Genomic DNA, 243,984 nt, shown 5'->3' on the forward strand with positions numbered 1-243,984 from the left:
TTCCCAAACACGGGCCAGGCTCGAGGGCCGGTTTCCTCCCTTTTCCTGCGGGAGAGGTGAGAAATGGGGAGAGCTGCAAGCCCTGCGGGACCCTTGGCAGCGTTACCTGGGACTTGCAGGAGCGAGAAGCAAGGAAAACCTGCCTGAACACTTCTTTCCGTCGTGTTTCATATCTCCACACAGTTTTCAAGGCTTAAAAAAACCCTTGGATCAGCTTTATGCGGGGACACGACTGCTTTTAGGAACAGATCAGTGGCTCAGTGGGGAGAGATGCCATTAATGAGGAATCAAATGAGCCAGAGGAATAGAATTCCCACCCCGTTTTTACCGTCCTGCAAGAAACTTGCTCTGGGCCAAGCCCTGGGACTGTGGGACCCTGGTGTCCCTTGGAATGAGCATCGGTGCTGACATCTCCCCCCGGCTGGATTTGGCCTCCCGAGGTGGCATTTCTGGGAGGCAGCGCTCGATCCCATGCCGGGAGCTGAGCGCTGGGTTTCTCTCGGGAAGGGCTTATCTCCCGTGCTGCCTTCCCAGCCTGCTCCCGGCAGTTTTCATCTCAGACAATCCCAGGAGCAAGCATCGGGAGGCTGCCAGCCCTTCCCTCCGGCAGCGCTTGGCCCCCACCAAACGCCTCTGCCCGCGCTGCCGGCAAACGCACATTTACCCTCTGGCAGACACTGGCACAGCCACAACCGCCCCAGGGGGAATCCTGGCAGAGCTGGAATTAACTCGGCAGAGATCGGCTTTTCCGAGCGTACCTTCGGCACAATGCATGAGGCTGTGAGATATCTCACGGCTCCGGCCGCCCCCACGAGCACAGGCACAGCGGGAAGGGGAGGCATTTCCGTGCCCTCTTTTGCCAGCGCGGAAGCTGGCAAACTCTTTCGGAGATGAAACTCAGAGGCCGATTGGTGCCAATTACCCCAGCCCAGGCTCAGCTCCATGTTGCTCTGTGCAATAATTAACCTGAAATAAATCCATACACGGTTCAACGAGGAATCTCTGCCACCCGCCCGGCTCCGTCCCTTGCCCGGTTTCTGCCCAGCCCCAGCAGGGGCTCATCCGCACGTTAAAAAGCAACTTTTACCCTGATGCTCCAGTTTTGCTGCCAACACCGGAGCCTCTGGTCCGGCTTGCGCAGCCCTGTGTGCTTCTGGGGCACGTCAGCCGGGAATCCCTGCAGAGCAGGATGGACACAAACCGCAGTGTGCCAGAAGACCCAAACCCTCCCTAGCACATGCGGGATTTTGCCATTTTTCGGAAAAACTGGCCAGTGCTTTGCTGGTGTAAATCAGGTGCAAACCTGTCCACCTTGACAGGGTCTATAGCCAAAAAAATTGAGGAGGAAAAGGCACAAATGAGACCAGGGACCGTCATCCCATGGGTGAGAGGCTGCCCTCCCCACCAGCACGGGAGCACAGCCCACGGCTAATGCCCGTAAATAAAAGCAATAAATTAAGGATTTCTTCAGGAGCAATTAATTGCCCAAAGCAACATGTGCTTTGACACAGGAGGGTCTTTGTCCACCAAACCCTGTCCAGAGCTAAAGCAAACAGCCGGCGGGCTGTGGGTTGGAGCTCTGCTCCTGCTCTTCCTCCACGGTTTAAATGTCCCCATTGAGGCGCTGCCCTGGCTCGGACCTCGCCGTGTTCCCATCACACCCGTACGCAGCCCGCGACCACATTCCCATCATCGATCTGAGGTTGTGCAATAAGCCAAGCCCTGCCGCTAGCCCGCATCTGCTGGCAGATGTTCCCGGCAAATATTGCTGCGGTACCGTGATGCCACCCCGGAGGTTCATCCTCCAGGCACGGGGCAGGGAGAGGTTGGGATGTGCATTTCTCATGGAGCGCTCGAAAATAGTGGCCTTCTCCATCTCGCAGAGAGTTTCTAAATGCACCAGAATACTTATCTAAATTACCCCAGCTCAGCAATGTAATTAAAAAGGGATTCGCTACTGAGACACTTCTGGCCCTCTCATAGCATCTCCCGTCTCTGCTCTTCTGAGCTGTGATGGGGAAGGAGAGATGGCAGCGATGGACACGGCAGCGATGGACACAGCGTCCGGCAGGGAAATGCCCGCGGGACCCTTTGGCAGTCCAGGATGTCCCAGCGACCAGCGAACCCCTCTCCAGGTGGCGTGGGTCTGGATGCAGGGCTGCACGCGTGCAGCAGGGATGCAGTTCCCAGTCGCCAGGCACCCAGATAATGGCTGTGCCCTGCAAAAGCACTAGGAAAAGCCCTTTTTCCTTGACAGATGTGACCACAGAGCAGGGGACACCCCCAGTTTTACATGCCAGGGGGGTCAATCCTGTTGCGCCAGTGCCAGCAGACATTTGGAGGCTCGCCCTGTGGCTGCACCCCACGAGGAACATGGTCGCAGCCGCTTGCCCTCCCCCTTCCACCCCTCCATAAAAAGCCTTCCAGTCCTCCAGACCTAAAATCAGTCTTTCCCTGGCTTCAGGCTGTCATGGTGTGCCCCCCTCTGCGGCGCTTTTTGCATCTGTTTCATAAATGATGTACGTGGAGCTGAGCCGCGGCCCAGGCTTTAGCTCCCAAGCAAATCCTTCCAGGGGGAAAAAGGTCCGCTCGCTCCTTTTCTCCCAGCCACAGCCTGTAAATCCTCATCCGCACAATCAAAACAAACTCCAGTAGTTCATTTTTTGGGCTCTTTTCCAAAGCTTTTAGGCAGCTGGAGTGTGATTTTGTGCTGATGAAGCGGTGGAGGAGGGCTTAAGTGAAACAATATTGCGGTGGCTGCGAGGTTTGCTGGTGGTTCAGAGCTCAGAGTGAACCCTGGGGACCCGCCACATCTCCAAGTTCTCCTAAAAACCATGGAAATCGCCAGTCCGGCTCCTGGGATAGCAAAACAGGATTTAAAAAACAAACATTAGCCACCCCTGGAGCATGGCTGGAGAAGAGGCAGGAGCCAAGTGCTTAATGAAATCCCAGCTCCTAGCTCGCCCTCCTAAACCAAGCAAACTTCCCCAAAGTGTTTGGGATGGAACAAAGTCATCAATCAGTTATTTTAACTCCCATCTCCGTAAACAGGAGAGAGCCCAGAAGCACGCAGCAGGGGAAAATAACCGTCAGCTCCCTTCGGTGGAGCGGAGAGGGTGCGGGGAGGGAGGACGGGGGCAGCCGGCGGGGAGCTGAGCACGGCGTCGGCCCCAAAGGGCATTTCGTGGACCCCCATAGGGTATTTCATGGACCCCACAGCGCATTTCACAGCCGCCCCAGCCTGTAAATCCCCCACACAGCCCTGAGAGCAGACCCACCATCCATGTTGCCCTGCTGGTGCAGTGCAGTGCAGTCAGATTTCGGTGACGGTCACTCTGCCGATGCCGTATCAGAAAGGGTGGGAGGTACAAATAACCGGGATGAGCATCAGTAGCCTGTTTTCCCCTGGATTTATCAGAGGGACATGAGAAGAGCGATGGAGACAACCCCGGAGGAGCATGGAGAGGGAGATGCTCTTGCACCATCAGTTATCACAGTCCTCTTACACTGCCCCATCCTTGGCAGTGGCTTGGGGGCAGCATTAAGCATGGCAGCATTTGCATAAACCTATTCTGGCCTTGTGGCCATCACACATCGGTGATGAAATGATGGAAAAATCCTGTGAGAGCCGGGCAGGTCTCCTGGGGTTTAATTTGGGAGGTGAATGCATCTGTGGGGCCGTGGCTCTGCTGCCCCGATGGTTTGGTTGGGAAACACCAGCCTTGGATAGCTGAACCCGCAGCCGGATAAAAAAGAGCAGTTTGGTCTGGGATGCATCCTTCCCTGCCGGCCAAGGGTGCTACAACCCTGCAGAGCCACCAGCCTGGGCATGGGGCAGCACCCTGCTTGTCCCCTCCGCCCCCCGGCTTGGGGCATCACCCACCTCAGGTGGATGGAAAGCAGCCGAGCATCTCCCGGAGCCGCAGTGCAGCCAGTGGTGCTCAGTGCTGGAAACTTCTGGGGCTCTGCTCATGCTGTTCCATCCAACGTCAGCCACACGCCGGAGCTGCAGCGAGGGATGCCCAAGCCAAGAGAGATTGCGCAACCAGACTGTTCTAGAGACTTGGTTTTTGTATGAACTCACACATCCCAGACCTGCTCCTGAAGCCGCACACGTGGCTCCTGAGCTGGCCTTGCAGAGGCCACACCGGGGAGGAGACACCTGTGCTCAGGAGGCTACAAAATCCCATGCAGAAACACCTGCAGCTGCATCGGGCTAGCGTTAAAGCTTGGTTTCCATAACATAAAGAATAACAGCTTTTTTCTTCTGCAGAAAAACACATTTACATACCCTGCAGTGTGACCGGTGGATATCGATGCCAGCAGGTGTCAAGCAGCCGGTGGAACCGGAGCCGCCTGCCGAGGCATCGGTGCTGTGCCAGGATGGGCTGGCCGTGGCGGGAGGTAGGTGCCATCGGGGGAAGATGAATTCCTTGCTCTTGGTCTCGGCACCTTTCCCACATCTTGTCCTCATCACGGTGGGGAAACGCGTCCGAACTCCATGTTTATCTTGCAGGTCGGGGGCCTCCAGCTCGCTAGGCACTCCTTGCCCACCAGATAAATATTCTGCCATTTTTTGGCACACCTCAGGTGTTTTTTCCTATTCCCTAATAAACACCAACAGGAGCTGGTGCAGGCCACCGCCAAGTATTTTTTATGTGACACCTTGATCGATGTTCCTCTTGTGCCGCTCCCTCTGGCAGCGGGGCTGGCAAGGATTACTAAGAGGCAGCCCAGGACACTGCCGGCACATCCCGCTGGCTGCTGGCCGCCCCGACGCCCATCCCCATCCCTCCGGGATGGCTCCCGCTGTGCCCCACACACACTTGCACACCCGGCTCCTGTAGCAACCCCACAGCACGGCCCCAGGGTGTGGGGTCACGGGATGGAACTCACTCGCACACGGCTGCACACTTCGTGTGACACCCAGGAGCCCCGAGCCAGGACCAGCTTCCATGATCTCCATGGGGATAACGTGCCTGCAGAGGGAGGAAGGAGCTGGGGGGGTTGAAGCCAGCCCGGGCCAGGCGGGGAGCTCTCGTTAGGGACCTTTACTAGATTTCCCCATGGCTCAAGTGAGATGTAGTCACGTTTATTCGCAAGACGTGCCCTGCCTCTGCAGCTCTGTGCTACCCCGGGTGTCCAAACCGTGCATCCAGCTTTGTCCCATGTCCTCACATCCCTGCAGCATCCTCATTTGACCCCTGCCAGAGCCAGCATGAAGGCAGAGGCGAGCAGGCAGCGCAGGCAGCATGGGGACGGTGCCCAGCCGAGCGGAGCCCCACACCTGCGAGATGTGGGAACCCCACGGGCAGCGCTGGGTGGGCACCGTGTTTGTCCCAAACTGGGCCAGAGCCAAAAAACCATCCCCAAAACTCATTGCACCGCATGTCTGTACTCTGTATCTCCATCTTCAATGCTCAGCAGCATCTATTTTGGGTCTGGACCCAGGACGAACCCCTCACAGCGATGGTGCTGTGCCGGGACGTGCTGCCCACACCGTGCCGTGGTACCCACACTGTGCCCTGCCCTGCCACCGGTAGCCCTTGCCACGCCACACCATCACCGCCAGCCCCGGCGGCTGCTGTTTCTCCGAGGGTTTGTGTTTACCATCACCTTGTTACGGGATTATTCAGCCTGCGGTTTCCTCGCTCGTCCGATCTGTTTTTGCTCGGCGGCCGGTGGCTCGCTGCCATCCCCTAAGCTACACGCCGGGCTATATAAGCGACCTCGCTGCCTCGGCTGCGGGGAGGCTCGCGCGCAGCCCGGCTCGGCGGCGGTGCAGGGGAGGTCTCGGTAAGCTGCAACTCTCTCTCTTCTTCCCAACCGGCTGCAAATCCCTTAACCCACGGCTGACAAGCCCTCGCCTCGCCCCCGGACCGCAGCTCAGCTGGCGGCTCTGCGGCGAGAGGACGAGACTCTCCTTAATTGGGGGTTTTACGGCTTTTGTAGGTAAAAGCGGAAAAAAACCCAACAACCAACCCTGCTAAGTTTTTCCCCTTTGTCGCAGCTAGTGGTTATGGAATTTTGCTGTGTTATAAAGGCGGCGTAATTAAGAGTGGCTGTGATTGAGGGTGAGGTGGAAATTAATTGACGGGCAGATGAAGGCGCAGAGGCTGTGGGATGGAAAACATCAGTGGGGACGCGGTTCCCCACGTCCTGCTTCTCCCTTCCTCATCCCAGCTAATGGCTTTGGGGCAGGGCAGCTGGGACGGTGGAGCGGGGGGTTCGAGAGGGGACGGTGCTTTGCTCCCAAGGGGCTGTTTGATCTCCCACGGCTCCGTCCCGCGCTGGGTCCCCCAGCCCCTGCCAGAGAGGGGACGTGGGTGATGCCGAACCCCCCTTGACACCAGGATCTGGCCGCTTGAACCCCCCCTTTCCCAGCATCGCGTGTCCCGGGCAAAGAGGGATGTATCCCATCCCAAACCCAGCGCCGAACAAGTCGCAGCCAGCTCCCAAAATAGCCACCGAGTGGGAAACAGGCTTTCAGCCTGGATTAATTTTTTCCTGGTTATTGTCTGGCTGCGAGTTCACGGCCCCGCCGTAAGCCCACAAAACACCGCTCATGTGTTGCTTGTTATTTTTGCTTGACTGGGATTTGCTGAGCCATAATCAAAGTATTTCCTAGTCCCACATTCCCCGGTCTCGGAGGGGATGTTTAATACCGCTTACAAATAACAGGGTGTTCTCGCTGCCAGCTGCTCTTTGTCAGCCTCATATTATGGGTAAACTGAGGCACTGAAAGGCTGAGGCAACATTTTCTCCCCCAGGTTCATTAATTTTGGGTAATAGAGCACCTGGAATCCCAGCTGGAGGCACTCGGGATAACACCAGCTCCATGGGTACCTTCAGAAATTAAATACCCAACTGCTTGACGCCGCAGGGCTAAGGGATTCAAAACAAATCCGAAGTCACTGAGCTGGGGACGAGCAACACAAAGCCTCAGTCCCTCATCAGTGCGTGCAGAAAAGGGAAAATATTTGGCTTCTCGCTCACATTTGCAGCGAAGGCTTGGCTCGTGCACGGGGTTTTCCGCTTTCAGAGACGCTCAGGAGCCTTTCCCCTCCCCACGCTCCCGGGATGTACTGGGATGAGATGCTCTTGTCGCACTAAGCCCAGTTTGCAGGCAGAGGGATGGAGGCACTAAGATGTCCTTGCTCAGGTGGGGGACAGAGCGGGGTGTCCCTGGAGCCGCGTGGGCGGCGGGAGCAGCCCTGCAGAAGTGTTTAAGCTGTTCAAAGGCACTTTGAGGAGATGTCATTACAAAGCAGCGCTCTGCAGAATAGATTTGGGCTCAGATGTGACGGCGAGAAGCGGAGGGGATGCGAGCGCAGACGTGGAGCCCCTGCTGCTCCCCCCTTGGGGGGTAAGTGGGGGGCTGCCAGGGGTGGGGGGCTGGGCAGGGGTTGCAAGTAGCCCCGCAGCATGTTTTGGACTGGTCCAGCCTGGGAGAAGCTCCCTGAAGGCGGCAGGACCCTGGGTGAGCCTTGACACGGCCAGGCTTGTCTCCGCAGGTCTGGGGAAGGCGTGGGACGGCTTCGGATACTCCAAGAAGTCCCCGGTCACCTCTAGAGACAACAATGGTCACTGCGAAAGGATGGATCCTCCTCCTCCTCCTCCTCCTGGGAGCCACATCTGTTTTAGGTGAAGGTTAAAATGTGTTTATTCCCGTCACCGCGCTGTCCCCTGCCCGTGGGCACGCCGGCATGAAGGCACATCTGTCGGCAGCTGCTGAGCCAGCAGACACCGGCTTGACACCGATGCAGGGTCCTGTTCTGGGTCAGTGCGGCGTTCACCCGGCCAAATGACTTCCAGACGAGGGCTGGAGCTCATCCAGCCCCCAGAGCACGGCCAAAGCCCGTCCACGAGTCAGCCAGGCTCTGGTTGACCAGGGATGAGCCCCCCTGCCCACTGGCCGTGCTGGGACCATCCCTGCCTGCTGCCCCTGAGACCCCGTGGTGTCCAGCCCGTACCCCGGCTCCCGTCCCGGCTCCCCTCTGCCCTGAGCAGACCCACCCTGGCCAGTGCTTTGTCCATTACCCGGGCACAAAACAACCCCAACCTCCGAGGAGCCCTCGGGAAGCAGCGACATGTCTCTTCTCCAGGAGAAGATGCTCGGGAGCAGCAGGGTCTGTCCACTGCTGGCTCTGGAGGGTCGCACATACCAAAGCGCTGAGCGATAAGCAACCTTCCCGTCTGCTCCGGTGGGTCTCGCAGAGAAAACGTGTTTGCAGGCTCTTTGGATTTGTTTTCCGAGGCTATAGAGGAATTTTGCCCTGAAGCGCTCTGGCCAGATGCCTGGGGATAAGAAGAGGGAGAGTCAATTTGTCGCTGGGCGGGTGCCCAGAAGCCTTGCTGAGCCCCTGGGAGCTGGGCACAGGAGACAAACCGTGCTGGGCAGCTTTGGGCTTAACCCCCCCGGTTTAAAGGGGCCTGGTCCCAGCAAGCAGCCCAGGAATCAGCCGCGACCACCAGCTCCCCTCGAGCATGCAAGCGGCCAACAAACTATCCCACATCCCATAGCGACAGCTGACCTCATCCACCTCAGGGCTGTTTCTCCCCGCGCAGGGAGAGGCAGGATATATTATATACCCCCAGCTACAAAAAGATTATTTGAGCTGAGCTGCTCCAATACAGAAAGCACAAAAATGTCTTTCTCGGCTGATAGGGGAAATGGCAAATTTGCATCGTACCCGCGCCTCAGTGATGCTGGGGGACATCTCCATCACGCCCTTCACTGGCATCTCCTGGGGGTGATGCACCGCATCCCACAGGAGCTCTGATCAGCAGCTCCAACCAGCCACAACCCAAAGGGAAATCTAAAAAACTGAGGCAAAAGATGCCCAATCCCTTCAAATTTATTAATTTATTATTAATCTAATTTAATCTCTAATTTGTTGACCCTTAGGTCAAAGGCTTCTGAGACCAGCCCTCAGCAGGATCCAGATAGGACAGAAAACCTTCAGCCCGCTGGTAACGCTCAGCTTGGACAGTAAGTTATTTCCCAGCTTGGGCGGCTTTCCCTCACCGGGACAAGGGGTGTTTGCATGCATATTACTTTTTTCAGCCTTAATTTACAACCAAACAATATTATTTGAGCAGATGAGGACGTTTAGGCAATGGAATAAATGTTAATCATCCGTGACCTCCTGTAGGGTTTTGGCTATCGTTAACACAGGCTGTTGGCTCATGGCCTGGAAAAGTGAAGGTCAAGTGCGTGACCACAGCCCCGAATCCCGCGGGAGTGGCAAGGAGAGCCCAAGGATGGGCAAGTACATGCTCCGACCTGCCTTTCCCCTGCCCAGCCTGTCCCGGGACAGTTTGCGACACCATTGCTTTAGAATTAAAACCCGTGGGGTGTTAATTACCCACAGAGCCCGCTCTGCTCGTTAGTCCCCAGGAGATATCCCGGCCTCTCAAGCTTTACTGCCCAGAGTTTGGGATTTAAATTCCAGCGGGCACTGAAAGGGCTGGACGCGCTGATGCCATAGCTGAGGGATTAGGGGACATTCCCAGCCCTCCGTCCCACTCCCGGCAGCGCTCTCAGCCGCTGGGGAGAATCAAAGCACCGAAAACACCGACACTGAGAGGGAGGTCCCCTCCACCTGCTGAGAGGTATTTTTAGGAAAACTACCCGGAAAATCGCTTTCCCCTCAAAGTGGACGGCACAAGGCAGCGATGCCGAGGCTGACTCCTGCTTCTCCAGGGAGAAATAAAGCAAAATCTTGGATTTTTGACCAATGCAACTGGAAACTAAAGAATCTGCCCTTGGCAGCAGTGAGCTGTACACCCCGGTTTTGTCTCCAGGGGAGGGTGTGCCAGACCCGGGGGGGGGCTGAGCAGCGGGGTTTGGTGCGGCGCCGGTGGGAGGGCCGGGTGCTGGGCCGGGGAGAGGGCAAACCCTGCCCGAATCACCCCGCGCGTCCTCTGCCCGCAGGTCCACGGAGCAGCTCTCGCAGGGGAGACCCCACCTTCACCTACGCCAGACGCAGTACGTTCCTGCAGGGGGTAACCCTGTCCCTCCCCACGTCCCTGCCAGCCCTCGAGCCCCTCGGCTTCTCCCCCCGTCCTCCGCTTTCTGCTTTGCCTGCTGTTGAGGTGCTACCCAGGGACATATAATGCCATTTTCCTCCCCAGGACTCCCCCCTTCCTTTCTTACCGTCACCAGCCCTGTAGATTAAAGCAGCTGGTCCCAAACAAGCTTAGGATCTTACTGAGACCCCACTTTAAGCAGCTGCACGTTAAATTTTTGCTTGGGGCAAGTACAGACAGGCATTTATCCGTGTGCTGCCTGGGAAGGGACCACGTCCCCAAGCCCACCTCCTCCTGCATCCCCCAGATTACTAAGTAAGTTTTCTGGATATGCCACTTGGGATGCTGAACTGGAGATGCCGGCGTGCCAACAGATTAAAAACTCGCCCATCTGAGCCAAGCACTCGCTCCAAACCAGACATGACGCTCCTTGTGGCTGCTCCCATTTAAATGGTCTTTTCCAGCCACCTGCTTTTGTAAAGCCCGGGGTTTGTTTTTGACCATCGCTATTCCTACGGTCCGGCCGTGTGCCTGCCTGCCTTTCTAGGAAATAACCCGACCTGGTTGCTGACAAATCGGGTGGAAGAGTAGGTGTGGGAGATGACACGGCACACGTTTCCAAGAGACCTCATTTTTAGAAGCTTTAGTCACAAGCGCATCCTCGTAAACGTTACTAGAACATTGTCATTTAAAAATAAACCCAAACCACAGACTTGGAGCGGATCTCATCCATTCAAAGCCGCTTAAATTAATACCATCTAGTAGCCGGTTAAAGAAATTCCTATAAAAATCTAACCGCATATTAAAGTCTCAATAAACCCTCTTTGTATTTTACAAATCGGCTGGCCCCTAGCGTGCTCAGCCTGCTCCGTAGCATCTCAGGCTTCTGTTTGCACACAGTAAAACTGGTGCTCGCAATGAGACACACGCTTCCCCTATCGAGAACATATGTTGAAGTACGGTTAAAGACATTCAACATGATCATACCAACAATTTTACCCTCTTTTTTTTGGTTGTTTTTGTTTAGTTGGTTTTTTTTTTAAATTTTATTTAACCACGTTTGAAATGCAGGCGAGCGCTGCCCCTCAGGCAGCATTTAAATGACAACGTGTGTTTAATTTCCTTCAAGCCAAATTTATTTAACACTTCAGCGTGAGCTGCGTGCACTTTGCTCCCCTCGAGTTTATCTTAATCATCTTGAATTTGGTAGCCAGCAGGGAATTAAGTCAGAAGCATTCAGGCGCCTTCTCGTCCTTTATTTCCCAGCTCCCTGAACATGCTTTGAGTTTGTTTAATCCAGGTGGCGCGTGATATCCAAATGCATGGTCTGAGCTATATAGACGCTGCTATATAGAAGCCGCTAAGAAACTAACTGCCCGTTTTCGGGCAGTTGTACGTGTCACGTGCGTCTCAGTAACACACCCCTGATGTTATTCAAGGTCCGCTGGTGCAAGATTCAAAAAGGTTTTTGTCTCCGTGGTCGAAATGGAGCGAATGCTCAGGAAAGTGTGGCCAAACCGGCGTGCAGAAGCGTACCAGATCCTGCCTAGCTGAGCGCCTCTGGGGCGTGCACTGTAATGAAGCAACTGAGGAAGGGCGGCTCTGCATTGGACACGTTTGCTCAGGTGCTCCTATAACCTCACTTACGGGCGGGGGACGATGGCCTGATCTCACCACCGCGTAGGTGTCGCACTCCCTTCGCTGCCGCTCTGCTCTCCCTTGCCAAAATTTCACGTTGCTGGTGCCTCCTCAGCAGGGCTGGGGAGTACTGAGGGAGAAGAGCATGGGGAGTTGACAGCCAAACAGCAAGATAAGGGGGGGATCCAGATAGGAGGAATCATCAGGAATCCATAAAGATCCTAGCGATATAGGAAAAATGTCATTAATCTTGCTACAACAGCAGCTCTCGAGGTGGAGTCGGCGATTGCAGGCGACTGCCTTCCCGCAATCAGCCCCAGGAAGGAGAGGAGCTGGGAATAGTGAATTGCCACAGCCCCTGCTGGAGAGGCTTGTAATTCATTATATTATTCTTATAATCCCCTTTTAAACAAGTCACTCGGAAAATATTCCATGTTTTCTCCAGGGAAGTTGTTTCAGGTTCTCCCTGATTTCTTCCATTTATTTCCAGCTATTAAAAGAACTACCAGGTAGCTGCTGTATAGGGATGCTCTGTGATTGTAAAAGGAATGACCCGAGCCCTTGCCTTGGGGAGAGACAGAGTATTATTTAGGATTAATCACGATAAGTAATGAAAATGTTTCAGGATCACTGTTTGGGACACCATTCATTAAGCCCATCGGATAACGCTCATTTGGCAATTATCCTATGTCCTGCCCGAGCCAGGATACCATCGAATAAGGGGAGACAGCTTTTAAGACAGACCAAAGTCATAATGTTCAGGCATGAGTTGGTAACAGAAACCTACAAAGTTTAAGGCGTTTGGCTTTGTAATTTTGCCAGGGTTGAGCTAAAAGCTGATCTGGATTCAAGTTTCCCCGAAATTCAGCCCTTTGGGGAAGGTAAACAACAGTTCCTAGCTGTAATTATATCCACGTGGCTGCTTTCTACCAATTGTCAAGTTCAAAATGACATTGTCCCTGTGTTTCTAATGCACAGCTGTTGATAATCAGTAAAAATATGTTTTTGGGTGCAATATATTCCTTATGCAGTATCTGCCTTATTGCATCTAAATCAAAAACAGACGCGAGACCGTGCTGGGAGCGTTACGGGGACTCGGGGCTGCTTTTTCTGACCCATGGTACCTCTCCTCCAGCCTGTAACATCACCTGCCCCATGGGCCGCATCAACGCCGACTGCGACGCCTGCATGTGCGAGGATGCGACCCTGCACGGGAAGGTCTCTCTGGAGGACGGGTCGCCCGCTGCCGATGCCCGGGTCTACCTGCAAGCCAAGAAACTCAAGCTGTTGACGACGGCCGATAACAGGGGCATGTTTAGGATCCCGGGGGTTTGTCCCGACGGCAGAAACACCCTTAAAATCAAGAAAGCCAAATACGCAACTGCTACTGTCACCGTGCCTCAGAGCAACAGAAGGAACCTGGCGATCCAAGTGCAGCTGCAACGATCAGGTAGCCCCAAAATGGGGGGGAACGCAGGAGGCTTTACACCGTAATCAGAAATAAACCGTGATTTTAGGAGGGGACGAGTAACGAGATGGCCTTTTCCTCCTCCCACAGGCAAACCCTACGTTTTCAGGAGCCCCGAGGACAAAGCCAGGAGAGTGGGACAGAGCGTGTCACTCTGCTGCGACGCCGTGGGGAGCCCGGCCCCCGACCGCTACCTCTGGTAAGGAACTCGAGTTTGATCAGGCGCAAGCCTTACCCGTCCCACAGATTCAATTTTTGTCTCCTTACCATCTCCATAAAGGTGGTTTTTCAGCTATAAAACAGCTAAATACGCTGAGAACTGATTGCTGCAAATGATGGTTTCCTCGAGGTGTTGAGAGCTGGCGTTTCCCACAGGTGTGGTAACGTCATCTGCTGAGGGAATTCCTGGAAAAACATACAAATAAGAGTTTGAAAAACCTCAGCAGGCACGACTGGCAGCTCTGCCTGCCAGCTGCCCGGCAGCCACCTCTCCGTACTGCCAGGGGAGCTTTTAGGTGATGCCACGTAGCCAGACTACAAACGGGGAAACTGAGGCAAGAGGTCTGGAAAAATCCACACGGCAGGGCGCAGGATTAGGCCACGGCTCTGCTCCGGCCGGGTGGTCGGTCTCCGTCCCCTTAACCGCCTGCCTGTTCCTGGCAGGTACCACAACGGCTCGCTGCTGGATCCCTCCTTATACAAATATAAAAACAACCTGGTTCTGAAGAACTTGAAGAGAGAGCAATCAGGAGAGTATTTCTGCAAGGCCAGCAGCGCCGGGGGGTCGGCAAAGTCCCAATCTGCCAAACTTGCTGTGATAGGTAAGAGAAAACGTGCGCGGTGCTCTCCAAGCAGCTGTGGAGGCGGCGGGGTGGAGAAACCAGAAACTGTGATACATGGGGGAAAGAAAAGTCACGGGAAAAATATTCAGGGGGTTACTTCATGCACCCGTTAGCACGTAAGCTTGCGTGAGATGGTTACGAACCAGATGCTCTCTACAAACTGCAGCTCTGGATTGCAGGTGACCTGCCAAGCTCAATCTGCTGGTTTCAGCAGATTTCTCACTGTACTTGCTGCCTGACACGTGAATGTTTCTGTGGTTTTGTTCTTAAATCCTGGGACAAGTTTTAGTCTCTCCATAGTAAAAAAGCCAGGCAGCGGCAGAACACCTGGCTGAGGGTGGGCTGGGTGGCCATGGTGGGTAAGCAGGAGCTGGGATGCTCTTAATCGGGTACCTTAAGTTAAAGCTGAGCATCTGCTTCGTCAAACCAGAGACCAGATGGATTCAGCTAACCAAAATCCTGCAAAACGTCTGTTTTGTGGCCACAAAAACCTCACTGTTATTGGAAGCAATGTTTAGCTCTGAGGGTTTCAGACCACATAGCGACAACTGTATAATCATTTCATGCGGCTCATTAAGAAATCCTATTCAACAGGAAGACAAGAGGCAGCCTGCAACTCCCAACCCCAAAGCCACCTCATCCGACTTCCACACGACTGCTTCCAAAAAGAAACCAACTCCTTCTACTACGACGTGGGCAAGTGCCCAGCAAAGACCTGCGCTGGGAAGCTGGATAAAGGACTCCGGTGTAAGGACAATGTCTCCTACTGCTGCGGGGTGTCCAAGATGGAAACCAGAGACATCTCCTGCAACGGGTACACGCTCCCCACTAAAATCGTTGTAGAATGTGGTTGCAAAAAATGCACCGAGACCAAAATAATGGTTCGAGGCAGAGCCACAGCAGCAGATAACGGTGAGCCACTGAGGTTTGGCCACATCTACATGGGCAACAAGAGAGTGAGTATGACTGGCTACAAGGGCACCTTCTCCATCCACGTCCCGGCGGACACAGAGAGACTGGTTCTAACTTTTGTTGATCGGCTGCAGAAGTTTGTGAACACAACAAAAGTTCTGCCCTTCAAGGAAAACGGAGGTGCTGTGTTTCACGAGATCAAGCTACTAAGAAAGAAAGCCCCTGTTACACTGGAATCCACTGAAACCAACGTGATTTCTTTGGGAGAAATGGACGAAGATGATCCAATCGCCGAATTAGAAATTCCTCCGGATGCATTTTATAGGAAAAATGGAGAAGCCTACAGAGGCAAAGTGAAAGCCAGTGTGACTTTTCTGGACCCAAGAAACATCTCAACAGCTGCTGTGACACAAAGTGACCTGAACTTTGTAGATGAGGAAGGAGATGTATTCCCGCTTCGTACATACGGCATGTTTTCCGTGGACTTCACTGATGAACAGGGCACCGAGTCCCTTAATGCAGAAGAGGTGAAGGTTCATTTGGATGCTGCTCAGGTCAAGATGCCAGAGCACCTGCAAGAGATGAAGCTTTGGTCCCTCAACCCGGAGACAGGATTATGGGAGGAAGAAGGGGACTTCAACCTTGAGAAAAGCAGACGGCGCAAAAGGGAGGAGAGAACTTTTTTGGTTGGGAACATGGAGATCAAGGAAAGGCGGCTTTTTAACCTGGACGTCCCAGAAAGCAGACGGTGCTACGTCAAAGTCCGAGCCTACAGAAGCGAGAGATTTCTGCAAAGCGAGCAGATCCAAGGGGTTGTGATTTCTATTATAAACACAGAGCCAGAACCGGGGTTCTCCTCCAACCCCAGAGCATGGGGCCGTTTCGACAGCGTGGTCACTGGTCCCAACGGTGCCTGCGTGCCCGCCTTCTGCGACGAGCAAAACCCCAATGCCTATGCAGCTTATATCTTGGCGAGCATGGGGGGCGAAGAGCTCGAAGCTGTGTCCTCTGCTCCCAAACTCAACCCTAATGCTATTGGGGTCCCACAGCCATACCTCAACAAGCTCAACTACAGAAGAACAGACCACGAGGACCCCAACACTAAGAAAACGGCATTCAGCATTAACATGGCCAAGCCAAGCCCTAATTCCCCAGAAGAGAACAACGGCCCTATTTATGCCTACGAAAACCTAAGAGAATGCGAGGAAGCTCCACACAGTGCTGCTCACTTCAGGTTTTACAGGATAGAGGGAGACCGGTATGACTTCAACACCGTTCCCTTCAGTGAAGATGACCTCATGAGCTGGACTGATGACTACCTGGCATGGTGGCCCAAGCCCATGGAATTTAGGGCCTGCTACATTAAAGTAAAAATAAATGGACCCCAAGAGGTGAATGTAAGATCTCGTAACATGGGTGGGACGCACCCACGTACCATTGGCAAGCTCTACGGCATCAGGGATGTCCGCAGCATTCGTGACTCCGAGCAGCCGGATGTGTCAGCAGCCTGCCTGGAGTTCAAGTGCAGCGGCATGCTCTTTGACCAGGACCGTGTGGACCGCACGCTCGTGAAAGTGGTCCCGCAAGGCAGCTGCCGCCGAGAGAGTGTCAACAGCATGCTCCACGAGTACCTGGTGAACCACCTCCCCATGGCTACGAACAACGACTCCAGCGAGTACACAATGCTGGCTCCTCTCGACCCACTGGGGCACAACTACGGCATCTACACCGTCACTGACCAAGACCCGAGGATTGCCAAGGAAATCGCGCTGGGCAGGTGTTTTGATGGCACCTCTGATGGTACCTCCCGAACCATGAAGAGCAACATCGGCGTTGGATTGACTTTCACCTGTTCGGAGAGGAGTGCAGCGGAGCAAAGCATCTTCCAGTCTCAGAGGAACTCGGGCCAGCAGTCCATACTGGTTCTGCCAGGGGAGAGCCCCGCGTACCGAAGGCAGCCGGCGAGCCGCCAAACCCCCCAGAGCAGGATCCCAATGAGAGGTCAACGTCCTCGCCCATACTAGAGCTGTATAGGAGCCTTGGTAAAGTTGCTCGCACTTGATTAAATAAAATTTCAAAGCAACATCTACCTGCTAGTAACCTAATTCAAAGCTGGCAGGTGTCATTATTTTTGAGACATAATTAAGGTGCACTTTTTTTTTTTCCCCCATCAGGAAGGAAAGATATAAGGCAAAAATTGGGGGCCAGTAGTAATAGTGGGTTCATGTCTTATTAAATGCATCCATAAAAACCTTCTTTCTGCCTGACATTAAACAGCTTCACGTGATAGCCTAAAGGGAAGACTAAACACATAATTCAATTAAGTCATGTACATAAAACATTCTTCTGTTCTGCATCTGCGGACTTTGCCAGCCCAAGTACCTGTACAGTAGTTGGTAACATGAAAAGGAATAAACAGATTTCCTCATACCGAATTCAGCTGCAAGGTTTTGTACTTGAAATGTAAGTATGTTATTTATTTCTAGCTTGTTTTAGGATGACTGTATTCAAGCTAAACTACCGGCAGCTGCATTTCTAAGAACTCACATGCTCGATGGCACAGAGAAGCCATGTGGATTTGTAGACTCCACGTGGATAAAACTACAGTTTTCTCTTGCTCCTTGCATTATTTGACAAGCAAATCCATGCTCTATGATAGGGTAGGCTAATAAAAAAAAGTCATTTTGTAACTTTGACAATGCTGTGTTGCTTGTGTGTTTGACAAGCCCAAGTAAACCATGTGTAAAGCTGACCAAAGAGTAACTTGCAAAATTTCATCTTTCTGTTCACAAACAGGTCACGGCCTTATCAATGCGAGACTGATGCTGGGCACGGGTGAGGGGTTTGGTGTTTTGGTGGGTAGCCGGTGCTCCACCAGGTCCAGGGCTTGGCCACGGCATGCTGCGGTCAGGGAATTTGTCCCCAGCTCGAGATGTGGAGAGTCAGCAACAGCGCTGGGAGGAGCGGAGCAGCAGATCCGGGCAAGGGATGAAGTAAGGAGAGAGCAGCAGGGCTCCCAGAATGGGGCAGGATGGGGGGAAAAGAGAACTGGGAATCCACGTTTTAAGGATGATAGGAAACCAGGCAATGTAGAGCAGGGCTGGGAGGTGCAGAGAGAGGGAGAAGACAGGCTTCCCTCCACGTTCAGCAACAGCAAGCAGGACACTGCTGGGCAAGAAGCTGCCCTTAGCTGAAGGTACAGATGGCCACAGAAGGGGCCAGACAGACAGTGATCCATCTCCAAGTGACCAATTAAGTTGCCCTGTCAATCCCCCCACGACTTCTAGAGCGGAATTGAGGAACTCGCCAGCATGGAAGACATCCTGTGCTTACACCCAAACACTGGCAATACATTTTTGGGGCGCAGGCAAGCCAGCAAGCCTCCAACAAACACCAAAACATCCACCGAGAGAGATCACAGAAACGTGGGCAGTGCTACTGGATGAAAACTGAAATTCAAACACATGCTTAAGCGTGGACTTCCCTCTCCTACCTAATCCCCTCCTATGGGTATGAAGCCAGTTCTAGGTCTATGCTGTCTTACCTACAGCCCACCAAGCGCAGGAGGAATCTCTCAATAGCGTTTAGCAAGCTTCAGAACAGGTTCTCCGGTCTGACACGGGGCATCCCAGGCGTTAAATGCAGAGCTGTGCAGGACTGAGCGCTTGTGCAGCCTGAATTATGCTAAAAAAGGTAAAAAAAAAACCCCACCTTAATAATCCACGTTTTTATGCAAATTGACAGCTATCAAAGAGAAGAAGAAAAGGAAGAGCTGTGGAATACTCTGGCACATCCTCTTCATACCAGTGAATTTAGACTCTGTGTGCTTTCTTTTGTGTCTAGTCTGCTGCAAGGGCTTGGCGCGAGCTGGGGCCAAGGCAGCCAGTGGGGAGCGTTAGCTCGGACCTTCCCACAGAGCTCTTGGCTCGCGCTGCGGGCTCGCAGAGCAATGTCTCTTCCCTCTGCTCCCCTCCTCCTCTGCAGCCAGCCAGCCAGCCAAATCCCGGACTTAGTTTCATCACTTTGAGGGTGAAGTAACACAAATTAGTTCTACAGACCAACCCAGGAGATACACGGATGAAAGCAGGCTCGGGATCTTGTCCCTGTGCTGCATGTGGGATTGCCAGAGCCAAACACAGCAGAGTACAGGGCTCTCCCTTTTGGGAAGAAATGTCTGTGTAACAGGAATTAAAGAGTCACAGCCCTACAGCCTGAAAGAGCAAGAAGCTCTCCAAGTTTCCCCAAACCGTCCCCCACTGCAGCTTAACTCCAACTGGGAGGAACAAACTAATCTCCGCAAGCACCAAGCCCCTGAGCTCTCGGAGGAGGAGGCTGCTGGCAGAGTGCGTTGGATACAGAGCACGACAGAGAGGTTTCAAACACAGGTGCTTAAACACCACCAACAGAAAACAACCTTGGCCCAACAACCACCACTCAGCGCTAACACTTTGTCATTACTGACGAGCCACCATGCCAAATACATTAAGAAAGTTTACACGGGAGAACAGCTAGAGCAGGTCCCGGCATCCACCCCTCGCACGAGTTTCATGCTATAGCTCAACGTCGGTTCTGACTTCTCCAGCTTGCATTTACGGTCAGTGTACGGCAATGTCCTTTCTGCAACCCGAAACCTATCCTGCACTCCCACATATCAAAGGAGAGCATCAGCTGGAGGAATGCAGGAACGCTGGGACTCGGCTCCTCCCTCGGCCTTAGCCTTCGGACCACCAACCTCGAGAAACAGGCTGAAGCGGGAGATCCGGCTCCTACCCGTCAGCAGGTTTGGGGCAAAGCATCTTCTATTAAGGTCACTTAGTTTCCAACCTTCGGATAAATCTGGTGACCTATCCCTCCTCCTGCTGTTTTTAAGAAAGGGAAAATATTGCTTCCCAGAAGCTCTCAGGCTGCCAGCAGTTAGGATAAACAAAAGAAGAGATATTCTTGTCTAGTCTCAACCTTCAAATTACTCAGGGATTTTGCAATCAACTTTTTAAAAAGACTCAAGTACTCCTGTGATTAGGCACTTACACTTTTTGTTTATTTGTAATTTATTCAGCAGAAAACAGGAATGGAGAGGTTTCCTAGGAAGCAGGGGGAGTAGCAAGGTTTCAGATGATGAAACAGACGCATGTAACTGCGAGTCACCAGCATCCTAGGAAACATCACTCCCTCTAACATTTATTTGAAACCCAAGATGAAATCATCCCTATCCAACACCAGAGCCCTTCTGGTGCCCAAACGTTTTGCAGTTCTATCAGTAATTTGGCTTCAGTGATCTTAAACTGAGCCGTAGCGGATGCTGGGTCTATGAATACCTCTGCTACTTTTCCTCTCTCGGCCGAGAGGAGGACGGCTGTTTTATTTTGCTAGTATCGCTTTCCAATTGCTAGGGTGGCTGTACTCGACCTCAGCAGTGGTACTGGGGATTGAATCACCGCGTCTGTGTTCCAGAGTCAACCCTGACATGCTATTCCACACCTCATCAGTGAATGCCCCGTTTTTGTTTTGTCTGTTCTGCAAAAACAATCAGATTTTCATTACCCACCGAGTTAAATCCCTACAGAGCTAGGTGAAAGCAACGTTTCCAAAGAGACATTTTGGCTAACAGCTGCCTGGGGAACACCAATTCCCTTTAAAGCTCCTCTACCATGTCAAAAATAGCGTGCCGAAGATTTCCTCCATAAAACAAATAAATTACTTACCTTCTTTTCCTCCACAAAACAACCGGGGTGAAGCTGTGCCTATTCAGTGCTAGGACATTAACTATTAAGCAACAAAGAACTGTATAATCTTCGATAACCTCTTGCATAGAAAGCAATTCTGAGAAGCCTTAAAGCAAACTCCGCACAGATCAAAAGATTAAGTTACAAGCATAGCTGTCCTGGCTACCAATATGGCTTAGACATTATTTGGTGTTAAACAACTAACTGAAGACATTCTGTACCAGATTTTCAGGCTCTTCTGTCCAGCTGACCTTGGTTTTCCCGCAAAAGAGGTGCAGCGAGCACCATCTACAGGGTTTCTGAGCGCACGCCACCTCCAACTCCCCCGAAGACGCGGGGAACCTCTTCGCTGTTGCTTTGTGCTTTAGTTAGATCTGAAATTACCACCCGCCAGCAAAGACCAACAGCAATAGATCTCACACGAGGCGCAATCTAAAACTGTCAGCGAGAGATGTACAAATCGCCCTCCGGGTCCTCTCCCATGCTAACATCTAACACAGACGCTGCTGGCTGGAAGTTGATATTCCAACCGGCAATAACGTTGCTCTGCTCCGTGTCATTTAGAGACGCAAAGGACAGAAACATAGTTCTCTTTTGCCGTCAGCTTTATCATGCCAGAGCAGATGCAAAAAAAACCCCAAAGGAATTAAAGAACTTCCAAGGAATTTTCCTCAAAAGTCATTCCTAGGACCAAAGCAGTTGATTTAACGGTTTGGTCATCTAAAAACTTTTAACCCTTAATCGCCTGAACTTTTGACGCTCTACTCTTTCTGTGGGAGTCACGTCTCACCGTTCATTTTGCTCACGTCATAATGAACCACAACTCATTTTCCAGCGCCTGGGACCTGGTACATCGAAAAGCTGGGTCCACCCATGCTAACAGGTAACTAAAACTCTTCTCATAAGCCCAAAATTCTTTATAATTTGTGCTTAAAATGATGTATAAATTGTGGTGGTGGCGTTTTTTTTTTTGTATACTCATTTCTCTGCTAATTCAATTTCCAACACAATCCATCCTGAGGCCAGCCTCCTACCATACAGCCGATTGGTGTCAAAAAACCTCACAGTCTATGGAGAAAACACTTTAGAGAAAGTGTCCTTACCCTCAGCAAACACTGCATATTTGAATTCCAATGATGCCTATGATTGTTCTTTAAAAGTAACTGATTCCCACAAGCTCCAGCTGGGAAAACACAAGGCAAGCAGCCGTACAGCTGAGACCGGTGATGTAACAAACCCCAGAAACCCCCCAAACCCACCCACCATCCCTTCTCTTGGCATAAGGGGGTAACTGACCTTTCATAGACTGATCCGAACAAGAGTAAAAGCAAAGCGACTTCGCAACCTTTACTTGCAAGCAGTAGGTAGGAGGGAGCAAAGCACTAAAATACAACATTTGCTAAGAAACAAACTTGCCAGGTTTATAATTTCTGCAGCACAAATTGCACCCTTGAGTCTGCGGTCAAAGATAAGAATTCTCCATGGGAGCCTGACTTCCACCTTGCTGTTGTTTCCAGCTTTTGACTCTGAGTCACAGGTTTGGATTTCTTGGAGAACCATATGTTCTGGAAAACCTGCCAGAGGCGGATTAATTGATGGACCAATGGCAATTAAAGAAAAGTACCGCAGCATCTGCTTTAACAGATGCTTCTTCAGAAACATTTTAATTCATATTATGTAACACGTTTTTCTAGATTTTTTTTTGCTTTCTTCCATTCACTGAGTCACACTCAGGCACATCAAGCTCCTGCCACCTTGATAGAAGTCCCAAGAATTCATAGAATCGTAGGGTTGGAAGGGACCTCTGGAGATCGTCTAGTCCAACGCCCCTGCCAGAGGCTCAACACCTGACTTGAGCTTTAAGTTCCAGATACAGCTGCTTGAAAAGACATAGAATCATGGAGCCTTCATGGTTGGAAAGGACCTTCGAGATCATCGAGTCCAACAAACAACCTACAACCTCTGCCGCTAGACCGTGCCCTGAAGCGCATTGAAAAGTCTGAAGAGCCCAAAGGACGTGTGGAAGAGGATGTGCTGGCATTTATCGGTGAGCACAAGGAAAACAGAACCATTGTAACACCAAGCCTACAGAACTCCTGCAATTCTTTTTTTTCTTTGGAGGCTTCCAAAATTTCAGGGATAATGCTGTAAATATGAAGCTAACAGAATAGTGCTTCCCCAAGCCTGAATAGCTGCAGTGGCTCTCCTTTTCCTTCAGGAGTATTTAGAAAAAGCAGAAATAAATCGAGTGAGTAACACTAGGGCAGCTCCTAAGATGCGCCCAGTCTTTGTTTTGCTGTTGTCCTCACAGTGCTACATCACTTCTAAGACGAGAAAGTAGAAGAGTCATTGGTTCTGGGGTCCTTCACATGGAATGCTCTGTCTTACACATGCCATTAAGGAAAAGCTTGGATTTGATTAACAACTCCTCATCAGGTAAAAACCTCTCTCATCAGAGAAAAAGTAGGACAGTAGAACATATATTTTCTGGATGGATGGCACAGAAATATTAAGTGGGATATATTCTAGGATATGAAAACAAAAAGGAGAAGGAAGAGACAGCAATCAATCTGATTAAATAGGAAAGGTAAGAAATTGATCAGAAAAGCTAAAGACATCAAAGACACTGAACAACATAATTGACAAATTTATAGATTAGAAACAGAATCCATGAGACTAAAACAAGTCACTTGTACTGTAAAGCAAATATACAGACTAAATTTTTCTTTTCCAAATTTAAAACTAAACAAAATAGTGTGCTCACACTACATGCAGGTGACTAAAACCTGTCACTCATGGATGACAGCAAAGAGTACCTACTATTTACAGCATTTTCAGAGTCAACAGGCCCGAATAAACAACATGATGGTCCTAAAAGCACTGGCTGAAGAGATCTCAGATTAGGATAGATTAGGCATATTCTGTTTATTCCCTTCCTAAAGCGAAGGTTTATTGAAACTGAATTCCAGCACACTGGAAGCAGACAGCTGTAGACTGAGACTACACAAAGAAAATAAGCAGGAGGACACAGGTAATTAAGAAGTTAGCAATGACTGCACAGGTTGATGAGATGGAACAGCGGACTGCTCAGAAAACCCCACCTAGCAAACAACCCCGACAAAGGCACACGACCAACTGCAAACAGCTCCAGGTACAGTATTAGAGAGAGATGTGGCATCAAATTCCCCGCGAGAAATAAGGGATGTTCCGTGCTAAGTGTAGTTGACTAAGAAAACTATCACAACAGGAAAAGATTCTCTAGATGTTCCCAGCTAAGGCTTAAGTTACTCATCTCACTGTGGGGATACAAAGGTAGTTTAAGGGTCCACAAGAAAATCAAACTAGATGATCTAAGAGTCTCCGGGAATACTAAACTCTGAATTACAGAGAAGCACAGGATTTTAATATTTCCATCTTAAAGTAACTGCGCAGAACTTATGCCTGAAGACAATTATACCAAAAGTCCTCAAAAAGAAACTGAAAACATTGTATAAAAATAAATTTATTACTCAACAGCAGAAACAGGGATTTATTCACTATCTTCAGCATTCACAGAGATTCTTTTACTCGATGGGGAAAGAGAAATGAGTATCACAGGAACCCATGATGAAAACATGCAGACGTAAGATCAAACACTCTGGGAGGAAACCCCTTGACTGAGCTGAATGTTATGGGTGGGCATTGAAATATTTTATATTACTATTAACTTACAGACATCTTCTTCCACATTTTAAAATACATCTATTGTTTTACATCCTGTGTCAATATTTCCCTCTCTTTCATAGTCTTTTTTGCTGTGCTAAGTTTCAGCGTTTGAAATCTGCATTCCCGATGAACTGTTCTTGAGTCCCGCTGGAACCAAGAGTGCATATATCCATTGTAGAAGTCAACTGCTGTAAGCTTCTTCTTTAATACAACTGTTTTGATTCCAACCCAGCCTTCCTAAAAATAGAAACAAAAAAATGGCAGTAAGCTTCTTCCATGTTTTAAAATTATCTTTAGCTCTTACTAAGGCTGGCTTACAGAATATGTTTTATTTAATGTCATCATGCTTACATTACAAGTCAAACTCTCGCTTGCAAGTGAAAAGCCTGTTAGTGGAAACTAAAAGTTCTTCAAGGTATCAAATAAAACGACTGATGGTAATCTAAACTAGTTCAGTGAATAACAACGGACAAATAAGACAAAAGTTATGTAACACACAAATAATAAAACCTTGTAAAACAAACGGAAAAAACCTACCTTGCAACGAGCTATCAGCATTTGGGACATTTTATGGTATAGTAGTGAACCAGGAACAGCCCCACAATCATTTAATATCTGATCTAAAAGCAAAGCAATATTGTCTTGTATTTTTATGCCAAAAAGTGCAAAAACGTTTAAAACACTTATGTGTCTTTGAAGCATGATAATCATCTTGAGTCACTATTTTGCTTAAAAATATTTTATTGTATTCTGCGTTTTATAATACCCAAATGAGCAGGGGAGAATCAGAACAGTCACTCTCCGGCACTGCTCCCTACCTGATCCGTAAACAGTCGTTAAGCCATGCACGCTTTGGCACAGCACTCAGCCCACAAGGTGCTCAGACTCACAGACTACTACAGAAAATGGTTTAAGCGATAGTACGCAGGGACAGCTTTCCTCGTGAGAGATCCCCAGACAATGGCATCAGAAGATGATCTCTCAACTAGAGGATTAAACTCCTCCAATCTCAGGATTCACAGGACTATACCTACCGCTCGCTCAACATCATCAGAAAGCAGGAATGTCCTTAAAACCCATTTAATGCTCAACTTCGGGCACAGAAACCTACTGCATTCTGAGCATATATGAGACTGACTTCATTCTACTGAGTTTCAGAAAGTAGTACTTAAAGCTATAGTTTAGTACGATTGTGTACTATCTCCAAATAAATGTTTGAAAAAACAGGAAAATTTAACTTAAAAGGTTAATATTAAAGTAAATACCAGAAAAACCAGGGATATTATCCACTTCCACAAAATCCAGAAGTTTAACAGTAGTACCCTTCCAGAGCGTCTGCAAAGGAAACTGGAAACAGATGACACATTGAGAATTTTTTCACAATTTCCAGGCAATTGTCTAGGTTGTTTTTGTTTTTTTTTGTTCTTCCTCATTTCATTGACAAGCAAACCATTAGCATATGCAGGAATGAGTTAAACAACTCGCTACAACAGCTGCTTGCTGCAGCTGTTTGCACTGTTTGCTGTCATGCAAAGATGTGATTATAGAGTTCTGAAACCCTCTCAAATGCATCAGTGGAGATCTCAGAGCTAAGGAAATGATACAAAACTACTGAGCTGATTTCACACGTGGGATTGAGTTCACGAAAACTCTCCTCCACACTAATCCCCCCTCTAATGATAAACTATGCTGGGATTTTAAAACGCATGCTAGGTTTTAGAGGTTAAAATAACTAAACTTGAGTTTTAGTCATTAATTAAAATATCTGCACCAAACTCAGACATGCTAGAGACAGAAAAGGGTTAAAAAAACCCACGCCACTGTCTTACCATACTTCCTATTGCTCGATGCAGTTGAATTATTTGTGCAGCTGTTTGCTCTTCCCATTTTACACAACTCTTAGCTATAGATATTTTAGGAGCTAGGGGGACAAAAATAAATAAAACGACTTAATATTTTGTTTTGCATCTTTTTGCAAGCAAATAGCTGTATTATTTTATCCTATTTTAAACCCAATTTTATCCTGACCAATGCCAGGTTCACCATCTAGCCACAGGTACCTTAGACAACAACTGGAGAAAAAATTTTGTAAAAACCTCAATTTGGATTATTTATACTTTAGTCTCAGTTGTCCTCTTATTTACCCATTGCACTGCAAACTGATAACATACATTTACAAACACAGCTGTAACACTTTTGTCTGCCTTACGACCACGAAGAATAACAAACTCACTCAGAGTTTGTGAAATCACTAGTGATTTTGATATTGTACGAGCAACTGGAAAAAAACATTAACGCAGTAAGGAGAAGAATTCTGAAGCATTTTTCCCCTCTGTATGACTGGTTTTTTAAGCCAGAAGAGGCAGTGAAGGGCCTATATTGAGAAAGGTATACAAAAAAAATATAATAAACCTAGCACAGTAGGAAGAAACTTAGCTCTCCAGCTGGTAAAAGAAAAAAATTACAAAGTTGCACTAAATATGATGTTTACTTACCAAACGTTACTCCTTCTTGTGGTTGCTCTTTTTTATTTTTTAAACTTTCAGGCAAGTTTTTCAAAACTGCTATCAGCTGCAAAATTAAATTTTGTACAGAATATTAGGAAAGCTGAGTATATTTATTAACATTAAATCCAAGACATACAAATACAGCACTTAATTTTTCATCAGTGTAACTTTGTGAGCTTTTAGAAAATTGGGTCAGTATATTCAAAAGTCCTGTATCCTACACACAAACACACTAAAGGCATCCTTCCCATTGAATTGCAATTTAAAAAAAAAAAAAGTATGCTTTTATGGATGATCTGCTCCCTGATATTAATGCTAGAACAGGATGAAAGCTGATAATTAATACAAAAAAGCAGATATTCACTCCAATGAAAGAAGAAAGTGCACTGTTTCCATAGAAAGCACTCGAGCTCTTCACTGAATAGAAGCAGAATGGCAACACACAGGACCAACACTGACAGCTCATCGCTCAGCTTTCCTCTCAGCAAGGCAAAGTGCTCACAAACACCAAGTTTCAGATCACTCTCCTCTTAACAGTTCCAGTCAACTCAGAACAAGATTAAAAAGAATTCTGTTTACATGTTAAAAGCAAAGTACTAATCAAAAGCGACACCAGCTTGCATGACTTTACCATGTTTGCACCCATCTTTGATAACACCACTTCCAGCTCCTTTGCTGTACAGCGGGGAGGAACAGCACACTCTTCTTGCTTAATAATTGGACCAACGTCAAACCTGTAAGGCAGAAAACATACAAGCTTACTGGAGGAGAAGCTATAACTCAATTGCCAGTTCAAAAGTCTACATGAATTCAGTTACTAATTACTCTTTCTTTTCATCAAAAACTTTATTTTTCACACATTATCAAATCATGCTTGGTTCACAAGACAAAAATAGGGAAAAGAATATCAGATATATCTTGGCAAGCAAGATTCACCTCAGCAAGCTGAGACTTATACGAATGCACAATTTACAGTTCAGAAGCACAAGATCTCAGAAGAAACAACCTGAAGTATGCAGAAGAGATTTGTTTTGCACTTTCCTGATATCTATTATCAGAAAAGCATCTAAGAAAGAAAAGATAACTATGATAATGTGTTTTCACAAGCCTTTTAAGCCAGAGCTTGTGCTGAAACTAAAAACATATAATTACTCCCTCATCCCTAGACAGGCAATTGCATGTCCTGTTTTACTTACAGGAGGTTACAGGCAACTCTGAAAACCAGATCTTTTCTGTTATGTCATACTAAGCCTATCCATCTAGCTGCGTGACTGTTGGTTCTCTGTCTGGTCCCTGTAATAATGCTAAGAATTAGAGAATCGGCCTAGAGTCTAGACTGCAAATTACACACTCACGAAAATACTGTATTCGTGGCAAGTCTCATACGGTCAGATGAAAGCTTTTAAGTGTTTCAAATTTTAGTACTAAACACACACACACATTAAAAGAAACTGCAATTACATGGAATGATTTAAATGAGGACTTTAGTGGTGATGATTTAAAGTCCTGAGAGGCAACAGAAGCAGTGAGCGGTTTTGGGAAGAACACCTAACCTACCTTTTTGGTCTTATTTCCATAATTGTCACCCCAGTCACTTTATCACCATGAAGCACTGTGTGGACTATTGGTGCAGGACCACGCCATCGTGGGAGACAGCTGGGATGGACATTCAGCACGCCACTGAATTGAAATATTTTAAAGTTAGAAGAGCAACAGTACTTGAAGCCGAACCTATATGTAAATGGGTGTGCAATATTTATTACACTGGAACTACTTTAAGAATTAACTCCTCAGACCTTCTGAAGCGTTACTGGTTTATACATTTAAAGGAAAATTCACACTGTATAACTGTCAGTTTCTCAGTGAACACAGAAAGGGAGATAAGAGGAATAAAGGTAAACACATTATGCTGAACATTTGCATAGCTCTACATCCATGTGTTAAAGAACAACAGTGAACCTCACAACAACAGAAGCAGGGCTCAGGCTATGCAGATGAACCCAAGAAAGAAGCTGACCTCACATGCTACAAGTCACAGATGCTGACTCAAAAACAGAGTCTAGCTTTCCTAACGAAGCAGCGATAGGCCTCCTGTCAACTCACTTACTATGGGAACTGCAGAATAAGGTCCTCACTTAGGAGACGTCCAAATGATGCCACCACACCCACATCAAACTGCCCCACAGGTCCTGTGTGGGGCCACTCATGAACAGGCAGCTGGAGCTCGCGGGCACAGCTCCTCACAGGCAGGTCCCCCAGCAGGCGGGAGGGCAGGGTCACCACCTCCAGCCTGGACACCAGTGAGTCCTCGCTGGGCTCCCTGGGGTCAACAAGGCATTGAAGGCCTCATGCAGGCAGAGCAAGGGAGAGGTGAAGGCTTGTTCACCTCCACTCTCGCTGTGCCCCTGTGCCACATCACCTGCCCCTCAACTCCTACCCCCTACTCGGTCCCCCAGCCTCCCTTCACTGACCAAGGCCCCCCAGCCCTGCCACCCCCAGCCCCCTCACCTCCAGTGGCTTCCCCCTTTCAATCCCAGACCCCCCTCACACAGCCCCACAGCCCCTGACCCTCCTCCAAGTCCTGACCCCCCTGTGATCCCTCTCCACGGACCCACTCATGACGCCATGGTCCCTGTACCACACTAAAGCCCCTTTCCCCCCACATTTTCCTACCAACTTGTGCCCAACCTACAGTCTCTGCCCCCCACCCTCCCGACCCCAGCTCATACCCCAATGGACCGTGAACCCCACCATCAGCCCACAATCTCTCATCCCTCAGAGCCCAGCCCTCCCTCTCCCCCCCACAGTCCCTGCCGTCCCCCTAGGCCCTTCACAGCCCTTGCCGTCCCCCCAGGCCCTCCACAGCCCCTGCCGTCCGCCCCCCCGCCCTCAGCCCCTGCCGGCCCTCTCCCAGGGCCCCATCCCCTCCCCACTGTCCCCGGCCTATGTCCCCCGCCGGTGGGCCGTACCTGGCCGCCTCCAGGGCTCGCAGGGCGGTGACGGCGAAGCGGTCGGTGCCGAAGAAGAGCACCCGCCATGGCGGAGACGCCCCGACCCGCCCCGCCGCCCCGCGCGTCGCCTTCACCCCCTCGCGCCAGGCGCGCAGGAGCCGGCCCCGCATGGCGGCGCTTCCGGCGCCGGACGATGACGCACACAAGGCGCGCGGAGCTCCCCCCCGCGGCGGGGTGCCGGCGCCAGGTTGGTGCGGGAAGGCTCGTCCCGCAGCGCTGCTGTGAGCAGCTTGTTACCCCGCCGGCAGCGCTTCTCCGCCTCCCCGAGGCCGTAGCACCGCACCAAGCGGTGCCGGGGAGTGCAGCCAGGCCTCAGCCCCGCTCTCTGTGGCGCACGCCGAGCGCGGCCTCCGGCTCTGGCTTCAGTCTCTCCACAGCGTCGGTGCTGCCCCAGCGAGCGTCTCCCGTGGCGGCGGCCCCGTAACCCTGGCCCTCATGGACATAAATTGGCCGCTCAGTGCTAAGATAACGTGGAAGAATATCAGGGGCAGAAAAGGGTGTTGACATCGCAGCCACTGATTCTCTGATGGCTTCAGTTCAGTGTTTGAAAAGCTCATGTCCGTGTCTGCCTCTGGACTGCTTTGTTTTAACAGTGATTATAATTTAAAGAATTTTCTTTTGTAAACTATGGGGTCAGAATAACCACTTAAAGAACTATCTTCTCCCATAACATAAGAATGAAAATATTTTATCGTTCCACCAAGACAGTCTTTTCCCCCATGGGAAGATGGTTTATTTGCGTAGCTTGTTGTTTAATGTAGATTACATACACAGATTCCCCACGCATCTAAATCACAGTGTATCCTACAGTCTTTGACACTAGGAATTTCTAAAACACGGAATGTGAGAATCTGGAAACATTTCCTATATGCCAGTAAAAACATGCAAATTACTTGGAAAATGGGTGACAGAATTTATGTCAGACGGGTATGCAAGGGAAGGATTGCTAAGGAAAGTGAAATTTTATGCCATGCTAAGAGGCACTTTGCGTATTCATTCCCTTTTTCACATCTGTTTTGCCCATCGTTAGGGCTTTCTTCTCTGACATGGAAGATGCCACCATCTCCAGCGGTAGAAACAAAGGAAAACTAATGAGAAAGTGCTGTTATAGGTTAAAAAAAATAATATTAGTCAGGCCATCCTAACAGAGGTGCCTGTATTCCTGCACCCTGAGAAAAGGAGAATACACCGCTAAATACAGAGGTAATTTCCTGGCTGAGAATCAGTATGTAAAATTCAATTGTTCCAGAAAACTTATTCTCTTACTACCTGAGGAGCCCCCTGAAAATCCTCAGTTTAGTCACAATTAGGACACCCTTCGATTCCTGCCGCCTCTTCTCAGGGTGCATAGATGAAAGGATACAGTAAAAAAATAAAAAGATAAACAAGAGGATAACGAGGATGAAGGAATGGCTTCTGCTCGAGAAGAGATGAAAGCAACCAGCGTAGTTCATCTTGGAAAGCAGATGGGGAAGAAGGGCAGGCGAGCAGCTGGTCTTATCATAAATAGTATGGAGCTGGTGAACAGGGAACAATTAGTCATTGCACAATAACTAAGTGATTGCAGGCAGTTATGGGTAACAGGCGCCAAAAGATCCACACAGCGTTGTAATTTGACTGCTTATCTCAGATGCTGAAAAATATTTGACCATGTAATATCTCAGATGCTGAAAAATGCTCGTGGTTTCCAGAAGCAGCCAGCGCGATTGCTGGAAGGAGATGTCCTGTGTCGTGCAGGAGAACACCAGCTCTCTGAGGTCTTGGGTGAAACCCTGGATTTATCACCAGCACTTCAGAAAGGCCAGGGACCTACCGTGAGTGCTTGGATGGCCCAAACATCGCCCAAAAGCTGGGAATTCGAAGCCGGCATCCGCCTGCTGCTTGGTGTTAATTTCTACGGTTTATTTCACACGGTCTGCACTGTGTGCGGAGCTTCACCTGCTGCTTCTCAGGGGGCTGAAACCCTGGAGAGGGATTCTCAATTCTGCCAGTAGTTAAGGCTCCTGGAAATATTGAAACTCTGTGCTGAGTTTTTGCCAGACTTACGCATGAAGTAACTAATGTTTCATTTGTAGTGAGTTTATGAAGTGGACTTAAATTCACTCCAGTGTCCGTACTGCCAAGTAATTCATCCCCAGCGCTGATACGACTGTACTGTTCGAAGAGATTACACTATTATCTAGTATTACGCCTTGGACACAGTGTACATGAATTTTGCTTGAAGATTTATTTTGGTGTAAATTTTTCCAGCAAAATGAAAGCAACGATCTGATTGTTTCAGGAAAAAAAAAATAAAAAAGCTCACAAATCTTGCTTTCCTGCTGCATTTGAACTCTGCTTTTGTACATGGTAAAAAAAAAGCGAACGCTGAATGTTTAGTTATTCTGTAACCAGGCATTTCGGGTCAAAGACACAGAAAGGATCAAAAAAGATAAGCAAAATTGAAATGCCAAGGTCAGACAAGTTCTTCCGAAGAGTAGTGAAGACAAACCCGAGGAGGAAGCAGAACACAAATCAACGTCTTATCTCCACTTTGCTTCCTAGCCAAAGACATTGAGAGTGTCTCCAAGAAGTAAAAAGATATCTCCCGTTAAAGGGTGCCAACGTTGTCAAGGGAAATATGAAATAAAACACTCACAGCCATTGCTGAAGAGATTGCTCCTGAGTGTGTTTGCGGACCTCTGGAGAAGGAGAGGATTACTGGGCACAAGGGCCAACTCTAGCCTGTGGGAAACTGGTTTTATTTCCATGTTCATCATGCTGAGTCCTAGAGGCATCTCGGCCACCTGCCTGCATCCCGACACTACTTTTTGGGGGGTGTTGTGTGTGAAGTAGTGCTGGTGCACTAAGGCTTGTCCCTGTCCCACTCCACGCCAGGGAGGTGAGCGGGGGAAGCCCATCGTATCACCACTAGCCGTGGGACATGAGACTTGCAAGGGCTGCAAGAGGGCTTTGGGGGTGTCCCGTACGAGGGGGGGCTGTCGGACATCTCGTCTGCAAACAGCCCAAAAGCAGGATGGCACCCAAACGGCTGCTGCGGAGCTGCCCATCACTTCCCAGGGGCTGCAGGCACTCTGGCTCCTCCGATCAGGTTTCTTCGCCTGCTTTTAGAGGTTCAGTTGAGGGAAATGTGGGTTACAGCATTGTGCCCGGCTTCCACACAGCAGCTGGGGAAATTATTATCATTTTTAATTAAACTACAGATACATAAATCAAGCCATGTTGCAACCTGGGATGAAAAGGACTTTGCAATCACCCTTCTGTAGTTAGAGCCACCTCTTCACCACGGTTAGCATCTCCATCCCTCTACTCAGAAATAGCACTACATGGGCCAGGCATTTTCTTTGTGCCGTCCTCGAAGGCAGTGAGACAGAGGATTGTGTAGCTTGTGGGACTGCTTGTTGGCCGGTCACTGTACCCCTTCCCTGGCGATGGAAGGGGTCCCAAGGACACTGTCGAAAAGCGTTCCCTAGTGTGGTAGCACTTTTTAAATGATCCAACTTGAAATGAGGAGGAAGGACGGCACAATTTACAGTGTGGTGTGATGTCCCAGCTCGACCCTCCTCCCCCAGCAGAGAGGAGCTCTTGTTCCCCGGAGGATGCGTTTCTGAACGAGAGCTCCCATCAGATCCCTGCCAGGCTGACGCTGAACAGTAAAACGTCTCTGTTCGGGGAGTATGCATGTCTGCGGGGTGAAATTTCACAAGGGCAGCCAGAGGAAGCTCTGAATCGGATATGAGGTGGGATTCAAAAGGTTAATCACACTGCAACATGGCTTCAGTGTGCCAAAGACACTTTATTTCACAGAATCACAGGATGGTAGGGGTTGGAAGGGACCTCTGGAGATCATCTAGTCCAACCCCCCTGCCAGAGCAGGGTCACCCAGTGCAGGCTGGACAGGAACGCGTCCAGGCGGGATTTGAATGTCTCCAGAGACGGAGACTCCACCACCTCTCTGGGCAGCCTGTGCCAGGGCTCTGCCACCCCCAAAGTAAAGAAGTTCCTTCTCATGCTTAGGTGGAACTTCCTATGCTCAAGTTTGTGCCCATTACCTCTTGTCCTGTTGCCAGGAAAACATCCATTTCAAGCTGGAAAACACCGAGAACAGGACAAACGTGGAGACTGTGCCCATCTCCCGTTAAGCTTAAGCTAACCAATGCTAGCTGTGTACTCCAAGCCCATCACTGAGAGCTATCTAGCTTGCTTTGTGGGATGCAGCTCCATCCGTGGATCAGGTAGTTCAGGGAGGAGGAATCCTCCTTTCCAAATGTGGCTGGCACAAAAAGACAGCCCATCAGCCTTTTGATGCTGCAAAATCTCTTAGCAGGCTATTGACTTAGCCAGCTGTGGCCAGTACCTGTGAGACAGGGATAGCAAAATCTCATATGTCTTTTGCCTGCGAAGTCGGTCACTCTTGTAAGATGCTCTGAGAGCCTTAGAATGACCATTCACTAAAAAAAAAAAGGGCTAATATCTGCCTTATCAGGACATACTTCCTTTATGCAATGAGGACCGAGACAGGCAGAGTGAACATTATCTTTTATTTTAACCCCAGGGTAACTTATTACTGAGTGTCATTCTACTCGGCATGCTCTTTTAATAGTCATTATGCCAATAGCTTGAGCAAATAAGCTGGCAGTTCCTAAGGTTCGTTCTTTCGGAAAAGGTCATTCACCTCGTACTGTAAATGGACCCACTAAAGAGGTGTGTTTTTTTTTTTTTCAGGGGCTGGAGTGAACCTCACCTGTTGGACTGGCCTTCACACATGACTCAGGAGCAGAATGAATCACAGCACGTAGCATACCGAGAGTAGGAGGAAAAGCAATCCTGTTGCCGTCGTAAGTCGCTGACGGGTGCTCGGAGGAGACGTCTTCAGACAGCGGGGCTTAAAGAAGAAATGTAGCTTCCTTTCTGCTGGGAACTGCGTGTTTCTGGTGAGTTAGCGGAGATTAACGGACATTCCTGGTGCACTAGCTGGCGGGTTAATTTATAGCTATCTGTAAAGAAAGGCTTATTTACTTATTTCAGTCAGAAAGCTCGGATCCTTGGAAATTTTAAGCAAAGTCTGTATGGCTTGTTTAAGCAGAGACTGAATGGCAAGTTAGAAGCAGGCTGGGATAACTCCTGCGTATAAACAGCCTGGAAAGCAGCCAAAGGAAAATATTTAATATAACTCAGATTTGCTCTTTAACTTTTGACTTTTCAAAGGTTAAAAGACGGTACAGACTGCCTTCTTGCTTTAGTATTTTAAATATTAAACATTTTTCTTGTGTTCTTTAGTTGAACTTGGTCCTTAATGTACCTTTATAAACCAACCCATCCATTTGTACCTCCGTGGTGTGCCGTTGTGTATCCTGTATGAATCGCAAAGATAGGGCATCCCACTTTTATAATATATTTGGAATAACTGGCACATTTTAACACAATCGGTTAAGATAAGATAACCACCAGACAGAGAGTCTGATGGGAGGAGACTGTTTTACAGACTGGGACATTATAAGTGCATTGCCCCATATTGTGTAGTGAGTAGAGTATCCGGAGGGACTTTATCATCTTAACAGAAGCTATACTTGATGGTCTTTCCAGAAGACTTTTTTTTTCCCCCATCGCTACTTAATCAGTGTAGTAAGTAGCTTAAGACTTCTCTTCTGCAGAGTGAGGGCAACATCTGGCTTGGTAAGGAGCCTTGAGTATTGGACCTGATAAAAACCAACATACAGAGCACGTGGTGGTTTCACAGCACCGCGTGCTGTGTCCTGGCTGGAAAGAGTCCACGTGCAGCTGGGGACGTGCGTGTTTCCACATGGGACAGGCCCCTCGCTGGGTTATGCCAACTTTTAGAGCACCGACCCCTCAGCTCTGCCCTGTGCAAGTGGTAGGTCTCATATCTCCAAAGTCTTCCATCACGAGGAAGGATTTTACCACTTAAGTGCTGGCATCGATATGTAGAACAAAAAGCAGTCACTTTCCATTTTTCTGTACTTTCTTGAAATTTCATAGGATGCCACCAGAGTCCACAGATCCTGATTTTGAACAAGAGGGTTTGGGACAGCATTGGCGAGTGACTCTTTGTTCCTGAAGTATACACAGCTTATAAATTTTGCAGTTTTTGATGTGAAAATCCCGTTTGCAAAAAGAAAGAGATTACAAAATTGTTCAGGTATAAACTAAAAATAACACAGGTAAAATGTTTCCTTGAGAGATGCTGGCTTCTTTGTTCTTTCTACCTCCTTCCATACAAGCATAAAGTGCACGAGCTTTCTCTCTCAGTTGAACTTCCCGTGTTGTACCCAAGCTGAGAAGCAACCTCAGAAGGGTCTGGGGTGTCTTCAGAGGGCTAGGAGACCAAAGTCCACAGCTTAGAGTTGTCTAAGGCCTGGGTCTAAGGGCTCGTCCCCATCCAACTGCAGCCAGAGTGACTGCTGAGACGTGCGGACAGGGGAGCAGAGAGAAGACGTCACCCACACTCCCTCAGCTGGTTCGATGGAGCGGTGCTCGCCCACGCCGGGATGTGGGCAGAGGGGCAGAGCAGCTGTGCGGGGGAAGCTGGAGGAGATGAACTTTAAGAATCCCTCTTTCAGGCTGGAAGATCCAAACTCTCCAGAGTGTGTCCAGCCCAATTGTAGGACTCACTGTTTCCTTACTGGGGAAACTGGTGGTGTGGGCAGTGTTCTAGATCCTGCTCAGGCTCTCTTCTGGGGTAGATACACTGGCCTGAGAACACTTTGGTTTATAGCTTTGATGAATTAAACTTCTAAACTTCTTTGGCCAGTTTGATGTAGATGTAAAAGATCTTTAAAATAACAGGGAGTTTCCTTAAAGTCTTTAATATAAATTTCCTGTTAAAGCATGATAAATATCCATTCCGCCACTGTATTATACCTGAGGCGTTCTGGCCTCCCATGCCTGGGAGAGATTTGGTGATGCTGAGGACTTTATGAAGTAGTGAAATACTGTTAGCAGCTTTCTAAGCATCCCTGCTGTGCATGGGAGCTTTAGTGCGGACACCAGGAGGTGTCCCACAAGTTATGAAACACCTTAGGAGAAAATCAGCAACATGCATGTCAAATATTCCTGTTCCAGCAAATGATTAGACAGAAGCCTTGCACAGCAAGATTTAACACATTCGAGTGGCACGTTTTATTAGGGTGTAGCAGTCTTATAACTGGATTTCATTGGCACCAAGACTTTATTTCCTCCTTTCTGAGGAGCGATCCATGTGAATAAGCTAAAGCTTACCTGGACGGTAAGGTAATTGGCATACCTAACTGCGGGGAGCAGCTTTGCCAGTATTTTCTGAAATACAGAGTCAAAGTGGACCACATACTTCAGAGTCCTGTCCTCAAAAAATTGCTAACAGGTGGTTTTCTGGCAGCAGGGAGCAAGCCTGCATGCCTGGTTGGCTATAAAATGTGAACTTTGAATTGTGAAGACATTGAGAAGGGGGGGGGGAAATAGTAGCAATCATTAGGTCTATAACCGATAGGACAAATGCTTCCCTGAGGAGTCAGCAGCAGCGTTGTTGACACGCCTGGCACAGTGGAACGAGCTCATGAGCAATTTCCAGGGAACAGTTTCAGACAGTGCCAGGCCACACTACAAAGGCGGGTAAAAGTTAAGAGTATCACACAGTCGTAAAAGTCTGAGTCTTCATATAATAATTAATGGCCTATGGGGCCAGCGTGTCTGAGGGATGCACGTGTGTTGTGGTGTCATTCACCTCTGAGTGAGTGACCGTTCAGATGAGGCCAGTGAGCAGTGGCTGAGCAGTGGCCTGGGGAGAGCCACCTGATCATCTCCAGCTAACTCACAGTGGACTGTCGGGAAAGCCCTCTGTTCAGATCAGGTCCCTCCAAAGGAGGCTGAAGAACCGAGTTGGACAAGAAGCCATAAAAACTGGATTGATGCCACTGACAAATGAGGGACTAAAGGTCAAGGATGAGCTTTCTGCTTCCCGGAGGGATGGGAGATACCTTTGCCTCAGTGGCAAGTCAGCTTTTCCTCCTCTTGGAGCTGAGCCCTCCACTTTCTCATCTCCATGCCCTTATTCTGCCATCTGTGGAGTGGCAGCAGGTAGTCACTGTCCACAGAGTATGTTCTCTGAGGATCATGGCAGGGGAGCAGGGAGGGAAGCAGCGAGGTTTGTTGGGGAGGGACTGGCTCCCAGCAGCCAGGCTCACATCTGCACAGGGTCACCTAGTGAGGGGTCCCACCCCAGGCAGCAGGCCTCATGCCAGACCCGCTCTGCTGTTGCCTCAAAGGCTTCACGGGGTGTTTGCACCCTGTCCTGGCAGCTCAGACTCACATCCACAGAAGAAAACAGGTGACACAGCTGCAGGGGTACATCAGGTCCCCTCTCTGAATACAGAGCTGGAGCAGGGAGGGGAATTGGTGTGAGTGCAGAGTTGTTCACTTCATCACTTCTGCTTGTGGTTTTGTCTCCTTTCATCTGCTGTAGAAACTGGAGGAGAAACATGCTGGCCTGCTGTCTCCATCCCTCTGATTAATGACTCGTATAACTTCAAGGGTCCCACCGGCAGAACCAGTGGCACTGCACAGTGGGAGCTAGCAGAGGACGTCGCGGGGTTATCTCTTACCTCTCATCTCTCTCTCTTTCCCAGGCATCTGTGCACTGAAGGCACACTGGTGAAGGCGTGATCCGTCCCAGCTGCACATGCAAATATGAAGTTCTTCTGGATCATCCCATTTTTCCTGCTGCAAGGTAGAGTCTTGGCTTGGAGGGTAATAACGTGGGTGAATAGGTCACACATGCTGAGGCTGTGCCTCTTCACGGGCTCTCACCCACACCAGGCTCAGCAGGCGTTACAACAAGACATTGTCTACAGGGCAGGTTCTCGGGAGCTTGCATGTACACATGCGAGAGTTTCCAGCATTGTTCTATGACCTTCTGAATGCCTCGCTCGCCAAGGGCAAACACGTACAGATGGTATTATGGCAAATGCATGCATTAAAGACCTGTTGCAATCTCTTTGACACGAAGAAAGACACTTGAATCACAGACATTTGATTTTTTTTCCCCAATGTCAATGTATTTTGGGACTTTCTGTACCTTTGCTGTGCAGAGGGATGTTCCAGCTGACACTTTAAGGTTAAACAGCCAAACTGGAAAGACCTGAGTCCCAAACCCTTCCACCTCTGGTTCCCCAGAAACAGAGACATTGGAGGCAGTTCCTAGTTCATCCAGCTGAAGCAGGACATCAAGGTGCCTGTCCCCAGAGACAAAGCAGAAGCCAGCAAAGGGGCTCACCAAAGGGTCTGAGCCTCCTCTGCTGCTTGGAACAAACCGAGAGAGCAGCCGCTCACCTCCCAGGAATGGCAGGAAGGGGCTAAGCGTGGCCAGGCTGGCCAGGACGCCAAGGGGCCCAGCAGAGCTCAAGTCTAGGAGAGGAGCCTACCGTCATCTCTTCTCTGGGGAACAGCTACAGATACAGCTTCAGAGCTCAGCACTAGTTGCAAGGGCAAGTTGAGCTGAGCTTCCCAGCACCCACCCAAAAGGATGCGCTTGAGCTGTATTTGCTGAGAAGCGCGGTTTAGGGAAAGTTCAGCTACGAGCCCAGCAGCCCAGGCAGAGAGAAGCTGGACTGAAGGCCGTTTGCCTCTCGAATGCCTTTTGCCCTACACCGATCTCCCAGTTCCAGAATTGGGTGTCATTCCCATCTGCCCTGGACATTCTGTGTGCATATATGTCCTATGCTTAGGGGATGGCCACGCTCATGTGCTCGTTTCTTTGCAGACACTGAAGCCTTTCTGATGAAAAATGCTAAAGTCAAGCTGTGTTTACAAGCCAGCCCGATGGATGGGAGTTTACTGCTGGAGGACTGTAATCCAGAGTCAGATTTCCAGGACTGGTCTTGGCAAGGCGATTCTTTGATGAATCACGGCACACAGAGCTGCCTCTCCGTGGCGGAGGCCGACAGAGTGCAGACGAGTCTCTGCAGCAGCACGGGCTACATGAGCTGGGACTGCTCGAATTCGCTGCTCTCTCCTCTGGGTAGCAGCCAGGGCTACCTGGTGGCAAACAAGAAAGGAGTCACTCTCAATAACGTGAGAGGCCTCAAGGCCCAATGGCAAGACGTTGCAAACAGGAGCGTCTGTGAGGAGAAAGCAGGTAAGTGCCACATGCCCAGGGACCGGTGACACACACCCCCGCGCTGCCGGGGAATGTGGAAAGGTGCAGCCGGTGTCCCGGGGTCTTTCCAACTCTGCATGCCCCACCGTAATGGGATCTGCAGTGTGAGCCAGAAAGGCTCTCCACTTCTCGGTGCATGAGATAAGGCTGTGCCCTCATGGCTGCATTCTGCCTGCTTGGAGGGACATGCTGGGCAACCCTGGGAGCCGACGGGAAGGCCATTTCTGGCCCGAAGTATTGCAGTGAGCGATCATTTAATCTTTCTGCTCTTTTCCTCCACAGCTGAGGCACAGCAAGACAGGTACTTCACTGCAGCGCTTGCCAGCACACACATGTATGACCCCACAACAGGCAACGTGACCCTTGTGCTGGGTATAGATCAAGTAGAGCTGGAGGAGCTGCTCTGGTTCTTCCGCAGAGAAGACCGTAAGTCCTGTTGACCTTCCTGGCTTGAGAGTTGAAATAGATACACAGTCCTTGGCTGTTAACCCTCCTGCCTGATTGAGGTGCCCAAGGGAATTACCCGAGGAAGTGCTTCACCCCAGATACACAAACCCTCAGTCTCACCTCCAAAAGAAGGTGACCATGGGTGAGGACTGGCGTGAGGCTTTGCTGAGATAATGCCTCCTCCCAGAGGGGGGTTCAGCCTCTTTCCAGGCATAGCCCGCCAGGAGAGCAAAGGTCTGGGATGACCGGTGATTTTGGCAGGGTGGAGGAAGCAGATCGATTTGAGCAGGTCAGCACCCTGACATTCAACTTCAAAGCCACAGAAATCAAGGACGGAGCATCTGCTGCCATCTGTGCTGCACACCCCAGCCTGTGTTCGAGGGCAAAATCTACCTGCCTGAGTGTGGCAGCAGAGAGAAAAGCTGCAGAGCGGAGGGGCCCTTCTAGGGGTGCTCATGGTGGGATGCTGCCGCTCTCGGCCTTACTCCCACCCGCGGGGACAGCCGCTCACAGCTCTCGGGCAAGGATGAAAAGCCATGCGAGGCAGATGTGAGATACAGAGCCTGAGGCGGGGGGCTGGGAGAGGCAGAAAGCAGTTGTTTAAGTAAGTCTCGTTCCCCGGGAGGGAGAGTTGGCTGAGATTATCCCCAAAAATATGACCTGGGTGCTCTGCTCTGGGAGCTCTGGCAGCACCTCTGCCCTCATCCTACAGCCGAGCCGTGGCACTCTGAGCTGGGGACCCTCAGAAAATGCCTGGCCGGGCTCTGCTGGCCACACTGCTCTGTGCACGCTAACGCTGCCTCTCTGTGCTTTCCCCCAGCATCAACGTGGAATTACTCCATCCTTGCGCTTTCCTTCGTGGCCATGATTTTGGGTCTTCTGCTCCTGTCCATTAACGTTGTGCGAAACAGGTGAGTCAGGAAAAATTGGGAGCTTTTTGGTGTGTAGTCATGCGCTGAGATCCGCCCATGCAGACAGACGCGGGGGTTTGGCAGGGCAGAGCAGGGCAGTGTGCTGAGACAAAGGGCAGGAACAAGCCCCGAGTGATGGGGAGAAGAGCAAAGATAAACTCCCTTTGAATCGCGCTTCATTGTCAAACCTTGCCTGACTCCCTGCTCTCCTCGTGTGTCGCTTGGAACAAGCCACTTCTCCAGGCCCTCTGTCCTCACCAGTAAAGCATCTGCAACAGCTCTGCCCAGCCCAAGGGGGCTGTTGGGAGGGAAATGGCATTAAATGTGTGGCGTGAGGTGCTCTCCTGTAAGTACGGGGGCATATAGGGGGTCTGGAGCAGGACTCCCCAGCCTCTCCCCGTCTGTGTTCCCACGATGTTCCCTGGGGCCACGCTGCTGCACAACAGCCCTGCAGCTGAGGAGCAGCTCGCTGTCTTCTACAGAAAGAAAACTTACATCTGGGTCAGAGCTTTCTCCTTTAAATGAGAGAAAAAGAGCTGACGTTCCAAGTCGGCCACGCTCTCATTTGAATGATGCCTTGCTGGGTGTTACCTCCTCTCTTTGGGTGCTGTGTGTTCTCCAAGTGTAAACCCCGTGGCTGTGAGCACTCAAACACTTCAGAGCCCTTACATGACACAGTGCAGCTGGCGGGGTTTGCCCGTAGGCAGCTGATGTTCCCAGGGCTGAGGTGCCAAGAGATGGATGTAACCACCACCAGGGGTAGATGCCTGCTCCCAGACACGGGCTGGGCTTCCTGCTTCACTCCGCGTTTCCTTCTTATGCCTTCCCTGCAGGAAAAGGAAGATCCACATGTATAGAGAAGCAGAGCAAACCGTCCAGGAGGCTGAGCTGGAAGCCAAACAAGCCCTGATGTCCGTGCAGGAATACAGCCTGGCCGAGCCGCAAAAGCAGGAGCCGGTGCCCCAAGATCAGAGATCAGGAGAAGTGGTGGTCCAGTGGAAGGATGGGACTGTCACGTCTCTGTACGCAGAGAGGTCTGAGGATGCCACCATATAACGGCAGCTGAAGTCAAACCATTTAGGCCCTAAGAAATGTATCAGAATGTCTCAATTCATAATGACGGAAGTTTAAAAATGCAGTTCAGCCTGGGGAAACAAGAGAGAAAAAAAAAGAAAGCAGCAGAGCCGCACCTGCAGAAGCGGCTCCGGACTCGAGGCAAACCCGTGCCTCCCCGGTTTCAGCTCCCAGCTGGTCTTTACCCGCGGCGCTGGGCTCCTCCGGCCTTCTCTCCCGTGCGGCTTCGCCCCCTCCCTCAGCCGCCACCTGCCTCCCCATAACGGGTGGGAGCTGAGCCGGGGCGGGAGGCGGGAGATGGGAGGCTTTTCCTGCGGTCGGCCAGGGAACGCGCCATCACGTCCCGTCAGGAAAACAGCCACGCTGAAGCAGAGGTGCTTTTGTTCTTTTCAGAAATCGTCTTTATTAAAATATTTTCCAAAATGGTTGATCAAAAGCCCATGTTGAAGCTCTCTCTCCATCAGTGAGGTCATATATATATATATATATATATGTATACAAATATACACGTAGGTATTTTACTCTGCAGAGTAGCTGCAACTCCAAGGGAGAAGCAGAAGATTTAACCTGATACAGCAAATGAAACCGAACGCCCAGCCCTTGGCCCTGGCTTGGGCACAGGAGGAGCCTGGTCTGCTTTAGGATTCACTTCTCGCCCTTCACTGGGCACACGTAGAAGCCGTGAAATAATTTAAGACATTTTTGGAAATACATCAGTCTTTTAAACAAAGGCTTTTCAGAGCCTGTCCTCATCAGCGAAGCATCTCTCCTTGAAAAGCCTTTGAGAAGGAACACTATGTAGAGTAAAAAGTTGGTTAAAAAACCAGCTACTTTGGTATGACTTATTTCGATGCGTGGGAAACAGTTTCAGGACACCTGAGGCCTTGAGTTGGCTGAAACAATACCTGCACCTTTCTCTTTCAGATTGAAAAAAAAAAAAAAAAAATTCCTCCTACTTATTGCTTGGTCAGGAGACGTGTGAGACGAATGAGGCGGGTGCCTCCATGCCTGATTGTGTTTAATTCCCCCTTCCTGGGCTCCCGTCGCTGTGCGCCAGGTGCCCAAGCCGGCCGGGGGCCCTGGGGACAGCCCTCGCCCTCCCGGCAGTGCCCTCGGTTCCGGCTGCTCCGGGAACTGCCCAGATCCTCATGGAAAGCCGGGCTGGCCCCCAGCGCCGGTGGCAGGACAGGGTGCAAACACCTCGGCAGCGCTCGGCCAGGGGGGACAAGATCCGGGGCAGGGGCAGGCAGAGTGATGCCACCGCCGATTTCAGACTCTCGGCACCCCATCCGCTTGCCAAATTGCCACCGCAGGCTTTGCCCCGGCACGGAGAGCGGGGCCACCATCTGCCAGCGGCGGCTGCGGTGCCCGTGAGTCTGTCACGGATGGTCTCAGCCCTTGCGGCGCCGGGGGGGGACGGGTGTCTCTCGCCGCCCCCTCCGCAGCCCGCAGGGACACATCCTAAAATATCTTGAAGCCTTTCAGCAAGGTGAGCGTGGGAGCTTTCCTCTTGCTCTGAGCCCGCGAGGACTTGATGGTGACCAGCTTGGCCTGGGCCACCGAGGGGATCTCCTTGCAGTTGACGGTGGAGAGGGTGTTGAAGGTGCAGCTGGCCAAGCCTTGGCGGGGGGGCAGGGCGACCGGCGTGGCCACCGGCAGGCAGGGACGCTCCTCGGTGATGAAGAGCGGCCGGACGGGCAGGCTCCGCTCCGCCTGGCGCCGCACCTCCCGCACGGCTTCGTGGAAGACGTGCTGCACCCCCGCGAAGTCCTGGCACGCCGACACCTCGTAGAAGAGGCACCCGAACCTGCTCGCCAGGGACATCCCTTCGGCTGCGGGGACCTGCCTGGCGGGAGCAGAGGGGACGGATGCGGCATCCCTTGGGGAGCTGCAGCCACCCGAAAAGTGGAGCGAGGGGGGCAGGCAGGGAGCAGTGGACCCTGCATCCCAGTGAGCACCAAGCAGCACCCGCTTGTCCCCTCCTGGGACAAAGAGGGGACAAGAGTCCAAAAGAATTTTGCCTTTCCCGAAATCCTGGAGCAAAGCGCTGTGCAGGTCCCTGGGGAATCGTGCATCCTGGGGTGTGCGCCAGGGAGACGGGGGTCTGGATGCGATGGCAGCGCACCGGGGAGCGGGGAGGAGACGGGGCAGGTCCCCAGCGCGGGGAGGGGGAAGCCTCCGTGCTGGGAGCGCGGGGGGGGTCAGCATCACGCGTGACTCAAGGACCCGTGGGACCAACGCTCAGCACAGCCCCGGAGTGGCACAAAAGGCCAGAAAAACACACCGGGGACATCCCGTCCTGGCAGCGGGGATGGGGCGAGAAAGGGCTCCAGGGAAAGGGCACATCCGGAGGGGAGCGAGGAGCTGGAGCGGGCTCAAGCCCTGCCCGGGGACGGTGACGCTGCCTTAACCACGCAGCCGAAAAACGTCCCGCTGAAAATACCAACGGGCCAAAAATAAACACATCAACCCTCGGGCAGGAGAGCAGGAACCTCTTGAGATGTGGGAGGACATGGTGAATACCAACGGGGGTGGAAATAACCACCAAAAAAAAAAAAAAAAAATCAGATTTGGGGTTTACATCCCAGCCGGAGGGATGGGGGGGTGATCTGCGAGCTCTCCCCCCACCCCGGGAAAAGGCAGCCTTGCCCCGCACCCGGTACCTGTACTGCTCCATGTCCAGCTTGTTGCCCAGCAGGAGCACGGGGCAGCGGCGCTGGCAGCCCCTGGCGTGCAGGGCGAGGACCTCCAGGTAGCGCTGGCAGCCCTCGAAGCTCTTCCTGTCCTCGATGCTGTAGACGACGAGGAAGGCGCTGGCCCAGCGCAAGTAACGCTCGCAGTTCCCGGGGCCGTCCTGGGGGCGAGAGGAGCGGCTGAGCTGTGGTCAGTCCAGCCATGTCACGCCAGGCGTTGGGCGCCAGCGGTGTCCCGCTGCCTCACCTGGTCGGCGGTGTCCATCACCTTCAGAAGCACGGGCTGCTGGTCCACCAGCTCCTCCGAGGCGTAGGTGTCCTCTGCGAAGAGAAGGGTGGTTGTGAGGATGGGCCGGGGTGTCTTCTCCAAAGCCAAGCAAAGCCCTGGACGCTTGGAGCACCGTGGAAAAAGCTCATCCCATAGTGAGGAGCATCCTCCCCCGGCGCCTCCCAGCTCACTCCTTCTTTAGACATTATTTTGGGGGGCTGGGGGTGATGCCGTTGGGCAAGCCCGGCTGGGAGTGGTTATTTCCCCCCAGATGCCGCAAGCGTGGGCTCCTGCGGGAGAAGGAGGGAGGGGAAGGAGCCCGGCGCAGCAGTCGCTGTGCCCAAGGCTCAGCCCTTATCTAAATGCCGCGACCCGGCGAGATAAAGCGAGCTGGGGGCTTGACACTGGGGCTGTTTCCCAATAAATCAGGCAAAAAGAGCGCCCTTTTCTTTTGGAAGGAGGGCAGGCAGGGAGAGCCGCTGAGGTCTTCCCCTGGGAGAAAGATGCCTTCTCCCAGCCGGGTCCTAACGGATGCGTTTCGGAAAGGTTTTGACGTGGGAGGATGAAACCACATTTCCAAAAAAGATCCGAGGAGGAAAGGATTTATCCTTCTTTCCTCAGAGTCACTGAGTTATTAGGGGCTGGAGTCAGTTCCTGGACAAGGTCCATATCTCCCTAATGTCCCCGATAAATCATTTACGGTTCTTCCCCGCACCCTGGAGTCAGGCCTAGGAAAATAGTTATTAATTACTCAAATGAGCAGAAAAAAAAATGACCAGAACCGCTCGCTGCAAATCGCAGCCCCTGGGGCCGCCCGCTGCAGCCCCCGCTCGCTGCCCCAGCCTTCCCCTGCCCCACACCCCCAGCAGCGAGCAGGAGGCACCAGGTGCTCCCCAAAGACCCCCAATAATTTGGTTTTCGGTTGCTTTGGGGCAACGCGAGGAGCCGACGTTCCCCATGGGACGTGCCTGTGGAGAGAGTGCCGCTTTCACCTCTGTTTTTACAGGCAGTTTGGGTCAAATCCAGCCCTTCCGTTGTTTTTCATGTCATTTTGAGTGGGATTTTTCCCCCCCACCCCCTCCCTTAAATGCCATATTCGTGGGAAACGCAGGAGAGGGGAAGGATGCTCCATGGGGGGGAGCTCATGGGGGACAACCCGGGGGAAACACCCGCGGAGAAAGTGTCTTACCCAAGTTCGGATCGTATTCGCTAATGAACCTCTTGGTTAGGAACTTCACGGTCAGGGCTGCAGGAGGTGAAAGAGGTGGGTGAGGCGGGTGTCCCCCCCCACGGCACCGGCCCCCCGGCCCCCGCCTCCGCTGCCCGGCCATCCCCGTGGCGGCAGGGTGCCCGTCTCACCTGACTTGCCGGCCCCCCGGCACCCCAGGATGGCCACGTTGCACTCGGCGAGGGGGCTCTGGGGCGGCCGCTCGCCGCCGGCTCGGGGTTTGCCGAACATCGAGGACATCCTCCGTCCTGTGGGAGAGAGAGGGGGGACGTGGGGCACCCACTGCCATGCCACACGGGCACCTTCTCGCCCCCCGGCTCGTGGGGTGCCCCAGCCTGGGGGAAAGTGGGGCTCAGCAGCACCGGGGAGGGGGATCTGCTCTCCTCCATCCGCATCCCGGAGACAGGGCAGCCGGCACCCACCCAAGCAGAGACAGCGACCCCCTTCCCCATCCCTCTGCCCACCCATCGCACCCCAGAAAGAGACGAGAAACGCAGCCTCCCACCTCGAAACCCGCCGCCGGAGGAGACGCGGGGCTGGCCAGGGGCCGGGGGAGCAGCGGCCGCCGGGGCTGCGGATGAATGAGGCAGGCGGAGGCGAGCGCGGCTCCCGCCGCCCGGGCCCCGGCCAAACTCCTTGTAAGGAAAGCTGCCGCGCCGGCGGCGGGCTGGACACGCTGCCCCGGCCGCCCCGAGGACGGTCCCCCCGGCGGGGCGCACGCCGGCCCCCTGAGCTCCCCAGGGCTTTGGGCAGGGATCCCTGGCCCCGAAACCCATCGTGCCCATGCTTGGTGGCCACCTCGCCATGTTCCCGGCACCTCACTGAGCCCCCAGCAAGCCAAAACCCAATCCCACTCCCCCAGCTGAGGCCGGTGCACTCATTACACCTCCTGCAGGCAGGTGTAGCGATGCTGCCGCCACAGCCACCTCCTGGCCACCACAGCCACCCTCCTGGCCACCACTTGCCCAGCCCGTTTAAGCACAGAGACCTTCTGCTGCTGGCAGAAACTTTGCAGGGGTTAAAAAAAACCAAACACACCCTTTTTCCACCCAAAAGGCGCGATGCTGAGGGGAGGAAGGGGAGCGCGGGGAGTACTCACCGCTGCTGCCCGCACCGAGCCATCAGCCAGCACCCGGCGGGCTCGGAGCCCGAGTAGGTGGCGGAGGCTGAAGTCAGCGTTGTCATGGCGATTGCAGCCATTTGGGATGGGGCTCAGCGCCCGGGACCGCAGGATACGGCCCCTGGGCCGGCCCCGAGGGCTTTCTGGGGGGGAGACCGTACCGGGGGCTGGGGGGCAGAGGCTGCTCCGTGGCCACGCGGGGGCTGCTGCGCCGTTGGGATTATTGCCCATTAATGCAGGGAGGATATTTTTAAACCCTCCCAAAATAGTCTGGGAGCGTGGAAGTCCCTGCAAGCCCCAGGGATGGGGAGGATGAGGAGGATGGGGAGGATGAGGAGGATGGGGATCGCTGCCCCGTGGGACGCAGAGTCCCTCCAGGGACCCCCGACCCCCAGACCCTCTTTGGACTCAGGTCAAGGATGCTTAAAAGCAATCAGAGCTAAATGTCGTATTTCAAACTGGGTACCAACAAGGATCAATGACAGTAACACCAGTGCAAAGCTCTCGCCTTTTCCCCTAAACTGGGATTTTGGGGGGAACCTGCTGGGGCCGGGATCCTGGGGCAACGGCTTTGCCGACACGCGGTGCCCCGGGAGCTCCCGGCTGCTGGGATGAGGGGCTAAGGAGGGAGGAACAAATATACCTGTGGCAGAATGGATGAAATTACGCATCATTATGCTGCTTGGATTAAACTACGCGTCAAAAAATAAAGACCAGGTGCAGGTGGTGATGGGGGGAGCTGGGGGGCCCCTTGCTGGCCCTCCTCAGCACCCCGCGGCAGAGGCGAAATGGGATTTCTAGCCAGAAAAAGCTGTGAATAGCACACAAATGAGCGACGTGCCACAAATAACACTTTTCTTCACCATCAACCTCTACATGAGTGTGTGTGTGGGGGGGTGTTGTCTCTGCCCGTGGCCGGGTGTTACGGGGGAGCGGGGCGAGCCCTGCGGCCGGAGGGGACTTTTCTGGAGAGAAGGAGTTTTGCCCTTCGTTTTTCTCGCCACGGCATCCCCAGATGAAGCAGGGGCTGGTTTACGGCTCCTTGCGCCAGGGATGGACGTCGCCCGGGTCGCTCCGTGCCTCCCCCCTGGGGAGGGTCGCAAAGGGAACGGCCCCACGAAGGTCCGTCCCTGCCCGTGGCCACGCTCGGGGGCAGCAAAGCCCCTTTCCCACGGCCGGGCTGGATGGCACAGAGATTTGCTGACATCGGTCACCCCCCCGTGGCCGTAAAACTCACTTTTATAAGGGAAAAAACTTAAATAGTGCGGCAACACGCTCTTCCCGGCCACGCAAACGTGGTGGCCTCCCCAGGGCAGGGACGGCATCGCCAGGAGGATGCCCAAGAGCAGGGAGACACAAACCCGTCTCCCCCGGGGCGGCCGGGCACCCTCCGTGGGATGAGCCGGGGCATCTCCGCCGCGACCCGCGCCGGCCGGTGACGCCAGAGCTCTGCCTGTGTTTTGGGTGGGCAGCTGAGCTCGGTGGATGCCTTTGAAAGGCCCCGGTCACGAGCTCGGCTATCTTTAGCCCAAGGTATTTATATTACAAGGCAGCGGCGTGGCGGCCGCCGGGCAGCGCAGCAGAGGCATCGACGGGTGGTGGGGGCAGGAGGGGGCTGCGCCGGGACACGGCACGGAGGACCATTTCCCCCCCGAGAGCCACTGAGCCCCCCGGTGAGGATGACCCCAGAGGAGGAAGGCTCTCGGGCAGGGCCGCCGGAGCGGGTGCGTATCCGGGTGGAGGAGCAGTCGTTCTGGGTGGAGAAGACCTTGCTGGTGGAGAGCAGCGAGTACTTCCGTGCCCTCTTCCGCTCGGGCATGAAGGAGAGCACGCAGGAGGAGATCGGGCTGGGGGAGCTGAGCGCGGCCGGGTTCCTCATCATGCTGCAGGTGCTGGCGGGTGAGAGGCCCATCCTCGGCAGCGAGGAGACCTTCCAGGCGGTGGAGTGTGCCGCCTTCCTGCAGGTGAAGCCCTTGGCCAAGTACCTGATCCACTCCATCAACTCCGACAACTGCATCCTGCTGTACCAAGCTGCCGCCATATTCGGTCTCCTGGACCTCTTCCACTGCGCTGCGCTCTACATCAGAGACAGCTACGCCGAGCTGGAGGAGTACCTGGACTGCCTCTCCGCTGACCTGCTGGCCTACGTGGAAGCCCTCCTACCCAGCACCTTCGTGGCAGTAGGAGCCCACACACCCACCTTTGAGTTCTTGGAGGACCTCTCCAGGACCATCTGCTACCTGGATGAGGAGACCAACACGTGGAGGACCCTCTCCTGCCTGCCGCTGAGTGCCAGCACATTCCTAGCCGGCATGGCAACCATGGATAATAAGATCTACATCGTGGGCGGCGTCTACGGGGCCAGCAAGCAGGTGGTGGAGAGCAGCTTCTGCTACGATGCCGATGCCAACACCTGGAGTGAGTTTCCCAGCCCTCATCAGCTGCGCTACGATGTCAGGCTGGTGGGCCACGAGGGCTACCTATACGCCATCGGTGGCGAGTATGAGAAGATCTCGCTGAAGTCTGTGGAGAGGTACGATGTGGCCTCCAACACCTGGACGTTTGTCTCTGACCTGCCACAGCCGAGCGCAGCGGCACCCTGCGCCCAAGCCATGGGGCAGATCTTTGTTTGCTTGTGGAAGCCACTGGACACCACCGTCATCTATGAGTACGAGACCCAGCAAGATGCATGGCTTCCCGTCACCGAGCTCAAGCGGCACCAGAGCTACGGGCACTGCATGGTGGCCCACCGCGACAACCTCTACGTCATGCGCAACGGCCCGTCAGATGACTTCTTGCGTTGCGTCATCGACTGCTTCAACCTGACATCGCGGCAGTGGACTGCCCTGCCCGGGCAGTTCCTGAATAGCAAAGGAGCCCTCTTCACCGCCGTCATCAGGGGTGACACTGTCTACACCGTCAACAAGATGCTGACGCTCCTCTACTCCGTGGAAGAGGAGACCTGGAGGTTCAAGAAGGAGCGGGCAGGTTTCCCGCGCAGCGGCTCCCTGCAGACCTTCCTCCTGCGGCTGCCGAGGCGCAACCACGACATCGCAATGTAGGTGGCCCCCGTCTCACGTCGGGATGCTCTCCTTGCACGTGGCCTCGGTTCTGCACCCACCGCTCCCCTGGGCTCCTCTCCTCCTCTGCAGAGCTATGCCCAGGTCCAGGGACGTGTCACGTTGGACCTCGGAGGTGACACTGGACCCTGCCAGAGAGAAAGGGGCTGCAGGCAGCTTCTGCCTGCCTCTGCCTGCCCTGCATGGGCTGGTGCAAAGTCCTACCAGACGTGGGCTCATGAACCAACTGCGTGCAGAGCTTCGTGGCTTCTGCAGAGGACAGATACCAAAGAGACACAAACACGGGTTAATATTTATTCTGACCACACTCTAAAGGTGCGCAGCATCCCACCTCCTATCTGCTCCGATGGGAAATCATTCATTATATCCTGGAATTAAAAGGAAAGCGCTAAGAAAAATTGTGTTTTTCATTACTCTTGAGTTTTAGGGTTTTTTTTCTCCCCCTTCTGAAGGAAAAAACCTTCCACGTCAAGGCTCGCTCCTGCCCACTGAATGCTTTTTCAGCTGCGGCTCCGTTTCAGAGCTGTACGTGGGAGTGCGGTTCCCAGGCAGCCCCACGCTCCCCGGGGACATCCCCACGGCCGCTCCCGGACACAACAGCGTCCTGGGAGGAGGGAAGAGGGGAGATGGGGGACGAAGGAAAGCATCTCCTGGGCATGGGGTGCTTAATGAGGGCTTCCTGGGCCCTGGGAACCGTCTGTCACCCCCCTGAGCGTATTAGCCAGCTACTGGCTCCTCCAGGCTCATCTGCCAAACCCCACCACAGACCCAAGAGTGGCAAGGGCTGGTGCTCATCAGAGGCTCGTTTGTGCCAAGGCAGGGTGTTTTTCAGGACATGGCAAACCTTGGAAATACGGAAGACGCAAAAAGGGAAGGAAGGGAGAGAGCACCACCATTGGGCGGTGATGCCAGGCTTGCAGAGGTCTTCTCCACTAGCAGAGCTCCACAACCAGACGAGCTGCTCTCATGAGGTACCACCCCACGGTGTTGAAGGCTCCTAGCCCTCAACACCAGCTCTGGGGACGGTTGGGGAACACACAGCTCCCACGGCGCTGCTGGGAGACCAGGGTGGACCAGGGCAGCAGCAAACACAGACCATGGCTCAGCTGGTTCCCCGTCCGTGGGGCAGGCTCCGGGCTGCCCGTGCCGTCCCGGCCGAGGCAGAACGGAAGGGAATACCAGCTGGGATGCCTCAAATACCTCCGCTGCTGACCCTCGCCAAGTTCTCAGCATTTTCAAAACAGTTCCCGCATTTGAGAAAAAAACCCCACACAACACAACCACAAACCAAAACAAACAAGAAACCCCCAGCTCGCATCCACGTCCGGATTGAAAACCACTGGACGCGCCTCGTCCCCATTTGCCCTCTGCCGCTGGGCCAGGCCACCACCCTGCTGTCACCCCTGGGGAGGGGACCGCAGCCGGTGGGGGTCTGATGGTGGCACCGGGGAGGCAGGGGACGCTGGTGGACCTCCCCCAGCTCTACACCGTGCTGCGGCATCGGCTGAGCGGCGTTCCCGGCCTCGGGCAGACCGTTAGCACAAAGCTCATCAAGTCAAATCCTTGTTCCCTTCCTAGATGAAGCCAATTAACATTTCACGCTGTCTTCTCCTAACTGAAAGCAGCACACGGAAGCGCGCTGCTTTAAAGCCATTTTAAGTTGAACAAACAGCTTAAACCCTCCATTAAAATAAAGTTAAAATAATTCTGTTACTAAAATACTTATGCCGGGCTCCTGCGGCTAACCCAGGACGGCTGAACTTGGCAGGCTCTCCCCTTCCCTCCATCTCCGACACCACCAAGCCATACAGCCTCTCCCACCCTACCTTCCGATGCTGGTTTTTTGACAGTTCACGGGCTTACGAAGATATTTGCCGACAAAATGCGAAAGGTTTTAAGACTGTAAGTGCAGCACCTGGGGAAAAGAGCGGGTCTTGGCAGGCGCCGGTGAGTATGGCAGGGATGCTCCCAAGAGAGGAGGCATTTTTTGCATCCATCAATCCAGACCGTGATACAGAAAGTAACACAAGATCGTTTTAGGCGTGCAGGGAGGAAAAAAAAAAAAATACATTTCTTACCTCTGCAAGTAGGGGGAAAAAACGACAAGCCGGGACCGAGCAAATCTCTTTAACGAGAGCAAGAGGCCGCTCAGCCTCCGCGCGGGGAGCGGGCACGGCGCCGCTGATGGACTTTGCACCAGGACTCAGCCCTCAACGTTCGGCATCGCTGGCACCGGCGCAGCACCGTTATCTTCCCCTTTCAATCTTCACGGTGTTTACTCCGCCAAAGATTACAGTTGGAGGCGAAGCGATCTATCTAATCACAGTTTAACCTTTTGCAAGTTTCTTTTTTAAGGTGACATCATCTTGGCAAGGGTGAACGTAATGAAAAGCTGTCTGTAGAACGGACTTGCCTTATAAGGGCCGTATCAAAAATAAAAGCTTGTATAACCGAGGGAAAGCTGGAGTAAAAACAGGGCTGGGAGCTCCAAGAAGAGCCTGTGACTCCCCACGAATATCTCCCTCGCCCACACAAGGTGCCACGTTTTCCTTCTCAATGCCATTAAAGAAGAGAAGGTGTAAAGCATCCTTGGGTATGGACGCGTCAAATCCCCCAAAACTTGGATGCCAAGTTTCCTCGTTCCATCCAGGCGAGGACGAAGGCAGCCCCGGAGGGCTGTACCCTCCCGCTGGTGTTCGGCATCTGCCCGGAGACACAGGGAGAAGGGACACGGTGTTTTAACTCCACGGCGGTACGTCGGGCCGGGAGATGACTTGGAAGGCTACAATGGAAAAATGGTCCTAATGCAACTAATTAAGATTTTTCTCTGCTAGGTTGTGCCAGTTGGCATTTTCACAGGAAAAGACACAAATAGATTTCAGCAGAACCCTTCCAACTGCCTTTACTCAAAGAAATTACATCTGTATCTAATTCACAGGAAAATAATACACTTTTGTGTGAACACTGTCCGCCGTGCCACTGCCAAGCCCAGGGACACATCCCGTAAGGTGATCTGAATCTCCCAGCCTCCGTCCTTCAGCTACCTACAAAAATTCCCCCAGGCATCCAGATTCCCCTGATCCTGACATTTGTTCTTAGCTTCATTTGGAGCCACCGCCTCCACAGTTTAGGGAAGCATCCCCCGAATTTTCCTGATTTGGGCAGAGCACAAGGGCAGCCGAGCCGTTCCCCATCTCTCTGTTCTGATTTCACGAAATTCCCCGAGCACAAGCCCTGGCATAAGCCATTTTTTGTGGCACTGAATAACCTTCACGTATTTCTAGAGCGAGGGCAGCCTGTTTTCCTTCCTCCCCCTCACTGAATTGTGTATTTTTCTCAAGTTTCTGGTTTAAAAGGAGAAGCTAATGTGATCGGACTGGATTTCAACTACAATATTCAACCATGACTAACTCAGCTGAGACTCTTCCCAAGCAAGGACTGACAACTGCTTCTGCAGAAGCCTTCAACTTTTATGAAAACAATCTCTTTTGTTGATTTGTATAACATTTAAAGAATCCACATTTGATTGCAGTTGAAAGCCAGGCACCTGGGGAACGAGCTGCAGAAACGGTGCTACCCATCACCCGTGGTGGAGGGAGAAAACCGTGGCTTGGGTTTTGCAAAATCTAAGCTGAAGGCGGTTTGGATCTTACTGCATCTAATCTAAAGAGCTGAGACGATGCGGGGTGGAGATGTGTGGGTGAAGAGATAAACGCTCCTGCTGTAAAGCCTTTGCCTTAGTACAGTGACAAACACGCTTATGATGGATGTCCATAAAATGAGACGAGGCACCAAGCCGGTGTTCTGGAGGTTTGTGCCCGGTGAGCCATGCTGCCGGGGCTGGAAGTGGAGCAGAAGATGGGTAAGCGTGAGCCGACCCTCCCGAGTCCTTCGGCGGTCCGGTCTGGAGAGGGGAAGCTGTGACCGGGGCCCAGGATGCCGCTCACTGGGCTTTCATCACGAGCTCTTCCAGCGCCTTCTCCCTCTGATTCCCACAGAGCAAAAGAACTTCTTTGATTTCATTTTGCTGGAATCCCATATCGTTGAACTGAGCTAACAAATGCAAGAATTCAGCCGCCTGGAGGAAGAAGGAAGAGAACGGAGCGATGTTATCACGGGCTTTTAAGGATGGATTTATCACAGAGTCGCAGCAGAGGCAGCGTTGGGTGTCGAGGCTGGAGCCAGCCGGGTTGTATTACTGCTGAAGGGCATTCCTGGTACCACTGCCGACAGCAGAGCGAGGGCACACATACCGCTGCCAGCATTTAAAAGTGTGCCTTTATATCAACTTCTAAAGTAAGAAATCTTTAATAAAGCCAGCCTCTAGCTGCACTTATTCCTTATAAAGTTTAATACAAATTCCATGCAAGTGTTTTCCTGCGTTATAAAGAGACCAGGGGAAGGCAGCGAGTACAAGCTGGAATTAATTTGCCCTGCTTCCCCCCTTGCTCAGGCTGGGCCCCAGCGCCACAACATCTCCCGGAGCCACGTCCTCAATAAATAACCCCCTGCCTGACACCGAGACCCGGGCGCCCTCCCACTGCCACAGCCCAAAGGAGCAGTGAGCCGGCAATCCTACGCGCCGTCGGCGTCACGACAAACACCCCCAGCCCAAATTTCCAACAGCTTTTCTCCCACGCCGGCTCCTCGCTGCCCCCAGGAGAAGAGTGGTGATGGAGACCAACACCCGGCGTGCCACCACGGTTCTTCTCCCTGGGGGGTGAATGCAAAGAGGGGACTGGGAGGGAGGTAGCGAGTGCTGGTGGGCTCGGGGTGGGGAATTCCCCGCGCCGGGGCTGAGCGAGCATCGTGCTTGCGTGGCAGGGTGAGAGGATGGATGGAGAAGAGTGACGGAGCGGGTGTCCTTCCCCGGCTGTCCTTATGGTGACAGCACCCCAGGATCTGTGGCGAGCGCAGGCTCACTGCGTGCGGGGCAATGGGTCTGACCCGCCGGGAGGCGGCGTGATGGGCGGTGGAGGCGGAGGGGAGCATTCAGCCCACTGGAAAAGCGAGCCTGGAGGATGTAGCACAAAGGGCCGGGTTGTGCCGCCCCACTCTGACCTTTTTCTCCGAGTACTGGAACATTTCCATGGCCTCCTCCACCTGCCCTTCCTCGTAGCCCTGCTTCAGCAGCCGGTCGCAGGCACCCAGGTAGCTCAGTAACTGCAGAGGAAGACAAACCGGGGTTAATCCAACCTCGCAGACACGGGGTGCAAGTGCATTCAGGAGCCCACCTTGCCACCTTCCAGGGACATGCTCATGGGGAGGACCTAGGGCCCAACTGTCCTGCTGGCGCCCATCTGATGCTCGGCCAGGGCGGTCTGTCCATCAGCAGGACTCCCACTGCGAGAAGACATCTCGGTGCCCCCCCCCTCTCCCAGGGTGGGAACAGGAACAAGGCGGAGGGAGGACGAGGAGCAAACCAAACACCTGAACCCTCTGAGATAGAAAGCGGTGACCTCCAGGCTGGGGGGTGAAGCAGAGCCTGTCCCGGTGAGATGTCTCCCCCCGGCCGACCCGGCATCCCTTTGATGCGCCGGGGTTCGGGCACCCACGGGTTCGCGCCAGGGTCTGAGCACAGAACCCACCCCAAGGGAGACCCGTGTGCTGCCATTACCGAAAGTAAACAGTTATTTTTGGCTTTCCTCGTTGTTCTTGGAGTGCTGACAGCACTATTCCCAGCGGTATCTTTTAAATACCACGAGAATCATTCACTGTCCAAAAACATATGGGACAGACAACAATAAACGAGCTGTACAATAGCACGGGGAATAAAAACATCCCACGGGTCTCCTCGAAGCCGTGCCGTCCTCATCCGAGGAGAAGCTGATTCATATCTCCCCAGATCCACCAGCGCACAGACCTCCACCCTCCCCAGCACCACCGTAGCCAAGGAGAAGGATTCAGGAAAAGACCGTAAAACACACGAAAAAGCCAAACAAGTCCCTCAAACTGAGTCGATCGTTTGGCTAAACAGCAGAGTAAGGATTTTAAGAAATGTCAGCCTTAAGGACCGCTTGCTAACTCAAAAATTAGATATTCATTGGTCATTGGCATTCATAATCTGTGTTTATTTTCCTCATTCCCTTACTAACAGAACACCCCAGATCACCGCTCTATGTTCTTGCCCTGCCGCAGCAGGGCCGGCCGCTCACGGCAGAACACAGCCAGCCCTGGCAGCCTCTTCAAGCCCAGCATGAAACCGCTGCCGTTGTCAACTCAATGACTGTTATCATTAAAAAATAATTATATATATATTTTTATATATATATATATATATATATCTCCATCCTCAAGACTAAATCAAATCAGTTTTTTAACTATTATGACCTGCTAACCCCTTGGGTCCGGTACCAACCTGACCGCTCACTAGGGAGGAGGAGGAGGTGCCACTGCCCTCCTAAAGCTCCTTCTCCCCTTGTAGCTCTCGAGGAGGCCCCTTGTCACACTTAGATGTGAAGTTCCTCCAGCGCAGGCACCTCTGGAGAGCTCGGCTTTCTGCACTACACGGCCAACCCAACAACCTCGTCACAACCCCCCTGTGTGGGAAGAGACCTCCAGGCTCAGGCAGACCATTTAACCTGCTCATTTATCTCTTCCCTCGTTTGCCGCTACTTGATGTTATGCGCGGCAATGGAGCTTTTTACACTGACGTAAAGGAAATCCCTCCTCCAGTGGGTTTTATCTTCCATGTCCCTGTACCACTTTGGCTGACGCCCATCAGAAAGGCCTGACCCCATGATGTCCCCACTTCGAGATGGATGCTCTCCGGCTGCGGCCATTTGTCGCTTCTCAGCTCACACGGACATTGAGAGCTCTGCGGATCGACGACCCATTTTTTGACGGATCAACGATCATTAATCAAGGTGCAATGATGCATTTTTGGTATAGCCCTTGCCCATGACATCCCAGATGATGAACCTTTGGCACGCTGGGGTAACTAAACCTGCTTGAGCCTTTTAGAGAGGTTCTTCCACCAAAATTGAGAAGGCATCGCCTCTTTAAGGCAGCAGACTTGCCTTCTCCAACAGGGTGGGCTCTGCCAGTTTGGCTTGACACTGCAAAGAAATTGAGCAATTTTTTGGCTACCATCTGGTGCTACAATCTATCTTCATGGTTGAAGCTGTCATCGTCACTCACTGAAACCCTGCGTGACACCAGCGAGCAACGAGGAGCACCCACAGCTCTTGTTTTTAACTTGAGTTGAAACATATGTTCCAGGAGGGTTTAGCCTAATTTGGTAGTTCTGTACTTGTAAGAGACGCGTGAATGGCTAGGCTTTACGTTTTATCTTGGCTGTATTGGGCGTGACTGGGAAAGACGGGGACTGCTGGTGAAGGAGACACGGGATATAAGGTCGACCTTGTATTTGGGTGCATTAATCTCCTCTCCAAGGGAATGGGAGTCCCCGTGCTTACACGGAAGGGAGCAGACTGTACCCATTGCCATCCTTAATCAGATGAACTGCTTCTTCATATCGAAGCCAGCAGCTGCCGCAAGACACCCTTGCACAGCTCTGTGCAAAGAACATGGGCTGGGCTCTGCCCGTCTCCCTCTGCCTGGATGAAACCTTTAAGAATTGAAGAAATAAAGCTTTCCTTCCCGCCCCGGCTCGTAGCGACCATCGCCTGAAACACCAGCGAGGGCCTGGGGAGGCTGGTCCAGCCGGGGGTGACTCAGGAGGGAGACAGAAGCTGCGGGATGACTCAGCCGCAGAGCAGCTTTGTGTGCCGACCAGACGGGGAAGAGCTGGCCCATGGAGCACAGGCAGCTCCCCGGGAGGACGGGAAGGAGACCGGCTCCCGACAGCGGCTGCTGGGTGCTCACACCTCTGCCCAGGGTCTGCTCCTGCTCCCCGGCATGACAGCCCGGTGGGACACCCCTCTTGCTAAGCTGCGATCAAGCCCCTTCTCCCTCTCTGCAAGAGCTGCTTGGATAATTTAGCCCTACCAAATCCTCCACTGGGATGGGCAGGTCCAGCCCCAAGCTTGCCAAGCTGGAAGGTCAGACCAGCAGCATCCCTCGTGGCACGGATGCTCCAAGCCCACCTGGACCACAAAGGGGTCATCTGGACAAGCAGAGACCTCGGGAATCAGGATGCAGCACAGCGGGCTGCGATGTACTGAGATATCAGGGGTAGGAAGAGGTTGTATGTTAATTATTTCCAATAAATTCCAGGTTATTACAGAGAAAAAGAGGAAAAGAGCTCTGGGACCAAGCCGCAATGCTTTCATGGAGTCCCTGGTTGCTCCAACACAGGGAGCTTGTGCTTTGGAGAGAGCCCAGAGAAATCTCCGAGGTATTTGTACAGCCCCGCTCTGACAGGATGAGCCATGGCAATAATCATACGAATCTAACAGCCGGGAAAAAATGATGTGCAAAAAGTTTCCATATACGGGGGCAAAATTTGTACTTCAAAAGGACACCATGCTCCATACAACAGATTGAACAGATAACGCTACCCGGCCGTTATTACTCGCTGAAAAGCTGAGGGCGACTCATTGCTATTTTATTACAGCAAAAGCGCAGACGTCTGATCTCATGGAAAACCCTGTCAACTGCGCTCTGATACCAAAGCGGGAAACCCAAGGCCAGCAGAAGTCCACCCCAAGCAAGGACAGCCATCCCTTTCTCCGTGAAAATCAAGTTTCTTCTTTACCAAAAAGCCTTCCCCGGCACCGTGCCAGCTCCACCAACCTGACTCAAGCTTTGCTTCCCAGTCTTCTGGAGGGTGAGGATGGCTTTGCGGGTGGGGTAGCCCAAGGCTATGACGGGCTCGATGAGGTCTCGCTCCTCTTGGCTCAGCGCCGAGAGCAGGTCAGCCGCCGAATCCGGCTGGGATCTGTGGAAACTGAGAGGTCGCGCAGGCGTGGAGGCAGGGGGGAGGCAGGCGTAGGGGCTGAGGGACTGCAAGAAAAAACAGCAGATGGTCTTGCTTCAGCTCGTGAAATGACGTTAAACGACCCAGGCTGAAGCAACGCTTTCGAACGCCGGCGGTTACCTTGCTCTTTCCAGAAAAGGAAAATTCCCATATATGGGACAGACCCCCCTGGGCATCAAAGGAGACTGGATTTAATTAAATCCAGCCTCGGCTACAGATACGGATCAGAGAAAACAGCGCTCAGGAAGGTTCAGGGGGCAAAGGGAGCAAAAGCAGCTTCCTTTCCCTGGGAATCCCGGACACGTCTCCAGCAATAGATGCCATGCCTGTCCCCGACCGGCCGAGCAGGAGGCAGCGCTGCCCGCGGGCAGGCGACGCAGCCCGGGCAGGAGGATGCTCCCCTGACGCCCCGTCTATGCCCGTGATGTTGACCCGTATTTAGGTTTCTCTTACAAAGCCATCTCCAGAAATTACCTCGCACACAGAAACACTTCCCTGAGTTTTCTCTTTAGTTTTTGGCAGGCTCCACTTGTAACAGCAGCCGAGCAGGGTGGGCGATGGGTTAGTAATTAGTTGCAACAGCTGTTTAGTATATAAATACACACGGGCATTTAATCTTTCCTTAATTACCCTGCAGTTAATGCAGCTACATATAAACAACCTGGCCTTTCACGTGTCCAAGGGTTTTAATTGCAGGTTTTCAGTAATTCATCTCCTAAATCTCACGAGTAGCTGGGTGAGATGTGGTTTCTTAAAAAATACATGGTGCAATTCAGATTTAAGGTGACAAAGCAATACTTACTCCACCATCTCACAGCGCTGCCTCTGTCGCTAAGGGATTGGTGTTTCTAGTAGGACTAAGGAGTCTAAAGTTTCCTAGGAAAGACCTGATGGCTCCAAGGGGGCGTTTCCCCATAAACTCTGTTTATGTCTGTTAGAGGGGGGAAAATGGAAAGGAAAGAGGGAAAAAAACCAACCTTATTTCACTTTTTTTTTTTTTTTTTACTGTTTCAATTGAAAAATCAAATAAGATGCCTTGCTTGTTGGGAAAAACAGGGCTGTTTTGGTTTGGACCAAACTTATAAAAACTCGTCAGCAATTTCTCATGGGTTCAGTGTTCCCAAAGCCCCAACTTCGGTTCTGTTTTGCTGGCCCGACCCCAGCAAACGGCACCAATTCAACGCTCTCTGCCCCCCTCCTACCTCCACGACAAGGGTTACCAGAAGAAAACACCTCACCGGCACCGTGGGCTTATGCTGTTTGATCGGGGGGATGGACGTGGCCGCGGCCGGAGGAGCCGTCACCAATGTCCCCAGGCGGGACGCGTCCGTGGCTGGCCCGTTGGTGACGCTGCAGCTGGTGCGGGGGCGCTGGGGGAGCGGCCGTGGCACCGGGACCTCCCTGCTCTCCCCGACGGCTTTGTTCAAAGGATGCACCAAAGTGGCCAGCTTCCTCCTGGCCGCTTCCAGCTCGTTCTTCATGTTGTTAAATATCACCATGGATCTTCTCTGCTTGCTCCGGTCCGGGCTGGCCGGGCAGTGGCTGTTGTTCTCCGGCGGGGGCTCCAGCAAGCCGGGCGAAGTCTTTGGTCTGGTCTGGTAAAAGGCAGGACGTAGAGGGACACCTCTCCCAGCATTTCTCCTCCTGGAGACCTTTTCATCCTTGTCGTTCTCTTCCCAGGAGGTCGAGGAGTATTCGTCATCCTCTGAGTACTCGTCCTCCTCCGAGTGCCAGGTCTCGCTCTCGGTGTCGGACAAGGTTCCTCTGCCCTTGGTGGGCCCGTAGCTGCCGTCGGCAGCACTCAGGCTGATGCAGCGCCGCACCGCACTGTCCCGTGCTCTCCCCCCATAGCTGTCGGTGGGGTCCACCAGCAGCAGCCAGCACGGAGGAGCCGTGGGGACAACTTCGGAGGTGACCCGATGCCGGGAGGTTTGCTGCTGAGAGGCCACCTCCACCCAGTAAAGCACTTTTCTTTCCAGCGAGAAGTCGTGCTGCGGAAGAACGAGAAGCGGCTGGTGAGGGCATCTGAAACCAAGACCATGCGGCACCGAGCAAACCACGTCCTTCATGAGGGCACCTTAAGGGCTGCATCCTTCCCTTGTCGGCTCCTATTTCCCTGGGCATCAGGGCTGGCTGCGGGCACCTGGGCTGTAGGATTGGGCAGTGCCAGCCTCATCCCTGTAGGGAATCCCCAAATTTATACTTGAAAAAAATCTGTCTACAAAGTTATTACTATTTTGAATTGTATCTGCAATTCTTTTGATAGGTATCTAACTCCCAGAGGTGATTTTGTGTCAGTTTGGTGGCTGTGGAAGGGGACAGCACCTGTTAGTGGCACCTGGTGGAGCCACATTGGGCACAGGGGCTCAGGAACCACCAAAGTGGGAGATGCCACCTTGGGCAGAGACAGGACCGTCGCAGGAGTCTCTGGTGGCGCTGGGGGCTCGGCTGGTCCCAGAACAGAGTCGTCATTTCCACGCAGCGCGGCTTAAAATATAAGCATGTTTGAGACTGAAATCTGAGGGTTTTCCTGGAACAAACAAGCCCTGGCCGTCGCAGAGCTCTCCAAACAAGGTCTCCTCTGGACGGGCAGGCAAGAACATTCACAGCCCAGGAATGCTGTTTTTACTGCTCCCTGCCACTTGTCAGCCGTGGACCCAAACCAGCCTCCCCAAGGAAAACACCACCACGTGCCTCCAGAAGGATCAGCCCGGACCACCATCGCAATCGCTCAGCCTCGGCGGGGAGCACTGACGCATCCCCGACCAGGGAGAAACCCAGGTCTGGGGGTTTCCCGGGCTAGGATGGGATGGTGGACCACCTCAGCTATCCGTGAGGATGCTCACCATCAACTGCCTTCACATGGGTGGCAAAAAATGTGCGCGTTAATATTTCCTTTGGAGAAATCACTTAAAACGAACACCACAGTGACTCTTCACGTTAAACACGTCCTGCAGATTTGGGATCTGGCATTTTCGGAGGAGGGATGAGCGAGGCTGAGCTTAGGGAAAAGCCAGACGTGGGGTTTACTGCTGGTTCACCCATCACCAGGAGCCAGCAGGGGCCGGTTGGGATCACCCCGACCGCCTTCCCCCCGTGAAGTGCACTGACCCCACCTACGGGTGAGACTACTTAAGGCTGAACACACAAAGTATTTCCGAAATTGTCTTCGACTGGAGCTGTGCTACCTCTACCCATAAGCCCGGAGAGCCGACTCCATGCCTTCGGTGCAGTTGTACGGGGAAAGGCTCCCGACCCCCTTCCCAAGCACAGAGAGCTCCTTCCAATTGCTGTGCCGGGGTTTAAAATTGGTGACAAAACTGATGCAGCAATAGGTGTAGATTCAAACACAGTTCCATTGAGCAATGTGGAAGATCACAAAGTGCCCCAGGATACTCTGTATATATTATCCATTCATAATATATATATATGTTGCCAGCACAGGTAGTATTGCCTGCTTTTATCTCTGTTAGATTTATCAATAAATATTTCTAATAAATGAGATAGCGACGATTCCAGACTAGAAAACAACCCCAGAGCAGAGACTGAAGTTTGATTCTCTTATCCCAGGAAGACCCAATCCTCCTGCTTGGACAAGATTTAAAATAAACCAACCCTAAACCAACCCCATTCCTCACTCCCACCCACCACAAACCCTCCTCACCTCCTCCCACTCCTGCAAACCAGCCAATTAAGAGGAGATCAATTAGGAGGAGAGGTTTCCCTTCTTTCACGTGAAAAGGCAAAGGCTGATGACATCCCTTTGAGCACCCCACCAAAAGCGAATCCGGGCGCGGACGCGAGCAGAGGGGACTCACCATGGTGCTCATGAGGATGTCGGTGCAGTCGGGGAGCTCGATGTCCGGGGCGGTGACTAAAGTGTTTTCTCCCCCCGAGTCCCCGTCGAGGCTCCTGGCCATCCGGAAGGGAACTTCGTCCAGGTAGCTCATGGCCGCTGCCTGATTTCTCGCTGCTGGAGGAAGGGATGAAACAAAACTGTAAAAGGCAGGACTAGCACCTTTTAAGTTGGGTGGAAGGAGAGAAAGATGAGCTATTTCAAGTGACGCGGGTAAAAGGAACGCAGCCCTTAGAGACGCCACCAGCCAAGTTAAAACCTCTGTGCGCAACGCCCAGATTTGCAAAATCTTGCTTACTGATACCGGGAAGATTTGTCTGAACTAACCTCTGCTATTCTAAGCTTTGGCCAGCAGGTCCAGATCAAGCTTACGGCTTCATTTGGCAGAGATCCTGAGCCTTTTTCTCCTCCGCTTCCATCTCCACGGTGCTTTCCATCCCTCCTCCTGCCCATCGCACGCTCCCTTTCCCAAGCTGGGGACAGACTTTTTACAGTTACAGAGGCGGAAACCCCAGCCAAGGAGGACACCTTGCAGGTCTCCTCTCTCCGCACGACCTGAGAGCCCCCGTGGCCACGGAGCTCATGCACGCGGCCACGTGCTGCTAAAGCCATCACACGGAGCAGCCCGGGGGCAGCTGGGGCGAGAGCATCCCCTCCAGCGCCGCCGCAGTGAGCCGCGAGCCGCACGAGGAGGCTGGGGCATCAGGCAAGCTTCGGTGTTAGAGGGATGTCAAACGAGCCATTTTAAGGCCAGATTAGCTTTTAAGAACCGTCTATTCATTTTAGGCGCGGTGATGTTTTCAGATCAGGAAGGGGAGGGGGGGGAGAGAAAAATTTCTGATGAACCGCGAACGGTGGCATAGAGAATATTACTGCGATAGCGCAGCCATCAGTTCTGTATAAATGACTCAATTTAGTAAAAAGCCACTACTTGCTGCATGAAACCCCGAGTCCCCAGCTTCCCAGTGACGGCAGCGTGCGACATTATTTCTTTTATATATTATTAACTGGCAAGAGCTGACGCTCAGGAATTCACTGCGTCCATGTGCCTGTTCATCCCAAAGCAGCGGCCCCCGGCAGCCATTCTCAGGACACAAACTGTAAATACTTGGTGTGACATCTGTAGGTGCTTTTACCAATTATTTTTTTTTTTCTTTTAAAAGGAAATGGCTTCTACGACAACGAGGATAAACACTCCACAAAAAGAAAATAAGCAGATGAACACAGGAAGAAAAAGCTGCCTGTTTAATGCAAAAATATAGTGGGAAATGGCATTCACGGTAGTTTCTTATGTTAGCAAAGGACTAAGAAAGTGCTTCCAAACCACAAAGAGCGACACGCACAATTGCTCGGTGCAACTCGGTTGCTCTTCTCAGAATTACAAAAGAGTTGTTGCTCACCCGCTTACGCCAGGAGCCTTTAATACCTGGGGCTGTAGTGCAGGCAGAGCCCCTAACTGGCTTTGCGGCTCCTGCACATGTTCTGCTGCGAACACGCAACACATGCAACGTGTTGGGAGCCCGCACGGAGCCAGGCCATCTGCTCCCCAGCCTAAGAGGGCTCAGCGTAAGTTACAATTCACATCGGTGCCAACAAAGACACCGCGTCAAAACATCCGTTAAGCGAAGCCGCCTTCCCCATCTCCTCCGCAGGGCCACCGGCAAGAGGGACGGACCCTCCTCACATCTCACGCTGTAAATCAGCGGTTCCCAAAAGCTGTGGGGTACAAAGGAGCAAAGGAAAAGAGTATCTCGTCATCTGTCACTTAGAATGGCTTTACTTGGTTTTAAATGCCACTTGAAGGGATGGAGATGGGTCGTGAACGTGTCTGAAGCCACGACAAAGAAAATACGGAGAGATTATGGTACTGTATCTCACTGCATAAATACTGTGCTCTACGAAAGGCTCCCACAAGTGTTAATTCCCAAAACCCACTATTCAGAAAAAAAGTAGTACATTGGGGTGAGGAGCGATGACAACAAAAACGCTACTAGATAAGAATAAAAGAAGGTCAGTGGTAAACACCAACTTACACCAGAAAGTGACTCCTGCAAGGGTTCCGACCTCATCAGCTCCACGCCAGCCCTGCCCCTTTCACAGCAAAGACACAGGCCGAACAAATTCCCATCAGGAAGAGGATGTGCCTAAAAAGCATGAGAAACCTGAACTGCGCTGGGACCAGGGAAGGAACAGGATGCCAATGAGCCTCAGAAACTCATAACCTATCTTTTCTTCTGGGGTCTATTTTTTTAAAACTTAAAATAGTAGGAAACACTATACTCAGACAAGTTTGCATCCTAAATCTGAATACACAAGGGTTTTTTTTAAGAATTACTACCCTGTCTCCATGTATTTTATCAGTTAAGAATTTAAACGTTCCTCTTCCACCCGTGGCTTCAACATCTTTCTCAGTAAAAATAAAAAGCGTTCTAACACAGATGTCATTAGACGTGAACACCCACAGAAAGCTAGAGATTGAAGTATACCTAAACGTACATCAACCACTGGCATTTCCAAGTCCTACTTTTACTAACGATATAAAGTTATCCTTACCGTCAGACGAACTCACGGAGCTCTTCTCATGGCGCAGGGAGACCAGGGCTGCTTCTACACCGCCTGCTTATCTGCTGCTCAGTTCTTTAAATTCCTGCAGCGTCAGACAAGCATCTGACTTTGACAGTTTTAAGATTATCATGGCTTAAGCGGTTAGTCTGTGTCATCAGACATGCTGATGGGATAAGGAGCCTAACTATTTAAGCAGAGTATCCTCCGGTCACTAAGCTTCCTGAATTGCAAGTGTTGTTTCTGCAATTGTTTTTACGCTATTTGAGCTTTTGCTTTTTCATCGGGTAAGGCTCCGCAGGACCCGACCCGACCCTAGGTCATGGAGTAAAGAGACACGAGAAGCGACAAGTAGGGATGGAAGGATGTAGGGACACGCAAATCAGAACCCAGAGGACTTCACGGTAACCTGTATTTTGGGGTGCTGTAAGCAGGCAATATACGCACGAGCAAGAACTGCACGCTCCAGCACCCAGATCAATTCCAACTCTATCAAAAATGACCAGTTGTGTGCTCTTACTAACAGAAATCAATGCAAAGCTTCAGCCGAGAAACTGTTGCCATTCCATGTAAGGCCCAACTGTTGAACTTAGGCAATTACGTGTTGCCTCCTCCATGAATTACACAACGCTGTGATGCAAAGAGGTAAGAAACCGGAGAGATTAAATCCATTCCCACCTATCAGGGATAAGCAAGAATAAGAACTGCAACCCTGGGAAGATGCCACGACAATCTGTGTAGACCAGTGAAGCCCCAAATCCATACGGCCCATCACTGTTCCAAGCAAACTGCCCAGAACATGGAAGGCTCTGAAATCCGATGCCTCCGTCACCTCGTAGGAGGGAGAAGTTCCTTCACACAAACCTTCTGCAGCGATTTGCTCCACAATGGAGTCGTATTTGATGCCAAGTACTAGAAGAAATCTCTCCCTCGGAGTAAAAATGCTTCAAACAACAACAAAAAAAATAAATCAATTTTTCTCTGTTTATTCTGTACAAAAAAACAACTTACAGAAAAGAACGGCATTTTTAAATTAAATATTATATACATCATCTGCCTCTATACAAAAATAGCTATATAGGCAAAAAACAATTACAGTAGGTTAGACTTCAGATTTTATTGTTTTTTTTCCAGCAGGCTTATTCATCAAATTGATATGTATTCACATGGCTGTCTGACCTATTTCACCACAACCGGGAATTTTTTCCATATTGTGGTACCAGTTTTAGTCCACAAAAGCAAAATGTCAACAGCTGCTTTAATCAACCTTGAAAAACCCTGGCTTGTTTGTACTTCAGAATTTGTTTAAACTTGTAATAGGTTCGTTTCTACACACGAAAATACAGGAACTATTTTGACAGTGATGCTTGACATGCTTCATTTAAGAAGAAAAACATGTTTACTAATGATCTCTTTTTTTTTTAAACTTCTTTATTTCTGGAAATTTCATCATCTGGATTTAGGCTTATAAAGATAAAAGCCACTAAAAATAGGATGTTAATACTGGCACAGATACCCTTGTCAGCAATGTTTCTTTAGTAAGATTGAGATCTGTTAACGAAAACTCGCAGCGGGATTGTAATTCCACACGGCGAGAGGCCTAGCAGCTTTGGGCTCGCTCAGATACTTCCCCACAGAGTCAGATGGCAAAAACATTTCTTATGCTTTTCTTCAACATATTCCAGTACCTGGCTACTGAGAAGACAGAGGATGAGACTTCCTCTTTGGACCCTCTCATATTTACACACATGACTATAACGAAACATCCCTCTGACATTAAAATAACGTATTAATTATCTGACAGCCGTGGCCCAAGTGTCATTAGTGGGGACACTCGGAAGAACCCATCCTGGAGGGATGCAGCTTCCTTCGGGGTGATCAGCTGGCACCAAGTACTGATCCCATTCGTGCCTTTAACAGAGAAAGCGTTGTTTGAGAGAACGGTAGGAGTTTGGTAATAAGATTTATTATATACCCACACAGGCATTTTTCCGTACTGATCAATACACAAAACACTGTAAACTGTACTCCAAAACTTGTTTTTCAATACACAAATATAAAAATTACACGTATTATTCTATTAAATGGAATGGTTATGCATTGAAGTGCGCTCTGCCTCACACAGGCATCTGTTGGATACAGCTCCATCAAGCAAAAAGCCTGATCCTTAGCTGAAAAAAACCAGGACAATTCATTGCATAACCATATTTGGAAGTTATTGAACCAAAAGGGACCATAATTTTACAACCTCAACAAACAATACTTGTCATCTTTGATAATAAAATAAAGACTTTGGTTTTACCTGATCTGGATTAGAGCTGCTACAGAATGCTCGGCCTGTAAGTAATATTCTCTGAAGGGCTGCAATAGATGGGCTAGAGGAAATTCATCTGTTAAAATACAAACATTGAAATCATTCAATAAACCAGAAAGACCTTCAATTCCAGGCAGTCTTAGAAACCCCAAATTTGTCAACTCATTTGCTGCTCGCCGGCTGTAACCTGAAATCACTTCCCCACGTAGTATATTAAGGACTATTTTGGTATTTGCATGTCTCCTGATCTGTACCAGAGCAGCCAGAGGCACGTCAAGACTAGCAAAACTTTTCCTGCCTCAATCCTCTAAACAAGGGGAACATATGGATGGCTGAATCTTCACAGATTACCCCAGTCGCACTTACCAAAGCACCAGACTAAAGCATCTATTGGGTGCTGGAAGTCTTCAAATCATTCTGTTTATTCTCACTTCAGCTTAATCTACAACCTCTTCTTGCAAAACATTATGAAATCGGCTTGAGATTTACTGCAGTCTATGCTGAAGAGCCAAACACTTCTTACATCTCATGTGTTAACAGCACACTACATCTTTTCCTCAAAGCATAAATTACTCCAGTGGGTGATTTCTTTCACAACTATTCTTGTGCCTGCATTTTAAACCCTGTGTCTACGGGATGGGGGTGTGGTGTGGAAAAACACTGTTAAGTATGGCAGAACTCACCTGGATCCCCAAAGAGCTTGGAATCGATTTCAAGTTTTTGCTGTAGTAGTTTTTCCCTTTCCTTCTTCTGTTTCTTTTCCATTTCTCTCTTCCTTTCCTCCTCCTGTTCTCCCTCCAACATAACTCTTAACGCTCTCTCCTCAGCTTCATACAGCTCAGTGCGATTTTTGAGCAACGTTTTGAGACTCTCCACCTGACTTTCAAATGCTTCGTCTGCTGAGGGGGGTGGACAAACACCTAAACAGAAAGAGAATTAATTTTAAATTTTCAAATTCAGAAGGGTCTCTGTTATCAGACTTCAGAGCAGAGCTGGCAAAATCTCAGAGGAATAAGCTTAACCTTGCTAACAACTACCTTACTGGAATAATTATTCTATCAAGGGCTTGGAAGTGTAGAAACACAACCACCCTATTCAGCACTTTATAGCTATTCCTGCATAACAATGTAACTAAAATCACTACCAAAGAAACAGCTTTTTCTAGCTGCACCTTGCTAGTCAGCACAGGGTACGCCCATCACCTTATTTCCTGTGTGCGCAATTAAAAAAGTTTGGAAAAAATTTCGTAATTAACCTTTCCTGCCAGCTGCCTCTTTTCTCAGTTTCCGAAGCTTTTCTAATGCGCGCAGGATGTCCACCATCCTCTTTGTGTCTGCTTGTTTCTTCCGTACTTCAGACAAGACACTGTCTGCAGCAGCCTTAAGTTCTTGCTCCTATGAAAGAAAGCAAAAAACCAGACACGATGTGTGAAACATCCCACAAAGACATGAATGAAATGGTACTTCCAAAAATGTTAGTGAAGTACAGGAGATCAGAGTAACTTCCTAGTAACACTCCCATAGTAAGTTAAGTCAATCATCCAACCTTGCCTTTTTGTGAAAAAGCTGAAACACAACAGCCTTCAGGAAATAAAGAACGCGGAGCAACAATAAATTTGGGGCAAAAGGCTAATGAATTCAAAAAGCCCGATAACCTTCAACCACAGAAAGTTAGGAAAACCATACAATAAACAGACACCATCCTGATTCTACAGCTCAGTAATTAAAGACCATTAACATGCCACAGTCTGAACACAAAACCTTTCCCAACAGCTGCTCCACACCATCCCAGCGGCGGACCTAGCACCAGCAGAAGTGTAGCTCTTTAGCCAAAAGCCAACACAAAAGTGCCTACAGCACCACCCAGCAAGCCTAATTTTGGGTGATTTAGCTTTTCGGGGTTTTTTTCTGCTTTGGAGCTCTTTTACTTCCCAGTGAGACTGAAAAGCTTGCCAACAAGCAGCTTTACAAGGCTGCTGCTTGTGGGCAAGGCTTACAGTTACTGAAATGGCGTTGCCCACTGAAGGGTAGCTGTGAGCAGCATGGGGCAGGCTGACAGCTTGGGAACAGAGAAGACCTCCACAGGCAACCGAGCGTTCAGAAACCACTTAAGCCCCAACTGTCAACACCTAGGACGTGACCATGGTGAAACGGAAATGCCCACGAAGGCTTTTAAAGAAGAAGCAGGGCCGCAGGCCTCAGAAACAGCGTGTCTCCAAGCAAGGTGAATCCATGCAGCACCCAGGTGGCACCTAACGAACCACAGGGGCCAAAGCCAGGTGCCAGGCAGGCACAGCCCACTGCCGGCAGGTCCCCCCCAGTTCCCCCACCCTGCCCTGGGACACGCAGGAGTCCCCGGGAGATCACACCGCAGCCGGGGGAGACAGGACCAGGCCGCTCGGGCCCGTACCCGGTTCTTCTCCTCCACCTCCTGGATGCACTTGGCCCTCCACTGATCGATCTTGGCCTCCCGCTCGGCGGCCCGGGCCGCCTCCTCCTCCTTGGCCGCCTTGGCTTCTTGCTTCCTCCGCTGCAGCCGCAGCCTCCTCTTCCTCGCCCTCTCGGCCTTCCTCCGCAGCGCCTCCCGGTAACCGGGCTCCCTCAGCGGCCGCACGATCTCCCGCAGCTCCCGCCGCGTCGCCTCCGCCTCCTCCCGCGCCTGGGCCCAGCCCGCCTCGTCCCCCTCGGCCTCCCGCCGCCGCAGGGCCCGGCAGAGCGCGGCCAGCCGCGCCACCCGCCCCAGCGCCTCCACCGCCAGCCGCCGGGCGCTGCTGGGGCTGGCGGCGGCGGGCGGCGGAGGCGGCGGGGGGGCGGCCCGGCGCCGGCCCAGGAACTGCGACAGCCACAGCTCGTCCTGCTGCCGCTGCGCCGCCGCCGCCTCCTCCTCAGCCACGGGCCGCGGCGGGAACGGAGGAGCCGCCGGGAAGAAGGGGCCGCCGCCCGGTGCGAAGCGCGGCCCCGCGTCGCCCTCAGGCCCGGCCGGCGGCAGCGGCGGGAGGAGGAAGGGAGGGGGCGCCGCCGCCGCCACTGCGAAGGGCCCCGGGCGGGCGGCGGGGCCGGGGAAGGGCGCGGCGGGCGGCGGGAAGGGCCCCGCCGGCGGTGGGAAGGCCCGGAACGGCGGCGGCGGGGGGAAGCGGCCGGCGAAAGGCGGCGGCTGCGCCATCTTGGAGCCTCGGCCCAAGGCCGCCCGGCGCGCAGCGCCCCCTAGCGGCCGGGAGGCCCCGCCCGCCCCCTGAGGCGGCGCCTTCGGCCTTCACAGAGATCCGCCTAGGAAAAAAGAAAAAAAAGCCTCAAAAGTTCCAACTGACCATAAAATGTCAAATTTCGTCAGGGACAACAACTCTCCGCTGCTTGAATATTCGCTTTGTTTTATTCAAACGCCAGAGGTGAAGTACAAACTGTAGTTACACAGCGTTTTGTTTCCTTAAAAACAAGTTCTTGGTTACATAATTCCAAACAACTTTCAAAACTAAGTTGTTGAACAGTTTTGCCTAAAAGGTTGGTTTTTTTTCAATCCATTTTAAAAAAGGATTTGAATTAAAGGATTCGGAATTAAAAGCGGTTATATTTTTTTTCACTCTACAAAAAGGAAAGTGAGGATGCAGTTACAGATAGTTCACCACAGATTCCTGTTTTGAGGGGAATGAACCTTCTCCTAGAAATATTCTCAGCTCCAAACGCAGCTTTTTCTGAACCATTAGTGGGTCATTGAACCTGAAAAACTCGAAATCCTAAGGGAAATATCTGATGCATCTGGCTACAACTGCATGTCACACTGCTTCTAGGTAAGAACACAAGTACTACATAAAATTTACGCGACAGAAATTAACAACAAAAATAGGGTCAGCGCGCATCTGCGGTATCCTTTCCTGTCCTAAAACATCCACTAGACTGAAAAGAATGATGAACGTTTTAATTAAATAGCTTGAATCAAAATTTTAGAGAAAGGGGTCAGTAAAACTTACGTCCACGTATCACTGAAGGACAAAACAAAGTTGTAAGCAACAATTTTAATTCCTGAAACAAATCAAAAACATACAGGTCCTTTAGTGTTTTTACAAAGGCTTTCCTAAAGGATTGAATTAATTTTGGTGTAGAACAGAAGAGGGAAGGTCGCTTTGCTGCGAGACTAAAAATCAAAGACAAAAACCACAAGATGCAATACTAGCATTTGAGCGTATAACTTAAAAAGCACTAAGTCATGTGAACAATCACTACCGATTACATCAAAAATATTATACATTTTACTTCTTTCATCTCTTAACATTATAAGATAGGCTGGGCAAATACCTGGCACCAAAAAATTGATGCATGATAGTTCCAATACGTTAAACAAAATGTACTATATTAGAACATTAATATTTAAAAATTTATGTCGACTTCTCATCCAAATTCAGATGGCTTACCGCTTCCTAGAAATCCTGTTTACCCTTCTGCAAAAATTAGCAAAGTACTGACTTCACCTTCTTTCACCAGTATTTGAGGTGACTCAAACTTACTCCTAATGGAGAGGTGAAGGGAAGGGCATTATCCGATATTGCATTCAGATTACTGTAACAAACTAGTGTCACATTTTAGCAGAATCTCCCAGCAGTGTCATAAAGTGTGTCCCAGTTTTTCCAAACCGCTCCTGCAAGGGCTTCTTTCCCCCTCCCCAATGTAACAAGTCACTCCAGCACCCAGCGGGTTTCAAACACCAGCAGAAATCTAACACTGACCTGAACGAACTCCCGAGAGTCGTATGGGGAGCTAACAGTTTATTCACCCTCTACTAATTATTAAGCTTGATTTCCCATTTGTAGAGTAGCATTATTGTAAAATCTAACTATTGGCAGCACCTGCATTGCTGTTTTAGTTTCTAGAAAGAGCAATCCAGGTGCTGCTATATTTGCTATACATTTTAATTGAACAAGTGTAATATACAATTCATTTCTGAACATTATGCTATCCAAGTCCACACAATGTCCATCAAATAAATCAACAGGATGTTGCAATAAAATACACGATCTGATTTATCTAACAAAGTTCCTCATCACGTATCATATCCAAGATAGATCCAATGCCTTTAGTATCGGACTGAAGCCAGAGGCAATCGTAAGGAAATAACCAAGTGTGCTTTATGCGGGTGAGCATTCTGACAGTATTTAATGGTTTGCAGCATCTGCTTGTCGAGGCCAGCCTTCTTCCTCAACGCCAGAGTCATATTCTTCTTCAGATGAATCTTTAGTGGGAGCCCTATAATTAAAACGAACTGATCAGATACTTTAGAAATTGAGGAAGAGAACGGAGACAGTTTCCATAGCTTCTGGTTAAACATGCCACCTGCAAAGTGCCCCAATGACAAATATTCCGACAAGCATGCATCTGCTAAATGACCAACTGATCTGAAAGCCGTGCTGTGCAGACCTACACTGCTACCAGTAGGCAGCCTCATTACTGAAAATCAAAAGGCTACTGAATTCAGTTAAGTCATTTGATTTAATCCATAAATTGTAAATTCCCAGCAAACATGAATGCTGGTGCTCTACAAAACCACTGAAAGCAACCCTCACTGTAAGAGTAATATTTTTCCACTCCCTTTGAGACACTAGGTGTGCTGCGCCAAGCTTCAGCACAGACACAAGATGAATACAAAGCATTCATCTTGTGTCATCTTTCTCAGCGGAGAAAGTTACTCAAAAAAGCTGCCAGAGGCGGAAACCAAGCCAGAGTTCCTAAATTTCAGGCCTGTGTTTTTAAACCTGACCCATCCCCTTTCAACTCCATCCTTTGTTCACTAAAATTAAGGTTTATTTTTTTTTTTAAATCCAGATTTGTCCAGCGATCTCAACGTTACACCACATCATTACTGTAATAAAATCTTTATATTGTTAAATTGATTATTTTAACAAGAGTTCAGGAACTCAATAGACGTGCCTTTGTGGCTCTCTACTGCTGCGAGCGCAACGGAGAAGAAAACTGCAGCAGCCTGGGGCTTGCATAAAAAACCCCCACCTCAGTGGCAGAAAGTAGAAGGAAGAAGGAAAAAAGTTCCATTTCAGAAATTTCAGTACAGTCACAATTAAACTGCAGATTTTTACTGTTAACTTATGAAGCTTACCATTTACTTCTATTTCTACAGGTAATACACACACACAAAAGGCTTAAAGTAACTTCATATGTAAGTTTATTTTAAAATTTCTATTTAAAAACTAAAGCAATACAAACCCAAAGTTTCTAGGACAGAATAGGCAGCTGTGTACAGTATACAGAGAATTGGATCCTTTTTAGGTTGTGTGCATGGTTTTGTGTTTATATGTTTGTCCCTATAGCAAACATCAGAATACCTGTCTAGCTGTATTACTTGTCTGATATTTCCATTATTGTTTTACCTAATGTATCCTGGCTCTTTTTTGCCTTCTACAACATCTTTGTCAACTTCCACGCACACAATGTCAGAATTGGGCACTTCAAACATGGGCTCCAGTAACAGCTTTTCCTACAAGAAAATAGAGGAAAAAAACATTTCTGTACGTCCCCTCTTCTGCATAACAATATGGTTAGCGAGTGATTTTCAGAGTAGAGAGTTTTCTTGGAAGAACTCTGAATATCCACAGTTTTAGAAAGAGACATACTGTATCCACATAAGACCCACAACTGAGGTTTTGACTGAAAATTGGCACGATTAGGTCCATACACACAAACGCGGGTAGCTTCATTTACTCAATACAGGACTTGGTTTACTCACCATTATAGATCGAAGACCTCTTGCACCAGTTTTCCTGTCCAAGGCCAGTCTGGCTATAGCCTTCAATGCATCTTCAGTTACATTTAATTCACACTACATAGAGAAAAATGGTAAGCTTAGTTAATTATTTCATTTATAACTCAACAGTGTTCACTGCGACAGTTCAAGCGTTACTGAAATAAGAGAGTAGTGATTTTCCTGTTAAAGACCGCAACGTTTAACACTCAAGAGCCATATATAAAGCCTCAGCTACGTTTCATTTTTGACTAACATTACCAGTATTGACTATGTCCCTTTACCTACAACTACTCTAAGTACCTCTACAGTACTTGAAGTGGCTCCTCATGCCTATCAGGCAAGGTCACGGATGTTTGTTTGAATGTTAAGATGAAGAGAAGCTCAATTACTTCCAGATTACTTGCCCCAGTTACCCAGCCAGTTTTTAACAAGTTAGCTTACTTTTTTTTGCAGGGTGGAGAGGTGCCCATGTGGGGGAAAGAAATTATTTCAACTGATATTTTAGATCGCTTTAACACTGCATTTACGAACAAGAATATTGAAGAATCATCAAATGAAAGTTCAAACCTTATCCATGCTGAATAATGCCTGGTATTGAGGAACGACAGCATTTCGTGGCTCAGTAAGAATCCGTACAAGGGTTTTCTCATCTAGGCTATGCAGAGGAACCACAACGGGCAAACGTCCCACAAACTCAGGAATCATGCCAAACTCAATGAGATCTCTGGCTTCCACATGACGCAGCAAGCGATCCTTTTCTTCAATATCTTCATGGGGATCGGACTCTCCACTTATATTAGCAAGATCAGCTGCTGCTGCAGCCCTTCTGCCTTTTCCCATGTTAGATGGTGTCCCAAATCCTAGATACTGCAAAACAAACACATTATACTTACAGAACTATAATAGTTAAGTTTTCTGTATGTAACTAAATCACATTCTATGTTCATTAAAAAAATCTGGAGTGACTGATTATGTCATTACATATTAATTCAAGCTCAAGAAATTACTTATAGTAATATTAGACTCCTTGCACACAATCGGTTTCTTATACATTTACTTCCCTCAGTTAAGTATCAATACATCAGCCTAAGAGCAAGTTTTTCTTAAAATAAAAAAAGGTTACTAACATGTCCTGGTAAGTTTACAAATACCAGTGACACTAAAAAGGGTTCTTCAGAAGCAAAGCAAATGCAGGCAAGTATGTTTATATGAAAAGCTACACAAATTATCATAAACGCTAATTTGTATTTCAGCCACTCCTCTGTTGTTAGAAACAAGATGCACATTTTGTCAGAAAGATGCAGCCAGAACAACTCTGTCCCCAGAGTTAAATATAAAAAGAGAGTTAATATAAAGAATAGTGAGCTGCATGACTGGGTCTTTTAAGATGATGATACCTTTTAGCACCATTTGCTCAAACTACCTGAGTATCAACAGTAAACCTTTGGATATCAGCAAAAAAAAAAAGCTTTTTCTCAGTTTCATCCTATTATAACTGCCAGAACTGTTTCACATATTCCGTTTTTAAGAAACACAGGACATAACAATAATGTAAGAAGTCCACCATTTAAGTATGGATAGCAAGTCCTCTACCAAGAGCTTTCAACCTTTTTTCACCCTTCTATTTGTTTCCTATTTGCATATGCTAAAAATTCCTCTGTGGAAGCAAAGACCACTGCAAGCTATTTAAGCCTACTAACAATAGGCTTGTTCTTTGCTACCTTTCTTAGGCGTGATCTCAGGTTTCCAGATAGCAGATGGAAAACCACTGCTCTACAAACAAACTTAGCGGGTTTACAAATATAGCAAGACCTTTAAGAGTCAGTACTGTTAACAGTAATTAAGATAATAATTTCTCAGTTCAAATACAGCCTTGATGCACTCACTTTTTCGTTTTTCCTCCTGCTGATAATTCTGTCAAGACCATTAAAAGCACCAGAAGCTACAAAAAGGATGTTTGTTGTGTCAACCTGCACCGTTTCTCCACGTAGTTTACGAGAATTCTTTTCTGGAACGTTTACTATTGTGCCTTCTAGTAATTTTAACAAGCCCTAAGAAGGAAGAAAGAAAGAAGCAATACAAAATTCAACTGTGTAGCATCATATAAAGCAGCACGCCATACTGCGCTTACTATAAAGTGTTTTCACATATCTGTGAAAGTAACAGTAAGTGTCTAAAGAAATCAGTTTTCCATACGAGACAATCCCACTCAAGGATAGACAAAAATTTTCCTTTAACTTGACTCCCATGCACATTGAGCTGCACGTAGTAATGAGTTGCTTTAAGAGTTTTATCAAAATGGGAAGTGTTATCTGTTCTTGCCTACATTATACAACTTGCTAACTGAATGATGCAAGGACATTTTTCAATTAGAACATTTCTACGAAACAGCCTCGAGTTGCTTTTGAGATTTTTTTATTTTTGAATGAAGAAAGTAAAGAGGAAAGATGAGGGTTTCAAAGGTTAATAATTAAGGAGACGAAGAACCACGACCGTATACACTCCCATGCTATTTGTCATATGATAGGGTGGTATGTAGACTTGATGGGCTGTTTGCTTATGAAGTAAAAAAAAAAAAAAAAAAAAAAAAAAAATCACTCCACGGAAGTACTTACTTGTTGAACACCTTCTCCTCCGACATCCCGTAACTGATGAATACCAGGAACGCTGCCAATCTTATCTACTTCATCCAGAAAAACAATTCCTGCAGTTACAGAAAATGGACTTAAGGACATCTCCACTTTTTAAGAGAAGAAAGAACTTATACACAGGAGGGAAGAACATAATTTAAGACAGCAGCAGTCTGTTCTGCTTCCATGCTGTAGATTGCAAAAATGTACGTAATCTTGTCCAACTATGGACAAGAATAAAAACTACAAGATATGCTTAGAGCTCTGTTTGGGTTTATTATTTCTGATTTAAAGGGTTAAAATTCATGTATATGCAACAGGAATATAAATTTCAGAAATACTGGTGGTCTCAAAGTTTAGAGCACTCAGGCGAGTTTAACACAGTCTATCAATGAACTTCAGGAAACATCTTGTAAAAGCTTACCTTGCTGAGCTTTTTCTACATTGTAGTTGGCATCTTGCAGGAGTTTCGCAATCACAGATTCAATGTCTTCCCCAACATAGCCAGCTTGAGTCAAGGTAGTACAGTCACAGATAGCAAAAGGTACATCTAAGCATTTAGCTAGAGTCTGAGCCAGCAAGGTTTTACCTGATAAAATAAAAACCATTATAACTACGATACATTTCTCTAGACTACACAAAGCCAAATATTTACCATAGCACCATAATTACTGTTATTACACCTTTTGAATGATGCCAGCATGTTCATATATTCCTATAAGAATATTTTCCAAGAGAGCTAGTTTTCATAAACAGCTGTTTTTACATTGGCAAGCTGCATTTCTGAACTAGACTAATAGTACACATTTGAGGCAGCTTGACATGCACACAGTATCACAAATAAAATGTCAGACAATATAAAAACCAGAATACATGTACTTGCATAGATGAAAGATTAGATAAATCAGTAGTCTTTTGCACACACTCAGGGTGCAGCGCAAAGTCCAATTGCTCCTGCTTCAAAGCCGGGGAGAAACAGAATTAAAATATGATTTAGTGAATGTTCTCCCAAATAGTCTGCAAAATGCTATCACTTCAGCACAAACACTCCCATTTCTTAATGAACATACAAATATAATTTCTCTATTAACCCCACTGCAACTGATTTGTCCCAGAGATGAAACAACACTTTTTAACTGCAGCATCTCAGCTTGCCTTCTAAAGCAGAGGAACTTTAAATGTATTTTATTACAGCTTAGTGACAGTTGCATCTTTTAATGAGTCAGTAAATATAGGCATTAAAAAAAAAAAAAAAAAAGAAAACCACATGACTACACCTCCTTCCTTTTCAAGGTCATTTAGCTCAGCTTGTTACCATGGCATGAAAGCACAAAAAATCCCAGTTGGGAATTCAGAGTTTAGCGTTTTATACACCAAATTGGAATAATCACAAAAGAGGAAAATCACTCATTAACGATCAATCCTCAGAAAAATCTGACACTTATAAAAAAAATGCAGCTGCATACCTGATCCAGTTGGTCCAAGCAGCAAAATATTACTTTTTTCAAGTTTTATGTCATCATTGGGTGAATCTAGTACTTCTCCTCCCCGTTTTTCCTGAGGTATCTGCTGGTTCATTTGTTGCTGCATCGATGCTCCTAAAGCATTACCGTGTGGACTGATTCCAGCAATCTGCAGTAGTTCTGAAGAGAACAATAACAGTACTGTTGGAGCACTGGCAAGGTCTGCCATTACCTTAAGTACACAGAAAAGCTTGGTTCTTCTGTTTTGTTCTGCAAACCTATAATTCTACCCGTACAGAAGTTTACAGATAGGACTGCAACAGAAACATAGCACAATTATTACAAAAACATGAGTTCAAATCATAGTTTTGCACAAACATATATTTGCATGTATGAAAAGAATTTCCAACGGTACAGTGGGTTACCTAAAAATATTCCTCTACATTAAAAACAAGAGAAATTTTCAGTCCTTACAAATTAACTCATTTTAACTGTATTTTTAACATTTTTTTTAACACATGAGAAGATATAAACCCAAACTGTTGATCTCGATGATGAAAAAGTACAACTGGTATACTATAACAATTACAGAAGCAATGCACAGCTCTACTCTCAAGACTTGGCCTAGTTCAGTTGCTACAGGTTTTGTCTCTACACATGGATATGGAGGTTGAGCTGGATTTTCTTTTTTCATAGAGCTAGTTTTAATTGGCTTGCAGGGTAGAATTTTGAAGATTAAGAAAACTGGTTTGAAGAGGCATAACTGGGATTACAAACTGATCTACACTAGACTAAGGAAGAAGTTCGATAGCCAGCAAGAGTTCCCGTGGACTGAAAATAAACATAACTCACACCACGTGGAGAAAAAAAAAAAAAAAAAAAAAAAAGGGCATTCTGAGGTTCAAGGTGACAGTGCCTTTTAAGAGTCTAAGTACCCTGCAGAAAACAGTTGTATAACTTCCTTTATTATCTACCTCACATCATATTCTGTATGGCACTACCAATATAATCACATCTCAGATCTCACTGAAAAAAAAAAATTTCCATTACACTTGGTCTATGTGTAGGACAGATAATTATTTAACCAACTTCTTAAAAGGTATTTTTACAGTTTACCTGCTTTTCATCTACACAAAGAGTCAAATCCTAGTCACCTCTGTTAAAAACCCACTCAATGCCATCAATTAAATTTACTTGCAGAAGAAAAGCAAACAGGATTTTATTCAGCATTTCAAACTAGCGGTCACTAAAGACTATTCTACATTAACATCAAAAGAGTAGATATTGCAGAGGAGGACATGAGGAGAGAGTTCACTTACTTGTAAATCTGTACTCATCCTCCCGTCTTCTGATTTCTAATTCTAAGAGAGAGGATGAAAACAGTAATAAAAAATAAGTTTATAAAAGCTTATAAATTCTCCACCTCTTGCCCTCTTCTGAATACATCTCATCACGGTGTATGAATGTATTTCTAACAAGAAATCCCCATGTGAATTAGTTTTTATTGCTGTCAAAACTAACCCAAAACCCAACTTGCATACTTTTAAAACGACAGCAAACTTTCTACTACTTAAAACAGTAACAATCTATTACCTCAGGTTAATTTTAATTTTAAAATCACTTATAGAAGGGGAAAAAAATGCAATAATATAATTTTGTTGTGAAAAGGCTTCCTTAAACTCTCACATCTATATCTGAGTGTTACAATGTAAGGTCTCACAAAGCTCAAAGTACTATCCCTTATAAACATTCACTGCCAGTCCCTCTGGGTGTGCACCATTTTATCTTCCTGGGGAGGGTCAGGAACTTCCCAGTGCCAGGTACACCACTGCTCTCCTACCGTTACCAGGACAGTGCTACTAATATTCCCTCTCAGTTAAAATACTTCTTTATGTTAATTCAAAAAACAAAGATTTCTGTTTGCTTGGTATGCTATTTTTTGCAAGACACAACAAAACACCGTTAAAAAAAAAAAATCAAGGTACACTTTGAATCAGAGACAGTAACTTAATCCTATTTCTAAAAATAAATTAGATCAACATAGCTACGCACTTAGTCAGTAGCAAAAGTACTGCCAAGAGTAACTCCATCTACACTTGTTAGATATGGAACAATACTATGGTGACCAACAGATGCTGCCAACAGCAACAAGTGAGGTTAGAAAGACCAGCAATTCCTCAAATTAGCTATGCAAAATATCGTCTTCACGATCTGCATTGTTGCCTGCAGATTAAGCAGCAGATTTACCATTAAGCAGTAAATGAGATTAGAAGGAAAAATTTAGGAGGCTCACGTTATAAAGGTAAAGGAAAACACCTAGTATGTGTCAGTAAAAAATGCCAAACGTTTAATCCAGCAGGCAATACCCATGGCACCATAAGCCTTCTGGATTACTATTTAAATAAATCACAGAAGTCCACATACAGTGAAAGGTAAATTTAATAGAAATTCTTTTCAATTATTTCAATTACAGAAATCTAGTGCCAAAGTAAAACCTTTCTCAGGTTTCTTAAGTTAGGGCCCAACAACCTAAGTTGTCTTTGACCAGAAAAATACCAAACGTCATACAAACCTCTTGGTGTTAAAGAAGTCTGCTTTTCAACTTCTGCTTGCTGTCTCAGGTTAGCTGGGATATTATTGTAGATTCTCTTGTAATGATTGTACACAGCAACTGAAAGCACCTTCTTGGCAAAACACTGACCAACAACGTATTTGTCGAGGTAGTTATAAATCTGAAAAATAACTTCATCTTAGTAACACTTCTACAGCACCTTGCAGCAAAACAGAAAAAATAGTATATTTTGCCAAAGATAGACTGTGGTCTAAACCAACCATTACAGAACTGAGAAACAGAAATTCAACATCTAAAGTACAAAATATACTCCTGTTGATCAGTTTACTTAAAAACGTGGCGCTTAAACAATCACATTGTGTCTGTCAGTTCTCCCATACTAATATTTACACCCATTGTCAATTTCACCCAAATTTATAGGAGGAACAAAAGTTTCAAGAATATTTAAGGTCTTACAACAGGGTCTCTCCAGGAGCCACACGCAGCTTCCGCAATCATTCCAGTCCACTAGGAACTGAGAAACACAATCAGCTCCCTCACTATTCAGGAGGGAAACCAAATGACTTAGGATGGGTCACGACAAAAGCCTAATCGGCCACGGTCCTCACCCAGAAACAGGCCAAATAAAAGACTGAGCAACTACAGAAAGCAACTGCTAACATCAGGGCACAAAATATGAGGCCACAGCAGGAAATAAAAGATACCACAGTTGGCAAGGGTTGAGGTTAGCCTGAGGGTCACAAGGAGAAAATGAAGGTACTGGACTTCAGTCACAAGACAAAGCCAGAGGAAAACAAGCCCAACTACTTTTATTGGATCTACTCATTCCTTTACAGGTGCTCTGCTGGGTCACACAGCTCTCGAAGGTTTAATCTTGAGCTAATCGAAGGTTTAATCTTGTCTGTTGCTCTGTCACAGACACACCTGACAGAGATTAAGTAGTAAAGCATTTCACCATGCTGAAATACAAGGCAACACTGAGGTGGAATTAACAGCCATACCTTTTTCGGTGGAGGCGGCGGCTTCTGTTGGAATGCCAACTTCACAGCTTCTGCTGCTGACTCGGGCTCTTTAATGATGCTCTTTTTTGTGTCTGCCTCTGACAGTACAACAAAAAAATGGTGACACTTTTCACACTTCACAAAACGTGTGGAAGCTGCAGAAAAAGTAGAACAAAATGGTAAGAGGAATTGCTTAGACAGCGTTCATTCACCATACTGGCTCATCATACACAGGACAAGCACCTGTAAGACAGCACAGCCACCTCTGTGTTTACACAACACTTCCCCTTCCTTCACCTTAGAAGATTTAAAAGCAATTGTTGGCCTATGAAATTTGACACAGAGGGAATGCAATTTACCCAAAAAGCCACAACACAGGGCAGCAACCAAACAAGGGATTAAAAAGCAAAAGTCTATTTTGTACTTATTTGGTAGCACTACACTTGGAAGAGGAAACTCTGCAATTCAGAGCAATGCAAAGTTTATGAGGGCTTCTAACTATGCAAGAATTGTTCCTAACTCTCAAATTAGCAGGCAAAAAAAAAAAAAAATTGTGGTTAGGGACAGACTAATCTGAAGTGCGGGAAAGGAGTCAACAATATCACAGGTAGCACGCAGCAGGCTCAGGAAAGGACAGATGTGGCAGCTCCCGGTCTCTGCATCCCACTGGCTGTGGAACACTCTGGAAGATGCTCGAGTCACCTCGCACGGAGCACAGCAGGGTCACACAAAGGGCTCACCCCAACAAGCAGCAGCTGTGGTACGCAACAGATGATCAGGACTTTGATGTTTTGCAAGATCTTTTGCTTATTTGTTTTTACTGTCAAGAGTGGAAAAAATTTCTTTCAAATTCCAAAAGCCAAATCCTCCTACCACTGGCTTTGTGAACCATGTCTCAAGAAATCACATTATCTACAAAGACTGGTTTCAAAAGCCTGCAAACTAGAACCTGCACTGTTTTGTTGGGGTTTTTTTTTCCCCTTTGGAAAAGCAAACTTTAAATAATCAAAAATAGACAGTAGAGAAGAATAAATTTGTAATTCAAAATAGATCTTTTCTGACCATATTGCTTTACTATTACATGCAAATCATGCGCAACAGGACTGATTTAAAATAAATACATTAGTAAAAATATTAAATTAAAAGTAAAGTGAATGTAGAAAGACAACCACAGGAAAAACTTCAAGGTCAAAACTTCTGAAATTCTACGAAGTTTTTAAAAAATGGCTTGAACACTGCAGTACCAGCCGTTTTTAATAACAACCTCTAGTAATAAACAAGCTGCTTATTTATAACTTGTTGTTGCCTCCCATAGAGCTGGCATCAGCAAAAAAGGAGGGGGGTTCTTTTTTTTTTTAATATTAATATTAACACACCTTATGACTGGGTAAGTAAGACCAGCAAATTATTTTAATAATGTAGCACATAATACTGTGACCATCACAGCTTTATTAACTCTACTCCAAAGAAAATTTGTCTAACAGGTGAAAAGGTCTCCTGACAACACGCCAAATTACTGTTATCTGCCTGATGGGAATGCAATGGAGAACCACTTGCATGCAGCTGCCCCTCTCACAGAACTATCATTTAGCAACAACACTGTAGGGAAAAAACCCGAAACTTTCTCCCAACGCTCGCTCAAAACACCTCTGATATTTCTTAATGACTCCAGTGCCATAAGGCTGTTGCCCTTCCTTTTGCAACATTAACAGTCAGCTTTATTAGGATGCAACAGCCACGAGAATACTTGCTCCCTTTATAGATCCACAGGAATGGTTAAAAAAAATAGAAAATAAAGAGCAAGCTACAAGAATACTATTGTGCATCTTCAAAACATCATTCCCTGAAAATAATTATTGTGCAGACTACACTTTTATCAATTACTCCAAGCAGCACAGAGGGAGGTTATTAGAGATCTTCCTAATTTTCAGCAAGACAATAAGATCTGTGGTTACAGAGAAACTCTGATGTGTGGGGTGCCCTGGGGAGGAGACCTGGTTACCAAAACACAACTGTGAATTTAGCCGGTTTCTATCACCTGCACTGCACTCAGGAAAAAAGTACCAATATGAGTTTTAACAGAACAAAAAAAGTTTGCAAAGTTTGCTCTGAAATGCAAGGAAATTAAGTTTAAGTGCTGCTATCTCCCTTAATAATGAAACCAAGCATTCAAAATTGCAAGAAATTTTGCTATTCTTGAACACTGGCATGTTTTTAGATGTTCTTTTAGCAAACACATAAAAGCACAGCAAAGAGCCTTCATGTCAAATTACCTCACTGTCATTAAGATATCTGCAAATATTTACAGTGCGGTAAAATGCAAGTCAAGTGTTGTTTTTGATTCAGGCAACATTACCACAGAGGCTGCATTTGCAAAGAGATTTCTGAAGTCCGTATGAGCTGACCTCGCCAAAGAGAAACACCAGGTTTTTACAGTACATACAGGAAGCCAAAACAATCGTAGGATTAGTCTAAAAACACTTATAGGGTTGAGATAATGGGCTACTATTAAACCGCTATAAGGTAAAAAGACATGAGGAAAAATAGAGCAGGGAAGCTTGTTGCCTATTAAGTACATACAGTGGCAGGGAAGCCTTGCTTTGGAGGATGGAGCTAACCTGATGGCATCAGGTAGAGACAGTAAAAGCAGCGCGTAATTAAGGCTTCTTATGTCAACCAGCTTTAAAGCTATTGGATTTCACTCTACATCGGAGGCTCACATCTTATTTCACTGATCATAAAACTCTCCTTACAGAGTCTCACAAGCGAAAGCAATACAGGAACTGCTGAGAAAGTGTGTCAAAGCAAAATTCCTTTTGGTTTCTGTCACATTCTTCCTTAATTGTTAATTACTGGAAAGCCAGAGCCAAGCAAATCCTTGTGCAAGATTTGCAAATACAAAGTGAAGCCCTGTTAAAAACAAACTCCGCTGGACAACCAGCCTGTCACACTACCACTCAATGGCTAATTACCAATTAATTTACTAATAAATGTGGCTTTTTATTCAGTATTTTGTTTCCCTACTCCTCTCAAAATGACTGGAAAAAATCTAATATTTAGAAGTTGAAGTAAATGCTAATTGCTCATTTTCCTTTGGCTTTAGATACTTACTTAAGGTTCTGTAATTCAAACCAGAACTGAGTGAATTTGTAATTTTTCCTAACTAAGCAACATCAAAGGCTTATCTGAAAAATCAAGTTACAGCACGTTTAATACAACCTGCAATCCATTCATTTTGGGCATAACTGGACAGATACATTCCCCTCCCCCCCCATTTGGTTTTTAAAATCGTTTTTAAGATAATTAGAACTTAGCTCTTCTGTTTGCCAGCTGCTTTATATTCTACAATTTGGCTGGGAAGCAGCGTACTCAAATTAACAGACTAAACCAGAAAGACACAGGTCCAGAGAAAACTTGACCATGACTCACAGAAATTAGAGCAATTACAATCTTTGCTTTCATTTTTGTTAAGTTACCAATTAATAGAAAACCGATGACTGCTGTTCTCAAGATGAACAAAAGAGTCTGCTCCACTCCATTATTTGGTGTCACTGTGCTCACTTTGAACTAGTAACAGACTTCATTTGACGTCTGTAAAATCCTAAAGCCTCAGAGCAAAACATGCAAGGGTGAGAAAAGTAGATACATTCAATTATTCACAAGCAGACTTCCTTGTATTTTGACTTTCAAGCTGCTGAGAAATCTGACCAGCTGCAAGACTGTTTTTTTTGTTGGTTTGCTGTTTGGGTTTTTTTTGTATTTTTACAAGTAAAAAGTGAGTTTCCAGTTCCAAGCTCTTACAGTACCTGTGCCATTCTGGTGCTGAAATTCAAGTGCGGTATCCCTACTTGTGAATTTGAGATGCATACACCAGACATTTTCTCCCATGATTCATGCCAATGAATGAATCCTCTTCCTAAGCAAGTTTTCAAATATGCTTAAAGATCCCTAGCGACACCGACAATATACTAAATCACATCACAGCTTTCCAGGGATACACAGTGACTCTTCTAGTCTGGGGCAGTGCTTGAATGTTATTTCCAGATAAAAGCACAAACTCCAGCAACAGAGGGAGCAAACACACCAGTGAAGTGAGAGAGCTTCAAAATATCTCTGTCTACTCATGGATCATCTGATAAGAAGGTAAATGAGGTTAAAAATCCTTCCACTGTTTCCCACCACACCCAGTCCAGGGAGAGGTCAACATATTGAACACCACACAGGATTGTATTTCCAGTTCCATCAGCTAGTGCCAGATTTTTCAGAAAACCTTGTTGCCTATAGCTTCAAACAAAAAAAAAAGCTTATTATTTCTGGGGAAAAAAAAAAGAAAAAAGCTGAGGACTGATCCTTTTTTCCAACATAAATAAATATATTGTTATTCTAGAATTGTCTCGTGATTCGTAATGCTTGATCATTTTTATTAAACAGTATTTTACATGAGTAGCAGCAAATAATAGCACATCCGCTCATTATTTTCACGAACTGCGATACTAACAACTGTTGAACAAGTTTATGCTGACCTTGTCTTAAGCTTCTTAGTGCACAAGTCTGATTATGACTTGATACTTCCTCCTTGAGCCTCCCTGACAATGGGTATTTGCTTTCTGACAACTGTTCTCTAGGCTGGTCTCATTAGCACTGAAATAAGGAGAAACGCCTCCAAGTCTAACAGAACCTAAAGCATAACTGGCATTAATCTGGACTGCACTTCAAAAAAAGGTTGCTGTCGCTGCTGTACATCGGGCATCTCATACATTCTGGATTTTCTACTTGGACTTTCCTGCCTGGAATATATTATGAACCTGACATCACCATAAAAGATGACTCCAGTAAGCCATCTGTCATATAGTTATACCTTGGCTGGATAAGTACTCTGGTTACAGTACACACAGGAATCAAGTTTTATTATTTAGTAAACAAAGGACAGACATTACAAACATACATATATATATATACATATATGAGTATATACATAATGGACAAAATGAAATATCAGTAGTTAAAGTGGTATTGTTTATGTGAGCACCTCTTCAACCGTAACAAAATGTAACAAACTATTTTAAAACTGCATGTTCACAGTTGAAGTCCAAATTCCACTACCACATTCTGCTCCACCACACATAGAAACATAGAATCATAGACGTTACACATCACAGACGTTACACAAATATATTCACAGAGACGATAGATACATGCTTAGGCCAATGTGGCCAAACTAAGCATAACAAAATTTTTGACATTGTGTAATTAGGTAGGCTAAAACTTAGCTATCAGGACTATGTTAGATCACAAATATAATCACTTCCGTGTCTATTTAAAAGAGAAAGTATTCATTAAAACTTACACACAAAGGTCTCCACGTGTGTGCACAAGTCACCACACTTTGGGCAGCGCAGCTGGTTCCCTCCTTTCCCAGAGCTTCCAGAGCTTGACTTTTTACCACCCCCCTCACCGACAGACTTCTAAAAAAGATTTCCAGACAATTAGCCCCAAACAATGGAGCTGTTACATCAGACATTTAGCAGTGTGTTTATGGAATCCAGTAACATGAGTATTGCAATAGATGAATGACAAAATAACTATTGTCAGTCCGGATTTTGCAAAGGCTTTGAAAACTTAGAGCAACACGGTATAAACATTTTGAAGCGTACACAAATCTGTATTTCCCAGGTCTGCCAATTTTGGATGCCCATGGAAGAGGCATCGCATATCTACATTAGAACTGCTTGACTGGCACTACAATAATAGCAAGCTGAACAGCGTCAAGAATGTTTTAATAGTATATTCCAACATAATTTATTCTAATCCCAGAGAAGAAAACAAATCATACTTATAGAGAGAGTAATTTCATAATCGCAACTGTGTTGATTCTAAGGGTTTCTGAAGCCACAACTCTTCTCGCATCCTTGACAGATGTAGCTATGCTGGCAGATGGCTGTAGGGTACATAAGGCCTATAAAACAAGCATCTCAGAAATTGCTTGGAAATATTTTATTTTTTACTTCTAAGGCAGTGTTCCCTGCAGAAACCTACTTGTCTTTCTCCGTATTACCCTGCTTAGTTGGTGTTCAAGGTTAATATTTTTTAAATCTACATCCATTCTATGCTCTTCGTACTTCAATTAATAATAAAAGCTATCATATCTTAGGAAACAGCAAAGATCTCTCTTCCCTCTTCTAAGATAGTTCCCTATTTTTTTAAGATCTGCTTGCCCACTCATTTCTCCTTGCAACCTTTCTCAAGAAAAAGAAAGCCTATTACAAATTTTTATCTTTGTTCCCTTATTTTTTAAACAAGTTTAATGTGAACCTTCAGAATACACCTGTGTCATCTGGACAGTTCCTCAGATGTCACAACACACCATACTAAGGCAAAGTTATTGCCTGTGAACTCTAAAAATCTTATTTGCTAACTAAAGAGCAGTTTTATTCTCAGGTAATCATTTATCTGAAGAAGCTGTTTATTAACTATAATCATAGAGAAAGACTAGGACAAAAATAGGTTACAATTTATTAACAAGAACAAAGCTAGTCTCCTCACAAACTTGTCTTGCTTAATGCAACTACCAAATCACTGCTGAAAGCAAAAACATTTTAAAACTTACTTACTTTAAAAAACCTATAAGGGAGTAGCAGGCTTTTGAAGAAGAACAGTTCCGATCACTACTCTCTACTGAGATCCTGAAACCTGTTGTGGATTTACAACATTCTACAAAGTTTTCAAGTGTCCCTTTACGCTAGGCAAAAAGATTTATAAAACTGGGAAAAGCATTATGGAATGCTCATAGGGTTTGTCTGCTAACATATTCACAATACAATTTATTTTTTCTTCACCGTTAGTCATTTTGAAGGATCAGAAGTGTCAAGAGTTAGCAAAAAGTTCAGGAAGATTCTAATTTTAAGTAAGGAAAAAAATCTCCTAAACATTTAAGAAACATTTTATATAAACTATCAAAAAAACTAATGCATGGAGATTACCTTGCTTCCATCTCCAGAACCATCCTTGCTTGCACCATCCTTTGAAGCAAAATAGGCTGGTGTTTCTGAAAAGTTTCTAAGAGGAATTCGTCTCAGGGAACAAGTTTCAAAAGTCCCAAGTTTTCCTAAAACAGGGATGCGTGTACGACCACAAGTAATACCTAAAAACAAATGAAAACATGAAAATAAAAAACTAAATTTCATGAACCATTAGACTGTTGGGAAAATTTTGCTGACACTACAGTCAGACAATAGAGCTACCTCGTTAGCATTTGACTGTGATGCATTTGGTTGTCACTATATGCTGAATGCACACAACTCCAACACACTGCTTCATACTTTCACCCAACTCTTTAGGGACATCACTAACGAGCCAAACCAATGTTTTCCATATGTGTAGTATGTTCAAAACGCAATATTTATGTATGTGTTAATTAGCTAAGTTCTGGATGTCAATTAAAAATACTCTAGTTCTAATCCCAATGCCACCAAACCCCAGAACTGATTTATACTAAATGGGGCTCAAAGATTTCGGCAACAGAACTCAACTCTGAACATTCAAATTTCCGCTATCCGAAATAACTCTGTTTCACCACCTTAGCATTCATCTCATTAAAAGCTGCCTGGATTGTTTCAAAAATGACCCACGTCCTCTAACAGACAATTCAGAGTCCCATTGTGTCATGAAATAGGGAACATCCAGGTTATGAAACCGGTCCTCAGAACAATAAATAGAATCAACATCCAGCACTTATTGTGAAATAATTCAACCCCTGAAGTAAAAGACAGACCTTTGAAGCACCTCCTCATTACACAAAAATTCCCAAAGAAGTGTCTCAGATCCACGGACTGCACATCTGGATTTGGCTTTCTCTTGTGAACTCTACTAAAAACTCATTTCCAGGAATTTGAGGTACCACTTGACAAAAAAGTTGTCATGAGAAAGGCAGTGTCGTATTTGGCATGTGCTGACAGCCAAGCACAAATAAATTCAGCATAATCTTAACTCTGTTGAAATACCTTATTGACAACATCAAAAAAAAAAACCCTCATTGAGAAACTAAACAGCCTTTTCCTCCTCTTGCAACAGCGGGCAGGATTACATTTCATGACTAGGTATGATGTGAATCAACATATGTCACGCTTGTGATTTCAACATCGAGAAGAGCCTGGAATCCATATCTCAACCTCATTTAAAGTGACAAATTTCGCAGTTACTCTGTGTTTTTGATAAGAATTCTGAGACTTACTGACAGACAAGTTACATAGTAACAATGACAATTAAAAACTTGCTGATAATACATGGTTTTACTGTTAGAGAGATGAGAGAATCCTATAGAAAACTCCAAAAACTCTTCTAAAAAAAAAGAATAAAAAAAGATGGCAAGAGGAGTACAGTTCATTTGCTCTGAAAGAGGTAACAATGACAACTAAGACCTGGAAACTTAATTGAAAGAGGACATTTAAGAAAATTCGCCTTGCTACTATGACAGGAAAACAGAAAAATAAAGAAGAAATCATTATGGACAAGCCTAAATTTACCAGGAAAACTCTCACAGGCTTCTGCAAAGCCACAACCAAAAAGACAGTATCAAATAAGATTTGAAGTTGTTTTATTAACTTATATGCTGCTTAAGATTACTGAACTTGAAGATGATTTGCAGTTATTTTTAACTTGACTAAAAACGTAATCTTTTAAAAATCTGTAATAGCATTACTTATGTCGGTAAACGTGAGGGAGGAATAATGATCAATGTGCTTTCCAATTTTAAATGCCTCTGCTGAGTGTCACTGCAACCCAGCAAAACATTTTAGATTACATAGGACAAACTATGGAAATATCACAGTAAACTTAAAAATACTGGCTCACTTCCACAAGCAGTTGTGTTCTTTCAACTGAATCTGCAGAGAACTCTGAAGACTATGTGCGCCAAGTGCACTTGTCAGTGGGGAATAAGCCGTGGTGAGTGTTTACAATGCAGTAGCTGTCCTGCATTAATTCCCTCTCTTGGGGGCTTATTCCTCATATATGATTCCTTTACCAACATTTATTTTACCAGTTCTAAAGGGAACAAAGAAAGAAACCTTAAAATAAAAAAACCGAACCACCTCACCTCCCCTGAACAAAACCCAGTCACACAACTCTCCTGCAATACAGGGATATTTTGCCTGTGGAGAAAGGACAAAGCACTAATGCAGAAACTCAAACATTTTACCACTAAGCACTGCACACGGACTAAAGATCATTGATTTTAATTCAGAGCAGCCCTGTGATACAGAAAACGCACTGGAAACTGTATTGGATGAACTACGAAACTATACACAGTGCCGAGCACTGAGCCAGTAAGCCACATTACCGACTGTGCCCCGTCCATCAATCAGAAACACTGCAGCTGGGGGGCTTCACCTCCAGCGTCTGACGGGATGCTGGCACCAGAACCATGCCGGCCAGCACCATCACACCCAAACTGTAATGCTTTTGTTGCTGTTAAATTCACTCTCACTAAAGTCTTAGCCTGTTGGGAACATTAAACTCACCCTGCTACACGTGCTGAACTCTAAAGCGTGTAGATAGGCTAAACCAGAAAAGAAAAATCATGTTATTGCTACATCAGCTTGTGGCTAAACATGAAAAGCCTTGTCCCTGTGCTTTATCATGAGTGATACTGTTTTTGACAAAATATCATTGTACAATTGAAGAATGAAGCAGTAAGAAAGTTATAGCAACTACTTTCTTGCATAAATAAGCCCAGAGGCAGATCTTCAGACGAAATCAACATCCCAGCCAAACACCTTGCAACTTGCTCTGAATGATCCAGATCCTGATAAACGCTCGAATACTTGACAGCTGGCTGGCACAGCTGTATTTGCTCACACACACAACTAGCAGTCAGGGCATAAGTGGTTTTTTTGAAACAGTAAATTTAAAGGACATGCACTTAACATAAGAACATTGATGGCAGCAATGGCATCTATCCAGGGTCTTCAGATTAGTGTGTTGAGAAATACTGGGAGGCTCCTTTACACCTTATTAAGCTTTAATTGATACGTGAGGAAAGAAATACTGACTTCTGGGCCAAGCTTCGGTATCTGGGAAGAATCTACTGCCCAAGGAAGCAGCAGGGAGACTGTGACAAAAGACAAGTCCCCTCTCTGTTCCACACAACACTTATTCAACAAGACTGATCCACACACTCTAAATATCTCCAGTTTGTACCAACCTGCAACAGCAAACAAAGTACCTGCACAAGACATAATCTGTTACAACAACAAAAATGCACCAAAATAAGATTTAATTTTTTTTAAAAATAACTTTCATGGAAAGCTGATGCATAAATAATCTTATTACTCTGTATCTGTGTTTTAGTCTCATTGCTTCTTTTACATACCCATTTTTAATCTTAGTTCTTACAAAACCCCCACAAATTTTAAAAAAGATAATTCTAAAGTTAATCCAGAATAAAGTTACTTGCTTTAAAGCTTATTGTTTCCATGGGTTTACATGAGGGCAGACAGGCTGGAGTTGAAAGTACTGGTTTAAACCTTTCAGCACAGGTGACGTCAGAGATGTAAATGTAAAGTCAACTGCAACGAGTTAACTCATCTCTTGAAGGCAATAAATCATCTCTGACTCGTCAGGCTATTGCTGAGCACAGAACGATTCAAAATCTTGTTGCAAATGCGGTAACAGCAGAAATTTTCAGCCTTTCACCAAAAGCAGCACTTGGTATGTCAACTCTCACTACCCACCAAACCAGGATGAAAACGGCAATAGTAGTAAAAAAGTACCAGCCTCCCTCAGCTTCAACTTCCAGTAAGCGTCTGCACAGCCTCACCCTTCTACTAAGTTGGAAACAATTACTTTTTGCTAACTGAGCCCAAGCCTTTATGAAAAATATTTCAGGTTTAGGTTGTAAAAAAGGCAGGCTTTTAATCAGTCAGCTAATTAAGCTCATTTACTAGCACTGCAGGGTAACTCAGGCTGAACGACTGCTGCTGAAAATCACTCCCGTTGAAATAAACTCTATTCTTGCATTACATTTCCCAAAAGATATTCCAGTGCGGGCTAATTTTCCACAACTTTGCACCATGTAATACTGCCCTTAATCCTGACACACCACCGGCCGGCCCCTCACACCCCCCAGGACAATACTAGCAAAAGATTAATAGGGGAAGAAAAAAAAAACAAAAAAAACCCAACAACAATAGAAAAAGGCCGAAGCAGATACCCGTTGCCTAACCGAAGCCCTTATCGCAGCGCCGCAGCACGGAGCTCCCCGGGCCGGCTGCCGCTGGGGCCGGGCCGAGAGAGCTCGTCTCCCTGCCCCGGGGAGCGCCTCCGGAGCGGTGCTGCTCCTGAGAACCAGCAGCAGCGGCGGTCTGGGGGGGGCACGGAGCGCTGACAGCCGTGCGGCGGCCGGCGGGAAGAGGGTTTTCCCCTCAGGGGAGCGGAAGGGCCCCAGGACGGAGGGCCGGGCCCGGCCCCGCCGGGGAGCAGCGCCAGGCCGGGCGAGGGGAGGACGGCGGTTACCTCTCCGGGCGCAGGGCAGCGTGGAGCCCAGGAGGCGGGCGGCGGCGGCGCAGCTATGGCAGGCGGACATGGTGCGGCCGCGGGCCCTGCCCGCTCCCCCCGGCCGCCGACTAGGCCTCGCTGGCGGCGCCGCTCTGCGCCCCACCCGCGCCGTAAACACCCCTTCCCCCCCGCCGCCGCCTCAGTGACGGCAGCGCGCCGCAGCCCGGCGTCACCACGCACACCCAGCCGGACTACCGCTCCCAGCGGGCAGCGCGCGGGACGCCGTGCCCGCCGCTCTCCTGGATGCCGCGCGAGGCACCGTGGGAGTTGCAGTCACAGGGTGTGAGGGATGCCGGCGGCCCCGCCGCGGTGCACCATGGGAAATGTAGTCCGTGCGGCGACTGCCCCCGCGTCTCCCTCAGCCTCCCCTCGGCTCCGAATTTCGGCGATTTAATTCCGCTTCCTAAACACAACGTGAGAAAAATGTTTCTCCTTACATCCCAGAAATGTTTTGGGTTTTTTTTTAAAATACTTTTGTGGAAAAAAAAAAACCCAAACTGAAACAGCAGCTTGAAAACTTTTAAGCGAAACAAAGCAACTTAAGGAGAGTGAGAAAAACGCTGCCTCGTGTCACGGGGCGATCCACAGCCAGGGGACAGCATTATGTATAAATATGTACATTTATCTAATCAAACGTGTCCTTTAGACGTATCTCAGGGAGAACATGCCTACAACCGACATCACTGTTTCTATCCACTCACCTCCTGTTTGTCCCGTACTAATTAAACAACGCTAATTGATGCCAACTGCTCATTAGAGGAATGACTCCGAGACAGGGACATGTCACCTGTCGCCCTCCTCGAGGAGCTGCCCCTTTATTCCTTCTAAAACACAGGTTTAACACCACCACCTATAGCCGGGCACCTGCCAATCTGGTATAACCTGCGTTTTACCATGGCCTTAAACTTAGTTTCTTAAAAATAAACTGTCTGAATAGACTTAGCAAATGGAAAAACTCAGGTTTTGTATTAGAAAAACAAGCACTGCAAAACAGCTAGGTTGGGGGAGCAGGATAAAACCTACTATATTAAAAGTAAGAGCCTGACTTAAACACACGCTGTTCCACTCACCGAGGTTTTCACTGAAACCACTCGGGATTTCTCACATATCTCAAAAAAAACCGTCACTCTCTCCCGCTGGATGGCAGTGGCAGCTCGCAGAGACGCCTGCGCCAAGCAGAAAAGCGGTAGAGAGCAGAATAAAGCACCACCAGACAGCTGCTGTGCTTTTTTGCTCTGTTAAAGCCCATTTCTGTCAAGATCTGGCCGAGCAGCGCAGCAACCGCAGCCTCCCACTCCTCATACTGTCCCGCCTGAGGAGCGCTAATGGCGGCCGCGGCCCCTCGCACCCCGCCGACCAATCACCGCTCCGCAGCGGTGCCACGTGACCTCCGCCTCGGTAGCGATGGCGCCGGGGCCACTTACTTCCGCCTCGGCAGTAATGGCGGCTGCTTGCTCTTCCGCTTCGCCCGCGCTCCTCCCCGCCGTCACGTGGCCGGCGCGGGGGCAGCACCCGGAAGTAGCGGCCGGCGGCGGGTGCCCCCGCTTGGGCGCGCCGGGGGAGGAGGAGAGCGGCGGTCCGGCGTCCCGGTGAGGGGGGTAGGCGGGGGGACGCCGCTGCGGAGACAGGCCTGCCCCTCTCCTCGGGGCCCTGGAGCGGGGAGGGGGCCCTGAGGGGCCGGGTGGGCCCTGAGGAGACCGGGGAGGGGGGAGCACTGAGGGGACGAGTGGGCCGTGAGGAGACCGGAGAGGGGGGAGCACTGATGGCCCAGGTGGGTCCTGAGGAGACTGGGGAGGGGGAAGCACTGAGGGGCCGGGTGGGCTCTGAGAAGAGCGAGGGGGTGTGGCCCTGAAGAGTCTGGGGGGGTCCTCTCAGGCCCTGGGACAGCATTACCGCTGGACGAGGCTCTCCCTGAGGGGTCGGGGGTCCATGAGGAGACGTCAGGATGGGGGAGGACGCGTATCACGGCCCCTGAGGGGCCCCGGGCCGTGCGGTGTCTGGCTTGGGACTCAGCCCCGCAGGGAGCCCAAAGCTCAGCCCACCCCTGCGCTGGGTGTTCATCTCCCCGGGGCGGCTCTCGGGGGAAGGGGCTGCCGCAGCCTGTGCTGCTGAGAGGAGAGCCTGGGCTGGGAGTGCTGAGCGGGGTTTTGCCCGCTGCTCCCCACAAAGCTCGGGGAGTCGGCTGCAGTCAGGGAGGAGGGATGGAGGAGGGGCTGGGGTCGTGGGCAGCCTGGTGGGAACACCACTGGTGGAGAGGGGAAGGTGCCCAGTTATCCCAACTCTTTTCCCTTATTGCCTCTGTTTGATGTTCATAAAGCACCCGTAGCCCTGGAATTTCCTCTGCATCTCCTGGTGTTTGCCCATAGTCGGCTTTTGGTGAGAGTGTTGCTGATTCAGGTCTCTTGGCCCATGGGAGTGGGCGCTGCGTGGCCAGCGCAGCAGGAGAGCGGTTGCGCGGTGGCCCCGGCTCACACAGACAAGGCGCAAGGAAGAAGAACTCATCTAATCTGCTCTGGCAGGGCTTCCTCTCTAGTGGGAGGAACAAAACCCTTCTAAATCAATAACAAGTGGAAAGTGTTACTAATGTAGTGGGAATAACTCACAAGAAGAATATTATCAAGTGCTCTGAACACATCCCTAGGTGATTCTTCCTTTAGGGGAATTAGTTTTAAGAGGTTAGAGTCCTTCATGTTGTTTGGTTTTCCTGAAAATGAAACGTGGGTCTTTAGAGGCTCGGTCATAAACAGAATCAGGTTCTTTGTGATTTGAGTTACCTTGGGTGGCTGGTTCCCTGTTTCGTGTTCATGGTTCAGCTTTTCTGTGGCTGGAAGAGCATGTAGTTGTTGACACAAATGTTTGTGCGTGCAAATTTAATGCCTCACTTCTGTGCCAAGGGGGAAAAAAAAATTCAGTAATAGGGCATTGACTTCAGAAAAAAACATCTATAATCAAAGAAAAAACATTTACTATTGCTTTAAAAAAGGAGCAATCCTTAGGCGTAGGGCTCGCAGATGCACCTTAATAGGTACAGGAAAGGAGCTGGTAGAAACCAGCCTGAGTCCTGGTGACCAGCAATTTCCGTCGCAGATTTGCAGGTGAACTGGGAAGCTCAAAATCTAGGCTGCAGATGGACTCTTAACCTGCTCTGGTGTGAGCCGAGGGACGCTGACAGAAGAAAGTTCATCTGCATCCATGCCTGTTCCTTACCTAGTCTAATGATAGACAGTTTCCTGCTCCCAAGTGATCTGCCAGCCCGCAAATTAGCTTAACGGCGCTGAAAGACTCAGGTGACAGAAAAAGAGAGGTGATCACAGCGGGAAGAGCTTGCTGACCCGTTATGGCAACCAGAATTATTAGCAGAAAGTCTCCCTCTCCTGCGCCTTTCTATTTGCGCAGTGCCTAGCGTAGCGAGGCCCTGAGCATGACTTGTGTTTCTTGGCCCCGCTGTAATGTAATACACAAAGAGAACGTGTTGTTTTAAGGCATTTGCTGTAATTTTTTATTTCTGCTGTAACTGTGGCTTACTGAATAGCTTTTTGATGACCAGTTAATGCGTGGTTATAGAAAGGAATTTGTAGACTAAACTGCTGTTTCCTTTCTCTAGTGACCAGCTGTCCCCCTTGATCCAGTAATGCCTTTTTGTGCCTGCTCTGCCTCACAGGCTGGTGGAATAGATGTTTTTTACCTCTGTAAATTTACCTGCTGCCGGACGATGACAAAGAGCAGAATAGTTGATGCTGGCCCCAAAACAAAGCCATGCAAAATTGAAACAATGGCCACACAGCTGAGTGCTACCTCTAACACCCTCCTTAGACACGAGAGGTGTATCGCCTGCTCTGTGGAAGATGTGTGTTGTCTTGCAATTTAGAAAGTACTTCCCCTTTTAAAGTTCATGTTTTCTGTACTTGGAAAATGGCAAATGAAGACTGAAAGATGAGGAAATTGTACATAACTGTTAATCCAGCTGTAACCCAATCAGGTAGTTAAATCTGCATGCCAGCAGCTTTCCTGCAGGGAGAAACGAATTGGAGGGACTCGCAGAACACACCAAGGTCTTATTTTATGAAGAATTAAGAAACAAAACCTATTGATTTATACTTGGCAACTGTTAAGTAACAAGAGTAAAAGTTGCTTTGTTTCATTATGCTCGGTGCTGTGTGTGAATGCATGAAAATAATCTCCTGAGGCAGTTGGCTTTCAGGGTAAAGCTATTGAGCCTGCAAGCTTCCAAACTGTTTGATACCATCTGTTGTAGAACTGGAAGCTAATGGGCTCTCTCTGCTTTAAAAAAAAAAGTTAAATCTACAAGTTACCCAAGTGTTTATTACAAATGAGTGGAGTATTGTAAGACGTGGTCATTATCTCTGCTAGGGCATTCTGACTTGAGAGTGAATTAGCGGTGTTTCTGTGTGGACCCAACTCTGAATCGATTTGTTCTGTATTAATGGGTGTGCTTCAGAGATGTCTTTGTTGGTGACTCCTGACAAGGGGCAGCTTCTGTGTGGGTAGAACTGAAACTTCAGAGCTCTTCTGTAAATGAAGCCTCAGATCAGGTGGTGTTCCTGATGCGCTTTGGGATTCCTTTGGGTCAGTTATGCTGAGATGGGAGAACGTGGTGTGAATACTTAGGCAGTAGTTTGGTGAAATAATGTAAGTCTATTGTCTGAACTGCAGAGTGAATTGTATGAATACTTATTAGATTTAAACTTGGAGTGCTTTATAAATTAAAAACAAACTGAAAGCGTGCTTTAGCTTTTTAAGCCGCTTAAAGCCTGCAACGCAGTTGTCTACAGCTTGTTACGCGGGAATGCTGTTGCAAAAGCATCATCATTTTGTAACAAGGCTGGTACAGTAAGGCAGTCAGGTGATTGTCTCTTGGGAGAATAATTAAATGGTTTGTGATGAAAACTGAGGATAAGTAAACTTGGCGCAAGTCAGGGGTAGTACAATCAACTGATAAGAGCAAACTGGCCCTGCAAATGCTTTATGTACACAGAGCAGCTTTTGCGTGCTGCCTGCGGTAAAGCTCTTGTATTGATTTCTGACTTTGTCTCTCTCTTTCAGGCTGACCTAAACTGAATTTTTTCTAAACATCATGGGAGAGATTAAAGTCTCTCCTGACTATAACTGGTTCAGAAGCACAGTTCCTCTTAAAAAGGTATGTACGGCTGTGATTGACTTGTGGGTGAGATGTCTCCTCTTGCTTTGCAGTGGGGGAGACTAAGCTGTTCGGTTAATGCAGAACGGTTGTGGCTGTGCTAGTGACCTGGCTGATCTCCTGAAGGGTTGTCCCATATGTCATATGGGTGCATGAAAGCACGCTCTCAATTTTCACGTGCTTCTTAGAGGTCACTTCCACACACGATGGTGGGGAGCAGAGGCTCGCGGTTGTGAGCTACAGCAGCAGTACCTGATATCCTGATGCCAGCCATGCCTGAGGAGGAGACTTGGAGAAAATAGCTTGTGCTGGGGACCACATGTGTGGCCTCTCACGGAGCTGCCTGCGTGTGCTGCACCAGGGCAGGGTGACTGACCCGGCTGCCACGCGGCTGTGCTGCCAGAGCCACCTCTGCCATTCCTACCCTTCATCCTCAGGCTGAAGCAGAGCACCTGAAGGCAACTTCTCAGCAGTTGGGCTGCACGCAATGTTCCTGAGAGTGGAAAGATGCCTTAACCACAGTGGAAAAAAACAAACGGTTTCTTCCGCTGTGTGTCCTTTAGATGTCTTCTGCTTAATCAAACTGTCCAACCACTTTCTCCTCTTGCTTGGATTTCTCCACTTCCTTTCACTGAACCACACAAGAGTGTTTGAGGTGTGCAGTGCTCCAACTTCTCTCTACATCCTGAGTGGCAGAGGGCATGGAGTACAGTACTAGAATGCAGCTCCTGATCTGGGCACTCTCTTGCATGTGGCTGTGCAGATGAGGCTTGCTGAGGCTGTGGTTACAGACTAACCTGCGGCAGCAGCCCGGACTCCTGCCAGAGTGAAGGACAGTCTTGCCTTTACACCCCAGCCTGCTGCTCCCACAACATGGTCACTCACGTAACCATACAAGCTGAGCAGAGTCAGTGACCTGTCTTGCTTGGGGGTGTTTTATGGTTTGTTTTTGTGCTGGCTTCCACCTGGTTCAGTTCCCTGTTGTGGATGGCTCTGCGGGCTGCAGGAACACGGGGATGGTGCTGGCAGCAGAGGTGAGAGGAGCAGTACCTCTTAGCACAGTAAGTTGATTGCCATTGGGCCGCTTGAAAGGGACTGTGTCCCCAAACCTAAGGAACAAGACTTAAATGTGCCTAGCGTTATTTCCACTGAGTGGCGTGTAGCTTTCTTTAAGAAATTACCATTGTGGAAGGGCTGTAGGATTTCCCATTCAGGGTTTCTCGTTCATTTTTGCCAGTTTGTGTCTTCTGTAAATAAGAAAGATCCATTGCTGTTGATTATGCATGCGTTGTCTAGGCTCTGGCTGTCCAGCTTCTCTCTGTTTCTGGCCAGTACCGGATCTGCTGGGTCTATTTGTGCCATTGCCTCCAGGCAATGCCTCAGCAAAGCCAGGAGGCAGCATTTCAGCAGAAGGACATGTGGGTGCTCTGAGGCGCTGCGTTATGGGACGCAGTGCGGTAAATGAAAGGAGATGGAGGTTGTGGTTACAACAGAACGCGTTGGTGCTGCCGTGGGGACTGTGTGACGCTGCAGCTCGCTGCCAGGGGCCACTGCCTTCAGCTGCTGCTGACTACTCAGGATTTCAGAAATGGGGATGTGTAAACTGAAGCTGCTGTTGACCTGGTGACCTTCAGACTGGGGAATCCCTTGAGTGATTCAGCCTACTCAAAAGTAAAGTGATGCGACAGTGATAATTGTGGGGTATGAAGAAGGTAGAAATAAACAAACTAATCCTGCTTTCTGGAGAGAGGAGAAAAGAAAGGCACAATTTGAAGATGTATTTAATCTCTGAAGCAGTCTTTAGGAATACATTTGCTTGCGTTATCCCCCCAAAAGTATAGGCAAAGCATGTGCAGTACAGAGAAGGAATGACCAACCATCGCTACTGCTGTCAGATCGACCGAAGGAAGCGGAGCCGGAGCGGTTTGTTTGAAAACAGGCTGAGATAACAGGAGCAGGAAATGCACGGCTTCATCGCCCTTCCTACTCTTGGCAGATATAGGAAGTACAGCACAGAAAATAACATTTTTAAACTAAGCCTTTAGCTTTGCCTGTCAGCCTCTGTTTGCATACGCTGCGTGGTGTCTTAAATAAGTCCTTCCTAAAAGTCTTCAGCAGAGGACACCCTGGCTCTGCTCAACTCAAGGGGGAAGTTCTGTCCTTTGTTTCAATGCGGTGCAGATTTTACCCTCTCTGTAAACCGTAGGCGATCTTGCTTGATCCACCAGAACAGCAAAAAGGCTGGTGACGTACCAAATCAGCAGTTAACCACGCTGATGTCCGCTTACACAGCGCTTAGCCTTGTTTTGGAGCTGGAGTTAAACTATCCGGCGTGTGGCTAGAAATCAAATAGAACAATTGTCTAAACCCAGTGATTCCTTGTTGGGCTCAAGGAAAGAAACGTTCTCTCTCTCAGCCTCAGTTCCCTTGACATGAGCTAACTTTGGTTTTATGATTTCACCTCTGGAAATGTTCCTAGAGGAAAAGTTTGTAGTAGTCACTGACACCTACCCTGAACTGATCTGAAGTTACCGATGGAGTAACAGCTCCAAAACAGTGAGGCCGCAGCTCGAGTTGTCTGCAAAGGATTGTTGTTGCAGGGGTTGGGAGGACTTTTGTGCAAGGTTTATTTTAAAATGGTTTCAGTGGTCTGGAAGCTCTGGTATGCAATCCTTCTTTTTTTTTTTTTTTTCTTTTCTTTTTTTATAAAGACTTTACAAAACAACAGCATCATGTGATTTCTCACACGATCTCAGAGCCTGAAATACTGGCTTTATTACAGACAGATTTTTTTTAGTCAAGCAAATCTGATTTGTGATACCCTGTTCTCTGACTCGCTGAGAAGCTTAACTGCGGTGATGGAAAAGCGAGTTGTGCTTGCATATTGCTATTCAAAAAGCTATAAAATCTTGACAGAGAGGAGATGAATTCCCGCTGTGTGACGCAGGCTTTCCCCAGAGGTTTGTGTTTATTGGTCTGCTACGAGCCGCACACTTTTGCTGGGCTGTGGAGGGTTGAAAGAGCATCCTAAATATACACAACAGTTTGCTGGTAGAGCAGGCCTGCAAAAACAAGTCAGGCTCCCGCATTGCTAGAAGAGAAGACCTTTACCTAATTCCTGTACCTTCAGAGATACTAATTGTGCTAGGACTTCTAGCTTCTGTCCCAAGTTGGGCGCTGTATGAGGAGCTGCTCGTTAAGCAGCTCACACGTGGATAATCTCCATCAGCCAACCGTGTGTCCCAGGCACTCCAGATGCTCCCGAGATGCTGCCAGATGATGGAAGCGTTTTTCTTTCCAGGTCAGCTTTGTAGTGCTGCTTTGGGAGTTGTGTGTGTCTGTGTTTCTGGCAGCAGGCTATAACTGTTTGAGATCAATAATTTGTGGTGTTAGCTGCTTAATTCAGTAGGCTTGCATGTGTCCGGCCCTGTAACCTCTTTTTGTCCAGGGAATGCAGATGTCGATGGTTGTTTATAAAGCTGCCCCAGGGGGCAGTGCTTTTTCCAGCCTACAGCTGTTGTTCTCAGTACCTAGAACTGACCTCCTGGGTCTCTCCCCCGGGCCATGGCACGGTGGCTCCTTTCCCAAGCATATTTTTCTGCGTGTGGAATATTGCATAAATCTGATCCTTTGGGGCACAGTCTTGCTGTCCCCGTGATTTATTTCTGTATGAATTTTCAGATCCAGATGAACTGTCGTTCTGACTAAGGCACTCGGAGTTGAAATCCAGAGCAAAGCATTGCAAACTTCGGTTAACAGCATTTCCTCAGAAAGGAAGAGAGATTATTTTTTTCTGGGTGTAATTTCTGAAGTGCAGTCCCTCACTGTAAAACCAGCACTTCTGTTTCCAGCAATATTCACACAAACATTGTAATTCCAGTTAGTGAACAGCCTTTGAGAAGAAAGCTATTGCAAAGAGGAGTACAAGATGGTGTTGTTCAAAGGGGTCTTGAATATTATATTGACTAGATGACAGAAATTTTGTAGAAGCAATCCTGGAAGCTGGCTGAAGAACCTCATTTGTCTTGTGTGTTTTTTCTCCCCCCCGTGCCTCTCTTTTTTTCCAGATAATAGTAGACGATGATGACAGTAAAGTCTGGTCACTGTATGATGCGGGACCTAGGAGCATTCGGTGCCCGCTCATATTTCTCCCTCCTGTAAGTGGAACTGCAGATGTGTTTTTCCAGCAAATTTTGGCACTGACTGGATGGGGCTACAGAGTTATCGCTGTGAGTATTCTCAGTCCTGTGTCCGAATTAGTGTATTTGTGCTTGTTGCTCTCATCAGAGGTTGGACAATGAAGATGAACGTCTTAGTGTTGACTAAGGAGAATCCCAAAAAAACCTGATTTTAAGTTGTATTCCAGAGTATGCAGCCTGCAGATCCAGGCTGAAATCTGCTGTACGTTTATGGCACTGTTTACCCACAGCCTTGTGCGTACACGTTATTAACTTCTCGGTCTGTTTGCTCCCTTGTGTGCCCTGGACACCTCCAGCTGGATCTTTGTTAGCCGTGAGGCAAGTGTATGGGTTAGTTCAGGGTTTCTGTGGTTGCCTTAGGGATGGTGGATAACTGGGTTCTTAGCCTGCCTAGCTGCAAATTCAAAGTCGCTCCTTAAAATCCCAACAGCATGCTGTTTTCTGTCTTTTCAGTTCCTGAGCTGAACTGAAACAATTTATTTGTACAATGTTTCTGCCAAACCCTATGGCTTCAGGAGTACTGCTGTATCTCTAGCAGCAGTTAATATTTTCTGTACCTGCCAACTTTATGTGCTATGAAATCGCTGAAAAATCATTCCAGCCTCTCCTCCCATTGATTACAGATGAAGCAATGCTGCACTTTCCCCAACAAACTTGCTCTGCCGTGCTTTCAGTTGTGTATTTTTGTGCAAGCGAAGGGGAGGTGCTCGCACCCTCTGCCTGCAGGGACCTTGCTCAGGAGCTGCAGCCTCATGGTACAGGAGAGGCAGGTTGTGGTCTTGAAACCTTTAAAGTGAGAATTGGTGTGACTTTCAAGCGCTCAGCTGCCAGGTACTGGTCAAAGACCAGCTTTTTCTAACTTCTTATTATTTTAGTTGCAGTACCCGGTGTACTGGGATCACCTTGAGTTCTGTGATGGATTCAGAAAACTGTTAGACCACCTTCAGCTGGACAAAGTGAGTGCTCCGAGACGGGGAAATGGCTGTGTAGTTGCAATAAAAACCCAATGTTTGAAAGAGTCTCAGTTAAGAGCAAGTGTATAAAATACGACACAAAAATGTAGCCTATAAATAAAGAGGCTGCGTTGCGATTTTACTGTTAAAACAAGTTCATTTTTGAAGGACGAATACCCTTGAAAATTGTCATACTTGGTCTAAGTTCAACCTTATTAAATTGTATTGGTTAACTAGCTTTTCATGAGATCCCGTGGAAGTCATCCTCCCTAACTCATGTAGTACGGAGTACCCCAATAAAGTTGGCTTGGAATAGCTATTGAAGACAAAGTGAAACGTTTGGGGTTTTTTCTTAAGCTTGATGAGCACACAGAAATTTGAACTGTGACCTGGAAGCACTTCCTTTTTTCAGTATTTATCACGTTCGTGTCACACATAAAACCAGAAGCTGAACGGAAGAGTTTGATTCTTCTAAGAACGGGTTACGAGGACAGGGTGCAGCTTCCATGACCTATTTTTGTAACAAAACGTTGTGCTTAGAGGTCACTTCTTTCACAAGTGTAACATGATCTGTTTGGTTGTTTGCTTTTCTTGAATTAGGTTCACCTTTTTGGAGCCTCTCTGGGAGGCTTCCTGGCTCAAAAATTTGCTGAATACACACACAAATCCCCGAGAGTTCAGTCTCTGATCCTGTGTAATTCCTTTAGCGACACGTCTATCTTCAACCAGACATGGACAGCAAACAGGTAAGGAAGACTGAGACAAGCGATCAGACCCGTGGCATTGATTTTTTTTGTAATGAAATGTGATGCTGATGTGGTTGGACACGTGTCTAACCCGACTGCAGCCTGGGTGAGGGAGGTGTGGGATGGAATACTTGTGACTTTTAAAGCCACGCCACGAGGAAAATGGAAATTTTCACAATTGGGAGCGTGGAATTTGACAGACGAGTCATCCTGTGATCCTCTGTGGTCAGATTTAAGAACTCGGCCTGTTTTCTATCAAAACCATTTAGAGTGGGGAAAAGTGTTATTCACCGTGTTTAAAATACGCTCTTGCGATGTAAGACTAACAGCTTCCCGGAGCATTTCAGGCACCTCGCTGCCGGGTTTTCCATTTCTCTGCTCTTAAAACTGCTTCAGAATTTCATTTGAAGTTAAAGTGCAAAGTCCGTGTGAGGAAAGGGAGCGCTTACAACAAAGCATCTTAATGTTGGAGTCCTGGCTGCTTGAAGATTGTCGCATTTTTTTCTATTTTAGCTTTTGGCTGATGCCTGCTTTTATGCTGAAAAAAATTGTCCTTGGGAACTTTGCATCTGGTCCTCTAGATCCTGAAATGGCGGATGGGATTGATTTCATGGTGGACAGGGTAGGTAGCTGTGTGCGCCGATGGCTGCGATGTGAATCTCTCTAGAAGGTTTACTCATTAAGAGACTGCAGTATTTCTGCTGCTTTCTTCATTTACTTCCCCGGAAGGGAGGAGTAAGGAGCGGATCCTGAGCGGGTGGTGGCTGTCACAGCCCTGGCAATTTAACCGATGCTGTGACCCTCTGCCTCACAGCTCTGTTTGTGAGATGAGAAGAGAAGCAGTGAAGAACCTGAGGGAGAAGAGGAGAAAGTGCTGGGACATGTCCCTAGACCATGCTCTGGAGGCAGGAGCAACTAATGCACCATGTTTTAAGCATTTGTCTCGTGCAGAGAGATACTAAATTGGAACTATAATCTTCATCTGAAGCGCAGTCATGTTCCTTTTAAAACTATCTTCTCTTTGGCTGTATTGTTAATATTGCATTAACTTCCTTCACTGAAATGTGGTGTTAATCACTGTTTCTCTCTACTGAAAGCTGGAGAGTCTGGGCCAGAGCGAGCTCGCTTCAAGATTAACCCTCAACTGCCAGAACTCCTATGTAGAACCTCATAAAATTCGAGACATCCCTGTAACCATCATGGATGTAAGTTAATCTCAACGTAATCCTTTTATTTAAACACTGTTTCCTCCCCTTGGCGGGTGGGGTCTGGCTATTCTGTTAACAACTTCATAAATATTTGCAGCATCTAACTTTACAATTAGATAAGCTGCCTACTGACTGGGCAACACCGTGATTCTTCTGTGTTACATTATTAATCGGGTATTCTGTGCAGTGACCCAGCCATGCGTTTACATATCACAGCATTAGCTTTCTAGCTGTTGATGCCTGATGTCTTTGCTTGTTTTCCATTTCATTAACGCTGTTCCACAGAGGAGCTGAGAATTGCTTCTAGGAGCAGCATCTATCCAGTCTGATTTAATGAGCAAAATCAGATTAGATTCAGAACTAACCGCTATGACTTGTTACATAGGTGTTTGACCAAAGCGCGCTTTCGACTGAAGCAAAAGAAGAAATGTATAAGCTTTATCCTAATGCCAGAAGAGCTCATCTCAAAACAGGAGGCAACTTCCCCTATCTCTGCAGGAGTGCTGAGGTCAACCTCTATATTCAGGTGAGTCTCTGCATTCAAACCCAATCTAGGAATGCCTTTAGCCAGAAGAGCAGGAGGAAACTCCTTTCCTGGGCTCGCTCTTGTTTCTTAACCCGCCTGAGCTCCTGGCTGCCAGATTGCCATAGAGCAGGGCAGGGCTGGGAGCAGCCATGGTCATGGAGGGCTTTGGGGGCTTGGCTGTTTCCCATTTTCTCTGTCCTCTCTCTGAGCTCTTGTACTCCAGAGCTGTGATCTCATCCTCACAAAAATTACTTGTAAGGAATGTTTCCGGTTTACCCAAACCTGATGCTTCTACACCTGTTTCAGTGTTATTTTTTGTGTCCAACAGATCCATTTGCTGCAGTTCCACGGTACCCGGTACGCAGCCATCGATCCCTCCATGGTCAGCGCAGAAGAGCTGGAAGTCCAGAAGATCAGTCTTCACACCAGCAACGAGCAGGACGAGCAGTAGGTTTTGGAGTGCTGGTGACAATGAGGAATCAGTTTGGTGGTCTTCCTGTGTACAATCAACTGTTCCCACTCTGCCTTTTTCCTTGCGTTAGCCGATGATCACTGTGTGATTCCAACAGGATCAACAGTCGGTGAACGACCCACGGACAGAAACCTCCAGCAGTATAATGGGATAGAGCTGTAAACCTCCAGCAGTATAATGGGATAGAGCTGTAAACCTCCAGCAGTATAATGGGATAGAGCTGTTTAATTTTTAGTCTTTGAATTCAAGGAAGCATCTTTCAAGACAACAGTTTTAAAAACAAAGACGTTTTTGCTACCAAAGTCTTCACTATCATGTTCTTAAGCAGAACAGTATTTCTTTTTATATTTTTCACTGGGCTGTATATATTGCCACACGCAGATTGTGTACTTATAAGCTGACATATATTTTTGTTGAATATTTGGTTTAAAAGATGTTTAAGTGCCAACGTTGCCATCACTTATTTGCTTCATATGTTGTGTTTAAGTTAGCTTCTATTTGAAATAAAGCGTTTGAATTTTTAACTTTCTTGCTGTTAAAATGGTTTTCAATAAAACTTCAATTTCAGTAAGCGTTGCTCGTTCTGACTACACGAGAAGAGCAGCGTGGCTCACCGCAGTCCTGGCTGGCCTCCACAGAAACCTTTAGAAATTAAGAAAATCAGCACCTTCTGCTTGAATTCACCTCAGGCTTTAATTATAAGGTTGCACCGCTTTAGCTCTAAGTTAGAATTATGTATGTAGTATTTTTTTTAAACAAACGAGTAAGACATAACTAGTAAGTTTTAGCGTAAAATCTGGATTTATTGAAATACAGGCATTATTTTTCTCTTGAAACACAGTAAAAAATAAATACTGAGTATTACGTGACAAATTGGTCTTTAAGAAAATTGTATGTCCTTGTCAGAGGCTGTGTAGATAACCAATAACCAGCCTTATCTTATACTTTTCAAGCTGTAGCCTAGGGATTAAAGAAGTTGCCTCTTTGATTTGTAAACAGTACATGTAGGTTAATGTACACTTATAAACAATAGTGTGAAGAGTCAAAACATTAAAGATCACAACCCTTAAAGTTCCAAAAGGCCCAAGTGGCAGCCTTTGACTCTTCCTCTGAAATTCCCACCCTCACAGGGAAGTTATGAACGCATCTAAGACACAAGTGATAGACACTTCCCCACCCCCCCCACCCCGCAAAGAAAAGGTAAGTAAAGAACGTTTCTGAAAACAAAAGCTTTCCCCTCAATAACTTTAAAAAATGGCAATTAGAAATTTACATAGAAAAATGTGATGTAAACAAGTTACAGCAAAATAGTGTGGTATTTCCTGATACTCACAGTATGACAAGTTGAGACTCCCTCACTGAAATTCTGGTACCCAGACCGTATGCCATAGCAGAGAAAAATCTCCCCTCTGTGTAAAGAGGCGTTTTTGATGGCTAGCATTTACTGATCGCCGCCTTTCAGACCAAGCAGGGAGCAGCAGCGATGCCAGCTCTTTGTGACAAGAAGCCCTTGGGTGGCAGCCGCCTTCTGAGGAGCAGCAGAGCAGGGGTTTCTCCTGCAGCTCTAAAACCAGCCGAGGACGCACCAGCTGATGGTGCCGCTGGTGCCCTCCAGGTTACATCGCTGTGCACTTCCGTGGAGAGGCAGAGTCTGCGTTTGCTTTTTTCCGAATGCTTTCTGTAAAAGAAGAGGGAGTGTTCCGCTGCACAGAAAGCATGAAGCCAAACCAGGATGTGTTAATTTACCACAATAAAAGGAAAAGAAAGAAATGTAATGGTAGCAAGGGGGCAGGACACGGTACCTTCCAGCTCGTGTGAACTGGCTTCACTGAAGTTTTCCTCTGTATGTTGTGTAGCCACAGAATTCAGGCAGTGCTCAGTGTGTGTCATTTGAAGGAAAACAAAAGTATTACCTGCTAAATCTCTTCTTCCGATCCCCACGAGGCCTTCGTACAATCCCTTGATTGGATTTTCTCCTGCCGTGATCACGCCGTGGAGCCAGATAAGCAGCATTCTGTGGCCATGCTCCCTGTAGCTTTTAGTACCTGCCAAGATCAAACCATAACTGAAATCCTGCACTTGCACAGCCCTGACCAGAGCAGATTTCTGAATGGGTGGGTTCGGACACCCCTCCCTCCTCTTTGGATTTTACTACGATGCTCTGAAGTACAGATTAGCTTAATTCCTAGTTGTGGTGCGATTTCTAGATTAATGTTAAATTTAACAGAGTGGGCTGTGAATGAGCTTAGGCTCGTCAGACAACCGTTCATGGCAACACAGAATTTCTGCCTTCAGAGCATCGTGCAAACTACAGGAGTCCTTACAGTAACCGAACCAGTCGTGATCTGTTTCTGAAATGCAGAACCTGCTTCTGCTAATGTATCCCTTAAATTCTAAATGGGACTTCACTACCTTCTTGGTTCATCTCCTTAAAAGAAAAACCATAAAACCAGCACGTTGCCTCTGTCCTATAGAACAAGAATTGCAGCAAGAACTCGCAGGTCTGGCAGCTGCCTCAGAAGGAGCAAGCAATGAACCACCAACCCCCATGCTTGTGTGCTTTCTCCTGGACAAATTCCAGTGTGTAGATAACTCCACATTAATTAAATACAGGCTTTTTAACCTAATCTTTTGGTTGCTTCAAACAAGCCATCTGATTTTCCTCATGCTTTGCTATTCCTGCAGACTTATCTCCTAGAAACGCAGTCCCAGTGAGGGAAGGAAAATACCTGGGCAGTGTTTTATACCTGTCCATTGTTGCTCGATGGCCCTAATGTGGGCATCAGTGAATTTCCAGTAATGTGCCAGCTTCTTCCATTCACCAGGTTTGAGGTACTGAGTAGCTAATCTCCACATTACTGAGCGTATGTGCTGTGTTTCCAGCCTATGGTCTTGCTTAAAGGTCAAGTGCTTTGCCACCCAGGAGTCAGAATCACTGTTCAGGTTGTCCTGCAAAGCCAGAACAGGGGTTTCAGTTGGGATGCAGCACGGGTACCTGGAATTCTGCAGCCTCCCACACCCTCAGCTCTGCAGGTCGCTGTGAGCTCATTCTGGCACAGCACTTTTTTTTTTTTTAATTCTCTTCATTCTCTTGTTTCCCTCTGTTCTAATCATGCATGTTAACAAACGCTGTTAACAGCAGCTTTGCCATGGAAGCCCAAGCCGATGCGATTTGCATTTCTACAGTGCCTTTTATCTGGGGCTCGTATGCAGAATCATTTAATTAAATCTCCTTGCTCCCCTGCAACATAGGGGCGTGCTCACCTCCTTTACGCGCCAGACTGCAAAGAGGCTCAATGACTTTCCCTAGGGCTGCACGGAAACCCAGGAGAGGGCCTCATATACGCAGCATTACTGCTGAAGCTGGGCCTGCGCCACAGGTTTACGCTCTCCCTCCCTTCCTTTTCTTTCCCCTCTACAGCACCGTCTTTCCTGGTATGGGAGGATGCCCAAAGTCTTACGAAGACACAAGGGATGTGGTGTTTGGCTGTGCTTTCAGCACACTCTCTGCTCAAATTGGCTCAGGCACAGGTTTGGGGTAGGCAGGGTTTCCGTGGGGGACTGGGGCTGTGCAGCTGCGCCTTGCACACGGGGCCATGGGAGGAGAGACACGGCTGAGCCATACTGGGACACACAGGAGGAGCAACCCCAGTCGCGGGGAAGTTTGAGAGGGAAGTCGGTTGTACAACTCCAATAAGAATTGATCGCCCCGCTCACAAGGGCTGTCTCCCTCCCACTGCTGAAAAACTCCCCACCTCCCACTCGGTGACCTCGGACCAAGCATTTTCCTGCTCAGTGCTTCAGTTTCTCCTTCTGGGAAAAGGAACCAACGCTATCCTGCTCCCTTCTACACGACTTTGGGGACAGCTGCCAAAGAATCTTTGAAAACCCTTGTTCCCTTCAGCAAAGCCTGGAGTTTTTAACAACAGAGGCTTTTTTAAATAAGGAAAGCCTTAAGCAGATGTTGTTGGCATGGTAAGGACTTTTGTTTTTCTTAAGGTGATGAAAGCAGAGGTCAGGCTGTCACAGGATGTCCTGCATTTCTTTCCCTTGTGATGGTTGGTAATGTGGAGTCTCAATGGAGGGGATCAAGCTACATCTGCCCCAGGAAACTCAGGGGATGGTGGTGTAAGCTACTCACCTTCTCCCATTTGTAAAACCGATCGGCTTTGATAATCATGTCCGCCAAGTTGATGTGATTGCCTCGGGCGGCAACATCCAGCGATGTTTTCCCTTGCTGAAATTAGAAGGGGGAAAAATGAGCTGGAAAAGACCTTGCACACTTGGGAGGTACAATCTCCATGCCCACCCGGTGGTCTGTAGTCGCAGGCAGCATGGCCTATTGAGCAATGCACCCAGCCGGGATGAAGGGCTCCTATTCTCCACCTGCAAGCACCTCAGATGTGAGCCAGCTTCGAGCTACTGCGTGCAGGGCACAGGGAGTTATTTTCTAGGCTCTGCAGCATCTCCTCTGGTGCCGCAGGGGATCTGCCCGCTTGGCAGGAGCGGCTGGGAAAGCATCCCATAACCCACAGTGGATGGGAGGGTGCTTTCAGGCTCCCAGCAACACGGGTGCAGCCGTCAAAGGACCAGCTCAGCGCTACAGTCCAAGGCATTTTATAGCTTTTGCACAGCAGATTTGCTGACACGTGAAACTGAAGTGATTTATACAACCTCATTAATTTTACAGGCTCCACATCCGCGTGATTAGGAACAGTCTCCTAGGAGAAGCACAGGCTGATGGGACTATGAAAATGTAACTACGCTCCTTACATGATTTTGGAATGGGCGGGGGGATTTATATTTATATCTAAAAGCATATTGCAGAAAGGAACAAGATTTTAAAGTTGCATGAAGGAAAGCGAGCCAGCCCAGCCATTGGGCATGCCAGTGAGAACGAATCTACCCTCAACTGGTAGCAGAAACCCAGTTTCACACAGAAAAGGGTGAATGTGTTCCCTGCACGGAGTCTCACTGCGGTTCCACAGACTGCTGGAAGGTGGCAAACATTCACTGCAGCTGAAGGCCATTTCAGGCAGGTGGCTTTGAGTCTGTACGAGCTTTAACCCCCTACGAATGGCAGACACTATAATAATCTCTGCCCAAGCCCCCTTCAGCGTTTGCTGGGCACACACCACGCTTTCAGGCTGCACACAACTTGCTTGATTCCTCTAGAACTCCTTCCGTTGATCTAATTAGAGGGCAAAAGCCCTGACTGCAGTGCCAGATCTATACCAAAGAGATACTTTTAACCTACTAAAAAGTGTGCTGTAATTATTGAGGTATATTATTTATCACTATTCAAGAAGATCTTTGTTATTAATGTGCATGATAGCACAAGTAGAAGGAACTAGAACAACTTTGAGAAGAAAAAGTTTGTTCCTTGTCTGAACTGTCTTCTACGTTCCTAAGAATCAGTCTCTTCTTTCCTGGAAAACACACCAAAATAACCTACTCAGCAGTGCTTCATGGCCTTATCCCTAGAGATATCCAGATTTTAATATTATTACTAGCCTCGCTTGAAAATTATGAAAAACAGTGGCAAAGACCATCCATATTTTCCCTCCATACCCCATAGAATCTATTCACCCATGGAGACGTTTACCTTGTCTGTTAGCTTCAGATTAACTCCTGCAATGAGAATCATCTCGGCAATGTCCTGCCTGCCGTGCTCTGCAGCGATGTGGAGCGAGGTCTGCTGCCTCTGCAGAAGGAGGGTGAAAGGACTGAATTTCAGAGAGGGACAAGTGTGAGGCTGGAAGGATAGGACAGAACAATATCAAGAGGAACCCTTTCCCCTCTATCCCTTTTTAAACTGAGGGCCAAACACCCTCCTACCTCAAACTGGACTGGGTTCCTCAGGCTGAGCAGAACCGGTCTGTCCCTGTCCCAGCACCAGCACTAGGAAGCCTCCCTGACAACATTTCAGCCTAAAGAAGGAACCTCTTCAGTTCCATAGAGCTCCCTAGGGTCGCTTATAGGACTATATTATTTCCTGTTATTTAAACAATTTCTGTAGGCAGATAGTTTGGCCAAGGGAGGAAAGGACCTGTGCCAATTCTTTGTTCCTGGGAGACAGGGCCAGGTTAATGCGTATGCACTGTAAACTGTATGTACCTTGGGACTGTTCAATGGAAACAACTAAAATCAAACACAAAATGTGGCAATTTTATGGTGTCATCAGGAGAGAACATCACTAAAAGAATGAACATTCATCAAAACATTATAAACAAGCTACATAAAGCAATTTGGTGACACAACCAGCTACCTCCAGGCTTGCCTTCCATTTCAGCCCCTCAAACATTTTGCAGAATATCTTTTGGCCTGAAATTTCTCCCACCTGCTTCCAGCAGGGAGGAGAGAGCCTGACTATGCAATGTTGCTGTGCACAGGTCCCAAGGACATGGCACAACCCACATGTTGAATGCCACCAAGCGATTACCTCACTGCAACGCTCAGAATCGTTTCACGGGTTTCACATTTCCTAAGTTGTGCTTCCAGGTTTTCCCCATTTTAAAGCACTGTCCCCAAGGTGATCAAATCCCCCATGAAACCAGTTCACATTTCAAAGACAAAGAACAGGAGCTGCAGTCTTACATTATCTGGAATGTCAAGGTCACACTCTGCGTCGATGAAGAGCTTGACCATAGCTGGGAAGTTCTGCAGTACCGCAATGTGCATTGCTGATGCATTTTGCTGTGGAAAGAAGACCCTACAATTAGGAAGAGCATAGATCATGGCACCAAAAGGACCATGCTGTGCCCTGCATGTGTTATTCTAAGACGGCTGCGAGCCTGGACTGTGGGCAGACTGGGGATACTGCCCCATAAGCCCAGACCCCACAGCAGCACTGGTCTTTACAGAGTTGCTTTGTGCTCTTGAACAGCTCCACAAACTGGCTTTGCCTTTTTGTAAGCAATGAAAGCATCGAGCGGGACTTACATGATTAACAGCATCTGTGTGGATTCCTGCATCCATGAGGATCCTGGCGATCTCCTCATAGCCGTGCAGTGCTGCGTAGTGAAGGCAGTTCATCTTCTTCTGAGAGGCATGTCAGAAGAGATGGGTATTAGTCAGGGCTTCTTCTCAGAGGCTGCAGTTGTTACAGACTATCCGCAGAGATCTCCCTGCTTCCTCCTGCGACCTCCCCGTGTCCCCATAATGAAAAATCCATAAAGATTGTCTCCGCAGCCAAAGCGGCTCCAAGGAGCTTCACCTGCCTCTTTGTACAAAGCTGTGTGTACTTTCCTCTGGACTCCCTGCGCTATTTCTGAAGTGCTGGGCATCTCACGGCCTCACCTGACAATGGGTGCCCTCCCTGGGAGGCCACAGGTCTGGGCAAAAATCCATAATGTAGTGTTTGGAAATGGAATCACCTCCACAGAGCTCACCTGGGTTTGGGCATTGACGTCGGCACCTGCTTCCAAGAGCAGCTTCACACAGTCACTGTGACCTCCCTCAGCAGCCAGGTGCAGAGCTGTAAGTCCTTCCTGGACAAGGCAAAAAAGGGGACAAGCAGAATTTCTGTAGACAAGGCCAAGACAGAGCAGCCCCCGACCACTGGTTCTCCCTTCTGAGGGCTGCAGCTCATTTCTTTAGAAGAAACAAGCAGAATTCCTAAGTGATTTAATCTTGTTTTATTATTGCTCTTCGAACAAAGGGCAGCTCATCTGGGGGAAGACAAACACTACCAGAATTACCACAGAAGGTGGCTTCCTTTTTCTTTCAGATCTTAATCACAATCAAATACACTTTTCAAAGACAGTAACCAAATAAGACTAAAAAACTGCCGATAAACTTAATCGGGAGTGTGCCCCGGAATAAGTAACAGTGCTACTAAGCCAATATTTGCTATCTAAATCGTTAACTACGTTCCAGACACATAATTTTCCAAAGTAGGTCTGTCCAAGAGAGATGTCAAACAGAAGGTCCATATGTTCAGTGACTAAATCAATACTATAAAGCATAGTGAAGTTTAGTTTAAAACACACTCAATAACCATTTAGGCACTTGAATGTACAAGGGTCAGGGAGAAAAAGGAAGATTAAATGGAGTGATAAGGTAGGTCAGCAGATACAGCAGGAAGAAAAGGCAACACTTTAGAATTGCATATTGGTCTAAGAAGGATGTTGCCTTTCACTGATACTCTGCAAGCGTGACCTGCATTTACACACGTACGCATCAGATAAAATCAGCTATTTTCTCAACCTCTCCTGTCAATACTGACTATTCAGCCTGATGACTGTGGCAGAAGAGTATTTCTGGGGAGGGAAAGGGTGAAACTGATGTGGTTTTCATTTGATTTAAATGTACTTACTGAGTTCTTTTCATCAAGGTCCACTCCAACATCTATAATCTTCTGCAGCACAGAAAGATTGCCATTTTTAGCAGCTAAATGCAATGCTGTATTTTCTTCCTGAAAGTAAATATCACTTCATACATATATGTACCACAGGACTGAGCGTTCATACACCGCAACCTTGCACAGAATATATCCAGGGTGACTGAACAGGAGGTTGTTAACAAGTAGCAAGAGTCTGAAAGAGTCTTCTAATAGGTGCAGCAGGGAGGGAAGAAACCCAGCTATCTTAAACTGGAGCACGGTCCACCAGGCTCACTGCATCTCCTGTCTGAAAAGTCCTGGAGAGAAATCCAACATGGACTGAGGCGCAAATGGCTTGCAAGTGGATAGGGAAGAAAAGCCCTGACATACCCCAACCATAATTACAACTGCTGACAACTTGCCTGCACGAGCCTCATTTGGTAACCTGTTCCCTGACTTTCACATCCTCCTTGGATTTTACCTCCCTTGCGTGTGGTTTTATGCCCATACCTTGTCTTTGGCGCTGTGAGAACAACCCAGTCCAATTAGGAACTCCACCACCTCCAGCCGCCCATACTCTGCAGCCAGGTGAAACGCTGTCCTGTCCATCTTTGAAAGGAAACAGAAAGAAAAACAGCCCAAGAAAGGCTCAGAAAGCACAAGATTACATCATCTGCTGCAAGCAATATAACAATGCCTTGTGCGATAACCCAGTTGCACAGCAAGCTTAGTGTCCACAGGGTGGCGGAAAGTGCTGCACTTCAAAAATAGTTATCTTTTATTCTGTTGCTAACTGTTATTCTGCTTTACATTTGGGATGACCCTAACAAAACAAGGTGAACGGAACTACCCACTGGGGCTAACAACTCCAAGCACTTTGGTGTCGCCAAACACTGAAGAACAGATCATTTCAGTGTTTATTTCACATAAATAGAGGATGATAGTTTACTAAAAGCAACTAAGGATAAAAAAATGTAATTATTATCTGAGACCCCAGTTATCAAGGGAGTCAGAACCCCTTTCAGGGGGAAAGGGGAAAAGGCAGATCTCTTGTGGCCTCATTTAACTCCCAAGCATCAGAGCGGGGATCACTCTGGGAACCGTGAAGGCCACGGAGCAGAAAAGAGTGTGTTCGCCTGTGTTCCTCCTACGCTGTCTTCAGGAACAGATCAGCTAAGGCTGGAACATGCTGGGAGAGGGCTACCCTTGGTTATTGCTTACCTACAATACAACCCGAAATTTCTGCTGCACAAGAGAAGGACACTGAAATTCCTGAATTTATTCTGCTAAAAGGCTACACTGGGAAGCCTTAGCTGCTGACGCCTGACCAGAGCCAGAATCCCCATCATCCCTAAGCCCCGCTCCACAGGAGGGCCAGAGCCTGTGTGGGATACCCTCGGTACTACGGGAGTAGCATCTGACTCTGGGTCTCTTCCCAAAAGCAAGGGCAACATTCCTGCTAAGCTCAGCAGACCAAGAAACAAAGCAGTGAAGAGCCTTTCTACCTTGTCTGTCTTATCCACACACACGTCCTCCAGGTCCTCCATGATGAACTCCATCACCTGGATGTGTCCCCTCTGAGCCGCACAGTGGAGCAGGTTCCTGCCATTCTGGAGAGGAGATAAAGGACCGTTTGTTTAACAAGTCCAAGATAATGGGACAGTCTCTTTTAACAACCCGCTCCGGTTAGCAAAGACCCATTCGATGCCTCCCTGCACCTCTAGAGCTAAAACAGTTTGTGCTGCAGACAGCAAGTTATGACTCTGAAGTATTAATGCTCCTTTTCCCAACCAAGGTCTATTTTAAAATTCACAGTAAACCCATTTCCCATTTCTGTAACACCTTCCACCTCAGCAATGCACAAACGTGAGCTGAGAAAGCCGTGTAGATCTCTATAGCTACAATTATTACACCTGATTTAGGAATAAAGCAGAAATGCAGATGGCCATCCCCAGAGCAGATGCTGTCACACGGGATCACCCTGGCTCACAGCTCGCTCTCTCTCCCCCCCATGACTGTCCAGAGCTGTGTGATGGACCCACATAGGGAGACTCTCTCACCCTATTGACACAGTTAATCTTGGCCCCAGCATTGACGAGGATCTGCAGAACATGGAGGTGACCAAACCAGGCAGACAGCAGAAGCGCATTCATTCCAAACTGGGCAGAAGAGAAGAGAGACACTTACAGCTAAACTGCAGCTACCGCCATCCCCATCCAAGAGGGAAGCTGTCCCCCTAGCTTCATTAAGTTTTCCAAATACTTTTGTTTCTCTCTGGGTTTTTTTTTAGGCCCACTTTCTTCAATTACTATGATTCCTGCCACAGATGGTCGCAGCAGCTGAGCAGAGACCTGCCTCTTGACTGCCACTTCCTAGTCAATGGTGCGTATTAGCCTGGTTGTTATGGGGGAAGACAGAACTTGCTGGCTGTCGCTGTCTTCCCACAAGCCCCAACAACATGACCAGAAGCAGCCGAGCATCCCCATGCTACACAGAGAACCTCATAGATTTTACCAGCCGCCTCCTCAGTCACTGTGCATGCAAGGAAAAGGTGAAAAGACAGAGCACAGACACATCTGAAAACAAGGCTTGCTCCAGAAAGGCACTGCACCTGCCTCAGCAGGGAGGCCACAGCCTGCAAAACCTTGTGCCACCCACCCAGGACTCAGGTGAAGTCTGTCACTGCTGGCCCAGCACTCAGTACCCAGCGCTCCCCCAACACAAAACACATTTGCAGGACACAGAAGGGAGATTTGCCTTCGTACACTGTCTTCGTCATCCACCGGGACATCGTGATCCAGGAGCAGTCGCACAGCATCCACGTTCCCTGCTCCTGCAGCCCAGTGCAGGGCAGTCCGGTCTGTCTGGAAGGGAAGGAAGGAAAGAGGGAAGGCTGATGTATGCAGAGGGCATGCATATCCACCAGCCTTCCTGAAGGCCAAAATCTCCTTTGCCAGAGGAGAATGGAGCCAGAATTTCTCACACTATGCAGGGTTTTCTTTGGACATAATCCTCTGTATCTACACTCTCTCGTCAGGTAGACAGGTTCTAGTCACCTTCTATTAAGAAACTGCAGTTATGGACTAAAAGCAAAACTGACCCTGAAAAGAAAAATCGAAGGGTCATTGTTGTGGGTGACTCCCTGCTGAGGGGAGCGGAGGGCCCGATATGCAGACCAAACCCGCTTCATAGAGAGGTCTGCTGTCTCCCTGGTGCCCAGGTAAAGGACATCATAGGTAAACTTCCCACCCTTGTGAGTCCTTCAGATTATTACCTGCTTCTGGTCTTTCAGGTGGGAAGTGATGATGTAGCTCACAATCAATTAAAAAGGATTTCAGGACCTTAGGGCAACTGGTAAAGGAATCAGGAGCTCAAATTGTGTTCTCCTCCATCCCTCTGACATTAGCAATGGATGAGAAAATATATAGGAGGAGTCAACAGGTCAATTCATGGCTTCCAGGACTGATGTTGTCGACAGGGCTTCGGATTTTACGATCACGGCTTGGTATATGTGGCACCAGAGCTGCGAGCAGCTAATGGGATGCGCTTGTCCCAGAGTGCGAAAAGGATTGTGGGGAAGGAGTTGGCAGGCTCATTGATAGGGCTTTAAACTAGGTTTGAAGGGGGAAGGGGTCAATAATTTCATTCTTGCCTGTGACAAACAGTGGGGCAGCATACCAGGGGCAGAGGGGTGGAGTCCTGGTAAGGGCTCTCAACTTGCTGCCCTGAGGCAAGCCGGGGACGATGCACCGGGACACCCCAAGGGAATCAAGGGGGATTCGCACAAGAGGGTGACACGGCCAGCCAAGCTGAAGTGCCTCTACGCGAATGCACGCAGCTTGGGCAATAAACAGGATGAATTAAGGGCCACTGTGCTGCTGGAACGCCATGACATAGTGGCTATTACTGAAACTTGGTGGGATGATTCCCACGACTGGAATGTAGGGATAGACGGATACATGCTCTTTAGGAAGGACAGGCAGGGTAGGAGGGGAGGAGGTGTTGCCCTCTACATCAGTGACCAGCTAGAATCGATGGAGCTCCATATGGGGAAGGACAATGAGCCAGTTGAGAGTGTATGGGTTAAGATTAAAGGGAAGACAGGGGAAGATGATGTTACAGTAGGGGTCTGCTACAGGTCACCTGACCAGAAGAGCCAAGCAGATGAGGCCCTCCATTGGCAGATAGAAGTGGCTTCCTGTTCACAGGCCCTGGTCCTCATGGGGGATTTCAACCACCCTGACATCTGGTGGAGGGACAACACAGCAAGGCACCACCAATCCAGGATGTTCCTAGAATGCATTGATGACAATTTCCTCCTCCATATGGTAGAGGAACCAACAAGAAAAGGTGCTATGCTAGACCTCGTTCTCACCAACAGGGAAGGGCTGGTGACCAACGTGAGGCTCAGGGATAACCTTGGCTGCAGTGACCATGAAGCAATAGAATTTAAGATCCTCGGGGCAACTAGGAGGATGTATTCCAAGCTTATGACCCTGGACTTCAGGCATGCAGACTTTGATTACTTCAGGGATCCACTGGCCAAAGTGCCATGGGACAAAGCCCTAGAGGGAAGGGGGGCCCAGGACAGCTGGTCAGTATTCAAGGATCACCTTCTCCATGTTCAGGAGCAAAGTATACCAACAAAGAGGAAGGCAGGAAAGAATGCTAGGAGACCTGCCTGGATGAACAAGGAGCTCCTGGACACACTGTCACGCAAAAAGAATCTTTACAAGGAGTGGAAGAAAGGACAGCTAGAACCGGGGGCATATAAGGAAGCTGTCCGAGCAGCAAGAGACATGGTTAGAAAAGCTAAAGCTCAGTTAGAATTAAATCTAGCCAGGGAGATCAAGGGAAACAGCAAAAATTTCTATAGGTATATTAATGGTAAGAAGAAGACTAGGAAAGGTGTGGGCCCCCTCAGAAAGGAAACAGGAGAACTGGTGACAAGTGATATGGAGAAGGCCGAGGTTCTCAACGACTTCTTTTCCTCAGTCTTCACTGGCAAGGGCTCCAGCCACACTCCTGGAGTTACAGAAGACAATGGCAGGGGTTGGAAAGAACTGCCCGTTGTAAGTGAAGATCAGGCTCATGACCATCTGATGAACCTGAAAGTGTACAAGTCCATGGGACCCGATGGGATACACCCACGGGTACTGAGGGAACTGGTGCATGAGGTTGCTAAACTGCTCTATTATATTCCAAAAGTCATGGCAGTCTGGTGAAGTCCCCACTGACTGGAAAAGGGGAAACATAATCCCCATTTTCAAAAAAGGGAAAGAAGGATGAACCAGGGAACTATAGGCCAGTCAGTCTCACCTCCGTGCCTGGTAAGATTATGGAGCAGATCTTCCTGGAGGCACTGCTGAGGCAGAAGAATAATGAAGACGTGACTGGGTACAATCAACACGGCTTCACCAAGGGCAAATCGTGCCTGACAAACCTGGTGGCCTTCTATGAGAAGGTCAAAACATCAATAGACAAGGGGAGAGCAACTGACGTCATTTACCTGGACCTAAGCAAAGCCTTTGACACTGTCCTGCATGACATCCTGGTCTCCAAGCTGATAAAATATGGGTTTGATGCATGGACAATTCAGTGGATAAAGAACTGGCTTGACGGCCGCACCCAAAGAGTGGCTGTCAGTGGGTCCATGTTCAAGTGGAGGTCAGTGACAAGTGGAGTCCCTCAAGGATCAGTACTGGGACCGGTCTTGTTTAACATCTTCGTCAGCGACGTGGACAGTGGCATTGAGTGCACCCTCAGCAAGTTTGCTGACCACACCAAGCTGTGTGGGGCAGCTGACAGGCTGGAGGGAAGGGATGCCATCCAGAAGGACCTTGACAGGCTGGAGAGGTGGGCCCATGCCAACCTCATGAAGTTCAACAAGACCAAGTGCAGGGTCCTCCATCTGGGTCGGGGCAATCCCAAGCACTGATATAGGCTGGGCAGTGACTGGCTTGAGAGCAGCCCTGAAGAAAAGGACTTGGGGGTGCTGGTGGACGAGAGGCTCAACATGAGCCGTCAGTGCACACTTGCAGCCCAGAAAGCCAATCGTATCCTGGACTGCATCAAGAGAAGTGTGGCCAGCAGGTCGAGGGAGGTGATTCTCCCCCTCTACTCCACTCTCGTGAGGCCCCACCTGGAGTACTGCGTCCAGTTCTGGAGCGCCTACTACAAGAAAGATATGGATGTGCTGGAACGTGTCCAGAGAAGGGCCACAAGGATGATCAGAGGGCTGGAGTATCTCTCCTATGAAGACAGCCTGAGGGAGTTGGGGTTGTTCAGTCTGGAGAAAAGAAGGCTCCAAGGAGACCTTATTGTGGCCTACCAGTATCTTAAGGGGGCCTACAAGAAAGCTGGTGAGGGACTTTTTAGGATGTCGGGTAACAGTAGGACTAGAGAGAATGGATTAAAACTAGAGATGGTTCAATTCAGATTGGACGTTAGGAAGTTCTCCACCATGAGGGTGGGGAGACACTGGAACAGGTTGCCCAGAGAGGTGGTGGAAGCCCCATCCCTGGAAGTTTTTAAGGCCAGTCTGGATGGGGCTCTGAGCAACCTGATCTAGTGGGAGGTGTCCCTGCCCACAGCAGGGGGGTTGGAACTAGGTGATCTTTAAGGTCCCTTCCAACCCTGACAATTCTATGATTCTATGATAAAATGACAGCACAGGAATGAGAAACATGCTGATCATGAATAGACAGATTGAATCCCAAGGAACCTACTGGTCAACAAGGGGAGACCTCCACCAGGAACTGAGTTAGTCCCACAGCCCTGGCATACACAGATAGGAAAATCAAAGCCTTCCATTGCAGCCATGTGTATCTGGAACATGGGTTCCAAGGGGAACCATAAATTATCCCCCTCCCTCAGCACTTGCAACTTTGCAGTCTGGCCAGGATGACAGTGCTGTGGGTTTCAGCATGTTGTGAAACTGCTCAGTTGCCACAGGCCCTATTTAGCACTTGGGTGGTGTATTTTATAGCATTGACCAATTGAGCAGCTAATAAGAACAGCAGTGTTAAGCAGCTGCAATTCTGAAACACACCCTCAGCACTTCCTGCATCTTAGAGGTGGAAAAACCCAGGACTTACATTGTTTTTGGCTTTGATGTCAACCCCTCTCCTGATGAGCTCCTCCATCCTGGCCGTGTCATTACGCTTTGCCGCATCATGGAACTCCTTCTCTGAATGAAGCACTGCAGCAGGGACAGAAGAGCGGGCATTAAAACAGTGCTGTCATGGAGCATGGAGCAGCATGCCCCAACAAACCTCCCCTTCATCTCACCGACCCCAGTGGCTTCAAGGAAGGATGGCTGCAGAAAGATTCTTCCAGCGAGAATCCCAGCCCTACAGATGTTGGCGTTTGCTGGATTCGTCCCCTAGCACTATCTCCCCTTCCCTGAGTACCCCTGTGTTGCATCAGTGCTCTTCCAGTCCTACCAGCTTCTATTCTAATTTGGTGTCTTTCTCTGCATGGGCTTGCTCCAGCTGTAAAACCTTTTGATCCATTATGTCCATGTCCTCTGGGCATTCTTGCAGGCCTAGAGCCGGTATGAGGGCTCAGGCAGATGACACAGACCCTTTCCTCTATCCTTCAACTTACACCCCACTGCTCTACAAGGAGGCCTTTACACATGGTCGTCCTGTGCCGGGCAACCTGAATCAGCCAAGCAGCACAAAACTGCCAGCCTGGCCTGTGATTAGTGTTGCATCTCTTAATAGACCGTGGCAGTTCTGAGCACAATTTACCACAACCGGCAGTATTTGTCCTGCACAGTTAGGCACAATTTAAGGGTGTTAACTCTCCATGCTGGGCCTTGCCCCAGCAATCTTCTCCTTGATCGAACAAACCTTCCTGCCAAGAAACGAGAGCACGGCTGTGACTCTGGGTCTGCCGCAGCCCCACAGGGAGGCTCTCAAGGTTTTTGGCAAAGCTGGTGTCAGTTTTTCTTGGACTTAGTTTCTGCCCTAGTGCTTTTGGGAAATTCTTTTGAGAGGTACTTGAGGCAGACCCTCAGCCTGTCACAGCCCGCTGGAGAGCTGTCTCACGCTCTGCTCTCTTCTACATTTCTGCAGATCTCAGGCTGCTGTTTGAGGGTAGCAGGGACTCAATGCGATTTCATTTTGTATCAACACACTAACCACATGCCATACAAGAGGCATCAAACCATACTACTCTTCCCATTCCACCACACGGAGGAGATAAGAGACCTGCTGCCTACATGGCACCGCGCCACTTCTTTCTGCAGGGCACAGAAGGAAGGCACCCCTGCTGTGGACTCTTAGGGTAGCAGAGGTATAACCTCATCTTCCAATTTCTGTTCCTCTTACCTTCAAACAAAAGAACCTTTTAGCTCAAGAAAAACACAAACAACACAAATCTTAATACCAGAGAGGGTCATTCAAGAGCGTTGGACCTACTGCTTCCCTGAAGGCAGCAGGATTTCTACACTGATTTCTGCAGGAACAGGATTTTCTGTGCTGTATATTGAGATGCTGTTCTCATCTGGTGAGGTGTATTAACCAACTGCGTTTCCACACTGCGTGGACCCTTCAAGTGAGAGGAAATGTCAGGAGAACTTGTGAAAAACTTGTGGAGTTTATGTTAATTATTCACACCAATGGCTACACACATACTACCCCCTTTCAAATGCTTATCTCCATTCAGTGGAGTAAACCCTGTACTTCAGTTAAGCAAATGTTGCTGCCCCTGCTTTCCAGGTGACAGAAATGTGTTCTTACGTTTTATGATTGCACAAAGCATCATTGTCAAGTGATGACAAATCGCCCCTTGACTTGTTTATTCTTTCCTCTACCTGTGAAGATGCAGTAACAAACCTTGCATTGCTAAGGCTGTAGAAGCCGCAGTTTATTTATTCTCAGCAACATATGGGAAACCATCTGATGGTCAAAGTTTCCTACCTAGTGTCCACACCAGCAAAGCCAGCCCGGTGAATGTAAATGCACGTCACATCATGGCATGGACCCATCCAACAGCAGCATTTCAGTCTATATTTAGCAGTTTTTCCTTCTCTTTTGAGCTCAGGCTCCAGGGTGTTTCATACCGTATGGTACTGAATACGAATTCAGTTACCCCAACCAGCGCGGAAAACAATTTATGCGATTTACCCTCAGTGCAATGCACCGTCACACTGTCAGTTTATTATGCAAGAGATTTAAAAAGGCAGCAAAGGAGAAGAAAGGCATGCAAAGAAATGCACTAAAGCTGTTAGCTGGGCTCTACCCGAGGCTGCAGGACACAAAGACAACCCAGTACGGCCGGGGGCTGGCCGATAAAGGCGGCCACAACGCCGAGGTCGGGGGTACCGGCGTTATTTGCAGTATCCTTAGGGGTACGGGATGCTTTGGGGCAAAAGCAGTGTCGATTCCCGCGTAGGTTACACACCTGCTTTGCGTCCGAATGGATTCTTCTAAGTCTCGTTATTCTTTAAAGCACCTCGGCCCAACCTGCGCCCCCTCCCAGGGCCCGGGGGAGGCGGGGGCCGCGCTCGCCCTCTCCCTCACGGAGCCCTCTCCGTGACGAACCCCCTCACGGCGCGGCGGCCCCGACCCCGGCCCCGGCCCCGGCCGGGCAGCCCCCGCCTCGCCCCTACTCACGGGTGTCCCCCTCGGACGCCAGGTCGTCGCCCATGCCGCGGCCCGCCGGCCCCGCCACCGCCTCAGGGCGGGCTGGCTGGCTGCCGCTGCCCCGCCGCCGCCTCAGGGCGGGCTGACTGATTGCCGCCGCCCCGCCGCCGCAGAGCGCCTCTGTCGCTGTTATTTAAAGGAAAATAAAATGGAAATAAATCCTCTTTCGGACAAACACGGTGTTTTCGGGCCGTTTGGGGGTGATTTGAGGGGGAAAATCCAAATACTGCCATTTCGGTCAGGGGGCAGCAGGGCCGTACCTCGGCTGCGGCCACCCGTCACCTCAGCGTGGCTCGGCTTGGTGCTGCTGCCTGGAAGCTGTGGGTGGTTTAATGCTGTTTCCAAACCGATTTGGGAGGAGAAAGATTTCTGTTCTGTGGGAAATACGAGGTGGGTTGTGGGGTTTTTTCCCCTGAAAGCAGGGTTCAGGGTTTGGCATTTCCAGGGGATGAGGCGCTCCCACCTACCACAGGGCCGGGACATGGCAGCGGATGCAGGAGGGGGTTAAAAGCGCTCTTCACTCAGAGTTGGAGTTAATTCTCCTGTTCCAGCACCTGGATCTGGTTTTGTCTTTTATTTTCCATTTTGATAGTAGGAGGAGGGTGCACCAAGCAGTGGCTGAACTGAGGTTGGGGGGAGAATCAGATCTGTTTCGGGGAGGTCTGAGGTAGGCAGAAAAAAAAAAAAGGTCCAAAACAGACCAAAAAAAAAAAATCACAAAACTGGGTGCTTGGTCCTGTCCATGTTGTCCGTCTCCAGGCTGGAGAGGTGCCGCTGCCTTTTCACGAAGGACAAGGCAGTAGTTCTGGCGGCAAATCTTTCCTGGAGGCACACAGGGACCCCCCTTTCTGCCACAGCCATTTCAGTGCAGCCGCTGTGAGGTCTCTGGTGTGGGTCTGGCCCCACAGCTTTCTCCCCGTATCTAATTTATCAGGGCAAGTGTGGCACACTGGTGTTCCCCACTGCGTGCATTTTCTGGCCTTTCCTGCGTTCGCTTGCATGCACTCAAGTCTTGCCACGGATATGGGATGACACGTTGAGTGACGGCCTTGGGTCGATTGAGTAAATGCTGTTGTTTGGTCTTCAGATGGATGGGAAGGTGGTGTGAGGAGAAAGGACTAACCTGTTCTGCCAACCCAGGATGTGCAGGACTGGGAGACAGGAGCTTAAATCATGGTAGGACTTTGGTTTCTCCTGTGTGTGGCTTTCCAGTGGCCAGGACAGCAAAGGCGAGCAGACTGCAGAAGGGGGGTTTCTCTGCTGCTGGCCTCTGGATAGGAGAGGTGACATCGGATTTGTATTCCCTCCCTGCACCATGCTGGCCTACAGACTTGGTCCTTGTCATGGGCCCCTCTGAGCCCTCAGCAGGACTCCCTGGAGGACTCTCCCCATGCCCTCCACCCTCGCAGTACTGCGGGTTCTGGCGGCGAGCACACGCTCATGCCGGCGACCACATGAGGGTGCCCGTGCTGTTCACCTGCCACGATAAACAGCACGAGCAATGTACTCCAGGGTGCAGATGGGGCTGTTCCCTGGGCTCAGGACAGTTTTGAGGGACACCCCTGTCCCGGGGACCCTTGTGCAGGTCCATGCTGCTGTTATGGTTTGAGAAACCCACAACAATTTCTTGTTATTTAGACAAATGTTCTATCACCCGATGATCCCTCCCCACCCAGGAAGGGGAACTGGGGACAAACAAGGAAACACAAGGGTTGAAATATTTAATAGGATTTAATAGGATAAGACTAAATAATTAACATTAATAATACTAAAGAACCATTATTGATCCGATACCAATATAAAATAGACAAGGATCATACTGAGCCCCTTCTATGGGCAGGAAGCTGTGCGCTCCCAGCAGGGGACAGCAAATGTCGGATGTGTGAGCACTGCGGCTTCGGGAGGAAGGGAAGGGCTCAGGGCTCTGGCATCAGGGTGATAAGTTCTTTGGACCGCTGCCATCAAGGGAGAGAGAGCACTACACAGCAAACTTTCTAATTTATATAGAATGTGACATTCATGGTATGAATAATCCTGTTGGGCAGCTTGGGTCAAGTGCCCAGGTTTTGCTCTGTTTCATCCTTGCACCGGGCAAGGCTTGCAAACACTGAGACCTTGAATGCCACATAGCATAGCTGGCTATAAAGTAAATATTTTCACAAATTCAGTCACTAGAGTCTTCTAAAAGTGCAATTTTCCCAAGCATTAGTAGAGAAATTAGTCCTGTGTTGCTCAAACCAGGACAGCTGCTCCTGTGAGACGGTGTGGGGCGCGTTTGGTGGGAGATGCAGGGAGGCAGGCAGTGTCAGTGAGGGGACGCGGAGACCCTCTGCTACTTCAGAAACATCCCTCTGTGGGCACAGCCACACCAGAGCTATCTTCAGGGCAGGGAGCAGCAGGGCTGAGCTGGTGGTTTCCATCCCATTGAAGCCCCCTAACGACGGTCTCTGTCACCAAGCACCGTGCTGGAGCAGCTGGCCCGCTGCAGGGACCACAAGAAGGGCTTGTTGGCCTGTCCGGCTGTGAAACGGGGAGGTAAACCCTAAGCTCTTGAGTGTGGGGGTTTATGGCTAGCTGCTGGTCTCAGAGCTTTGGATTTGTGTTTTGTTTTTCTTTTATTCAAATTGAATTTAAAAAAAAAAAACCTCTCCAGTAGGAAAAGCAAACATAAGGTCTGTCTGGATAAAGGGGAAGCCTTTCTTATGTACAATAGCCCAGTGGGTAGAGCATCCTCCCTAAGGAAGAGGGAAAGCTAGGTTTGATCCTTGCTTCTGCCGGAGGGGAGAAGCAAACCCTGGTCTCCACAAGACTCCAGAGAGTACTGCAAACAGCAGGCTGCGAGCATGTCTGGTATGGAGCGTTTTTCTTGCTCTTTCCTGTTATTTTAAATAATTAATGATTTGATGGAGCAGGGAGTGGAGAAGGCAGGTGTCCCGTCTCCCAGGAGGGCAGTCTGTGCACCCGGCGCGGCGAGACGCAGTCTTGCTCTCTCTCGATGAATATTTAAGTGTCTTTAGCCAAATTGGACTGGCGCCAGCAGGAATGACTGAGAAGGGCTGAGCCCTTTCCCACTGGGCACCCTAGTGCCTGGGGGCTGGGGAAACAGGCCTGAATAGGGCAGAGCGAGAATAATCCCAGCTTATACGGACGTACGGTACCTCCCAGCCTTGGGTACGACCTCTGGCTCTTGCTAGTCTTTTGTTACGCTGTAAGAGATCCTTGGATGGGAAGCTGTCCGGATTTAACCTGGCGCTGTTAATGTCATTGTCTGCACCTCTTCCAGAGCTTGAATCAGACAGGACTGATCACCTCCGGCTCTTCTGCTGCTTAATGCCAACCTTGGAGGAGAAGTAGTGCAGATGCACTGAAAGTTCATGTCTGTTTGTGGGCTTGGGCGTTTCCAGTGGGGAGAAAAAAAAAGCAATGTAGGCAGTTCCTTCTGTCCTTACTAAATAGGTATGTGTCCAGGGGTGGAAGGGACGAAGACTTTCTGCTGATACCAAGTACAGAATGCAGCAAGGATTTATTTACGATGCTGAACACTTGCCTAGGGATCCATTTATTAGCTAACAGACCTAAAAGAGCTTTTGGATTTTTCCACTAATGTTGTAGCATAACGAATGACAGGGAGAGGTGGTAATTTGAGCTCTTTTTGCAATATAATCCTGATATTGACTCCATCTTCAGCAAGGTGTTAAAGTCTTCGACTTTATTTCACTTGAAGAATAATTTTAGCTAAGCCAGCTACGTGCTCTTTTTCACTTAGAAGTGAAGCTCTCTGGCATAGTGTCTTGTGTTCCTACCTTGCATGCGTAATTTTTATGTGTTAGTTTAGGATAATCGTTATTTTCAATCTCCAGCTTTCAAAAATCATGAGTCAGGCTGCTTAAATCCATTCCATTTTAAAATGTGGCTCTGTTTGCTCTCTGGTTTAGTTGTATACACTGTGATTTTAAGGTCAGTCAGATTTGCAGCTAGCCATGTAATACAGCCCACAAACCCAGTATGTGTTTATGCAGAAACAGTTGCTTACCTAAAGGTTTAGCAAATTGGACTTTAATTTATAATCTCCCTTTGGAAGCAAAACTGGAAGGTGATTCCTCCTGCCTGCAGCGACCTTTAGTCCAGGAAGACAAGCCTCTGCTTCCCCGGAGCTGCCCGCAGTGGGGGAGCCTGGCTCGGGCGACAGCCTCCAGCCCTGGAGGATTGTCTTTTTCTGGCATATGCTGCCATAGTCAGGAAATTGAATATGGCACGGGAGAGGGGATGACTACGTTCCTCTTTCAATGCCGATGGACTGTTTTTACACGACCGGGTGTCAAACAGCACAATGTGCTGATAGCAACCATGGGCTCTGCATGGCAGCACCTGCACCAGATCCTTTGGGCACTGAGGTACACGGCTGCTGTTGATGCCATGAGGAATTGTATGTTTGTGCTGCTTTATGTCCCCGCTGTGGGTATGAAAGGGACTAACTGTACCAGCTCTGAGTCCTGGCTTGCAAACTGTGCTTCCAGGTATGTCCCATTAGAACAGAATCCACATGAGAGGTCTGGCTACATGGCTTCATGTGTGGCACCGTCTTATTTGTTTTTTGTCTGGGCCAGGCATTTAGTTGTCCTGTAGACTAGGTTATTTTTGGTGCTTTCTTTGATAATTCTGTTGCTGTGACATGCTGCAGAGCCAAAACTCCTCGGGGAACATCCCAGCAATGCACACAAACATCAGCCCTGTAGCTTCTAACAGTCAGTATATGAAGCTTTCAGAAACGCTGGACACCTAATGGGACTCCACAAACCCACTCTGGAAGCCTGAGAAGGGATCCAGCACTTTCCTCAAAGGCTGTATTCATCTCCTTGCAAGGCTTCCACAGAGGAACAGCTTGTTAGAGGGACCTGTGGAGCTTGGAAGCTTTGCCAATAATAATTCAGGCCCAATTCTGAAGTTAAATATTCAGTTAAACAGAGACTGTCTGATGACTGGATTAAACACAGACGGCATCTGAGGGAGCTCGATGCTTCAGGTTTTTGTCAGTGTCCATTTCACGAGCCTCTAATTCCGTTTTTCCTCTCTTCCCAGACTCTGCTCATCCTGTGCAGTGTTTCAGACAACGCAGAATGAGGTATTTCAGCAGAGCTGTTGCTCCTAGCTCAGGAAGCAGCCTGGATCACAAAATTATGTTCTCTGTCTAGGCTTAGGAATAATCCAGTATTATGGGATCGGGAGGAAATCACATGTTAGAGAAATTGAAGGGTTGGCTTGTTTGTTTGTTTGTTTTTAAGGAAAAGTCTCAAGGAAGCCAGGAAATGTCAGAGGGTGGGTGAGTGAGTCTTGCCTGGCAGGATGCTGCTGCGGGGTTGACACATCCAGTTCAATCCACGTTAACAGCAACTGGAAGTCTCAACTGGTGATTCTGAACTTCCCTCTCCTGTCACTCTCACTTCCCAAAGCCGATAGGCCTTTAAATCCCTTGAAAAGATAAATGGGCTTAAGTTTCTATGTAGCTTTGAAAGTGAAGCTTACACTCAATTAGCACTGTCGCCAGGGTTGTTCCTGATGATTATGTCACTCCTCTTGATCCCTGACCTTCACATAGAGCTTGCTGACACGAGTTCACTGCATCTTCCCACTCAGTATATTCTCCTTTCAGCTGTGGAGAACTGGGCTGACATCTATCCTGCAGGAATACATGAGGAGCAAAAAACACCTGCTAAGTATCACAAGTATCACTAAGTACCCAAATTGTATCTTAGAAAAATACTGTATGGGGGGGATATTTGCTTTGTTGAAGGAGGTCTGTATGAGTCCATTGTGTTCAAACTCTCTTAATGCATGAGTCCCAGGTTTGACCAGCAGCTGGAAGATTACTGGTGTGACAACCTCCATCTCAGAGTGAAGATCAGGTCCCAGTGGTCATCCTGGCCCTGCTTTGAACTGTGTACCTTACTGAAAGAGTGGAGGCTGGTCTTTCAAAACCAGGAATACAAGACCAGTATGCTCTTAAAACATCTACTGTGTGAAGGAAAGCAAGTGTAGCAGGGAGGGATCTAAAGGGCAGAAAATAATTTTTCTTGTATTTGAGAAGAGAAATGGTGTGATGGAGCTGGTGTGACGACCCTCCCTGGTTTGAATGCGATGGTTAGCTGAGCAAGTGTTTGGTTAGGGGAGGTGGGAACGGCTGCATTGTATAAACCAAACAATAATCGGACACTGAATCCTAATCCCCTTGCTGACATGCCTGCAGGCAATGTTTTTATTCTCTCTTTCCTGCATGTATAAAAAGAGGGAGGATCTTCTGCTTCCTGGGCCTCTGAGGACTGTCTGGCTCCTAAAGGCAATCTCTTCCCTGCCTTTTTCAGGACAAAAGTGCAGCTGAAATGTAGGATTTTATCACCATAAACCTAAAGTGCTGAATCCTACTGCCAGAGGCACAGCCCTGAGCTGCTCTTATGTCATGCTGTAGGACTCAATGCAAAATTTCAAGTGAAACAAAAAAAATCTTGTGTTTGAGCATTTAATAAAAGCAAAGTGGAAGCAAAGGCTCGCTAAGCTGTGATGCCATGGCTCCCTTTTTCTCTGATCCCATGGTAAACCACAGACGGCAGCAGGAGCAGGAAGGCACACTGTTAGGAGGCAGCATTGCAGCTTTGGAAGCATTTAATTTCTCTCTCTCAGCAATTTTCTTCCAGAGCCTGAAACATCTGTCTCTGCCTCAAGCCACATGCAAGTGCACCGAAAGAGTGTTGTTCCAAGCCTAATAAGTAATTTCATGGTCTTGGAATTGGAGGCAGGGGGAGGGGGCCAGGATAGCAGCCGGAGTCATGTGCTTTACAAGGAGCTCTGCTCATGTCAAATCGCAGCCTGATGACTTTTATTTTATTGCAGCCCACTGCCCACCAGGCTTCCCTTTAAAGTCTGCTGCTGGAGTTGCTGATGCTCGGTGCAGAAACAGCTCCTACACGGGCTGCTGCGTTCCTGGGGCTTCCTCACTTCTGGTCGCAACAAACAACATGGAAAATAATGACATCAGTGGAGAGGAGGTGGGGGAGCTCAGCTGGGCGTCAGCTCTGCTCTGTGTGTGGAGAGAGCACGCGTGCGTGCAAAGAACGCTTTGCCCATCCTGCTTCTGGCTTCAGTGACATGTGCTCATAGAAGGAGGGATGAGGGAACAAACAACCCCGGGCAGAGGTGTAATCACATTGCTTGAGTGCCTAGCGGATGATGCTGAGATGTGACGATGCACGCGGTCTGGGAGCAGATCTAGAATGAGCTGATTCAAGTTGTAGCTGGTCTCAGCAGACGTTTAAAAAGCACAAACCCCAGCTTTCTCTTTGAGAAGGACAGAGTTATCTATAGAGCGAGATAATCTGTACAGAGCACAGGAAACAGAAGGCAGATGTTGTCCTATGTTTATCATGTTTCCAACACAGGGTCGTCCTTTGGGACAAGCTTGCAGATCCCAGACCCTGGAGCAACTCCACGGATGAACTGTGCTGTGTTTCTCTAGGGCAGAAGAATAGACAGAGCTTTTCCTCCACCTGCCCAGGTTCTCCTGGTCTGAAGAGGAAGTTTATATTCACTTGCTGTGACTCAGCCATAGAGCCTGACTCATTTTCATGCCGTTACTCATAGAAAGGGAAAGCCAAATGGCAACCAGTCTGTGCCTGTAGACACCTGTAATTCTCCAGCTTTCTGCTCTTAATCTGTGGATGAGTTTCTGTTTATGGGCCCTAACGCACTTATCGTGCTGAAGCTTTTAATTATTCTCTCTACAGAGAAATACTGATTAGAAAGTAAAGTTTTCCACCCCTAAAGCTAAGAGGAAGTGTGCTGAATCTCCACGGCTGCTTGTGGAGTTCCCGAAATGGAACTATTTCAAGCAGACACTTCCCAGCAACGGGCTGGGACCAGATGGAGCAAACACCAGGCAGAACTGGGATCGGCTAAAGAGTTACTGCAGCTCCTGAGCTGACCTCTGTGGTCTGGAGAGAGTTGCTGGTGGTCTGCCTCTTCAAGGTGCTCAGTGCTAGGAGATCCTGCTTCCAGTGACAATGGCTTGTTGGTGACCTGGAATCTGTCTCAGCAGCTCTCTGGGCTTCTGTCCCATGCCTTGACTCCCCACTGCAATATAAGGAGTAGAGCTGCTTGGGGTTCCGTAGGCTGCCAGTCCTCGGGGGAAGGGATGGTGCTTTACTTTGTGTAGACCCTTGTTGCTCTGCCAGCTCAGGAGTTTCTGCTCACTTGAGACCTGGCTGTTGCTCACTTGTGCATATTTTATCTGCTCATCAGGGTGCAGGGAAACACTGGGTCCTGGTTTCTTCTCTTGCAGCATGATGGGTGGGTTGTTCTGTGTTAGAGACCGCACGAGCATGAGTCAGATTTGAAAACCTCACCCAAGATCTGCATAGGAGGCTTTAGCTGTAAGGTGGAAACCGGTGCCTGCCGCTACAGCTGGGCCAAACCCAGCCTTTCCTATTTTAGCCTCATTCCGTGTAAAAACCACAGTGCGGCCCTTCCCGAACTGCACTGGAGAGCACAGTGCAAAGCTCCAGGTGGGTGGGCTGTCCAGAGGACAGGGAGGGATTTTGGGTCTGGGGCAGGGGTTGTGTCAGAGTTAAGGCAGTTTCCTCTGGGTTGTGGGAACCTGAGGTTCAAGGTTCAAGTCACCGGTCAAAGTCTTGCAGGGGAGAGCTTGGCCTCAAACCTGGCTCTCCCTTCCCAGCACTGTCTGCTGCTGCGCAAGAGGCCGCTCTAAGGTTCTGCTCTCTCGCCATTTGCCTTGATCTCATCTAAAGAGCTTTGATCAGAATTGTTCCGTGGACTCTCAAATGAAAAGCTGGGGTTTCAGTTATTTTCTGGTGGAAACATATTTAATCGGAAAAAAATCCTGTGCGGCCTTGGTATGCTTTCAGCTGGCATCCTGCCTGCCCCTCTCTGAAAATATTGCTGATTTTTGAGTGCAAGCGCTTCTTGTGAGGCTGGTTTCTTTGGTTGCAATCCCTTGCTGAGGTTTCTTTTTACCTTGAGCAGATGGCAGGAGTTGGCCTCTTGTTACGTGGCACTGAAGTGACCTTCTGGGACTGCCTGCATGTCATTCTGCCCTTCACGGGAGAGCATGGCCGAGAGAGGCCAGAGTTCCTGTAGCATTTAAGGAGCAGCCACTGCCCTGCTGCTCCTTGCTGTCTGCTGTTAATACTCGCCACCGCCCCCAGCTCTGGCAGCCGCCTTTGCAAAAAGCTCTGCGGGCAGTGGAAGCAAGCTGGTTGCATCATGACAATGTAGTTATCCTTTTAAGGGAAAATTCCCTCCGGGAGCCAACCCTCAATTACCTCCTGCTCCAGTGCCTTCTTGTTGGAGATGGCTTGTAACACAGCTCAGTTACAGCCACAGTAACTCAGTGGAGCACCTAGCCGCTCAAAAAAAAGGAAATATTAAACTGTTGGCCTCTGTTGTTTGCTAGTGATTGCTGCATCCAGAAATTGGGGTCAAACCCCAAAGGGCTGGCTGCCCTCATCAATGCAATTGTGCAGAACCAGTGTGTGGACATTACATCTTCAAACCGAGATGCTGTTCCCGTGGTATTAATGGGATCGCATGCAGATACCATGTTCTTCCCTAAAAAAGTCCGTTGCAGGATTCGGGAGCTCTGGGTAGTACAAGACTGGTGATAATCAGCCGTCCCAAGTGCCTGCTAAATGCCAGGAAACCGGGGTAGGCAGTGGCTGCGTTTCAATTTGCTGTTACTCACCGTGGTGAATGCGAAGGGTCCTCCAAGGGTCCGGATTTGGAGGCCGAAGAATTCCTTCTGTTCTGCTGACATGTCTCGTAGTCCACGGGGGCAATGTCTAAGCGGGACAGGGCTGCTGCGGAGGTTGTCCTCTGCCTCTGTCACAACGAGCGGAGCAGGAGCGTGCAGAGCTGTAGAGAGCAGCCTGTGCTCTTTCTGTTCCATAGGAATGGTGGCTGTGGCTGCAAACCCCTGAATTTACATCTCTTGTGCTTAGCGCTGAAAATACTTTAATTCCAAACAAGCAACTTACCAGAAGAACATGACACTCTTGAACGCAAACTTCTTACAGGAATGACACCAGGCTCCTTAAAGAAGTTCTAGGCACTGCTTCTTTTGACATCTGTAAGTTTAATGTGATTGTCTTGAGAAATTGGCATTTTCTCACTGGGCAATAACAGACGCAATTAAAAAAAACCTGAACCTTGTACCTGTGCAGCTATTGTTGTCTTGAGCCAAAACAAATGGACCACAGCCTGTGGTGTGACTGGATCACCTGGGGATGAAATGATGCTTCTTGGAGGGAACAGGCACAGCGGAGCTAGGGTGGATCCCTGTGCCCCATTTTGAGGACTGAAACGCAGAGGAATCCTGTTCTCTCTGTCTAGAGACGGACTGAAAGAGCTTTCCCATCTTCTCAGCCTTCCCAAGGGTTTGAGTTCTCTTCCCCTATTGAGAGCAAGGAAAAAAAATTAGATTTTTTGAACACCTCTGTAAGCAGACAGGAAGCAATCACATGAGCTCCATCAAAATATGTAATTTCATACTTATAAAAACTCTTAGGGTCAATTACCTAAAACACTGTAAATTAACTAAAATGTTGAAATTGTGTTTTCATGCTGCAGAGCAAAACTCTCCCCTTTTGAAATGTCAACTTTTCAAAGCTTTTTTTGTACATTTGTTTAAACCAAGACACTTTTCCAAATCTGTAGGCCCCTGTTAACAGGTTCGGGTTGCTGTTTTGCCCTGAAAATGTTTTGCTGGAAAATTTCTTGCCAGCAATTCCCATGAGGCCCTGATTCCACCGTTGGAGGTGGGTGGTTTTGAACCCACCTGGACAGAAAGGCAGAAGTGCGGCTGAGAGCAATCCTGTCATTCGAATACATACTATTGTTTGAACTGACGACCTTTCAGAAGTTCATTAGTTCTTGGCAGTCGAAAACAAGTGGAATTTATTTGCCTCGCTGAGGAAATTCAACCCGTGCTGTTGAAAATTCAGCGTTGCTCCAGAGAAAGAGCTGATCAGAGGCTCGGTTGCTTGGACGGGAAGGTTATCTACATGCTGGGGACTGTCACTGGAGAATGTACGCTCAAATCTGTATCTCTTGTGATCTCCCATATGACATCTGGCCATGTTTTTTTTCTTTTGAGCTTCATTTCCCCTTCACCACTGTTTCTTGCGAAGGCGTACAATACACGAAGAGCTGGGCAGCGCTTTGCTGTCATGGTGATGTGGTCTAAACAAACCCGGAGTGTTTTGCCAGTATTTCAAAACTGACTTCTTGTTAGGAATGAAATAGCAGAGGAACTTGCAGTTTTGTTTGCACAGATTCTAGCCCAGTTAGTCATGCTGGCTTGATGCTGGGTTAGTCATGTTGGGCTTCTGGAGATCTTCTAATGTTTTATCAATTTCAGTGATAAATACCCCAGTGTGTGGTGGTGTGCTAGATAACTTGCATCTAAAACTGATTAGCATTTCTCCTTTAAGAAGCATTTCTTTCTGTGCAAAGTAGGCTTCTCCGGAAGGAAAAAATAAATTTCCTCCAAAACTACTTGAGTTTTTTGGGGTGGGAGGGAAAAATATTAATATAGTTAAAAACTTCGCCGAGCATCTGAAAATATTTAGGGACCAAGAGGGAATTAAATGTTTCAATAAGGGGTAAGGGAAAGCCAGTAACCAGCTTTCAAATATCCGCATTTCCGGGTGTGACACTGCTGTGTAGTTCTGAGGGAAGGAGAGTTTGGATCGGTTTGCGTTGCGTGTATGTCACATCCTTACCCAAGCATGGGAGACAGAAATTAGCATTGCCTCCCCACCTCTTGCCCTCTTCCTACCTCTTACCTCTTCTCCAGTACAAGCTCTTGCAGCCTCTGCTCCAGGTGGCTTTGTCTTTCCCCCCGGAACATCTCAAAAATACTCCAAGTTCTTCATTCTCATTTTAAATGAACAATATGGTAGATTTAACAGCTATCTGTAGTATTTGCACAGTACGTCTTATCCACTTACGGGGTAGCAACAATAGTTCTTTAACTGTCATATCCCGCATAGAATCCTGGAATGGTTTGGATTGGAAGGGACCGTAAAGCCCATCTAGTTCCAACCCCCTCCCATGCGCAGGGACACCTCCCACGAGACCAGGTTACTCAAAGCCCCATCCAACCTGGCCTTGAAAGAAAGCAGGATTTGGAGGTCCATTCCTATCCCCACTGAGGGTTAGAATAGTCTTCAAAGTACAAATTCTCAGAATCGGCTTTTTTTTTGGTTTGTTCTTTTTAGGAGCACTTCATTTGGTTATCTAACGTTCAGGTCATCTAATGTTTCCTGCAAAATGTCACTACTGCATCAATTAAAAATAAAAGTATCTATCTGCTGCAGAAGAATGGGTTTGGAGCCCAGCTCTTCAATGCTCTGGGCCTTTGCCTTCATTCTGCAGGGGGAGAAGCTCCACTGTCTCTCCCGGATGCACTACGAGGTGGAATTCATTCATGGCCACAAAACATCTTGAAGTTTCCATCTATTGGAAGATGCTATAAAAAAATTTCCAATAGTGTTGTTAGTCAAAAAAAAAAGAAAGTAGTTCTAGCTTGGGTTCCCAGCATTTTGATTCCATTCATTCATTTATTTTGAGCAAATAATTTTAAAATTCATTTCCTGACTTTGAGAAATGCCCACATTCCAAAGCGTAAATTTATCCCCCATGGGGATGTAGAAGCTGGCTCGTGAATCCGATGGGGGTGAGGGGTAAGGAGGTTTTCTTGGCAGCAGGACAACAAAACTTATGGACAGCTTCTATCAACATAGCACCGAGCTTTCCAGGAATCGGTTGTTCTGGCAGAGGAGGGGCATGAGATGGGAAAGTGGGGAGAAAGGAGAACTGAAGTCTGGAGCAGAAAAGAAAGCTGGGGAGAGCAGGCCAGGCTGAGGAGGTGTGAGCTGGGTCTGCGGGGGATTTCTAGGACAGCGCGTTTAGCATCCCACAGCTCCCCAGCCAGAGGGAAAACAGGGGTAAAAGCCTGAGTAGCCTGTGGGCTTTATTAGCCCCTGAGTCTGGCTGCTGAGGCTTCTGCCTGTGTCCTGCGCAAACCATATGGCTGGGAAGGACCTTGGGCAACAGTTTCACCCACCTTTCTGTGCAGAAGAGGGTGAGATATACCCACCTTCCCCGCATAGCTGCTCTTAAGAAATCCCAGTGATGGAGATCCCACTGCGGATCCCATTCTAGAATACATTCACCCTGGGCCTGGAAGACTTTTCTAAATAGAAGTCTTCAATCTTCTTTGATGCAAATTAAGCCAACTTTGGTTTTTTTTCCTTTTACCCAGTGGATGTGATAAGCTGTTGACAGTCATGCCTCCTGTAATAACTTCTTACAAGTGGGATTTTGCAATATTCACCGAAGTTTTCTTCTTTTTCCTATAGACGCGAATACATGCGCTTTATGTATCATCTCTAGTAAAGATGCACTAAGGTAGGATCGCTTCACTGTTTCCTCATATATTGTGTTTTACAAGCTCTGAACTGCCAAGCCGGGCTAGCTGAGGCAGAAGGGACTAAGGCTGCACAGCAGGAGATACGAGGGCTAAACCTCCAGCTGCTCTCTGAAGTGAAGCTGGTGGGGCTGGGTCTCCGATACCCAGGAAGGGATGGAAAATACATGGCTTAAAGTACCTCGCACGGAGCTCAGACAGCAGGATTGCTGCCGAGAATGAAATCGTTAATGCTTTGTAACATCGCATTGGTGGTTGTCACAGGAATATTGTGGGTTGCTTAGCCATGAGGTAAGGTGCTAGAAGAACACAGAGACTAAGTTTCCTGGAATAAATTAAGCACTGGCTTTCTGAAGTATGTAAACTTGCATAGCATAACAAAACGGGGATCTCCATTCTCTAAACACAGTGGATATCTTCTGTGCCTGCAAATTTTCTAACTCTTAAGCTGGAAAGGGGCAATCTTGGAGAGCTTCGCTGTTGATGACTCATATTTAAGATAAAACACTTATTTTTTAATAGCAAGAATAATTTGTCATCAGAGTAGACGAGCCAATGCTGTAGTAAATCCTTTGGCATCCTGGGACTGGAAGAGCTCTTCCTGCTCTTTTTGGGTTGCAAGTTACTGCATTCTGCGGGATCACTGGATGAAAACCTAGGACCTGCATTTTCTATTTCGGATTATACAACAACACTGTCTCTTCAAACCTGTAATCCATGACTGTCCATTGAGTTAAAAGCAGTCAGGCAGATGCTTCATGTGCCAATACGACGTATGTTGGCATTTATGGTTTTTTTAATCATATTTCACTTAGTGCTAGACACTTCCCTTCCTTACCAACAAAAATTTAAGGCCAAAATATGATGCGTTGTCTGTTTTCTTAGCACGAGAGGAAGAGACTGCCTTCCTCTACAGTATATCTGTAGAAATCAACCCTGTCTCTTGGAGATTCCTTTGAGGAACAGCCCCTTTCCCAGCAAGGGGTTAGAGGGTTTGCTAAGCATATTTTCTTACCCAAATGAAGCCAAGCTTGTGCAATAGGATGGCATGTATACTTACGCTCCTTTCCCTGCTTCCTCATAACTTTTGAACCTACTGACCAGCTTCTACCCAATTTTCGCAGAAAGGAAGCAGTCGCTATGATACCAGCTTCTTATTTTCCTGTAGTTTACTGGCATCTGGGCAGAGGAACAAGGCTCTGGTCTTGCTCACCACCGAGGGGACGGCTGCCGAGCAAGCTCAACATTTTGTAGACACCAGAGAGTCAGCGCGAAGATGTTAAGGGCAGCCCAGACTGCACTGCTGGAGCCTGTACTTGGTGAGGTCTCCAGCAGTGAGGATGCTTCCCACTGCTTTCCGGAAGGAGCAGGAGCAGATCCTGGCCTCGGCCGTGCTTTCTGGCCAGGGCAGCCAAGCTGGCAGAGAGGGATGACTCTGGAACTGCAGTGTGTACAGCAGGAGGTCCGGCTCTGTGCCAGCCGCAGCCCCCAGCGCTTCTTCCTCTGGGCTTGTGGTTAGCACAGCATCTCGCTCAGCCCAGCCTGACCACAGCCTGTGCAACGCACCCTCCTCCACAGCAACGCCTCAACGGACTGCTCCTGGTGGCTCCTCTTTCCTGCTATTTAGGACAAATGGCTCTTAAACAGCTGATATTTCAAAGGGGGTTTTATTGCCAAATCTCAAAGCTCTTTACAAGCAGGAGACAAAGTGCTGCCTTTCCATGGGCTGCAGCAGCTGCTTTTCAGATAGTCATCCACATTTGCTTGCTTGCAAACTCACTTCCTTCCTGTCACGGACATGTAACCTGGTGGCACAGCCCAAAACACAGACTCACACCCCAGCGCTCCATGCCCAGAGGGTTTTCAGGCACAAAAACCAGCCTTAGTGCAGCCAGAAATTAGATGTAAGTTTAAATGTGAGTTTAAAGGGATATTTTTTTAAAAAGTGCATGGTGGCAGGATGTACGCTGAAGATGGAAGTTGACATATGAGGTCAGAGCAGACCAGGATCCTGTCTCTGACTCTGACCAGCGCTGCCAGTTCCAGCGAAGCATGTAAAAACACCTTAGAAAACAGTTGCAGGAGAACCCACTCTCCAGCCCTAGGCAGGGCCTGGCTCGTGACCAGAATGAGAAGAACGAGTGGGAAGAAAACTGCAGAAGGAACACGTTTCCTGTAAAGTCCAGGTGAATCAGACTTGCGGCTGGGCTAGACATTTTTAGGATGAAACTGCTAACCCTATTAGAAAAAATAGTTAAAACCAAAGAGTCTCTAACACAGCGTTTTCAGCAGTAGAATTACTGGATGCTATGGAGATTCCACTTAAGTTATACCTATTTACAAGACATAATACAAACCTAGTAAATTCTGTTAGTACAGCAAATACAGTAATTAGCTGTAGCTTGTAAAATGATTTAACTTGCCCATTTCTTAACAGATACAGGGGTTTTCATCTGTTAAGATTCCCACTGATGGGCATTCAGTAAAATGTCAGACATTTATCCAGGAGAATATTCAGTATAACATAAAAATATACAGTAAATATAAGCACATCCTGTAGGTTTGGCTGTAACAGATAGGGATGTCTGGGTATTTTCATCAGCGCTTTGCCAGATGGGTATCCACAGAACACACCACCACAAGAAAACACCTGCGAGAGCAAAAGCATTCGTATATAAATTAGGGGACTGAGCTCTCCCACAAGCTGTTTCCATTCTCCTGGGTTTTCAGTTCCAGGCTTTGATTTGCCCATCCTGAAGTTTAGGACTGGCTTCAGCTTTGGGATATGAACCTGTACCCAGAGTTTGCCCTGGTTTGTGTATATTCCTGTTAGTGTGAACTGTTTTTTTCTCCCCCATCTAATTTATCTCTCGTTATAGAACTGCATCTTACAAAAGCCTGCCTGCTCTCTGAAGCTGATGTCCCCCGACTTCCAGTGCACATCAGGTTCTGACAGCTCACATTCATACCACACAGTGTTCGGTAAACAAAAGTGCACATGCAGAAAAATACATTTAGATAGCAGATAGGCACTGAATGTTGTCTGTGTTATTAGCCCTTGTCCTAAGTATGTCTGGAAAGGCGAATAAGACCCATGGTTCACATTGAATCTACAGCAGCAAATGACACAAATCCAGAGTTTGCTCCAGGCTGCACGCCTGGGAGCGGGCTTAGGACGTAGGAAACTTTTTGTCTCAAAGCAAAGCTTTTTGGCACCTGAGTCCTGAGTGTTTGACTGTGTAGAACTTTCCACGTGAGAGAATAACAAGTGAATTCCCATACGATGTCTATGGCTGACTTGAAAAGGGGACAGACCACTGAAACCAAGGCTGGTTTTATCAAAAGAGGCAGAAGCATCAGTTCCAGCCACTACCTGTCTTACTGGCTCCAGCTGGTGAAAAACAGGGTATTTAGAAGCCCAAAGCCAACATTTCTGTGCTCAGACCTGAAGCGCCTGCTGCCTAGCCTAAGAAGAAGCTCAGATGAAGCTTTACTGGGCTGGGAGGATGTTTGCAGCTCATTGCAGCCTTGTGGAACCTGGGAAATCATAAAAGAAAGAACAGAAGAAAAAGAAATGGGAGAACTAAGAGTGCAGAGCTGACAAACAAGAGAAAAAAGCTTAGGTAGCATGTCACTCCTTAAAACCAGACTGGGAAGATCGCCCTTTTCTGTGCTTCCAGAGTCTGGCTTAAGCAAAGGAGAAGCCCTTTGGGCTGTCGTATGATTATCCTCAGAGCAGCTACTGAGAAGAGGGGAGGAGGCCCAGCTCAGGTACAGGGCTATACAGCCGCAGTGCAAAGGCATGATTTGATGACAGCTGTAATCACCAAAGGCCACGGGAACTGTGGTTGCTTTCAGCAGGTGGGCAGGGAAGCTGCGGGAATTGTGCCAGAGCCTTCTGCGATGCCTTCCTCAGACCCTTCTGGAGCGATGCATTTTTATTTTAGTATACCTAAGCCCCTGGGACCAGCCCCAAAGTTGTGCGTGCAAAATGTCTTTCCCTCCATGTACTCCAATTACAGACGTCTGTGCCAAACCATGGCTCTCAGGCTAGCGAGGACACAGCAGGCAGAGACCTGGTAAATAGGAAGAGGGATCTCATCCAGACCCACTGCCTGACGCATGCTCCTGTCAGTTAACATCCAAAGACAACACAGAGAGCAAGCCTACAGCTAAGGGAACACACATCCTTAAAGCTGCTTAATGACAGCGCTCCTAGGAAGCTCCCGCGGATCTCCTGGACCCAGGTTCTCCAAACACCTGGCTAATTGTACCCAACAATGATGAGGGGATTCAGAGTTACCAGATAGGTACAGTCCTCAATATTCAACGGTCCTCAGTATGGCCTCCTTCAAAGGCCGCGGGTAACCTCTTTGCCTCAATTTCCCTATTAATGAAACGGGAATAATTAATACTTGCCTGGCGATGACGCATTGAGACTTGCGTTCACTTACGCAGCGCTCAGCACACCTAAAGCTCTGCAGAGCCAGACTCAGATGAGTACCTTCAGGTCTGAGGACACTACTTGTAGTCAGGAGTGGGCCAGTTCTGTTTGCCTCTGTGTGAGGTCACTTTTTAACTGGCGATGTGGTTTTACGTGTGTCTTTGGAGAAGATTCAAACATTTATCTTTACGTTCCTAGATGTCACCGGGCCAGGTGGTCTGGGAAACCTCGCCAGCAAGTGAACAAACACTGACTGCATTTATCCCTAAACGATTTAACTGGGAAAACCAGATAGGTGCCAGTGTAATCTGGTATCTGCTTGTCTGTAAATACAGATAGACATGGGCTTTTGCTAGAATAGCCATTCTGCTCCTTTCAAAAATCTGGCTTGGTTTGATTGCCAGTAATTTTTAAGGCCTGATCCATTGAAAGGACTTTGGACAGAGTCCTTAAAGAGCATTCACATTTTTTAAACAATGTCCTGTAACCTTCTGCTGTGCTAAAAGGATTAGAACCAGACTGGTACGTACAGCATGAAGAAAGAGAGAAAGATGCTATAACTGAAAGCTCAATTCTGTCCCATAAACATGGTGTGTGCACAGCAAAACACCACCTTTTAAACACTGGCCTAGCAATGGTACAAATCATAAATGGCAAATGTTTAGCTTTGATTTTGAGAAAGAAGTCGCTTTGAAGAGGATGTCAGGGAGCACTTCTCCTATAAAGAGTCACCAGATCCTTTTGCTTTTCTTTCTGTTTCTGTGTTGCTTCTCTTTTCAGTTCTCCAAGACCTTTAATTTCTTGCAAAACTTGCGTAGCTTGCCGAAGTTGTTCTACTGCCTCATTGAGCAATGTCTCTGCCATCGCTGGGGGTCCGTTCCCCTCCTGGGCCTGTTCCAACCCTTCACGTAAAACCTTCTGCAGAAGTTTTTCTGCCTTTTCCCTTTCATTCGCAACTTTCTCCTCCATTTTAGCTAAGCAGTGATGGGAATCCTTGGGGAAACCTTGGCTTGGATGTACTTTCTGTGTATTTTTGGAATCAGACAGCAAGTCTCCCAGAGAAGAACTGCGAAGTTTGAGACCTGAAGTGCTTTCTACAGACTCTTTCTTATCAATAGTTGCATTGACACTCTCATGGCCTGTTTCTGTAGCTAAGGAAGTCTCTGTCTCTTCGGCTGAAATTTGCTGTTCCTTCTCAGCAGAGGTTCTCCCATTTCCTTCTTCAGTTTCAACTGCTGGGGATGGGGACTCTGCTACCTCGCTGGCTGAGATCCCGTTCACCGGGGGCTTGGAGCTGCCAGACTCCAGGTCTTCCGAAACCCCAGCTTCCAGGTCACCATGGCTCGAGTTCATTGTGGCCAGCATTTTTTCTGACAGAACCTTAGGAGGTACAGGAGGCCTTGTAACATCTGCAGCAGCAATCTCAGCAAGGTTGTCTTTGCTACTATCTCCTGATGATTTCAAGTCTTCTGTGGTTTTAGGCTCAGAGACTGGTTGGTCCCAAGCAACTTTTAGCTTGTCTGGCACGCTCTTAGGAAGAGGAATTGGAGCTTTTGCTGTGCCCTTGTTGCTGACCTCAATGAGGTTCTCTCTGTTCTCCTCACTTGGTGCTTGGGTTCCTTCCACATTCTCCTCTGGGCTTACAGAGTCCTCTTCCTTGGCATTTACATTGTCCTTTGATGCGATGCCTTCCTTAAGCTTCTTATCTGGAGGCATCGGAGGAGACAGAGGGGTTTTATGTTCCTGGTCAGGAACATTGTTCTCTGCATCTTGGTTTTCTTTTGTACCAGTGGGTTTTGTAGGTGGCATAGGTGGCTTTGGAGTTTCTTTCTGAGGTGGTGCATTGTCACTTTCGCTGATAGGGGAATCAAAGTTTGGTGGTCCATTGTCTACTATATCCAGATCTAGTCGCAGGATACCATCTGATGTAGACTTGGCAGCCTGAAAGACAAGAGAGAACTTTTTCAATATCTCTCCCATTTTCAGTCCTGTGCTCCATCCTTCAACTTCAAGTGCAAGACCTTCACAACCAGCACAGCAAGCAAGGGGTTGCTGCTTCACACATCCACCCCGTTTACACTTACATCTGTTGAAACTGCATGAAGAATCTGACTGATAACAAAACCGGTGCTCTTAAGAGCAGCTTTTTTATAGCTCAAGAGCAGTCTATGAAGCTTGTGCTTCTTCCATGCAGCATCACCCTGTGCTACCCTCTAACAGCAGCACACAGCTCTACCAGCGTTAATCTAATAAGTGAAACCCAATGTGGTCCACTATACTAAAATTTAATGAGCTATGGTAATCACAAATACCAAACCTTTCACCCAACAAAGAAGAAAGTCGGGTCAAATCACGTACATTGCAGGAAATCTTGAACGCATGGAGCGAAGCACTTCCATCCCCCCTGCGTAGCCCCACTTTTCCCCCAGACCAACGCGTTCTGTGAAAGTCACGAGCGTTTTCCTGCTGAGTTATTTTCTGCCCAATAGTGCAGCAACTTGCATGAGAATATCAAAGCCAATAACCATAAGCAGCCAAGAATTAGGACAAAAGCACAGAACTTATTTTACTACTTCCTTTGAGAAGAAGGTCTCAAAGCCTGTTCCCCAATAACCTTGTTTCTTGGTTTTCCTGTCGGTGCTAAGTGGTCAGCTCTGCCATATTTTAACTCTTTATCCTGTGGTAGCTGGATCCCTCTACCCCCTTCATTTACCCCAAAGCACGCCTGCCTTCTGCTTTTGGGACTGTCATATTTTCACTCGAACATATAAAATAAGTTGATCTTCAGACCACTTGGCCAGGGATACTATTGTAATACCGTTGCCTTCTGCTTGCTTCCTCCAACCTCATGTCAACCCTGTCTTACCGGGACCAAGCTGCAGCTGGTTAAACCTCCTTCAAACCACAAGCTGTGTGCAAATCACTCTAGTAGGGGGGGTTTCCTAAAAAGGATGGACTTAGCAAAGACATTGCAGCGTGTAAGCTCTGCCCCCAAGGGAGAAATGTGGTGACGGTTCCTGTGCGAGGGAACCCAAAACCACACGAAGGTGTAGCTGCAGCCAAGGCCAGACTCCTGCAGTGCAGGGAGTTTAGTTAAAGTCTCTCTTTGCCTTTCCAGCCCATCAGAGAAATGGAGGCGAGCTGCATCCCGGCAGCTTGGCCCTGACCTGGCCTTACCTGGTCTGCTTTGACACTGAAAAGCATCGTTCATCCCATTTCCTTCGTGATAGTGCAGCCAGCAGCCGTGATACGCATCTTTCTGCAGGCTCTGTCCGCTCCCTTTCCCCTCATTCTGAATTTGTAAGACCATGTCGTGGTTTAACCCCAGCCAGCAACTAGGACCACGCAGCCGCTCGCTCACTCCCCAACACCCCCAGTAGGGTTGGGAGAAGAGGGAGAAAAGGAGGGGAAAGAAAAAAAACCTCATGGGTTGAGATAAAGACAGTTTAAGAGAACAGTAAGAGAAGAGGAAAATGACGATGATAATTTCCCTCGAATTTGGCTGAAGGTGAGAGGTCGTACAGGTATTAACCTCAGAGGTATTTTGTGAATTTAGTGAGCTGAGTAGGGGAGGGAGATCTTTTTAGTGCCTAGGGAAGGGCTTCCTACCTTCCTGAACCCATATTAGGCAACAGAGAATCCACACTTCATTACTGCTGTGATTTTTGTCATGTTTTCCTCTGCGGTTTTCTGGAGGAGTGGATGGGAATCTATGATTCATTCCCATGCATTTCTCTAGGAGAGACACTTTTCCTCCACTTCTAGGCAAAGTAAAAAGCCTTGCGGCATCTCATTTTCTGCACGAGGGTCATCTGAGCGCTGTGCAGACACCTAAGTCAGAGTCTTGGAAGTTTGAAGAAAGAAGTTTGATTTAAAAACCTTCCTTGGTTGAGATTAATGCTCTGCTAAAATATCAGTCTGTCTGTGGCAACTTTTTCATAAATCCCTGCTATCAAACATTAGTAACAAACTCTCCCACGGAAATGAACTGCAGGTTTATTTTGTGGTGGTTTTTTTTTTTTTTTCCTTTCTAAGTGACAGATCCAGAAAATCAGCTAAGAGTAGATGGGCTAGTCCATAAAACTGCCCGGAAGAATAATGTATTCTGTTTCAGAGCTAAGGAAGGGCTTGTAAGCTTGAAAGCTTGTCTGCTTTTTCCAGTTAGCTTAATAAAAAATACAGCTTCTCCCCACAAACCGTGCAGTTCTTCTACCTTTAGACTACTGTGGCTACCAAATCATCACTTCTTAGAAAATAAATATAGGAGCTTCGGTCTCTTCTGATTAAAGTGAAACTATAATGGCTCTCACCAGACGGTGAAGCAGCTCGTGAGTTATAGAAAGCTAAATATATCATAATGTGTTGCGGCAGCTACAGATCTATGGGAATCTGAAGGTTTGTTATAGAGGTGCTGTCACCGTCTTTCCCCAAAGAAGCTGTTTCCCTTGTCAGCTTTCTCTGGGCTCTCTGTACCTGGGTTTTCCCTGGGGTTTTGCGCCAAGGTGGAAGAAGCAGCTTTCGGTGATCCCAGCTGGGGAGATGGCTCACCCCAGGGTGGGTGCACTTACCTCCTTTAGGTGACTTCTCGTGGGTGGCCGGCGTCCGTGGGTCATTTTCACTCTGTCCCGAGTTACGTGGTCCAAGGAAAGGCTCTCATCTACTTTCACCTTTAAAAGGCAGAAGTGGAGGGAAAGAAAAAAGGAAGAGGGTCGTTAATTTCTCGAGATATGTCTGTAATAGTTCTCGCAGTCGCACATGAAGGGATGCAGCATTTGGGTCCAGGAGGGGTCTGAATATTTCACCACTACAGTCTTTGCTTAGTTACAGCCTGCCTGCAAAGCCCTGCATGATGGATATTTAAGGTATCTGTCCTATACAGAGACTTGTTTAAAAGACACTCCAAAGCAAAGCATCCAACCTTCAGAGGTTTGCAATCACTAACCTTCCCTCTACCTAAAGGGCAGGGAAGGAAGGACACAAAGCAGCTTTGTTGTCCCCGCTGCAGCCTGGGCTTGGACCGGCTCCTGCATGTGGCAGAGCACAGCGCTGAGATTGCTGTTGCCATCTTAGAGGTGAAAGCTCATTAATAACCGTGACCTGACTGTGAACTGTATCAGCAGCGCTTCGTTACAGACCTTCCCTTCTACAGCTCTAACGACCGCAGGATGCTGAAGAGAAGGTGTGAGCAGTGACCTGGATTAATTGCAACTCCAGCTGAATTAACAAATGTATTTCCTGGAATCAGATGAGAAATCCACTGCTTCCCGCATGTGGGGAGGGAGGTCCCAGCCCTCTGGCAGGTATTTCTCTGTGCTGGCTCTGTGACCGCCCACCACCCACGCTGCGATGGATGAGGGCTGCAGTCCGCTCCACGCAGAGGGGCAGCACCAGTGACTGGGGATGGTGAAACATCAGAGTGTCCTTACTTTGCTGGCCACAAATTTGTACGATAGGAAAGCTGGCGAGGGTGAAAGAGGGATTTAAAGGGAAAAATGGGTCCCAATCCTTGGCTGATACGGCAGAGTGCTTTTACAGCTCTTTAGGCAGAAAACAACTAATCCAAGCCAGCTGAGGGCTTGACCCATTAGCTTGTGCCTAGCCTATGCGGAAACACTTTAAATCTGAAGTCTGATCCTTACTGGAATGAATGAGAATTAGAGGCTGGCTCACGGATCCTCATAAGGAGGATAACCACAGCCCACGGGGCAAGGAGGTCACCCGAGATCCCACCTTGCTGTGCTGCCGAGGGGGTGTGCAGAGCTCTCTGCTCAGTGGAGGGCCACGCGCCGTGCCCCTCCAGGCAGCTCCAAGCCAGTATGTGGTCGCTCCAGCAAGGGCTGAGCAGCATCGCAGGACATCGCATCGCCCACCCACTGAAACACAAGAGCAGACCTGGCTGCTGAACTCTCTGCCGCTGGGTTTTATCTTCCCAGGCTGCTGCTGGTCCCGGCTGGTCCCTTGAATTCCACGTGCCGCTTCCCACTTGGTCCAGGGGCCTGAGGAACCGCTGCACCCCACTCCCAGCAAAAACCTGACACCGAGCGCCATTTGTCTTGGCAAAAAGGGAGCGTGTTCCAGCCTCTCCTCCTGCTTTTGCCCTCTGATTAATAAAAGCAAAGCCCAAGCCCTCGGAGTTTGCATCTCTAGCACCATATCTGCAGGATTTAGCCCTTTTCTCAAAACTTTTACTCATTGCCTTGGCTTCCTTTGCTAAACAGGTCTTGCCGATTGCTCCGTCCCCTCGTTACCCTGCCCATTTCTTCTTGAGTCTTTCCCGTGGTGGTGGTTTTGTGCACTTCCTTTCAGTTACTGAAACAACTGCAGAACAGATACCACTCCTTTGGTTTAGTTCAGGGCTGAGTTACAAACTAACAGGGAGCGGGGCAAGGTTAGTCAGGCTCTAGGATATGCGATTTTCATCCGTGGAGAATTTGGGAGTGCAGGTGTGCTGGGGCCAGCTGAGAGACAGGCAGGTTTGGCCGGGGCCATGGAGTAACTTTCCACCAGACTCCTCTCTAGACTGCAGGCGGAATAGCTGGTGGACTGAGTCACTTCAGATTTTTCCAGTCTTGAAGACTGGGCTATGTCCTAACCAAATACCTCCATTTCCAGGCTGTTTGGGTGCTGAGGATCATGGCAGCGTGGGGACGACAGGTCTCTCCAGGCTGCAGCCTCAGCTTTACGCAGCTCAGGGCTGCAGCTGCTTCTCCATCGGGAGAGGGGAACCCCCCTACATTCGCTGATCCCAAACCCACCAGACCATCTCCCACTGGCTTCAGTGAGTTCTTGTGTCCCCTGGGCCTCCTGGCGAGATGTTAGCTCTTAGCAGCACAGACCATCCCTCTGGCACACCATCTATTCAACCCGCTGCCCCTGCATCTAACTCCAGGTAGAAGAAAGGGAAAAGCAGCAGGACGTAGGATGGTGCAAACGGCTCTCCACACGTTCTGCCTTCTTGGGCTGGGAACTGAAGTGGCTAAAAGCTCCCGGCCTGCAGGGATGCGACCGGGGCTGCCTTGCATACCAACCGCAAACAGGGTTTCTCTTTCCCTCGACCATGCCTGGCATGCAGGAAGGACGTGGAACACGGGGGCTCGGGCAAGTTCTGCTTTTAGCTGAAAAAGCAGCGGATGAGAACTGACACAGAAATACAGGCGTTTGAAAACTGTTCCTCTTACCTCATCAAATACTTTGTTTTTGCCTCTATTGATCCCTTCATTAAGAGCTTTTATCCACGATTCTTTTTCTTCCAAAGTTGGAGCTTGAAATTTGATATCATGAACCTGCAAGAGCAGAGAGACAATTTTTTGCCTACGCATTCCTTGCCAGGAACAGAGAGGTAGCGCTCTGCTCTCGCTGTATCACTTCAGTTCCTATACAACATCCAGTTCCAGCCTGTGTTTAAACTACGGATTCCTTTGCACTTTGGCAAGTGCTTCACTTCATAGCTCCCACGAACAGGACTCTGTTATGCTCAACAGCTTGTTGCTGTAGTTTTATTTTTACAACTAGTAACTAAAGTAGTAAGAAAGTAAGAGTTTCTTCCTTCTGCAAAAGGCTCGGAATAGCTTTTAGAGCAGCAGTCAGTGGTACAGCGAATAGTCACACTGTGTATAGAGAGTCAGACTGAAAGTCTAAGTAATTTTGTGCTAGTTCAGATGCAATAAAGTACTTTATCTCCAACTTCCCCCCCAGGCTGCGAACAACGGGAAGGCTGCGTGCGGCGGGCTCTGCCTGCTTCCCTGTTCCTGCGGCTCTGCAGAACAGAACTGATACGGGAATCTGGGGCTCCGACCTTGGCTGCACTAACCCTGATTCAGCTGAGCATGGACGTGATGAGGAATAAGAGCAATGTAAGTGAAAAAATTAACCATATCCTTTTCTGTTTGCAAATGAAGAAATACAGCAGTGAAGGCTACAGACATACAGTCTCGGGGGTTTGGACAGCTGTCCTAAGGAGAAGGGAAGAGTTGGCCATAGAAGAAGAAGCTGTCAAGAAGCATGGGATACATATAAGGAGGGAGTGATGGGTGACTGTATGGCCTGTCCTCCAGCCAGCCAGCTCTCCCCTTCTTCCAGAACAGTCCCACGGCCTTGCTCAGTGTTTTGAATCTCTTCTTGACCGCAGCAGGAACAATAGGTAGGGTGTTATTTATTTCACTGCTGTGTTCTCTGAGCGCCTCACCAGTATTACATAGCTTTGCCCCAATGTACACTTCAGGTGAGAGAAATATCATCTCCACGTTACGTGGGGCTCTACGGCAGGCTGGCGTGGATCCAAACGGCTCCATGTGGTGCCCTAATCCACACCGCACAGACACACAGAAATACTCTTGTGCTAAAGAACATCACCAAAGTTGCAAAATCAAGCACTTAAAAATTACACAACCCCAACATTGCCGGGGCAGTCCTAACTCAGCCTGCTGTGCGTGTTCCTCCGAGCACCGTCCCTAATGACAGGGGCGGCACTTCTTACTGAGCTATCCCATCGTGTGTTTTATCCTCATGGGTCAATATGTCTTATTGATTGCACTCTGTTCAAGCCCTGCCCTGAAAACAGAATTACTGATTCCCCCAACAGTCTTTTCTTTGCTGCTTATCACTACGATACCTGGGGGCTTCAGAAATTGCTTTTCAGAGCAACTGAAGTTATCCACCTCTTACAGGTGAGGAGGTGAGATACAGAGAGGCTCACCCAAAACAAGTACTGACAGGGGCTCATTTGGAATAGTTTTTTGGGGTGTTTGAGCAGTTGTAGTCCCAGCCTTTTTGTAAACGAGGCCCCACATTCTGAAATCACAGCAGTGTCTATGTAAAACAGGGACTACATAAAATGAGGGTGACAAGCAGATGGTGACTGACAGTCGAATGCTCTCAGCAGCTCCCCGTTTTGTTTATGGCATGACAAAGAAGCAACTGTTTTGGGTCTCGGCAACTTCGGAACTCAGCAACCATCAGAAATTCTGCAGAACTAAAGCATGATCTCCTTACACCCACTCTGGCTGTTTCTTCTGCATTTATTCCTCGCTTCAGTGCCATGGTTTTCCGTCTGCCCGTCACAGTGACAAAGTGTCAGACCCTCACAACCAGCGTGGCAAGCAGGGAGGTTAAGAAGCAATTTGGGGAAAAGATTATTTATTCGATTAGTTTGCACGTAAGGTGATGGACCACATGTCTTCCTGAGAGCTCAGAGAAGACGTTAGGGCCTGAACCACAGCCCTCTGGAAAAAGAGCCCTTTGTCTGGGGCGCAGAAGGGCCACACCAAGCAGGGAACCTAAGGGAAGGCAAGGCTCCAAAACAGAGCGACAGCCAAATTTTGTTTTAGTTGAAGCAGGCCTGTTTTTCTCTGTGCTCAAAAACTTTTTTTGTTTAGAAACGATTTTCCCCCAAAAGCTTTGTGATTATAAAAGCTTATGAGAAAGCTCTACTTGTGAGCAGCTGAGCTGCTGCACTGCCTGGCAAAGACCTGGCAGCCTGCACCAGGGTTTAGAAATCTCTGTACATGCTGTTCAAGGGAAGGATTCCTGCCTCGCTTCAAGCTTCCTCTTCCAATGCCGCTTTCTGTGCCTCATTCTCGGCCCCCGAATAAAGCCTCTGAGACTGTGACTAAGCGCTGGTGTCAGCAACCCCGCCGCAGGGCAGAGCGCAGCCTCGGGAGGATGGTTTGTCGTTAATGAGAAGCTGAGATGTCCCTCTGGCATGCAACCCTCTGCCGCATGGTGTAACGCCGACCTACCGCTGCGGCCACCGAAGGCAGAGCCGATGGACGGTGGGGGAAAGGGACTCATGGAAAGATGCTCCCAAGGCATCAGCAGAAGGAGCCCTCCAGTTTCCCGATGGGCTGGGTGAGGCAGGACAAGCGTCATTCTGCGTGGGACCCCGCTCCCTGCGATGAGGCTGCACGGGCAATGCCAGACTCATGCCGCTGCAGCCCTGCTCCCTGCTTCCACAAGACCTGGCACTTTGACACAGAGGGACAGCCCGGGGGCTCGCAGCACGTTCCTCCCAGTATGCCCAGTTATCTTTGTTTGAAAACTTTTTTCTCCTTTTTAGAACAATACCCACAGATACCAAGGCAGAGTCAGGCCGCTGGGGCTCTGAGGCCGGTGCTCGGGATGCTGCCAGCCACAGTCTCTTTGTTGCCTTGCAGTCCCTTGTCTGTCCGCATTCATTTGTGGCTCATGTCCTCAGCCACGACACTGGGGAGAGGAGGCTAACCCAAAGCGGGGTGGAAGCTCTCTGTAACGCAGACGGCTGCAGAGGAGAGGCAGGAAGGAGCTGGAGGAGTCGGTCTCAGTCCTGCCTGCCACAGACTGGGGCTCTGTACACTGGCCTGAGACCCCCAGGTCCTCTACAAACAAGGAACAAATGAATTTATCTTGCCTGTATTTTTACTCAGTTGAGTATCCCTTCCAACCTAGACAATTCTGTTCACAGATATCAGAGGTTGCACTTGAAGATGAATACTCCCCACAAAACGTTAAGCAGGGTCTATTCTCTGGCAGCAAGTTAAGGTAGAGACTCAGTGACACCAACATAAGAGGGCAGCAGGCAGGGGAACACATTTGCTCTCCTTCTTGCTAAGCCAGCTGAGACTGAGTCATGCCATAAACAACAGGAGGGTGTGCCAGGAAAAGCTGTCATGGCTAAACCTAATGTGATAGTGACCATTGTAAGCCAGGAACAGACCACGCAATTTACTGTCAGTTAACTCGGAGCACAGCAGAGCCAGTCAGCTCCTGCTGAATCACTGGCTAGATGTCATGCGGCAAGAAGCTCACACACGGGTCACTGTCCGTGATGGCAGTGAGCACAGTGTCCCCGACTGCTCCGTGTCTTCTCAAAGACATCAGTCTCTTCATGCAGTGACAGTCTCATGGCTGTCTTGCTGACCCTCATATGCTGACCCTGCTTTCCAGGAAGGAGAAGTGTTCTCAGGGTCAGTCTGTTGTACCTGTGCTAAATGATTTAACAGACAAGTTCTGGAGAGCTGTAGAGCTGCAGTTTCAGACCTTTACCAACACTAACTCTTTGCTGAGCGATTCTGCTGGATGCTGCAGCAGAGGTGGGCGGCAGAGACCTGTGCTTGCTCCTCAGCTGTTTCAGTGCAAAGCCTGGTGTTGGCTTCAGTTCAGTGGGACTGGGATAAACTGGACTGTGAACTACTCATGAACTGCTGGTTTAGGTGTGGGAGTGTGTTCCCTTGCGCTGACTTTTGGTACAGGCTGGTCACCTCCAGCAGAAGCCAGAGCAGAGATGGGTCAGTAACATCTTAAACTACCAAGAGTCTATCTGCCAAATGTGAGGTCATCTCCTGCCTTCTTCTAAATGATTTTGTCAACTTAGATCATGGAGGGAATAGCGGAAGCCAAAGGACTGTCAGTTAGGGGATTCTTGTGGTTTTCTGCAGCTGAACCAAGAGCTACCTCATCCCTGGGAATAACGCAGCAGGATCTCTGCCAAACTGGCAGACCCCGGGAACAGAATTCTCCGTGCACAGGGCAAACGTGCCTCCCGGCGATCTACTGCAGCTTCCAGGCTGGGCCCCTGGTGAAGGCAGCTGCAGGTGCCTCCAAAGTCAACTAAAGGAAAAATAAGTAATGGAAGTTTCCACCCCTGACCGCAGGTGCGGAGGCTGTGCCTGGCCGTGCTAGGAAAGGACGCGTGGGGAGACGCAGTGCTTGCTCGTGGACTCTTTCTCTTACTACCACCTTCTTTCTTCCCATTCTTAAGAATTCCCTGCAGCTGAAGGCTTTCGGACCTGCTGAATACCAGACTTGTGCCAATCTCTGTAGTCTCTAGACAGTTGACACCAAGAATCATTTACACTGCTTTTTGCATCATGAGTACGTTTTAAAGTCTCCAGGCCAGGTCTGCTGCCCTTTCTTACAAGCTCAGCTCTCTGCATCCAACAGCTTTCATTTAATTGCTGGGGGGGAACGAAGCATTTGAGATTTCTAAGCAGAAGGGGTCTTCTGCACACTTCCAGGAGCACTTTGTTTCAGGTCCACACCAATGCAGGCATGTGACAAGTTCATATTGTCACAGCTTAACAAAAACATTATCCTTGTGAACAGGGCAAGCAGAATCGGGGGTACATCCATCACAGACCAATGTTTAGCAAGGCAACTTATTTATTCGGGTGCAGCTCTAGCGGCAGAGTCGTTTTAACAGACTGATTCGTGTCCTCTGCTCTTCAAGAATATCCCACCCGAGATTTAAACCAGGATTCCCCTACAGCTAAACTGGGCTCCCCATTTTCAACCGGGAAGCTCCTATTTGTGCGCTGAAACAGCGATGGCCTTTCCTAGCTCATTCCTAAGTCCCGCAAACTCACCAGCTTTCTGCATCCCTCAGCATCGTGCTCAGGAGAGGGGGCAAAGAAAACCCAGCGAGATCTGGCAGGGCTTGGCCAGGCAGCTCACAGGGTGATTTTAAACGGTGGATAGCAGCAAGCCTCCCAAACGGAAAATGTTTAGCTGATATATGTCGCCACAGCTGCGATTTCAAAACAGGAGAAGGACAGTTGTGTACATTGGCCTCCTAATTGAAGCCTGTTCTAACATCTGCCAAAGTATGTTGTGTGTCAACACCCTCACCAGATTCCCAGCCAAAAGGAGGGTGGGAGGGGAGCTACAAACAGGGAACTTTTCATTTATAAAAGCCTTTCCTTTCACCAAAGGACCCTTATAAAAAGTAGCCTCTATCTAGGTCTCCATTTGCTCAGTGGCATGAAAAACAAGGGAGCTGTAAACTTGCCAGCATGCCAAAAGGATGAAGTTACCCTTTCAGGACAGAGTTTGGGCATATCTTCCTTCTAGCAAGAAACGCAAGGTTTAGGAACAGGTCTCGCACCCCGTGTTGACTGATGCAGCAGTGCAGAGCTATTACACACTTCTCTCTAAGTAACACACTTGCAGACAATAATAATTCCTACTGTGCCGCCCATCTCTGAGCACACAGGCTTTTATTCGCCTCCCTGGGAATAGGTGTGCGCTTCTGGGTATTGAGCCGGCCTCTAGAAAACACACTGCCAGGGTTAACCACTTTCGATCTAAAATTGACGTTATTTCTGATTAATCAAGTTACAAAACAAACACTAAACCTCCACTGGGACCGGAGAGACTCACTGCTCTGGGATCCGGTGCTGAGCAGGAGCTCACTGGCCCAGGGTGCAGATTTCCAGGCTACCATCGCTTTGGTGCGTGGCAGTTAATATCATGTTTCTTCCCAATACAGACTGCGTCTACTTGCAAAACGAACAGCATTTACCTTCTCTCTCCACCCCCACCCTGGTCCATGCGAGTCTTTTGGGGCAGGACAGTCCTTGTTTTGTTGTTTTGAATGAAGTTTAGCACATGATGCTCTGAACTCAGCTGGGGTCTTATACGAATAAACACTAAGTGACTGCAGTGAAAGAATAAGCAACAATGACAACAATGACTAAACAATCTCCATTTATTTAAACAAAGTGGAGATGAGGGAACGCAGGCAAGTTGGTATTTTTGCCTGTTCACATTCTTATGGAAATTAGTATGTTTTGTCCCTCACAACCTCTCAGATTTACGTGGGGACATTTAATAAGATCTCCGATGCCAATAAAATCACATTGAAAGTAGAACGTTAAGTCCAAGTGCAATGCCTCAGAGCAACAACAGAAGCATCCCAGCCCATAAAGACGCTGCAATGGATAGCATGTAAGTAGAAACTAAGGAGAACTTCCAAAAATGTGTAGTGATGACAAACCTACGCAGGAAGTAAGTCGAGCGTGTCCTCGTGTACAGTCAGTGCTCAGATGGATGTGTAACTTCTCTGCAACACCAGGCTGGTTGTTAGGTTCTGATCTAACTAGTTGCTGCGCCGGATGCTAAAGATATAGTTTTATGAATTCTGCAAAGTAAATCTTTTCTCTTAGGAACTGTTTGGCTGCAAGTAACTTTGCACTGGAGTTTCTCAGATCAACGGTTCCAGCTCCAGGAATGTCTCACTACATGGATCGGTATCACCGATTTCACTGGAACTGGGGCATTTACAGCACTTACAGTTGGGACAAGGACACTTCCTCGCCCAGAACACACGGGGGAACCACAGGGAATGGTCATTCTCCACTGCTCAGGGAGAAATGGAAGAAAGAAAATGATAAGGCAGGCAAAATATAAACAGGAAGAGATGAGTAGCAGGAAGACCCTTTCCCCACCACAAGAAGAAAGTCTACAAGACGGTAGCGTTCCTCCTTACACACTGTAGACCATTCCCAGCTATAGGTCATTTCTCCCTGCTGCCAAAGAGCTAAATCCCAGAGCCTTTCATCTGCTCTCGGCACAGCTGCCTGGGAACTCATTTTGGAGTCTCCAGACTTGAGGGTGATGAGAAAGGCAATCCTACCTTCTTACCGGGGGAGCGGATTAAAATGAAACGGTTTTTCTTTTTTAGTAGCGCACGCAGTTCCTGGCACTTGTCATAACTCTCCAGTTCCACTGTTTCTATGCACTTCTGTTCATCCTGCAGAGAAGGAATGAAACATTATTATGAATAGGAGGCACTGAAATCAATCACATACCATCAAACTCTGCATGTCTTCCCATTGCATCTGTCTAAAAGCTCTTCTGCCTTAAAAATAGCCGGCATGCAGACAGCAAGCCCCCATAAATCAGGCTGGCACGTCACTAAGAAAACACACTAGTCTTTAAGCAACAGGACGATTTGTGGCTAGTGGTCCACAGAGGCCGAGCCAATAACATGTTGTGGACAGTAACACCAGCTCCTGCAATCTCTGTTGGCCTCATCCAGGGATCTTCAGCCAGAAGGAAGGTGGGAAGGTCTTTGTCCATCATCCTGCCCCAGCCACAGGCTAAGAACATGTTGTCAGTCCTTTCCATAGGAAGGAGGAATTCCACGATGCTCTTTTATAAACCTTCCCGGCATCATCTCAGAGCGCTCCCCAGGCTTCCCCTTAGCTTGGTGACACTGCCTCCTCCCCACAATGAACACAGGAGATGTTATCCTGCTTTTTCACAGGGAAGACAGCGCAAGCATCACAACGGTCCAGGCAGCCCCCCAGGAAGCCCAAGGCAGAGCAGAGATAAGAAGCGAGCCCTGCCGTCACGCTGAACCTCAGCAAGGTCAGTGGGAGCCACGTGCGACTGGGACATGCTCCTCTTGCAGCCACGCTCCGAGCTGTCAAAATGCTTCGGATTGGAAATATAGTCCCGTACAGCCAGCAAAACAGTCAGGGCCAGCGTCTCAGTGAGGAGTATTTATCTCTGGTGTATCTCCACAGATGCCTGCCGGCCGCGATCTTGGCTCATTTCTCCCAGTAACATAACTAAAATTCCACACGTGGTGCGTGGCTCAGTTCAGCTGTGGAACACCATCCCTAATAGGAATCGCAGTGTAATGCTGGGCAGATAATATTCTTCCTGTCTCGGTAGCCCAGAAGAGACCCAAGCTCCCTTTTCCTAAGTATTACACAAATAAGCAGTGAGAATCGCAGAGCAGTTCTTGCTGGTGAAGTGCTACGGTCAGCATGCCTCGGGAACCTATTACCATCCTAAATTAAAACTGCTGGCCATGACCATCCCCAGCTCAGGCTCCACTCCCAAGGCAGCGCCTCGTACCCATATTAGTTTGGATTTAGCAATTCCCGTAGCGGAGAGGGGGTGTGGGATGAGGAAACGTGTCGTAGCCAGGAAGCTGCTGCGTGGCTGGAGGCAGGGAATGGAGAGTTCAGAGGGAAGTGGGCTGCGGGGAATTTCCTCTCTTTACCACTTGACATTTAAGTCACTGTGCAGAGCTCAGGCTGTGTTTAGTTTTTTTTAACCCTCCTATGTGGGGACAGGGGCCTGGCAGAGCCAATGCCGGTACACAGAGCAAGTTCGGAGCCACCAAGGGACGTCTGGATCTAATTCAGGTTTATTATTTTAATGACATTACTGTTTATTTCATTTAACACTGAGTAGGTGAACGTGACCAGAGAACTGGGAAAATGTTTACTAGGAGAAGGAGATTAATTCTGCCCAAACCTAAACCCTAGCAGATAAAATCCTGCTGACGTTACGGAGCCCTTTGAAGGCACAAGGTTCTTGCTGCAATCCTGGTATCGCAATGTCACTGCAAAAGGACAGGGATGGAAATAATAATCCTTCAGTGGCCAACAAATGACAGAGAAGGGTGAGGTCAGGAATATATGCCTCGGGGATGGGTGATCTCATCCCGACCTTTGGTGGACGACCGCCCACATCACTGCACTGCCACACGGCTGGTGCGTTACCAGCTCCAACACGAAGGTTTGCTGGGCTCAGGATGTAGGTGGCCTGGCAGCTCTCTGACCAAGACCAGCACAAAGACTCTTGCCCACCCTCCCTGCTCTCAAGAGCAGCTTTGCCCCCAGGAGAGCCCAGTGGCTCCATGTCACCCTCCTTGTCCACGCCATCCATCCTGCCTCTTGCAGGGGAACCTTCCCTCTGATCCTGTGCAAGCCGTCCTCCACTTCCTAAGAAGAGTGGAGCACCAAGCTGGGGGACGAGAAGAACTTGGCAGGGTGGAGAGCTGTGGTTTTGCCATGACATTGCCTCTTCCCTTCTTCCAGTTGCCCCTCTGCTCCCTGGGGAGGCTCTGGGGACTCTGTCCCGGCCAGGGAACAAGGGCAGTGAGGACAGGGACATGCAGGACCCTTTCTCCCAGGGACACTGGCTTGACTGTGCAAGCTATGGCTCCTTCATCTCAGAGATCCGAACTTCTCAAGTAAGCGGCCAGAGAAATAAGAAAACTCCATGTCTGAGGCAAAGGAAAAGGATCTGAGTTCAGGGAGTGCCAGAATGGGGCTTTTGTCTCTGTTTTACCCTTGGCAAGCGGCCATCCCCTCTCTATGAGCCTACCTGGGTCACAAAGAGATCCTTTATGTTTGTCCTCTGCCACTAAGATCAAGACCGAAGGGTCCGACCCTGCCACAGCTCTCCAGGTCCCGTCAGCCTCCTGGAGGATACTCAGCATCACGCAGAGACAAGGTCGCTCCCAGAGTCCTGCCCCGACACACGGGTCTCAGACACATGTTCTGGACAAGCTCCCGCTCCATTTGGTCTGTCATATCCCAAAGATGTCAAAGCAATCCTTTTACATCATCCTGAGACACAAAGGTTGAGTCCTCACTCAGTGGTCGCACCTCCCTGCAGCACACAGCTCCCAGGGCTGTCCCACGGCTTGCATTTGCTGCCGATCAAGGCAGGGAATTCCCTTCCCGCTTTTCCTCTACACATTTTAGGGCTTGTTTTTTAAATTGCTTTTGTGCTTGCTGTAAGGGACAATCAATAAGATGCCTAAAATCCTGGTACGGAAACCCCCACATTCATGACTTCATGCAGAAAACCAATTCCATTAGCTATCTGTGGAGCAAACACTGCGACTTAAACATGTGTCTGTCTGTAAGCTTGGCCCTTAAGAAGAAAATTAGTGAACAAATTAATGCATGAGTTTAACCAAAGAATCACACTTGGCAAACAATTTCCTTCACAAAAAGTTAAGGAAAAAAGACGCACTGAAATCTTTCTTTATACGAAGGTAAAATTTCCAGCAAAGACCTCTTCGCTGACACACATTCATGGGCTGTGACCCTCCATTCACTGCACAATGCCTAGACTGCCTGAAATAATAATTTACTTCTCTATGTGAGGATCTCAAAGCGTTTTAATAAATCACTTTTGGGTGTACACTATCACTTCACCAGGGGCAAAACGCAGATGTTAACTGCATGACTGTTAAATGCTGAGTGGATCCTCTGGTCTCTAGAGAACTCTTTATCTACTATGTTTTTTCCCTGTCAAATAATACACTTTAAGAAAAAAAAAAAAAAAAACAACACAACAACAAAAACCAACTCTAACCACTAGCTGCACTGTTTAGGGAAAAAAAAACCCCGAACCCAAGACTGATGCTCTCTAATCCATGGAGTGATGATATCGATCTGTGTAGTCTCTCTGCACAGGGATTGCCGGTTCTTCAGACGCGCTCTGCAGTTTTGCAGAGAGCTTCATTAAGCAGAAGGCTTAATTTTTATTCTAGAAAGAATATGCAGAGACAAGACAACAAGAAACCCCTTAGAAAATAACCTGCCTGCTTGGTTCTTAGCTTACGTGAGGGTACAGATGTGGGGTGCTGTGGCTGGAGGCACAGCGGATAACAAGAAATCCATCTCCCTTCATTTCACATCCGCCGAAAGAAACCTGAAGCCCGGCGGGATGACTTTCACCCCCCATCTGCTCCAGGTAATACAATAGCCGTTTGCAATTTGCCTTCGCGAGGTAGCTCCGCTTTAAATCCGAACCCAAAGCCCTGACTACCAGATGCAACATGGGGAACAGACTCCCGGGGCAGGTCAGGAGTGCATTCCAGGAGATTGCTATTGATGACAAATACAGTATTTGCGTTCTGCTCAGCCTGTACTTTCCGGTGACACGGTGCAGCGTTATTGCCTGCCTCTCGTGTTGGCCGTCCCCTCTGCTCTTGTTTTGCAGGCACAGACCTCAGCCCCGAGTGCAGGCAGCCTCATGCAATCGCACGAACAAGCACGCCTGCATATGAAACAACTGCTAAAGGCTTAACACCTCTTCGTGAAGGGCTCCAACCCATGAGGGACTGATAAAAGCATAAAGCGTCCAAGTCACTAGCTCAGTTCCTGGAAATCTGATGGGCTCAGACCAGTTGAAATACTCAGTCGCTAAACCTGCCCTCCTACATGGAAGCTGACCTCCCTCCCATTTAACCCATGTAGGTTAGACCCATGGGTTAGACCCATGTCTAACTTGGGATACGTACGGAAAGATGCTCATATTTCTATTGCCTGAGGCTTTATCTCCTTTCTTTTTCCAGGGCCCCAATTCACCAAGCGCTGAACTATCCCATTTAATAATGTTTCAGCCTGTGGATGGTCTGGGATGCTGTGTCTGGCTCCAGGGTCAGGTACGTGGAGAAGGTCCAGTGGGAAAAACGGCAGCTGGGGCTCCAGAATTAAAAGCCACCATAGCACGCTGCACCACAGAGTCTCCTTTGCCATTGGGCAAGGCCCTTCTCATCTCAAAAACTCACTTCCCCAGTTGTAAGACGGAGACAGCAACACTGCCCTAACTCATGTCAAAGGCAGATAAATACAGTAATAAACATGAACTGCCTCAATTCTGTGGCAACGGGACCCCTCCTGAGTGCCGAAAATTGCCATTTCCTTTAGTTCCCCTGTAGTAAGTCTGCACAATCGCATGCTATCCTATTGTGCTACCAGATAATTTTGTAGCAATTTCCTCTCCTAAGACACTTGACTTTGCTGTAAGCCAGTTTAATAGCCTATAGATATTAACATGATCCCTTATTTACAATAATGGGACCTTGTAGCTACTGTAGCTTACAGATGCAATTTATTACAGGATGTTACCACAATCCGCAGGCTACCAGAAAACATTATGCCTGGTTGTAACAAATGCCATTTTCCTTGTTGAGATAATAAAATAACCCTTTAAATGATTGGGATTTTTCCTTCTTCTGAACGTCTGTGAAAATTAATCTTACTTTAAAAGCCTCCTTTTCCCTTGTGGTAACGAGACCCTCCATGTATCTTGTTTTTAAAGGCATGCCCTTTAAAAGAAACCGACGTCATGTTTATAGATTTTGAATCTGCGAGTTCCTGAAGCTTCAGCTGGAGTCAACAAGTGTCCGGGGGTGCTGGGCAGCAATCTGCAGAGTCAACCGCGTGCAGGACCAGGCTGCGTCTCTCTGCGTAGGAGAAACCCCCACCGCTTTGCCTGCCTTCCAAGCTGCTCATCACCTGACATCGACTCCTCATGTCATTGTTCTTGCACTCTTTATGACATTTCAAAACTAAGAATAAACGCCTCCGTAAAGCTCTGGGATTCGGGAAGAGCAGGCGGGTTCAGCAGATGGGAAGAGGTAATACCCTTCGACCTAAACTGTTTATAACAAATCTTCTTTATTAGGCAATAGTATGTTTTTAAAAAAAGAGAACCGAACTTGTTTGTCAGTCCTGTTGTTCCTGAAACCATCACAGCAATGCAGCTGCTGAAACATTTCCCCATTCTTCTTCCCTTGACACACCACACAGAAGCTTTAATGATTTTGGTTTTATATCATCCTGATGCCCACGAATGACCCAGATCCCCTCGTGTCCGACACCGCACAGGCACGTGGGCCTCGTGCAGACCACACGGTGAGAAGCGCTCCTCCATCGTGACGCACACACGAACTTTTAACCACCATAGACCAGCAGGGCTTAGACTTACCCACCTCTAATCCCAGACCCCTCTGGGTTGTAACTTGTGCTCCGCACTGTAATTTATAACTTCGGGGCAAAGCCTGCTCTTGCAGAAGCCCTTTCCAGCCCAGGAACCGAGGGCCTGACTCAAGAAAGAGCCACCTTTGCCGCTCGGCAGGACCAGCCCTGCACTTTCCATTCTTCTCGCATGAAGATGCAGGACAGATTTGGCTTGGCTCTTATTTCTCATTTGATTGGAAACAGCTCTAAATGAGGCCATGAACTTAAGGCACGCAATTTATCTAGGGAAGTCCAGCACAAGGCTCCCAGGGGTCCTTTGCTCAGTACTGGCTCAAGTAAAGGGAAAAGATGAGCCAAATCCAGACTGTGTCCCTGCTTAAGGAGGACACAAGCACTCACAATCTCACCCTGCGTCCATCGTTGGCTAAACAAACTCCTGAAAAGTCTGGCTAGCAACAATTTGAGCTGCTTGAGGGGTGCCAAACAGCTGCAGGGTTGCCTGCCGTCCCCTCAAGCGGCAGGTGGGAAATCAGGCTGCTACAATCCAGTTTTATCCTTTAAAAGCCAAAAAACGCATAGCACATATCCTGCTTCCGCCCAAAGCTTTGCTCTGTTCGCCTTCTCACAGGATGTCCTGCCCCCATTTTTTTTTGGCAATGACACTGTCAAAATATTTACTGGTTAAAATATTTATGATACATAACATACTCTAAAATGCAGCTGCTCTCTCTTCTTTATAGCATTTACCCTTCCTGGAGATAACTGGAGAAGCCCTTTTGAAAGGAATGGGATGGAGGGAAGAGCGAAAATCGCAGGAACATGTGTCACCAGGGGCCTGATCCTGCTCCTCATTCGAGGTCGTTAGCTGTGACCGTACCTCATCCTCATAGACCACGAGCTGTGTTTTCCGAAGCTGGATGTAACGATCCTTCCACAACCCCAGGAGCCCTCCACTGCTTTTCTTAATCCAGCCATATTTCTCTGCGGTCGGAGCAGACTTTGTTTTCTCTGAGACCTCCTCCTTTGTATCCTGCAAGGACAGAAGGGAGAACGAATTACATCAAAAGCACTTTCCATCCATTTAATGAAGGTCATCAGAAAACCTGCCTGGACAAGACCTCAGCACCCACCACACGTGGTTCCTCCCCACCACATCACAAGGGAAAACACTGGCATCTTCCAGAGGAAAACTCAACCAGCTCCCACCCCAGAGCTGCCACGGGACTGGGGAGTGAGCATGGACCCTGGCCACCCCTGGGGACACTGCTGGGATGGCAGCAAGTCCACCTTGCTCCTCTGCTTCCCCAGTGGCTCTGTGCTGCCCTCTCCATGGAGGTACTCCCATCTCGCTTGTGCACCAAGTGCTCCTTGAAAACGAGCACCCTCCTCTCTGCCTTGCTCCTCCAGCTTTCTGATAAACCCCAGCGGGCCGGATCCTGCTGGCATCAGTAGCAACACTCCTATTTTAGCCCATGGCCACTTCTGCAAGCTTCTCCTCTACATCTCTGTGTTTGGTCATGGTCCCCAAACCAACTCCCGTGGGCAAATCCACGGCACGAGGGCCAGGACTTCATCACATCCGCACTAAAATGTTCCCAGCAGGCTCCTGCATGGTTTGTAGGCAGAGGGAAGGACTGGCAGAGAAGGCAGCACCAAGAGTGGGGATTTTTTTTGTCCTGCCTTTAGCTCCGTGCAGTTTGCCACAGCCCGCTCTCGCCCACCCGCAGCAGCACGGGCAGCTCCAGCATCCTGCACCGGGAGGCTGCTGGCTCTCCAGGCCTGGTAAAAACCAGGAGAAGCGTAACTTCCCTGCTTTGAAAAAAACATCAGAAATATCCAATATCAATATTCTCGTCAAACGGAGACAGGAAACCGGAGAGCGGGGGCAGTCAGGCTTATTAGCTGACTGCCTTCTCCAGCAGACTCATTTAAAGATGGGAGTTGTCCTCCTCTCTGGTGTGCTGGGAGAGCCTTTGCAAAGGCAGGATCCCTGTTTCCCCTCCCTTGGAGCACCCCGCTGCTCCCAACACCCCAATGGACCCCTCAATAAGCCTCTTTCCCTGAAGCAAGGCAAGGGGGATCCCTCACTGAGCCAAATCCCCTTACACAAACACCTCGCCGACCTTGTGACTTGTAAGGAGAGGCCAACTCCAAATCCTCCAGCCTCCTCCCAGGAACCCCACAGTCCCCCCAGACTCGGTTTCCTCCACATCCCCATCTGTAATACCAGCAATCCTGCTGCAGAAAGCCAGCGCATCCGCACAAAGCAAGGATGCACGACAAAGGCAAAGCCCCAACCATCCCCAACGGCCCTCACGAGCTGCTGAATGAAACCTTTTCTCGTAAGGAAAAAAAAAAACCCAAACAAAACAAACCAGAGTGGCTGGAGCTCAGACACCATGTTTCATAACATGAGGAGAACCCCCGTGCACATAAAGGAGTCGGAGCTGGACGCTCCTGTGGCCAGAAGGGAGTGAGGACAGGAGGAGTGAATACAGACGAGCTCCAAAAATTCGGAGGAGAGCCTTGCTAACAAATCTGTTTTCATGCACCAGACTCCCAACGAACACGCCCTTGGACAGCAGCTGCCATCGGCGTGAGCTGTTACTCTAAAGAGGGAACTCGCACCCATAAAAAAGTGGAAAAACAGATTAAATACCTCCCGCACCCGCATTTATCCCGATCCCTGCTGAAGTCAGGAAAAGGCTGGGCTTTGCAGGTAGGCTCAGGTGCAGACCGGGGACAAGAAACTCAAATAAACCGTGTATCACCCAAAAGAAAATCAGGCGGAAACTTGTAACATCCTTGGCGCCCTTTCTAGAAGTTATTTCAATTGTACCGAGCCGCGTTTGAAACGGCCGCAACACAGGATGACAGAGCATGAAAAAGTTTTCCGGGAAACGAGGGGGACTGTGTGGGCTTTTTTAAACTTGACTTTTTAGGTTGCCAGGAAGTTGTATTCAGTTGTGATCTGCAACTTCAGCAAACATCAGTTGCTGCACAAATATAGACCTGCTGGTTTCCTGATTGAGCACCCTTTTGATGTAGTTTTTAGATAATTGGGCACGGACTTTAACCTCCCTCGTAGCAGTTTTGCATGGATGTAGCTGTAAGAAAAGTTTATTTGAGTGACTGCAGGCCAACAGCTGACAAAATGTTCTTACTCCTTAAGGTTTTTTGCTTTGCAGATAAATTTTTCCTGCTTTTTTTTCCCCCCCCTACCTGGCAGAAAGGCTATCTGAAATCACACGGCAAGTATGGCTATCCATGGCCTCTCCCAGGGCTCCACAGAGTGAAAACTACCCTGTCTCCTCTGGTTTTAATATAAAAGTGCTCCCTGTGAAGAGTACATCAGGCAGGACTTCCCGGCTGTGCCAGCACCCGGGAGCATCCGCAGAGAGCATCCATGACTCCAAGATGAGATGGAGAGTGCTGGTCTCAGCAGATGACAGCAGCCACGAGCTCTGTCCCCAGCGCTGCGTAGGAGTCACCTGAGCCTGAGCTGCCCGGTGCCTCCTCCGGTCCCCGCTACAGGACAGATGTGACGGGTGCCATCCTGCGCCCTGCGGGTGCCGGGGGCTGCCGAGCCCCCGCCTTGCACACACACAGCACGTCGCAAGATGGGGGTGCAGTTGCTGTAATCCCTCGCCTGCAGGTTAAGGGAGTAAAAACCAGATGATGCAACTTGACCGTTTGTTCCTGCAAAAGCAAGAAGAGTCTCGGAGACGGTGCCTGACAGCTTTTGTGGGTTACTTTTATGGCCAGTTCACGCCACCCCTGCCCTGGATCAGCGAGGGGAGGCTGGCCAGGGAAGGGCACTGAGAGCAGGGCTTTGTCTCCGTCCTGCGCTCTCTGCCTGCGTTTCCACAACTAAAGCCGAAGCACGGCACAAAGAGATGAGTTACTGCTGTTAATTCAACTTTATGGGAGTATTCCTTCTGCAAGAAATACTGAGATATCCTTTCCGGGATGTTCTTGGGCTGGATTCATTCCTGATGCTGCTAGAAATCCATGAGAAGAAACCCACTGGCATCAGCCAAGCAAGCCAGCATAAACGAGGGAAGAACTGAGTTATCCCGTTGCTGGCTCATGCCAAAGGCATCGCTCCCAAAAACAATCCATACAAGTAATTTTTGCAATTTGTATCACAGTGGCATTAGAAGTGAAACATGAGTTTCACTCTTACAGCCCGGTTTACGCTCATGTTTTACAGCTCGGCAGAGAGGCCAAATTAGCTTTTTATTTAACAGTTATTTTTCCCCTCCCCTGCCCCTGTATTTTAAGAGCCCACAAACCTACGTACTTTTCATCTCTTCCAACAAAAAAACCTACCAACAGCCGAATAGCAGTGCTGCTTTCACAAACTACATACAGTGCACAGAAGTGTCTTGCCCAGTTACAGTAACTTCATTTAAAACAAGCAGCTCATGTATCACAGACTCCTCTCTAGCAAGGCATGGATGAACGCCTTCCCCTGCATCTCCAGACTCTTTTTCTCAACTCTTTTTCTCCCTTTCCACGTTATCTTCCAAGCCCGACTGTCAGCACTTCCACTTGTCCCTGACCCACAGGAGCAAAACCATCTCCCTGGAAATAAACTGCTCAGATCCACGTGAAACTTGGGAAACTGCAGCTGACGCCCCCTCCTGAAAGCGATCACCATGGGATTCATTTATCGTTAACGAAGAGCGGCGGGTGCACCAGTCGGTGGGTGCTGGGGGGGCAGCGGGGCAGGCAGAGCCCCAGGGACTCTGCCAGGGCTGGGGTGGGTGCGAAGCCCCTTTGGGGGGGCGGGCGCCAGCTGGAAGCCATTTCTCTGCTGTGGATTAATTTCATGGATGCCGGCGGATAATAACAACTCTCAGTCGCTACCAACTTGGGCTGCTTTGCCATCTCCCTGCTGTTTTAGAAAGCTCTCATTCTTGCCACAAAATGTTGGGAGCTGAAATAAGGTGGGGGACGGAGAGACAAGCCGCAGTTACTGGCATCCCACGTACTACAGCCTGAAGTCCTCCAGCACTTTGCCCTACCAGGGGCTTTCTTTGTGCATAAGCAGCATAACCTCATTTAAGGAAAGGAAGCAGGAATAATTGCGCGGCCAGACGAGAGGAGAAAACGACCTGTTTAACTTGCTAACAAATTTGTGGCATCTTAATCAATCCGCATGGGGATGGATTACTGGGGTGTGATCCCATGGACGTGAAAAACTACATGTGCAGGAGAAGCATCGCTGCCCTTCTCTGAGTTACACCCGTCCCAGGCAGAGACGGAGGAGGAGGACAAGACTTGGGGAAGGCTACGAGGTATGTGGACACGGCCAAGCTTGCGGTCTGACCCAGGCCCAGCTCCAGTACGGAAGTACAACACCCCAGTAAGAGTCAGCACAAGGTGGCCTGAGCAAGCGTGGCATTTGAACAAGCCCGAGTCTGCCAGCACTCGTCCTCCGGCAGCGCCAGCCTCTGCCCGTCAGCCTCACCCGGCCGGTTGGCAAGCTTTAAGACCCGACGAGGTCTCTCTCTCTCGGGATGCTCTGCCCCAGCGACCGCCGGGGCTCCACCGCACCCGGGGGGCTGCTTGGCAGGAGCGACCCCCATCCCCTGAGTCTCCATTTCTGCCCACCCTGCGCTGCCCCCGCTGCCGGACCCGGGCGGAGCGGGGCCGGGGATGTCCCAGCGCCGGCGGAGACCCCAAAAAAGCTCAAAGTGGGCGGTGCCGTTCTCCGCCATCCTGCCCAGCCGGCAGCGACGGGCTCCCGTCCCGTCCCTGGGGGTCCCCTCCTCTCCTGTCCCGTCCCGGGGGGTCCCCTCCCGTCCGTCCCGTCCCGTCCCGTCCCGTCCCGTCCCGGTCCCGCTCGGACTCACTTGCTCCATGGCGGGCCGGGGCCGGTCACTCCTCGCCGCCCGCTCAGGGGCTCCGCCACCCCGCTGCACCGCTGGGCTCCGGGGGGGCGGGCATGCCGGGGGGGGCCGAGCCGGGCCGAGGGGGTGCCGGGGGGTGCCGTGCTGAGCCGGGCCCCGCCGCTCTCGCCTCCGCACCAACTTCTCCGGCGGCGGCAGCAGCAGCGCCCGGTTTCCGGCGGCTCCGGCGCTGCGAGCGAGGAGGCGGGGATGCCCCCGCCGCCGGCCCCGGCCCCGCCGCCGCCTGGCCCGGCCCCCCCTCGCCTGGCCCGGCCCCGGCCCCACCCGCCGCGGGCGTGGGGCTGGGAGTCCCCCGGGACGGGCTGGGGGAAGCGGGGATGGGACTGAACCCAAGGGAGGGCGTCCGTGGGGTGAAGAGCGTCTCTGGGGACAGAGGGTGGCTGCAGGGTGGGACATGGGCGGTGTCGTGGGACAGGGTACCCGGGGGTGGGATAAGGAGCTTGGGGTGGGAGAGGTCGGCAGGGTCCCCGGGAGCGGATAGGGTCCCCAGGCATCAGGCCAGACCCCCATGGTGGGACAGTGTCCCTGGAATCGGAGGGTCCCCAGGGTCAGACAGGGTGCGGGGTCCTGGGGCACAGGGTGGGACTCTCTGGGGCTGGGGTCAAGCAGGAGCAGCAGGATGGGACACAGGGTGCAGAGAGGCGAGGGATGCGCTCGTGGGTACCGTGGTGGCACTCCGGGCACATGAAGGCTGTGTGGAGCGATGCCTGGGGCTCAGGTCCACGTGGCAGCGTGGCTCCCTCGACCGCGGCAGTGGCTCCTGGCAGCGGGGTGGTCTCAAGACAGCGGGTTTTGGCGGAGGGGTGATGCGGTTTCTTAGCCCAAGGGAAACAGCTGGGGAATGGTCTTTGGTGGCAGAACTGGTTAACGCAACTAGTCACGCTCAGAGCTATTGTTCTCCACTGGTATTCAGCTTTGCAGACTTCTGCTTCTATTTCAGGCCTGCTGGAGGGCTCATGTACCCAACAGCCTGCCTGTTTTTTCTTCTAATTATTTCAGTCAGTCTAAAAAAAGATATTACCTCCCTCTGCAAACCTTGCCTCCATTGTTCTCAGCAGAGAAGATAAGAAGGAAAGGAGAAGAAAAGTCTTGACACCCATTACCTCCAGGTTAAATGCTCTTCTGCATAGGTATGGCAAGCGCTGGGAGGAAAAACAGGAGACAGCTTCTGCTAACCAGAGGTGGAAGAGATACTGGAGCATCCATCAGGGCTGGCTGCCCCCATCCTGCAGGGCCAGGGGTTAATGGAGGAGCTGGGAATCACCCTGGGACATGCCGGGGTTTGAAATGAGAAATCCTGGTGCTGTCAAGGCGCGTTGACAGGGCAATGATTGCCATTTCAGCAGATTGCCATCCCGCACGAGGAGGGGGGAGGAAGCCGCTAATAGACGTGCTGTGATGTATCTGGGGTTTGATCAGAGGCCGAGGCGCCGACTGCACTCAGAAAAGCGAAGGGAGGACAGACGGGGTCTAACTGGCCATCACTGGTGCGAGAGAGGACAGCACGGGTGGGGACACATCGTGGCCACCGCTGCAGTCGGGGCATTGCCCAGGCACAGCGCTCCCCCTCCCTCTCCTCTCGCCCACAGGGTTTTGGGGCAGGACCCCCCTGTTTGTTCCACTTGCACAAGGCTGCAAGAGCAGCAGGGGCTGAGCCGGGACTGAAGCTCCTAAGAGCAACCACGCACACATAATTATTAGTGATAGTTATTAAAAACACACTGATGGCATCTCCTTCGTATCAGCTTAGCTCTGGGTTTGGCAAAAGCTCCGGTCTCGCCGAGATGATCCCCTTGTTGTGTAAACAACTTCTGTGGCCTCCTCTGTGACTGAGAGCCAAACTAGGCAAAGAAAATGCTGCTATGAGCGATGGCTCGCGGGGGCCTGGCCAGTGGCCGGTGGGCTGTGAGCATCCTTCAGATTTCCCCTTTGCCTGGCACAACAGGCACCTCTCAAAGATGTGACCAGAAAATCGTGGCTGACCATCATCATTCAGAGCTGTCACCAAGCCAGGGTTAGCTCTCTGCTGCTTAACACCAGGTGGAAGCTGCTTTAAAAACACTTTTTTCTTTGTTTAATTTTCCGAGCCATCAAAATGGGGCTTCAGGTGGGGAGCGGGAACATCCCAGCTCACCTGTAGCCTTCTCCGATGGGTGCGTGGGAGCAAGGCCGGGTGCGGCGGTGCCCAGCTCAGCTGCGGGACGGTGTGCCAGCCATCAGAAAATTAATTATGGAAAAAAGGTGATATTTTAGCCAGGATTTTAAAATGACTGAAAAAAAAATACCCCTAAAGTACCAGGAATGTTGTTCAGTGTTCTCTGTTTTCCCAGCAGAGCTGGGGGAGGTTGAAGGGAAACCTCTGGCTGTACAGATAGGGTGTGGGCTGTGGTTCCGACTCTTCTGGAAAATTTTAATCGGTGAAAAAGTGAGGAATATTTTTAGCACGCCGTCAACGTGCATGTGAGGACGTGTGTGCTGCAAGAGCATGCGACGCGGGGGCCGCATCCTTGTGATTTATGGGCTGTCCTCACCCTTGCAGGCAGACCCAGAGAGCCGCCGTGACCCGGGAACAGCTCCTGCGGGGGGACCTGTCATCTGCAAGAGGAATTAAGGGAGGATGCTCGTTGCACGAGAACGTGGAGTCTGGTCCAAAAATGCTGTGGGGAGAGGCATCAGACATGTGTCTGTAACAGGGATCGGGCTGCCCCTTCGAGGTGGGATGTGCTGCCAGACCGTGGTCTTGTTCATTGATAAGGGCTGGTGCAGTGGTGCTCCAGCAAGCGAAACGGAGTCACGGGTGACAGCGAGGAGGCTGGGCTGGTGAGTCACAAAACCGAGGAAGCTCGTTTGCAAGTGAGTCCTCCTGCTCTGCGCCTCGGCGGCTGCGTTTGGGGTCTTACAAAACTCGGGGGGGCAGGATGCAGAGGAGGACGGCAATGCCAGCGAGCCGGGGGTCGGGAGCTCCGGCCGTGCCTCCAAGCCACTCGGGGCTGAGTTGGGACTGGGATGGGTGGGGACTCCCCTCTGCCCTCCCAAATGTGGGCAAACCCGTCTCTCCAGCCACAGGCACCACATGAGAGAGCTGTGGTCGCCATCACGTCTACCTGCCGTCCTTTCCCTGCTCCGGGCAGGGAGCTCCGGCTCCTGCATCCAGCCCGAGGTACATCCTCACCGGGGTCAGCCACTCCGCCTGCTCCCGCCTTGGTTTCCCTCCACCTCAAATGGCAATAACCCATCTCCAGGGCGCCGTGAAGCCTAGTTCATTAGCACCTGGCTTCATTAAATGCTTTGAGCAGGGCTGGAAGGGCAGAGGCTCATTACCGCAATTGCCCTGTTATCTGCTCAGCAGTGGGGAGGAGGACACGCCAGCAAGGCCAGGAGCTGGCGCTGGGCTCAGGGCGGCTGTGGGGCTCCTGCTCTCAGCTGGAGGAGAAGTCCTCGGCCTCTTCACATGCATGGCACATTAATGCGGGTGTTCTTAATTTAATCCGTCCGGCTGGGGCTAAAATAAAAAGGCCGGGAGAAAGCGCTGGGTCTGAATGGATGCCCAAGGGCAGGGCTGAATTCAGGCTCTTGATGCCAAGTAGAGCCCATGGCACCTTCTGCTCACGGCTGCAGCCTGTCTGTGGGGATAAACCACTTCCCAGGTGGAGTGCAGTCCTCTAGACTACCCGTGCTAGACAAGAAATGTGGATGTGGCCCCATCCTCAGGTGATGCACGGGGAATTAGCAGCAGCAAAGGCTGGAGGAGCTGGGAGACCATAAAAATGAGGCTAGGGTAGAAGAAGTGCTCTCCTCACCTCCCCACCTGCTTTCTGGGCTTAAATCTTATGTTTTATGGACAAGCCGTGTGAAAGGATGGTGTTTCCAGCCACGCTCCCTCCTGCTGTGGGGCAGTCGGCGTTAGCACGCCTGGTTTGGGGTTTGGCCAGTAGCTCCTGATCTGCCGAGGTCCTGGTTTTACCTGTTTTCCTCTTAGCTGATACCAGGCTGAGCTTCTGCCGAAATCAAACCTGGGCTTTCCTGCCGTTCGTGCTCCCTACTTTAGTTATATGCTTGAAAGAAAAGACCCAGCTATCTGCCAAAGCCATCAGCCTGCGAGCGCTTGCAAGAACACACGTGCTCTCCTTGCTGATCTTGCTGCTTCTGCCAGGAAATGCAGTCCTTGCTGCAGAGGACACCTGGATGTGCCACCACGGGCCAGTGACCTCAGCCTGGGCTCACAGAGGGGGACAAAGCAGAGCCAAAACCGTGGGCGAGGAGGTCACTTGCTGGGACAAAATGGGGGAGGCGGACAGTTTAAATTATCTTGAAACCAGCAGTGAGTTGAAGGAACGTGGCCAAGCCCTGTGGCATGATGGCAAGTGGGCAATAAGTGTTGCTGCTTTGTGCTTTCTTCTTCATTTCTGTTTTAAGTCACTGTTAGCAGTAAGCTCTGCCGCAAGGCAGCGGGTGAGGGCCAGAACATTGCTGCAAGTCTCCAGGTGATGGCCATGTCCAGGATGGGTGGGAAAGGGTGAAGCACTCGGTGGGCGAGGGCTCAGGACGCCTCTCCTGCTCCGTTGCTGCGTGGGGTGAAGGGGAGCAGCGTGGGGCTGGAACAGGAGGTGGTTTGGAAGAGCTATCCCAGTCCTTGCTGCTTTCAATCATAGATCATAGGATGTGTTGGGTTGGAAGGGACCTTTAGATCATCTAGTCCAACCCCCCTGCAGTGAGCAGGGACATCTTCAACTAGACCAGGTTGCTCAGAGCCTCATCCAGCCTGGTCTTGGGTGTCTCCAGGGATGGGGCCTCCACCGCCTCTCTGGGCAACCTGGGCCAGTGTCTCACCACCCTCAGTGTAAAGAACTTCATCCTAATGGCTAATCTAAGCCTGCCCTGGTCTACTTTAAACCATTGCCCCTCGTCCTGTCGCTACATGCCTTTGCAAACAGCCCCTCCCCAGCTTTCCTGTAGGCCCCCTTCAGGTACTGGAAGGGGCTCTAAGGTCTCCCTGGAGCCTTCTCTTCTCCAGGCTGAACCCCCCCAACTCTCTCAGCTCCAGGCCCCAACTCTCTCAGCCCCAGGCTAATCCCCAGGTCTTTTGAAGCCAGGGATGTGCCCCACGTGCAGCAGGCTAAACCCAATCCCTGCGTAAATAGGCTCGGAGCAGCTTCCCGCATCCCTCCCCATATCGCCGCATGCCTGGGGCAGTTGCCTCTGGGCTTTCCCAACAGCTCTGCGTCATTTCTGGCCTTCACTGACATCTCCAGCAGTCACAAAATATGCCAAAAATAACCCCCCGTCTCTGCTACTCCGGCAGGAAGGTGGGATATAAACACACCGCCTGTTTGTTAGTGTTAGCGCTCGCCGGGCTTTCAAGCTGGGCTGAGTTTGGGGGGGATCGCTTCCTGCGCCCCAGCCCCGGTGTCCCGCTGGCTCCCTGCTCCGGCTAGGCAGGAGAGTTCCCCAAAACGCCTCTGCCCTGCGCACGCTGCTTCGAGACGGGAAGGCTGCAGCCCTGGAGGTGCTGGAGGGCTTTTTCTGGATAAGTTTAGGCTAAGGCAGCGTCTCTGGGTGCATCGCAGTCACCAGCTTCCCTCCGTGCAATGCATGCAGCAGCTTCTGGAGCTGCTGGGAGAGACATATATATATAAAAATATAAATATATAAATATATATATGCACAATAATATCCTCAGAACCTGATTTTGTTTGCTATAGCGAGAAGCAAACCCTCAGAGAAGTGTAACCTGGCACCAGCAGCACTGATGACCCCAGGTAATGTGATGCTGCTGGATGCGCTCTTGCTCTCGGGGCCATCCCTGGCCATCCCGACTCTGCCATCCCTTCCTGCCACCCTGCTGGATTCCCAGGGCCAAATCCTGCTCCCGGTTGTGCCCAGCGGGGAGCAGCTGGGGACACGCCAGCCATCCCCGAGCACGCAGGGACCCGCGGGTTTTGGACGGATGACTTGCATGGCAAGTGACCACGGAGTTCGTCTGAAACAACATTCTCTCATTTGGACGAGCACCTGGGGAATCCAGGGAAGCACCAGAAGGGGTTAAATCAATAATTATGTTTAAATCAATATTCTGATTTATGCTCCTGTCCTGGCAACGCTGACTTCCTTTGCCCCACGGTTTGAGGGCACGGACCCCAGTGGCAGAGTCTGAGCCACCATTTCTGTTGTGAGCGAGGATTTTGGCAGATGTGCTGTAGGATTTGGGCTGACTTTTTGGGGGAAGAAAAAAAAAAAAAAGGCCAAAATGAAGCAACAGCCTGACCATGGCTGCGGTCTGTGCACCCAGTGAGCTGGTGAGACCAGCTCCCCGAAATCGGGTGTAAAACGGAGTCTCAGCAGTTGCTCCTCACCGCTCACCTCATTTTGGGGTCACAGGATGCTCTTTCCCGGCCTCCCTTCTCGCTCCTGCCTTTCCCAGCACCTCCTGGGCCCGAGGCTTAATCCTGGCACCTTGGTTCCTGGCCTTGGTCGTTTGGATGCAATCTGGATACTGTGCTGGGATCTTTGGCTCTGAGAGGCAGGATAGTGTATATAAAGTATGTGTGCCATGGGGTGGGCAGTAGCCAGCCCTGGGCCACCTCCCTACCTTGTCCCTTCTGCAGGGTCCTCCTCCCTGCTGCCCAGGGGCTGGAGAGATGCCTTCAGCAGCTAATGCGAGCTTTGGAGGCTGGAGCCTCTGGCTTTTCTTATTCCTTCCCCAGGGGACTCAATACGGCCAACACCGGCCAAGAAACCCGCCCATCTCCAGAACCTCCCTGATGTGGAGGGATGCGGTGCTCCCGGCACGCACGCAGCCACCGTTTCCCAATGTACCCTTGGAGCTCTGCGTGGAACTGTATGGAAATGCTCTATTTGTGTAAATTTATGTTTGAGATCGTTCTCACATAAGGTGGATTTTGGGGTTGCTTGAAAGGCACGTGGTCAAGCCGAGGGACCCCACCTTGTGCCTCTCTGTGTGGAGTCAGCTGAGGCCAACAATGCAAAAATCCTGCGTGCTGGAAGCCAAATACAGAAATACAGAGGCCCTTCCACTGACACCGTCCAAATGCAGTTGTTCAAGCTACCGTGTGTCATGAAAAAACCCAAGGGAAGTCTCTGTGGCAAAAAACATTTTCACAGAAGCCACTCAAAGCCTCAATGGCCCTCGGCCACCAGCATCGCCTGCGCTGCCTTCAGCACTCTCGCGAAAATACCAAAGGAAGTAAAAGTTTCAATTTTGAAATACAAATCGTTTGTGGTCATCGTATTTTTATTTTTTTTTCTCATTCTATGGTTATATGCGACCCGAGCCGCAGCATCGCAGCTCAGACTTTCGGACGCTTAATTTTAGCTGGACCACTGAGTTGGTGGGTCGGCTCCGAGGTGGGAGCGGGTTCGGGCAGCGATGCCCCAGGTCAGGGAAATTTGTAGTAATAAATCAGAGCAAATGCATCTCAAAGGCAGTAGCAGATCCAGGGCAATGCTTGAGGATGGTTCGACCTCTGCGTCCTGCCCAGTTGATGGTGATGATGTCCATGCATGGATTTAGGTGGGAATTGGTGCTGGTGCATCACTTTGGCAGAGATGCGGTTGGTTATTTCTGGCTGGATTCGCAGGGAGCACCGTGGGAAGCTCGTTTGGCTCAGGTTTGGTTTTGTCTTGTAGCCGAGTGCATGGAATGGCCCAGGAAGGCCACGTGCTGCAGGGTGAAACAAGGGATTTTTCATTTAGTGGCAGATCTGGAAAATATAAGTGGGAGGGAAGGGGAAAAATCAATTCAGGTTAAACTGAAACACACTGATTTAAAAGAGAAAAAATAATCCCCCAAATGTTTTGGTTTTAGATCACCCCAGAATAGCCAGTTTGACAAGAAATGCAAAGTTTGTGTTTGCAGATTGGTCAATCAACCCCCTTCTAAAACTTAAGAAAAAAAAAAGCCACTTCGGAATAGAAAGTAAAACCCCTCAGTTCCTGAAAAAGCTTCAGGAACAGAGGTTGGGTATTGCTGAGGCGCCTCGTTTTGGGAACCCTGGAAGAAACGCTTTGACATTTCCAAGCCAGCTGCTTTTTTAACGTCCAAACATTTTCCAAACGTGCCTGAAATCAGTAAATATTCTGTGCCTTGTTGGAGACACCTCCAGGTTTCCCTGAGGGTGCTGATGGCCAAGAGCATCCTCGGTCCCTGCTGCCAGCACCTGGGTCCCTGCGGGAGGAGGCTGGGAAAATCCTCCGGCTCCTGGACCTGGGCTTCAGGGCGATGCTCTCCCTGAAGCTGCCTCGTGCAGAAGACACGAACTGAGCCTGGGCGTGAGCAGGGACGGGGTGAGATTTCTGGCCGCGCTCTGGTTTTGGTGGTGACTCGGGAGGTAGGATTGGATCAAATGGATTCCAGAGAGGTTTACAGCAAGTAAACCCTTTCACGTGAAGGGCTTATCGCGTTGGCCCGTTGTGTCCGAGGCAGGATTCAGAGGTATTGCCCAGGGCTGAGTGGCCAGGGAGAAGCGGGGAGTGTGAAACACTCTCCTGCGATGGAGTTTTCCTCCTGCCACGTGCTCATCCCTCCTTTACCCCACAGCGAGGTGGTGCCGGGACTACAAACGCTTTGCATCCCTCTCCCAGCCTTTCCAGGGAGGCCAGGAGCTTGGTGGCTGATTGCCTGGCTTGCAGCCATGCCGGTGTCCCACCTTAGTGACAATCCAGCGGAGACACATGGATGAGACAAGCTGTGGGCCAGGAAGAAGGTCTGGCTGAGATGCAGCCATGGGAAATGTTTCCTTTCCGAAATTGCAAAATGTAATTAATGCTGGTAATAACTGTGGAGACTCATTAGCTCTGTGGCTGGGCTGGGCTCTCCCCGGCTAATGGCAGCCTCAGCGCTGCAGTCTCTTCCGAATGAGAGCCAGCGTGGTGGGACAGGTCCATTCCTTGCCTTCATCCCTTGGTTGCGATGATGAGAAGGACGGCACGGTGAGCAGGCTTTCCTCAAGGGGTCCTGATACCATCAAATATAACCCAAATCCCCTCCGTCTCCCTCCAGGGAAGCTCCTCGGCCCCAGCAGATACTGGTGAGGCAACACCAAAAGGGCCCACACCTGCCCCAATCAGTCCCAAAACACCCACCGAGCCCACGGTGCGGGGAGCTGAAGAGCAGGACCCTCGGGCAGGATCGGGCCCATGGGAGCCATCAGCTGGCTCCGGCTGTTTTTCAGGGAAAAGGCTGCAATGTGCTTGCATGCGACTCCTCCAGGCTATGAACTTTGCAAATTAATTTCTGCTCTATTTGGAATTGTGATATTTTATCTCCCCCCCCCCCCCCGCTTCCTTTCTCAGGTGATACATGGGCATTTGCATACCCTGGAGGTACAGGCTCAGAAACACCGGCTCTGAAAGTCAAGAGACATTCGCCAATGCCTCTCTGCAGCCTCGACAAGGCTCTTGCTGTCCAGAAGAATGGAATAGTTTGCTTTTTTTTCACAGTGTTTCTCCCTGGGACCCTTTTGGGTGTGTGAATCTCTCCCCAGGCTGTTTGGGGCTGATCTCTGCATGGGAAAAACCTGGGCAGCATCCCCCTCCAGCAGGGCTCTTTGGGAGGGCAAACAGTGCCATTCAGCAGGACAAAACATCAACTTTTCAAACGCTTTTTAGACCCGCTGGCTGCCTGCGGGCCCTGGGTGCTGCCGTGTCCAGCGATGCTCGGGCTGAGCCCAACCGAGCGCCTGGTTCTCACCCCACACCAGTCCTCGGCAGGGATGCGCTGGGGGTGCGTTTACCTGCAAGGGGAAGGTTGGGGGGCTCAGTGCAGCCTCGCGCTTGTGTCTTTTCTCAGCTGCACTGGCTGGAGTGGGTGCAGAAGGCAATTCTGCCTTGGCTCGGAGCATTTATGAGCCTGAGAGGGGTGAGGAGAGTGGTTCAGGCTTTCTGACAGCCACAGCCTTTGCAATAAAGCTCGTCTCAGCAGCCTGATGTGCTACTGTGTCGTTTGTTGCCTCCAGCATCCCTGCCACGCTGCTGCCTGTATCCCTGCCATGCTGCTGCCCACATCCCTGCTACGCCACTGCCTGCATCCCTGCCATGCTGCTGCCCGCATCCCTGCTACGCCAATGCCTGTATCCCTGCCACGCTGCTGCCCTCATCCCTGCCACGCTGCTGCCCACATCCCTGCTACACTGCTGCCTGTATCCCTGCCACACTGCTGCCCTCATCCCTGCCATGCTGCCCCCAGCATCCCTGCCATGCCACTGCCTGTATCCCTGCCATGCTGCTGCCCGCATCCCTGCCATGCCACTGCCTGTATCCCTGCCACACTGCTGCCCTCATCCCTGCCATGCTGCTGCCCACATCCCTGCTACACTGCTGCCTGTATCCCTGCCACACTGCTGCCTGTATCCCTGCCACACTGCTGCCCACATCCCTGCCATGCTGCTGCCTGTATCCCTGCCACGCTGTTGCCCACATCCCTGCCATGCTGCTGCCTGCATCCCTGCCATGCTGCTGCCCTCATCCCTGCCATGCTGCTGCCCACATCCCTGCTACACTGCTGCCTGTATCCCTGCCACACTGCTGCCCACATCCCTGCCACGCTGCTGCCTGCATCCCTGCCATGCTGCTGCCCGCATCCCTGCCACGCTGCTGCCCACATCCCTGCCACACTGTCCCCAGCATCCCTGCTACGCTGCTGCCTGTATCCCTGCCATACTACTGCCCACATCCCTGCCATGCTGCTGCCTGCATCCCTGCCATGTTGCAGCCCACATCCCTGCCACGCTGCTGCCCACATCCCTGCCATGCTGCTGCCTGCATCCCTGCCACGCTGCTGCCCACATCCCTGCCATGCTGCCCCCAGCATCCCTGCCACACCACTGCCTGCATCCCTGCCATGCCGCCCCCAGCATCCCTGCCACGCTAACTCCAGCATCCCTGCCACGCTGCTGCCCACATCCCTGCCATGCTGCTGCCTGCATCCCTGCCATGCTGCTGCCCGCATCCCTGCCACGCTGCTGCCCACATCCCTGCCATGCTGCCCCCAGCATCCCTGCCACACCACTGCCTGCATCCCTGCCATGCCGCCCCCAGCATCCCTGCCACGCCAACTCCAGCATCCCTGCCACGCTGCTGCCCACATCCCTGCCATGCTGCTGCCTGCATCCCTGCCATGCTGCTGCCCTCATCCCTGCCACGCTGCTGCCCACATCCCTGCTACGCTGCTGCCCACATCCCTGTCACGCTGCTGCCTGCATCCCTGCCATGCTGCTGCCCGCATCCCTGCCACGCTGCTGCCCTCATCCCTGCCATGCTGCTGCCCACATCCCTGCTACGCTGCTGCCCACATCCCTGCCACGTTGCTGCCTGTATCCCTGCCATGCTGCTGCCTGCATCCCTGCCATGCTGCTGCCCGCATCCCTGCCACACTACTGCCCACATCCCTGCCATGCTGCTGCCCACATCCCTGCCATGCTGCAGCCCACATCCCTGCCATGCTGCTGCCTGTATCCCTGCCACGCTGCTGCCTGCATCCCTGCCATGCTGCAGCCCACATCCCTGCCATGCTGCTGCCTGTACCCCTGCCACGCTGCTGCCTGCATCCCTGCCATGCTGCTGCCCACATCCCTGCCATGCTGCAGCCCACATCCCTGCCATGCTGCTGCCTGTATCCCTGCCACGCTGCTGCCTGCATCCCTGCCATGCTGCAGCCCACATCCCTGCCATGCTGCTGCCTGTACCCCTGCCACGCTGCTGCCTGCATCCCTGCCACGCTGCTGCCCACATCCCTGCCATGCTGCCCCCAGCATCCCTGCCACACCACTGCCTGCATCCCTGCCATGCCGCCCCCAGCATCCCTGCCACGCCAACTCCAGCATCCCTGCCACGCTGCCACCCACATCCCACACCTCACCCTTCCCCGGCAGCCTTTCCCCTCGGTCCTTCTCAGCCCAGCCCATCAGTCCTCTGCAGCCCTGAGACCCCGCTGCTCCCCGGGCAGAGCCGCCAGCACCAGCCCTGCCCGCAGCCCCACGCCCTGGCCTTCCTCCCGGTCTTCCTCACCGTCTTCCTCCCGGCCTTCCTCCCCGGCGCCGGGCGCGGCAGCCGGCGGTGTAATGCCATCCCCACCTAGTGCCGGCCCGGCGCACAGCCCGCCTCGGCGGGTCCCGGGGAGGCTCCCGGACACCCGTGGCGTGGCCCTGCGGGGGATTTCCCTGCCCCGCTCCCGAGGGATGCTCCGCGGTAAATGGAAGGTGGGAGGAACCGTGCTGATGCAGCCCCCGCCGCGTTCCGGAGGGTGGGCGCAGGCAGGGGACACCACGGAGCCCCACGTCCCCTGGGGATGTTTGCCTCTTATGCCCCATCCCGCAGCTCTGGAAAAGGGGGTGCCTCCCCTTCCAGCCCCAGGAGCCCAGCTGGGGAGGAGGGACGGTGCCGTGTCCCCTCCCCCGTCACTGAGCCTGTCCCAGAACTGGGGCTGGACCCCCTTGCGCATCCCTCTGGGGATGCTTCTGCTCATCGCAGGTTTGGGGACCTTATCAATGGCATTTCCCAAGGACACATCCCCACGAACCCTACATGTTTCAGTGCCTGGAGAGCATCACCTCTGTCAGCCCCTCCAGCCCAGTATGGACCAGTTGAGGGCAGAGTGTGAGGCCAGGCAAAGCCTTCAGCAGTGCCCCCCCAAGCAAGTCTCCCCTTGCCCCCCTCCAGCCCATCGGGGACTCCCAGAGCCACAATGTCTTTTAATTTTCCTTCCACTCCTTCACCCTGTTGGCTCCTACTCCTCGCCTGGGACGGGATGGTGAGCAATCACCCCCTGCTCGCCCACGCCGGGCTCCCTGGGCTTGGACCGTCCTCCATCCACAATCATTTCAGTTGGAAGGAGCCTCTGCAGGTCGCTTCACCCAGTTCTCAGAGGGTCTTATTCATGTAGTCATCCCTTACACTAAAATTTTCCCAAATTTGGCTCATTCTTGTCCTTTTCTCTCCTCTGGCTCCACCACCCGCAGGCTGTTCATGGGCACTTTCGGCTCTGTTCATGGCTCCCTTGGGTGCTGGGGCTCTGCTGTCCCTGCCCCGCAGGAGGGACGCGGGGTCCCCCGGGGCTTCCCTGCGGATCAGGGGATGCTCGGCAGGGGGCTGCTCTCCGGGGGGTGATGCCCCTGCTCGCTGCCGGGTGCTGTGGGATGTCACAGCCAGCCATGCCCCTCCGACCGGTGCCGGTCACTGCAGTGTGATCTCCCAGCTCCCAAACCGGCCTGGGAGCAGGTCAGCGGCTGCGGGTCATGTCCCACTGGGCTTGAAAACCTCCTCCCTCTCGTCCCGGCCGCAGCAGAAAATTCAGAGCTTGGTGGAGACACCAGAACAAAAGCAACTGCAAGGAAAGACCCTTTGGATTAATGTTTCAAGGGGGTTTTTGAGGGTTTTATTTGTGTTATTTAACTTCAGACGCCAATTACCACTGCGGAGGGAGCGCGTCTTGGGTAGAGTCTGCAAAGTGTCCTCTCCCAATGGAGCTGGAAAGCTGGAAACATGCTCAGAAACCTGTGAAGACCACAGGAAAGCACGGGAAAGATGGACTGCAGCGTGGGAGAGGAGGCAGAAAGAAAGGAAGATTAAGGGGCGATGTGGCCTCCTTTGTATTTCCCAACGAAACAAGGGAAAAACCCAACACTGCCCTTATTTTGTCTTGGAAAATCCCTTGCAGCTCAGCCCTGAAAGCGGGATTCAGCAGCTCGGCGTAACCCGAACGTTTCCTCTCCTGCCGTAAAGAAAACGTTGGAACAGAGCAGGCTTAAAGTCTGCTGAAGAGGCCCATTTATCTGGGAACTGAAAGAAAAATATTGGGATAATATTTGGAAAAGCCTGCGAATGGGCACGGCCCAGCGTGTGCCAGGCAGCAGCAACCTGCCGAGACGGGGCAGGGGGGGGAGTGTGGAAGAAGCCACCCTCCACGTGTGGCTAATTTCCCCCTTTTCCCTCATTTCCTTCCCATTTCCTTCCTGCCTCAGAAAAGCTTTGCCGTGCCCGGCTGGGTCCACGGGATGAGTTTCCCCCAGGAGAACGGCAGTGCCGAAAGAAAAGGGGATTTTTCATGGGCAGGGTGGGCAGAAACCCTGCCCGGTCCGAGCACCCCGGGGTGGTCGCTGGGGGGCCTGGCGGGGAAAAGGTGTTTATTTCCCCCCGTTAACAACTGAAGCTGATCTGCAGGACCCACTTAATCAGATATCGCTTAAAACCAGGTTGATTTCTGCCTAATTGGTCAGTAATAAGCATTTAATTGGCAAAGCCGTAAAGAAGCCGTAGCCCCTCCTTCCCCAAGCCATTAGCAGTGTCTCCTTTAACACTCAGAGCCTGGCTGGCCTTCAATAAAGGCTGTGGGGGGTTTTTTTTCCGCCTTCCCCCCCATTTAAAAACATTAACGTGTGCTCAAAATTCAGTTGGACATCTCATTTGGGTTTGAAGTATAATTATGTTTGATGAGGACTAATGAGCGGCTTGCAAAACGAGAGCAGGTTAACGTCTCTCCCGCCGTCTGCCGTGGGGAAGCCAGTACTGGCCACCAGCGGCTGATGCCGGTTTTTATGGGACTAATCCAGACACGTCCGGGGCTCCATAAAACCCTGCTTTGCCTTTCACTGCCTTTTTTTATTTTTTTTTTTTTTAATTTTATTTTCTAAGGGTCTTTTTCTACCTGGGATGGATTTTTGTTGCTGTGGAGTTTTGGTCCTTGCAGGATTTCCCCCTGCCGGGGGACGCAGGATGCGAATGGCCATTTGCTGAAAACGGGTGGTTTTAACCCCAATTTTCCGGCCTTATTGGGAAAGAGAATAAGGGTTGGATTTTTTTTTTTTTTATTTTAATTTTTTTTTTTTCCAAATGTGCAAAAGGGAAACTTTGAATTCTCAGCCCCAAACTGACCCCAAAACTTGTGACCTCGGTGTGGGCTCGAAGCCCGGCTGCGGGCTGAGGCGGATGCTGATGTCCCCGGCACAGCTGCGAAGGTCGATGGTCGATGGCTGATGGTCGAACTGGTGTGGAGGTGGGCTCTGCTTTAGCACCAGCGCCTGCCTAGGTGGAGCTGCTTCTCTTCAACACCGCGTTTGGCCAGAAAACGCTGGATCTGGTCTGATCGCCCAAATACCGCCTGGCTGCAGCTTCTGAGCACAGCTCGGGCAGGAAAAAAAACAAAACAAAACAAAACCCACCCAAGCTGTGGGTTTGTGTTTGTTTTCCACGCTCCCCCTTTGAAATACCATGCCAAAGGTAAGCTCTCTTGGAGATTAGGCTTTGGCAAGTCTCGCTACGCCGCCGAAACCTCCCGGAACGCCCTTGGTGAGCCCCGAGCACGCCCTGCCGCCGGGACGGGGAGTGGGTCCCTCCCGGCCCTGGCTTTCCGGGGGATGCGGGGACACGTGTGATGCTAACCCCCGGGACGCTCCCCTCCCTGCCAAAAACCTTCCCTGCCCCAAGGGAGAGGCAGCAGAGCCCCTCCGCAGCCCCCCGGGAACGCGCCCACCCATCGCTCCCGCGGCCGTCTCTCCAGCAAACCCCAAAGGGCTCCAAACCCCCCAATTCCAGCTGGGGCCAAAATCCCCCCAAAAAGCCGAGGAAAAAACCCTCCTGGCCTGCCCTGGCACTGCCAGGCACGGCTCTGGGGGCTGGCAGGGGGTTTTAATGGCCACCAGCCAAAAGCTGGTGGGGAAACACCTTAAACTGGGAGTGCTCGGTGCTTGGGCAGCTCTCCCTGCGTTTTTATTTTTTCCAGGGCTTTTTGCAGCAATTCAAGAGCTGCAGGTAAATCGCCAAACCCCAGCACCCGGCAAAGGTGCCAGCTGGGACAGACCCAGCCACTGACTCCGGGCTGACCATGTCACAGCCCTAAATAGCTGCTTTTCGGGGACAGGTGGGTCACAGCAAACTTTATTTTTCTGGAAACAGCGAGCGCATTGTGCAGGGAAGCCTTTCCAAGGATGCTCCCCACGCCCTTTTCAGGAAATGCCACGCAGCTCTCCTTCGTGCCATGCCAATTTTTTTTTTTTTAATTTTTATTTTTTCAATTTTTTTTAATTGGCGTAAGCGACAGCCTCAGCAAGGACGCGCCGTGTTTTCCCTGGGCTGCTGGATTTTATTTTGACATTGCCGCTGGTTTGATCTTTGCATCTCTCCACGGCCGGCCGCGTCTCTCTCCCCCCTCCCCGTGTTCCTGCTCCCAGCGCTGGCTGCAGTGCAGCGGCGTTTCCTGGGGAGCGAAAATGCGATGGGGGGGTTTCATCCCCTGCCGGTCGCAGCCGGGTCCCTGGGGACATCTCCTGACCTGGGGACAAAGTAGAAGGGTTGGATTTGATACGCAAAAGCCACCACAGGGAGCTGCGGGGGGTGATCCCTGCCTGCTGACCCCCAGCCCTCACAGGAACCCAATTTTAGGTCCCAGTTTCAGCCCTGGAGCTGCCACCCCAACAGCGAGGGCCGTCTTTCCTCCGGGGGGGACTCAAAATCTCCTCCTCCGCACGGGGATGACAAGGGCCCGGTGCGGCGCCGGCATAACCGGCTTTTCCAAGCCCTGCTGTTCCAGGGGTGGGGTTGGGTTGGCCCGGGGCTCACCATCAGCTCCCTCCTGGCTCCGATGCCTTTTCCTGGTACGGCGGATGAAGCCGGATGGCAGCAGGGAGCGGGAGAGGAAGAGGAAGGATTCCCAGCCCACGTGCAGGCGGTGTCACGCGGGATGGGTGCCACCAGGACGCGCCCTCGGGGTCCCCTCCCCGTCCCAGCACCCGCTCCTTGGGGACGAGCCCTCCCGCACCCCAAGTATCCCAAAACACAGCGGGTGGGAGCCAGGAGAGCTCTGGTGCGTCTCCGCAGGGACGCACCGGGAGCTGGAGCATCTCCACATCGCACCACCCTTCACTTGGGCATTCCCTTCCTCGCCCTAATCTCCAAAAGAACAATAAACCCAAAACCTATTTGAGATGGGTGAAAACGTCTGGTTCTGTTCCCTTTTAATTCAAGACCAAGCACACAGGCAATTTTTTTTAAAGTTATTGATTCCCACCACCCCCCCCATGAATGTCTCTGCTGGGCCCAGCGGCCCCCGGAGCGCCCTTTTGCCGCTGAGCTTCAATTGTTTCTAAACTTCCAGATCCATCTTTTGGATATTTTTACAGGCCTGAGTCCATAGTGGGCCCTTTCTTTTTATTTTTTTTTATTACTAGCATTTTTACCAGGATGACATTTTGACTAGTCTGGGAAATCTTCTTGCCTGCTACACCGGTTCCTGACAATCAAGATTTTATCTTTCCAGAGAGGAAGAATGTATCAGATAGAAAAAAAAAAAAAAAAATTAATCCAGATTTCTCTGATATCGCAGAAAAGCGGAGCAGGAGGAGCCTGCGGGAAATCTCCAACCCACCCTGGAGCAGCACGGGGACTGCGCACGCCCCAACCGTTGCCGGACAGATGTTGGTCTGATTACAGCTAAAACCTCTGGCGCTGGGGATGCTCCGCTCTCCGTACCCCGAGTGTAGCATCGCGGTCGGGCGGCCTCTCTAATCTCCAATTTAAATCCCTTTTGCTGCCGCCTTCAGCGTTTGGGAGAGATGCTGGATGGTAGAAAACCATTAGCGCATCCCTCCTTGGTCATCCCCATGGTTTTGAGCTCTTCCACCCTGGCAGGAGCCCTTTTTTCTCCGTAATTCTCCACATTTCTCATCGAGAAGTTCAGAAATTGCTAAAATGGGTGTTTCAGGCGCTTTGAAATGAGTTTCCCCGTGCCTGGGTTGTTTTGGCCAGGAGCTGGCAGGGAGGTGCCACGCGCCTCCCACCTCTCTGGGCCTTCCTCCACCGCATCCCCTCCTTCCTCTCCATCCCATTTGATGTCCCCTGTGTGGCCTGAAAACAGCTTAATCCAGATCAAGGAAGGAAAGGAAAAAGGTAGGAGCAATATTTTTCTATCAAGCACAAAACTTCTGGGAATTCACCCAGGGCTTTCTCGGCTGCAAAACCGGTGGCTGCTGCGCGGTGGCAGCGGTGGTGGCATTGCCAGCGCCCGGGTGCTGCTGGGACACATCAGCCGTGGGGATGCTGCTCCACCGAGGCTCAAAATCTTATTTGCCGCTGGCGAGCTTCATGGGCAGCTCGCTTGCGTGAAGGATTTTACCATTTATAGGACCGAAACCAAACCATCTGGTCAGCGGGGATTCTGGGGTTATTTTAACACCCAAAAGGACAAGCAGAGAAAAAAGAGATGGTTTGAAAAGTATGAGTATAAATGCAAAAATACTGATTTCTCCTTCAGATTTACGAGTCCCCGGATGGGAGCGGTGACAGTGGCCGAGAGCCCTGTGCTTTGCCATCGCCGCGTGTGCTGGGAGCGAACTGGGGCAGCTGCGGGAGGATGCCGGAGGCATCACATCGGGCTGCCGACTGGTTTGAAAGCTGATGTTAATGAACTGGTGTTAATGGGCACCCTGATGGCCAGGGGTCAGGTTAGGCGGCACCGGAGCTGTGCAGGGGCTGGAGCCGGGGCTGGCCGGGATTTTTCCACTTCCACTGGAGAGCGAAGAGTGAAGCTGCAGAATAACTCCCTGGTGCAGACAAGATTGTGAACCGCATCACTTTAATTACGCCAGCGCAAATTTCCCTCATTTGGTTAAGCCTGGGAGCTACAGAAAGAGCTATTTCCAGGTGCGCTGGTTTAATTACCACGTGCCCTTCATTAAGCATCGCGTGCAGCTGCGTGGCCGGGGCTAGCCGCGCTCCCTGGCCGGGGCAGGTTTGCAGCCACTGGCATCACGACGACCCCGCTCGCGCCTCTGCACGTCCCCGGGACACGCACGCGGGCTCCGCCCCGCTCGGGCCAGATAAATGGGTTTTAACCTGGTTTTTGATGTAATCTCTGCATCGACAGGCCCTCATCACGCAAAGGATAAAGCCCCAGCGCCCACAGCCGGGGCCCTGCGGGGTTTGACCAGGCAGCTCCCACCAGCCACGCCGCGGCTCCGGCCAGCCGATGCCCCCACGCCGAGCAGCCACCCCCTCCCGGCACCCCGGGGACACCTCTGGGTTGTCTGCTTTTGCAAAATGGCTTTTATTTGCTTAACTTCTCGCACTGCGGCGCACAGAGACACAGCTGCCGCTGCCCGCCCCGCGGCCGCAGGCAGGGACGGGGTGACAGTCCCACTGCCCGGGGCGGGCAGCCCAGCGCCCGCCCTGCCAGCCCTCCCCTGCAAAAAATAGCAGCTTTCGGGTGCTTTATTTGCACTTTCCTTTTCTGAACTTGCCTTAAAAAGACGCGGAAAGGCTCAGTTTTCAAAGAACTGGCGTTTAAAAGACATTCTCCTCGGCTCGTTCCAGCCCTTCGCTGCAGTCTCACTGCCCTAGGAAGCAAGGAGCGTGCATGGTACGTGGTGGGATTTCAACTGTAATTCATGGACAGCTATAAAAATGCCAGGATTATTACAAATTTTATTCCGCAGGGTTTGAACGTTAGTGGTTGAGCAGCGCCTCTTCCCGTGCTGTCTCTGCGGCAGCTTCTGTTTAACCGCCCGGCTCGCAAAATTTATTGCGTCGCCCGTGTCTCGCAGTAATTCTCCGGGTTTTCAAAGAATCCCAGGAAAAGAGTTAAAACGGAGCCTCTGCCTTAGGCCACATTCATTGCAAAGCGTGTGGGGCCAAAGTCTGGTTTTCCTGACACCCCTGGTAAATCCTGCGGGCTCGGCTGGGAAAATTGCCATCCAGGACATAAGGGGATACGCTTTGAATTTCGAAATTGCGCCAGCGGGAGAGGGGGCAGGAGCGGCACGGGGAGCAGGGGACACTGGGACACGGGTCCCAGCTCCTACCCTCCTTGCCCGCTATTGCAGGCTGAGCCGGGCTCCGCCGGACCCACAACGGGGTACAAGGTTTTACCGGTACCAGGAAATATCCCCTGGGCTGATACATCGGGAGTGGCGGCCCATGGCCTCAGGATGGGAGGTTTGGGATGCAGGATGCTGCTGGGTTTTGTTGCCCCCGGGACGCGGAGGGTTCAGCCCGGCCCTCCTGGGATTTGCCCATTTTTCATCACCTCCAGCGGAGGCGATGGGGTTTTGCAACCCCCCGGGCAACCCCTTTCCCATCTCCACTCTCTTTGCTGTCAGAAAGCTCGTCCCGCCGTCAAACCCTAAACCTTCCCTGCTGCTGCCGGAGCCCGTTCCTCCTTCTCTGCTCCCCGTGGTGACATTCCTTCCCTCCTTTGCAGCCCCTGCTGACAGCGGGGAGCCCCCGCAGCCCTTCCCCAGCAAAGCGAGGTGGACGTTGTGAGACCAAAGGGATGGGGTTTGTTTCATCTGTTCTCACCCTTCCTCTGGCTCTGCGTCTCTCTCGATGTGTATCGCACCCGCCAGCCCTGCTCATCCTTCTCACGCACCTCAACCAAGGGGAAACTTGAGGAAAAGCCCATAAACCGGGTGGGAAACGAGCACTGGATTCGCAGGGCACTTGTACTAATGGAAACCGTCCTTTACGGCTTAATCAGAAGAAATGGCCGTGCACAAACCCATCGCTTCTGCCCAGGCAGCACGTGGGGTGGCTTTGCGAGGACGCCTGGGATGACGAGCCCCAACGCGAGCACGTGGCTCCGACATCCCCGCACACCGTGACTGATGCCGGCAGAGATTTCCAGGAGCAGCAGCGTATGGTGGGCGCTGTGAGTCACCGAATTCCCCTTTGCCTGTGGCAGCAAATTGTCCCATCCCTGGTGCCGGCACAACGGCCTCCCACCTGCGCACACAAGCCTTCAAAATCCCCGTTTCCCTGATATTTCTAATCGCACGGGATGAGCCTGCTGCTGGCGCGGGGGCTCGCCTCCCTCTGCCCCTCTCCCTGTATTTGCTGGCTGCGAATGGGCCAGATCCAGCCCAGCGGGGGAGCGGACGGAGCATTTTGGCCCCGTCTGATGCAGAACAAGCTCCTCATAATTCTCCCTTGGTTTGATCTCGTCACTGAGCTGGGGGGACACTCCTGTTAACCCGGGCTCTCACGAGCTCGCCTGCCCACTGGACAGGCCGGTACCAACCGATGATGATAAGACCATGATTTTTCCCCCGGGCTCTGGCGATGGGATGTATGATGTGCTCGATGTCCCCCTCTACCCACCCCATGCCCCCTCTTGCTGCTGGCATCGCTTTCTGGATGTCCCCTCGCCTGGGAGCTGCAATTGATGGGTTTTGCAAAGCTTTTTGAGGCTTGGGAAGGTGTTTGCATTCAGACGGATGGGGCTGGGGGCAGCTGCAAGGGCATCTTGTAAGCGCTTTCATTGGCAGCGGGGGCTTGTGCCCCAAATACCTCTCAAATCTGTTCAGGGCCTGGAAAATAGACAACACCCGCCCCAGGAATCACAGCCGCCCCGAGGCCATCCCAGCTGGGGCCTGCGGTTGCAGCCACACCGCCTGGCAGAGCTCCTGGCTGGGGCCCTGCGAGCCCCGAGGGCTGCGCGGGGGCATTTCTGAAGCTCCGATGTGATGCAGGTGAAGCTCCGATGTGATGCAAGTGAAACACCGCTTCGTTTCGGGCAGTTTTTGGCTTTGTGCCGGCCTCTGCCCATGCTGGCAGGGAGGGCTGTGGAACAGAGCATCATTGACCCACTCCTGAGCCCGTCCTTTGTGTGCGCTGCCTCCTTCTCCCTAACAAAGCCTATTTTCTGATATCCCACGAGCTTTCTGCCGTTCCCCGAATGGCGTCTGTGGGAGGCAAAGGCAGTGCTCCAGCTCCCCGTGGTGCCCCTCGTGCCCACCACGGCCAGGCTTGCCCGGAGGGTCTTGCCCCCAAATCCTCCTCATCAGCCAGCCCCTCCTGGCCGTCCCCCTCTGAGCCCATGAGGAGCTGGGTGCAGTTTGCCTGGGGGTGCAGGGGGGATGCCGGGGGTATGGGGGAGCAGTGCTGGGGGGGTGGAGCAGGGAAGCTGGGGGGGAAGATGGGGGGCACTGCTGTGGGGGTGCAGGAGGAGTGCCCAGGGGTACAGGGGAAGTGCTGGGGGGTGAAGGAGGGAGGGAAGAGGGGGCAGTGCTGGAGGGATGCGGGGGGGAGGTGCAGTGGGAGATGGCTGTGGCGGTAGTGCAGAGAGATGGGGGTGGGGGGGATGCCTGCGGGGGTACAGGGGGGAATAGGGGGTGGGGGGGATGCAGGCAGGATGCCCAGGAGTCAGTGCCAGGGGGATGCAGGGGGTCAGTGCTGGGGGGGTTTCAACTTGGCTACCCGTGGGGGTGCAGGGGGCTACTCGGGGAGTGGAGCTGGGGGGATGCATGAGGGATTGGCTGAGGGCATGCAGGGGGGATGCACAGGGGGGTGCAGGGGCACAAAGGAGGATGCAGGGGGGTGCAGGGGGGTGCCAGGAGGGCAGTGGCAGGGAATGCAGAGGGGTACAGGGTGTTGTCTGGGGGGGTGCAGGGGGGATGCAGGGGGGTACAGGAGGGTGTCCAGGGGGATGTAGGGGGGTACAGTGGTTTGTCTGAGAACGTGCAGGAGGGATGCAGGAGGGATGCAGCAGGACGCGGGGGGTCGTCCGGGGAGCAGCACCGGGGCATGCAGGGGGGATGCAGGGGGTACAGAGGGGGTTCTGGGGAGCAGCACCGGGGCATGCAGGGGGGATGCAGGACGTTGTCCGGTGACATGTGGGGTGGGATGCAGGGGGTCCTCCGGGGAGCTGCACCGAGGCATGGAGGGGGGGATGCAGAGGTGTAAAGAGGGGGTTCCGGGGAGCAGTACCGGGGCACGCAGGGGGGATGCAGAGGGTTGTCCGGGGGGGATGCAGGGGGGTGTCCGGGGGGATTCAGGGGGATGTCCGGGAAGCAGTACCGGGTAGGCAGGGGGGGCTGCAGCGGGGGCTGCAGGGGGCTGGAAGGGTCGCAGGGGGGGTGCCTTGGAGCCGCCCCGTCCGCCCGATTTCCCGGCGCTGCTGCCCGGCCGGGCCCTCCCCGCCGCCTCCGCCTGCCCCCCCCCCGCCCCACCACCCCCCCCCCCCTCCTCCCGGAGCATCCCCCCGCCCCCGCCGGGCTCCGGGGCCGCTTTAAAAGGCGCAGCTCCCCGCTCCGCCCAGCTCGGCACCGCGGAGCGCACCATGCCCGCCGCAGCCGGCGCCGGCCCGGGGAGCGCGGCCGCCCCGCCGCCCGCCCGCCTCTGCCTGCTGGCCCTGGCGCTGGCGCTGAGCGGCCGCGGGGCCGCGGCCGAGCCCTCCCGCACCGTCTACACCAACCACTGGGCCGTGCGGGTCCGGGGGGGGCCCGCCGAGGCCGCCCGCCTGGCCGCCGCCTACGGGTACATCAGCCTGGGGCAGGTAAGGGGCAGCGGGCAGGTGCCGGGGTACCGGCAGCGGGGGCTGCGGGGGCGGGCGGAGAGGGGGGTCGCACCGGGAGCCTGGTGGGGGGTCGCGGAGCTGTCGGGGGTTCCGGGAGCGGAGAGACGCGGGGGGTCCCGGGGAACTGTCGGGGCTCGCGGGAGCTGCGGGGGGGGGGGGGGGCTTGTACCGGGAGGCTGCGGGGCGGTCTCGGGAGCTGCAGGGGGGATCCCGGGACCGGAGAGGCGCCGGGGGCTCCAGCGCCGGGAGCCTGCGGGGATTCCCGGGAGCTGCCGGGGGCTCGCACCGTGAGTCCCGGCGGCGGGAGGCTGCGGGGTGTCCCGGAGCCGGGGAGCTGCCGGGGGTCTGACGCTGTGGCTCCCGGCTTCGGGGAGCTGCCGGGGGTCTCGGGATCGGATAGGCGCCGGGAGTCCCGGGGAGCTGCCGGGTCTCCCGGGACCGAGGTGGTGCCGGGGGTCCCCGGGCGATGGGCCCCTCCAGCCCCCGGGAGCCGTCGGGATGGGGACGATGCAGCGATGCTGGCTGAGCGCTTTGGCGCCGGGGGGCGACCCCGGCCCCGCCACCCCTCACGCCCCCCGGCGCGGTGCCGTGCCCTGGCCCCGCGGCTGCTCCTCGGGGTGCCCTCGCCCCGCTCCCCGCCGGCTGGGGATTGCACAAGTTCCTCCCATCCCGGCTTTGTGGATTTAACAAACTTTGGGCTCTCTGGCCCGGGTTTATCAGAGATTTTTGGGAACACGAAGAACTTTTGCTTTCAATCCCGCGCAGCACATGGCTGGCTTAAAGGTGACTTTCAGCACGGCAGCTCTTTTCCCTCTCAATTTCTTCATCCTCTCTATAAACCCAGATGTGGTCTGGTGTCCTTGGAGTTTCCTCCGGAGTTTGTTGCTCCCGCGCTGCCTGGCTGCTCAGTGCTTTTCTGGCTGGGTGGCACTTCAGGTTGTCTTCCTGCCCGAGGTGTCTCCTGGATTATAAATTATAACCTTGCTTTATATCGCAACCCTGCTTTTAAGTATAATTAAAGTCACAGGGTGCTGTGTAAACATATTTTCTTCGGGGGAGGGGGGGGCTGAATCAGGGACACTGTCTCCTGCACTGGTGTCTGTGACCTCCCGTGGGTCACATCCCACCCTCCATCCTCTACCTGCTGTGCTCCACTCCGGCCCCACCAGGGAGAAAATCACTTCTTCAAATGCCTCCATCTCAGGGCTGGGTGAATGTGATTGTGCAACCCAAAGGGCTTTTCGGTGTTTATCCCTGTTCAGGGAATATCTTGATTGAGCTTCCCACTCTCCCAGTTTGCATCAGCCTAATGTCAGCTCATGGTTCGGGGTTTTGCTGCGTCCCTGCCTGCTGGAGCATCTTCTCCCCCCTTCTGGCATCGCGGTTTTCCCAAGCTCATCCCCACAATGCCAGTGGCGTTTGGCCCATGGGCGCGACGTGGCCCCGCCGGAGCATCCATCCCTCCCTTCCCCCTGAGCCCTTCCCCAGGGCAGCCCGGCGCAGGCTGGAGAGCAAGGGAAATATTTCTGTGGTTGCATCAGGGTGTTCCTGGCTCCCGCCTTTCGCGCAGATACTAGGAGCTCGTGCACCGCTGGGGCTTCCCCAGCTGCTCGCAACGCCCTGCCTTCAACTCTCCAGCCCGCCCGAGCTCCCCGGGCTTTTCCCACGGGAGCTTATCCAGGGACAAACCCTGAGGAACCTCTTTTCCTGCTTGTGTGCGCTCGTGGGTGACATCTGCTGTGTTGTGCTTGGGGTTCATGGTGTCCCAAGCCCCGTGGGGTCCTGGGTGTCCCCATCTTCCCCTGCTACATCCTCTGCTCATGGAGCTGCTGGGGACAATGCTGTCCGCGGTGAGATGTGCCCTCCCAGGGGGGCTTATCCTGTGCAAAACCTGCTGGAAAACCCCGCCAAGGGGGTATTGCCCTGCTCTGAGGCTGTCACCCTGCCCTGGGGAGGTGTTTGGGTGGAGGCAAGTGTTGAGTCCAACATGGCAAGGGAGGAGGGGTGATGGTCACGGAGTGACCCATCCGGATGCAAGGGAGGCTCAGCCCTGCGTTGGTGGCTGGCGACCTCTTTTCCTCCGAGATGCAATCCCAGAGTCTCCTGACACCTTCCTGGCGGTGAAGGGCATTGCTGGGGTTTGTACACACAGGTGTCTGCCCCATGTCCAAGCTGTCCCCGCGCGTTCCTGTGCCCAACCCGTGCACCAAGACACCCTTAAACCCTTCTGGGTCACAGCAGAGTGACATTTCCCTTGAGAAATCTTTTGCGTCAACTTCTGTTTAAGTGAAGCAAACAATTAAGCAAAAGGAAAAGCTTTTACACCCCCAAACGCCTGCTCATTCCTCCCCACCGGTCTTTGTTGCCGCGCTGTGCCGGGGCGAGCCGGGACAGGCCCCGGCCAAGGGTGCTGCGAGGGCTGTGCGGTGCTGGTGCCCTGGCAGTGCCTCCACTGCCGTCCCAGGGTGGTGACAAGGCGGTTCCTATCCCGGTAACAGGATTTATATGAGTTTTTCCTTGTGCGGTGCCCAATGCTGTAAGTTTTAGGAGGGCTTGAACGACCCCAGGGGTCTCAGCTGCAGTGCGGGAGGCAGACAGGATTCATTCTGGGCTGGAATTGGAGCTTTCCTGGATTCCTGTCATCTGGCGCATGGTGGAGTGATGGTATCCTCGCAGACCTTGGCTCAGTCCTTACAGGGCTGAATCCAGCCACGACCATCTGAGAACGATGTTCCTGAAGGCAGGAGCTCAGCGGCTGGAGCCCTTGTCCCCAGTGGGGATGGGTGGTGTCCCCAGGAGGGGAGCAGGCACGGCCTCCCCACCTGGATCTGCCCTCCTGGAGGACACCAGTGCTGATTCAGCTGCATTTTGCAGAAATGGGATGGTTTGGGTGAGATGGTGGAAGACTTCGCTGTGATGGGGAGGGAAGGAATGGGCTTGGAAATGCTCTGACAGGCTTGAGTGCTGCCCTCAGTGGTGTCCGGCTCCCAAAAAGCTCTCCTTTGCCATGTCTCATTAGCTACAAGTGATCTTAAACCTGCTTGAAATACTCATGGCTGTTAATGAGGCAGGGCAGGCACTGGGCTCGTCCCCACCTGGCAATGAATGCATTGGGAGAGGCAGGTGCTGCTGCAGGAGCATCTGGGTGCCTCTCCCTGCCTGGGTGGCACTGGGATTTGGGGGAGAAGGGGAATGGAAACAGAGACATGGAGGTAGCCAAACCCCTTGCAGTCATACCTCTTTTTAACTGTTAAGGGCCATATTTGTAGAGTAATTCCTGTTGGCAAGAACCTCTGGAGGTCTCTGGTCCAACCCGCTCAAGTAACTTTGAGGATAAATCAAGCTGTGCAAAGCCTCAGCCAGGTGAGGTTCAAAGCTTTCCAAGGATGGAGATCCCACCATTTCCCCAGGCTCGTGTGTCACCACCCTACACAAAGAATTACCCTCTTTGTACCCAATTAGGGTTCCTCCCCTTCCAACTTGTTGCTTCTCATCCTTTCGCCGTGCATCTTCACGTGTCTCTAACTGCCTGGGTCCCTTCGAGGCCATGAGTAGCTCCTTCAGCTTCAAAATCTTCCCCATTTGGCTGGTTGACATTGGCAGGTGTGTGGTTTTTTGAAAGCGGAGCCATTGACACCTGCAGCGCAATGACGATGGCACTGCAGGATGCAAAACATGTTCGCGTTGCTTCTGGCTTGCTCCACCAGCCAGGGCTTCCTCTGCCTCAATTAATGGGGGGGGAAGAAAACCACCTCATTTTTGTTGAGGTACAAATTCAAGTTGCCTCAAAAAAAAAAAAAAAATCTCAAGTTTCCTCTGAAACTTTGGCACAAAACTGCAAATCAATTGGGAAAATGAAAATCGATCCTTGTGGAAATAAGAACCTCCCATGCACGTTCTCGGCAGAAGTTAGATGTCAAAAAAAAAAAAAAATAAAAATCAAGGCCGACAGCTGTAAACTTGCATGGAGGGGGACTGAGCGTGTCTGGAGCTACTTGGCGTGGTCTCCTGGGCTTCAGGTGGGTGGGCTTTGTAGCCACAGTTGGTGGCAACCTGGACTATGTCCTCTGTGGTGGAACTGGCACCTTTCAGTGTGGGCAGATGTCTTCTGGCTGGTCAGGAGCTGATGGGCACGCTTGCTCACTAGGTACCCGGGAGGGATCAGCCCTTGGTAAAGTCCTGCTACGTGCTGCTTGGGTGTCCGCTGGGTTTTCCAGCGTCCCCACCGCTGTGGCCATGGGGCTGTGGCCTCCCCGGTGCTGTGTGCAGGAGAAAACCCAACTCTCCTGGGCCTCTTCCATCCCCAGGGATTGCATTGCGGAGCCCTCGCTGAGCTGACTGACTTGGAGAAGGAGAACAAATACTCCTCCACTTTAAATAAATAAATAAAAATGGCATTTTTAAATTTTTCTACTTTGAATACCTTAGGTGGAAGGTGGCCTCTGAAGGTCACCGGGTCCAATCTCTGCTCAGAGCAGGGCCGGCTTTCAAGTTGGCCCCAACATGAGAAGGTTTTCCTTATTTTTTCCTTCTGTAAATCCCAGGATGATAAAGAACCTGGGGCACAGGGTGCTTCTCCTGTTGCTCTGGCCGTGTATCCCCAGAGCCTGGGATGGGGTCGTCTCCCTCCCCGTCCCCTTGATGATTTGTATGGATTTATTTCCAAAAAACCCCACGTCTGCTCTGGTGGGGAACAGAAGCGCTTCTTCAGCTGATGCTTGTTTATAGAGCGTGATCCTGTTATGGCGAGTGCCAGAGGGACCGGAGATGAGAATAAACTGAATATTATTACCCTACAAACTGCAGGCTGAGCTGTTGGACGCGGAGCTGAACCACCCGGGCTGCGGCATCGGGGCTTCCAGGCAGGGTGATCTTGCTCGAGGTTTCCCTAAAATATGGGGAAATTTAAGCATCCTCCTTCCTTCTCCGAAGTTCCAGTGGATTCGAGGAGTGGGTTTTAAAAGCCAAATGCAGATTGCAGCGAGCAACTGCTTTGCACGGAGACGTTAAAGGAAACGCACAACGATGTTGTAATGCGAAGGAAAAGGCCGGGGGGGGGGAGGGAGGGTTTCAATGAACTTGAGTGGAAACAAATTACAAAAATCACGCTAACGGCAGTAAAGTTGTTGAAATGACATTCTGGCATAAAAAGCAGAGCAAAACTAATTAAATATTTAATGCTCGTGAGAGGCGCTGGCACATCTCAAGGTACGAAGTGTGATAAAGACGTGAGTAGTTGCCGTCATCTGCTGCGGCATCTGGTCCGGACAAACCTGTTTGCTCCCCCCTGCCCCATTGTAGCCAGCCCTGGTCTGGCCTCGGGAGTGGTGGGAGTGTCACCCTGGCCCCCGGGTCACACGTGGCCTCAGGGTTGTCACCCCGGCTCCTGGGTCACAGATGTGGGCTCGTAGGGTGGCTTGCCCCACTCCCGTGAGCCAGCCACAGGGGCTGCCGCTGGTTCCCTGCACCATCCGCCTCCTGGCCGTGGGACAGGTTTTCGGGGGAAAGAAAACCAACCTCGGGGAAAAGGGAATTTATGGCAGAGACCCAATTTGTACCAAAACTGCGTGGCCTGGGAGCTGCATGCCAGCGAGCGCAGCTTTTGGGGCATTCCCATCCCTACAGCTGTGAATCCCTGTGGGATGCTCGTCACGCGGCGCCTGGCCGGGATTGCCTGGCTCGTATAGCCCTGGCACGTTATCCGTGCTTTTAGGATGGAAAAAGAGGAGTCGCGGTGTCTCCAGCTGCCGGGATGAGAGGGCTGGAGGCAGCGCAGCCACCCCGGGGCTGGGCAGGGTGGCGTGGCTGGCACGGCGTTTCCCTGCAAATGCAGGACACTCCAGCTCCGTGCAAGGGGAAAAAAAAAAAGGGCAAAAACTTGTAAAAGAGGAATGTGGGGCTTCCCTGAGGTGAAGAGAGCCGGTGGGGCTGCCTTTCCCAGCTCGCCTTCGCTCCTGAGCTGCGCTTACTGCTGGGGAGGGACTCCAGGCTGGGGCGTGTGTTATACGTCCCTTGGGAGGGATGGTTGGTTTGCTTGGAGGTGGTTTTTAGGGGTTTTTTGATTCTTCCTGCTGCTGTCCCTGACGTCCAGCCTGAGCACGTTTATATCCTGAGCATCCCAGGGCTAGCAGGGATGGCGTACACCTCTCCGTACGGGGCTGTTCTTGCTGCTGGGGCGAAGCTGGAGCGTCGGGTGGGGAAAGGCAGGGCGATGAGGCACAGCTCCCCCGGCTCCGCCGCAGCTGCTGAGCTCATTTTTAGCTCATTATTTCAGCTTGGGAGCTGGTGGAAGGCAGTTTGCGAAGATGCATTTAATGGGTGAAAATTCATTAAAATGTTTTCTGGGCTCTGTTGCACCAGTTAGTGCCAGCATCCTGCATCCCTTCCCTGAACTCCAGCTTTGCCAGGGAGCTTCGGATGAGCAAAGGATTTGTGGTACAGGGCACGGCTGCAACAAGGCACAAAGGGATGCTGCCAGCACCAAGACGGGGGGCAACCGCGGGAAAACCTCATTTTTCTTTTTTTAAAAAAAAAAAAAAAAAAAAAAACAACAACCAAACCACCAAAAAAACCCACAACCACAAATAAAAGCACCAAAACCCTCTCTTTTTGCAGATCGGGAGCTTGGAAAACTACTACCACTTTCACCACAGCAAGACATTTAAGCGCTCGACGCTGAGCAGCCGGGGACCGCACAACTTCCTCCGCATGGACCCCAAGGTATGGGGCCGGGCAGCCCGGGGTCCCCCAGCCTCTGTGGGGTCGGTGGGATGGGGGTCCCCACTTTCTCCCCCCCGCCTCCAGAGGAGCCTGTTGGCTTGGCCTGGGTCAAGCGTGAGCCCGAGCATCTTGCGTTATCCCTGAAGCGCAGCCCTGTGCACGCACGGGGTGACTCACTGGACACGGGTACGGCGATCGGTGATGAAAAATACTTAGAAGTGACTAAATGTTAACATCTGCCTGAAAGCCAGGAGGAAGAAAAAGGGTGAAAAAAGCCTTCCAGGGTAGAAAGGCTTGTTGCATGCTTGGGGTGTTGATCCAGTTGCCACAACACTTGCTGCCTCAATGGTTGCTATGTGTGAAATCCTTGGCAATAGCTCCGCATTGCTTTTTCCTAGAGCAAGCCTCCGAAGGGATTTTTGGTGCAGCTGAATTGACAAGAGTAACGGGGTGGGGAGGGGGAGAAGGCGAGGAGGGACAGGCTGGGCTCGGGGTGGCGGGGAAGGGCTGCGGCTCTGCCTCGACTTTCCTCCTCCCTCGGCCCCAGCCTGCGCCCGAGCCCTGCGCGATGCTGCATCTGCAGAGCAAGGGAAGGGTTAAAGTGCGGGGAGGGTCTGTTTTTGTCGAGAAAGGGGGAAACAAAGGCAGAAAAAGCCATTGCAGTGAAAGTACCTGTGCTGCAGAGAGCTGCTGGTGCTTGCACCCATTCCCAGCCGCCCTAGGGATGCTCCTGGCCACCCTTGGGGATGCTCTTTCCCAAGACATTTCCAACCCGCTTAGCACAGCACATCCCATCCGCATCTCTCCAGACCTGCACAGCAACCCTGCTTTCCCCAACTGGCCGCTGTTAAATATTTGGACGGGGTCTGTAGCGCGTTTCTGAGGGGGCACGCGTGAGGCTGCGTTGCCCGTGGGGAGAAACCCCAGCCAGAGGAGCTTCGGTGCCCGGGAAGCCGTGCTGGGCTCTAATTAAAGCTGTTCGCCCTCGGGGAGGTGCACAGGCATCCCAGCAAATGATTAATTCAGATCTGCAATTGAAATACCTCCATTTAAATGAGTCTAGTTATAATGCAAACCGAATCAATTGGCTTTTAGTCTTTTAACATTTACCTTACCTCGCTCTATGGACTGCAAGCTAGAGCAATTAGCTCCCATTCTCTTCATCCTTTTGTTATCCCTTGGAGTTCAAGACCTCTTGGCATGTGTTGTCTCTCCCCATCTCCCATGCACATTTGCAAATCATTTTGGAGATGTCTTGGTATTTGGATGGCACTGGCTTAGCATGAGTGATGCGGGAAAACATCACCGTGAGGCACAAGGGAACGGGAGCTGGAATAGCCGAGATGGAAACCGATCTTGCAGAAATGCCGAAGAACCAGCAAATCCAATCATTTGCAGATGTTGGGTGGTTCGTGCCTTCCAGGGGCTATTGTTCCCAGCACTGTTATGCTGTGGGGGTCGGTGGCAGGAGGGCCAGGTCCCAGCAAGAGGACCATGGCCAAGCCCTCTGTCCAGAGGACATGGGTGGTGGGGAGGGGGAGACCCAACGAACATGGGGCAGCACTCAAGGATCACAGTCCCCATGGGACCACACTGCTGCCGAGCTCACCTGTTGCCCCAAGAGACCCCCGTGGCCAGCGGCTGCTCCGTTTTTAGGGCTGATATGAGCCAAGTGATGTGGCAGGTGATGGAAGGGGAGGCGGGATGCAGAGAGGGGTCACGCCGTGCTGTGCCACCCGTCCTATGGGCTCATCTTGCAACTCTCATCACCATAAGCTTTCCCAGCTCGCTGGGATGTTCCTGGTGATCCTCGCAGTGCTGGAGCCTTCAGCCTCGCTGCTCCAGCCTCTCAGTCCTCATCGGGCGCTGTCACACCTCAGTCCCTGTGCCTCTGGCCAAGCGCCATAGCAAAATCCACCCCACCTGAATTATTTCTGCTGTGCTTTATGGCAAACGTGTGCTGGAGCCGTCTCGTTTGTCCTGGGTCTCCGCTTTTAATTCCTGCACGTCCACTGGACTAAGTCAAGCTATTGTTTTTCTGGAGCTGCAAAGGGAGTGACACCCTCGCCTGCGCTGGCTCTCGTGTTTGGCACTACCACCCTGGGAGGCTGGATCTGGGCATCACCCGCTGAAAATCTCAAAGTAGGGGGTGGGATGTAAAAAGCTGCCCCTCTGTTCCCAGCAAGGGCGAAGGGTTGGGCTCGGTGCTAACCTGTGCCGCCTGGCGGAGTCCTTTGGTGCCACTCCTGCTTGCCTCCTTATTGCCAATTAGGGTTTGCAGGGCTGGAGCTGGGACCTCCCGGCCTCAGGGCTGTGTTTGTAACAGTTTTGACTATTTCCAGTAGGAAAAAAGAGATTTTTTTTTTTTTCTTTTAAATTTTATTTTACTTTTTTTTAAATTTCCGAGAAGCTTTTCCCCCTTCCCGGATGGAGCGATGGAAGTCGATCGGAGTTTCACGAGCTGCGGCAGCCGTTGCAGGGATGCCCCGGGCTCCTTCCCGCTCGCCCGTTGTTTTCCCGTGCCAGCCGCATCCGTTTAGCGAAACCTCCTTGAAATCGCTGCCACTGAACTGCTGATTTCTCTGTGTCCACGCAAGACTCCTCCGTCAGCTCCCGGCTGGCGGTGCTGGGGTCGCTGAGGAGCGTGTTTAAGATGGAGAGGCGCCTGCGAGGCACCGCAGCTCCTGGCAAATCCCTGCAAAATCCCGCACCTTCCCATGGCTCCTGCATCCGGCAAAGCCGCAGGGAAAGGTCATAGCTATGGCTTGGGTGGCGAGATCCACGGTGACGCCGCCAAGGAGTGCTGCTTTAAGGAGAAAAGCCGGGTAATTGGGCTGTTTCCTCTATTTAATGTATTTTTATTTTTATAACTACACCAGGAAGTTGTATTTTTTGCTTCCAATGCTTAAATCCATCAGTGTATAAGCAAAGCAGCCTGCTGTCGTGAGCCAAGGCGGCGTGGAAAATAATTTTTCTATGAAATATATATATATTTTTTTTCTTTAGAATATAGATGTTTAAAAATGAAGCCCTAGGCTGGGAAGTGACAGGTTTCTGATGTGCGCAGCTCCATACCCACCTCCATGCGAGTCAGAAGGCTATAAACCGTGCAAGAAGAACTCGGTTCAGCCGACAGTTTTCACGTAAATGACCCCAACAAAAATTTGCATTTTGGATTTTTATTCTTTTCGTTACGAAACCGTAATCAACAGAATCGAGACCTCCCCAGGAGCAGCTCTGCCGTTCCCAAAGGGCCCTGAGCCGTCGGGAAGAAGGTGGCTGGGGGGGAAGGATGTGCTGCGGAGCCCTCCCAGCTCTTCGGCTGCTGCCTCCTTTTACCCCCCCCCGCCATAAGCATGCATACAGCTTTGCTCTATAAATTATTTTTACAACCTATTCTTAATAAGCTTGGGTTTCGTCTCCCTGCTGGGGGCAGGAGAGCCCTTTTTGTGGGCAATAAAGGGTCTGGGGGGTGGAAAACGCTCGCCAGGGTTGGGATGCAGCTGGTCCCAATCCTGCACCGGAGGCAGCTCCCGCCGCAGCAGCACAGGCTAACACCAGCATTTCCCAATCCCGGCCTTTTCCGGCTCGTTTCCCGTTTGATCTCTTTACATGTCATGCCCCACTGAAAAGCAAACAAATGTCAGAGCGGTCGGCCCCAAGGCCACCTCGCCCGCAGCCGCTGCCAAAACCGCCTCTCTGGAGCTGGCCATATCCCCTGAGACCTGCCAAGGCCACGTGTGGCCGTCCCATATTTTTGGAAAACACGTGTTGTGCTTCGTAAAGCCGCCCCATTTAATTATTTTATCAGGAGGAGAGGAGCTCAAAGGATGAGCAGCCCCAGGGTGGGGAAGTCTCGGGGCTGAGCTGCGGCTGCTGCCTCTCAGCCGGGGGGGAAAAAATCAGCCCCCAAATTAAGCTGAGCACCTGAGTCTTCTCCAATACTTTGACTAAACACTTAAATATGTTGTTTGTCTCCAGCAGGACTTCAGTGCATGCTTCAGGGCTTCGTTAAGCCTGGGGGGTTTAGGCACGCGCTTGGAGGTGACGTTATTTATTCTCGGGGGGTTTTGCTGCACCAGGAGAGGAATCCGGTCCCTGGCTCAGAGACCATAAAGAACTGAGATTGCCCTGTCATTCCATCCGTTATTTCCCCAAAATGAAGCTGCTATCCCCACAGCAACCCTGCCGAAGGAGCTGGGGGAGTTTGCCGGCGCATGGGGTGATGCTGCGATGGGTCCTTTGCACTGCATCCCGCATCCTACATCCCGCATCCCGTTTCAGCGGGTGATGCTGGACTCTGTGCCCGTGGGTGATGCTGGACTCCATGCTCATGGGCGATGCCGGACTCCGTGCCCATGGGCGATGCCCAGCTCTGTTCCATGGGTGACGCTGACCCACGGCTCTGCTTGCAGGTGGACTGGCTGCAGCAGCAGGAGGTGAAGCTGCGGGTGAAGAGGCAGGTCCGAGGCGAGCCGCACGCCCTGCCCTTCAACGACCCGGTGTGGCCCAACATGTGGTACCTGGTGGGTATCTCCCCTCCGCCCCCTCCCCGCCCCGCGAGGAACCCGCTGCTTTACAGGGGGGTTAATTTATTTTTAATCAAACGTGTCATCAGTCTTTGCTCAGCCGGGCCAGTAATGAAACACCTTAATATCGGCAAATGTGCTTGGCAGCAGGATTTTAAAATTGCAAATTAATACACGGGAGAGTCTAGTTTGAAGTGTTTCACCATCATTAGCAGCCCCTCATTATGGTCTGCGCAGCGAAGGCTCGGCAGCAGCGCCGCTGCCTTTTACCCATCCAAGAGCTGCAGCCATCTATTTGCAATATCATTTTTCTCCCGCCTGCTTCATCGATCTGTATTTGACAGGGAAATTCATTGAAAATTAAGCGCAGAAAGGAAACGAGCACTTCAAAACCAAGGAGCCCGCAATGTTTGAAATGGAAGAGGGAAAGAATAATAGAGAGATAGCATTGCCTGGATTAACTGCTGCCGGATGGCCTTGATCAATGGAGTAAACTTATAACAAATCTACGAGTTATATGGCAGGGAGTGGGATGTAAATTTATTTTCTGATTGAATGGGCTCCCAGCCTGGCTGCTGGCTTAGATGGGCTGAAATGGGGTTGCGGCCCTTTTACAGCTGTTTTTTCCCCCCTCCCGCCCCGTAGCACTGTGGGGATAAAAGCAGTCGCTGCAGGTCGGAGATGAACATCCTGGCAGCCTGGCAGAGGGGCTACACCGGCAAAAACGTGGTGGTCACCATCCTCGATGACGGCATAGAGAGGAACCACCCCGACCTCCTGCAAAACTATGTGAGCTGGGGGCTGGGTGGGCTGGGGGTGGATGGGCAGGGGCTGGTCCTCCCAGGGAATTGATTTACGGAGAATTTCAGTGTATAAACACAGCTTAAGTCTGCGCTTTGGCAGATTAGAAGAAAATGTTGTGGGGTTTTTTTTGGTTTTTTTGTTTTGTTTTTTTTTTTAAAAAAAAACTCAAGATGTTTTTAAGAAGGAAATGAGGTTTTTAGACAAGAGGGTTTGGGGGAAACTCCCTTTGCAGCTGCCCGGGAAGCGGCCGCCTCCTTCCAGCTCATCAGGGCAGAGCCAAAAACCTGCACGGACCCGCTCGGCCCCAGCCCAGACCCCGAACGGCCGCGGCGCTGGGGGGAACATTGCTGGACCGAGCAGGATTTGGGGTCGGAGAACCTGTGTCTGGCAGCAGCAGGATGTCTACCCCTGGGAAGCCCTCTCTCAGTGAGAGCTGCAGCCCAAAACTATTTGTCTTGAGGAAACAGTCAGAAACGAAGTGGAAAACAGCATGTCCCAGCTGCGGGTGAAGCAGGACCGTGCTGCTGCCGGGGCCGCTTTGTCCCACGCTGTGCTGGTAAGTTGAATCTAATGGTGGCAACGTGTTTTCAGGACCCTCTTGCAAGCTACGATGTCAACGGGAACGACCACGACCCGACTCCGCGCTACGATGCCAGCAACGAGAACAAGTACGTGATGGGGATTGCCCGGGAGCCGGTGCCCCAGGGTTCCCTGGGGCTGGGCAACCCCCCCGGGGGTCTTCCAGGTCCGGGGCCTTTCCCCGTCCCTGAGGATGCTGCCTTCAGGGCTTTGCACAGAGTCATTATGTCTAATGCAAATCCAGCCCGTGGCAACCACGCTAATTGCTAACGAACCTTTAAGCCATCGAATGACGCACCAGGGGGTTCCTCGCCATGGTCGGGGATGAAAGCACGTGAGTCAGGCTGGGTGGCTTGGATATCAAAGCATGGATGCACTTTCTGGGCTTCAATTAAAGCGGGACGGGCACACGGTGGCACATGTGGAAAGGAAACGGGAATGCAAAGAGGAAATGGCGTTTAGGTGCAAAACGCAGAGAGCAAGCTGCATGGAGGTGCCAAAAGCAAGGAGCAAATTGCACTTAGGTGCAAGGCGCAAAGAGCAAATTGCATTGAGGTGCCAAAAGCAAAGAGCAGATTGCTTTTTGCATTGGTTTCCTCCATCCCCCAGCTCTTGCTGTGGGTTTTGGGTAAGGATAAGTCCTTTGGAGAAGGACTCTCCGGCTCTTGGGGCGCCTTCTTCCACCGCTCGGGCCTCGGGGCAGGTTTCTGGGTGCTGGGTGGCTGGAAGGGATCCTTTGCCATGGACATCGGCTCATGGGGGGTTTCTCCTTGCAGGCACGGCACTCGCTGCGCGGGGGAAGTGGCGGCGGCGGCCAACAACTCGTACTGCATCGTGGGCATCGCCTACAACGCGCGCATCGGAGGTGAGGCTGGCGCCTGCCTGCGCATCCCCAGCCCCTCGCCGCCCCCCCGCGGGACCGTGGCCACCCTGGGCTCCTGGGGCGGGTGGCGGGATGCCGTTCTCCCAGATGTTGCTGGGAGAGAATCTCCTCCTTGGTGCCCTGGCTTGGGGAAGGATGGGTGACAGTGGGTGCAGGGGACCTTGGCTCCATGTATTTTGGGGTGGAAACCTTCTTCTTGGGATGCATCCTTGCCATGAGGGTACACGTGGATCACAGATGTGGTGGTTTCACCCCAAAAGTCCACAGCTGCTTTCAGGGGGGGCTGGCCTTCTTATCGGGGGCGGGGGGTGGGGGGACTGCGTTTGCTGTGGTTGGTGTTGCTGGTTTGGCTTCAGGGCTGAAATCGCTTGTTGGTGAGGTTAATGTCTGCAGATGAGCTGCTCGGAGCAGGGGGGTTCTGGGAGGACCCCCAAAACACCCCCATGGAGAAAGCGCCAAGGTGGTGGGGGGCCGGGGCTGCGTGGGGTGGGGGGACCTTTGCACGGTCCCTCAAATAACAGGACGCGCAGGGAGCAAATGAATCTCTATCACCAACTTGGATCCCGACAGTAATTAGCCTCACAGAGCTCGTTTCCATTAGCTTAGCTGGTTTTGGAGGCTGGTTTGAGCTGGGGCTGCTCTGGCCGGCCCGGGCCGGTACAGTGACCACCGGGGAGATGGGGGTGGGAGCCCGTCACCCCACCCGCGTGGCCAATGGGACCGTGTAGGGGACAAATGCCTGGAGCTGCGTCCTCATGGGGGGTTTTAGCCCCGTGCCCGGCATGGCTGGAATGGGAGAGGGGCTTTTGCTGCGACCCCTGCTACCACCCCAACGCTGGGAGAGGTCGCCATTGCGAGCACGGACCCAAGCGCCCATGGCTGGATTCGGGGCTTAATTCCTTCTCTCGACTTGTTCATCCTGACCGTGTTCGTTAGGGTGGTGTCTGCACGGGGGTGCGGAGGAGCGGGGTGTCCCTCTGCCAGGAAAATCTCCCGAGGGAAGAAACAACCCCCGGGAGGGTGACTGGGGGGTGGCAGGGGCTGCAAAGGCTGTGGCACATCCCCATCCCGTCCCCTGTGCCCTCCACATGGGGGCTTCTTGCCTCTAAAGCCAGCTTCCGAGCACGCACCGGAGCAAGGCAAAGCTCCCGGGGGGGGAGGTTAAGGCAGTTTTGGACCCTGCAGCATCCAGCCGTTGCCTTCATGCTCCTTTTCAAGCCCGTTGCTCCGCAGCAGCCGTGGAGACGAGCGTTACTTGTTGACTTTATAACGACCTACGGGTCTCATTTTAATTTGTTTCCTTTAACGAGTGCCTCGCCTCGGGGGTGCGCTGGGGAGGCGTCGAGCGATGCGAGGCACCTGGCCGAGGGGAGAGGCCCTGACCTTCCCGCACCGTGAGCAGCCCAAGGGGAAAAATAAAGTCTGTAGCCATATCGAGTTTGGGATTGCGGAGGAAAATGTGCTATAGCTGCAGCGAGAGTGATTTTAGATGGATTAGGCAAATAAAGCAGCGATTAATGAGCACAACTTGTTGGGGAAGCCCATTTGTCACACCCGGAGAGCTACCGTCTAATTTTACTGGCTGCTCTTCAGCGCTCTTGCGTTGCTTTTCATTTGCTCCAGGCAAAATACATCGCTGCTCAAGAAACCAAATGGGCTCCTGCCATCCCTCCTCCTCCTTTCCCCTCTCCTCCAACGCTCGCTTCTGAGGCCGGCGTTGCTCCCCGCGTGGCAAAGAGCTCTTTTATTTTGCAGCATCTTTCCCCGCTCCCTCCTGCCCCCCCCCCCCCTCCATTATTTAATCTAGGGTGGTTGGCTTTGGGTTGGCTTTGGGCTGTTTTGGGTTGACTTTGGGCTCACCGATGAACGTGTCCACATTTTTATTATGTCCACGTTTTTATTATTTATGAAATTCAATAAGGGCAAGTGTAGGGTGCTGCACCTGGGGAGGAATAACCCCCTGCGCCAGGACAGGTTGGGGCTGACCTGCTGGAGAGCAGCGCTGTGGAAAGAGACCTGGGAGTCCTGGGGGACAACGGGATGACCATGAGCCAGCAATGTGGCCTTGTGGCCAAGAAGGCCAATGGCATCCTGGGGTGCACCAAGAAGAGTGTGGCCAGCAGGCCGAGGGAGGTCATCCTCCCCCTCTGCTCTGCCCTGGGGAGGCTGTATCTGGAGTGCTGTGTCCAGTTCTGGGCTCCCCGGGTCAAGAAGGACAGGGAACTGCTGGAGAGGGGACAGCAAAGGGCTACCAAGGTGATGAGGGGACTGGAACATCTCTCTTATGAAGGAAGGCTGAAGGATTCGGCCCTCTTCAGTCTGGAAAAAAGATGACTGAGGGGGGATCTCATCAACGCTTATAAATACTTAAAGGGTGGGTGTCAGGAGGATGGGGCCAGGCTCTTCTCAGTGGTGCCCGGGGACAGGACAAGAGGTAATGGGCACAAACTTGAGCATAGGAAGTTCCACCTAAACATGAGGAGGAACTTCTTTCCTTTGAGGGTGGCAGAGCCCTGGCACAGGCTGCCCAGAGAGGTGGGGGAGTCTCCGTCTCTGGAGACATTCCAACCCTGCCTGGACGCGTTCCTGTGCCGCCTGCTCAGGGTGACCCTGCTCTGGCAGGGGGTGGGACTGGGTGATCTCCAGAGGTCCCTTCCAACCCTGCCATTCTGTGATTCTGTGATTTAGCCAGCACAAAAACCTCATCCTTTGGCTGGTTTTGCTTGCAGTGCCACAGCCGAGCGCGGCTCGGACACCAGGCTCGGCTTTTCGCCCCTTCTCCTCGTGTTTTCTTGTTGACGTGACAAAGAGAGGATGTTTTTGGGAACTGCTCTGCTCCCTCATTTTATATTTCTAAGCTTGTTTTTGGCTGGTAAGGGACAGCATCGAAAAGAGCTATTTGAGTTGACTGGTGTCCAGAGCGCAGCTGCAGCTGTAATGACATCTGCCTGCGTTTGTTTGCTTTAAGGGAAAATACGTGTGGAAAGGGAAATGCATTTTTATAAACCGGACTCTCCCTGGTTGTCAAAACGCGATGCTGACATTTCCAGCACCTCCTTTCCTCGGAGGGCTGTTTCGCCGTGCGACGGGGGAATTCCAGCAGGGAAAGGGCGATGGGGAGCGGCGGGGGCTGTGACCCTCATATTGCAGCGGTTTGAGGCTGGGGATGCGCGGCTCTCCCGGGGAGAGCCGGTGGGCTCTGCCTGCAAACCGCCAGCATTCCTGGCTGGAAGAGTGAGGTTATATCCCAGGAGGCAGCGTCGTCCCGCCATGGGTTGGGGTCCTGGCTCTGATTTTGGCCGTGCAAACCACAGCCTGGGGCTTCTCCTGGGGCTTCTCCCCGTCCCGGGCACTGCTGGCATCACCTGGGCAACGACAGGGTTTGGGGACAGTCACGGTTGTCCCCACTCATGGGGAGATGCTTCCTCCCACTGGCGTGCCCGAAGCCAGGGGGGCGTTTGGGAAACACCGATATCTTCCAGGTGGAGAAATGAGCCAGTTAATTTATTAAAAAGCTGGGGGGGGGGGAACTTTTTAGCAGGGGGATTTTACCGCCTGGGAGTGCAAAACCGCTCCCACCACCCAGTCCCTGCTGATGGAGGGGAAGCAAATTTTAACACACACACACACCCCCCATCACTTGCCATGAAGCCAACAACACAGAAAACTTTTCCAAAATAGCTCCCCGGCTTCCCGCTGCCGGGCTCGTTAGCGCGCGGGGCCGCGGGTTGAAGCTATTCCAGGCTGAGCCGTGCGGTTTCCGCCGCCGTTAACAAAGCCCTTTGATTGCAATCCTCGCACTTTCATCCACGCCGTTAAGCCCTAATGTCTGATGTTTTTGTGCTTTTAGGCATTCGTATGTTAGATGGCGATGTAACAGATGTTGTTGAAGCGAAGTCGCTTGGCATCAGACCCGATTACATTGACATTTACAGCGCGAGCTGGGGGCCAGATGATGATGGGAAGACAGTTGATGGACCTGGTCTATTGGCCAAACAGGCTTTTGAGCATGGCATTAAAAAGGTGTGGATCCCGCAGCGCCCAGACGCGCTCGCCCTCCTCCTCCTGCCCCGTGGGGAAACGCGTGCTGGGGCCACGGCCGGCCGGGGGTCCGGCGCGGGGTCGGGCGGCTCGGCCCCCCGAGGCGATGCCAACGCTAGGGCTGGGGCGGGGGGAGGCGAATCATCTCTAATTTTTCCTAGTTTTCCCCGGCGTCCCTAAGAGCTCCTCCGGTGGATTTTGCGGCGGCGGGCGGTGACGGCGGGAGGTGCCCGGCGATGGCGGTGGGACCCCTCGGCACGGCCGGCCCCGGTGGGAGCATGCGGCAGCGCCGGCCCCCGGGCAGAGCCCCGGCAGAGCAGGCAGGCCCCAGGTTGAGTTGCGAAGCTCTGCCCGGATGAGAAACCCAAAGCGGTTCTGGGCGGGGGGTGGCTTTGCACCTCAAAATGTCCCCCTCCGGCTGCCGGCGCGGAGGGAAGCGGCCGCCCCCCCAGCATCTCCATCCCCCCTCCCTCACCCTCCCCAGGCCCCCGGTGTCCTCTGCCGGGGGTCTCCATCACATTAAGCGTTTCCCTGGTTTTCAACCCAGAATGGGTGGCTGTGTCACGTCTTGGGGGGGGGGGGGTGGGTGCCGCCACAGGGGCACAGGAAAAATTGAGATTATTGTCCCTGAAGTCCTCCAGCGAGAGGGGCTGAGCGGGTGTCACGTGTGACTGACAGCTGTCAATCCCCGCTGGGGATGCCCTGACCTTCACACCCCCCTTCTGTTTTGGGGCGCTTTTAAAAAATACGCTCCATATTGGCTAAAAGCATCGGGAAAAAGACCTTTCCTGGCAGCTCGGCGGGCGCCACGGGTAAGTGTCACAGCGGCTGGGGTCTCTGCAGCAAGCGTCCCCCGGGCGCTTCGGCCAATTTGGGGATGGGGTTTTGCCGTCGGCAGCCCCAGGCTGGGCTTCGGACCCCCCCCTCCCCTTTCACTCCCTGCCTCCACTCCTGCCTCTGCTGCCTCTCCTCGCAGGGCGCCGGGGGCGGCCGCGGGCCGGGGCGTCGCAGCCTGCCGCTTATCTAAAAATAGGGTGGAGTGTTTTTCCCACTATTTACTTGATTTCCTGCCGGGGCGGTGAGCCTGCCGAGGAATCCATTGAAGTGCCGGGGAGTTCAGGCCGTGTAAATATGGGGGAACAAGCTGCTGCTTAAACATTATTTTTCCACGCGGGAGCAAACGGGCGGCAGCAGGACACTTGCCCGGCACAGCCCTGCTGTTTCGGGATGCTTGTTCCTGTCTCCCAGGGGACATCAGACCCTGCCACCCCCATCCCTGTCCCCCCCCGTCCACTGCCACCCGTGTTTGCGGCACCCACTATCCTGCATGCACAGCTCTTAATTGCTGACTTCTTAAATAATGAGGAAAGCCACAAGCAGATAGTTAGCCGCCACCTTTAGCCCAAGCAAACGGCTGTAACTGAGTTATAAATCCTTAAAATTGAGTTTTTAATGGAAACATTAAAATAACCTTTATCTGTTAGCAATAGGACTGCGCTGGGGTAATTTATCATCTTGTTTCCCGCTCCTCCAGCCACACCTTATTAGTTCCCGAGCTAACGAGGAGATATTTATCCTGGGCTCTCATGGAGTGCCGTTGGGCACGCACCCAGGCGTCGGCAGCGCTGTGGGAGCGGGGAGATGCTGTGCATCCCGCATCTGACCGATCCTGCATCCGACCGATGCACTGCTGGCGTAAGCCACGCTGTCCCCAGCCTTGGCCAGGGAGGGATTCCCTGGTTTAAATGATGCCAAACCCGGGGTTTATAGGGGCCAGGAGCCCCTCGCCAGGATGGCGACGGCTGAGGAGGATGGCAAGTAAAGACGTTGGGTGTTTGGGGTCTGCTTGTGGAAATCTTAGTGGTTGCTTGTTTGAGAGCAAAGGGGAAGCGTGGCTTTTTTCCAATCCGAGGGGGCTGCAATACGCGGTGACCTCTCGCTCCGCTGGGAAATGCTGTCAGGTGTTAGATGTGCGTTGCTGTAGTGTCGTGTATGTGCCTGTTCGTGTCCTTGTGCGACCGTGCTGGCTCCGAACCCGCTTTCCTGCAGCGCGGCCCTGCCCAGCATCCCGGGGGTGCGGGTCGGGACCGGGACCAAGCAGCCTTTCTCGGCACCCGCGGCTGTGACACTCGGGGTGCGGGATGTAAGGGAGGTCCGGGCTCCCTGTCTGCTGATCCCAATCGAAATCATTGCTATGTCTCCGCACGCCTTCGGCAATCGGTGCCTGGTTTTATTCCTCCTATTAAGCAATTTAGGAAAGCCTGGGGTGCATGCAGCTGGTCCTTGCAGATGGAGTGGATTTTAGCATCGGGGAGCCGGGCGGTCGCTGCCTGCATCAAGCACGTGGGCTGGGATGCTGCCGCCTCGGAGATCCAGGGGGATCCCTGGGAAGTGGGACTGGAGGTGCCAGGAGCAGACCTGGTGGGCTGGCGAGCTGGGTTGGGCCGTCCGTGCTGCGGGGCAGGGCAATAATTCCCTTTGCAATTGCACTTTCTCTCGCAGAGCTCCAGACAGCTCTATTAAATCTCTGCTAGGGAAATATCCACCCAGTTTGGCTGGGAGGCAGCCTGGATAATGAAAACTTTCATAAAGTAAGGAAAGAGCCTGACTTAGCCTGTGTATCCAGAGGCAGGGTCAGCTCGGAGATCCTCTGCCCCGGGAGGAGGGTGAGACAGGTAATAAACCATCCCTCTCCCCCCAGCGCTTAAAACCCACAATAAATCCCAGTGAATTCCTCCGGAGCAAAGCTGCTTTTTTATTAGTAGGATTATATTATTATTATTATTATTATTATTATTATTATTATTATTATTATTATTATTATTATTATTATTTTTTGCGGAGGAAGCCACCGCAGAGCAGTGGGAGGGATGTAAACACCAGATCTGCCCGGGCTAGCGCCGAAATCTCTCAGTGGCGGGAGCAACCGCGGGGAGGATGGGGCTGCTCCGCCGCCGTGTGCTTCATTGGCTGCCAAGCCCCGGAGAGCCATGCCTTACGGGGCAGGGAAGAGAACCAGCCGCTTCATTTCCTGCCCCAAACCCCCTCGGGTCACCAAAAATCCTCCCTTGGGGACCGTGGCACCCGGTTTGTGAACCCCCAGGGGATGCCCTGGCAGCGGTTGGGATGCAGGATGGAGGATGGAGGCGGTTCGCCCCCGCGCCCTTGGCTTCGTTAGGGGCCCCTCGTTGGCAGCGCGGCCGCCGCTGCCGGGCGGGATTTTCCCCTGGCTCTGGGGAGGTCCGGGCGGATGGCGCACCCCTCCCGCCCCCCCGATTCCCGGTGGGCTCCCGCAGCTGTAGCCCCTGGGGACGGCTCCGTCAGATGTTCCTGCCAAGCGATGGGGAGGGGAGAAAAGGCCGGGATTAAAAAATTAAAAACAAACAAAAGGAACCTAAAGGATAGGCCGGGGGAAGGTTTCTGATGGTTTGGATGGGTTCACAAGGGGCTTTGCAGGCTCGGGGTGAGGGAGACGTGGGTTTCGGGGGGTTCTCTGCCAGTTCCTCCCACAGGGCCGTCCCTGCACCCCAGAAAGCGTCGTGCTGGGTGTTACCACCTGCTCCAGGGGCTCCGAGCACCCCAGGTGTTTTCCCCAGTGAGAGCCGGCGGAAGATGCCACAGTCCCCGTTGCCGGAGGCTCTCCCGTCCTCACGGGGAGTCGCCACCTGTTAACGTGGGGCTGGCCGAGCCGAGGGGTACGTTTGCGGGGGCTGATCCAGGGGGCTGAGCCCTGGGCAGGACAGGCGCCGTCCTTCCACCCTAACCAAACCCTACCTCCTGACCCAAAAACCAGGCTTACCGACGGCATCCCAGTGCCAGGGAGGGCTGCCCGTGCCGAGATGGCCGCTCATCCCGGACAAAAACCTCCTCTCACCCCCCTGTCCCCTCTCTGCTCACAGGGCCGCAGGGGCTTGGGGTCCATTTTCGTCTGGGCATCGGGGAACGGCGGCAGAGAGGGCGATTACTGCTCCTGTGACGGCTACACCAACAGCATCTACACCATCTCCATCAGCAGCACCACCGAGAACGGCTACAAGCCCTGGTACCTGGAGGAATGCGCCTCCACCCTCGCCACCACCTACAGCAGCGGGGCTTTCTACGAGCGGAAAATAGTAAGTTTTACCCCAATGTCGCGTGGGGCAGCATCCCCTGCGCCTTTTCTGCGTGACTGGGCTGGATGATGGCTCTGTTGTAAGAGCCGGGCTTTGCCCTTAGCCCTGCGGTGGATTTCGCTCGCGGTTTTTTTATGGTGGGGCCAAAATTGCTCTGGTCCTTGGGAAGAGCTCGGGCACGCGGCGTTTTCCCTGGTAAATGGGTGAAAGGGCTGGCGGATTGCAAAAATACCCGTGCAAATATTTACCTGTCCCCCAAAGTGCCTGCTCGCTGTCCTGTGCTTATAAAAAGGGAATTTTGAGGATTTTTAGCCTGGGACAGTGAAAAAATGAGGGAGGATGGAGGCGTTTGGCAGGGATGCGGCAAACCTAAACGGGGAGCAGAGACTTTTTGGAGGCCAGGAATTGCCTGAAGGTGTGTGCACGTTGTGGATCAGCCTGGATTTCCCTGCCGCACGGGCTGTATTTGCCCTGTCCCAACAGCCGCTGTGGCTGCATCACAGCAAGGCCTTTTGTTACCGACATCCCCATCCATCATCCGAACATTGGGCAGTAAAACATCGCCCACCAGAGCAACACCTTACCCTGGTGCTGGGGAGGGAGTTTTCCACCCATATTATTTTTGTGACAAAAAAATGTGGGGTTTTTACAAGTCTCTTTTTTTTTTTTATTTTTTTTATTTTTTTTTTATTCAGGAGTGATTTGTTTGGCCCCTAAAAGATGAATTCCTAGACAGAAAACAGGATCCAAGTGCCATTTTCCTGGCCCTCAGGAGCGTTCGCGTGGCTGAGGCCGGCACCAGCTCAGGGCTGCCGCAGCATTGCTGGGCGAAAAAGCAGCTTCCAGGGGCACTGGGTAGCACGTGTGTGTCCTCCCCCCAAACAAAAATCACCATATTAACTCAAAGCCCAGAAGCCTTTTAAAAATGTAACCAACTGAGCATCTCTCTGCCCACCTCCTCTCTCTGAGCTTTTGGTACCCAAGCATCAGTGCTCTGCCTTGAAACGAAAAAGCTGGAAATGTGGGGTTTTTCCTTTTTTTTTTTTTTTTTTTTTTTTTTGTGTCCCATGCGAGTGGAAATCCTTGCCTGACACCAGGAGCTGGAGCTTTTATGGAAAGCGTTAATATGGCACAACTCAACACGCACCCACGGGTGCGGACCCCCGCCAGCCCTGCCCTGCTCGCGCCGCTCCATCCGTGGTGTGGCTGGCTTTTCCTCCAGCTGACCCCCGGCGAAATTGACTCTCCCCCCACCTTTCAAATAGTTTTTTGCACCTTTGAGCAAAGGAAAACGTAAGCAGGGATGTTTTCTCACGTGCCAAATGTGTCCGCAGCCCATTTTTTCGGGGGGAGGGGGGAGCTCAGAGCACTCCGCTGGCATGGGAGCCACGGCAGGTTTGGGTACCCGCAGGCTCAGCGCCGAGCTGGCAGCATCCCGAGCAAACCTGGGGTGCTGGATGGGGTAATGCCCCCCCCCCGGCAGCGTCTCCCTCGGCGCAGGGCTGCAGCTCCTCTCTCCGCAGGTCACCACCGACCTCCGGCACCGCTGTACGGACGGCCACACCGGCACCTCCGTGTCCGCCCCCATGGTCGCCGGCATCATCGCCTTGGCTTTGGAGGCAAAGTAAGTGCAACCTCCCCCCTCCGGCTTGCAGATATTTCCAAATTTAGTTAGCTGGTAAGCAAAACCAGAAAGAAAAAAGGTGGTTTGTTTTTTTTTGTTTTGTTTTTTTGTTTTTTTTTTTTTCCTCTGGAGCAACTCAAAACGGGGCAAAGTTATTCCAAATTGCTCCTTTTTGGCAAGGTTTGATACAGCGTTGTTGTTTTGTATCTAATCTTCCTGCAGGTATTTTATTGAGCTAATTCTTCACTTGTTGCCATCTGTTGAAAAGTTGGGGTTGATGAGATAAGTCAGGCTTTTCAGTTGGTGCTTTGAAACCGCTGACAGCCAGCTCCAACAGGAGTTTTATAAATACTTCCTGGAAAAAAGATGGCAGAAAACATCGCGGAAAATGGAAAATGTCTTGTAGAAGTGATGGTTTTCTGCAAGTGTTTCGTTTCTGGGGGGAAAGGACTACTTTTGCATACTGTCAGAAACCCACGTGGCGTGACCAGCAGCGGCACGCTCCCTGCTTCGCACAAACTGCTCTTTGCCTCCTGTCCCCATCCTGGTCCCCCAGCCCAGGAGCAGCCCCCCCGGGGGACCGTGTTGCCCCATGGAGCATCTTCTCATGAACTTCTCACTATTGGTATTATTTTTATGGGGTGGAAAGAAAATTAAGGCTGCGAATAAGCCTGCGGGGCAGCGTTGCGCTTGCGCGCGGAGACGGCGGTCGCAGCGTGGTGGCTCCAGTCCCCCTCCTCCAGTTTGATCCCAGCGCCCAGGTCGGGTGAGCATGTTTCCGGAGATGCCGTTTTCATTACAAATACAGTAAGAGCTTTAGATGTAATTTTTGAATTGTTTAGCTGAGGCATAAAACGCAACATTAAGTACCAGAACTTGGTGCTCAGGCACTCCATTATGACGAGAAGGAATAAATTGAATTTCTTTTCTTAAATGTTGCTCAAGAGCAATATAAATCCCAGCTCGAGATGCTGAAGGAACTGACTGTAGGAAAAGTGTGGAAAATTCTTCGGCAATATCCCTGGGCTGGGGTCTTGGGGTGGGGTGAGGGGCTCAAAAGCCCACAGTGCTCAGTGTCCTGCGTCCTGGACACACAAACCTCACCCAAACCCAGCCTAAGGGGGGGTTTGGAAACATTTTCGGTTTCATTTTTCTCTTAAATGAGCAACTCAGGGTTTTTTTTCCAGCAATTTTTGCGGTTATTCCTATAAAGGAAAGGTTTGCTCAGCAGCGGGTACCAGCGAGCTGCCGAGCCCAGTACCCTGCCTCAGCTCCTGCTTCGCTCCCGATCTCCTACAAGAAAATGGGGAAAATCTTCCTGATTCGCTCCAGTTATATCCTGGAGCAGGAGAGCTGAATGCCCTTGGCCAGGAATAAATCCTGCAACGCCCATGGGCACGTGGCATCCCTCCTGGGGGCAACCCCTCTGCTGGGGGCTCCCCAAGTGCTGGCCAGCCTCCAGGCAGGGTGTTTTGAGGCAGCAAAGAGGCTTTTTTGGTTTTTTTTAACCCGACGGAGGTCCCTGCTGCTGCTGGAAATCCTGGAGGCAACGGGGCCATCCCATGAGCCGTGTGTCGTTGCAGCCCCCTGCTCACCTGGAGGGACGTCCAGCATCTGCTGGTCAAAACCTCGCGGCCGACACACCTGCGGGCGGCCGACTGGAAGACCAACGGCGCGGGGCATAAAGGTGAGGGGCCGTGGGGCGGAGGTGGCGTGGTGAAAACAGCCACCCAAGGGAAAATAAAGGTCCCCAGAGCTTCACTGGTGGGAGCGTTCACCCTGGGTGGCCGCTCTCAACTGCCTCGCGGGTTCCTACTGTCAGGCTGTTGAGTGGAGGGAGGAGAGGGGAGTAATTCGTGGGGTGGGAGGCTTGGAAGCCTTGGTTGGTGCAGGCTTGTAAGCCTGGCTTGGTGGAGGCTCTCCTGAGCTGCAGCATTGCCCGCTTCTTTCGGCGGGCTGCTCCCAGCAATGGCTTTTCCATGCTGCCAACGTGGATTTGGGGTGTAACTTGAACAGGGTGAGGAGCTCTGCGTGTTGGAGCACCTCATACCCCAACAAGGTCAAGTCTGCGCCTTGCCCGATGGTTGGAGGATGCTCCACCAAGCAGCGAGGAGTTGCTCCTGTCACTTGCTGGGAGGGCAGTGGGTTTCTGAGTCTTCTCTCTTTCCAGTTAGCCATCTATATGGCTTCGGCCTGGTGGATGCAGACGCTATTGTGGTGGAAGCCAAGAAGTGGAAGACAGTCCCTCCCCAGCACGTCTGCGTGGGGAGCCTGGACAGGGTGCCCAAGTGAGCGTCGTGGGGTGGGGGGGCTGTTCTGGGGCACGCGGCCACTTGGAAGGAGCTTTGGTGGAGCTGACTCTTGCAATGCAAAGGCTGAGCCGCTGTCCCGGCATTTAGAAAGGGAAATCAGGAGTCAGGGTGGCTGGGACAAGCCCATGTGCAGGTGATGTTCATGGCTTTTATGGTCAGAGAAACCCACACCATCCACCCCAGGGTCTGTTTATTGACCCAGAAGTGCCCACCCGGGGTCTGTGCCTACAGCTCAGTGAGGAGTGGGTCCTGCAGGGGCTCTCCGGGACCAGCTTTGGTGGCAGGTGATTTATTTTTGCCCCTGCCATGCTTTTGCTTCCCAGGTGGGTGACCATCAGGGGTTTTTTGAGGGCTGCCAGTGCTGTTTGCCATTTTGGAAATGGCTTAGGGACCCCTAAACCAACTCGCCCGCTGAGTGGTGATGGGTTGGGCTCCCCTCCCTCTTCCACCAAACAACTCATCTTGATGGAAGACACCAAAAAAAAGGTGTTTTGTTGCAAAGGTTCCCAAATTGCCAATGCCTGGGTCTCTTTGAATTTGGCTTCAGGTTCAAACCAGCTTAGGTTCACATCTCATCCGTGGTGGGTCCGTCTCTACTAGGTTAAAGGGTGGGATCGGGGATCTGACCAAATGGCCCCTCCTGGTTTACCGCTGCCTGACTGTAGAGCGAGAGAGTTGTTCATCAGACAAGGAGTGCCTTTGGAAGACTTGCATACACAGAGCAGGAATGAATCTGGAGCCAAGTGTGTTCATGAAACTATTTATCTGATACAGACACTAATTACAACCCGAAGAGGAACGCTGTACTGATAATTATAATAAAGCAGCGCCCTTGCAGCCCATAAGGCATAGATCTTCGAGGCAGTTCAAACCCATCGCGTTACCATTGAGCAATTCAGCAAATTCCCGTGCTAGGACGCTGGATTGCAATGGAGGATGAGATCATTTTTGCCATGAAGCAGTAGGGACTGGGTTCAAACCGGGCGTCCATGCTGCTGGGAAGCAGAGTGCAGTGCTGTCCCCAGCGTGGCGTGTTCCTGTCCCCGGCAGGTACATCCGAGCCGACCACGTGCTGCGCGCCAGCACCCTCAGCAGCGCCTGCGCCGAGCACCGCGACCAGCACGTGCTCTACCTGGAGCACGTCGTGGTGCGGCTCAGCATCTCGCACCCGCGCCGGGGAGACCTCCAGATCAGCCTCGTCTCTCCGGCAGGGACCAGGTCACAGCTCCTTGGCAGGAGGTAAGAGCGGCCGGAGCCAGTACGTGGCTGGGCTGGGCAGCATCCTCATTTTGAGGGTTGCTCGGGTTTTTTGGGAAGGCGGTGGGCGTGCTCGGGTCTCAGCTGCAGGAGGGCTCCGTGCAAGGGTGGGTGCATGCAAGGATCCCTAAAATCATTACTTACCTATCTTATCTTTTCCGAGTTAATAAGACATTCAAAGTCACGCTTCTTAATGCACGGCATTCCTGTTGCAGGGTGTTCGACCACTCCAACGAGGGGTTCAAGGGCTGGGAGTTCATGACCGTCCACTGCTGGGGGGAGCGGGCGGCGGGGGAGTGGACCCTGGAGATCCATGACACGCCATCCCAAGTGCGCAACCCTGCGGTGCAAGGTGAGATTCCCCAGCACCCACGGCCCCCCAGCGCCCGCCGGTCCCCCTCGCCCCCAGAGCTCTTTGCAGGCTGCTTAGCTTGGCCGTAAATTTTTGCTGCGAGTTTTATTGTCTTCAGCAAAACTGCATTGCCCAAATTTCTCAAAAATGGGAATAAAACTTCCGCGCAAGAGGCTGCCGGTCTGGCTGAGCCGGGAGCGGGTTTTCTCCCAGCAGCAAACTGGCTGCAACCGAGAGCCGGGTTTCCAAAATTAAACCGTAATGAGTCAAAACGAGGAAACCCGAGAGCTGTAATTGTTGTTTGTTTGTTTTGCTTCGCTGCTGGGACATCTGGCGCGTGGGCTGGTTGTGCAACGGGCGCAAGGGGACGATGCCCCTCGGGCTGCAGACGGACGGACATCCTCTCCGGGTTGCCACCGCGCTGGCAGGGGGTGGCCAGGCTCAGCCTTGGCCCCACTGCGTGTCCCCAACCCTGCTGTGTCCCCCCCACCGGCTTGGCCGCCTGCTCCCTGACCCCTTCCCGGCAAAGGAGCCGGGCTGGCGGGATCCGTCCCCGCCGGGAAGGGACAAGCCGCCTCGCCGGCTGGTGGCAGCGGGGCATGAAGCATCCTGCCTGGGGCTGGCGTGCGTCGCGGGGGTGTTAAAATCCACACGCTCGTTGATAAGGAGCCAGGAGTATATTAAAAATCTCTCCCACGCGACTTTCTGGCGGGAGGCGCACGTGGGGGCTCATTGTGCAGAGAGTGTTTGTGTTTGCTGCCTTCACCCGGTATCGTTTGAACTCGGAGGAGCAGCAGCAAAGCACCCACGGAGCCGCTTTCCCCCCCCTCCGTATTTACGGTCTGCGGTGGGTGCTTCTGAGCCCCCCACGGGCGTCAGGGCTTGGCTTCACCCGGCTTTGCAAAACGAAATGAAAATGAGTGCGTTAAGTCACCCCCCCCTCAAAGGGTCCGCAGCGGGTTCGAAGCAGAGAGGGCAAAGCGGGAGGAAAAAGAGGGACGATGCTCCCAGCCTGCGGCAGAAGCAGGTATTAAATGTTAATTTAAGACCATTAAATTAAACCTATTAAATCGGTTAATTTAATACCAATTAAGTACTACAGCTGTCGCGTCGCTGGCACTGCTGCGTCCCCAGCATCAGCCCCGTGCAGCCCGGGCTTTCCTCGCACGGGACGCTTTAGATTTAAAGGAAATTTCATTCATTCAGTGGAGGCGCGCGGCTGAGCTCTGCCCCAGCTGGTGCCGCCCGAGCTCCGTCCCGCAGCAGGTGGGTCCTCGCAGCCCTTCGGGAGAGCCAAGGGATTTGGGTGTCGGAAATTTTAAGCCCTTCCTGGAAACGCAGGGATTAGTGGTTAAAGCCGCGCGTGCCGCAGGCGTGAAGTGACTCCTGTTGGTGGGGAACTGAAAGAAAAAAAGTCTTGGAAAGAGGCGGCAGCATTTTTGGACCCTCTCCCCAAAGCTGCGTGGGTCGCGGAAGACCCCTGCGTGGGTGTAAGGCCGTGGGGAGCCCCCAGGTGCTGCGCAGGCTCCGGTGGCCCCCGGGGTGTTTTGGGGGACACCAAGCTCAGACCTGTGACATGTCAGATAGCAGCAAGAAAGAATCTGGTGGGTTCCGGGCGGCTTTTATCAGAGAGAATTAGTCCTCCATTACGGAGCTTTTAGTTAGCGGTTCTCTCCGCCCGTTGGGTGGGATGGGTACAGCGATGCAGACGAGTTATAGCATAAAAAATCCCTTGTAGGTGCCTTAAACAGCTGCATTCGTGCAGGCTGGGAGCTCCGGGGGGCTGGTGAAGATTTCTGGGTGTTTGTTGTTTGCTTGCGCGTTGCCATGCGAGTGGAGAAGCCCTGATGGTCCGGTCCACCCTCCTCTTGCTTCCCCCAAAGCCGGGGCTGCGCCGCAGGGTCACCAGGGAAGGAGCGGGATGGGCAGCGGGATGGGTGACGTTGTGCCCGCCCCTGCAGGGAAACTGAAGGAGTGGAGCCTCCTCTTCTACGGGACGGCTGAGCACCCCTACACCGCGCTGGGTGGCCCCCAGTCCCGTGGGAGGACGCTGGAGGTGCCGGCATCGGAGATGGAGCCGTCGAGAGCCGCCTTCCTGCAGAGCCAGGTGGAGGTGGCGGAGGAGGAGGAAGAGTACGCGGGTAAGCGCCGGCTGAGCTGCCATGTCATCCCCCCCCAAAATACCTGGGAAAATGCCAACCAGGGGAGCCACAAGGCCTGATCCTGCCCGGGGCCAGGGCGGGCTGGGAGGAGCGGTGCCTGCGGCCAGCGCGGAGCAGCAGGACGGTGAAATTAGAAGGTAGCGAAACGCCCCGTCACAGCGTTCCCGCCACAAATTGCTGGTGCGGCCGTCTGAGGAGTAAAAAAAGCTCCTCTGCCCACCTTCCCTCCCCTGCCCGTCCCCAAGGAGCGGGTCTGGCTCCGCTTTCAAAGCTCCTCCTGCATGGGAGTGTTCAGCTGGAGGATGGTCGGGTGCGATTCGTGCTCGGGGGGGATGAGCTGGAGGAGAGGCGAGCACCCGGAGCCATGCAGCTCCATAGGATAAGATATATAAGATTTGTAAGATAATAGACATAGGATAAGATAGGTGGAGGGTCCCCAGCCCCTTCCCCATGTCCGTCTGTCCAGGGAGGGTGTGCTGAGAGCATCCTGGCCATGGCGTCTGGGGATGCTCAGCCTCTCCCCCGGCTGAGCCCATCTCTCCCTCCCCAGGTCCGTGCCACCCCGAATGCGGTGACCAGGGCTGCGACGGCCCCAACGCCGACCAGTGCTTGAACTGCATCCACTACAGCCTGGGCAGCGTGAAAACCGGCAGGTGAGGGGTGGTGGGGTGTCTCCGCGGGGTCTCCCCGGGCAGTGGCGGTGCCTTTCCCCAGGGCTCGTACCGCAGCGTGGGTGATGTTTGCACAGAGAAAGAAGAGTATGGGCGAGAAAATGGACGGAGGAGGAGGTATGGGGATCCCTGCCCTGGATTAGGGTACGATGGGGTGGGGGACACAGAGCTGGAGAGCCCCGGAGGACCTTGGCCATGTAATCATGCTGGGAAAGAAGCATTGGCTTCACTGGCTGGGGTCACCCGTGCCCAAGTGACAGCTAGCTGAGGTGCCAAATCACTTCTGGAATTGGGGTTTCCACCCCTCAGTCTCCTGGGCTGGCACAGGGAGAGTTTACCCGCAGACGGGGTTGCTGGCCAAGAGATGCCCAGGCTCTTTATTAAAGAGCCATGACGTTCAAGACACCCTAAATCTTAAGAATAAGAAGTAAAGGAGCCCAAATTGCTGCCAAGGCTGGGGGATGCCCTGAATGCTGTGGGTGAGGGGACGGTGGCAGGTGCCAGGCTGCCGGGAGCGTCCGAGTGTTGGCACCAAAGCCTGAGCGCTCGCTTCCTTCCCCAGGATGTGCGTGAGCTCGTGCCCCGCGGGATTTTTTGGTGACAAAGGCGCCCGGAGGTGCCGCCGGTGCTACAAGGGCTGCGAGCGTTGCGTCGGGAGGGGACCGAACCAGTGCACGGCGTGCAAGCGGAGCCTCTACCACCACCAGGAGATGAGCACCTGCGTGGTGCTGTGTCTGCCCGGCTTCTACGCCGAGGAACGTAAGGATGTTTATCACTTGCGAGCTGTAGCATGAGGGTTGCTTCTATTTTAAGTGCTATGGGTGGAGGAAACACCTTGTTTTTTGAGTATTGGCTTTAAATTTCCCCCCTCGACCCACTTTGTGCAGTGAAGGGAGGAGGGAAACCTCTGGGTGTTCAAAGAGGGTGGTGCGAAGCAGAGGCACTCAACTTAGCTCTTAATTAGAAGACTGTAATTAATGGCCCTAGCTGCTTGCAAAGCGTATTTCTTCTTAGCAAGCAGTGACAGATAAGGTCATCTGCGGTAGCAGGGACCCGTCGGGGGGGAGGACATACCTCTCCTCCCCGGGGAGCTGCTGCTGGGGCGCAGTGGGGCTTTGCGGCTCCGGCTGCCGCTTGCAAATCACTGTCCGGATTTTATTCTCCCCTGCCTCGCTTTGTTTTTTAAAAGGTCAGAAACGCTGTCTGAAATGTCATCAAAGCTGTAAAAAATGTGTCGGCGAAGCAGACAAATGTACTGCATGCAGAGAAGGATTCAGGTAAAATACCAGCACGGGAGGAGTTTATACCTGCAGCATTTGTACGCGCGGTTTAAATGTGGGAAAACCGATGGGAAATTAGAGAGTGAATTAGTTAAAGACCTGAGATCCTGCTTCTGTGGTACTACAGCTGTGGCACAGAGCATTGGGAATTTAAAGGTGGTGCTTTGTGTCCCTTTCTTAGCTGAAAAGCATGATTTCAGTTTAATTTCCTTTTCTCCAGCGCTTGCCAGGGTGAGGGTGGTGGGTAAGTGCCAGGCTCAGAAGGGCTTGTCCAAACTCGGTGACCTGCGACCAGAGCAGCTCCCGGCGTTGCAGCATCTAAAATGGGGGGGGGGGAAAAAGCAATGAAAACATTTACACCACACGTTGCCAAACGCACCTTTCCTCCCGAGTGTCGGGCGGCTCCGTGGGAGCCATCCCAACCAAACAGGGCGCTTAGTTTTGCTCACGGGGCAGAGCTGGTACCAGGCTGAGCTGTTCAGGCAGGCTGAAAATGCTCCCTGCGAGCGCGCAAACCCTTCCCTCCAGCTTCATCCACGCTGGAAAATTTTATCCGATGTACCTGGTGAGCGGGCCTCGTGTAGGATGGACAAGTGGGTGGAAGTGGGGCAGCCCCGGCCCCGCAAGGATCAGCGGGTGTCCTTGCTGCCGGCCCCCGGCTCCTGCGGGACGCAGAGCCCAGCCATGCTGGCGAGCGGCGTCGGCACCGGGAAGAAGCTATTTTCCATCCCTGAGCTCACATGGAAGTAGGATCCCATCGCACTTTGCTTTGCTCAGGGGCTGTAAGCGAGCCAGGGACAGGGTGTAGCAGCGGGGCGCTCTCAGACGAGGAAATTGCCACTGCCAAAAGATTATCTACTCCCTCGGAAAAGCAAAACTGGAGGCACTTGTCAGACATAATCCGCACGGTGCTTGCTTTTTATTGTCCAATATCCTTTTAAGCCGGGACTCCAAATCATCCCTGCCACGGTGAAGCAGCACCAGCCCAGCCGTGGCACGGAACCAATTCCCTTTTATTCCAGGGAGCCTCACAGTGCAAAAGGTCTTTGGCAGAGCCTGGCTGGCTGCCCATGGGAAAAGAATAATTTTATTTCCTCCCGGATAGTTAATTAAGGAACCTGCAGCCGTCCCTTTGGTCCAGGCAGGACTTTAATTTCTCCTGGAGCGCTGGCTGGCTTTCCGACGCCTCCTGCGCCACGGGCTGAGGCTGCCATAGGGCCCTGGGGGATGCGGAGATGGGGACAGGGGGACAGGCTGTGCCGGGTCCCCAGAGCCTGTAGCTTCAGGTGCCAACGTCCTCTCCGCTTTCCCGGCAGCCTGGCAGGAGAGAGCTGCGTGCCGGAGTGCCAGCCCGCCATGTACCTCAGCCGGGAGCCCCGGCGGTGCGAGACCTGCCCCGTTGGCACAGGTACGTCCTTCGCCCTGCCACATCCCCATGTGAAACATGGCTGGGGGATGAGGTGATAGAGAGCAGCCCTGCGGAAGAGGACTCGGGGGTGCTGGTGGGTGAAGAGCTGGACAGGAGCCAACAATGCGCGCTCGCAGCCCGGAAGGCCAGTTGCATCCTGGGCTGCATCAGAAGAAGCGTGGCCAGCAGACCCAGAGAGGTGGTTCTGCCCCTCTGCTCTGCTCTGGTGAGACCCCACCTGGAGTACCGTGTCCAGCTCTGGAGCTGTCAGCACAAGAAGGACATGGACCTGTTGGAGCGGGTCCAAAGGAGGGCCACAAAGATGATCAGAGGGCTGGAGCACTTCTACTGTGGGACAGGCTGAGAGAGTTGGGGGGGTTCAGCCTGGAGAAGAGAAGGCTCCGGGGAGACCTTAGAGCCCCTTCCAGTCCCTGAAGGGGGCCTACAGGAAAGGTGGGGAGGGGCTGTTTGCAAAGGCATGTAGCGATAGGACGAGGGGCAATGGTTTAAAGTAGAGCAGGGCAGGTTCAGATTAGCCATTAGGATGAAGTTCTTTACACTGAGGGTGGTGAGACACTGGCCCAGGTTGCCCAGAGAGGCGGTGGAGGCCCCATCCCTGGAGACATTCAAGGCCAGGCTGGATGAGGCTCTGAGCAACCTGGTCTAGTTGAAGATGTCCCTGCTCACTGCAGGGGGGTTGGACTAGATGATCTAAAGGTCCCTTCCAACCCAACACATTCTATGATTCTATGAAACTCCCAGACCCTTGTCCATCAGGAGCCGATCCGATGCCGGCGGTACCCACCCCCAGCCAAGGCAGAGCGTGCCGGCGGGGAAGCAATCCCAGCTCTCCAGCACATCCCGCGAGGTGCTGGGAGTATATTCATATTAGAAAGGTTTTTAGGGAGTTTTTACATTTTTATTAGAGCCATTCTTTATTTCCCGGTTCCTCTTGACGCCAGGTGCTTTAGTTTAATAAGGTTGCGGGGGAGGCCATAAAACCCTCTCGGAGTGATGGAAGATGGCTTTGCAGCGTATAAAAATGTCAGGCAGCCGAGGCGCGTTATCCCGGTCACCCCACGGGGCTGGACTGGCAGCTGCCGGCTTCCTCCCGCCGCCCAAAGCCGCTCGGCGTTCCCTTTAAATCCTGCCTTTTTTGCTGCTTGAAAGTCCCAATTATTTTCCGTTGTTAATGTTTGCGTCTGCCCTCAAAAATCATCATAGATCTGATGATAATATGATCTCCAGACAATTTGTGTTCAGTGGTGTGAATCTCATCTATCATACATGGGCAATTTCCTAAGACTAAATCCAAAATATTTATTGATCTTGTTGGCAAGTGTGGAAGGGAACGGGCTCTTAATCCTTTAAGAAAATTACTTCCCTTCTAATTCTCATTCCAGTCAGTGTAAATGTACTTCACCACAATTATTTTTCAAGCCTTTTTTCGTCTCCTTTTCCTGCATAACCATTTCTCAAGCCTGCTGTGTGGAAGGCCTCTAATAACACCACCTCCATCACCACGGTTTGCCGTCCAGCCACAAGGCTCCGGCGTCAGAGCGGGGCTCTCTGCTTTCCCAGCTCCTCTCCCGAGCCCTTCCCTCCTCCGGCTCCTCCGCAGCCCACTCTAGCATCTCTTTTTCTGCATTTGACACTCCGTAGGGTGGGAAAGCTAAACCGGTGCGTGCTTTGGAGCAGTGCCTGATGCTCCGGAGGGGATTTTGATGTGGTGGTCTGCAGAGGGGCAGGACACCGGGTCCTGGCTGGGTTTTTTGGGATGGGAGCTGAAGTTTTTTGAGACGGAAGCTGGGTTTTTTTGGGGGGTGTGGGAGCCAAGCAGCCGCGCAGGACCCTGGTGGCACAACCAGCAGCTTGTTCAATCCTATCTCGCACGGGGCTGCTGGCGCGACGTGGCTCCTGTCTCCCAAAAATGCCCGCGTCATCTCTCCCTGTCCCCCGCAGGGCCGGGCGAGGAGGACTGCGCTCCCTGTGGCCCCGAGGCCCCTGCACCCCACTGGCGCTGCGTTCCCGCTTGCCGCGAGGGCTTCTACCCCGCCGACAGCCACGGGCTGCCCAACAAAGTCTGCAAGAGGTACGTTACCGCCCCGACGGCGGCCGCAGCAAAGCCGGCACCGACGGGGGGGGAGCGCTGGCAGCGATGATAAAACAAAAAATAATAAAATAATAATGCTGCAAACAGCTCACAGCTGGAACTGTTTACTAGGGAAATTAAAACAGGGATGAGGGAGCCAGGGCAGCCGTGGGGCTGGACCCCCCACGCCCCTGCCCTATGGATTTAAGAGCACGCTCCCCCCGCCGGAGCCGGCCAAGATGTCTTAGGGCTACGGTGGAAGGGGCTCAGCCCCAGCCCCGGGCTCTTTGGAGGAGGTGTGGGAGGAATGAGGAACGGGGATGTTTAGGCAAATATTCCAGCTTTCAATCAAACCTGCTGCGTTCGCCCGGCGGCCGTGTTGGAGGAGCGCTGGCCCGCTCCTTGGCCCAGCGTGGGGGCTGCGCGGGGGGGACCGGGAGATGCCAGGAGGCAGCAATTTGCTCCCACTCTGCGCTTCAAGTGGGGAGTGGGAGTGGATTCAGCCTCCTTAAGGTGAACATGAAAGGCAAGGATTAAAGGTGACTTGGGAACACGCAGCGCAGCGCCTGCCCGCCCGGGGTTTCGCTCGCCCACGCTGGCTATCCGGTGGGGAGGAACGGGGGTCCAGCATCCCTTCCCAGGGATTTCGGGTACGGTCTGTGCGAGCCGCCATCCCCAGGCAGGAGGCTCAGCTGATGGGCTCTCTTGCCTGAGCAAACAGCTGCGAGAAGCGCAGATTCCTCTCGCAGCCCTTTTTCTAGCTGGGATCGCTGGGAAGAGAGGTGCACGCCCCGCTGAGCTTTCCCAACAGGCGACTGCTTTTGGGATGTCACTGGCCGGCACCGAGCAGCGACCTGGCACCGCCGAGCCCATTTTTTCCCAGGGCTTCAGTAACTTTTTAAGCTTTAGATTCGCCGTTTTCCGCATCCTCCGGTTCGGTGTGGATGTCGCAGTGGTCACAGACATATTTTCTGGCCGATGGCCCGTTTTGGGTGGCCGGGGTCGGGGTGTCGGTGCCAGTTCAGGCCACTGCAGGGTGTCTGTCCCCAGGTGCGATGACCACTGCTCAGCCTGCGAGGGCTCCGGTGGAAACTGCCTCAAGTGTAAAGAAGGTTTCAGCCTCCTGGGCGGCTCCTGCGTGACAAATGAAACCTGCACCAACGGTAAGTAGTTGTGGCAGAACCACTGGCACCGTAGTGCTTCGCCGGTAGCAAAAAATGAGGGTTCGGGGGGGGATTCCCTTCAGAGCAGGAAGCCGAAAGCGCTGGAGCTCCTGGGCTTGCTGGGGCACGGCGGCAGCGAGCCGGGCTCCGGCTGCGGTGGGCGGGCGGTTTACCTGGCAGAGCCGCTGGATATCTGCCTGTTGCTCCAACGCATCCAAGCCTTTTTATTTCGTTAGAGTTTAGTCTTGGGGCTAATTCTCCCACTCGCTGCAAAGCCGCTTTATTCCTTCATCAAAACCATGTGAAAGATGCCCTTAAAAAGCGACTCCTTTTCAATCTGCTCTCCTCCAACACTGGAACGAATTGCACCGCCTGTTACGTGCAATGTTTGTTTATTTAAAATGTTAATCTGCTCTCATTTTCTCTTGTTCCTCGCCTCGGCCTCCCAGCTGACAAGACTTTCTGTGAGATGGTGAAATCAAACAAGCTCTGTGAAAAGAAGCTGTTTGTGCAGTTCTGCTGTCAGACGTGTCTTATGGCCGGGTAAAGTTCAGCGGCTGCATCCATCCAGGACTTCCACCAACTGCCAGCCCAGTTTTTGCCAAATGTTTAGGACAAAAGTTTATTTTTTCAGCTTTTGGGAGAGTTTACATGGTGCTGTCAAGCATTCGCTCGTAAGTTTGATAGCTTTAATATCACTGTCAGCGCGTTTCTATAGCAATATGTTAGGCAGAGATCGGATCGTACCCTGAATGATCAAGTCCTGAAAGGCAGCAGACAAGCGGTGATATTAATACTCTCAAACACTCCTCGTGAGCAGGGACCGATGCATGATCCATGTACACACGCTTGGTTCTTCGCAGAAATCCTACTGATCTGCCCGCTCCGAGCGGCTGGCAGGAGCCCTCGCCGCGAAGGACGCAGGACTTCACACTTCTGTGAAGAAAGAGCCGTTTCTGGCCCAGTTTTTGGTACTCTTTTCTGCTAGGTGACAGCTGGTATAAAGCCACATTGCAAACGGCCGGCGCCGTGCTCTGTACATAGGTAAAACGATGAATTAGGTGGTTCCCGGAGCGGTGCCCTCAAGCCCGCTCTGGCACTCCTGTTCGGATTCGGTCAGTAGCTGTTTTTCTCTGGCCGTGGCAATAACTGGAGGTTTGAGGACCAAAGCGAGAGCTGATCCCGGTGGCTCTGCCGGCGTGTCAGCCCGGCGAGTCCGGCAGGGCTTTGCCCCGCAGTGAGTGCAGGCAGGGAAATCCCGTCTGCCCGCGGGGAATCTGGCGGACTCGGGGGGTTCGTCCGCACCGACCAGCCCGGGGGGTCACAGCCTTACCGTGAAATGTATTTCCCTCCCGGAACTGCTGGGAAGTCGCTGATTAATTCAGTTCTGGAACGAGCTAGATCCTTCCTCTAAAGGAGATGGTGTCCCAATTAATCTCTTCTGGCATTTTGTGTTACGATCCTCCCCCCGTCTCGCTGGGTATACCCTTCTCTCACAAAATCCTCCGGTTCACGGCAGTGATTTTTCTTGGGCATCTGTTTCCAAAAGAGACATTCCAGGGATCCAGCCAGGAAACTTAATTCTACAAAACCCTTCCCCGAAACAAACCTTTTCATGCTCTCTCTTCATAGTAAGTCATGTGGTGTTTATATAATTGTGTTTAAAATATCCTTGGCTATGTTGTTTTACGGATTTTTTTTTTTTAAAATAACTTATACAATCCTTGTTTTTTCTCTGTGGACTATTTTTTTATATGGGAGTGGGGAATCTTTTTTTCTCTTACATCCTTCTCCTTGTCTCCTCTCTGACCTTGCAGAGCCGCTCTTTGCACCAGGCGTATGTAAACGCTCTTTCCTACGCTGCATGTTCCAATTTTCATTGTTGATAGTTTTTAACGAGTTAAACCTTTTGCCAACGAAATTCACAGTACGAATTGTCACCGGTTCCTCATGGGCCTGGGATAATCCCGGCTTGGTTTCGGTTGCCACGACACGCGCCGTTGCCTGGGCTTGCCCACTTAGAGCTCACCTCAGCCGGGTGACGAGGGGAGAGCCGCAGCGTCACCGGTCCTCACCTGCCTGGACCGAGCCCAAAGAAAGACGGAGCTTTGGCGAACTGACCTTTTAAGTTAATAAACTGTTGATCTCCCCTGAGAAACGAATCTGTGCTTTTTCCAAATTCGTGCAGCCGCCATCCCAGCCAGAGGCAGGGCAAGGTGAGGATGCGCCATGCGTCTTTATTTTGAAATAAAGCAGCTGTTAGGGCTGGAGCTCCTGATCAGCCCAGAGCCCCTGCGGGAGAAACAGTTCAGGAACAAAACCCTCAGATTTGTTCTCAGAAAGGTCTTTTGCCTTCAGAGGAAACTCGTATCCCAAATACATGCCCTGTGCCTGGCAGCTCTGGCTGGGTTTTGGGGCCGCGCTCGGACACGGCTGGGCATATTCGGTTGTGGGGAGAGCGCAGCGTGCGGCGATGCGTCTGCAGATGGAGGAGCTGGCGGGGGGGGTTCGTGCCCATTTCCCGCCCGTACCCGGAGCGTCCTGCAGCCCCCGGTGCCCCACCGCAGCTGGCAGTCGCGGGGATCCACAGGGCCACCTTCCCGTTTGGGCTGGCGGGGAAGGAGAGGAGCCGCTGGCGTGTCGGGGAGCGGAGGGAGCTGTGCAGCCGTTTGTTTGTCGCGGTGGTTTTGCAATGTTTAACCATGGGCCAGGTGCCCAGGGTAGGGCCTGGATAGCTGGAGCTGAGCTTTTTAAGTGTGAAAAAAAGAAAAGAATGGAGTCCTCCCACTGGGGAAGGTCCTTTCTCAGAGCTGCTGTGGGCTCGTGGGTCTTACAGGTCTTCGCTTTCATCAGATGATAAATGTGAATTAATCAGATGATTTATCACAAACCGTGATTCCTTCTGTTGCTCCAGGATTCCCCTTTCGGTCTCGGGCCAAACCAGGGGTCAGAAGAGGGGTGAAATTCTCCCGGCTTCTGCCCCTTTGGTTGTAAAATAACAAACTTTCATTTCTGTTGCTGTGTCAGAGAGTCAGAAGACGGGAGCTGTGAATTGGGTTCTTTCAGTTCTCTGGCTCACTTTAGAGGCGGCCTGCCTCTAAATACTGCTCACTGGTATATTTAGATGTACTGAAATGCTAGAAAACAAAAAAAGAAAAAAGAAAGATGTTTACCCTTACATCCTTGGCATAATTTAAAATACACACTGGGTGAAGCAATGCAATTTAAGATGACCAAATCCCCAGCAGTCCCGGTTTTATCCTGCTTTATGCTGCCCTCCAGCCTGCCAGGGAAAGAGAAACAAATTCTACACGTCGAGTTCGTGCAACATCATCAGCTCCCAGCCTTTCCCAGGGCACTAACTCCCTCAGAAATCATTCTTGGAAAGTAATAAAACTCAGATTATTTATCCAAGCTATTGCAATGCTTGCTTGGAGCTATTAAAATCTCCCTGACACTGGTATGCTCAGAGGATCAAAGTGGCTGTATCTTCAAGATAAGTGCATATTTAGGCAACTTATTAAAGCCCGGTTCTCTGTTGTCTCTTGGCACCAAAGCCAAATCTAGAATAGCTGTTTTCTGGAAAACCTTAGTGCAGCCCGACTCCCCGTTTGCTGTTTGGCTCTCAGGTTGCATCCTCGGCCATCTGCCATTTCGTAGTTGGCAGGTGGGGAACACACATCTTAAAAATCGTTGCTTTGACTTTCCATTACAAAGAAAGGGCTTTTAAGAGCTCGTGTACAGTATCTGAGACCAAGAATCTGTCTGCTCTCAATTACAATTCTATTACGGCTGTCGAGCTGAGGCGTACAGCTGTATTGTGCTAAAGGAGCAAGGTCTGCGTTTTATTTGGCTTTCTCGGAGGCAGGACCCGCTTTCCAGGAGGCTGAGGAGGGTCTCCTTTTAACAACTGCCTGAAATGACTAAAGACTGTTGTCCTTATCACCGCGTGACTCCTGAGTCACGTACAACAGTGCTGCTAAGTCTTTGTTGCTGCTTGTGACAGCTGTCTCTTTTTCTTGCTCTCTCCTAACTGCTTTTAAACAAGTGCAGATGTTATAAAAACTTGACTACGTGCTTTCCTATCCAGCTTTGGTGAGGGGAGGGTGTTTTTTCAAGTAGGGAGCACAGGAGCTGCCTGACCCCAGCTGACACCTCTGCAGGGATCTCCAGCCAGACCAGAGCCAGCTCTGACGCTGTAGTCCCGGGGACCGAGCCAGGCGTCGCTCGCAGGGTGATGCTGCGAGATGCTCCCAAAAGAAAAGTATGAGCCATCGCTGTGCAGTGCCAAACGTGGCTGCAGCGTTTAACCTATTATCACATCCTCTGGGTTCATGGAAATGTCACGGCTCACAAAAAAAATCCTTCCCTCGATAGCAGCGGATCCAGAAATCATTCTGCCTCATCTCACTTGGGGCGGGGCGGGGGGGGGGCCTGGAGAGCTGGGGAATAATTTCTCCAGGGCCACAGAAGTGGTGGCTTGGTGACAGGATTTGGGACCTGGGGGCGGTGAACTGCTTCCCTTCGCATGCCACCTTCCGTCCACACCACCCGCGCAGTGGTTCACCCGCCTGCAAAGCCCTGCTGCTCCCGGCCGAGCCCTGCCAGCGGGGCCAAGAGCCTCGGCCGCAGCAGCCCAGCTCGGACCCGGTGACCTGCTTCACATTGCAGTGGAGTTACCCGGCCAGACACGGCAGGCTGAGCCATCTCAGCTCCCCCAGCTCTTCCTCGCTGTTCCCCTGTTATGGAGAAACCCACAACAATTTATTGTCGTTTAGACAATTATTCTATCACCCGATGATCCCTCCCCACCCGGGAAGGGGAATCGGGGACAAACATGGAAACACAAGGGTTGAAATATAAATAGATTTAATAGGATAAGACTAAAAAATTAACATCAATAATACTAAAGAACCAGTATTGATCCTGATACCAATACAAAATAGACAAGGATCATACTCAGCCCATTCCGTGTGCAGGAAGCTGTGCGCTCCCAGGAGGGGACAGCAAACGTGGGACACTGCGAGCGCCACAGCTTTGGGAGGAAGGGAAGGACTCGGGGCTCCAGCACTGGGATGATAAGTTCTCTGGAGTGCCATCATCAAGGGAGAGAGAGCACTACGCAACAAACTTTCTAATTTATATTGAATGGTATGTTCATGGTATGAAATATCCTGTTGGCCAGCTTGGGTCAAGTGCCTGGGTTCTCACTCCTCTTCATCCCTGCACCAGCCAAGGCTTGAAAACACTGAGACCTTGAATGCCACATAGCATAGCTGGCTATAAAGTAAATATTGTCACAAATTCAGTCACTAGAGTATTCCGAAAGTGCAGGTTTCCCAAGCATTAGAAGAGAAATTAGTCCTGTGTCACGCAAACCAGGACATCTCCAAAACCCTGAACTGGGTAAGAGGGGATGTAGTGACACTTGAAAGCGCGTTTTGTCTCACAGGTGAAGGGTGAATGTCATGCCACGGCCTGTGACGCGTTCCCAGCCCAACGCAGCTTCCCCAAGAGCAAGAACACGCGTGGAAGCGCCAGCGCAACTGTCTCAAATGCTGCAGGGGGAAGGTGTTTATGGGCAACCCTATATCCAGGAGCGAAGGCTGAGCTGCTACTTGGGTGGAGGAGAAAACCCACCAAGAGCTGTCATTGCTGCGGGAGGCTGGGAAGCGGGAAGGGAGCGGCACGTGTTCAAACACGCACCATCCCACCGGCTAAGCCAACTCTGCCCAAAGGCCAGCAGCCCGCTGGCTGCCAGTCGTCTGTGTGGAGCCGGCTCCCAACCTGCTCTGCCTCCATTTATGCACCCTTAGGCTGTGCCTGGATGAGCGGGGAACCTCTGGTGCCATCTTTGTGCTGTGTTAGGATGCTACTGATGGCAAAGCCAAGCCCCTCCTCAGTTTGTTGACCGCTGCTCGGGCGCTGGGCCCTGCCTGCGGCCCTTGCCCACCTGTGGGGCTGCAGGGCGGCCTGGGGGGGGCCCAGGGCAGCGCGGGGGACCCTCACCTCAGCAAGGAGCGGGTCTGGTGCCAGCGGCCTGCCGGCACCGGGAGTACCGGTGCTGCCGGTCTGAACGGGGGCCGCGTCCGCGGGCCGCCGGGTCCCTCTGCTGCCCGGCGGCCGAAGCGCTGCCGCTGCCACGGCCGGCCGATAGCCGCTGCTCGAGCAGCACGGCCCCGGCCCTCCCTGCAGCCGCGGGGCTTCAACTGTACATGAAATTACCATGAAAACAGCTTTAAGGGGGTCAGGCGGAGGAGGAGACCGAGGAAGGACGAAAGGTTCCTGGCTGGGAGGGGGCCGCAGGGCTCCCCTCTGCTCCCCATCAGAAGGCAGCGGCCTCGGCACCCTCTGAAGGGGCGCGGCCTGGGCCTGCCCGACACCGGGCTGCCGCCGGAGCCCGGGGGAGGTGGGGGAGCAGGGGCTGCCCGGGCTGGGGCGGGGGGAGGCCGCCGCCGCGCTCCTTTCAGCGCCGCCATCTCGGGGAGAGGAGAGGGTGGGCGGTGCGGCGGCGCTTCGGCGCTCGGCTGGTCGGCCTGGCTGAGCTCGGCGCTCGGCTGGTCGGCCTGGCGCGGCGCGGCGCGGCGCGGCCTAGCGGCGGTCCGGCGCGGCGGGGAGCGGCGCGGTGTGGAGCTGAGCGGCGGAGCCCGGCGGGATGGTGAAGCTGACGGCGGAGCTGATCGAGCAGGCGGCGCAGTACACCAACGCCGTCCGCGACCGAGAGCTCGACCTGCGCGGTGCGCGGGCTCGGCCGGGCTCGGATGGGGGGCCGGGGGGGTCGTGGAAGCGATGCGGCCTGTACCGGGAAGGGGCCTGCGGGAGGGGAGAGGGATGAAGCCTGTGGTGGGCCTGCAGCGGGAGGAGGGGCGGCGGCAGGACGGGGGAAGCCGGGGGGGAGGTTGCTGAAGGGGCCTGCAGTGAGTGGGGCGCTCGGGGGGCGGTTAAAGAGATTCCGGCGGCAGCGGAACCTGGGGTGGTGGGTGGAATGGGATGGGATGGGATGGAGTGGGGTGGGGTGGAATGGAATGGGAATTTGGGGTGAAATGTCGGAGGAACCTGCGGTGTTGGGGGTGAGGGAAATCCACACAAGGGATGTGGTGGAAAGGTGGGTTTGGGCCGAGGGGATGGGTACAGGGAGGGAGTTGGGGTGTTGGGGGAGGAAGAGGGATGCCTTGAGAAGGCTGTGGGGGCGGTTGGCTTTGAGGGGGAGAGTTTGGTCTATGTGTGGTGGGGAGGACAGTTGCTCCAGAGGTGTTTTGACTGAGATTATCTGCATCCTTAGTCCATCCAGATATGCCCCCTGTGCACTGTCTGTGGCTTGTTCCACTCTCTTGTGGGCACCATCTGATTCCTGTCTTGCACTCTCTCCCCAGGCTATAAAATCCCTGTTATTGAGAACTTGGGTGCTACTCTGGACCAGTTTGATGCAATTGATTTCTCTGACAATGAGATCCGTAAACTGGATGGGTTCCCTCTGTTGAGAAGGCTGAAAACTCTTCTGATGAATAACAATAGGATTTGGTAAGCTGTTGTAGTTTGGCCAGATGGGACCCGGGGGTGGAGGAAAATGCTCTTGGGAGAGATGTGTGTGCGCATCTTTCAGTGCTGGGTACGTGTAGAAGCATGTTTTGTGGGAGAAAAAAAATCAGCATTGACTACTGCTTAGGCCCTCCTGAAGTTGCCTGATTTGTAAAAGTTTGTCCCAGGTCAGTCATCATTTTTCAGAGGGACAATGACAATTGGAATCTGACCAGAACTTTGGATTTCAGTACCATCCCCATAAAGACAAGAAAACGGGGATACCTGCAAGTGAATGAGCATAAATCTCATTTTGTATCCAATGCTCTTACATTGACAGCTGGTATTTATTAGAAAAAGTATTGTGGGGGCTGCTAACCCAAACTTCTGCCAGTGTTAGATTGGGTTGTTTTACAAGAAGATCCTCTGTGTTATCATATTTCTGTTGTCTTTTCGCCATTGCTAATTTCTGGACTAAGTTAAACCTTTGGTTTTTGTTCTTTAGTCGGATTGGTGAAAGCCTGGAACAGGCTCTGCCCAGCCTGACGGAGCTCATTCTTACCAACAACAACATTGCTGAATTGGTAAGCTATCGATGCAGCATAAATCTTAACAAGCTTAAATTCGTGTTTGCCATCTTTCTAATTAACCTTTTTCCTGAGAGTGGTGTCATATGCTTTTGGTAATAATTGGTACTATTCATCTTTCTAATTAGCCTTTTTTGTTTCCCTTTAGAGTAATATCATACGGGTTTGCTGGTAGTTAGTGATGTAGATATTTTAATGAACATAATTTGCAGCATGCAATGGAACAGCAGCCACAAAGTCTTAGCGGTTTTCCTGTTAAACTAATGGCAGTAATTCTAATTGGTCTCTAAAATAGATGTGAGTTCAGGAACTTTGTTTTCAAATCTGTGATTCTCACTAAAATGGACCTAGGAATACTTACTGTGTTCCCATTATGTAGGGTGAACTGGATCCGTTATCAACTATTAAATCGCTGACTTACCTGAGGTACGTAATCTTGAAAAGAAAAGCTACTCCTCCTCTGCTGTTCGAACTCTGCTGCTGGCCTGTCTCTTTGCTTTGATCTGGAATGCTTTCCTTTTTAAGAGCTGTGACAGATTCTTTACGCTTAAAAATTGAATCAATAAACAACGTTTCCACTACTCTTCAGAAATATGTAGTATTTAATGTGTCAGGCTTTTTATTACTGACACTGTTGGACCAATGAGACGTAACATCTCTATAAACCAATATGCAAGCATTGACGTAACCTTAACCTTTAAAAACCTGAAAACTAAAGGTTTAAACTGTTGTTACAAAATACTTTAAAACACATGTAAACAACAACTTTTCAGTAATGTTACGTTTGATGTGAGGGACAAAAAAAGAAAAGCAATCTGTCCTATGATTTTTTTGGTTGATCAGTGTCCAGGTGGGCAGTGTGACAGTTTAGTTATTTGGGGTTTTTTTAATATTTTGAGGTTGTTCTTTATGTTCTTCCTCATTAAAATCTACCTAATTGATAAAATAAAGTGCAAGTTTTTACTATAGTTTTCATAATATCAGAGAACGCTGTCGCTTGGCTTATTTAATGGTGGTGTTTGTTGTTTATTATAACAGAAGGTACATGAATGCATTTATATTAATATATTTCAGTATATTTTAAAATATTAAGAATCTCTTTATAACCTTAATTTACTTCGTAGCATTTTAAGGAACCCTGTAACAAATAAGAAGCATTACAGATTATATGTGATCCACAAAGTTCCCCAGGTCAGAGTGCTGGATTTTCAAAAAGTGAAACTCAAAGTAAGTATCTTTTCTTCTGATTCAGCACAAGTTGAACACCTCTTTTCTTGTTACGTTCTTGAAAATTCAGTGGTAACTGAGTTTTTTGCCATAGCTGTAAATTTTATCAGAACTGTGTATTGTAAGTGGCTCTAAAACATGCTCATTGTTTTCTTTCGTGGTTTTATTTTGTTAAGGAAGTAGTCTGTTTAATTGAGTTTTACTACCTTTGGTTTGTTTAGTCTGATTATTTTCTGGTGCTCTGGTGTTGGTAGAAAGACAGACCTCTAGAGAAAGAAATGAGCGATCGGAACAGAGCGCTCTGCTCTCAGTGGAGATGAGTGTGGGAGAGAGTTCTTACTTTTAAGAGCATGAGGTTGATATATCTCGAGTCTGAGCATTTGAGTGATGTTTATGTGCTTGTTCTTACGTCTGGTCTCCACGTACCAATGTTCACTGATGAAGCTGAGCCAAAGCATCTTTTCTTTGCAAGGACAGAAGCTTTGCAAAATGCAATGTTCTAAAATTAACTTTGTGTGTGTGGTATCGCTGTAGGAGCGACAGGAGGCAGAGAAAATGTTCAAGGGCAAACGGGGTGCACAGCTTGCAAAGGATATTGCCAGGAGAACAAAAACGTAAGATAAAAAAACCAAATTTACACTGGCATTCTCCTTCAGAAACACCACTTTCTTTCTGTGCGCAATTAGGCAGTAAACTGAAATATCAGCTACTGGCAGGATGCTTTAAAAGCTTTGGTAGTCAGAAGTGCCTTATCCAAGCATCCCCATTTTTGGATGGTGGTGAATACATCTCAGCAATAGTTTTGAAAGAGAGATTTGGTCAGGGTGGGTTGATTTAAGTCAACAAGCAGGAAATCTTCATTTTATTTTTTCTTTTTGTTATTTAACTTCAGAGAGTTGGCCATTGTTTGTTTTGCTTTGTTTTTTTTCCCTCGATAATTGGTAACTAAAATCTCTCGTTTTCCTAGGGAATACAAACTGTAAAATCTGCTGTAATTAGGAGGATAAATGCAGATGAAAAGCTTTAGCTAAGCTATTACAAATATATGCTTATTTAGCTTAATTCTCAAGTGGTGCGCTGTGTGTTTTGTTTAATCCTTCATCAACCTGTTCAGAAATGAGAATTCGTATCATGTATGGCAACAGCCATTTCCAAAGTCATAGTTAAATAAAAAAATATCTTGAACATATTTAGCATTTAAAACTATAATAGATGGACTCTCGCTCTGGTTTTTGAGTGGAAAGAGGTTCAGGTCTGTGATAGAACAAGTACGTGTATTGTAATATACTTACAAATACTTGTAAGAACAAGTATTGAACTAAATAGTTCAATATAGTTGAACTCAACTCAATCAAAATAGTTCAAATAGATACGAAGAAAGTGTTTCTGTAGCTGCAGAAGAGGTTGCAGCACTGATGCTGGGTCAGCACTTCAGGAAATTCTTTCCAGCTGATTACATCCATTTTCACAGACTACAAATTTTTCCTTTTTTTTTTTTTTTTTTTTTTAAAGCAGAAGCAGCTAAGCTTTTTCTTGCAAGTGCCAAGATTGCATCCAGTCTAGTGTAGGCTTTAAATATAGGCCGTTATAATAACGTATTAGACATATAAGAACAGGAAACCCCATTTCAGTTACTCTTATTTATCCACCCTGCTTTTCTAATGACAACAAACCACCTGAGTGTTCAACAACATCCAAAACAAATAGCTTTTGTCAACTGCTTAATTTATAAAGTTAAGCTCTGCCTCTCTTTATGAGCAGATGAAAAGGAGGTGGGGGGGGGAATGGGAGAGCGAGGACAAGTTGCTGGTGTTTCTGAAGGAGGCAACTCTTCACTGTATCAGTTTGTTAACAAAGATAAGATACTACACTTGATTGAATGAAATGCTTCCAAACCTAGTTTGGGAGCGAGAGAAGCGCATGCCCTTCAAAGGATGTAATGAGTCTCTCTTTTTTTCCTTTGAAGCTTCAATCCAGGTGCTGGTTTGCCAACTGACAAAAAGAAAGCCGGGCCCTCCCCAGGGGACGTTGAGGCAATAAAGGTAAATCTGTCAAGACGGCACACGTGGGCAAAAGCAGTGGAAAAGAAACCGTCGTGGATCTGAACAAATGTTTCCTTCCTCCTGGCAACCCCTGGCTCTATTCAGACGAATAGAACAGCGGGTCCTAACTGTGGGTTAGGTGCTTTTTCTGTCATTTTTCATCTGTTAGGATATATGTGGTTTTTAAGAACTTAAATGAAATTTTGGTCTGAGCTTAGAGCTCTCCCGGGATAGAGCAGCTTGTTTAGTGAGGGGGAAGTAAGATTGTATTTTGTCATTTGTAGAACTTTCTATAGAGGCTTAGCTTCACTTAACTGGAAAAAATCTTGGGTTTATGTTTATTCTAAACAGACTGAAATACTGTATGTGAAGATTCATCGTGTTCTTTTGTCTGTTTTTTAGACTGCTATAGCAAATGCCACAACTCTGGCTGAAGTGGAGCGACTGAAAGGCTTACTACAGGCTGGTCAGATCCCCGGCAGAGAACGAAAATCAGGTCACTCTGCGCTTTTATTACTTTTGTTTCCCAAACAAAATCTACCTCGCTTCATTGCTTCCTGATTCTATACGTGATCTCAGTAGGGAGCTACGCTGGAAAGGCCAAACAGTTGGAGAGTTGAAAAAAACCTTTTTAAAATGAGTATAATTTTATAGACTGAACAATTGAGGATGGCATCTGTAAGACTCTTGCCATCAGTATACTGGCCGCCTGGCCACTGGAGTGCAGTTGAGGGCTGTTACACTGGGCTCCCTCGAGAGCAAGGTGCCAAATGTCAGCCCCAGGTACTTCGCTGTATTGGCCAACTCCAAACAGTTCATCCCAGCTACTTAAAAAAATGAGATTAATTACAAAGTATATCTGGCCTTGGTTGTTGAGCATTAGTGCCTCGGTGGGGGTACAGGAGAGTCTCTGTGATCTCTCAGAGGTTGGTGTGGATGAATCTTGACGTCAGACTGGCAATATCCCCTCTTTTCCCTGTATTAGTTATGTAGGGTTTTTTTTCCTGCTGTGTTTTAGAGTTCACACTATTACTGCCCTGCTTCAGAGGGGTGGAAATTAACCCCTCGTGAAATTAACCCCCCAGGAAATTAACCCTGCCACGTTGCCCCCGTGGCAGAGCGAGCTGACGTTTGCAGTAACCCCTGGCGTCTCGTGTCCTTCCAGGCCCGTCAGAGGAGGCTGAGGAAGAAATGGAGGAAGACGCGGTTCCCAACGGATCGTAGGCCCGGGCCCGCTGCCTCTCCCTGCAGGGGGGCTCGGGCCGGCGCCGCCGCGGGCAACCCTCCCCCCGCACCCCGTCCTTGCGCATTTCGGCCTTCAATAAACGAACGTTTCTTTTTCTCCCCGTGGTGCGGCCTCCCCAGCGCCGGCCGGGCTGCAGCGGAGCGCGGCAGGGGCGGCCATAGCGGCGAGAAGAGGGGGAGCCCCCCCTTCACGCCCTGATTGGTCCCCCTGCGCCCCTCCGTTCCTCCCATTGGCCGGGATAGACATGATGTCACCCTCTTTACTCGCTGCCAATTGGCCCGCGAGGGGAAGCCTGGCGTTCTCATTGGTTCTCGGCTTTCGAGGTGGTGTAGGACGAGGAGGGCGGTGATTGGCGCAGCTGGCGGGGGCGCGGGGCGGCTCCCGGACGTGAGGCGGCGTCGGCGGCGGGCGATGGAGCTGGGGGGCGGCGGGCCCGCGGCCGGCCCGGGGCAGGCGGCGTTGGGCCGGGGCGGCCTCGAGGTCCTGCAGCACACGGGTGAGGGGCCGGGGAACGGCGGGGAGGGCAGGGCAGGGCGGGTGCAGGGGTGGCGGGGCGCTGGGGCGCCCGGCGGAGGGGGGTCCGGCGGACTCGGTCTGCCCGCTGAGGAGAGGAGCTGGGGCCCGGCCGGGCGTTCTCGCCTACTAGCTGGGTGGGCTCCCTCCCCTCCAACCTGCTCTCACCTACGGCTTGTTCCCGTCCCAGTGGGCTCCCTGCTGTCCAGCTATGGCTGGTACATTCTCCTGGCCGCTGTCGCCATCTATTTCCTCATCCAGAAGATATCCCAGGGCCTGGCGGCCCGGCCGAGCGGCCAGTCGGCAGCAGCTGACGCAGCTGTGGGTGAGTAAATGTTTGCTTGCTCTTCAGAGCTGGACGGGGTGGTGCTGGTGTCTCTTCTGGTTCCCTGCAAGCGCTCCGCAGTCGTGATGTCTGACAGCTGCTCAGATCCACACACACGGAGCCGTTGCTTAAAAACAACCAAAGAGAAATCCAGTTCTGAAGTATTTTAACAGTGAGCAACGCTCAGGATAACTGTTCAGGCCCACAAAAGCGTACAGATCATATTACTGAAGAGATCGGTAGGTAAAGGTTGGACCAAGAGAAGTGTTTTTAATACGTTATGTCTAGAAAGGATTGTGTCCCAAAGTAATGTGGTTGGGAGAGAAGGAGTGGTACGTTGCAGAACAAGGGAATAGCTGGTCTTCAGTAGTGCAGAAGCTGAGAGAACCACCTGGTTCAAATGGGTTGTGGTCAGTTGTCAAATAGCTTCCAGATTTCTCAAAGAAAAACAAAACGTACAAATCTTATTACTGGTGAAAAAACCTTTTTGTTTAATAATATATTTTTTATTAATATTCATAATCTTTCAATTATTCCTTCGCACTTCCTACTCTGGCAGGCTGTGTACATTTGGGGTGTAAGTGCCTCTTGTCTGTGTTATCTTCTGAAGTGTGGCATAGGTTGTAAAATCTTACACAGTCATGATCCTGCCTCGCTTGGAGACTCACTGCCGTAAAGCACAAGCTGTACTTAAATATCTGCCAAAACAATAAGTGCTTGGCGCTGATACCTTTGGCATATTGGCATCACACTACATGGGGTCCCAGAAAATATTACTTACGTGCCCTGATCCTACTGTTGTTTGTTTGTGATGCTAATTAAATCTTGATTTAATTGCCAAAACTGCCTATAAAATTTCTGAAAGTTACTGAAATTTCTTTTATGTGTTCATTACTGGATGGTAGCAAACATATAGGGAGATAAACGAGTGTAGAGATACTTCAGCTTCTGCAAAAAAAGAGAGCAATATTTGCCTTTGTTCAGATATAATTTTTCTTTTAACTTCTCTAAAGGCCAATCATGAAGAGAAGTAGTGACTCAATGTAGATTTTCGGAGGCTGCCAGTTTTCTCTTGAGATATGTTTGATATTTGTAAGTAATTTCTCTGCTGATGGAGCATGTTAAATCTGCCACTGCTTCACTGCTGTAATGAAACAAGCAGGACCAGTTGCCAAAAGGAGTAGGAGTGAATGTGGGCTGGTTGCCTCATACTTCTGCGTAAAAGAAGTTCTCTGCGTAAAAATGGAATCCCTGCAAAGCATGGGTGATATTTCTAAAATTATTTGTGTCAAACAAATCCTTCAGAAATAGAAGCAAGTATCCTAGAAGTGTGAATTTTAATTTTTTATGGGTTCATTGCATCGGTGTCTTTATTCATTAAAATCCCATTAAAGGTAATTGCTCTGAAAATATTAAAATGTTATGAAATTTAAATCAGCATATAAATTGCTGTAAAAGATTAGGTGGAAACTGATGTTGAGCTGT

General features: G+C 50.7%; 14 protein-coding genes across 33 annotated transcripts in view; 7 read left to right on the forward strand and 7 right to left on the reverse strand.

Annotated features, from left to right (window-relative positions):
* The first annotated feature begins 5,728 nt into the window (after positions 1 to 5,728).
* On the forward strand, positions 5,729 to 17,635 carry CILP (cartilage intermediate layer protein). Its single transcript, XM_054214842.1, has 9 exons — positions 5,729 to 5,796; positions 7,515 to 7,644; positions 8,909 to 8,992; positions 9,938 to 9,991; positions 11,472 to 11,657; positions 12,806 to 13,120; positions 13,229 to 13,337; positions 13,802 to 13,959; positions 14,575 to 17,635. The coding sequence occupies exons 2-9, from the start codon at positions 7,581 to 7,583 to the stop codon at positions 16,914 to 16,916; spliced, it is 3,312 nt and encodes a 1,103-aa protein (XP_054070817.1). The 5' UTR covers positions 5,729 to 5,796; positions 7,515 to 7,580; the 3' UTR covers positions 16,917 to 17,635.
* A 6,466-nt stretch (positions 17,636 to 24,101) lies between these two features.
* Positions 24,102 to 30,071, reverse strand: MTFMT (mitochondrial methionyl-tRNA formyltransferase; the record flags this gene model as incomplete). The annotated part of the gene is made up of 9 exons (XM_054214630.1): positions 24,102 to 24,557; positions 24,858 to 24,940; positions 25,586 to 25,667; positions 26,150 to 26,241; positions 26,816 to 26,891; positions 27,459 to 27,561; positions 28,385 to 28,507; positions 28,935 to 29,147; positions 29,797 to 30,071. Coding segments are annotated over 9 exons (1,248 nt in total), but the record flags the coding sequence as incomplete, so codon positions are not given.
* A 3,896-nt stretch (positions 30,072 to 33,967) lies between these two features.
* Positions 33,968 to 42,433, forward strand: SLC51B (solute carrier family 51 subunit beta). 2 transcript variants are annotated; one of them, XM_054215645.1, is made up of 7 exons: positions 33,968 to 34,073; positions 34,564 to 34,772; positions 38,460 to 38,560; positions 39,593 to 39,967; positions 40,271 to 40,414; positions 41,256 to 41,346; positions 42,180 to 42,433. In XM_054215645.1, the coding sequence occupies exons 3-7, from the start codon at positions 38,521 to 38,523 to the stop codon at positions 42,400 to 42,402; spliced, it is 873 nt and encodes a 290-aa protein (XP_054071620.1). In that variant the 5' UTR covers positions 33,968 to 34,073; positions 34,564 to 34,772; positions 38,460 to 38,520; the 3' UTR covers positions 42,403 to 42,433. The 2 variants fall into 2 exon arrangements, with proteins under 2 accessions (XP_054071620.1, XP_054071619.1); XM_054215644.1 differs by lacking the exon at positions 33,968 to 34,073 and having other exon boundaries at positions 34,241 to 34,772.
* An 828-nt stretch (positions 42,434 to 43,261) lies between these two features.
* RASL12 (RAS like family 12) lies at positions 43,262 to 53,019 on the reverse strand. Of its 4 annotated transcripts, none has more exons than XM_054215643.1 (6): positions 52,888 to 53,019; positions 46,741 to 46,857; positions 46,571 to 46,627; positions 45,361 to 45,434; positions 45,084 to 45,274; positions 43,262 to 44,266 (listed from the first exon to the last, which is right to left on the reverse strand). In XM_054215643.1, exons 2-6 carry the CDS (start codon positions 46,847 to 46,849, stop codon positions 43,882 to 43,884), a joined length of 816 nt encoding a protein of 271 aa, XP_054071618.1. In that variant the 5' UTR covers positions 46,850 to 46,857; positions 52,888 to 53,019; the 3' UTR covers positions 43,262 to 43,881. The 4 variants fall into 4 exon arrangements, with proteins under 4 accessions (XP_054071618.1, XP_054071616.1, XP_054071615.1 ...); XM_054215641.1 differs by lacking the exon at positions 52,888 to 53,019 and adding an exon at positions 47,709 to 48,096; XM_054215640.1 differs by lacking the exon at positions 52,888 to 53,019 and adding an exon at positions 47,115 to 47,702 and having other exon boundaries at positions 43,262 to 44,262.
* Positions 49,180 to 51,135, forward strand: KBTBD13 (kelch repeat and BTB domain containing 13). Its single transcript, XM_054215637.1, has one exon. The coding sequence runs from the start codon at positions 49,409 to 49,411 to the stop codon at positions 50,789 to 50,791; it is 1,383 nt and encodes a 460-aa protein (XP_054071612.1). The 5' UTR covers positions 49,180 to 49,408; the 3' UTR covers positions 50,792 to 51,135.
* Positions 53,020 to 54,752: 1,733 nt separating the features above from the next.
* UBAP1L (ubiquitin associated protein 1 like) lies at positions 54,753 to 66,954 on the reverse strand. Of its 8 annotated transcripts, none has more exons than XM_054215636.1 (7): positions 66,787 to 66,954; positions 66,100 to 66,193; positions 63,509 to 65,690; positions 60,893 to 61,681; positions 59,507 to 59,716; positions 55,871 to 55,972; positions 54,753 to 54,887 (listed from the first exon to the last, which is right to left on the reverse strand). In XM_054215636.1, exons 3-7 carry the CDS (start codon positions 63,638 to 63,640, stop codon positions 54,753 to 54,755), a joined length of 1,368 nt encoding a protein of 455 aa, XP_054071611.1. In that variant the 5' UTR covers positions 63,641 to 65,690; positions 66,100 to 66,193; positions 66,787 to 66,954. The 8 variants fall into 8 exon arrangements, with proteins under 8 accessions (XP_054071611.1, XP_054071610.1, XP_054071607.1 ...); XM_054215635.1 differs by having other exon boundaries at positions 63,509 to 63,660; positions 65,580 to 65,690; positions 66,100 to 66,954; XM_054215632.1 differs by having other exon boundaries at positions 63,509 to 63,663; positions 65,580 to 65,690; positions 66,100 to 66,954.
* A 124-nt stretch (positions 66,955 to 67,078) lies between these two features.
* PDCD7 (programmed cell death 7) lies at positions 67,079 to 71,612 on the reverse strand. Its single transcript, XM_054215638.1, has 5 exons — positions 70,832 to 71,612; positions 69,678 to 69,816; positions 69,106 to 69,342; positions 68,411 to 68,498; positions 67,079 to 68,019 (listed from the first exon to the last, which is right to left on the reverse strand). The coding sequence occupies exons 1-5, from the start codon at positions 71,582 to 71,584 to the stop codon at positions 67,902 to 67,904; spliced, it is 1,335 nt and encodes a 444-aa protein (XP_054071613.1). The 5' UTR covers positions 71,585 to 71,612; the 3' UTR covers positions 67,079 to 67,901.
* An 804-nt stretch (positions 71,613 to 72,416) lies between these two features.
* On the reverse strand, positions 72,417 to 94,506 carry CLPX (caseinolytic mitochondrial matrix peptidase chaperone subunit X). 2 transcript variants are annotated; one of them, XM_054215626.1, is made up of 14 exons: positions 94,344 to 94,506; positions 89,813 to 89,973; positions 88,180 to 88,297; positions 82,833 to 82,987; positions 81,832 to 81,991; positions 80,579 to 80,620; positions 79,263 to 79,439; positions 78,221 to 78,385; positions 77,782 to 77,870; positions 77,053 to 77,217; positions 75,734 to 76,033; positions 75,149 to 75,241; positions 74,793 to 74,899; positions 72,417 to 73,656 (listed from the first exon to the last, which is right to left on the reverse strand). In XM_054215626.1, the coding sequence occupies exons 1-14, from the start codon at positions 94,411 to 94,413 to the stop codon at positions 73,566 to 73,568; spliced, it is 1,893 nt and encodes a 630-aa protein (XP_054071601.1). In that variant the 5' UTR covers positions 94,414 to 94,506; the 3' UTR covers positions 72,417 to 73,565. The 2 variants fall into 2 exon arrangements, with proteins under 2 accessions (XP_054071601.1, XP_054071602.1); XM_054215627.1 differs by lacking the exon at positions 80,579 to 80,620.
* A 1,327-nt stretch (positions 94,507 to 95,833) lies between these two features.
* SPG21 (SPG21 abhydrolase domain containing, maspardin) lies at positions 95,834 to 108,171 on the forward strand. 2 transcript variants are annotated; one of them, XM_054214759.1, is made up of 9 exons: positions 95,834 to 95,974; positions 99,450 to 99,543; positions 103,611 to 103,772; positions 104,618 to 104,698; positions 105,296 to 105,441; positions 105,955 to 106,063; positions 106,539 to 106,646; positions 107,035 to 107,175; positions 107,504 to 108,171. In XM_054214759.1, the coding sequence occupies exons 2-9, from the start codon at positions 99,481 to 99,483 to the stop codon at positions 107,624 to 107,626; spliced, it is 933 nt and encodes a 310-aa protein (XP_054070734.1). In that variant the 5' UTR covers positions 95,834 to 95,974; positions 99,450 to 99,480; the 3' UTR covers positions 107,627 to 108,171. The 2 variants fall into 2 exon arrangements, with proteins under 2 accessions (XP_054070734.1, XP_054070736.1); XM_054214761.1 differs by lacking the exon at positions 95,834 to 95,974 and adding an exon at positions 96,138 to 96,156.
* Positions 108,172 to 108,870: 699 nt separating this feature from the next.
* ANKDD1A (ankyrin repeat and death domain containing 1A) lies at positions 108,871 to 125,664 on the reverse strand. Of its 4 annotated transcripts, none has more exons than XM_054214518.1 (15): positions 125,594 to 125,664; positions 123,068 to 123,171; positions 118,736 to 118,834; positions 118,031 to 118,129; positions 117,476 to 117,580; positions 116,481 to 116,579; positions 115,965 to 116,063; positions 115,039 to 115,137; positions 114,590 to 114,688; positions 114,245 to 114,343; positions 113,253 to 113,351; positions 111,789 to 111,884; positions 110,395 to 110,596; positions 109,561 to 109,692; positions 108,871 to 109,325 (listed from the first exon to the last, which is right to left on the reverse strand). In XM_054214518.1, the coding sequence occupies exons 1-15, from the start codon at positions 125,625 to 125,627 to the stop codon at positions 109,264 to 109,266; spliced, it is 1,527 nt and encodes a 508-aa protein (XP_054070493.1). In that variant the 5' UTR covers positions 125,628 to 125,664; the 3' UTR covers positions 108,871 to 109,263. The 4 variants fall into 4 exon arrangements, with proteins under 4 accessions (XP_054070493.1, XP_054070492.1, XP_054070494.1 ...); XM_054214517.1 differs by having other exon boundaries at positions 113,253 to 113,402; XM_054214519.1 differs by lacking the exon at positions 125,594 to 125,664 and adding an exon at positions 125,382 to 125,515 and having other exon boundaries at positions 113,253 to 113,402.
* Positions 125,665 to 127,386: 1,722 nt separating this feature from the next.
* PLEKHO2 (pleckstrin homology domain containing O2) lies at positions 127,387 to 169,961 on the reverse strand. Of its 4 annotated transcripts, XR_008468452.1 has the most exons (10): positions 169,700 to 169,961; positions 164,716 to 164,868; positions 157,949 to 158,065; positions 150,741 to 150,845; positions 148,131 to 148,229; positions 136,464 to 145,503; positions 135,842 to 136,079; positions 135,664 to 135,753; positions 135,372 to 135,592; positions 127,387 to 131,300 (listed from the first exon to the last, which is right to left on the reverse strand). XR_008468452.1 is itself a non-coding variant. In XM_054214516.1 (6 exons), the coding sequence occupies exons 1-6, from the start codon at positions 169,706 to 169,708 to the stop codon at positions 144,265 to 144,267; spliced, it is 1,722 nt and encodes a 573-aa protein (XP_054070491.1). In that variant the 5' UTR covers positions 169,709 to 169,961; the 3' UTR covers positions 136,229 to 144,264. The 4 variants fall into 4 exon arrangements, 1 of the variants encoding a protein (XP_054070491.1); XR_008468453.1 differs by lacking the exon at positions 135,372 to 135,592; XR_008468451.1 differs by having other exon boundaries at positions 135,372 to 135,753.
* Positions 169,962 to 192,815: 22,854 nt separating this feature from the next.
* PCSK6 (proprotein convertase subtilisin/kexin type 6) lies at positions 192,816 to 230,767 on the forward strand. The gene is made up of 21 exons (XM_054215270.1): positions 192,816 to 193,031; positions 199,668 to 199,772; positions 204,188 to 204,298; positions 204,947 to 205,090; positions 205,697 to 205,773; positions 206,461 to 206,549; positions 210,418 to 210,590; positions 214,508 to 214,720; positions 216,244 to 216,344; positions 217,928 to 218,031; positions 218,515 to 218,632; positions 219,707 to 219,895; positions 220,129 to 220,265; positions 222,227 to 222,406; positions 222,978 to 223,080; positions 223,661 to 223,857; positions 224,288 to 224,375; positions 225,695 to 225,786; positions 227,749 to 227,878; positions 228,929 to 229,041; positions 229,491 to 230,767. The coding sequence occupies exons 1-21, from the start codon at positions 192,816 to 192,818 to the stop codon at positions 229,586 to 229,588; spliced, it is 2,778 nt and encodes a 925-aa protein (XP_054071245.1). The 3' UTR covers positions 229,589 to 230,767.
* Positions 230,768 to 235,603: 4,836 nt separating this feature from the next.
* Positions 235,604 to 241,758, forward strand: SNRPA1 (small nuclear ribonucleoprotein polypeptide A'). Its single transcript, XM_054214658.1, has 9 exons — positions 235,604 to 235,778; positions 236,415 to 236,562; positions 237,065 to 237,143; positions 237,526 to 237,572; positions 238,271 to 238,373; positions 238,908 to 238,987; positions 240,340 to 240,415; positions 240,818 to 240,911; positions 241,581 to 241,758. Exons 1-9 carry the CDS (start codon positions 235,697 to 235,699, stop codon positions 241,637 to 241,639), a joined length of 768 nt encoding a protein of 255 aa, XP_054070633.1. The 5' UTR covers positions 235,604 to 235,696; the 3' UTR covers positions 241,640 to 241,758.
* Positions 241,759 to 241,894: 136 nt separating this feature from the next.
* The window catches only part of SELENOS (selenoprotein S), a 6,798-nt gene continuing 4,708 nt past the window's right edge, over positions 241,895 to 243,984 (forward strand). The window contains exons 1-2 of the mRNA XM_054214659.1: positions 241,895 to 242,157; positions 242,365 to 242,499. Coding sequence (XP_054070634.1) covers positions 242,073 to 242,157; positions 242,365 to 242,499 — 220 coding nt within the window. The 5' untranslated portion in view covers positions 241,895 to 242,072. The remainder of the gene's footprint in view (positions 242,158 to 242,364; positions 242,500 to 243,984) is intronic.

The sequence above is a fragment of the Rissa tridactyla genome, chromosome 9 (assembly GCF_028500815.1).
Source record: "Rissa tridactyla isolate bRisTri1 chromosome 9, bRisTri1.patW.cur.20221130, whole genome shotgun sequence".
Lineage (NCBI taxonomy): Eukaryota > Metazoa > Chordata > Aves > Charadriiformes > Laridae > Rissa > Rissa tridactyla.

Coding starts and splice junctions, on each gene's coding strand:
- PCSK6 (XM_054215270.1), top strand. CDS start 192,816: ATGCCCGCCGCAGCCGGCGCCGGCCCGGGGAGCGCGGCCGCCCCGCCG. Junction 223,858..224,287: donor CGGCTTCTACGCCGAGGAAC/GTAAGGATGTTT, acceptor GTTTTTTAAAAG/GTCAGAAACGCTGTCTGAAA. Junction 227,879..228,928: donor CCCAACAAAGTCTGCAAGAG/GTACGTTACCGC, acceptor GTCTGTCCCCAG/GTGCGATGACCACTGCTCAG.
- RASL12 (XM_054215639.1), bottom strand. CDS start 47,415: ATGGCGAGGTGGCCACCAAGCATGGGCACGATGGGTTTCGGGGCCAGG. Junction 46,628..46,740: donor CCGGGGGGCCGGCAAGTCAG/GTGAGACGGGCA, acceptor CACCTCCTGCAG/CCCTGACCGTGAAGTTCCTA. Junction 44,267..45,083: donor CTGGACATGGAGCAGTACAG/GTACCGGGTGCG, acceptor TGCTCCCGCCAG/GCAGGTCCCCGCAGCCGAAG.
- PDCD7 (XM_054215638.1), bottom strand. CDS start 71,584: ATGGCGCAGCCGCCGCCTTTCGCCGGCCGCTTCCCCCCGCCGCCGCCG. Junction 69,817..70,831: donor AGGTGGAGGAGAAGAACCGG/GTACGGGCCCGA, acceptor TTTCTTTCATAG/GAGCAAGAACTTAAGGCTGC. Junction 68,499..69,105: donor CAAGCTCTTTGGGGATCCAG/GTGAGTTCTGCC, acceptor GTATTTTAACAG/ATGAATTTCCTCTAGCCCAT.
- ANKDD1A (XM_054214517.1), bottom strand. CDS start 125,627: ATGGGCGACGACCTGGCGTCCGAGGGGGACACCC. Junction 118,835..123,067: donor ACATCAAAGCCAAAAACAAT/GTAAGTCCTGGG, acceptor CTTCCCTTCCAG/ACAGACCGGACTGCCCTGCA. Junction 117,581..118,030: donor AGATTAACTGTGTCAATAGG/GTGAGAGAGTCT, acceptor TCTCCTCTCCAG/AATGGCAGGAACCTGCTCCA.
- KBTBD13 (XM_054215637.1), top strand. CDS start 49,409: ATGACCCCAGAGGAGGAAGGCTCTCGGGCAGGGCCGCCGGAGCGGGTG.
- SNRPA1 (XM_054214658.1), top strand. CDS start 235,697: ATGGTGAAGCTGACGGCGGAGCTGATCGAGCAGGCGGCGCAGTACACC. Junction 235,779..236,414: donor CCGAGAGCTCGACCTGCGCG/GTGCGCGGGCTC, acceptor CTCTCTCCCCAG/GCTATAAAATCCCTGTTATT. Junction 238,374..238,907: donor TTCAAAAAGTGAAACTCAAA/GTAAGTATCTTT, acceptor GTATCGCTGTAG/GAGCGACAGGAGGCAGAGAA.
- SLC51B (XM_054215645.1), top strand. CDS start 38,521: ATGAAGTTCTTCTGGATCATCCCATTTTTCCTGCTGCAAG. Junction 39,968..40,270: donor CGTCTGTGAGGAGAAAGCAG/GTAAGTGCCACA, acceptor TTTCCTCCACAG/CTGAGGCACAGCAAGACAGG. Junction 40,415..41,255: donor GTTCTTCCGCAGAGAAGACC/GTAAGTCCTGTT, acceptor GCTTTCCCCCAG/CATCAACGTGGAATTACTCC.
- CILP (XM_054214842.1), top strand. CDS start 7,581: ATGGTCACTGCGAAAGGATGGATCCTCCTCCTCCTCCTCCTCCTGGGA. Junction 7,645..8,908: donor GGGAGCCACATCTGTTTTAG/GTGAAGGTTAAA, acceptor GTTGACCCTTAG/GTCAAAGGCTTCTGAGACCA. Junction 8,993..9,937: donor GGTAACGCTCAGCTTGGACA/GTAAGTTATTTC, acceptor CTCTGCCCGCAG/GTCCACGGAGCAGCTCTCGC.
- CLPX (XM_054215626.1), bottom strand. CDS start 94,413: ATGTCCGCCTGCCATAGCTGCGCCGCCGCCGCCCGCCTCCTGGGCTCC. Junction 77,218..77,781: donor GAGGAGAAGGTGTTCAACAA/GTAAGTACTTCC, acceptor CTTCCTTCTTAG/GGCTTGTTAAAATTACTAGA. Junction 74,900..75,148: donor GAGGTCTTCGATCTATAATG/GTGAGTAAACCA, acceptor ATTTTCTTGTAG/GAAAAGCTGTTACTGGAGCC.
- SPG21 (XM_054214759.1), top strand. CDS start 99,481: ATGGGAGAGATTAAAGTCTCTCCTGACTATAACTGGTTCAGAAGCACA. Junction 104,699..105,295: donor ACCACCTTCAGCTGGACAAA/GTGAGTGCTCCG, acceptor TTCTTGAATTAG/GTTCACCTTTTTGGAGCCTC. Junction 105,442..105,954: donor CAGACATGGACAGCAAACAG/GTAAGGAAGACT, acceptor TTTCTATTTTAG/CTTTTGGCTGATGCCTGCTT.
- PLEKHO2 (XM_054214516.1), bottom strand. Junction 158,066..164,715: donor TCGTGGTCTATGAGGATGAG/GTACGGTCACAG, acceptor CCTTCTCTGCAG/GATGAACAGAAGTGCATAGA. Junction 145,504..148,130: donor CGAGAAGTCACCTAAAGGAG/GTAAGTGCACCC, acceptor CTTGTCTTTCAG/GCTGCCAAGTCTACATCAGA.
- UBAP1L (XM_054215628.1), bottom strand. CDS start 66,880: ATGGGCCGTATGGATTTGGGGCTTCACTGGTCTACACAGATTGTCGTG. Junction 63,664..66,786: donor TTCTTGCTTATCCCTGATAG/GTGGGAATGGAT, acceptor CCCTTCCTCCAG/CAGCGAGAAATCAGGCAGCG. Junction 54,888..55,870: donor TCCAGTACTCGGAGAAAAAG/GTCAGAGTGGGG, acceptor TTCTTCCTCCAG/GCGGCTGAATTCTTGCATTT.